This window comes from Vidua macroura, chromosome 2 (assembly GCF_024509145.1).
Source record: "Vidua macroura isolate BioBank_ID:100142 chromosome 2, ASM2450914v1, whole genome shotgun sequence".
NCBI classification, from domain to species: domain Eukaryota; kingdom Metazoa; phylum Chordata; class Aves; order Passeriformes; family Viduidae; genus Vidua; species Vidua macroura.
In genome coordinates this window covers 31,070,087-31,299,493 of record NC_071572.1, presented here as the reverse complement: position 1 = coordinate 31,299,493, position 229,407 = coordinate 31,070,087, and the positions used below count along the sequence as shown (strand labels likewise).

The following is a 229,407-nucleotide window of genomic DNA, read 5'->3' as shown; positions in this document are numbered from 1 at the left end:
TTCACATTGACCTTTGTCTATCGTTTAGCATAAAGCTAATGAACCCTGCCACATTTTTTAACAGAGAGACAGAAAGTTCCTCTGCATACCATGCAAACTTGGTGAGAACAAGCTGGAAAGCAAGTAGACATTGTCACTAGCACCTTTCAAATTAAATATAGATCTTGACAGAAGACAGAAAAAAAATCAGAGTTTATTTGCAGCCGATGACATTATTAATCATCATCAATCAAAGTACAACCTTTTTAAACAGCAGATTTGGACAGCTCCCCACCAAGGACTCTGGAAGAACGATGTTTACTATTGATATTCATTTAGTATTAGGGAATTGAAATAGCACTAAAGCCCAAGGGACCAGAAGGGCCTTTTGTCGCACCAGTGTTGGAGGATGTGGAGAATCACCATGTTATTTGTAGGCAGAGCAGTCTGAATTACCCAGGGCAAAATACAAGAAAACACAGCAGGGTAGGAATGGATATGCTAGAGAGGTTTTCCATTTACCTGATTTTTTTTTTTAAGATTATGTTTTCCTAATCTATATGTAACAAAACCTCGGAAAGAGAAGGGAGTTGTATTTCAGTAGAGTACTTAGAGAGCTGCTCTGGGATCATTTCCAGGTTTAAGATTATTTCACATTTTCTTCAAAGGTGTGTACATATGCATAAACTCACTGCCAATTTTATTTGTGGACAAGCCAACAACTGACACCGATGAACAAAAGAACTGGGCCATCACACAGAAGTTCTGCAACAGATGATAAAGCATACTGTTCAAAACTTCTATTATTCTTCAATAGCCACGTCTCAGGTTATACATCCAGGAAAAGAACACAAAGCTATACCCTGGCAAAACAAGCCATACACTGGGAAAACACCAGAGTCAAAAACTACTGACTCTGAAAAAGGCATCAAGGTCATAAGGGACAGGGGATTGAACACGAGATCTCAACTTAACATGGTGTGTTAAGTGACAAAATGCGACACTCACCTTGGAAGCACAATCAATAGTGTAAAAAGAAAGCAGGGATTTTACCTGTACAGAGATCAATGAAAAAATCAGTAATAGAAGTTTATCTCCTTCCTAGAAGAAGATTGCAAATCCCCCCCTGTAATGGGACTAAGGAACGCAGGTATAACACAAGATTTTAGGAAGTCAACCCATGCATTTCATTGCAACTTTTTTTTTTTTTAAACATTCAAATGCATTCCAGCAGGACAACATAAGATACTACTCACCTCTTTACAGAGCCATCCCCTCTTCTTCTCCAAGAAGTGAAAACTGAAGTCAAATTGTAATCACAATACACACATGCTCTTTCTACAGAGGGATTACTGGCTATTGAAATATTCTATCAAGAGAAAATATAATCAGATTTTATGTCATTTTCAAGAGCTGATGCCTTTCTCTGGCATAAAAAGCTTCACAGAAGGTCAGACTAGATGAAAGGTGTCAAACTATGACCTTAACTGCTAATATAAAGCAGGAAGGGATCGGAATGTCCAGTCTCAGCTGATAAAGGGCTTTATGGAGTTTTTGCCCATAAATTGACCAATACAAATTTTTACACGTCCGATTATCAATCCTCTCAACGTACTATTTAGTCTTATCTTCCTCAGCATGCCAATAATCCAGCAACCTGTAACAGATTTCTTCCCAGTAAGAATCCCAGAAATCATCCTGCTATGACCGTGAGGTACAGCTGCTACAGAACCAAAACCTGGAGAAAATAGCTAATAAACATCAGACCTTTGTGACCTCAGAAAGACTTCAGAATTTTCCCTACCAAAAAAGCCTCCAAAGTTCCTGTCAGAAATTGACTAGGGAAAGTTCATATTCCTCTTCCTTTGAGTAGTAATGAAAGACAACACAATACAATTTTACAGTACCACTGTTTATGATTAGAACTTACGAATTACAAGCCAATTTCTGCTTTGCTATTTTTCCGTAGCTCCTTTTAAAGCAATAGTAGCAATAGTACAGATTTTTAAAATCTTGTTCTAGGTCACAGAGATTTACTTGTATGATTTCCTCTGTTACTAAAAAATCTTTAGGGAAATTATTCCGTTCCATTTCACTGCAGCCCATTAGTACCTACAGGCCAGCCAAAAAAGAATATTGCATATGAAAGCCTCCATCAGGACACACCAACCTCAGCTTGACATAAAAATATATTTCCAGTGTTCAGCTACTAAAATACATTATTACTTGAAATATATCACCTTCTACTGACCTAATTAAGCAACTGTTAAAATGCTAACCTTGTTGCTTCTTCCACTTTCAGTGTTTAAGAACATTATGAATGAACCTACTGTAAATCCTGAAAACAAAGCACAGTCCACTTCAAGAAGCTGCTCTCTATGTTTACAGAATTTTCTTCCTACAGATTGTCAACCAAGCCACTGTGAAGTGTGCCACTTACAGAAATAACTGGTTAATGATTTTCTGAAGATATCTGCAATAAAATCATGCCAGAGACAGAAAATTCAGCAGGCAGATTTGGAAAAAGAAAAATGAGAAAGGATCTTAAGGTTTCTAGTTATTATTCTGTCAACTAAAACTTATGACTGGAATTAAGCTGTTGTGCTCTTCAGCTTTAGACAAGACACATATTTACAATAAATATGCGTATTCTAAATGACCATATATCAAGGCAGCATAAAATTCATCATGCTAACAAAGCTGCCAGAGTTCTGTATTTGTAAATTTTCTAACTACAGGCTTGAACAACAGATACTGCTTACCACCTACATTCTGTGGCTGCATTTTTAGATGATGACTTCATTTAATGTCGCTTTTATGAGTAGAAGGTGTCAATGTAGTTTGTTCCAGGCTTTCACTGAAAACATATAATTTTAAATGTTTTCTTTGAAAAAAAGCATCTCATCCAACCTGCTACTCTCCAGAAACTTTAAGAAGTGAAGAGAGTCTGGACAACCAATTCCTTATGCCACCCAGTGAATAATGAAGCTCTTTATAATACAAATGCACCCAGTCCAGCTGCAGAAAATATTTCAAAAGTGAGGGTTTTTTAAAGATACTTTGTGTTTTATCTCCTCCTGAGAGGCACATCTTAAATACTAAATGTGTGATACTTTTTAAACACCAACCCCTTTCCCTCACTTTTCAACGTATGTACACATGGGCTTTTGTTAAACAGACTCATATGCTTATCACTCTGTACTAACTTGAAAGAACAGTTAACAGCCTAAAGAATTTTCAGAGTAAATGACCACAGCCTACTTTTTATCATCATAAACATGTGAGCAGTTCTGCAGTATGTGTTTACAGCTCTGTAAATATAATTGTGTTTTCAGGACTGAACCACAGAGAGAACATTTTAATTGCTGGAACAGGATGTTGTAACACAGGTTCTAACACTCACAGAGCCACAGCCTGCAACGTCAGTCTGCATAGCATTTAGCACCCTCTCACTCTCCAACATGGAAGACAAATGAGAGGAACAAGAGCAGCAGTGAGGTCTTTGCAAACTCTATTCTTTACTTATTCAATACAAATTATTAGCACTGCTTATATTTGAGATTCTGAAATTAGTAATAGCCTTTTGGCACCATGCCAACCATTGGTCCTCAACAACACAATTTCATAGATCTCATCTTGTAAAATCTACCAAAGAATAGAAACATGCATTTTTTTTTAGTAGAAGTCAGTAAAGTAGCACAAGGTATGAGACAAAAACATAAATATATTTAAATAAAAACATTTTGTGCATTAGGGAAAAAGCTGTAATCAAATCCATAGGACTTAGGACATTAATGAAATGAAGTATTTTTCCCAAAGGAGCATTAATATCTCTCAAGTAGGACAGTGCTCAAAGTCCCAAGACAATTATATAATTACTTATCTTTAGACAGAGTATTATGTTGCACAATATTGGAATTTAACAAGTCTCTTGAGCAAATCAGTATCAAAATATTGATATTACAGTATTTTCATACTGTCCTAGGAACCATTAGGAAGTTCTGACACTAACATTCTATTGGATCAAATAATACATGTGTTCTGTTAATTATTAAATCCATAAATATCCAAAGGATTTAATTTTAACACTTGATCTCCACTGGATCAAGCTGATTACTAGAAATAACTATGTGACTGTCTATGATGTAGCAATGTTTCTGCTCCCTTCCAAAAGGAGCTGCTGCAGCACCATTAGGAGAGGCTTAGTGATTATGGCTGAGAAAGGAATAAAGATCACTTGAACAATCAACCTACAAACCCATGCATACCATGGACATACCATGGAAGAGTCCTTGACTAGCAAACTCACATACTATTGCCACTCCTCTCTAACTGACATTAAAATACCTGCCATCTGGCTTTATATTTATTTTTAGTACCTTTTTTATGTTTTTCCCCATGGAAAAGGCTTGTGAGTAATAGGCATAAATGATCATTTTAGTGTATGTAAAAAGATAATATGGTAAGTAGGCTGTGGAAAACAGAGGATGCTTACAGCACTTGAACAAATGAACTAGCTTCCACATGATCAACAGAACACAAAAATGTGAAGTCAGAGTTGATTTAGGTGGCAAAAATAAAATCCTACACATACACGGAATATAAACATTCTCTGACTCATTACAGAACAGTTGCTTAAGACAGAGAGAATTAAATAGTCAACATGTGCTTACTCACTGAAGTCATCAGTTTTAGAAACACACAGTAAGTGTTGCATGCATCTGTTCAGACTGAAGGTGTATCAGACACACGGCTATAAACTTCAGCCAAGAAAAGAAGTTACTATGGCTCTCTCCCTTCTCACTATTTCCTCATCTGCTTCTAATCAGCTTGTCTGAAGTTATTTGACTTTCCACATGTAAGAGTTACAACACCATTTACTTCTTAAAGGCTTGACACTTAAAGAGGTGGAGACACTGAAGGAAGAAAAAGGAAATGTTCCTCTGGAAAAGCAGGTCTTATACAGAACCAGTTAACATTTACCACAGTCATGGTTCAAGCACTACTTAATGCTTCTTACTCCCATAAATCCCACTTCCTTAACAGTGTGGAATTCAAAAACAGCACTGCTCTCATCTATTACAGATTTATTGAGTAGCAAATCTACTGGGGAAGAAGCAGCTTGCACACACATTTTAAAACCTTGGTCAATTCCTCATCTCTGAAAATAGCTCTATTCTGAGAAACCCTCTGAGGTAGTCATCTATTAAGGAAACTCTTCCTCAACACATCAAGTGAACTCCCAGTTCCATACCTTGTATTATTTCTAATAGTAAAAGATTATCAGAATTTACAGTAAAGTCACAAAAGACAAGTTCACTTCAAAACAGAATTTTAACTTCTGCAGCTTATTCTGGATTTCACATTTTTATTGCAAGTACATGACAGGTACCCATTTTGGCCAGAATTTGCAGCATTATGCTTGCCTTCTTTTTAACATTTAAATGCACATCCAGGTCAATCTGTTGGAATACTCAGGAGTAGCTACCTTCCATGAAAACACTGCATGAAAGGATGCAGCAGGTACCATCTTCTTATTTTAGTCTCTGTTTTGTGTAGAGTGCTGATGAACCCCGAAGTTCCATGGTGAGGTCTCTTGATGAGGACTTCAGTATCCCTTCCTTCCTCTGAATCTTGCCCTGGTATCCAACTGAAAATTGAAGACAATATATTAAGAGCAGGTATTTTCCAAAAGAGATATTGTAGAATTTTTGTGCTACCTTGGCACTTTGTAACATCAGAACAAAGGCCAGAATAAAGCAGAAGAAAACTAGTGATGTAGCCAACAAGGCACAGGGGATTCCAATGAAAGAGGCATTATATGATCTTAAACCTCATACAAAACTAAAATTATGTGGTAAGTGTCCTATGCATTCTGAAATAAACAACATAAATGACAGAACAGCATAGTAGGATGGCAAGGAATCCATGAAAAACAAGGTAGAGTAAATCTGCTTAGATCAGTTTTGTAAATGTAACTGATAAAGTGAAGAAGGAAAATTCAGATCTGGTTGAAGTAGGAGTCACTAAAAATGTCTGTGAGGAGAGGGATAACTTAAATACCCAAAGTTTCTGGAAAAAATAGAAATAAATCAGTAAACACAGAAACATTATTCAGCTTGTAAAATCTGCATGTTTATTGTTGGCAATTACAGAAAAAGCATTTAATGAAAGGCTAAAGATGATGGTAAAGCTAAAATTAATTCCAAAGTGCAGAACTTACAGAAGCTACACTGCAAGTTCTTTCCCAGTGCAGCAGAAAAACATATTTTGTATGTTTGGAAGAATTCTCCTGAACTTAGATAGCCATCTTGAAGATGGCAGTGACAGATTGCAACTCAGCCATATTCTGATATTAGACTGAGGAGGTTTCTTTTACCACCATTAACTAACCCTCTTCCAGAATTCAGAACTGCAGCGAAATTTGTAAAGAGCTAGATTCACGATGACACAGCTTGTCCAATAACCAAGCAGCTTTCACTTTCAACCTCGGCCCTACTTCAACATCTAAAGTGTACTAAAGTTATTCCTCTGATTAGACTTTCTCTTTCCTTGAAAAGAAAACAGCACTGAGGCAAAACCCCTGATGATTTTTGCATACTGCAAGTTATATCTGTATTTAGTCTCTAACTTGGTTTTGGACACTCTTTAAGTTTCACTATTATATTTGTTATAATAGTTTCAGTATTATAACAAATAACAAGTTTGACGGAGCATGATTATGGAGATTTACAGAATTAATAGGACACTCATCAGCCTTAAAATTTGGAAGAGTTAAATAAAATCATTTAAGAGCCAGGCCTCTCCCTGCATGACTGGAGGCATTTAGCTAGAAACTTAGTTTCATCAGGCTCCCTTAACAATCCACAGACAGAAAAGTACAAGACACATCTGGAGATGCATATGTTGCTACTGCAGCTTTATATAGGTATTTCAAACTTCCAATATACAATATCTTCCCATACACAGAAATAATAATTTGTCACTTTATGGATTAATACGGTTCATATAAAAGAGGTACAAAAAGTTGCTACAACAAATACAAAATGGAAGAAAAATTTAAAGTACCATTTCAGCTGTACACTCTTCATCAGAAAAAAATTGAAATGAACCCTGCACTTCTCATGTTTGCAAAGTTTTAATACCATCTTTACCACATCTTAAATATGTTTTAAATGTTATGGAAACACAAGCAAAAATTCCTATCAAAATATGGAAAACTTGATCTAATTACATTTTTAAATATACTTGTCATTTTCATGTGGGATAGTTCATTATATAAAAAGCCAAACTGTTATTTATCATGAGTTTTAGTACTCCAAGAAAATTAATGACTCAACATGAATTTAATGCAAGATCTTGCTTCAACAGTAAAAGTCTCACTTCATTTAAATGTTCTCTATATAAATGTTTTTGAAAGACCTAACAGGCAAAAGATAGCTTGCCAATATCTTTTACTTGATATATTTTACCTGATCTACTAATATTTTTTAACCCAAAACTTTACTAAAAACAGTAGTGAAAATACCTATATCACTTACATGTGACATTCTAAGCCTAATCCAATTTAAACATGCATTTTTTCCTATTTTTCCTACTCTATAGCTTCTTCTTCATGAGAACTGAATACAATACCCATAGTTTAATCAGGATTCAAAGGCAAGAACTGTTCTGCTTAATGACACCCACCTTAGTGAAATAACGTGTTTTTCTTAAAAAGAGGGGGAAAGGACAGGAAACATCCAGGCCAGTAGCAGAAAACACCCCACACTTACCATTGATCTTTTGCATGCAAAGAATGTCACTTGCAAACTCCTACAGTGTCCTTCCCTCAAGCATTGCTTAGGGCTTTTGTTTTCCTAATACATGAAAAAAAGAAAGATTAAAAATTTGATTTCTACAGCTCATTAAAGAGACATCAAAACACTTGACAATCATAGAACAGAATCACCAAATATTCTGACTTGGAAAGCACCCAAAAGGGTCATCCAGTCCAACTCTTAAGGGAAGGCCAATACAGGGATCGGACCCACGACCCTGGCACCACGCTCTGGCCAACTGAGTAATATGGGTGGGAAGGGGCCTTTGAGGATTATTTAATTCCAACTTCAGAGAAGTTCACTAAGGGATTTCGCTTCGGTACGGTGACCTGCGCTCTCCTCTGAAATTGTAATTCCCTAAACTGCTGCAAACAAGAGGTAAGAGGCCCTAGAAGGGCGACCTGCGGGTCTCTGGCCCGGAAGGGTAGCGGCGCTCACCTGCAGGACGCAGGGGCTCTCCAGCAGGCACTGCCGCAGGTCCTCCCTCACGCCGCTGCAGGCGCGCCCGTCCTCCTCCTTATCCTCGTAGTACTTGGGCATGGCGGCGAGCCCGGCGCTACGCCCTGCTGCCGCCCGCCCCGCGGCCACCGCCGACCGCCGCCGCCATCCCGGGCGCTGCGGCCGCTTCCGGCGGGGGCAGGAAGGGACGGGGCGGCTCCGGGAAGGATTCCGAGCGCCTGCGCCACGGACGGTGCCGGAAGGCTGCGGGCGGCGGCCGCGGTGGCGGTGCCGGACGGGGCGGGGGTCGCGCCGCGGGCCGGGGCAGCAGGTGAGACCCTCAGCGCGGGGCGGGGCTCGGGGAGCGCGGCGCTGCCCGGCCCGGAGCGGAGCGCAGGCCCCGCTGAGGGGGGGCGGGTGTTTGTCAGCAGCAGCGGCGGCCGGGCCGCTCCTAAGTCATGGAATCGTACACTGGTAAGGGCTGGAAGAGACCGTAATGATCATATGGTTCCAACCCCCTCGCCGTGGGCAGGGATACCTCCCACTAGACTAGGTTGTTCTAAGCCTCATCCAGCCTGGCCTTGATGGGGTTAAAAGCCCCTTGTGGGGCTCCCACAACCTCCCTGGGCAGCCTGTGCCGGTGCCTCAACTCCTCCACAGTAAAGAATTTCTTCCTTGTATCTAACCTAAATTTCCCCTGTTTCAGTTTGTGCCCGTTACTCCTTGTCCTACCACTGCATTTCCTGGTGAAGTGTCCCAGCTTCCCTGTTTTCCCCCTTCACATATTGGGAGGTGCTAGGAGGTCTCCACACAACCTTCTCTTCTTCAGACTGAACTGCCCCAACTTTCCTGGCCTGTCTTCATAAGGGAGGTTCTCCAGCTCTCTTACCAACTCCATGGCCTCCTCTGGACTTGCTCCAACCAATGTTGTTGTTTATGCTTGTGCTCAGTTTTAGTCACTTCAGCATTGCAGCCGTGGTCTGCATCACATTATTTTATTTGTACCCCATATTGTGTGCAGAATCAAATACATCTTTTGAAATTCTTTCTTTAGCAAGATGCTGCCAACCACGTTGGTTAATTCTGGGAGCCAGGGCAATGGTGTGCTGAGCCGCAGAGATGCTGCGAGGCACACGGCCGGAGCAAAACGCTACAAGTACCTCCGGAGGCTCTTCCACTTCCGACAGATGGACTTCGAGTTTGCACTTTGGCAGATGCTTTACCTGTTCACTTCACCACAGAGGGTTTACAGGAACTTCCACTACAGAAAACAGACAAAGGACCAATGGGCGAGAGATGATCCTGCCTTCCTTGTGCTGCTCAGTATCTGGCTTTGTGGTGAGTGCGGGAGAACAGACAGCATAAAGAAGAGGAAGGGAAAGTTTAGGGATTAGCTAAACTTTATTTTCCTTCTAATAACACACAAGAGGACCAATCTGTATGGATGATCTTTTAATCAAAGTAGAACAGAAGAAAAAGGCTTAGCCTTTTTGAAGTTAAGGTGGGAAATAGAAATCAGAGTAGGCTTAAGTAGTACTCTGTAGTCTTGACTTGATCTCTCCATTGCAACTCATTTTCTGTTGCATTTTGAACTGCATAGTTCACTGTAACTTTACAGACAGTAAGAAAACCCTATGCCACAAGGCAGTGTTTTTGTTTTAAAATACTGAATATTTGATTTACCTGAATATTATGGATAAAACACTGTTTTTACCATAAAGGCCCTAATGGCTAATATAAATGACTGAACTGCAAATTCAGTATTGTCTCAGTTGCCTTCTATTAAATGTGTATTCCTGTTCATAATAGAAAAACTCTTTACTGAGATAGAATTGCACATGTTGTTTGAGTTAACAAGGAGCTTTTACAAAACAAAGAATGTCCTATTGTAGCATTGTCTGATTTTTTTTAAGAATAGTTTGTGTGGAGCATTACAATTAGACCCAAGTACAGATGAGTGTTCATATTATGAATAAACTGCATTATATATATATATTTTTTTTTTTTTGCGGAAAAAAACCCTGAGCTGTTGGACTGAAAATCTTGGGGGAAAAATAAAAAGGAAACTGGAGATTTCATAACAGGATACACTTAAAAAATCCATCTGTTTAAGATCTCATGCTTTCGTTTCCACAGCTGACTTTAATGATCTTTCTCTGCTTTCAGTGTCTACTGTAGGATTTGGATTTGTGTTGGACATGGGTTTTTTTGAAACAATAAAACTGCTACTTTGGGTTGTATTCATAGACTGCGTAGGCGTGGGGCTCCTGATTGCAACTCTGATGTGGTAAGTAGTGACTTCTGAAGCTGAGTATTGCTGTTCAGACACAGTCCTCTGCTGTTTGTGAGACACTTGTTCTTTGGAGTAAACTTACACTCAAGTATTGACTATAGGTTTTATGCTGCTGTACTAATTGTTTCAAAATTATACCTTAAAAAAGAATATATCTCTTTCTTTACTATTTCCTACAAGGTTAAATGGTCAGAAGGTCTGTATTATGATGAACATTTCAGCTTTTTTTCTTTCTTCTTGAGCTGGTGTTCAGCAGTAATGCCAAATTAAAAAAAAAGTGATTAATAAAAGAAAAATCAAAATAATGAATGAAGAAGTCAAGTAGTGTAAGCCTGAGGATGATTCTGTTTAAGCAGGGCCATATACACTTGGCCTGTGCTTCTTGCTGAAGATTGTAGCTAGTGCCACTACAGCCACATCTCTTCTGTCTTGTGCTTGGCACCTTTTTGCTTTGTTAGTAGGTGCTGCCAGTTTTATGTTCTACTTTACTGCAGAAGTAGGTCATTTTACAGTCCAGGCCTCATCAGCACCATAGATGTGTCCTGCAGCAGTGAGGGAACCATGAAATGACAGGAACCCAGTGTTTCTGTGCTGTAGCAAGGAGAGGGCACCAAAAAAAGAATTTTGATTTTACAAAGAACTTAAAAAAGCAAGGGCATTTAAGAGCTTTTAGGGATGGAGCTGACACCTTAAAGTGATGTTGATTGGAAAGGGATAAATCCTGACTGTTATCAGGAACTCCGGCTTGCAAAATTGAGAGTGAGGTATGTAAAAGAAACGTAGCTGATAGATGAAAGGTCCACCTGACCTGTGCTCCTGTCTGGGACAGCAACCCATAAATTGCTTGGGGAAGAGCTTATACTAATGCTCCCTGCCCCCATCCTCCAGCAATTTGTGCTTCAGGATGCAGTCTCCTAAGCCAGTAAGACTTCAGCATCTGCTGGTTTTGCTCTTTCAGTCAGCTTCCTGCAGGCCTCAGTACCAGCCACCTGACTCGAGTTTGGTTCAAGTCCCTTCTTCCAGTGCAAGCTCACCTTTTTTCCCAAAAGCTCCCTCCATTCCTAATCAGTCTAAACTCCTTCTTGCCTCACCTCTCCTCACCTTGCATCCAGGCTCTGCCTCTTTGCAACCCCACCCTTGGCACAAAGAGTAGGTCAGAAGAAGTTCCATGAAAAATCTGGTCTCTTATTTCTGAGCATGTATCAACTTCTTGTTTCTCCTATATATGGGATAAATATTTTGATGTCAGTAGAACTTAAATGGAAGGAAAGAGCCTTGAGGCTCATTCAATAGCCTAATACTGGGCAGTGCACATTGCATTTGCACATCTTTTCAGTAATAATAGACACATGTTATGAGCACTTTCCTGCCCTCCTCCTGTCCTTGCAGTGCATCAGTTCTGTAGAGATCAAATAAACCATCTCTGTGTGAGGTGTGCTGATCCCATAAGAGCAGTTCACTGAAGTCATCTCCCTGTGTGTACAGAGAGAAGTGGCAGCTTGTGACTGATAAATTGTAGCACTGATCTCTTCTTTATAAAGAGGTTTTGTTTCTGTATTACCTGCAGGGTATTTCAGCTGCCTGTAGTATGCAAGGGATGTGATGATAGTTTTACCAAAACCATTTTAACAATAGTCTGGTCTGCATGATTCTTGCACATTTTTATTCCCACATAGCAGAAACTTTGTGGTGGAGAGTTGGGATCACATATGACTTACTACATCAAACCTATGTTTTGTCAGTCAGCTTTATAGATTCATATTAACAACAGGCTCAAATATCTTTTCATTTAGGTTCATTTCAAATAAGTACTTAGTGAAGCAGCAGAACAGAGATTATGATGTGGAGTGGGGATATGCCTTTGATGTGCATCTGAATGCTTTCTACCCTCTTCTAGTCATCCTGCATTTTATCCAGCTGTTCTTCATCAACTGTAAGTAGAATACTTTGAGCTCTCTGCTTCAAAATGGTGCACTATCAGAACAGCTGAGAACAGTTATCTCTTGCAGATGTCATCATATCTGATTCTGTCATTGGGTATTTTGTTGGGAATACATTATGGCTGATTGCAATTGGCTATTACATCTATGTGACATTCCTAGGATACAGTGGTGAGTAACATCAACTTCTTTTGTATTTGTTTGACTAAAAAGTAAAGCATGTTTTCAGGCTATTAATTTCAGGCTATTTGATCTTAGCATATTATTTGTAAAGCAGAGGCTTAGCTGCATTTTGAAATAACTCTTTCTTTGTGGTAAATGAAGTATGATAGAAATGTACCAACCCATGTTTTCAGTTGGATGGACGTCTTAACCAAAGAATATTCTCCACCTCACCAAATTCCTTCTTGTATTAGACCTGTAGCACCACAACTTAGCTTTTCTTGTTCCTCAGTAAATCCACTTGAAGATGTTTGCATTAGATAAAAATTCTGTAATGAGTTTAAGACCACAGTTTTAGGTAAAACAGTTCCCCAAGGCATTTTGAAATAACTCAGGGCTAGTAGGGCAGAGATGTCTGAGGAGGACAGTGGAGTAGAACTGTTTTCTATTGCTACCTTGCCCCAAGGCTACTCTACATGAAGCACCTTTTTTAAAGAGCATAACTTCATACTTGCTTCAATATTGCTTCTGTTTCAGCATTGCCCTTTTTGAAGAACACAGCTATTCTTTTGTATCCATTTGCACTTCTCATCATGCTCTATTTGATCTCATTAGCATGTGGATGGAACTTCACCAAGATGCTTTGTTCCTTTTATAAATACAGAGTGAAATAAAACCAGGACTTCATGTATCTAATGTTTATTTTGTTTCTACCTTAGCCATTTTGACAGTAAAGAAAAAATTAAGAACATTTTGTATGTAAATGGTTGTAAATTTCTCTTTATTGTAGATAATTGTGTAAAAAAGTTTGAAGTGTCCTTTTTTATTAAAATATTTACAACAGTAAACATGTTAGCAATTTTGTTCAAATACTTTCGCAGTACATTCCTAAAAACAAGTTACTTGTACATTTCTGTAGCTTAAATTTAACTGTAACAAGTCTATGTAGCATAACTCTTACTGCAGATACTATGCACATACTGGCATAAGCTCTACATTATGAGGGGTTTAAGTGACACCAAAAATCATTTTTATTGAAGAGTAATATTGGAATACCTTGCCTTGGAACTGTGTGAAAGTACAGATCAATAGTGTTGCGATGGTAAAGCAACAACTCTCTCTAGGTACAGATCTGTCCTCTCCTTGTATGAGAGATTGTGAGAACAGATTTACTTTAGTGACTACTTCAAATAGACATGGACAACTCTGGCACATAGAAGAAACAGTGATGAAAGGCACAATTAACATGACCCATATCAGGTTTCCAAAGATAGCAGCAAGTTTTAAACCCAATCTCTAGCAGTCCAGTGGGTATGACTACATCCACCATTCTGAGTGGCAGGTCAATCCATGAACACGAAGGAAAGTACAAGTTGGTTTGGCTACAGGGATGGGCTCATGGCAATGCCTGCAGCTGTGAAGTCCACAAGGCAGAAGTAGAAACTGACCATCACAAACAATACCTTATGGAAAGTGAAGATGACAGCTTTCCAATGCAGTGTTCAGCATGAAACATGAGCACTGGGATTCAGGTTCCAAAACAACACAAGAGTAAACTGGTTACAGTAAGACAATTTCAATACTAGAATTTGATCTCTAAGGAAAATGGTAGTTTATCTTAAAATACCAAATATGCTGGCAGTGCATCTTACAGTACTGTGTGTTTCAGCCACTGTTAAGGCTTGAAGAGATTCATGTTTCCCTCTCAGCAGATGCTGAGCAATGTTCTCCTTTAAACAAGGAAAGCAGTGAACTGCTGATCCATGGAAGGTGAAGGATTCCAGTCAGGATCTGCTCCCTTCCTGGCTAACAGCACAAGCTCCCGTCCTGCAGGCAGCTGCAGCCTAACTGTACACCTTTTCCCTAGGAATCCTAGCATCACTGATCATCCACTTCAGTTCAACAGTAAAAATACTTTATATTTAGTGCCCTGTGGTGCAATACCATTGAAGGACTCGGGGACTGTGTACCTTCCCTTTAGAGACATGAACGTTTTTTCTTGAAACAAGGCTTCATCTCTCTCAAAATTAAGCTGCTTCGACTTCCAGCAGTTCACTGTTTACAGCAGAACTTAGCAAAACCCTTTAGAGACCACTAAGGTCAGAAAGGTGACACTCAAGGACTAATTCAACAGGTCTCCATGGGCTATGTGTCTTACATCAGCAATCAATGCTAGCCTGAAAACACCAGTTGTTTAATAGCTTTTCAGCCTTATGCTGGTGATTGTAAAGATGATTTAAAAACACAAGGACTTTTTTTCCCCCCTTTCTAGCTAGAGTTACTTGTTCTAGCTTTTTCAGAATACATCCTTCCTAGTAAGAACAAAGATAGAACCTTGGGGAGAGGGAGCAAGGCTTGAGAGGATTTCATTTTTTTAAGGGAGCAAGGCTTGAGAGGATTTCATTTTTCTTTTCCCCTATGAGACTAAAATAATACTTTCCAAGTTGGAGGTGAACTACAAACTACTATGATACTTCATCTGGAGCAAATACTTCCAACAAAATACAGAGGTTACTGAAACTATAATATCTGGGAAAAAAAAAAAAAAAAAGGAAACTGGTACACAGTTCCCAAATTTTTCCAAAGACTAATCACATTTCAGCTCATTCAAGGAACTGTGTTTCACGTAGGCAAAGTATAAATTGCTTTGCTCTAAACTGACTCAAGGTATTTAAAAACTGCTTCATTCAAAACAGCTAGACAAGCAGTGACACAACAGAAGACTCCAGTCTTTTCTTGGTCCATGAATTACATCTGAATTTTTCTAAGCCATCTTTAAGTACAAAAAAAAAAAAAAAAAAGAATATATCCATAGGAATTTTTTCCATCAATGAAAACACACGGTTGAGATGCCTGCAAAAGCTCAAAGCCTTATACAGTGCTTTAGAAACACTCTATCACATCCTGTTCACATTATTTACAAAGTGTTCAGTAGGATGACCCACTGAATGAGCACAGCAAGATTATACTGGCAGTCTTGTGTTTTCTTGGTCCCAAGCAATCCTGATCAGCTCAAAAAAGCAAATGTTCACATCAGCCAGTCTGTTTGGCATCCAGTATAAGAAGTTCATTTGCTCAGGTAATGAAGGTTTCTGGCTATGCCTTTGGGTTTCACAAAAGTTTGCTTTTCAGAAGCTTTAACAGCATCAGAAGGAGCTAACAGGAATATAGGATAGTGCAGGTTTTTTTCAAACACTTTCCATTATTGGATAACTCTAGGATTCAGTGGCCTCAAGGGGATTTTTAAGGTGACAACAAAAGTAACTTGAAATTGAATACATGTAGGGAAAAACTCCCTCAAAACAGGTAATAGCTTTAAGATGCTGTTTAAGATCTCTTATGGTAATATTGTCCCTTACAATGGAGACATGCAGGAGACACCGGCCCGTTGCTGCAGACCCAGTCACAAACAGTACCCAAGCTAAAGGCTGATGAGCCTAACAGCCCAGATGGTCTTACTTCACTATACTTCCAGGAAGGAGACTTGCACCACTTCAGCCTGACTTGGGGATTGGAATTTAAAGGTACAAAGCTGAAAATAGCTGTCTGCAGAAATAATCTACCTGATTACACCAGCTCTGAATTAACTTGGATCTATGAAATATAATTTGTATTCATGTGGCACACTTATCTAGAGAGCCTATAAGCTCAGGAACATTGAAAGTATTAAAGCAGCCCAGAGTATTTTCAACTCCTGCTACTACAATGCAATAAAAATTCATCAATCTTTAGAAAACAACCCACATTTTACCACACACTGGTTTAATTTGCTGTCTTGGATAAATTTCTTCTCAACATTTTTGAAAACTAAGTATACTACTAACCAGTCTTGCAATCAGTGTGGTACAGGTTCTGTGTGTTTAAATATATTAGCAGTGATTCATCTTAACTACTGTGAAATGTCAAGAACAGTGATGCTTTTAGAATAAGCACACAGGTTTCTTATATAAATGGTACCAGTAAACTTCTGGACTCACAGAAAAATGGAAAAGGTCACTGTCAGCAAAACTAATTATATTAAGAAACTGCAATATCTAATGTATTTCTGCAGTCTGGATTGTAATAAATAACCCTAGTTTAAATAACTTACATCATTCATTCACAGACAGAGCTGAGAAGAAAACACAAATACTTTCTCAGACCTTTGCTAGCTGATGTGTGATAAAAAGCTGTTGCATGTCGGTAATTTGATGGCAGGGCATTATACAGGAAACAAACGGGGCTGTAGCACCACAATAGGCTAGAGTCACACAGGATTCAGAGCCTAGTCACCCACATTCCCAAATCCAAGAATAAAATCCATTTATGTGATCAGTGCTTAAGTTATGCCCACAGCATCTATGGGCAACACAAGCTTTCCAAGTAACATTTTATTTACACCACCTGATGCTATCAGGAAAAGTAAACAAGGTCCTATTGGTATCTAATTTTTCTTGAACTTACACCAGTCAGTCTAAACAGATCAGGTTTTGCTCTGCGTACAGATCTTGTCTTCCCTGTGTCCCCAGACAAAGCTAAACCAAAACTACAACTGTCTGTAGAAGTACTTACGTTCTTCAACTTGAATATTGCTGAATTGTCAAAGCTATGGCACAATTCTCCAACAAGGCAGAAGAGAAGACAGGTTGACACTATAATCCAGTGGTGCTTGCAGTGCTAGTGAGGCAGCTTTAGGCTCCTGCTCCTTACAAGCCTATCATGAAAGGGAGCCCAAATCTATCAGCTGAACTTTAACAGGGAAGTACAAATTCAAGACCTTTGCTCTAGATCAGGGAACCTGCAACAGGTTTTGTGCATCTGTGCCCTGATCACAAAGACAATAAAGGTATTTTCCAACGTAAGCGATTCTATGATTCTGTGTTGGGGGTAGCAGAGTGTGGTTTTTTCCACAGGGAAAGCTGGCCAGAGTTTGAGATGTCAGTTCCAGGAGGCTGGTTCACAGCACAACTGACAATACCCAAGCCAGCATGCATGCCTCCCTCCAATGTCAATCAGGCATTTCATTCCTATTAAAAGGGAGGAATTCCTGCCTCTCTTTTTCCTGGCCATTTCTGACTAACTGAAATCTTCCCATGCCTGAGTCCTTACACATAAGCACCTAAGCAGAAGGACTCTTAAGAAAAGCAGCAGCATTAGTACTGCAACAGTTCCACTCTGATTGTAATCCAGACCACGTTCTGTTCCTGACCGAATTTCTGATTCATGTGAGATCACTGTTGTTTCCCTTGAAACAAAAAGGCAGGCTACTAACTTGAGGCCAAATTCAGTTCCTACTATAAAGTTAGTGCGAGTTTCCATACTGATGCATAAAGGCGTCAAACTAAGACCTTGTTCTTAAACAAAGGAAGAAAATAAACTGTAACTACTCACTAATGTATCCAAAATAAACACTGAAACAACAGAACTTTTTAAAAGGAGACCTCTGTAAATCAAATGTATCTACTGTTCCTTCTTTTGATAAAAGGTAACCTCTTGTCACTCCAAAGCAAAGCTGGAGAATGATTTTCTTCAGTACAGAAAATGAATTTGTTCAGCCTAGGAAATGTTTACAAATATTTTTAGAAAGAACTGGTTTGGAGTAAAAAAAAATTCTTCTAAAATGCAATGGATTAAATCTAAAATTACTGCAGATTTAGTACATAATATGAAACAAGACATTTCAACATGCTTTTTATGTGGCTACAAACTGTACATAGTGGAATTTCATAGCCCCAAAGAATAATGCTCTTCAGAACTCTGTTTATGCCTCTGAACATCATTCAGATTCTGTGTATAAAACTACATAATTTAGAAACTTAATCTTGTTTTTTTTAAACATGGCAGTATATTTGAAATATGATATTAATTTATGTTTGCATCTCCAAAGAAAAATGTAGAAAGATAACTTAAACTAGAGAATTCATAAAAAAACTATATCAATTTAAAATTTTACTGCATAAAAATATGTACTTTTCAAATTATTTTAATAAATTAAATATCCCTACCATTTTTAATATATATCCCTGACAGTCTATAAAAGAGGGTTCTTGTTATAGAAAATAAATGGACTTCCGAAAGTACCCCCTTCATAAAACTTATTTAACAATAATTATATTTTTTTTTTTTCTTCAAGGAATGTAACAATATGTACAACTCTGTATTACTATACTATCAAAATAGTACAGGTTAAGGGTAGCAGGGTTCTGCAACCATAAGATGGTAAAGTCACATTACAGTGGAGGACAACTTGGGCCTCAGATGAACGTTATCAGTGTGGAGCATCAGTTTCTGGATGGATCAGATAAGAAGGGGTAAATACAATCTTCTCATCTACAGTAGATATCACAAGAGGTAGAGTTCAAGTGAAAAAGAATGACATTTGGAATAAGGTGCATGCTCAGTATTTTCAATTTGTGACTTGCTAAGGATGTCAGATTTTATAGGAAGAATTTTCAAGAATGCTTTCTTTTTCCTCTAAAGCAGATTTCCATGATCAGTTTGTCATCTTTTTAATATGAATCTGAAATAGAGAATCAGAAGAAATAAGTCACGGTTTAGTGTATTACATTTCTCAGTAATAAGAGGTAACTATTTTTAGTGTTAGCTGAAAGTCTGAGCTTCAAATGAGAATGAAGAAATCTCCCATTCACCGGTTATGTTTTTCAATATTCTACCACCTCTTACCTCATTCAGAATTGCCCAAACGGCTGAATTTTGTATCACTGAAAGCCGGAATGATGAAATAGGATTTAGGCTGGGGTCAACTGTTCCTTCAGCTACACCATTTTCAAACTTCCCTGCAAAAGTACATAATTAAGTCCTGTTCAACAAACTGAAGTACAAAATCCAGAAAATGTATCTGCAGTATCACAATTCATGGTATCATTGTGACAGAATCACAGTGAAACCAGAATCATTCCCAAAATAAAAGGCAGTGATTTTGGCATCAGATCCAGTTTTGCAGCAGCAAACAATATGGGGCAAATCCTCAGCACACACCAATCTGAACAGGATTACACATAAGAATAAAAGCTTTGAAACTGTCTAAAGGCACTAACACCTCAAACTCTGTGAAGATTTTGGCACAGGTACTCATTTAATATCACAGAACTAATATGATGCCTTTGGCTTATGTGTTTTCAAATAGGATTAAGGACAAGATAGCTCATTCATGCATAACATATTCCTATTTAAAGCATCTTCAATTATATTTGGATGAGTAAGAATTCAATTTAAAAGCCCAGTTAGACTTTACAGTTAAGCCATAGAGACAACAACTGTAATTTATTATGACAAAAAAAACGTGCTTCCATTATAACAGGATTTCCCAAACTGTGTCCAGCAACTAATTAAAATCCATGTGTAAAATATCTCTTCCTTGACAACATGTATCCAAGCATCTTTCCCAACAGCCACTTGGCTGTTGAAATGCCAATCTCATCCTGTGATGAGACAGTTGGTTGTCTGTAGGGTGGGTTCAAATCCAGGCCAAGCACACAACTCACACCAAAGCACTTGTGCAGTCGGACAGAGGAGGTGATCTTACAAAACCTGGAAATGCCTCTATCATAATCCAGGTGATCAATCTTGGCAGAAAAGCTGGATGTAGCTGCACTACAACTAAGAGTCATAAGAGATCTCTAGTACATCAGTCTCTGAAAAGAATTAGTGGACACAATATTAAGTAAAGCCTATGGGGCCATGTACCCAAAAGTGAATGATAAAAACTCAGATTTAGGTTTGTTTTGGTTTTAATAAAGATGTCTTTAAGGGTTGCAATAGTAAGAATACACATTTTTTTTTACTGTTACATACCTATCCTGAAGTAACCATCCTCTAAGCGTTTGTCTTTGGTTTCTTTGCTTAATACCATTTCTTCACTCTATAACAACAAAGCACAAAAGAGAATTTATTGTGAAATATAGTTATTTATAGCCTCATACAAGCCAACACACACACACAAAAAAAAAAAAAAAAAAAAAAAAAGAGCAGCAGTGTTCCAGAACTGAACAATACTTGGCTTCAAAGGAGAAAAATCAAGTACTCTAAGTGCCTCATGAAGCTTGCATGGCAATTGCCACGTGAACAGAATACTTAGCACATACTGGCATGCACAGTAGGAGACAAGCAAAGGCAGGACCTGCCTTCTTTTTCTATGGCTTAACAAGAGCTTTCTCTCTTGGACAAATTAAAACTTACAGCTTACTTTTTGATCTAAGACTTTGGGTGAGATGGAAAGCCATCAGACCAGCAAGAGAAGCACCACAATTATCACTGCCTCACTCTATGGATGGGGATCAGTAAGTTTTATTTAATAAGCACAAAAAAACCTGTAGAACAGATCTTGAAAAAAAGCTTTAAAATTACAACCATGATCCAATACTGAAAGACCCACTCTGAGAATTTCCCAGGAATTAATTAAAAATGCTTGGCAAAATGGACATTAAATTGAAAAGCTTTTTTTTTTTTCCATTTCTATTTTGAACTAAGGCTGCTGAAAAAGTGGTGAGAATGTTTTTGGTTATTTATTTGGGGGGCAGGTATTTTGCTTTTCTTTGTTGTTGTTTGGGTGTTAGGGGCAGGTTTTTGTTATAGGTTGTCTTGAGGGATTTTTTAGTATGCTGCTTGAATTCCAGACAAATCCAGTCTGGGGGTACTCTAGTTTCTAAGGGTTTTTTGTTTTTCTGAATTCTACTTAAGGAAGTTCAGGGTTAAAATATTTGAATGAGTTTCTAGCTCTGCTGAAGTCCAGAGTAGAGAAACAGGGCCCTGAGGAGCTGCTGTCCTCAGCTGACATTATTTTACTGACAATATTTTCTTCTGACACCAGTGGCTTAGGAACAGGCCAGATGCAGAATTTCCTGTTTACCTTTTCTACAAATTGCATCAATAGCAATAGAACCTCTGTATCATTACTTCCTTAAAGGATGCTCCAGTGAGGGACATTCCACAGCCAAGTAAAGCCAGAAAACAGATGCCTGATGCATATTTTTGCCTGTTATCTTGTGCATTCTTGTATCTTTGGCTTAGATGAAGTGAGGGCTGCTGCTTTTTTTTGTGGTTGAATGTATTTCCACAGGTGTTGAGAAACAAACCCCTCAGATCTTATGATACAATATCCCACATGTCACATTTTGTAATTACAACCAAACTAACAATTTTCTTTTTAAGGATGGGAATAGTACAAATTTTCTATTTTTGCCTGCTCCAAGGAAGGCAGACTGGGAAAATTGAAATAGAAATTCCTCCATGATTACTTACTTTAAAAAAATAGATGAAAAGAAAGTTAAAAAAATATTCAACATATGGCAATTTCGGCCTAGATTTCAAGATTCCTGCACCAGGTATATGAGGGAAGGTAGAGATATTTTGCCATTTTAATACTAAATAAAATAAATTTGTCTGAAATAATATCTTAATCCTCTCAGTCTTTGTGATATAAATAGTTAGCTGTAATATCTAGTCGAAGAAAAAGAACTCATACCATCTGACTTCAAACAAGAATATCCTTTAGATAGTGTAGTACTCTCCTGTGGTAACACTGGCTCATTTATAGGGAAAAAAACATCAGAAATTGGGAGAAAGGTACACATTCTTTTTAAGAATCTATGTATTTTGGTATCTAGTGGATTTGGATGTGTGTCAATCCCCGAACTAAGACTTTTTTACTAAGTCAAATAGCAGATTGACTTAGGTTTCCCATTTCCCAAAATACACAGGAGAGGGAAGACTGTATTTTTTTGTTTTAAATAGTAGCAATGCACTGGAAGAAAATGACCTTGTTCACCTCAAAATTACCAACAGCACTTGTAGCAGACTGCACCCTAAATGAACATCTGAATAGTTACAACAGTCTTCTATGAACATATCCAGTTAAAAGAAGGAAAAGTATGAGAACATCAGAACATCAAGTTCATACAGTTAAAACAAGCATTTACGTCTCCTCACTGTTAAAAAAGTCATAAAGAGACTTTGTTTTTATGTAATGGAGAAGACACAAATCAAAACATTCGTACCTGAAAAGGCAAAACCTCTACAGTTGTGTTTAGAAGTATGTCTCCTGGATGCTCTGGATTGCCACTGTGAAACAAGTACCTATAAATGAAAAGGAAAACAAAAGACAGTCTACATACATCAGTCAGAATCAGCTGTGTTACTGTCTTACATGTTAATTGTCACATACAGCTGTTATGAGGATAAACGCCATTTTTCTACTGAGCCTACATCAGCTGGGGATAAGATGCTTTCACATATTACTGTGACTGGAAGGGGTCAAGGTTTTCAGTTGCTAAAGAGTAGTTGGGCATTTTACACAGGAAGGGAGTTTGCATCATGTTGCCAGACTGCATTACACAAAACTGTGGTCATTACTGCCTGGCACACACTGGTATCACCTCCAGAAGCAGGAGCCTTGCCTTCCTTCAGCCTCTCCCCAGCACATATCACCCTCTCCCTGTGCCCACAGCATGACCTCTGCAGATCCATTCTGAAACAGTTCTGGGAACTTAGCCAAGTCAATATTTTGCCAGGTGAGCGTTCCCCAAGTCCATCTCTCCACCACGGTTCATTGCAAAATCTCATTGACTATTGTGCCAGGAATTCCCAACCCACATCCACAACCTTCATGTTACCTGAATTCAAACTTCTATTCCAAAGACAGATTTATTTAAGAAAAAAAATCCAAACCATAAAAGCCTGATTTTGACATGTATACACACATAAAAAGGACTTTTTAAAACCTGTACAAAGCCATTACTCTCACTCAATTGTGCAATTAACTTTTTTAATTGGACAGAGTAAATGTTTGAAACATTATCTAAGCCATCCCTATCAGTATCAATCAGTGAAGTGTTCAAATTCTATCTGCCTACTCTGAACAGCTTTTGCAGTACTGCACATGTGTAGATTATGTTACAAAAGAGCCAGTTTAATTCCTCTTTCTTTATACATAACAGGAACTTCGTGTAATTCTGAATATGTATTATGTAAACCAGTAATAATATTTTTTTACCACTAGGTGGAATCAATGCTTGAAAATTGTTCACTACTTGCCGTTTTTTTCTAGTGGACCGGAGTTAATTCAGATTACTGTCATAAACTAATTAGGTCCTACACCTACTCAGATACCACTTCTAGGAAGACTATTTTACTTTTATTAGGTTTAAATGAATATGTAAAAATCTATCAACACATTTCAAATCTTTCTTCAATTGGAACTTAGATGGCACTTACTGTTAATTTCTCTTCGACATTAAATATGTCACCAGCCAGAGACAAAATTCGTTCAGAAATTATCACTTGATTAAAATTAAAAACATTATCTCAATTTGCAGTTGATTAAGATGCAGTTAGAAATGTAAATTCCAGTTTGTCTTTATCCAATATATCTGAAACCAGCTCGAATACCTGCTATTAATCCATACTTCATAGCTCAAGGAAAGTAGAAGAAAATAGTGCTCTGACCCCAAATCAGAAATGTCTGTGACCCCAAAATGATAGAAGCATTTTAAGAAAACGCACACACATGTAGAACATTTCTTTTATCAAGGCTCAGAAAAGGAGTAAAACCTCATATTTTGATACAAGGAAGCCACACTGATTTCTATTGCATTGCTTTCAGCAGAACTGCACACGTGTACTGGAAAACAGAACTGGACTAAATAAGCCTCACTACTGTGTCTCAGGAAAAATAATTTCCACACTGTACTTTAATGTAAAGGTTAGTCGCTTCCAAAGTACACAAGCTACCTAAAACCTCCACAGTTCTTCCAAAACAAATTTTGTGACTTTTTCTAGACATTATTGACATCCAAAAAACCCCAACAAGTAATAATAATTTTTTCTAGGAAGATGCCTTCATTGGACATCTCAATAGTTAGCAAAACAAAACTCTCAGGAAAGCTGACCAGAAAACTAAAAGTGCATTCTGCTGTCTTTTGACCTAATAGATCTAACTAGTCATTCCTTAGTCAGTCAGATATCCTAAGCAGTACTGGCCATTTTTTCTCTTGAAAACACTGAAAATTCTAAGGAGACTTAATTTAAAATGGAACTTGCCATCTAAGGTATTCCCATCAAATGTCCACCCAAACCACAGACATGCTGCTTTTCCTTAGCACTTTGTTCTGAGAAGACACACCTAGAAGTCCACAAAGAAACTCCCTGAGATCTGGGATCACTGTGCTCTCAATGAACAGTGATTGGCTTTGGAGGTTTGGATGGGTTTTTTGGGGGAAGCAGTAGCAGTGAGGGCTTTGTTTGTTTGTGAGGGGTTGTCATTTATTTATTTGGGTTTGTTTGCTTGTTTTTAAAAACAACCCTGCAAGCACAGAGCCGCAGCCAACCATTTCTCCTACTGTGCCATCAGCTCTGAGACTGAGCTGCAGCTTCCTCCCCTCAGCAGTTGTCACTCCATTAGAGCAATGCACTCCCCAGTTGGCACAGTGCCAGAACAATTTACAGCAGTAATTAATCAAACCTGATTTCCATGTAATCAAACCTGCTATTTTAGTATATTTTCTATAACTATCTGTTAATCCATATGCACACACAAATGTAACACATGCTCATGTCACATTTTAAATTATGTTTAGAAAGGAAGGGATATTTTTATATCTGAGCCTTGCTTCAACACTTGACAGATAACACCTACTTAGACATTAAAAGTTACACAGATTGAAAACAGAAGCCTAAATACACATACACAGTCAATCCAGATCTATAATATTTATTTTAGAACTAAAATTTACCAATTAGAAAATCTTATTTGAAATAACATTTAATTTATGAACAAACAGATGTTCTAAAGCTCCTAAAATAAGTGTCATTAGCTATTCTTTTGTAAAACTTGCTTTTCTGCCAGGGGAGATTTTCCAGTGGAGATTCTTTGGAAATGGGTTGAAAGAGTAAAACTAATTTCAAAACAAAGGTCAGTGAAACCTCTCTTTCAAAAACCCTTGAAATGGCTTTTAAGGAATCTATCTTTACCTCCCCAAACCTTTTGGGTTTGCATTCTTTATATGCCAAGGCCTTTTTTACAAACTTGCTGTTATGCTAGATACTTAACTGCATGAGAGAGTATTAAGGGTTTCTCCTTCTCAGGTGGAGAGAAGACTCTTATGTCCCCTAACTAATGAACTGATTTATTCATCTGATATTTCTTAAGTAAAACAGACATTTCTAAAAACCACAGAGACATTTGCAGGACATTTAGGGTCCTCATTAAATCACTAATGTAGAGTAATCCAGCTGATAGCCATAAGGTTACAAGGTTGTTTCCTTTTATTTAATTCCTACACCAGTAGTACGAAGTCTGGCCCAGTCCTTTTTTCTTTCAAGAGAAGCACTGGTTTATAACTGGACTGAATGACCTTAAATGTCTTTTCCAACCTAAATAATTCTATGACTCTATGGTTTTCAGACTATGATAGATATTTCTCAATACAGAGAAGGACCTGGGAATAGCTTTGCTCTCAATTGCTAAGTTATTTTGACACCTATCCTGGAATTCACACATGACAGTCCATGTAAACAGTAAAAACATGTGCTTTTTTTTCCCCCTAATTACTTAACATTTTTCTTAGGGTAGAATCACTAAGATTTCCTTGTCTACCTGATGCTTAAACCTAACACCTTCTGAAGCATTCCTTCAAATAAAAATTCTGAAAGCAATGAATCTGTAAATATAGCAATCCCAATCAAACACAAATTCACCTAAAGTTAAAAAACCCAAACCCTACTATTGCCTTATGGAATATTACTTCACTACTTTCTTAATTACAAAATACAAACATGAACACAATTGAACATTTTTTATCAAAGTAATCAGAGAAAAGTATCTCTAACTTACAATTGCTAAGTATAATACTAATGTATCTGAATCCAAGAGAACCTTTTCTGCTGGCAGTGTCTTTTTAAATAGTCACAGGTCAAAGATAATAACCAGCTACTCTAGATATTCAAACACAAACTCCCTCTCTACCAGTAAAAATTAAATCTGTGAACTCATTTACATAAATTCTGCTCATGACCTCCATGTGGTATGAGAGTAAGAGGAGGCTAAGTATTAGTATTTAATGTAGCATTAAAAAATACACAGAATTTCAAAAGCACTGAAGGTTTAACAAACAAACAAAACAAAACAAAACAAAACAAAAAACACCAACACCAATCACCAAACTAAATGGAGCAAAGTCAAAGCTACAAAGAAAACTTCTGTTTTCATACTCAGTGACTTCAGTATTTACCCAGTTTGAGGGGTTGAGTTGCTGCCATGGAGCTAGATACACATCTAAAATCAAGACAAATAGAGGGGAAAACCCCCCCAGCCAATAAATGAAATAAATATTCATACACATCCTAACACACAAAGGCAGGAGAAGGTAGAAGTGTGATTATCATTTGTACACTGACAAAAGATAGTTAACTGCATTGGCAAACTGATGGTATCAGGGTACTTTAAAAGCCCACACTCAGGTTCAGAACCCTTCCAATAGTGAGCACCCAGAAAGATTCTCACCTTTTGTAACATCCCCCATAAGATGGATTAATCAATATTACTAATCTGAACTGCTGACTTTAATATTCTTTTAATAGCTAAATTTTTTCATCACCTGTGCTTTCAAAAAAAACCCCAACCATGCACACCTCTACCCACCCCCTATCTTGCTTATAAAGGGATGAATCTCTCGTCTTTCTCTCACATCCAAGCATACTTATGCCCAAAAAACTATTATTCTCTCTACTATCCAATTTGATTTCTTTTAGGTGTTAATAAATCTTCAATATTTTATTTAAATAAAGTGCCAATTATTTTTTTATCTATAGAAATGTTCTAATTACATGTTCTAATTGAAATAGAATGGAATACACAATTTTATAAGTAAATTATGGCAATTTTATAATAGGAAACAGTATACAAAAATACTTGAAACAGCACAATTCACATCCACTGTCAATATATCTGGGTTTTGTTTTGAAGGAAATGAGTTATTTGACCTGATACTAAACCTGATTCTAAGAATATAAGGATGCAGGCCTTTGTATTCTGTAAACATCAGGAATCGAATCCTTTCCTTCACATATTCTCCTTATGTCTCTTTTTAGCAATCTGATGTACTTTATATCCCATTTTCAGAAAAGGAAAATAGGTAAGCATGCAAAGAGGAAATGTTTCCTTCCACATTTGAACAAATTATCCATAGCAACATGCAGCCTTAGAGTTTTTAATTCTGCACAACATGAATTTCTGCAAAAGCAATATTCAGTCAGCATTTTTTTGGCTCTCTATAGATGCCATCATCCACTGCAAGAGTCATTATTCACCAGTTCTATCCAGCATTTTTGATCACTGGATGCAAATGTGGTAAAAGAAAACTAATCTACCTCCTTTGTGTCACTTTCTCAGAATCCTAATTAGGAAGTGTTATTCTACTCTCACTGGAAACCAGTATTAACCATGCAATATTTCCTCATGCAAAACACAAAAGAAGATTAATAATTTCTTTTCCTTCTCTCAAGCTCAATTTATTATCCTATTCTTCATGCCTCTTCCTAAGTTATTTGAAAAAATTGCTTATATTTCCAAAAAAAAAGTGTAATTCCTCCACTCTATATATATATATATATATATGCATCTGCCAAATACTCACAATAGGTAAGTAATGCAGTGGAAGCCTTTGTTTTATTTTTATATAATTATAATATCAAATTCAGAAAAAACTCCCCACAAACAAACAAAGGAGAAATCCCCTAGCCTCCCCAAGCAACACAAAACAAAAAATACCCCCACCCTATTACCTTCTATGCAACATGCCCAGTAAGATTTCACTTCCTCTGACAAAAATGAGCCCATCTTAGTGTCTTTGTATAAATTGGGCTGCATGGTTGAGAGCTGCAAGGGTTGAATTGCCCATTTTCACAGAAGTGTCGACCCAGTGCACCAAAAGGACTGAACTTTCTCATGTTTGTCAATGGACCACAAAGTAGCTTGACTGAAGAGGTGATGGAAGGATTCTGGGGAGTGGTCTGAGTCTGTTTTATCCATCACATGCCTAAGAGATTAATTTTCCCACACCACTTCAAAACTCAATCTGAGTCAATGAAACCTGTACTATTTCCCAACCCTCTTCACTTATGCAGTATGTGTAGAAGGTATTTAGCTGTGTAAGAAAATTTCATTCTCTGGTCTACTCTTCTACTGTTTCCCAGAAAGGACTATGACATCCACTTTCTAAAGCAAAACTGTCTCTCTGGAGTGGTATCAGATCAACTATAATACAGAAGTCTGGCATTAAATTAATCTTACTTTTTTTCATTTTGGAGGTGATTTGGGGTTTTTCTATTTAATAGATAGGGTTTTTTTGTTTGTTTGCATTTTTTGCTGGGAGTGATTGATTGTTCTTTTACATGGTTATTTCTGCTGAATTTTTAATTCAGTGAGATATAGAAAGGCTTTGTTGGGGTTTTGAGTTTAGTGTTGTGTGTGTGTGTATGTGGGTGTATGCACATAAACATTTTTTACCCCTCCAGCACGGCTGGGGAAGCACAGATAACTCCCTTCAGTTTTCTTATGCACAGCCATTTGCCACCATTTGAGATTGCACTTGGATATGTGATCTCACCAAAGTCTGGAAGGATGCAATTATGACATCTCAGAGACTCAAGTCCTTCTGGAAATCACATGAGGTATTTTAGAGTATCTCAAGTGCCATTAGACATCTAACATTTTGGCAATAGCATTAAGCCTCCAAGATTTCTGACTAAGAACTATAAATCCAGGAACACTGCCAAGTACACAAATCTTGGATATTAGTACCACTAAGGAAAAAGCAGCATGTCCTTGGCTCTAGGCAGCTCTTTTTTTCTGTCTCTGATCATACTTTGAGGTTTTTTTTCCCTTTTCATATGAAGTCCTGGCCTCATTGTTATGGGCAGAATTCCATGCCCAGAACAAACAGCATCAGTGCCTGGGAGCCTGCCTGCCAAATCCCTGCTGTCAGTGCATCCATTTGAGGATGTTCTACTCATTAGTACAGAAGCTTATGCAAACAGAAAAACCAAAGTTCTCAAATTCTCTTTTATGTACACTAAAAGTATTATCCCACCTGAAATGTGCTGACAAACACCAAAACATTTAAAATAATACACTCAGAGATTTTCAAATATTTCCTATCAGCTGACATGACCATTACAACCTTAATAAAATGGTGTTGCACCTTAACAGCATACATCTTTAGAATCAGAATTAAAGATTACTTCTAAATTATACACTCTCTGTTTATGCACTTACATGGTTCTTGAGCTAAAACTGCCCATAAAAGGTTTAATGTATTGGGCTGAAGTGGATATCACTGAACAGTGATTATGAACAAAGAACAGCTTATACATCAGGCAAGTCACTGCTGTACTCATCTAAAACCAAAACAATTTTGCAGGTGCCTAGGTTTTGAGTGGTTGTTACTGCAAAAGCAAATAATGAGGAAGTTCCATTTCCAGTTTTAGAAAGCTGTTCGAAAGGTTTTTTTTCTGATGTAATGCATTTGATCTTGTATCTCTCTAGCCACAGGAGGATGTGCATCCCTGTAGGATGGATAATTAATTACATTTTGGATACATACAAGACTGACTGCTATGATACTTTTTTGGTAAATATTTTGTACTTTAAAAAAATTAATTTTATTTTTCACTGTTAGAGAACATGTTTTAAAATCTGCCTTTATTTTCCTTTACAAAATATCACGTACCCATCTGTCACTTTCTATGCAGGTATTTTTCAGCACTGTCACAATCATTTCAAAGCAGACAAAATAATGTATATGTTTAATTACCAGGAGTCCAGAAAGATACTATTCACACTCAATACATTGATTTTCTAGCTTAAATAGTCAAATATATATTTTCTTGCATGACTGTCAATTCTGTGTTGTGAGAAAATGCCACAGGAAATATAAGTGAGGTCAACATCATGTGTTCCCTGTGATTCCAATGCCCAGAATACAGAAAATTAGATGAACAGTCACAAATACTGCACATCCAGTATCTATGCCAATAGCAGAGCACAAGCTGGTAAATGTAATCTACAAGGTGGTTTGTCAAGGTATAAAGATTCCACTTTAAAACTGAAATTCCAGTCAGCAAGTTGTACCTTATAAAATCACTTCATTAATAGTCAATGTCACATCAGGATGACCACTCAGTAACTTGCTAAAAGGAGAGGCCAACCAGCTATGAGGCAACTACAGAGTTCAAAGCAGTGACAGGGGAAAAGGAAGGAAAAAACCCCAATACTACAAGCAAAACCATATAAAAAAAAGTAAACAGCTTCCCCTAAAAAAAGTAAAAAGCTAATCCTTTTGAAAATATTCCAAGTAACACTACAAAGCAGTATTGCAGAAGAGTCTGGAGCACAAGTCCTATGGTTGGAGCCAGGTGAGGGTCAGTCTCTTCTACCATGTCTCAGTGGAAAGGACAAGAGGAAATGGCCTTAAGTTGCACCAGGAGAGGTTCAGATTAGATACTAGAAATATTTCTTCACTGAAAGAGCAGCCAAGCATTGGAATAATGTCCAAAGAGGTGATGGAGTCATCATCTCAAGAAGTTTCCAAGAGGCAACTGTATGTGGCACTTAGGGATAGGGATGCTGGGTTGATGGTTGGACTAGATGACCTTGAAGGTCTCTTCTAACCTTGATGAAGCAGTTACATACAGGAAACAATGAGCCTCGTATTTTAAAAATATAAAGCAAATTTATATGTGTATACTAGTGAGGTTGGGGTGAGTTTTGGTTTTCAGTGTGTTTTGTTTCCCACAGTATAAAATACATATTTATCTTTTCCTGCAGCTTTTTTTCTTTTAAAATAAAAGTCAGCATTTAAAATGCATTTATACTGAAGCAAACCTGAAGCCCTTTCTAAAAATATCCATTCTAAATTCCTATTGTAGAACGGCCATAAGTTATGCACTTTCAAGGGTTTTCTCAAAGTAATTAGTGCATATGTTCTTTGAAAACAACATCTGAGTTGTGTCAATCACACCTATAGGGAGTACTCTGAAACTTAGTCAAAAAAGAAATGGTTGTGATGATGATGGACACCAGCATCACCTAAGTGCTGCAATGGAATGTCATTCTCAGGTGTGTTTTAACTGGTTCATAAAGAAACTCTTAAATATAACTATCAGTTTTAATAATTAAATCTGTGCTTGGAACAGCAATGTACATATGAAAACAGCAAAGTGGATTTCAATAATTATGTAAAAACATGAGGGAGCAGAAATTCAATATTATTTATCTTTACAATGCAGGCTGTTTTGAGCATTTAGAGAACAGTCCATCCCTTTATTAAAAAAAAAAAAAAAACAAACCCAAACAACCAAAACCAAACATATCTTCAACACTGTTATGCAATTTATTTTTAAGAGGAACCTCCTTCAATCTACTTTCCTTCTCAAGGATTTTCTACTGAAAGAAATGTATCTATTTTCTTATTGCAAAGGATGAGACCCTAGATTACTATTAAGGGACCTTAGTGTTTTGGCTGGAGAACTTTTGCTTGGAAAGAACCTGGAAAGCTTCAGTACAAGAGCTGTGACAAAAGTAAGCATTAGAATGTTTCAATTTACATGTCCCTGTTCTCCAGGTATGGTTTAGAACAAGCATCATCTATTTGACTGCTCAATATTCAGCAGGAATCTGCCAGCCAGGTCTTGCATAAACTAAGCACAAATGCTACTTTCTGCTCAGTGAAGTGAGCTCAGTTCTCACTTTAAGTTAAGAGATCCTTGACAGTGTTATCCCTGACAATATTCTCAGATCTCAAAAATTAAATATTTAAAGACTTAATGAAAGGTAATTAGTCAACTGCAGAAAACTCAAATTCAGTTCAGCAAAATATTTGGTGCGGAAAAATAAACTACAGGAACAAGTCAGTGCTCTGTCACAGTGCAATAGATGTGCTATTTATTCAGTCAGAGATGTGGTCAGTATTTCCATTAAAAATTTCTTCATCACAAATTTATTATGGTAGTTACTAAGCAGTTACCTCAAACTGACATGGCAGACATAATTTGCTTGAAATTCAAAGAGCTCTTTTAATACTTAAAAGAGAAAAAAAAAAAAACACAAACAAACCCAAAACCAAAAAGCCTGCTGCATCTTTTCACAGACACAAGATTGCTATCAAATGTGTGTTTTCTACTCTTAATTCCACCATCAGATGTATTTCCCCGCCAGGTAAGTCTTTCTAATGCTTGGTCCATTTTTCCTTTTTCTGTGTTTCAATCTGCCAGTCACAGTTTTATTTTTGACTGCTTCAGTAAGCATCCTTGAAATATCAGGAAACTCCCCTGCTCTACTAGACCTGCACTTGCCAAATTCTGCAGCTGCTGCTCAAGTTACACAGACAAACAGAAACAAGTCCTCAGTAATTTGAAGTTACAACATCTGCAAATTTAATTAATCACTGACTTCAGAAAGGTAAAATACTGTGTTTTTGAGGATGCTGTGGCCATAGAAGCTAAAATGGGTTACAATGTTAGCTGAATAGGTAGCATCATTCATATTTGGGGACTTCCTATGAGGAAGCAACAAAATGCAAACTGTTTCCTGTCTTCTAAAACTAAAATGCATTCCTTCAATAAATAAAAATAACAAAAAAAAGGAGAAACCAAAAACAACAACCCCCAAATCAAATATCCAAACAAAAAACCAAACCAACACAAAAATCCCCAAACAAATCCTACAAACCAATAAACCTCCACAAAAAACACACAACCCACAAAAGCCACCAGAATGACGACAAAGAAAAGCAAACAAAAAAAAAAAACCCTAAAAAACACCACCCCCCCCCAAAAAAACCCCAAAACAATCCCCCATAAACAAAAGAAACCTCAAACCAAACAAGACCCTGAAAAACCCCACTTCTTCCCCTCAAAAAAACAAAACATAAACCTCTAGAGCTAAGACTATTCTTAACACAGCAGGTGGACATAACTACCTTAGGCTTGGCTACAATTTTCCAGGGCACAACAATGAACATTATTTTCCCACCTTTTACACAGATAATTAGTACTTTCTCATTCCCCCAGTTCCCTGCAGCATTAAGACATTAAAAAAATTATTTTTTCAAGTATTGGCATAGAAAAAATATTTTGCCTTTAATCCAAGGAGGTATGGCAGTTATGCTCCTCCACACATGCACTTTGGAAAGCTAACCAGGGAAGTCTTTCAAAGCATAGCAATCAACTGAGAGAGTAATCTGACATCTCAAACAACAACCTTGACTTTCATAGGTCAGACTAGTTTGGAACAACATAGTCACAAGGGAACTACTGATCTTCACTGTTGTTCTAAGTCAAGGTGAAGACTTAGCCTTTGATTATGTACCAAAGTACAGAAGTTGACTAATTGGATTTAGTTCAGGACAGCAAAAATGTCTCCTTCACCAGAAAAACATCCAGTCAACCTGATTCAAAGAAACTTTGTTCTACCAGGCTATAAGTATTGGTCTAAAAAAAAAAAAAAAAAAAAAAGAAACACATAAGGTGTGTGAAGTAAAGAGAAAAGGAATCTACTAACATAGCAACAGTTAACTGGACATTAAATAAACCATGTATTTTATAAATCTTGAATTACTATGTTGGCGAGACAGTAGCCAGCAAAGCAGCAAATGAGTCTCAAGAAAACTAAAGGATGACTAATCTCTACAGTGCTAATTACCCTTGATTACCCTTAATTAATCTGACCAGCAGTTGAAAAGAAGTCACCCTTAGTCCTCCATCAAATCTCAGATATCTGTATTTTGAAAGCACACAACCCCTTTCTTTTTTGTTGCATTTTAATATTTTTTAAACAGGTCAACCTGGAATCTTAGCACAGTGACTTGTTTCAAGCCCTAAAGCTACATCTTAAAAATATTGCCCTTCAGAGTCCCCAGCTTTCAGGTCTGGGGACTTCCTTATACGCTCCAGCAAGATTTCTGATCTGGACAGCCAAGGGACCAAGGCCACAGGGCACAACACACTGTACCACATGCCATGCTGCACAATTGCTCTGTAATTAGAAACAGACTAACCAAATACAGATAGGACCAAATTGGCTTCTTTTAAATTCTCTGCATCAGAGAAGCACTGGCTTTGCATTGCATTTTTTAAAAAGGCTCCAGATTAAAAGAAAATTTAAAAGCAAGACAAAATTTACCGTAGTAAGAGAATTAGAGGGAAGACAGTGATGATCACTGTTTCAGCTGAACTCCAAATGTCCTACACCATTTCACTCTAGGTTATGATGATAGCCCCAAATTCTACCTTAAAACATTCTTAGCACAAGCAACTTCATATATGAGACCAGCAGCAAATAATTACTAACCTTTCTACATTGACTGGCTTGTCAAATTTAAAGAGAATATAATCTCCAGCAACTGGTGTGACAGCCCAGAAAAAATCTTCCCCTACGTAGGTTTTTTCTAGCGTATGCCCCTGGTAGACTTTTAAAGATGTCGAAACCTCTGCAGGTGGATTCACGTGGATTTTATGCAGTAATGGTTTCAGGAAGTCTTTATCCTAATTGAAAGACAGACAAACATCATGCTGGTCAGACAACCTCATTTATTATGCTCCTTTCCCAAGTGGTTACACTTAAAACAAACATTAGCATAAAATGGAAAATGAATGCATTACTTATTTGGGGTGCATCAGATCTTGTACTGCTCAGTAATATGGACATGTCATTAAAGTAAAAAAAATTAGAAAAAATATTCCGTAGCAAAAATCCACATAAATAAGCTGGACTAGCACTTCTACTTTATAGTAACCAGTCTGTATCAGATTTAATTCCAGCTGGAGCAATATGCATCATGCTTGAAAATGCAAGACAACAAGAAAAGGCCTATTTTCTCCACAGTGTTTTTCATTTAATCAGCCTGCTCTGTAAAGGAAGGTAAATATTGTCTACTAACTGTGAGTTTCTGGATCTTCCCTGCTAGAGAAGAGTGGAGGCCAACATGCTGGAAAAGAGAAGGCCTGAAGCGTATCCGTAGGTTAGATTTCTGTCGATCACAATGTTTCTGAAATGGTGGGGGGAAAAGGTAAGGGTGGGATAAAAAACAAAAACAAAATAACACATTAGTAAAAACCAACACAAGGTAAGAACCTAGCCCTATTTATCCAGTTTTTCTTGTTTTCATTCCAGAAATCTACCAAGACAACTGTGGAAATGTAATACTGTTCAAGGTCCTTTCACAGAACCTGTTTATTTAGCAAGGGTGTCTCTTGAGAAATGAAGGACCAAAATATGAAGTTTATTCCCCATTTGGAACTTTCTCCAAGACTGCTATTCAAGCAGTGACACCCTGCAGAGCTTCTCCCGTGATTAAATGTATAAGTTTAATTTAAGCCTGTTACACATAGAATCTTACTAGACTTTTGCTTTTTATCCTTACTGCATCAATCTCCAAAATCTGAAGCAATAACAGCAATGATGCCCCTGAGAACTGTCCCTCTAAAGTTCTTTTTGAGATAAAAATCTTGGCAGGAAGAAAGACTCTTCCAGAGCATGCAGTAACCATAATGTACACTATGCTGGCTCTCAGCTCACAAAAATCAACTCATTCATCATCATAAAAGCATTTTAGAAGCTTTATAATAAAAACAAACTTACAGCATCTTTCTCAGGGTTACACACTTTCACCCAGAGGATATGGTCCAGGAGCCAATCAATAGGTTTCTCCTTATAAAACATAAATATGAACTCTACAATAAGAGTGATATCTGGAGACTGGAACATTTTACCTGTGGGTGACATTAAGAATAACTGGAGTTACTTTAGATTAGAGATAACACTGTCTTTTGAAATCAATGAGATAGCAGATGATAATACTTGGGCCAAGACAAGAAATATTAGCACCGAACAACTTGAAATTTCAATGTTATTAGAAATTCCATACCTTTCAACTAAATAAAATAGCTATTCAAACAAGAACTTGTCATATATCTTGGTGCTATCAAAATATTCGGTGCATATTCAATGCACCACAACACAGTCTCCTTAAGAATAGAAATTGTCAGTTTGAAATGTTAAGAGAAAGAAGAGTTATGGATTGGCATCTATTATTCCCCATGTCACGTGTAAGTTCAAGCACCTGAGATGAGGAGTATTGCAAGTGTTATCTGACCAGTCACAACATTTCAGCTTCTGCAAGTACAGAAAGCAGAGATGCAACACCTGCCACTAACTTCAGAACCTTCTGGGCAGGAAATCAAAGGGAAAGAAGGAAGCTACCAGAACATATCCAGAGACAATGCAACTCAAAAAGAGCCATCCCACAGTGACCAGAGTATTTTTCTGTAGTGCATAGGCCATCAGCAGGACTTCCGGGTGACACTGTGCAAAAGTGCAAAGGAGGCCTTTGCAAAAGAAGGAAACTTACTGTTGATGAAGAAAGTCTATATAATATCAGTGTGAGCAGTCACCTACATGGTTGTGGAATACACTTCTCTGGCAGTAGAGGTGTCTGAAAAGAAAGGTGGCCAATACACGGGGCTATTGTGTCAATCTGAAGGCAGCACTTGAAAATGGTGCCTTGTATGAAAACACTGCTACCAGGAGCAACACAACTGGGAGTGGGGCAGTCCAAGGCTGAAGATAGACTGACAAGTGCTTGTACCAGGGACTGCACTAAAGCATTGGAATAGGCTGCTGAGGGGAATGCTTAAGGCACCATCCCTGGAGGTATTTAAAAGACATGTAGATGTGGCACTTGGGGACATGGTTTAGTGGTAGACTTGGCAGTGCTCAGTTAGTGGCTTGACTCAATGATCTTTGAGGTCTTTTCCAACCAAAATGATTCTATGACCACATGCCAGCTGAAATCCTAAAGGCAGTTCCAGATTTCAAGGCAGATTGAGAAAACATCACCAGGTTTGCAGATGAAGTCTGAAGTCTGCTAGATTACAACAGAGAAGGCAAGGAAGAAAGCCATCATGTAACAATGAATCTCTCAGGAAGACATCGGCTGAAGTGATTCAGTTCACAGAATCACAGAATAATGAGGCTGGAAGAGACCTCTAAGATCATCAAGTCCAACCTATGCCCTAACACCTCAACTAGACTATAGCACCAAGTGCCATGTCCAGTCTTTTTTTAAACACATCCAGAGATGGTGATTCTACCACCTCCCTGGGAAGACAATTCCAGTTATTATTCTTTCGGTGAAATTTTTTTTCCTGATATCCAACCTGTACCTTCCCTGACGTAGCTTGAGACTGTGTCCTCTTGTTCTGTCCTCTTCTGGTGGAAGAGACCGACCCCCACCTATCTACAACCTCCCTTCAGGAAGTTGTTAAGAGCAATAAGATCACCTCTAAGCCTCCTTTTCTCCAGGCTAAACAACCCCAGTTCCTTCAAACATTGCTCATAGGGCTTGTGTTCCAAGCCCCTCACCAGCCTTGTTGCCCTCCTCTGGACGCACTCAAGCATCTCAATGTACTCGAGATGCGGTCTCACCAGTGCCGAGTTCAGGGGAAGAATGACTTCCCTGTTCCTGCTGGTCACACAATTCCTAATGCAGGCCAGGATGCCATTGGCCTTCTTGGCCACCAAGGCACATTGCTGGCTCATATTCAACCGGCTGTTGACCAGCACCCCCAGGTCCCTTTCTGCCTGAACACTGCAGCCACATTGTCCCCAGTTCTGCAGATATTGCTGAGATGTGGGCAGTGCTGGACTAAACAGGGATGGGCTACTGGGGCATGTGTGCACCAATGGATCAGAGTCCAGCAGAAGCTCTTTTCCAATGCAAGCCTTCTGTCTATCCACATTTTCGAGTCCAACATACTAACACACAGCACTCAGGCACAGGAAATGTTTTGAGGATTTTTTTCCACTTGTGAAGAGGCCTCCATAGGTTTTCTAAATAACAAGTTTCACAAGTGGTAGAGGTTCTAATATTTTCTCCTACTCTTAGGAAAACCAGCTGGAGTAGACGTTGAGAGAAGATCACTGGAAGAGCCTTGCCCTTTTCAGAAAGCAGGTCTGATGCAATCTCTTTTCTTTATGACTTTCGATTGGAAATTGGATTCTTATCAAACAAAACCATTGCAAGAATACTCAGTGGAAACTCTGAGAGGACTTTGGAGGTGTCTGAGTTAGACTACATCATCATGCCATGCAAGAAATATGGAAGAAGCACCTAAGGTACCAATTATTTCACCTGTTAGAATGATGCTATACTCATTATATAGACAATTTACACACTGGGGTGGAAAAGTAAATGTGATAAAACATTAACTGATTTGACATTGCTATACCAATGTTGTCCCTTACAGAAACTTTTCATCCAGCCCTTTACAAAGCAAAATATTGTCATCACTTTTAAGTTGCTGCTGCAATGAGGTCCTCAAATAGGTATCTCCACATGAAAATACTCCGTAAATAAAATTTGAAACTCCCACTACACAAGGGACAAGTCCTACTAAGCTAGGGACAATTGCAAGGCTTTATTCTTAAAAGACATAAGAAAGATGTTGTTATTTTTATTAGTACATTGTTAGTATTTGCACACTATATTGTCACATTGTTTAACATTATTTGTGGAAGTAAATATTTAAAAATGGGTAGGAAACAATCATATGATTAGTTAAATGTTGTGTAAAATAGTCATGCAGAATAACAGCTTTCAGCTTGTCATACTTCCAACTAAACAGACCCCAATTTTCCTGGTGATTCATCTCTGCCTACTGCTTTCAATGTCATAGGGCAGGAGAGGAGAAAAATAAGGTAAGCACTAACAAAACACCAGCTAAAAAATGGGAGTAATCAGATGTTTCTGGGATTTTTATGGGACTGAAACCATTATTTCTAGGTGATAGCTACTGAGCAGTCTTTCAGTCACATCTGTTTCCATAGGAAGTGCACCTTTCCATGGGGTGTCAGAGAGATGCACAATACAATGAGAGTCAGAAGACAGAAATATCCCCACAATATTGCCCTAATCTCAATGCCTCTTCCAGGATATATACACAGCCATGATGCTCTAGAATCTCTTTATTCTTCTACCCAAGGACAGAGCAGAAGAATCACACTGACATTTTTTCCTCTGACTAGCTCATCTTCTGAAGAACATAAGGATTATCGTTTTGTCCTCACTCACAGACCATGTCACTGAGAACTTGACATGAAAGTACAGGATCCTACAAGACTGAAGGTAAGAGTAGGAATTTACTCTTGTCCCTAATTTAAGTTATTCTAATTTTACACAAAATAGAAGCAGGATATCAGTGTACCAATGTACCTCCATATGGCAAACTTGTCTAGGCTCAGAGGCAGTTTCCTCTAGGCTGGCACTCTACCGTCCACCATGAGTCAACCACCCCAGACCTGGGCAATAATCTAATTGCCATGGTGATGCCACAGGGCACAGCAGGGAAAAACAAACAAGCTAGCAAAACCCAACCAACCAGCAAGCCACTCTGACACATGCAACTGCAGCTAGTCAGAATAAGTGAGGTAAGCCAGCTGTACCTGCACTGGCATCTGTAGACCCAAGCGGCCTCTCTGATTACACTCACAGCACCATGGAAGTGTTCAATGGTGGAGATAAAGTCTTCTCATGTTAATTCCTAATGAACATTGGAGCAAAGGTGAACAGGAAACACCCTGATCTCAAGATAAGCCCTTGTCTTCCTTCAGTAACCAAGGACAGACATCCCCATACCACTTTCTGAAATGCTGTCACCACCTTCCACACACAGCTTGGCACAGTTTGGCCCCAGCCCCTCATCCCTCTGTATAACATTGCCTCACTCATCTGTCATTTCTGTCTCACGACACCACCTGCACAGCACTTCTGCCATGGGTCCATGTCCCCTTTTTTTCCATCAGAACAGTCTTTCTACAGCAGCTCAAAACCAGAGCTCTGCAGTGAAGTCTCTGGTTAAACAGGTCTTCAAAGCTCTGGATCCCTAACTGGCTAAAGGAAATGGAAACTAGCCTAGTACAACTCCTACTGCACAGATCCAACACCCAGCCCCTCTGAATACACATCAACCAAGCCCTTGCCTAGTCTCTCCTAACCAAGAGCAGCAGCAGCAGCAGCCTGGCTTCCCTAGGGCACAGCAACAGCCCAAGAACAAGCGGCAACATTTGCTGAGGTCCTTCTGTCCTGCAGCTCCCATGCAGCAGCATATGAGGAAAGTGCTGTGAGCCACAGAACCACTGAGACACCACCCAAATCCAACCTAGGGATTGCCCACTGGCCATGCCCAATACACAGTCAAAAATCATCAAGCCAAAGATGCTTGGCTAAGCAAAACACTGCAGTGAACACACACTGCCTCAGACTGCAAACTCTGTGAAAGAATTGAAACAATGGCTCATCTTGCACCCTGTTCATGCACTTGGTACAGTACATGGGAACAGACATAAATCCAGGACACTGCTGACAGAATTTCAGAGCTTTTGGATTCTGGGTGCATACAACCTACCATTGTGAAGAAACTTCAAACCCTGAAAGAATTAAGAGACAAAGGTAAAATTTTGCTCCATAAAGCCCTAGGGATAAAAAATGTAGACTTTCTCCAAATTATTAATCTATATTGATAAAAATGATGATCATAACTGAAAAAAATATCCCATGGAATCAGTAAATTTCTGATTTACTGTGCTCTGACAAGACTTCTATTCATTTTTCAGTCCTTTTAAAGGCCATCCTTAGTGAATTATTCTGGCTGTCTCAGTATTTTGCTGGCAAATACAAGGCACACACAAAATTAAACACTTTGTTTTCTAGTTCTCTGAACTGCCAATACCTAAATAATTTTAATTCTTCCACATGAGCATCACTAATATTGAGTCTACACCAAGAATAATTTTACACCTGCAAGCACATATTCTAGCTATAGCTGATGTTTTCAATGCTTTCCCTGGTAATGATATGCAAATTACTGGCATTAAAACCAGAATCTCTTTGAAGTTATTTAAAGCTCAAATGTTTGACTTGCTCTACTCTTTCCCAAACTCCAACGATGTGCACAGCTTGAGCAAAACTGCAATCAGAACAACTTAAAATAATCAGAACAGGTCTTAAACTATCAGGGCACAATAAGATTCAGAGGAACTGTATAAGACAACCAAAAGGCCATTTCAGACCACTCCATTAAATGTTTGTGACAGCTGGCATTATAGCTACAAGGATTGCAGTTCCTCTGGAAAACACTTCAGCTTGCAGGCAGTTGGAAGACAAATCATTACTCCTCATAAAAAGCTAGTAGGACTTTCCTACATTATGTCACAGGTCTCACAGTGCAAACACGAAACCAGAAGAGTAAAAGATGCATTTCCTTCCACAGAGCTTCTTAAGGAAACAGCATACATCTCACCCATTATTTATTAGATACTTGACAGCACTTAAGACTATGCTTTCAGGATTAAAAAAAAACCAAAGGAAGCAACGTCTGTTCTGTGGCAGAGGTGACAGAATTCTATAATCCTGCTGTCAGCCTAAATAGCTACATTTGCCACTTCCTCATGTAGCACTTGCATAAATTAGATTTTCAGTTCAGAAATACACTATGACAAAAAATCCCACATTTTTACCTCGCAAACTTGCAAGCTAAACAAGGTTTCCAACAGCTAACAGTAAATCAGCCACACCTCTCTTTTTGAGAAATTATTTCTAAATCAGTAGCATCTAGACAACAGCTGCCCAGAGAAGCTGTGGATGGTTCATCCCTGGAAGTGTTCAAAGACAGGCTGGATGGAGCTCTGAGCAACCTGGTCTAGGGATAGGTGTCCCTGCCCTTGGCAGGGGGTTTGGAACTAAATGATCTTTAAGGTACTTTCCAAACCAGGCCATTCTATGATTCTGTGAATTCAGTGCTCTACATTCTTTCTTGGACATCTACACATAAAACTGATCCCCAGTTACAAACTACTGTTGCTTTTCCCAAAGGTATCTGCATTACCAAACTGCCACAGTATCAGTCTGCATCAAGATCCATAAAGGGGTAGCAGAGATGAGAAAAATCTACATTACTTGCATAAAATTTCCAAGCAATATATGGTTATAGCACACCAATGTGTACCAGAGCCAAAAAATTTAGTTGCTCTTATGAATATTAATTTTTCTCTCAAAACTTAAAAACAGGATAAGTAGCTATATTGGAAGAAGAAAAAAAAATCTAATTTAATTTTCTAGGTAGAAAAGCAACATTAAGATCTGTAGCCATACCTAAATGCATCTGAAATTCTATGCTATCATCTAGTTAAAAGGAGGCAAACAAATATGATACAAGGAACAAAGAACAGGGATGCAAGTAGCAGGAGCTAACAACTAAATTTAACAACAGCTACTTTCAGACCCCACACTGCCCAGAAGTATACAGACAGTATAGAAAAACAAAATATTTTTAAACAGTTGTGCTTTTGATTAAGCCAAGTCTCAGTACAAAGAACTATCTACCTACCCCACCAGGCTTAAACACTGTGCCCTCTACAACAGCACAGAGAACAGAAAGGGGAGGGGGGGGTGAAATACACAAATACTAAGCAAGTTAAGTGACCTAAAATACAACTACATGGGGTAGACAGCACACATCCTAAAGCATAAACTTGTCTTATGCACATTTGGTTTTATGCACATTTTGTGTCATTCTTACAAAGTGGCAATTTGTAAGTGATCACAACTCTACTACTAAATCAGGCAAATGTAGAATAGATGTAAATTCTATAGCCCAGGAGCTTCATACAGAATTTACACTTCAAGTGCAATTAGACTGGAGCTAAAACTCAAACTGTGGGCTGAGTCTGGGTTAGTGTTTAACTGTTCAACAGTAGAAATAAAGTCTTATCAAATGCTATATTCAACCAGTCCCTGCTAACATAAAACAGAATGTTGCAAGGAGTTCTCCAACCAAGGAGAGGTTTATTTAGGGCAAGATGTCAGTAATTTAAATTCTTATTTAATTCTTAAAATTCTTAATTTTCCATGCTAAGCAGCATAATTTCCCATTTCTCCCACCTCTAAGGCCACAGAACCAATTTTATAATTATTTCAGCAACAGTGTATCTCTGATGGTAGCCCAAAGCAGTTATGTGATGGCCAGGTGTATATGGAGACTTCACACTGCCCATTTCCTTTCCTCCCCCGCACTGTATCTGTAGGTTAAACTGGCAGGCAAGTCTACAAAGTACCATTCTGTACCCTAACATAGCATGTAGGCAGGATAATGTTTTCCTTTCTCCTCCAGGAACCTCTGAGACCCCCGAAGTCAGGGAACTATTGCATACCTGATGCTGAGCTGGAAACAAGACAGCACAAATTCAAGTAGTTCTCAGTTCTCAGTACAACCATTATGGGTCACTGAGCTAAAAATGAGGCCACTCGCTGGCAAGTAGATCCAAAGGAAAGAGAACAAGAATTTCCAAGAGAATGACAGAACTCAGGGCTGCACTTTTATCTGTTACACGTAGGATTGTCTTTCTGTTCTGAACTCAGTCTACAGCCTTCATATTGGAATAGTTTGTGTTGACCACAGGAATCTCCAAAGTCTACCCCAGCTTTTGATTTTTCCTTGCATATCTCCAGTTTACTGTTTTTAAAAAGATCATGACACATCAGTGCAGTAAGGAAATAACATTTTGATTTGTAAAATCCCTTCCAAACTTCTCCGTCATTGCTTTTCTGCTAAGTCTAGTATCTCTCCATGAAAAGATGCCAATGTAAGAGCAAAGAACCATTAATTTCCAGAGCACCCTGACAGTCGACCCACAACCCAAGATCCGGCATTAACTCCTCTCACTGTTGCTCATTGCAAATGACAGACTCTGACTGTCATTTGCATCTAGGAAGGAAGAGATTATCATAACTTCTCCTTCATGAAGTAGAAAGATGGAGATAGAACAGGTTTTGCATCAAACTGATGCCTGCTAATTCTTGGAAATTTTGGCACAAACACCAATGAAGATATTTTAGGTGGAGCTAATTTTCATGGTTTATCTTTATTTCAGTCACTTATGTTTTAACTACATTTTGGTTTTAACAGCAGCTAAATTAAAAATAAGTCATGCCTTGCAGTTTGATTGTTAGCATTTCTATAAATTAACTTGGTTATAAAAATGCCCTCTTTTCCAACAGTTTGAGTTTGCCTCCATCATACAAAAAGCAAATGAAACAAATGAGGGGCAAAAGCAACAGCCATGAGCTAAAACAGAGTTCCTAAAAAAGGCAATGAATTTCTACTTCTTGGTCTATTTCCAGTACAAAGAAGATAGCTTTGAAGTCAGATCACTATTAATTCAAGTCTGAGTATGAATGTGTTCTTTCAAACTGCAAAAGTGAACATTTTCTTACCAATGAAACCCAGCTGAGAAAATTCTAGAATCATCCAATCTTCAGAAGCGAGCTGAAGCGCAAAATTTTTTATTGTGCTGAAATAATTCTGCTTGACAACAATGTCATCTTCAAGCTAGAGGAAGGTAGAAGTGATATCAACATTAAAAAAAAAAAAGCACTAGCAAAGCAATAGAAAAAAGTACAGCTAGGAAATACTGACTTATAATATATTGCTAACACATAGCCATGTATTTCTAATGCTAGCACTGATATAAAACATAGATGCCATAGCCTGGAATAACTATTGTAGGGATCATCTGTCTATTTGTGGAGAACTAATACAGAATCCTTGTGGAAAAGTAATACAGAAACTAGTAAGAATCCACAAACATATCTCAACTTCTTACTTTAGAACACTGCTTTTCCAGCTTCTTTCTTCAAAGGAAAAATATCTATGAAATAATGTTAGTCTAAGTGGCATCATCAGAACAAGTTTAATATCTGTATTATTTGTACGCAAATGTGACTGTAGACTCACAAATGTAAGAGCACTGAAAGAGTTCCTTCTCTGAGACAAGAGGCTAAGAGACACAGTATCTGCAGAGGTAGGATTCATTTCACCTGTCCAACAGAAGCACAGGTGCATAGTCCATAACCACCTAGTCCAGGCTGCAGAACTGCCAACATGGGGTGCTACAGTCCCTTTAATTCACAGTAAGTGCAGGCCATTGCTGCATTAGGGATCCTGATTCTCCTGTCCTTCTCACAGTGCAGTCATGCCCTCCCCCTTGTGCTGGCACTAATATTTGTGCAACTTTCCAGTATCAAACCAGACTGTCACATGCTATTGGCTCTGCAGCTTCCCAGAGAGTTGAGACTCCAACAGCTCTCAGAGAGGAGTCAGCATAGCTTTGTGAAAACTAGATGAGATGTGTGGGACTTTACACCCCAAGGACACAGGCACAAAATCTAAATAAAGATCATTAGTGCAGTTACTAAATCTGCAGTACCTGTAGGTAAGACTTTTACTTCAAAGCAGAAACACATGATTGTAACAATTCTGAGCTAAAGTGAAGGAGAACTACTTAACCCTGTTGTTAGAAACTTCTTAAAAAAAAAAAAAAAGAAAAATTCCATGTCTATACACAACAATCATATTAAAATGACACTGCACTTTCAAAAGAAAATAAAAATAGATTTTAGCTTCATTCCCACTAAAAAAACTATGCTGGCTTTTTTTTTTTTTTTTTTTTTTTTTTTTTTTTTTGCCTAGGCAACTCAACAATAATTCATTTTGGGGACTAGGAAAGAACAGTAGTTAAGCTGCTTGGATTCCTTCACTTTTTTTCCTAGGCCTCTTAAGAGAAGTGACATAGGATAAATTACTTTCTACTTCAGAGACAGTTGAGATAGTATCCTCCTCAAATTACTCCCCCATATACCATAACCACCATACTTAATGCCCTCTTTAAATGATGGGATCAAGTTCTCTGTTCTGTGTAGGTCTTTCTGATGTGTCCAACAACATAATTTCCAGAGACTAATTTGAAAACTTGTCTCAAAATAAAGAAGAAAATTTACCTGAATATAATAAACTCCTTTTTTCTGGGCATACATCATAAGAAAACAATAATCCAAGTTTTGTTTTGTTCTCCATCTGAAAATAAATTGAAAGCTTAAGGTTTATGAAAAACATGTTATTTCAATACAAGCTGGCAACATAAAGTAAATTTCATCACGAAGAATGACACATATTAGTGAAATGTTAGGACAGCTGCTTTTGGCACTGTTCCCTCAGGAAATCCACTATCTGAAAAAAAAGGAACAAAGCTTTCACCTTATGCTTTAATACAGACATCAAACTGGTTTAATTTGAACCTGAATCTGTGACAACTACCTGACATTTCACTAAAAACACATGTGCAGTTAAAATGGTAATTCAACAAGAACTACTGGGTTTTACCCTGTATTTCATGAAGAAAAACAGCAAATGAAAGAGTCCACATACAGGAATAAAAGTATATCAGAAGTCTCAGTTCTCCTCCCAAAATTTAACACTAAATGGACTCAACCAAGCATAGGCTCTGATCATGCACAGAACAGAATGTAGCTAGGAATGAGATGGATTCACAGAGCACTTTTAGCATCCCCACATTTGCAAGAATTACAGTAAGAAAACATTTCAAGAATTCACATCCCACTTGCCGTTTTATAAACAACCAAAGTGTGAGTGTGGGAGGAGATGGGAAAAGATCTGGGGGAATAAACCTACCTCACTCTCTCTTTTGAGTCTCCAAATGTTTCTTTCAAGTTTGTCAAGTCAGGATAGTATGTTGCAGGAGGGGCTATTACTTCCACCAAGCCAGAATTGATCTCTGTAGAAAACCTGTCAATAGAAACATCCTGAAGTCACATGAGAGATTCTGAGTCCTGTAGTTTCTGCTCGCTGTCTGTTGGAACAGTTTTGGTGTCTGGTTACGAGGACTTGCTCAAAGGAGCCATATAAAAGAACAGTAGTATAGAAAAAAGTATTGTTTTCCTTAGCATGTCCTTCAGAGCACTATCACCTTCTGCCAATCAGAATCAAACTACATTCTAAACATTTTTTTGTGTTTTCTCAGAAACTAGTGATTTTTTTTCCCTACAGTTCTCTTTGAACGTACAGAATACAAGGCCCAAACACAGATGTCACAAATTTCCGTTCATGTTTAAACAATCCCATCTGTTTATGGTGCATCAAATAAATTAATCCCACTTACTGTTTTACAGTTTAACTGATTGAATCACTGCCTCCTAATTTGTCTTACTTTTTTGTTCAAAAGTCCAAAGTTCCATGAAACAAAAAGGCATGATCTCTTATTTCCAGAATATTTTTAATTGCTTATTACAACTTGATTTGGTTTATCATCAATAAACTAAGAAATCCCCAATTAAAACTACAACTTACTCTCTTTCCAGGCTTGCAACAACACTGTTAACATAATCAAGATCAGTCTGGGAAAAAAAAAAACAAACAAAAAAAAAAGAATAGATTATTTGATAGTTCTAGAGTTACATGTCAAAAGAACGAAGTAAAATAAACATTTCAGGTGGCTGTCCTTGAAAACCACTTTCATTATGTAAGATATTGGAGCAACAAAAGAACACATCACACATGTAGCTATGTCTTACCTCTAGTATGAGAATTTTTTTGCAAATAGGGGAATAATTATCTTATACTTGCATTTAACAGAAAATTGTTAAAACTCATGCTCTTGATGATGAAATGATTGCTGAGTGTTTGTGTAGGAAGAACTTCCTATTATTATTATGCAATAATAGTAATAGTAATAATAATAATAATAATATTAAAAGAAAATATTACCAAAGAAATCTTTCTGGAAAACAGTGCATTGAACACACACACACACACTTCTTTCAAAAGTACATCTCCTAAGCTTTGCATTTAAAGCAAATGCCCTAAGTACAGACAGCAGTGAGCCTGCTGCCTTTCTGACTAGGGTTGCTTTTTTGCATCAGAGACTAAATTTAAGGGACAACCAATCCTATAAATCACTCAGTTCTCATAGATGCAACAATACTAAAAATTACTCGTTGGTGAAAATACAAATCGTGACATTCTGGAAAAGTCTAGATCTTCTAAATTGCCAGAACTGGGCAATTATTCAACCTGGCTGTACACATGCATTCCAAGAAAAGAGAATTTGTCAACACATAAATGTGACTGAAAACTCTGGTTTTTGTTACACTTACTAATCTAATGATTTGACATATTGTTTACATTTTTGAAAAGAATAGTCTATAAATCAACCCAGATTCTAGCTCGTGAGGATTCTGGAGAAAGAGTTGTCTTTGAAATGCCAGAAACAAAGGAACAGTTCAAATTTTTTCTGATTAATTTATAACACAGGATATTATTAAAGGATTATACACAGAGAATAAATCCCTTCCAAGCCTTTCTCTAACTGTTAATCTTGTTTGATAAAGGTGCTCACCCTTTGATCTTAAAAAAATCACCATTTCTATTTTTTAAAGATTTATTTTTATGAAATCAAACATAATGCCAGTGACGCACACTTTTCAAAAAGGATACCAACAGCAGTGGATTTCTTCCAAAAGCAGATTTTAAATTCCACAAGAACATGTGAGTAGAAAGTATTTCTCGTAATTTTGTCATAGGTATTTTCTTTTAAGTGCTATGCCTAATGCTGGGCAGAAGTTTTAGTAAGCTGGTACGGTGCTCACAATTTAAAACTCATCTCACACTGTGTTCCACACAAGGAGACTCACAAGTCCATATGGACCTTTATATATGTGTGTTTAAATACTTTTATGGATTGTTTATACACATTTAATTAATAGAATTAAGTTAGACATAACTTTTTCTGTGTAACAGCTGCAACTGTAGTCACAGTAACCTAGTGACTACCTAAAAATAATTTTAGTATATCCATCTTTAACTGAAGCATTTCTTTTTCTCTTTTTTCAAAACATTTTAAACATTAAAAATACAGAAATTGAAGTTCAATCATCATGTGAAAAGACAAAAATTTGCATTTCAGTTAGCATGCCAAATTTCAATTACTCTGACCAGTATTAAGAACTCCAACACATGTAATACAGTTCATACTGAAATTGCATAGAAAAATATAGGATTTTTATATATCTACATACACTCAGTAGAAACACAGCTAGTTTCTATTCAGTTTTCCAGAGATTAAAATAAATGCCAAACTTCATGCCAGCTGGAATCATATATTTGATCACAATGTGCCTTAGTGCACATCTCCTGAGTGGGAACATAGTTTTGACCTATTTTCCAGACTACCATGAAGCCTTGCTACTGCTCGTAAAACCTTACACTCTTGTATAGAAAACATCACAATCAGAAAAAAAAAAGGTCCGGAATAAGAGAGTTTTCTCCCTGCTTCCTACTATTTATTTGCATGTTTCACATGAAAGGCTGGCAGTTCCCCCAGTCAGAGCTGCAATCAAAATAGGATCACATCAAAAAGATGCAGCTTGAAGTTCTCCAACCTCATATTGTAATCTTGGCTGTCACAAAAAGTCAAGAAGGTCTGGTCTAGCTGCTATGAACATGAGATACAGAAAATACCACTGCTGGCTTAGTAGGCAACCTTTCCTTCTCAATCAGCAATCACTGTATCACTGTAGTGCAAAAGCAGATGACACTTTTAGAAAGAAAAAGAACATATAGATTAGAAGAGATTATGTCATTTTTGACATGATCAAGTGCATTAAAACACTGTGTTCTGCCGTAATTTTTAAATAAGCAGTTGTATTTATATCTACCAGCACCATACACGATTCAGAACCAGGATTTCAACACAAAACCCTTCCCCTCAGGTTGACTGTCCTCTTTCCACATCAGAACTTCACGAGACAATCAAGTCCTCTCATTGCCCAGTCTAACAATAAGTAGGATCTTTGCCAACACCCTTTGGCATGAACATGTCCCAGGAAGGTGGCACTTTGAAGTTAATTCATACAACATCATGAAATAAGTATGAGAATACACAACAAATTTGATCAAGCTGTGACTATACTTAAGGGAAGAGTTAAGTAGACAGAAGACTTTACAGGGGAGCAATAGAAGGAAATCTGGAACAGCTAAATTAAATCTAAGGATCTTTCCAGCAGTATCAGTAAATTCAATCAGCAACTTAAAAGCAACAGAAAAAAAAATCCATTATTAATCAAAATCTATTCCCCATTTTCAAGGAATCAAGTGTTTACTGCCTTGACAAAATAAGATACAAGGTCCTCTTTATCAACCTGAAGGATACAAGACTGCTCATCTCCAATAATCTTAAACAGAACAAGACAAATACAGACTTCTAAAAAGAAGTCACCAAGAAAGAAAATGTGTAACTATTCTTTCAGCTTCCAGAGAAAATCATCTGTTTGACACTAGGTCGACTTTGGAGCAGACCTGAAGAACTTAAAATCTGTTTCATGGAATCAGTGCTGCTTGTAACTATTGAAATGAAATGCTGCTGATGATCGCATCATCAGTTATAATACATAATACAGTTATGAATGCTTTTGCCTATCAAATCCAAAGGCATTAATAAAACTATAATTTTTTCTTACTAAAACTCCTAAGGCTGAAGATTAAAAGAAATCCCTAGGAATTCTAGACCCATAAAAAAGAAGCACAAATGAATATTTTAAGAATAAATACCTTTGAAGCAATTAAGTGCAAAATTGTGTTAGGCCCCAACTAAAGAGTTTAATTTCCAGCCATAAGGATGCATCTTATCAATGAATCACATGAAGCCTTACAAACAACCTTGTCCTGATGAGTGGATCTCTGAGAACTTCCTAATGAAAGGTGTAAGTAGGTATCAGCTGTTCAAATCTTTTGGCCTGTTCTTTCTTCCTAGTCATATGAAATTACTGATCGTCAAGACAATGCAAAACATTTGAAGTAAGACATCTTCCTTTACTCATACCAGACCAAGGATTGATTCCCATCAGCACCTTGCTTCCATCAAAGGCAGCCATGAAATGATACATAGAAAGAATAAGAACAAGAACAAGACAAGCACATACAACACCCCCTCCTGCTATCAATCCATGCTCCAGGTACTTTCAGTTCAGGTTACTTCCTGAGACAGATGTGATTTTGTGTATTTAATATTCCTCAGTAGACTCATCTTCTGGTACCTCATTAGCATCCCCTCGAGCCTATCTAAACTTCCAACAAGAAAAGAAGAATCTAGTTTATGATATCTGTGGAGTTCCACAAACCCGTGAACATGGCTGTATCTAAGGTTTAACTCTTTACATCAACAATTTTGATGACAAATGCACGTAGGTTTGATGAATCTCTCTTTAAAAAAGCTTCAGTGGCTGTTGTAGAACACTCTGAAGTTGCAGATTGTCAGTGAAATAAATTTTAAAATTTTCTCCGCTTTTGCAAAATGTTGTACTCCAATTCTCTAAAGCCCTTTTCTGAAGTGCTGGCGAGGCTGCACATCAAGTTTGTGATTATTTTAACATTTTTCTGAACAGACATCATTATTCTCAACAAATGCAAAAAGTGCCAGAGCAGCAGTGAACTTTCTGGACTTCTTTATTGATTTTTATTAGTGGGTATGTGCACAGCAAAGCAGTAGAATACATTAGCTAGCAGACAAAATGAGAGGTTAGAAAGTTCTGATGCACAGCTAGCCAAATGTCCTACAAAACTAAGATTTCTTCTTGTAAGAATGAGCCCTTTCATACTGTTAAATCCTGACTTGATACCCTCAAGAATGACAGAAGATAGACTGTTCCTAAAAATGTAAGAAAAACCATGGCATTTAAGACCAAAGGTTTATTTACCATCCTAAGTAGCAGATGCATAGAAAAACAAAATGCAATCATAGAATCTCTCAAGCTAAAAAGGACCCAAAAGGATCATCAAGACCAACACCCAGTTCCTCAAACAACTACCTAAAACTAAACTATATGACTAAAGGCATCATCCAAATGCTTCTTGAACTCTGACAACCATGGCGGCATGACCACCTCCACCGGCAGCCTATTCCCAGGACTGACCACTCAGTGACAAATCTTTTCCTAGAGTCCAGTCTGAACTTCCTCTGATGCAGCTTCACACCATTTCCACGTGTCCTGTCACTGGTCACCAGAGAAAGGACATCAGCATCTCCCTCTCCACTGACCACCTCGGGGAAGCTGCAGACTGTGATGAAGTCACCTCTCAGTCTTCTCTTCAAAGTTTAACAAACCAAGAGACCTCAGCTGCTCCTCCAAAGTCTTGCCCTTGAGGACTTTCACCATCTTGGAAATTTATCTAGACTAGATTATCTAGATTATCCAGATCTCAATTCTTAAATGAAATCTATTAGAAGCAAGACTTACATTATTCAAGAACACCTTTCAAAGAATGAAACAAGCATGCTAATCTGCATAGTATGGTCATTTCATTGCTTACTAATTACAATTTTGTTTGATCTTTCATCATCCCATAGAACAGGGGTGGGATAATTTTACCACATATTTCATATAACAACAAGCAATATAAAATTACAGCCTTCAGAAAAGGCAAACTACATGTTTATTTGCCTTGAAATAGTAAAAGTACATATAAGTATCATTACCTATATACAAGGCATAACATTTTCATAGGAAAAATCAGCCACTAATGTGGCATTTGGACTGTTTTGGGATATATATGCAGTGAAGACAAAGCCCTAAGGAATAAACGTGCAGCAGTGGCTTCCAGTGGTTGCAGTAGTGTATGTATATAAACAAAGCCTGTGGAAAAAGGTAGTATCATTTTTATAGTTCAACAAATGCAGCTGAAAAATAATTATATTCAGGAATACTGTGTCTTCTTTCGAATCTGAAGCAGTGAGTTCAAGTTAAATACAGGGAACGTGAGACCAACTAGCAAGGCAAGAAACAGGAATGAGAATACTGTCATAACATAACCAGCTGATGTTACATAAGCAAAATGCAGCCTCTGTCCTACATGAGCTAATGACTTCATCTCTCCCTTAAATTCCCCCCTCTACCACATAGGCAAGACATTTCTTTCTCTCTTCAGTCATTTCTGTGATTAACCCAATGCAGTTCAGGACAGGGTTTCATAATGCAAAAGCCTTTGGCAGCAATAGCAGGAATACAAGTGTACTCTTGTACCACTCCACTCTTGTTTCTCCCTACCCTTGTACCCTGCCTGTCAGATCCTCAATCATGAGAGCAAATATCCATATGGATTGTGCTGTGAACCACAAGAGCATGTCAAAGAACAAGTTGAGGTTTTAAGAAAGCCAGCCACAGCAAAAAGCATCACATTACAATGCAAGACCAGACATTCAGATGCAAGTTATGCTAGTGTCATACAGCCACTACTAGTTTTGTGGAGTCTGAAAGAAAGCAGCACATACTGCCTTGCAGCATGGGAAACATTTTGTTGTCCTTGGGGAAGACATTGTTGAAACATTCTAGACAGCTTGTCTTCCAGAAGATCGGCAGTTGCTGTGCACAGTCTAAAGAACCCTCCTACAATTTGTGCTCTTTATTTGGAGGACAGAAGGAATTTTTAGGTCAAGGCAGACCACTGTAGCAAAACTTGATAGTGTTGTCCAAAAATTCAGTGCCAATTCAGTCCACCATACAAGTATGAAGTCACTTGCTACAATGCTTCTGAAATAAGATTATTACTGCTACTTCCCACCTCACAAATACGCTGGATGTCACCAGAGATCAGACAACTCTGGCTATCAATAGCAATGTTCCCTTACCAGAAGGATCAGGTATTGTGGCCCAGGTGCACCTCAGCAAGTATCTCAGAGAAGTATTTCAGTCATACAAATCTAGGGCTTGAGGAAAGAGCAAAATCCTGGATTTTACCTTTGTGCTGAGATAGCAAATTTGTCTCAGGTACATTCAAGTTTTCAAATCCTGTCAAGGATGTTTTCTTAGATCTAAGAAAGATTTTTATCACTGGTTTAATTCCATATAGAAAATTTGCTGGTCACTGACATGAAAAGTGAAGCATAAAATCCTGTGTTGGTCCCCAGTATCAGCAGTCCATACTTCTGTGTACCAAAGCTTAGGTGACTAAGAAGCAGGGACTGCAAAAACAGCATAAATATCTCAAATTCTCACTGACAGGTCAAGTTACCTTTTCAGATACAAGAGCTGGCAGTGTATCAAGAAGGCGTGTTCATCGTGATCAACTTTGAGTGAGATGTCCAAAACAGATTCCCATCTGTGTAGGCCTTTAATATTATTTGGTGTAGATAATGTATCTTGACATAACAGCTTTGATTTTTTAAAAATATATGTACATTACACACATACACATATTTATGTATACACAAAGATCTATCAGACTTTCTCCAACTCAAGATGCACAGTCAGATCTTTCAGGGACTGGGAATACACTCTCCAGGGCAGTTCCAAGAAGGGGCAGCTCACAACTAGCAGAAAGCATGAACATCTCTGTAGCTGGGATGATGCTACTACATCCAGGTTGAAAGCAAGACAGACAAAATACTCCTTTGTTTTTTATCAAGAGAGCTACTGATCAGAGAGATCTATAATTCAGGCCCAGAGCAAGAAGAGGTGAAAATACAAGCTTGTTTATTTTGTGGAGAAGGTTTACATATTGCACTGCAGTGTCAATACCTACAAAACAGGTTCAGCAAGATTTGACACAGTACATGCATCCAGTCCTTAATTTGTTAAGGCTTTGTTCATATCTGTGCACAGGATGGTACCTTGCTGGGTGCTTGTGTCACTTTGACCTAATCAGGACAGAAACTTTTCTAAAGAAATAATAAATAATAAAAAAATTCTCCACAGAAGGAGAACAGAGAAAACACTACTAAAGATCAACATCTCTTAATTTAGCAGCCACTCTTTACATAAAGGGAAAACAGTGACAGTAAAAGATAATCAAGATATGCAATTTTTTCCAGCTTAAGTGAACTGTATATACATGAAACAACCGAGTAAGATTTAAATAAGGAATGTGTAAGAATGTAAAACTTGTGGCCTAATGCTCCAAGAACAAATGGCTGGTCAATTACTACCTAATCAGATGTAATCAGCAGCACACAGAAATAGCAAAATGCTTTTGCATACCTGTAGTGGCTTCCAAGTCTTCCTGAAATGATTTGTCCTTCTGATATTTTTGGTCAAATCAAGGGCCTATAGTCTTTCCAGCATGCACTGATTACTGTTTCTACAAAAGACTGTGCTAAGTGCAGTCTCTGATTAATGAAGTGGACTGACAATAATTTCTGATATATTTAGAACAAGTCTAAGATGCATTTCCTTCATTGTAAATGAGATCTCCCCACAGAAAAAAAAAAAACCAAAATTTTGTTTAGATACCAGGAAAGTATTATAATTTCTCTCATATTCAGTTGTGTGTGTATATATATGTCTATTGTTCCACTATGATAATTTAAAGTACTTCAAAAGCATGTTTCCCATATTAATTGCAAATCCTAATAAATAAAAATACTAGAGAACCACTTTAACTCAGAGTTCATGGTTTCTTAAACGTAGAGTCCATGGCTTATTCTGAAAATAAGTTCTCGTACAAAGCAGGTTAATGAGATTTAAATCATTTGTTTTCAACTCATATGAGCTAGGAACTAGCTATATAGTGAGGGGGAATAAAAAGATTTTAAAGTATTAAGGAATAATGAATCATACCTATTTATTAGTCATCCTAATGAATACCTGCAAGTTATTCTGCCATAAAGTTATTTTAACAAATTGGAGAACACAGACATATGTCAGTAACTAGGACAATTGAACAGTTTACTGTCGAGCAATTCTAGTAATTATTTAAATTGGTGATTAGTTGTCACAGCAGCTGAGATATTTCAGAGTTTCTTGAACTTCCAGTATGGAAATTTACTGTGTACAATTATATTACTGAGAAGTATCCATACAGTAAATGAATATGCAGATCTCTTTATTTAGCAACCATAATTCATCTGTATTTACTAGCTCCCCTGTTTACACTGTTGATGCTGTTTGCAGAAGGCCATCATTAGCCTTCTAATTTGTTTTCTAGTAAAAAATGAAATTACAAGAAATGAGTGAGATTGAACTACTGAAAAAATAGCAGTATTAGAAGAGTCTTGTAGCATGCTTAGCACAAAGCAATTACAGTCCACGACTATGGCTCCCAGCAATGCTTCCTAAACACTGTAAATTTGATTTCTCAAATAAAGATAGCAAGAAAAATACTAAAATCTAATACTAATTTTTTTTCCTATAATTTTCTTTTAAAACCATTTTTGTAGTCTTGTGCTGCCTTTTTTGTTGTTGCTACAAGCTATAGACAAGGCACAGATAGTAATTTTAAGCTTATTAGCAAAATTACATAACCTCACCCTATGACCATTTCTTGCTGTACTTAAACTGCACATATGTTTGAGCAGAGGCAATACCTTTTTTTAGAAACTTTTGACAACATTTTTAACAAAAACATAGTGGGTCAAAGTTCTAGAGTATTTTTAAATAACCCTTTATTATTGCACGTTTTAATGACAACAATAGTCTATTGCATTTCAGGCTAGGATAACCCACAGAAAAGGCTATTTTAAAAGACACACCCCTTCTTTTTGTTCAAGGAGAAACAGAAATCTACCAGAGGAGAAGGCCTTCCTTCAAACAGCCAGAGAAAATGCTTAATAAACCTACAGTTTTCATCTTGCAGAAGGAAACTGAAATATACAGAATAACTCAGAAAAAGCACAGCATAATTCAGGATGAAGTATTTAATGCACCGTATTAATTATGTAGAGAGTTCCCTGTAGCAATTGCAAAGCAAACTCTAAGATATTGAGCTTAAGAAAATAAAAACATGGTTCAAGAATAAAGACAGAAAACCAATAAATTGGATGGAGTAAGGATAAAGAAATGCAAATCTAGCAAGTGCTTACAAGAGAACAAAAATGTAAACTTTGGTTCTTCAAATGTTCCCATACATTTCTGACTCACAGTGCCCAAAACAGATGCCTGAACAAGCGCACAGAACTGCTCTCAAACTGCAATAAAGAGGTAAGACACAGGGGGTAACTGCTGTGTAACAACACAACTCTCCATGCGCACAGGAGCAGTAGCTCCCATGTTGAAATGTTCAGTTCACTGGTAGTCACTTCTGTAGAAACACTCCCAAGGTGAGAGTATTCCACAGCACCTCAAAAGAAGGAAGTTTCCAGCTATGGAAAACTCAGGTACAGCAATATGGCTTGTCTAAGGCAACAAAAGATGGTGCAGTTGGGGACACTTCACTCCTATTCCAAAGTTTGCAGAAGACAGAGAATCCAATGAAAACAGACAGATCTCATAGCTCAGACCTCCTTAAGCAAAACAAAAGAAACTTCAGTTTTAAGCCTCGAAAAGAAGCCACACTCGTAGGCAATAGAATTTCTCCAACTAATACAGTGAAGAAAAACACAGCATTCCAGTAATTCAGAAAGAATTCTGTTCCCCTGATATTCCCAACCAAGAGATGTTTTAAAAGCATCTTTTTTTTTTCCAGAAAAACAGTACCTATCCAGACAGATAGTTTTTGGCTGGCTGTCAAGAAAAAGAAAACAGAGCAATTCACATTAGAAAACACTAAGAAACAATTCTCAGATAAAAACAAAATGTTTACAAACTTTCCAATGAAAGTTTTAAAATATATTGATAATAGAAGTATTTAAATGCCTGATTTTCCTCTGATTCATCCCTGAATGGACACCAGCTCACTAAATTAAAATAATTTTCAGTTATAACTGGGGATTTGAATTTTCATCTGTGGGACTTATAAAAGACTGTTTCAGCAGAGCACTACAGTTAGATGGATGAAGGTCAAACATAAATTTCCCACTGTCCAAGTCAGACTTCTGAGAAAGGCATAGAGAACAAAATAGGTACATGCAATTCCCAGCATCCAACAGAATTATTTCTGAAAGTACTCTATCATTTTCCTAAATTTGATTTCCACTAAATCAGAGCCAAAGTGAACAAACAGTCCAACTGAACACTGAATTAATCCATTAAAAAGGTCTGGGCTTCAAACATTCACATTGTCCAGAAAATTAATTCAATAACAATCTGTGCCTCACATCTCCAACTGCAGCACTCATTTGACAGAGGACTAAGCAGGAGCACAAAGAAAACAGGAAGAATCCTCTCCTATGACAGAGTTCTTTAGCCATTATTCTTATGTTGAAGGAATAGCACATCTTTGCCACTAAATATAAACATAAGATTTGCAAAATAACCACTCCACTGAATCCATGTCCACCGTTCCCCTGATAAATAGAAAAAGTTGGGCTCTTCAGGATTGTATCTCAGAAACCCAAGACTGACACTTTCCTTTTCCTGGAAGGAGAGTCATCTGTCTGCATCTTGGAAAAAAAGTAGATCCTCATCAGTTCCGGAAAGGAATGTTACTTGTGATTAAAGGCAGGTTAGAAATTGTATTTAAAAATTAAAGTATTTTACCTCTCCTATAAAGACAACCATAACACAATCCAGCTTTTCTTCAGGGGACAGCTTATCAATAAGGGAGTGGAGAGTTTCTGTAAGGTAAGACTTGACTTTTCTTTTCACTGTAGGTATTCCCATTACAATGGAAACTGAAATCAAACAAACCAGAAAGGTACTTTCAGTGACTGCATACACAAGATAGAAAATAAAAATCTTGCAATAAGGCATTGCTTAATAAATGCAAAGGTTTAAAAGGTGGAGATTGCAGTAATTAAAAATAGTTTAAAATTAGGCCACCCAGCATCAGGAGCATGACTAACAGCTAACACCAATTCTCAGAACAAAAATAGAAGACAAAAAAGCCCCAATCCTAGACATGTCAGACTATTTTGTAGGTGTGATGGGCTGATCCTGACTGGACACCAGATACCCACCAAAGCTGCTCCATCGCTCACCTCCTCAGCTGGTCAGGAAGGAGAATATATAACATAGCTTAGTGGGTAGAAATAAGGGCAGGGAGAGACCCCTCGTTACTGCCACACTCAAAGCAGACTTGAGGAAGTTAATTTATTACTGATCAAATGAACATAGGGTAATGAGAAATAAACCCAAATCTTAAAACACCTTTCTCTTACCCTTCCCTTCTTCCTGGGCTCAACTTCACACCTAATTTCTCTACCTCCTCCCTACCAGGAGCACAGGGGTATGGGGAATGAAGGTTGGAATTCAGTTCATCACACATGATCTCCACCACTTCTTTCTCCTCAGTAGAAGGACTCCTCAGACTCTTCCCCTGATCCAGCATGGGGTCCTTACTATGGCAGATGGTCCGTCATGAACATCTCCAATGTAAGTTCGTTCCCCAGGCTGCAGTTCTTCATAAACCGCTCCAGCATGGGTCCCTTCCACGGGCTGCAGTCCTTCAGGAACAGGCTACTTCACTGTGGGTCCTCCACAGGGTTACAAGTCCTGCCAGTAAACCTGCTCCAGCATGGGCTCCTCTCTCCATGGGTCCACAGGTCCTGCCAAGGAGCCTGCTCCTGTGTGGGCTTTCCATGGGGTCACAGCCTCCTTTGGGCACCCACCTTCTGTGACATGGGGTCCTCCAGAGGCTGCAGGTGGATATCTGCTCCATGGGCTGCAGGGACACAGCTGCCTCTCTACACTCTTCACCACAAGCTGCAGGGGACTCTGCCCTGACACCTGCAGCACCTCCTCCCCCTCCTTCTGCACTGACCTTGCATGTTCTCACTCCTCTCTCCAGCTGCAATTGCCCTTGAGCAGTTTTTTCCCCCCCTCTTCAATCTGTTATTCCAGTGGTGCAGGTCTGGCTATTGGTTCCACTGGAGACAGAGAAAGCTGCTGGCTCCTCTTAAGAGAAGTACCCCTGTAGCCTCCCTGCTACCAAAACATTGTCACACAAACCCCAGTACAATGGGAAATAATCAACAACCAAGGTATTATGCAGACAAGGTGCACCAAGAGTGATTAAATTCCCTAACTGAAGTTTAAAAATAAAACTGGTATAACCCTTCTTCAAAACTCAAGTATTTAACTTCTCAGAAGTAACCTTTTAAAATAATACTGCTGAAAGCCTCTAATACTTTCCTTGCCCCAGGTTTTGGTTCTTCTAAATAAGTCCAGGACAACAGAACTGCATGGAAGTTCCTCAACAAAATTCCTTCTCTCTGACAAAAGCACCACAAATGCAAAGCAATACATCCCCAACAATACATTGAAATAAAACATAACATATAACATTGAAATAAAAGGTATTTATAGTCAGAAAAATAAACCTGTGGCCTGAGCCCACACATTTTCCATACAGGCATGCCTTCTGTTAAAAGAAGAAGTAATCAAACTGAAGTAATGAAAAAACACAAGTCACAAGTAACTATAACACTGAATTTTTTTCCCCTCCAATGACTGTCCAGATTTTATTGATGCAATTGTATCTGGTTATCTTAGTTCTCCCAACTTTTAATTTAGACATGGAAATATACTGTTCAGAACAAGAGAAACATCAATGCTAAAATAATTATAACCATGCATGGTTGCCCTGCAAATCTGAAAAGCCAAAGGGATATACCCATTAGCGGTTCAGAATCTGAAATGCTTGAGCTTTGTTTCCTTTTAGTTACAAAAAATTCATCCAAACTAAATGCTTCTTATTGTGTACCTTAACATGGCATGCAGTGTGACTGAGATTATGCAGAAAAGAGCAAAGCTGAAACCAAGCTCCTTTCATCTCAGATTCAGTGTGAATTCAAAGGATATCAATATCACACAAGTTAAATGAGATGTCCAAGAAATGCAGTAAATTCTTTTCCTAAAACTAGAAGGTCCTCCAGATATAAAACATGAAATAACCATCATATCAGCATACCTCCTGTCCTTCCAAGGCCAACCTGCACAGAAGGTTGAAGGCTTCCTTCATTTTTCAACAAATGAGGCAAATGGTAATAGATATTTGGCACTTGAAGAGATTTTCTACTTGTTAGCTCTTTTAATAATTTCAGCGTCTCATCTGCAAACATATGGGAAATCAGAAATGCAGAAAACAAATTATATGAAGTTTTAAGCAATAGTAAACAGTATAAAATTCCAAGCTTGGTCCTAACTGAAAGCCAGAATAAATTGTGCACTTTTCTGAGTCATTGTATCTTGTCTACAAAGGAAGTCTTTTCTTCTTTCAATTTTTTTTTATAAATGATGGCCAAGACTATTTTGCACCTATAACCTTATTACAGATACAGTTAATATTTACATGATCACATAAGATTTACTGTGAATTTACAGAAATAAAGAATGCTCCATTTATGTGCGGAGTTGGTGGTTTTGCAGGGTTTTTTTCCCAATTAATCAAATGGGAGGCTTATTTCCCTAGATAATTTTTCACTTTTGCTTACAGAGGCCATCACCATCCAGCAAACACTACTGCAAATAACTTTTCAGAACTATGAATATATACTGGAATGTACTGTACATAGAGATACAAAATAAAATAGCATTAATGTACAGTTGATATTTTGAGTATTCCTGGGGGAAAAAAAAAAAAAAAAAAAAAAAAGCAAATTTAATTTAGTCCATTAGAATAAAATTATCCTATTAGATTCTATTAGAATCAGTCTTGCTCTTTCTAGTGCAACTGCCTTTCAGTATGTCCAGGTGGCTGTCAAAGTTGCAAGTAACAGTTTTTAAAATTACCCTGCTGGGTGTGTTGATTTTCTTGCATCAAGTGTGAACACAACTCATTTCAAATGAAAAATATGATAACATATGGATCTTTGAAAACGTATGGGCTTTATAATATCGAGTTAAGTAAAAAAACTGTAGTCAAGGTTTCTTGAGATAAAATTGAGAAGCAAGAAAAAGAAAGCCATAAGTGTAATTCCTCTCAGATTCTTAGCACAGCTTCTACAAAGATAGGTGGATTTTGTTGTGGATTTTGGTTCTGTATGTTTGGGGATTTTTAAAGTATTTATTTTTAGGTGAAACTAAATTCCTAACCATCTCAAACGTCAAAAAAGCTTTGTAAATAGATGCCATAAGTAGGTACATCTATTTTGATAGACTCCAATATAGGCACATTTTACTTTTCCTGCTAACATTTCTTTAACTTCATCTGCAAAACCTGGACTAAATTCTGTCCAAGTATGACAGCTCTTGTCTGAATGAATAAGGATCTACACAAAACAATCTGGAATTCTTTCATCTTCAAAGAGAGCAAAGAGTATTATGTATACTTAAGTGTATTAAGCTTAATAAAAACCTATCTAATACTATGTTCTAAGCACAAAAGCTCAGTAATTCAGCTGGATTCCCATTATGACTCTACATGGAAAAACGTGTATGTCCATCCCAGCTGGGATCCAGACATGGTAGAATGTTAAATGAATTAGTACTTTCAGCTGCATCAAAAGAGAGTAACTCTTTATAAGCATATTGCCTAAAAGCAAGCTAAGTCAATTTTAGAAACAAATGTGATAATAACTTAATCCTAAATCCAGAATCAAAATCATTTAACCTCCTCCATGCTCTACTTTAAAAGCAAAACCACACACATGAAATAGGAAGACAAGATTTGTAGACCATGCTAAATGTAACCTTTATCTGTGCAATTCCTGGAGATCCAGGGAACTACTGAGATCAGGCCATTAGCGTCAGACAGCAATTCATGAGTGGCATCAGCACTGGACCCTATAATTATAACCATTTCCCAAAAAAAAAAAAATCTATTGAAAATAGTAAATTCAAGTAGACAACAAATTCCAGTATCTTGTTCCAGGCTTTTGAATTGCAAAACTCTTAAGAGTTTCAACTCCTTATAGACCAACTCCTTAAGACTAATACAGTGAAATTTCTGCAACCTACCAAGTCAGACCTCTTGACAGAAAATTTGTACTTATTTGTGATTCATTTTCCATCCACAAAAATCAGAGCAACAAAACAGTAACAGTGTGATTTTAAAAATTAACATCAGTAGTCTGGTGAACCATCCATCTCCAAAATGGGAGACATCTTACAAATCATAAGCAATACTTTAGTCTATATGATTTAATAGTTTCCCGTTGACTTTTAAGCTTATTTTAACTCCTTCAAGTTCATCCATTTCTGCTGTTTGCTCACTTTTCCCCTCTGACTCTGTTTAAAAAGTGATGTAAATTTTAATATATTCAACGTAATAGATAAGTAACCAGAAGTTCCAAACTTTGGGAGCTAGGTGTGGAGTACGTAATTCTTATGACTTTAGGGACTGAATAAGGGTGTGTGAATCATTAAGAACAACAACTAGAAAAAACAAACCAAAACACCCACGTCATATACAACTTATTACACATTCTTTATTCCCACTGCTGAACAGTTTCATTCAGCTCTCTTGGGAGCAATTTCTTATTCTATAGTAATAACAAGAAATACTGGCATTGCAGAGTTATAAAAAAAAATATCTCAGAGCATGTACCTGAAAAATTATTCATGGCATTCTTACTGCCATTGGTTTCTGCCACGGCCCTCCTGAACTGCTCCAGGATGGCGTTGAGCTCGGAGGAGCGCTGCAGCGTGCGGTGCTCGGCGATGCGCAGGCGTTCCTTCAGAGCGTGAAACTCCCGCTGATAGGCAATCAGCTTTTCTGGGGAGAAAAACCACAATCCAGGTTATTTGCAGAAACAAACACCTACTGACAGATCCGACCAGCGTCTAACGCTGCTCAGCTTTGCAGCGCCTGGAATGCTCCCAGGAAGGCAGAGCCTGGCACGGCCCCACCTGAGGAGCTGGGTGCCTCAGCACCCAATGCAAGAGATGGATGGTGGACACCGCTGCCTATTATCTGTTTCCAACAAGCATCTCCTGTGGAAAAGCCAGTTGGATTAACATTCAGGCAGTGCAGTCAGACACACACCACACTCACCACAGCTGGCTCAGCGAGAGAGACAAGAAGGCTCTTTTTGCAGGAGTTAATTCCGGCAAGATTTATTGCGTGGAAGCTGAAGGGAACCCAGGCGAAAAATGAGGGCTACCACGTGCTCTGGACAGCTTAAGAATGGGAAGGGATGGGGGATGGAGCTAAAGGCAAGGCAAGGGGGATTGGTCTCCAGGGGAGAGGGGGCAGCCACCAGGGGTACCCAACCAGTGAGGAAACAGGGAAAGGAGAAACCAGGGTAGTTGCAAAATATGAGCAGAGGTCCATGAGGGAGTCTGGTCTGTGCCACAGGAGGAATGAACTCTATGGTAAGTCTTTCCAAGGCAATGCCCTTGGGAATTTGCTGAGGGAAGGGAGTTCATGGGATGGATGCTACAACAGGCAATCCACTTTTCTAGGGAGAAAAACCACGATCTGGGTTATTTGTGGAAACAAACACCTACTGACAGATCCGACCAGCGTCTAACGCTGCTCAGCTTTGCAGCACCTGGAATGCTCCCAGGAAGGCAGAGCCTGGCACGGCCCCACCTGAGGAGCTGGGTGCCTCAGCACCCACCCAACACAGTGAGGGGAGAGCTGCACACACGGGGATGGGGGCAGGCATTGAGGGGGGATGCCCCTCACCACAGCCACAGACCAGGGACACCCTGAGTACCCAGCACTCAGCACAAGGCAGTTCTGAACCACTTCTTGGAACAGATGCCCACAAACCATTTCTTTTAAGAAGCCACACAGCAGTGGCCCCTTACAAAAGCACAGGTTACGTCTTGCGAAAGACCCTTCTGAATACTTTGTAAGGATGAGTGGAACTTGACAGTATTTCAGTCATATCAATTTTAAACCCAAGTTTTAACTTTATGGTCAGTGCCTGAGAACTGAAGAACAAAATTTTTATCAAAATTCTACTGATGTTGATACATATACATACTCTTAAAAGGGGACCAAAAGGGAGATGGAAACACCAAAACCAATTTGCTGATATATTTATTCCCTTTTCCCTTGACACCCAGTAAAGTAAGTGGGCCTAGATTTTGTATCGTTCCTTCTTCCTATTGGTAATTTCCTCAAATCTTCTGCTCACCATCATCACTATCACCCTCCTTCAACCAATATACAGATACTGACTGGAGTATTTTAAGTGAATTTGCAACTCATAATCAATATTCCAGCCACTCAGCTGACATCCACTGACATACCTCTATTGTTATTTACCTACACATTCCTAGACTTTTCGCATTGCAATGGCAGGGAAGCAGAAGTTTAGCAAGCAATTTGAAACCCTTCCTGTTGCTATATTACATAACACACCAGGCAAAAAAGGAATTAGAGTCAACTTCCCTTGTTAATAAGACTGCTGTTCCTCCAAATTCTTTCAATTTACATTTATTTTCCTCTCTTTTTTGGTAGTTGGGATGTACTGCTCCAATTATGTTTAGAAAACTTAACTAACTAGAATGCCCTCTGTTCTGAAGATGGAAAAATAAAAACATAGTTCACTACCTCTTAAAAACATCTCCTTTGTCAGCTTTATTTTACTTCTTTCATTAAAACCAAACAGTTATTGCTTTTGTGCCAACAAACCCAGAACACAGATGCTGGCCCACAACACAGTGTTAGGCACACTATACACTGCTGACTGAATCCAGGCTGCTATTTAAAATAGGAATTGATGCTTTAGTCAGCAGCACTTAGAAGACTGGGAAAATTTTTTGGAGTTTCTGGGATAAAGGCCATTCTTGTTTGCCAATGATAACTAACAAAAGTAGTTCCGTTCTGATGCTTCCAGTGAACTGTACTGGTATTGCATTCATGGTACTTGAGACCTCAAAAGCATTAATTTCTTTGAGAAATACTAGACAAGTAGTCAACTTCCCACAGTTCCTTCAACCAGACATATCTAGGTTAAGGAGACTGCTCTAAAAGATACATAAACTCTGGGCACCTATCCTCCACAAATATAAGGCTTTTTTTTCCATTAGGCACAATATTATTTAGTCAAGTATAACTAAAAAATCCTAAGATTACAAATACAATAAGATTTTTAAGTCCACTACCCTCTGAGTATTTTTCTAGTTATTTATGCAAAATGAAATTTAAAAAAAATTTGCTTATGTGAACTTACATGACCTAAAGCATTTGCATCTCTAACACTAGTAAAGCTAGCACTTTCAATGTTTTAGGAGACTAATGTGTAATTTGGCATTTTTGTACTTGTTTTATAATATGGTAGGTTGTACTTTTAAACTAAGCAAATTAAATTTAAATGCCTGACACTCATATCTTTAGCATACTTTCAGCACTTCAAAGATCAACTGCTCAGATACTTATTACTTACAAACAAACAAAAAACCACAACAAATCTTATCTCATACTGAAAGGCACTTACAAAGGAGAAAATACTTCTTAGACTCTTACAGTACCACCATTAGCAGTGACCACAAGTCCCAGACTTTAGAAAAGCATCCCTTAAGCCATCAGCAGTTTAAAAATATTCTAATTTGACTTTTCAGAGTTCCTAAGTATGTGAGAATGAGCCTACAAGATTAAATTTAAGAATCTATTTTTATTTAAACTTTGAGTTCAAGTTTGGTCCTGAAGTGGTCAGGCAGTTGGACTAAATTGATTGTTGGTAGGTCCCTTCCAACTGAGATATCCTATTCTATGACAAGCTGACTTGTAAGCATTGTATATACAAAACAGTCAATAGTGCACCTGATATTTTCAAAATACATTTGACCATTTAGTGTTTTATTGTTCAGAGATTTCTCCAAAACCAAAATAAATTGAATTGATTTCTTGTCCAGAAGTATGAAAACACTTTTTTTTTTTTGATTGCTATTACAGTAAAAAGGGGAGTACTGACCCTAAAATCACAGAGAAAACAGGTCAGTGATCATCATCAGTAAAAAAGGATTCTATTTCTACAGGATTATGAATTCCATTTTTATTCTCATACTGAAATCTAGAGTTATTTAAGAAAACAGAAGACGGAATTCAGACAGTAAGTTATTGGCCTTACAGCACTGATGGAAGAACCCCAAACATATCTGTCTGTTCTCTGACAAACAAAACCTCCCTCTAACAGCAGCTGTAGCCAATATTGAAGACATCTGGTCTCCAATAATTTCAGCATACAAGCATATTTTTATTCAAGAATAAGGTACTATTTTACATTGAAATTAAAAGATATTCCACACTTTTCTCTGGAAGCCAGAAAGATCAAATAAAAGAAATATCTTGTTAAGAAATTATTTGAGAACTGAAAGCATTAATTCTTCACCATTTTTCTCTTAAATTCTAGTTGGTTCAGCAATACTCCAGAAGCTAAAGACTAAACATTTTAGCTGGCCAGATGCTGTGCAGTTCTCTCAACACTATGTCAACTGAATCAATACTTTATCTCTTTTCCTTTGTTGCAATACGTTCTCTTAAATATGCAGAACTTAGAATTTAGACAAGTTCACTTGAAAGTTGATGCAGAATTTTGAAAAATGAAAATTCAGATGAAACTTGGGTGGTTTGCCAGTTTTTAACCAGAGATGAAATCTCGGCTCTCAGCCTCCTCTGGGTTATTTACAGTTCTTCTACTAAATAATTGTTAAAAAAATTATTCCAAAAAGACACCATTAATCCAAAATTACAAACTCAGTCCACTCTCCTCTTAGCCACAGACAATATTGACTACATAAATTGCTCAAGAGTTGTCTAAATTTGAAGAAAAATTCGAAGTTATAAAACATGGAGTTTCTAACATCTTAGCATGCATATAATTTCTTAGTTTGGGCTTTTGTACTTCTTGAAAAATCTGTTCATGTTCTTCAACCGCTGATTTTTGTAACAGCAAAGAGTTTTCCCTTGAGATAAAAAGGGACATCCAAGTAAAGGAATAAGAAAATAGGTTGTAGTTTGAATTTAGAAAAGCATTTTGCAGAGTATTTCAGCTCAACTGAAATAGCATATATCTGAATTGCAGGTAAATTACCAACACTGTCAGAACACTTGCTGTATTCTAATTCCAAATGAAATATCTACTGAACAATAAAACAGAAAAAATACTGTGGAAACTTAATCAAAGCAATTTTAAGGCTATACAGTTTTACAGTCAATAAAAATCATAAACGGCTTAGTTTTTTCTTCATGTTACTCTTTTAGCGAAGTTAGATTTTTTAACGCCCCAAGCCTGTCAGTGTTTAAGAGGCATTTGGACAATGACCTTAACAACGTGCTTTACATTTGGTCAGCCCTGAAATGGTCAGGCAGCTGCACTAGATGCCCACTGTAGTTCCCTTCCAATTGAAACAGTCTATTCTATTCTAACATGAAAACTTTACGAAGAAACTATCTGAGTACACTTCTAAACTGAGGGGAGTGCACACTTGTAAAAGGAAACAGAATTGCCTGAAAACCCTTTCACAACCCAAGAATGTTTTGGCGATTCTCAGCATTGCCATTATTCCTCAAGGAAAGCTTTGACTGTCTGCTAAAAGAACTACAGTCTACAACATAAAAAGCAGTATGAAAGCTTTGCAAGCTGCTATTTATCTTATCAATCAAGCAGGTTCCCAAACACGTTAAATCACAGGCCATTTCACAACTGAAAATTGAACACGTTGAATTAAGATTGTTGAACTAAGGTGGCTGCATTCACATAGAAAAATAATTAAATAAATAAAAGACAAGCTATAATTTACTTAAGAGTTCTGTTTTAGTATGGCTGGTTGTACCAAAGACAGATGTGTCAGACAAGATCAGGAAAAGCTTTGTGACCTTCCCATATCACATGCAGGCAGTTGAGCTTTCCTTCAAACTCCAAAGCAGCTAAACACCCAAAGTGATGGATCTGCCACACAGACTAAAAGGTAATCAGCAATAGACTTGGCACTCAAAAAAGATAGCAAGCCAAGCACAGAGGGCTTAGCTTTGCCAATTAATTGTAGGCCTGATTTATATTTTTTGCCCTTGCCCAACTGAACCATAGAAACCTCACCCCCTTTTTTTCATTGAAGAACAATGGGACACACAGACAAAAGACTCTGGTTGGCCACAAAGTATTGTACACAAATACTCAATAAGTAAAACACCTAGAGAAGAAACAGATACCTGATCCAACAGGACTTTTCCTCTACCCAAGCAGGGAAACTTTAAATCATTATTCAAATCAACAGTGTAGCACTGGCAACAGTCCTACATTCGTAGCAGTTTATGGCCCACCCTAATGACAACCCTCTCAGCTTTTACAAGTTAAAGGTTCCGCAGCAAAAGCTTCATTTTTCTGAACACCTTGTTGAAGAGTTATTAAAATGCCATTAAATAAATGTTTGAATCTGTCAGAACACACTGTAGTAAGTGCTAATTCAGGTATTTCTGTGATTAGGTATTCTACAAATCATTTAGTCCCATTATCAAAACCCTGCAGTAGTTACCATCATGCCATGGGTCAGAGACACTAACAAGCTTCATGTATTAATTCATTACACTCCCATCAAGGATGCTGATCAATTTACAGGTTGATACAGAGTAGAGGTCTTAACTGGCAGCGAGCTTCCACACTAAGTTTCATACAGAGTCAGTGGTGAGACAAGAGGAGGTTGCTCTTCAGTGAATTAGGGATTTGTCAACATGCCAGCCAATTCAACCTGCCACGGCTCTTACAGGAACATTTCTTTGTTTGAGCTACATGAGGTATAAAAATTAAGTTCTGCACTTCCCGTAAAATCAGTTCAGATGTTTTATGTGATCCATGAAGTTGTAATATCAAGTAAATCAGTATCCAATAAGTCATGATGATGCCTGCATGGACCTGCACTTCTTTCCCACAGATGTAAGCAGCAAGAATTTTATAGATCATGCTTGGTTCATAATATCTATGTACCTTACAAACCATCACATTTTTAGTATTACTGATAAAATAGTCATCTTCATCTCTTAAAAGCAGATATCATTTTTAATTAAAATTCTGCTATGCTAATATGTGGCAGACTAAATTATTTCCACTGTCACCCAAAAAAACCTGAATTTCTCTAGTATATAAAATAAAATTCTTACCATGCTAGCACTTAAGTAATTCTAAACTTCATCTTAAAACTGACACTTCTTTTGACAAAGGCTACACTTTCTCTTTAGCACAGGTTTTGCAAAATATAACTGCAAATACAATTACCCAATACTGTGATATGAAATTCTGTTCCTACTGCACTGTACAGTCATCCAATATCCACATAAAGATGCACAGACAAAGTACACATAGTGGCATTTACTGAGATAGCATGCACATTGCTTCCATTGCCCTTTGGAAGTGACTCCAGAGCTGAGAAGATATTCACAAGGCACAGATGAGGCACTGCGTTCTCAAATGTCCGACCGAGGGGAGGCGAGCAGAGGAATTGTCAAACCAATCACACAGGCACAGACAAAAAGCTATGTCCACACAAGAGAGATATCAGAGATGTTCCAGAATCCTCCTGTGGCACTTAGACTTACAAAAACAGCAAAACACTGTGGCAAGCTGAGCTAATTATCAAGTGTCAAAACCTGCACATAGGCACAAATCATATTTATAAATCAGCAATGTCAAACAGTGAAGAGTAAAGGTGTTAACAATATTTGTCCCCAAAGTTTAAACCTCAAGCGTGCTCACAAATCAGATTCTGACTTGTCTCAAAACTGGCTAAAAGCTGATATATGGTGTCCTTGAAATGTTACAATGTATTACCATGGATGACTACTCAACAAAAGCTAATTAGCTTCCCTGCTCTTAAAGTGAAATTAAAACCTTTTATAAACAAGCTATGATGAGTTATAAAATCTAAAGCAGTAAAGCAATCAAGCATGCAAATACAAATAAAGCATTATACTGTAAAGGCTAACAAGACATGCTATAAATAAAAGCTCTTAAGAAAACTGCTCAAGGTCAAATTTTATCAGTCCTCTTTGAACACTTGATTCTGTAGGCCTTTTTAGTTACAGAGTTTGCAGCTATGCCTATTCATAAAGCTATCTTATTATTTTGAAGGGATTAGGGAATGTGCAAATTTTTCTAAGTATAATACTCTGTGAAATTAAAGGAAAATATGGTAGATGTTTTACAAAAAAATACATCCTACTAATCATGACAAAACATATTCTGCATCAGGAAACAAACAAACAAAATCAAGATGCAGGAAAACAAGTGGGCAAGTAATTTCTTTATCACTAATCTTGTTATTCAAATTGATGGGTCATTTCAGCAATTCACTAGTTTAATCTACCAAAACAATCCATCAGAAGTACTCTTTATTGCCCTTGTTTTCCACATAGAAATGTACTTATTAGGATTGCAAGTATTTTTAAAAGTGCTCATTCAAGTAGCTTTCATTGTGAAGAACAACTTGTTTTTGAGGGAAGGTTCTGCAGGTTTTCCTAACTTTGGTTAAAAAAAAACCCTCAGTAATTCTAATTACTTAATTTCTCATTGCATTTTTTCCACATTTTGCACTTCAAGGATCTCTGTAAACAAATAATGTTTTTTGTTCTCTCCAATTTTAGTGCACTAGCACAAGTCTGAAGTGCTTGCTTTGAAACTTTCAGGGCCTGATCCAATCTCAGTCTAAATACTTTTGTTTAAACATTCCTTTGCAGCAGGAGCTGAAGTTGTTTTCTCTAAAATTTTGAAAGCAATCTGAATACGATCCTTTGTCATATCAATGGGTAAAACTTTTCTATTTTGAACTGCAAATTCCAGAAGCAATTTTCTTGTAAATAGTTCTTTGATCTGAGAATCTGCTTTCCCTCCATTTTTTCCATCTTTAATATGAGTACACTAAAAATTATGTAGCTTACCAATCAAAATGGAAGCATGAAATGGTACATCATGTTTGTTTGATTTTTTTTCTAAAAAGCCAAAAATTCACCATTTTTCTAGAGGAAAAAAATATCCTAAGAAATTAAAAAGCCAAAGAAGCCGAACTAGAATTGTGAAAACTGATTAATTATTTACTTAAGGAGTATTTTCATAGCTGGATAGAACAGCCAGGAATAGTTTTAAATGTCTCCAGATGCAATTGCATACCTTTGCTTCTAGATATAATTTGTTCAATAGAGAAAGGTCACAATTTAGAAGATTTCCAAATCAATTATAAAATCCAGTATGACCACATTCAAATCTCCCCTGATGAGGGCTGACAGCGAGTCTGAATGTTCCTTTGGACACAAGGAATAAAAAGAATAATATATCAGAAAATCCAGACACCCACAAACAAGGAGGTCAAGTCAACAAAAGCATATGGGCCTCTGTCTGTGCACTTGCTTCAGACAATAAGGATAATTAAACACATGATTTGTTGGAGGAGAGTTATTGGCAGCACTTGAGCTGAAGGTCTTCTTTTAAGGCAAAGAACAGCAAGCTACAGTTATAGGGGAAAAGCAAACAAACAACAACAAACAAAAAAAAGACACCCCAACCAATCAACCAACAGCAACAAAAAAAACCCAACCAAAAACTCCCCAATGCCCCTCCCCCAAAACAAACAAACAAACAAAAAACCTCCAAAAAAGAAATTGCACAATCACATATTTGCAAATTATTTGTCCTGATCTGGCTGTCACGTTTACTAGGATTCACACTTTTATGACTAGTAAACAACACTGCCCAACACACTATGGATGAATATAAACCTCGGGGCTTTTTAGGTTCCAGCTACTTGGTTCTTATTTTATTCCCAGTGCTATGTAAAACCACCTCTACTGGCATTTCTTCTTTAATGGGACAGTGAAATAAAAACATTACTGAAATCATGTGCTAAATCTGTCCCACAATAAGCAATCAGTATTTAACACATCTCTATCCCTGAACAGAAACACTAAGGGATAAATAAAAGCTTCATAGATTCTATTCTGAAGAAGCAAAGCAGAATAACAAAAATTATTGCAACTTCTGCTGTAGACATTCATTGCACAAAGAGTCCAGTTTAAGAAATTGATAAAAGAAAAGCTCAGCTGAGTATACAAAACACCGAATTCATGTAACCTGGACAGTAATTCTTTACAGTGAAAAAAATTACCTTCAAGTAACTAAACCTTCAAGTCACTAAAACATCCCACTTTGACATTTCTGACATGTCTTTCACAAGATTTAAAGTGTACAACAGTGTAAAAGAAACCAGGAAACCTTCAACAACATCACAGTATTACCTGAAAAACACAAATTACAGTGACAGCTTTTACCAAGATCATCATGTCACAATTATTTTTTTCAAACTAACTGCCAAATAAAAAGCAAGACTGTAACTATATTGCTCAAGCAAGCATAAAGCTCCAGTTTAAGCAAACATTACAACCATAATGCTGAAACACACTTAAGATACAGGGCAGGTCAATAGCTAGCCTGCATTCTTGGCAACATTGAAGGAGTGAAGCATATTAAGTGAAGAAAAGCATTTCTATTGCTTTTTTAACATACTAAAAGAAAATCTGTTCTACATTTCTGCAGAACCATGTGTATTAAGCATACATGTTGTATTCATTTATTATGTTTGCTTCCATCATTTAATTTAGATGTATGTATATACACATATTTTATTGCTACCACTGAACAAGAGTATCTTCTAAAAACCACATAGCAGCTAATTACACTCCTTCCTAACAGGACATATCAAAGAAGCCATAACCATTGATCTGATCTGAGCAGCAAGTGGCTCTATAATCAGCTTCTCTGCATGGTATCATAACTTCAACATTAAAAATAACAACAAAACCTAACCTTGATGCAACACATTTCTTTCACATCTGCTAAAAGAGCACAAGAAACAACCCCTTCACCTGAAATACTTACAGATTTGCTAACCATGTAAATAAATGTAATTACCCTGTAGGTAATCTGACCTCTTAGAGTCAGTTTGACTACAAGTCATCTGTGACATCTCATGTTTCTCCTCAGATCTCAATCAGACAATAATACTTTCAGCTTCTACAAACAAGCACATATACCTATATTAAGATATTATGCTATCTAGTGGTCTCAAATTCCTGGGGAGTTTTTTTGTGGTGTTTTTTTAAGGAAAAATATTTCTCTGCATACCACCTTTTATAACCTACTGAACTTCTAATTCCACTTACTAACACAGTATTCCGTTATGTAACAGAATTCGTGGAAGTAGGGGTTTGATTCTCCTTGCTACTGACTTGGTAAGTTAAAACTGGAAAAGGGATTTGAAAGAGAAGACAAGTTTCCATAAAATTAGCAATTTGGTAATCATTCAAGCTTCCTCTAATCCTCTAACTCTCGCCTCTTGCCAACAGCAAAACATTTGACACTGTCCTGCACAACATCCCTGTCTCCAAACTGCAGAGATGTGGATTTGACAGATGAATCACTCAGTGGGTAAGGAAGTAGCTGGATGGTCACAGTCAGAGTTGCAGTCAATGTCTCAATGTCCAAGTGGAGACCAGTGATGCATGCTACCCTCAGGGGTCAGTATAGGGACTGGCACTTTTTAACATCTCTGCTGGTGACAAGGGCAGTGGGACTGACTGTACCTTCAGCAAGTTTGCCAACACCACCCAGCTGTATGGTGTCTGATGCCCTGGAGGGAGGAATGCCATTCAGAGGGACCTGGACAGCCTTGAGACATGGAACGAAGTGAACCTCATGAAGTACAAGGCCAAGTGCAAGGTCCTGCTTCTGGGTAAGTGCAATCCCAAGTTCAAACACAGGCTGGGTGGAAAATGGATTGAGAGCAGCTCTAAGGAGAAGGACTTGGGGGTATTGGCTGACAAGAAGCTCAACAGGACTCATCAATGAGCACTTGTAGTCCTCAAAGCCAACTGTTTCCTGGGTTGCACCAAAGCAGTGTGGCCAGTAGGGCGAGGGAGGTGAGCCTGCCCCTCTTCTCTGCTCTCATGAGACCCCACCTGCAGTGCTGCATCCAGCTCTGGGGTCCCCAGCACAGGAACGACACAGACGTGTTGGAGAGAGTCCAGACAAGGGTCATAAAGACAATCAGAGGAGCGCCTCTCCTATGAAGACAAGGCTGAGAAAGTTGGGCATTGTTCAGCCTGGAATGGAAACCTTACAGTACTTCCAGTACATAAAGGGAGCCAACAAGAGAGCTGGGGAGGAACCATTTATAATGGCTTGGAGTGACAGGAAAAACTGAAAAAAGGTAGATTTAGATTAGATGCAAGGTAGAAATGCTTTACTATGAGGGTATGAAACACTGGAACAAGTTTCCTAGAGAAGCTGTGTGGATGCCCCATCTCAGAAAATGTTTAACGCCAGGCTGGATGAGGTGTTATTAGCACCATGCTCTGATCAACTGAGCTAATCTCAGTTCCCTCATTAACACCAAAACAATGGTCTTGAAACAATAACAAAGATGTTTGCATAACAAAGATGAAGCACTACTGAGCTTCTAGCTAGACTTGACTAAGGCCATAAGAATGTGGGTGCCACAAGGTATAAGGTGAAATTTTAAATGTTTTTGGTGATAAGTCGAGTCTCCAAAACACTCAGTGCAGAAAATTAGTATTTTGGTTAAAATTTTCCAAATCACAGTGCTAATTACATATTTGAAATTATTTTTCTACTACAGTACTCTTCATCAGTATTACTGAACATTATTATGCTACAACACTGAGAAATATGGCACCATTTGTATTGCAAATGGGTTAACATTTCTGAATAGAATTATAATTTTCATATTGATCCTTTCTGCAACAAGGAAACAAGGAGTTTGTAGAAGAACTAGCACAGTGTAGTAATTACTCCCACAGAAGAAGAGATCCAAGAAGCACTGTCTTAATAAAGATTAACAGAAAATAAGTTTTTATTTTCCTTACAGAAAGGACTTTGTGTTTTGTTAAAGATTTGTACCCAAACAATTTTGCATTGCCAAAATTGGATGGAAAATTCAGTTTTTAATTTTGAAAGATGCAATCAATAAAGCCATAGAAGTTTTTATTAAGTGTCCTGTTCCTTTCATACCATTATTGCAGTATATAAATCAATTTGCTATAAAGCTTTTCTTTTTGAGAATGAAGGGTAGAGTCAACTGCATCAGCCACACACTCTGCAGTTCCACCTAAAAAACACAAATGGCAGCACTACCCTTTGGTATAAAAACCTAACCTAACAACAAACTCCTACATCTAATTTCCATTTGAAAAATGCATCTATAATGTCTCAATAAACAAAGCCAAGTAGTCTTTAATGCCTTTTTCTTCCATGGCAGATTTAACAATAACAACAACATGGACAAAAAGTTAGGATGTACCACAACACCAGGTATAGATAAAAGCAAAAAGCTGAAGCACAGATTCTTGCTAGGCTTGGAGAGCTATTCTCCACTAATTAATAAAATTACCAAGTACAAAAATATGACTGTGAACACTGTCACAAGCAGTTTGTCTTATATTCTGAAGGACTGAACAAGCAGTATCATGAAAAATCCAAAACTAAGGCATACAATTTACATGTAAATGCCTGCTTGAGTTTTGAATAAGCCATCTCTCTCACCTGGCACTCTGGTAAGTTTGTGTGCCTAGAGACTGCCAAGACTGTGAGGTGGGGAGGGTACCCCCAAACCCAAACACAGGTACTGCATCCACACAAGCTTCACAGATTTTATTTCCAGCAGTTTCCACCCCTCTTCACTTACAGGGGGTTCTGTCAGAGCAGCCCCTGCTCTTTCCCAAGACTCTGTTCCACACTCCAAGACCCTCTGCTCCTCTGCCCCAGCTGGCAAAACCAGCATTCAGGCCAAGCACACACCAACCCTACTGTTGTTCCCCATGTATGTCTTCCCATACATAACAGACCTTCTACCCCTAACCATGCCTTTAACCCCCAGCAGCAGCAGTGCTGCAGCAGCTCTGCACCCATGCAGTTAGGAACATGAGCAGTGGCAGCACAGAGTAATCCTCCAAACTCAGAGGAATACAACATTAATTTTTATTCTGCAGTAAATTTGAACCAAGCCAGACTAAAACAGTATTATGAAGGAGTGACAGAGGGAAAAAGAGGATACAGTAGCATGTTTTAAATGCAATTTTTGAAAAAAAAATCCTACATTCATTATCCAAGATATTATCTTATGACTGCAATTAAAACAACTTAAAGCCCTTAACTAAACATTCTGTGAATGTCCTAACATCAATTGTTGTCCTGCATAAGAATAAATTCTCAGCTTCGCCCAATTCAAATATTTGATCACTTTAATCCATACGTAGCTAAAATATCACAAAACCCAATTCAATTAATTGCTGGGTCCTCAAAACACAACAAGAGAAGACTTTCATTCAGTTACAGTTCGTTCCAAGTTAAACACTTTCCTCAAACTGAGTTAAACACAGTTAGGTCTAAAGCAACGTACTACAAATGAAGAGTAAAGCATTAGTCCCTTTTTCAGGGTCCTTGTGTAATATAAAATAGCATTCTATACAACTCAGTAAAGCAATGTGGAGGAGGAGAACAAGAGAAAATGAGCCCTGACCTGAGGGAGTCTACCTATGAGAAAGCAGTTATTCTACCAGCATGTGTGTACACACGTGAATTCCAGAAAGGTCTCCCCTATTTCTTCCAGAGCCTCTCTCATCAACAGAGAGTGCAAACAACCTTTGTGCTAAGCAAAAATGCTTAACCCTGATGCTTCCACACAAACAAACTCTACAACACATGCACCTCCCACATCCTCCAGAATGTGACTCACAGCACATACACTAACCAACTGTGCAGTAACTGAGTGGCTGACCCCTCTCAGACATCCCAAGCACATGGACTTGAGCACTACTGCGTAATTGCTCAGCAACTACTTATCACAAATATGTGTTGTAAAATGTAACACCACAAATATGCACTTATATAAAGCTTCCCAAAGGTGTCACTTACTGTGCACGCTCATTCTGTGGGTACACAACTGGAGTTTCTGGTCATGCAGTAACCTCATCAGCAACAGGATGCCTGTGCAGCACACCCACCCATCCAGGCTGCAGGCTCTGCATCTGAAGGGATTTCTGCCCAGGCAAAATTTCCATGAAGAAATTGAAGTCTTGTCCAGGAAGACCCACATGTATGTGTCTCAAACCTTGTCCAAGAATTACCACATTAATATGATCACATATTCTCGAACATTCAGGGCTCAAGATTTTTGAGGGTTAAGATGCTGAATATTCTCAGTATAGTTAACTTAGAGTCCAGTGTGGCAAGGAAACAAAGCACACAGCAAAGTAGAACACAGAAAAAGCAACCACTTCTGACAACCTGAAAGCTTCCAAACACTTTAACATGATTTGTCTCTACTACAGAACTGTCAGTAACTCAGTGAGTTTCTGTACATGTAAATCAAGATGCTCTTACTTTAAACCATTCCTTTCCCTCCTCTCAGAAACAAACATATACATACAAGGCAGGAACTACAGCAAGAAAACCCAGCTTCCTAAACTAAAAAGATATTAGCAATGATTGATCTACAGACAAATATTTAACATAGTAATACATTAGAAGAAAATTAATCTAGCAAAAATAACTGGTGAGAGGAGTGCTACAACCTCAAAATTACTAGCACTATTTTAAGAGCTGAAACTTTTAGAAATTCTTAATAGCCTGGGCACAAAACTCAAGTCATTGCGGAAGTCTGGTTATTGTTTCCACACACGCTAGCGGGTTGAGGTTGCTGACGTTCCTTGTTTCTTTGTGCCTTGACAACTGTGTTGAACAAACTGTTTCTGAGAACATATTCTTTCTAACTTGTCCTCCTTGCAAGCAACTCAGGATCAAAGCTTCATCATGCTCACACATTGCTGCAAATTAACAACAACCTTGTAAGTCAAAGGTAATCCCATCACATTTGTTTTATTCAAATCTCTAACAGTATCTCTGCAGTTTGTCTCCAAGGGCTGTGCAACCAACTATGAGGGCTGTTTATTGGCACAAGTACTACACTAGTAATTTGCAATGGAAAAAAAAGATTGAGTTCAGCCCATCTCTGAACTGTCTGAGGAAACTTACACACCCATGGCATTGATATGTAAGACCACAATATATCTGCAGGTGACTATAGCAAAATTTATGCTTGATAGGCACTGAAAACTTTTAAATTCTTTTTGAGCATTCTATAGTAAAATTACATAGTGTAACAAGCGAAAAAGAGGGGTTCTGTTGTTCTGTTGTTAGATGGATGGGTGGCACATCTGCGGGAAGCATCCACAGGAATAGGCAGAAATCTGCATGAAAGCTGAGGAGACAACCAGAAAAACAGCTGGAAGTACAGCTCTAAAATACTGCAGAGTAATTGCTTTTTAGGCAGAGACTAGCTGGAATAAAGCCTTGCACTGAGAGCAAGGAAACTGCTTTCTATTCACTTTCTGCCATGCTCAGGAAAACAAAATATAGTGCATTATAAACAAAACTAAATTATAGACTTACCAGTGTATCATCTTAAAAAAAAAAAACAAAACAACTTTCAGGATTCTAGTCCTAAAGATTGTATCAATAATGAAAAAAGCTTTTTTGTCATCCTGGCTGCAAATAAAGCCATAATTACACAGCAGGAAAAAGGTTACCAAGTAAGATCCTACTCCAAACTGTGAGAATGAGGGGACAAAATAAAGGAAAAAAAAAAGATCACACTTAAAAATAAAAGTCATTTTTTGATGTTTTTCTAACACAGTATGTTCACAGCTCTAGCTATAGAAGTGGCTGCTTATTGTTAAAAACAGTAAGAGACTAAAAATAAACAGATAAGGGAATCTGCTAAAATACAAGCAAATATTTAATGTATTTTAAGGGGTCAAATTATATTATAAGAAAGGGCAACTCTCACATATCTGATGCAAACATCAATTTTATTTAGCAATGAAACACACTGTTGTGTTGCTCTTGGCATAAAGAGAGACAAACCTGGCAAATGCCAAGAATAACTAATATAATTTAGGTTAGAAGGGACTTCTGGGGGTCATCTAGTTCTATCCCCCACTCAAAATTAATTTCACCACAATTGCTACTTCAAAGCTGGAGCATTCCTGACAGCTGTAGGTCTTCCCTAGCTAAGATTTTTTTTTGAAGTGTCATACTGACTTTAAAAATCAGTATAACTCACTCTCTAGCCCAAATCTCTATTGGTACCAATTATGGCATCATTTATTGTCATTGCTGGTTTAACTGTTCTTGAAACTGTCCACATGGAAATTCTTACCACCAACCCCTTCCCAATAATCTTCTCTAATATGTAACTATACTTGCCATTACAAAAACTGTCCACTATCAAACCTTCCTCTCCCATTCAGTTTCAGTCCCTCAGATCCTGTTATTCACTATGGCCACAAACAATAGATTTTTTTCCCCTTTCTTTTTTTGACAAGAAATTCTTGGCATGAACTTTTAAAGTATTTGAAACTTATCTTCCTGTCTCTCTCCTCACACCTCTCCTTTAAGGTAAGGAATGTCAAGACACTGACCCTTCCCTTATAGGGTAAACTTTCTGGATCTTTGATCACTTGTTGCTTCTTTGAACCCCATGTAATGAATCTATTTTCTTTCCAGTGCACCATCTCGAAGCAGACACAGTAGAGAGCAGAGCAAAAAGACTTCCTGTGTCTTGCTGGAGCAGTAGCCTTCATACGTATTTCCTTAAACCTCTTTTTTGCTCAGTTTCTATTGTTTTCTGCAATAATGTGATGAGTCATATGTAGCATGACTGTCATTCCTACCTATAATGCCAACATAAAACTTCTTCCCAATTTTTCTGGTACACATTTGATTTTCTTTTTCTTTACTGCACCCCATATTTTGACTGGGGCAGTTTCATTATCTTCAACCCACCATTCACCCTGCTTCCTGAGTCGGTCTCCAATTTGCTTAATCAATTTTAAATTTCAATATCTTTGTCTGCCTTTGTTGCTCCTCCCATCATGGTGTTGTTTGAAATCCAGGAAGAATTCTCTGCCTCTAATTGTCTAGATTCAGTAAGGAAAATATCAACTGCCATCAAAAAAGGACAGATCATTGCAAAGCCCCTTTTACTCACTTAAAAACGTTACAGTAAGGTATGAGCAGCTGTGTCAGATGCAACTGTCTCTCCTGGCTTGGCTAAATTATGCCCATGATAGTCTCAATAGTCTCTGGATGTCAGCAGCAACTAGCATTTTGGAGGAGTTGTTACCAAAAATTAGTAAAACTTCTTAACACTAACGTAGCATTAAGAAGCAGGCATTCTTTATTTGGCTGGATGCAAGAGGGGATAGCTCATGGAAGCACAGAAGACTCAGGCTGAAGAATTATGAGAAGCTACACTGAGCAGAAGCATGGGGTTTCCCCAGCTCTAACACTAGGCTGTAATCAAGAGCAGTACCTCAAGATGCTGGCTAAGCCAGATCCCATTAAATACTCTGGTAGCAACCAAGATTTATAATCCCATAAACATATGAGCTAACCTAGCTAGCAGGTTACAAAAAACACAAAGAGTAAGGCAGTGCTGCAAAACCCCTCTGGTAGCAACCCTTTTCACTGCAGTTCTCCAAAAATCACTGCTGCCAGAGGAGTTCTCCTGCAGCAGTCATAAGACAGAGACAAAGATGCTGCAGACCTAACCTGCTGTCCCACCTGAACAGCTATACAGCTCTTCTGTATTATTCACCTGGGACAGGGTGTTCACTACCTGCACAGGACTCCCAGTAACCAAACCTACATTCCTGATTAGCTTTAAAGAAATACATTTATTATATATGTGTGTGTATATATATATAATGCATATACATATATATGTATATACATTATATATTTTTAGTATCAGTAAGCTATAGGCAAATTTCTTGTTGAAAACAAGCTTGAAGTGTATTTTAGATAAAGAACAGAACAATATTAATGTGTTGGTGTTAAAAAGAAAAAGGAAATTCTTATTTCTACAGCTCCTGGAGGATATGCAACAGAATTTCCAAAAGAAATCAACATTTTCCTTCTATTTAACAGAAATGAAGGAGCTCCCTCTTCTTCAAACTGGCATAAATTGTTATAAGCACTTTCCACTTTAGCACCCCAGTCCATCCCTTCCCTTCCCCTGCATTCACTCCTTCTAGTTTGTAGTCCATTTAACTTTTTTGGTTGGTTGGTCTTAACTCACACATCAGTGGGAAATGAGTGTCTAACTCTGAAAATCAGAACACGCAGTCAAAAGGCTGTAGCAGCATTTACCTGCATAACAGCTTCTCTTAGGATCCATGTAGAAACTAAGGTGGGTTACAGCTGCAAAATACATGAACTTCTCAGATTTCTCACTTTTTCTCAACGAGAATATTGCATAACCACTGCCAAGGGGGAAATAGAAAGATAGATAGAAAGATGGAAGATAGATAGGAAGAAAGATAGGAAGAAAGATAGGAAGAAAGATAGATAGAAAGATAGATAGAAAGATAGATAGAAAGATAGATAGAAAGATAGATAGAAAGATAGATAGAAAGATAGATAGAAAGATAGATAGAAAGATAGATAGAAAGATAGATAGAAAGATAGATAGAAAGATAGATAGAAAGATAGATAGAAAGATAGATAGAAAGATAGATAGAAAGATAGAATAGATTCTGTTCTCCTTGCCTTGTTTCCTCTGTGGTTCCTCCTGTAGGACTCTTCTTCCTCAAGGGATAAATATTGCTGCTTCTTACTCCAAAATTAGCCACCACTGGCTGAGGTTTTTTGTTTAAGTTTCAGTTAGGTTTTGTTATCTTTGCTAAGTTTAGATGTTTTTGAACACTTATGACTATTGTGGTTGAGAACCAGCATTGCAATTCTAATTTTGTGAAAACAGACAGAGGAGAGAGATGACATTTTTATTATAAAGCCCAGGCCATTTTCTCTCCAAATGAGAGAAAACTTCATGCTTAAAAGAAAACATATTCAACCTTCATTACTTAAGCATGAATGACTGTTCAGTGAATCAGGAAGATAGATAAATATCTCAAAAGTTCTCCTGGAGGTCTTCACATGGGAATTTGTATTGGTGTACCAAAATAAGCCATCCCCATGTAGTGAGGAAGTCCTGCAGTTATGACAACACCCCTGGATGAATTGAAAGCCAGAAACCATTAAAGAAGAATGATGAAATACTCTAATGTATTTTTATATAATTCAGGGTACTGTGAAGACGATATAGTTTAGCCAATTCTGAAGGACTAAATTGCATCAGATTTTCACAATACATATTGCAATACCTGTTCTCAACACTTCAAGTAGCCAAACATCTCCTAGAAGTGAAGCAAGTTACTGCCAACAACTGTCTTTGACTGAGACTAAAAGTCACATACTTTAAATGAAAAAATACTTGAATTCCATCCTACCATGCCTGCACTAATTCAATAAAGTTCTTTACCTTCCTTCCCAATTTCCATAGGCATCAGGAAGTTTGTTGATCCAAGAAGGGGAGATTCTTTAGCATTATGGAGCACAGGGCTCTTCCTGGAACATTACGTACTCAGACCAATAGTCAAATTAAAGAACAAAGCATCAAAACTAGACATTTTACATAGCACACAACTGCTTTTGTGACTGTTCTAATAGGTATACAGTACTGTTCGGTACTGGTTAGATCTTCTCAAGAGCAGTGCCTTTAGGGTGAAAAACCCACCACGTTTCTAGAGCTCACAAATGAGGTGGTGAAGACCAGTGACCCTGAGCAAGTCAGTAGTACCAGAAAACACTGGTTCAGTCAGAAGAGATGGTATTAAGCATTAAGTTATTCCTTGCATAAGAGCTCAGTTTAAGGAGGAATTCAAGGACATCTTACACTGAACTAACTGTGAATGTGAAGTGACTGCAGATCCTTTAAAAGCATTTCTTCTGTGCACCACAGTAATCAGCATTTTTTAAGATTCCATTTCCAACTTCATTCATGCTAACCATAGCACATTTTAAACCCTAGAAAGTGGTCTTTCAACTGATTTGTAAAAATCGCCCAGGAGAGGTCTTTCCCAGGTGCATTCAAGACTTGTACTGCTTCCTTACAACACCAGTGCTTCTACAAGTTGCATGAAGTCCAGAAAGCAACAAAGACTTTGGACTAATTTTGAAGACTCTCTCCAGTGACCAAAGATATGTCAGTCAACCTTCTTCAAATACTGTTATTTTAAAAGCAAAATCATATAATTGGCCATTTCATGCAAATAGCAATATATGACTTGTGAAATGTTATTCACATAATCAAACCTCTGGGTAAGATTCAGCCACGCTCTTTCTAGCAATGGCACTTGAAACAGAGTATTTCCTTCAGCTCCTGACAACTTCTCAGCATATCTTAAAGTTTCCGAAGCATTGTTCTGTTGAGACAAACTTTCATGCTTTAAAAGTCTGTATCACTCAGAAGTGTCTAAATCCTATCCTGCATAGACTAAGTCTACATATATTTACTAGAGGAAGGTATGATCTACAAAAATATCATATCACCCCAGTCTAATTGGTATTCTACAAATGATGCTGCATTTTAAGTGACAATTATCCAAGATCTTAGTTTCTAAATTAAAATTAATCACTTGAAAACTGATTAGGGTAGTTAAAAAAAAAGCATTATGCTTCTGCTTTAAAAAGCAGAATTTGTTTCAGTTATCATAGAGCAATTTGGGGGGGATAGATTTTTTTTAAGAAAGTGCAAAACAGCACTTTCTTTCTAACTGTAGATTTAATTTGCAGTCCAAAGATTGACAAATATCTACAGGAATCTAAATGTAATGAAAACCAAAATATGATGATCAAAGAATGAGATACCACACAGCCTTTCAGTGAATGGGAACAGCAAGCCATGTTTGTTTCTAACTTAGCCACTCAAAAATTTGTAATGAAAGCATTATCAATGAATTTAAAAAAGCATCCCACAAGGCTATAAAATTACATTTACCTGGAAAAAATAACTTTAGCAAAATTTATCATAAAAATAACTTTAGCAAATATTTATCATCAGTTTCAGAAACCTTTCCATTGTGCATTGATTGAAAATGTGGTACTGAATTAACTCAAATGTTTTGATTTTGAATAATCTGTGAAAAAATTTAAAAACAATGTTCTATGTATAAACTTCCCTTGAACAATATTACTTAGACTTTAGTTTCATTACTGTGATTTATGATTAACTAACAACTCACTGATGTCCTGTTACACTGATTTTTATTTCACAAATTATCATCTTAATGCTGAACAGCAAGATCTTGAAGAAGATAAATGCAGAACTTTTATACCAGCATTAAGAAAGTATTGATTTTAAGCATTCAGATGGAAAACAAAAGTATAAAAAAAAGAGCAGTCTAACTAACAAAAGCTTAAATTGTTGCAAAGTGCCACATATTGTATACTCTCCAAATAGCAGGCTTTTGTTGATTTAGCAGAGACTTTTCTTTGTGTCATGCTTTGACAAAAGAGAACAAGACTTGTAAGTCATATCAGGTAAGAAAGAAAAAGACATTTGGAAGAATTTCATAGAAACACATCTTTGCTGAAGTGAGAACAAAATTCTTACAAGGTTCTTAAGCAAGAAATTAGTAAAAATATAACTACTGACTTGGTTAGTAGTCAAAATGAAGAAAATACTCCTTCCAGTGCTATTCAGACACCCTTTTCTTGTCTTAGCCATATCTATGCTTTTGTTGTCTAATTTTAAATTCTATATATTACCATAACCTTGAGAACCTGACATTTTTCCTGCTGCTTGCATTCAGAAGGGTAGCCTACCAACCAACTGCTACAGCAGAGATCACACCACAAAGCATCTGCTTCTTCCACAAGTGTCCAATGGGGAAAAAAAAATCAGCAAGCCACAGAACTCATCTGCTTCTTTTATACTTTAATAGTTGGCCATGCTAAAATAGACAGTATTCCTGGAAAACCTCAGCTTCCTCTAATTGGACTTGAGGCACAACTGAAAATAATATTTTCTGCAGAACAATCAGAACAAACAATCACTGAAGATGATTACTAGTTTTAAAATTACTTGATCTTTGAAGGACATAATCTACTATTTTTCAAGAGATCAGATGTTTATAAAATAAAAAAAACCCAATCCTTTCTTCTTCTAGAAAACATTGCTGAACGACTTTATTTGCTTTACTGAAGGACAAAACCAAATCACCTTTCTTTCATAAACAAGCCTAACCCTCGGAAAAACTGAATTTTTCAGGGTTCACAGAGAGTGCAGTAAGATCAAAGATATATGAACAGATAAAAGTCTACTATACAAAACAGTTACTTAAGTATCTTATAAATTTGCTTGCTATTTTAATAGATGCATTTCCTATTACCTACTGGATTTCATCACTTTATTTCACTTCTCATGTGGTACTTTAACAAAAAGTATTTTAATTTTTTTTCAAAGACAGTAAGAAAAGTCTTTCAACAGTGTTGATTGGCAGTTTGCCACTGCCATCAGTAAAACACCAGGGAAGACAGAAAGCAGCACCAAAAATAACATTCTCTAGTTGGGTCCATTGGCCATATGTTACCCAAGAAAAAAAATAAACTACCAACTAAAAACAAACATATGTTTCTCCAACAACCATAAAAGAGGAAACAAAAAAAATAATAAAATCGAACCACAACTCCGCAGCCTTGACCAACCCTTTCCTCCAAGAGCAGCATTTGTTTTTGTTAAGGTATCTTTTTTTTTTTCTTTTTTGCCTTTTTAAATGAGGACCACTCAAAATTAATTTTCCTGAACTTATTAAGCGTGTTTATTTCTCACCAAGGCAGTACCTTCTGTAGCAGAGCCAGTCAACAAGCAATTTACAGATTGCTAACATGCAGCAGCAGCACACAGAAATGCAGCCACGTGAAGGTGATTAGGTTTTGGAGCTTTTTCCTTACCTTTCCCATTTTGCCAAGCAGTATACCAGGACAGACTGAGGAAAGTAGTGATGAAAACTAACACGGTGGCCACAGTTCCATTTCGGAGCCTCATCTCATTTCAGCATCACACTTGCTTACGTTCTGCTGGTGGTGAGGACCTATCACTTGGGCTTGCTGCAATGAAGTCAGCTGAAGTACTCCAGCAGCAGCTGGACAACAGCGTCACGAAATGTAGCTCTCACATATCAGACGTATCATAAATCAATCCATTCCAAACTGCTGTATGCTTTCGTATAGTTCTCATCAATCCAACTTCTCTTTATTCTTCTAGTCCTGTTTAAAGGAAACAAAATTTTAACAGATTATGACAAAAATACTTGGAAGAGTCCCCCAAGAGCCGAAATACACTACACCTTCATTGCTGTGTCTTACGTGCACCTCCCTCTCACTGCCTCAGTCTTGGCTCAGAGAACAGAACTTGTTAGATTAATGGGTGCCTTTCCTAAGACTATTTGCATGTGGGGGAGCTGTATTTCACAGGAATTTGGTCACTGAAGGACAAACATACACCACCACCATTACAATTTGATTCTCAACTCGAGGGAAGGTCATGTGTCACCTGGCAGGTGTCAAACTGATACAAAAGCTGCTTCCAGGATGCAGTAATTCAAGGCCCCACTCCTAAGACCTCACTTCAACAAAACCCCTCTGAAATCAGTAAGGTCTCACATAACTGCAGGAGCAGAACCATCTCCAGCGAGCTGAGAGACCAGAGTTTGAACACTCTGTACAAACCTATGTCTCTCATCTTTGCTTAGTGCAAGAGGATTTGATCCATCCACAACCATTTTTTTCCTATCTCAGCTGTAGCTAAAGCACAGACTACAGTCCTACATGCAGAGACTGCTCAATCCATACCAACTGGTATCAACCCAGAAGCCCCCCAAAACCCATGGTATGACCATATCGCTTCTCTATACCACACTAGCATAAAGATAAAACCTAAGTTACCTACAGTTCAGTTTTATTCCTCAGGAAGGTTCCATATCCTGGTATTAGAAAATCATCAACTGGCCAAACATAGCCAGTTGTGTTAATCACACTGTCCTAAGCTAGACAAAGAGAGTATGGGGCAATAAATAAACCAACTTTAAAAGAGAGGGGAGAGGTTTTCAAAGCATTAAATCATCTCTACAGCAGTCAAACATTAGCAGTCAACATTCTTTCAAGGCACTGCCAAGTTTTTTCCCCCACTATAAACTATATCTGATACAAGTATGTTACTCAGCAATAAATAACTTGCTCTGCATTTTCTTTGGAAGCAGGCTCTGTCACCTTCTTGCCTTGCTGTATTAAGAATCACAGGGGAAAAAACCACTATTATTACGGTACCAAGAGATTCCAGTCAAATTTGACCTATTCTTCCCAAGCTTATATCACAGCACACATTACCTTTACCAAAGGGTCCGCAAAACATGGCATAACCAACCAGCATGGTTAACAAAAGAATGGAAACGATCAATAAAGTTGCAGAACTACACACTCTTGTGTTCAAATCTCAGTCACATCATCTAGGTTAATGGAAGTGTTTACCTTTGGACCACAGTTACCTCACCTATAATGCCAGTAACGTGCTCTATTTGAGGAACTTCATGCACAGATAGGTTTGTTGCTTTAAACATTAACTCAAAAAGCCCACAGTACCTACGAGGAAGGGAACAAAAGCAAGTACATGGGAAGCAGACACAGTGGATGGTAAAATTCTACAAGAAACAAAATAATGAACTGGAATAGAAAGAACTGCAAAACATCTTATGATATGAGAAACCCAAGCTCAACACAATGAGAGATAAAGACAACTGAGACATCTACAGAGAGCTAACACAGAGAGCACAGAATGCCAGGAAATATCATCAGTACCAGCACTCTGAATGGGAGATGGACATAATAAAAGCCTGAAGTACCAGCAATGATAATTGTTTTGATGAACTTTAATAGCAAGGAGAGGCAAAGATCCCAAGTCCCAAAGTTTTATAAGGACTGTCTGTATGAATTTAGGAAGTTCACATGATTCCCAAACTACCAGAATGAGCAACTAGGGTACTGAGAGGAACAGCTTAACTCAGATGAGATGTCTCTGAAGCAAGGATGTTGTTATCCTATTTAAATATCCTGAAACTGTTACCTAGCTTCCCCATTATTTTAGCATCAGTCAGATCTCTCTGGAGCAGCTCAGGTGTGCACAAAGGAGCAGGCTGCAAGCTAGAGGGATTATCCCAGGGAGGGCAGCTGGTCCAACGTACAAACAAGAGAGGGCAACCAGGCGAGTAGAAATATGTCCAATAATGCAAGGAAAGTGAACGGTCTGCCCTTCTAGAAAAAACGGGCATAATTTTTACATTTGCTGCAACAAAATCAAGATGTTGCGATCAGGGCCTCTCATCGTGCTATCTAAATCCTCAAAAACAGAGTCAGAAAAAATTCAGAAAACAAAAAAGTAAAAGGAACAGTAGCAACTTTATTCAACCAGCAGTCAGTATGAGCAACATTGTGTCCAATCAATAATTATCATGAGTTTGAGTTTGCTGGTTCTGCTTTCATCCTTCTCTTCGGGTGCTGTAACCACTCCTCTTAGCACAGGCACCAGCAGCTCAGCTACAGCTCAGCAGTACTTAGATGATTATTTAAGCATTTCACTATAACAAACTGCATAACAAACATCAAGGCCATGCATAAACCAGACACATTGCAGCTTTTAAAAATGTATATAGCTAAACCAGCAGAAACACATGTGTAGTTGCACATAAATTATTTAAGCCCCAGGTGGTCACTTTAGGTTTGTTCAATAATTTACAGCACAATCTAAACAAATTTAGCTGAGGGATAATCCAGTTTGGGATGACAGTATGATAGGGTATAACCAGATGAAGGCTATGAAATTTGCCAGTGCCATTATGACCTGAACCTTTCCCACTGCAGACCAAAGGGAATGACCCAGCTGGATGCTGAAGGCCAAGGGTGCTAAAGGTGCCAGTACCTCTCGGATGCTGAGCAGAATCCTACTGAATCACGTCTTAAATAAACCAAGAAGTTTCTGCTTGTATCCAGACAGTCCCAAAATACATAAATATGCAAAGCATATTCCCAACCGCAAACCATAAAAACTGATACACTCCAGTGTGCCTGCAAAGGCTCTTCACATAGCTGCTGAATGGGCTGGATGGTGCGGAATCACAGCACGAAGCGTGCCAGACTTCCGAGAGGATGAGCCAGACCCCATCCTGCCGGGAAGGTGCGAAATAACCTACCGCGGCAGCACTGCTGCACTGAAAAGGTTGCTCTTGAAGGCACGGAAGAACGGCCCGTGAGGAAACCGCAGCTAAAAGGCGAAGGCGGCGGGGACCTGCTAAACAGGGGCTTTTCCGCCGTATTTCCACTGACACGCTCCCCCACAGCCCGCGGTGCGCAGCCGGCCGCCGCCACCCGCCGCACTGGCATCCCGCAGCCCTCAAACCCGGGGAAGAGGGATCGGCTGCCTCCGTGGAAACCGTCCGAGTTAGTCGGGACCTTCCCCGGTGTCCCTCCGCCCCGCTCGCAGCTATCTTGTCGGGGAAGAGAAAAACCGGGGGGGTGACGGGCACCGGGAACCGCCAGCTCTGCCGGGCGGCAGAGGGCGAGAGCTGACGGGGACGGAGGGAGGGAGGGAGGCGGGGAGGGAGAGCGCCGGTCCGGGGAGCTGCGCGGCGCCCGGGGCATCGCGGCGAGGCTGCGGGGGAAGGAACAGTCACAGGAAACTGCAAACTCTGCCGAACGCCCCTGCGAGGGCGAGAAGGAGGAAGGGTGGGAAGCGGGGTACCTATCCCCCCAGGCACCCCAGCAAGAGAGGGAGAGGGCGCAGCGCCGCTCTGCCCCGGAGCCCCGCGGCACCCCCAAGCAGCGGGCGAAGGGAGAGGGCGGCAGCAAGTCCTGCGGAGGAGCGGCCGGCGCTCCCCGCACCGCCACGCAGGTGCACGGGAGCGCAGAGGAGAGCGGGCGGGCAGATGGCGGAGCAGGACGGCCCCCAGCCTCCCTTCGGCGACACCGCAGAGACCCGCGGGGAGGGCAAGCGCCTCCGCCGTGCTGCCGCTCCAGAGGGTGAGGAGAGCCGCCCGTCCCCGGACCCCCCCCCCCCCCGAAGCCGAGCCGGCGCTCTGCAGGGGCGCGGGGCGCGCAGGGGTAGCGGGACGCGCTGACCGCCGCTGCCGTCCTCACCTGTGCGCGGCGCTCCGGCACGGCGGACCCGCGGGGCGCGGGGGCTGTGCGGGCTCCACCGGGGCTCTCACTCCCCTTCCCCGCCCGCCCCCCGCGTCAGCGGCGCGCCCAGCCCCGGCGACCGCCCCCCGCCCCGAGCGCCATGGAGCGCGCGAAGCCCCGCCCCGCCCACCCGCCGGTACCGCGGGCAGCCAATGGGCGCCGCCGCGGACGGTGCCACTCATTGGCTGGCCTGCCTGTCACTCTCTTCGGCCGCGGCTATAAATGGCGCTGTCTCGCAAAGCCTGCGGCGGGAGCCGGGAGCGGGGGTGGTGTTTTGGAGTGCCGCTTTCGGCAGCGTGTTCCCTTTTTTGGAGGCGCTCTTGGGGATTTGTGGCTTCGGGAGAGCCCCAGGAAAGGCTTAGCTGCGCCAGCGCTTGGATGCTCATTGCCCCCTGGCGAGGTGCACTCTGAACTTGGGTCAGGGCTGAGCCCCTAGCCTGCTGCGTGGGTGTTTCTGTGTCTGCCTGTCCATGCCGCACAAACCACACGTATGGGTGCCCCGTGTGACCTGCTGGCTCACCACTTATAAAAAGGCACAGTCGTGAATTTCACCGTTGAGTTCATACCCTGCTAATAAACACCTCCCGGAGCTTGCACTGGGAGCTGTTGAAATTAAAGAGCGGCTTGTTGCTTCACGGCAGTAAAAGGAGCCCTCTGTGCTTTGTCCCGCCCTGGGCAGGGTGTTCTCGAGCAGTGGCGCGTGGGCCGCCCCCGAGGTGGTTACACCGGTACAGCCGCGTGGGTGTGAAAATCAACTCCCTTTTCTCCAGAGGTTCCTGCACTGTGCGATCACTGAGAGAAAATCGGTGGCAGCTTTGCTCTATGGGTTACTATTTAGGGTAATGATGCTGCTGTTCTGTAAGTAATCCCCTATGTTCAGTGGTTTGTTTCATGTGTTCCAGGAATTTCATGTGTCTTTTAGGGTCTGAAAACTTCAAATCAGATGGCATGCTTAGCTTAGGGTAGAGTCCCATCTACCTCGTAAGAGCTCTGCTCTGGACATGTAGTGCTAACTGGCTGGCAATGTTCAATCCTTTTCATGGACTTGATTTCTTCCCCTTCTGTGCTTACCTTCCACCTACTTCAAAGTCCATAGTATACCTTTTTAATCTCCATAGAGTTACAGAATCATAGAATGGATTGTATTGGGAGGGACCATAAAGATGATCTAGGTCCAAAGCCCCTTGCCATAGGTAGGGATACTTTTCACTAGACCAGGTTGTTCAAAGTCCCATCTAACATGGTCTTGAACACTGCCAGGGTTGAGGCATCAATAACTTCTCTGGGAAACCCGTGGAGTTTTATTCTCCATTAAGGCTCTTACGCTGGAGGTAGTGGGATAGTTCCCCACTAGAACTTTAGAAACTGTAGAAAAATCTTGCAAGTTATTCTGTCTGCAGAGTGACATTTAACAAGTTCCCATATGCTTTCATGTTTTCTTAACAGTGCTTCAACACATTACAGTATTTTTACACATTCGGGTACCTGCACAGTAGCCCTCAGTTATTTTTCTGTCTTTCTCAAGGATTTCAAAGAGGGTCTGGTGTCTGGTGGCAATTCAGGCAGATCTCAATAAAGAAGCTCAGGAGAAGTTTGCAAGGTCTTGACACCCAGGCTGTTCTGTGATTTTACTCATTGAGTGGTGAGAATTTATTATGTAAATGTGTGCTTCAATCCTCCCTTTTACGAAGAAGTGGAATGAAGTGGATTTTTTTTATTGAAAAACAAAAATTTATCACAATAACTTTCAAACAAAAATTAGAGCATGCACATTCTCATGCACACCGACACATTTATGGCAGAATTTTTCTGTAGAGATCCTAACGAGCTAAAAACATTTAAAGGCACTATTGTTTGCATCTAATAGATAAGTGCTGCTTAGGGATATGAATTTTTGCATTTCTGTGCTGGGGAAAAAAAACTTGCAGAGACATTTTCAGATAAAAGTCCTTTTGTCAGGAGAGCTTAGTCCGCTGAAGAAAAGACTCTTACAAGATGAGTATAATGACAGTTATTTCACAAGGACTGTCTGAGCCTTCCTACTTTTTGTCCTTTCACTGATTGAACGTTTACATTAGGAAGGTTTACTGACTGGAGCTTGACAGTATCCAATTAACTATTAACTTCCCCAAACAATAGAGTGTGTAATGTAGTTGTTCCTCTGGCAGTCTTCCTCTTGAGTTAGCTATGCTTCTTTCCTGAGAAAGAAGGCAAAGGTCAAAATTGGGCGGGAAAAAATCCACATTGCCCTCATCTGACCTACTACAGCAATAATCAAATGCCTCTTGGCATATTCCACAGCTTGATGCATGGACAAAGTGCACAGTGGAGGAAATGCTGGAGCTGCCAGTGGAAAGGAGTTGGGACAGGCACACTGAAACATCCCTTACTTATGGTGAAGATGGCAGCCCCCTTTTAGGCCTGAACAATATTTAATGCCAGCAAATTTCTAAATTCATTCTTCCTGCTGAGTTCTTTCATCCTGCAGCCACTGCTGTTGAACTGGAGTATCTGTCTGAAATGGGAGATGATTAAGCAATCTGAAACTCCCAAAATTGTGTTTAAATGCAAGTGTAAGGTACACACACTGTAACAGACTTAACTGGGGAGACCTGAGGGGAGAAAATAAAATTTTAAAAATACAGGAAGTTTAAGTCTTCCAGCTTTGGTTGCTGAAAAAAAAAAAAAAAAAAAAAAAAAACTACCAAGGAACTTGCTATTCTATACCAGCAGGAAACAACACAAGCAAAAAATGAATAATCATATTTCAACAGAGGGAAGCTTTCATGCTGGGAGATTTTTGTTAAGGTATTACCTAAATATCAAAGTAAAGACAAATTGGTAAAAGATGCTCCAGGCCTGCCATAATTTCATATATGCTGCAGTGGCTGCACACCTGGGCAGCCATCTTCTATATAGCTGTGGGATTGTTGCTGTTCATGGGATCTGGAGCTTGTTTTATTCAAGCATTTTCCTGACTCCTTCAGAAGCACAACTGTTGTTCTTGCATTTTACTGTGTTCATGTTCTGGCTTTCTCAGGTCCTGAGAAAGATGCAAAAAAGGTAGTGGTGTTTTGCAGTGGCAGCAAAAATCTGAATGGTTGTTTGGCTGAAAAATGGCCATCTGAAAATTGTCTGCATTTCCCAACCAAAAATTGAGTTCTCTCTTAGAGACAGGATTTATTCCCAGCCTGCCACTTAGCCCTGTTTTTTTAACAGAGCAAATTCCTCTCGGTGCTTCTACCTCAATTTAACATCAGTTTTTCTTTTTTCAACTGTAAACCTTTCATGACCATATCTTTTTTGCTTTATGTTAGCTGAGCACCTTGCTCAGATAAGCTGTATTTTTGCTGGGCCTTTTTTATACTCCCAGTGTGTATCACAGAAGGCACAAATACACCCAGTGTGTATCACAGAAGGACTGGCCATGGTTGCCCACTGCCTCTGCAACTGTTCTGTGCCCCAGGCTAGCTCCTGCTTAAAGCCACGTGCCATCTCTACAGTACATGGATGGGGGAAGGAAAAGCCAACTGCCATTCAACCATGTTCTTAAACCCAGAGTGCTGAGGAGCTGGGCTTCAAGTCATGGCACAGCACAGGGAGGATCTGAGGCCCTCACCTAGCACCATGGCAGGGCAGCAGGAGGCCAGGCTCATGTGAAGGCAAGGGAAGAAGAAGAGGAGCTTTCCCATCCCCTTCCTATGACTAGGTTAAACGGCATGAGAATAGAGAAGGTTTTCCCATCTCACAGACAGATTTCATGCTCCTGCAAATTCAGATCTCATTCCAGTTTTGTAGATGTAAGCTGAAACAAATGAATGCCTCAGTTGCTGAGCTAGTCTGCAAAATACAGGTTTTGGTTTGTAGTATTGTAAACTTATTTTGTACACAAAGCTGCTGGATGTAGAGTTCATGGCTCGTGTAGCACCTGTTGTAGCGCTAATACTCAAAAAGGGACATAGGAAATAATATGGAAATACGATTATATATACAAATGTTTAGTAGCCATAAAATGCCACATTTAGGTAATCTTTACTCTGTCTTTTCCATTATAACATTATGAAATAATCTTCTGTGTTGTGATGCTGCATCTCCACACAGAGCTGTTTTGCTCAGAAATCAGGTGTGATCCTTTCCAGTAGGTAGATTGTTGTTCCACTTTGACAAGATAAAAACTGAGGAATGAGAGAGAGCAAAGAATCTGTTTGAGAAGTCTTTCAGGAAGGTAGGAACAGAGGTTGGTCTCCAAACTTACAGAATCATTGAATCATTTAGGTTGAGAAAGACCATTAAGATCATTGAGTCTGTGTTTCTTTACCTTCACCCCCACATCACTGTTATTCCCCTCTCTGTGGAGATTCTGTCTGAGCCGCAAATGCCTCTGCCATACTCAAAGGTGATGAACATTTACATTTATTCATCTACTTCTTTACAATGCTTTTGTACTGTTACATAAACATGAGCCTGGAAACTGAAGTTAATAGTGTGCCAATATTGTTGATGGTAGCTGAGGACCAGTGTCTGGGTAAAGAGCAGTCAGATACACTTAAATTGAAGAGATAGTCCAAGTGAAAGGAAATCACATTAAGAATTAATAATTTTGATTGTCAACTGATTTTCCAGTTGCCTGCTTCATGGTATTGCTCTTGTACAATTAGAAGGAAAATGTTCAGGGGAATTTTGATTGACTTCACACACTGGACCATCTTCATTGTAAGCAAAACACACTGTGAAGGTGGCTCCTGTAACTTACCTCAGGGTAACTTGGTGGATGATCCACTGACAGCCAGGAAGCTGCAGTTAAAGGGAAGTCTGAATTAGGTCCTCAGCAAGTGTGGTTTTCTGAAGGTCTTCTTCTTGAAAAGGTCTGTTTCACTCTTTCCTAGAGTATAGGTCCAGACAGCATGGCAAAAGAATCCAAGGCAACTTGCACAGGCAAAAAATAAGAAGGGTCTGCCAAAATCTAGCATATTGTCTCACTGATAGCTTTGAAAGACAGAGTCTATGTCCCTTAATTATTATGTACTCTTAATTATTTTGTACAGAATTGTTACAAACTCTAATGATTTTCTAGCTCCACTCACTGCAAATGCCCAAATACCTACGTGAATAATGCACAGTTAAGGCTCTAGCATATTTTCTAAAGATGTGAAGATTTGTAAAGACTGATCTAAAATTTGCAAAAACAATGCCAATCTAAATAACTGACTGCCAAAGGGCACAAACTATAAAACTTTGAACTCCAGACTTCTGGCACAGGCTCCCCTGCCAAAGAGTAGGCTGGTTGCACATTAGCCTTTGCATCACTTTGTCTGATCTCTCTTCTTGTGTAACCCAGCCTGCCTCCTCTTCACCAGTCCTTCTTCCCAGAGGAAGGTGGGGTTAATCAGGGCATGGTTTAATCAATTTGTTAGAACCAGATGTTAAATAGTCAATACCAGGCACCAGGATATTGGCTAAAATCTTACTCTGGGGCAAGTAGCTCTCTCCTACTCTTGCCCTGTCACTCAGGAGATGTCTGGAGAGTGAATGTCTTTTCCTTCCACTGCTGGCTGAATGGCAGATCTGGACATCTCTTGCAGACCAAACTGGAATAAAGCATTTGTTGCCACATCCCTTCACTTTATATTCTGTTTCTGATGGGGGTTGATAGCCTGAGAAAAGCCTCATTAAGACAAGAGCTCTACAGATGGAGGAGGAAGGGAAAGCTTCCTGTGCTTCCTCATGCTGACATGACCTCTTTCTTTATAGAGAGAGAGAGCACTAGAATGAACATTTTCTGCCACTAGAGACAGCAAGGGGCAGGGAATGAAGATTCCTTCTCACAGCAAAAGATAGATGGGAGGTGGGTAGCAACAAGTTAATAATGGAATGTTTTCAAGGATGGAGCAGGCTGCATGTCCATGAGTGGCTCTAGCTGTGTGCATTCATGCCTAGTGACCTAATTCCCAGTCCAAACTGTGTACGTGGAACCTGATGCTGGAGATGATGGCTGGGTGAAGACTTTCACTAACAGCAGTGGCCTACCAGCACCTGAGTCAGCATCATCTCAAAGGGCAAAGCAGCAGAACCCTTCCTCTTGTGCCTTCCTCACCACACCGGTTGCTCTGATCCCGTGCCACTCTCCTGTCTTCCTCAGCTTCTGTGCTTTCATAATGCTGTGCCAACATTGTGAAGAGCAGGCAGAAGTGGTTGATCCCTTAAACATGTATGAATGGAAGAAGAAGAGACAGATTCATGAGCACCTTGACAAAGCATGACCCTGAAGCTTGCACTCTTCTAATGCTTGTCCAGCACCATCCCATTAGATATGGGTAAAATGTTCAAATCCAGTCGATCCCTAATGATTGGTAAGGGGTTATTGGTCTCGTCATTAATCTACCTGCTCTAAATTTCCCCCTGAACAGTGTATTTACTGGGCAAGTCATTCCACACCACAGCAGGGCCATGGACCAGCAGGCTCAAATCCAGCCTGGAGAGGCTGAGGTCTGTTGCTTGAACCTGAGGTTTATGCCCAAGTGATTCTGTCAGCAGGTGATTTGGGGGGGGGCAGGCTGAAGGAGTAGGAGAATTTATACTTTTAGAGCTCCTTGTTCAACCTGTAGTACATATCATTAACATTAACTTCTTCCAAGACACATCAAGTGTCAAGATAATCACTGTAAGCCGGTGAACTGCAGCACTGAAAATAATTATCAAAGTCACTCTCCATTTAAACTAGAAGAGCTGTTGCTCTGCTGTAATGAAAAGATCTCATGCTTTGCCCTATCACAGCAGGGATCCAGGCTGTATTAAGTCATTCTTACTGGCCTTAAAGGCTTTAGTGATATTTCTTTCATTTGAGCGTTATCTTTCTGCCAATTTAGAATCCCATCTCCTCCCCATAAAGCAAACCTGTAGTTATCCAAGCAGTAGTGGAGGATGGTAGGTGGCAAGGAAAACATAGATAGCACAGGAGCATTCTTTGTGGCATTTAGAAATAATGAGTGCAATTTCCTAGGTCTTAGGACTTTTTAGACCATAATTTCAGGAAGAGAAGAAGTGAACCTCAGTCAGACAGGAGCCTTAACCATATAGCTGTAATATCACGTAAGTAGCAACAAGCTAGGCACTGCTGCAGCTCCAACAGGCACCAAAAATTATAGTAATAACGTAAGAGCTTTGGGACTATCAGGCAGCTTCCTCCCCCAGGAAGGACAGTGAGGGCATACATTTTTAAATGAAGCAGTGTATTCCCTTTCTTCACTGATTTAAAAGAAGCTTTAAATTCCCATCTCCACTTGCAAAGTAGCTGTTCAGCCTCCTCTCAATTGCATGCAGATTACTCTCCTGGCATACAAAGGGAAACCAGCAGTTTAAGAGCAATGTGTTGATATAGTATTTTATTCCCAAAAATACTTTTCATAATGACAGCTCCTAGTGTGATCCTATGTGCTGCGCAGCCACGTGGGCAAATGCTAATTCCACCCACCCAATGTGCAGGTAATGAGAGTGAATGGGACAGGGGTCAAGAGCAGACTCCAATCAAAGCTGTTGAGTACCATTGGCAGATGGAGCACATTGAGCAGTTAATGAACCCTTTTTTAGGCTGGTACCATGTTGGTGATGATGAGTTTGATAACTGCAACAGCTGTATCACTGGCATAATGCATGTCATGCATAATAGTGTTGTTATCCCTATGCTGAGAGAAACAGAGCTGTAATAAATGACAAGACTGACACATGCAGTCCTTTGTTTTTTTCAGGTGATTACAAGCAACGGAGGCCACATGTGTAGCAACATGTTCCAAGGATGACTCCTGTTGATGGATAATTAAACTTTAAAACCACAAAGAACTAGGTGTTTTCCCTGACTGCCAGAGCTGAAGTGGGGGAAAAGCAAGGACAAAACAGAGAGCTTCACACAGGTGAAGTGGACTTGTCTGGAAAGCAGTGGCTTTCCTCCCTGTCTCTCCCATGCTGCAGGCAGTGTCTCCTTTTCCCTCTGCATTTAGGTGAGGTTGTCAAATGCAAGAGTGTGAGCCTGGGGCTGGCCTTGCTTGCCAGGGAGCCCAGCTGAGATGGTATGTGGTCCTTGAAGAAAACACATCTGACTTTCTTTCACAGAGCGTGGCTGCAGCCTGGCTCTCAGTCTTACCATTGCGCCCATCCTGTTTCATTAGAACCTGTTTATATTTTTAATACTGTATCTGCTGCTAATTACAGCCCAACAATACTAACTCAGTGTGCAAACAAGACCATCATCCAAATATTGTTTTGCATAACCAGAATGCTGGGGTTGCAAACATTTGCATAATGTTTAATTATTTAGGCAGAACATAAAATTTGTCTTCCTCTCAAAAGCATTTTTGTGAAATGTCTCAATAATTAAACACCACTATGTTTATTAACAGCAGGGAAGATTCATTAAATGTATTAGTCAGAAAAAAGCAAGTAGCTGCATCTACAGTAATCAAAATATGCCATTCCAAAGTAGGTCCCCAAGCAAGGAAACCACCAGCGTGAACTCCTATGTGCAACCAAGCAGAAGACAATTAAAAGTGTAACAGTTCAGGAGCTGTAACTTGGAGGGGTCAGGGAGCCAGAATTCAATGGATTAATTCACTCTTTAATCAATACATAACATTTTGAGAAGACTGGATCAATTAATTATATGGAGCCAGCTGAAGTGAGCCTTTTGTCCATAAAAGGTAAAATTTGGAGTCAGCTGGAGGCCTACACGTGATGCTGCAGCCTGGGAAAGGCATCTGCAGGCTCCTGCTCCAACACACTGCCCATTGGAAGGCACCTGGGCCCATACACCTGGTGACAGGCCCACATTTGTCCCACCCCAGTGGCACCTGGGATAGGGGGTGTTTCTTCACAGGGTTCCTCTAGGCAGTTGCCTAACAGACTGGAAAAAAGCAAAACAGGATCTAGTAAAGTAGCCAGAGGCACATAATAAAAACATCTGCCTTGATGGCATAAGAAAGGGGTTCCTTCTGCAGCATTTCTGCACCATTGCTTGATGATAGGGAAGAGTGACGAGTTTGGATCTGAGTCATTTTGATGTGTAAGTACACACACTCCCCTAAAATGAATGGTCAGAGTAGAGACTGAAGCTGACAAATGTGTTCGGATATCCCAGCACAAGGCAAGATCCAGAGATTCTTTCAATCAAGTAAAATTTGCAGGCTGCAGAAGAAGAGACAGACCCTGGCTGTCACCTACTGGACTCCAATTTGATTGAAATAGTTTCTTTTGCTCAAGTGTAGAAGTTCCAAATTGTATTATGTTGTTTGAAAGGAAGGCAGAATTCAGGACCAGAGATTGTTTCCCAGTTAAAGGAAAAATTGCCCACTAAATTAAGAGGAAGTATGTCTTATGTCCTGGAAACAAGCATTCATCTCTAATGTAAAATATTTTAATAATTTGAAATTATGAGTTTGCATATAAGAGAGGCATAAAATTAAAAGGTTATTTTATTTTACTTGGGTAAGATTGAGGTTTTTATCCTCTCTTTTAAATTTAACTTTATCCTTCAGTTGTATTTCTATAACATTATGCAAGAAATCAAGCTTGTGTCCTTTTGTCCTCTCTGAAACTCATCTGCTATTTGCTAACAAGAACTCTACATTACTCAAGCCAATTTCTGCAAAATGCATATAGTTAAGAGGCTCCCTTTTTGTCCATCAATTACATTAAAGCAGCCAAGGAAACCACCTCTCCTGCTCGAATACTGTTGGTGTAACTTGAAGGGCTCAGTCTGAGCATTACTGTTTTGTGACACGGTGCCAGGGGTCCTGTCACTCAGGACGTGGTGAGGGGATGGCTGACTTTGGTAGGTGAATTTGGGTGTTTGTGCAAAAGGATAAAGAAATCCGGGAAACCAGCACAAGTCTATCTGCTGGAATAACCACCCTCTGCTTTCGCCACATGAAAACCTGGGCCCACATAAACAGGCTCTGACAGCAAATGCTGCATTCTTCCTCAGCCAAACTTTCCTTCCCATCCTGCTTTAGGGCAGTAGGTCACAAATCAAAAATCTGCATCTCCAATCTCTTTTCCACAACCCTAAGGTAAGATAAAATATATTCTCACTTTAATCGGGAAAGCTGGGGCATGAAAAGGCAATACAAAGGCTCTCTGGTGAGCAGCTGACAGCACCATGCACCACTGAAAGTGCCCTGCCCTCTGTTGCTGGACCAAGCTCAGTAGCTGGATCTGATGCTGCAGAAACACAAGACACCCTTGGGTAGTAGGCAGCTCACTCTGGGCTGCTTCAGCATGCATGGAAAACAAACAGAAAATCATAGAGGAGGAAGCAGCAAGGAAACCAGGCAGTCAGAATTCCTAGCTGAGGTGGAAAGGTTCCCTCTGCTATCTCTAGCTCAAACTTCTTTACTTAGTATTGCTTTTTTTCCTTCCAAGATTGTAGCAGCACTGTAGCCAGGCTGTGCCCAACACACTGTCGTGCTGCCCAAAAGCACAGGCAGCATATCAGGTGTTGGAGCACATCCTTTGAGCACTGGAGCTGCATTTACTGAAGAAGCTTTGCAGTGCCACAAGGTTGGGGGCCAGGGAGTGACTGGTGCCATGACTTGCCTTCTTGGGACTCTCACTGTTGTGGTTCAACATAAAGGCATAAGCCAACCTACAGGCTTCATTAAGCAAAAAGCAATCCCTTTTTGTGTACTTGAGGTGAGTGCTGCAGGAAGAGGCAAAGGAGTTAAGAGAAGGCAAGTCTTGTTTCAAGGAGTGGCTAGATGGGGAAGATGATGTCTGTTTTGCCTGGACAGGCTCAGGACCTTATTCTGCTGCAGGCAGCCTGCCCATCAAAATTATCTCCGGTGCTGAGTGCAGAGAGGATGAGCCAACAGCTTATTAAACAGGAGTCTCTGTTATTTCTGCTGAGAAAGGTGGCTTTTATTTTCCTGAAGGGTTATTAACTGAATTCTTCTCTTGTCATACTCTGGTTGTTTTCCTCTACTTTTTCCAGACAGTTCTCCTTGGTTCTTCAATGGAGGCAATGACTTGGAGGGATTTACTGGTAGTCTTGTTAAATTTGGGGCAGGAAGAATAAAAATAATATGGAAATAGGATTTCTTTGGGAGACACAATCACCGGAGCCAGACTTTGGGACAGACTTGGCTCTGCAGTTCAGCAACTGCTCATTTCTGATAAAGTGTTGAAACCTTCACAGCACCTTGGACTGCCACCTGCACAAACAGTCCCATGACTGGAGTGGGACCCCAGAGATGTGTAAATGTTGGCCTCACCTCAGCGTGTTTTGGTACCAGCTGCTGGCTGGGGAGGGCAGCACAGATCATGGTGGGCAATAGGAGGGTCTTGCCGGGTTCCTCTGCCTCCTCACCATCTCTGATGGGACCATGGTTTTCTGCTGCTTGGTCCAAGAGCAGCATGGATGGCCTGTTTGCCTTGTCCCAGAGCTGCCAGCATGGGTGACAAGTGCCAGTGTAAAAGCCATGTGCTGGTAATTGTTGCAGGACCCATTGGTGCAAAGTGTAATTTTTTAGTAGACAGTGAACAGAGAATTCTTTCTTTTTCTTCTTTTTAATTAGAAGTTTCTCAGGAAGAACTGACTCTCAAAGGGAGGGTAATAATTTACATGTCAATTCTAAACTTGAGAAATCAAGCCATATTTGGGAAAAAGTAGAGACTTCTGGCTACAATGAGTTAAGATACCACAGGACTTTGCTCAGCAACCTTGAATCTGCTTCAGTGGAATTATGAACCTGCAAAATATATCATTTCATATTATTTGCATAGGTAAATGAGCAAAGCAAAAAGAAATCAACAGTGAAAGTATTCAGTGTGATGGTGAGTGAGATGGAAGGAAGGAAAATTGTCTTCAATCACTTTGCTTCAGTAATATTTATATGCTCTTAGCTGCATTCCTAACAATTCTTAAGAGAGAGATTTGGGATCCTGGAGAGGGAGATAGTTCAGCATTTCCCAGAATGATCTCCATTTACGTTGCCTTAAGTGAGCTAGAGTGATTTTCTTCTGGGAATATAGCCAGTGTATATAGAGAGTTAGAATCTGCAAGAATACTGCAAAACAAGATCTGAATGGTCTGTGAGTACATGTCCCATCAGTCCCCAGCTTCAAAGAGAAACATGCTGCAGAGAATTATCTGTGAGTAATAATCCATAAAAAAATCTATATGTGGTTCTTATTTTGTGAAGTCAGACAATAAAAGATCCCATGCTACAAAAACTCAGTGTGTTCTGTCACTTGTTGAGCAACTTGGCAAACATTGGGAGTATGTGAGCCTGAGTGAGACCTGTGCCCAACTGGAGCTGAAATGCCTTCTGCAAGAGTTAATCCCAAGCAGCCCCATTGTGCAGGATCACACAGGGTTACCTTCCCCCCAGGGTTTTTACAGACACACAGCACTGCCCAGTGTTCACATTGTTTTTGGTTTTTTTTGTTTGTTTTGTTTTTGTTTGGTTTTTTTTTGACTCTGTAACAGTACAAAAGTTATCTTCTAACCACAAACACAAAATCCTATAATTAAACCTTTGTTACCCACAGCAAAGGGCTCATCATGTACACAAAGCTAACATTTTGGCAAGTTTATTGTGTTCCTTGAGACTAAGACAGAATTAATAGCATTGCAAAATTACAGCAAGCTGCTTGCTACACTGCTGCTGGATTTTTTCACTGGAAACAAGATTTTATATTCCTCTTCATCTTGAAAAAAAAATGCAACCGTTTTTATTGTCAAAGGCAGCACAGTGCAAAACACCATATCAAAGTAAAGACTGACAGGATATTTTGACCTTTAAAAATCGCACTTCACTGTCCATTTAAAATCATTTAGGTGCTTTTTTTTTTTTTTTTTTTTTTTTTTTTTTTTTGCACAAAATTACTAAACATTGGGAGGTAGCTGATTAGGGTAATCCAACTAGTAAACTGCATAAATCATCAAATTTAGGGCTTTTGTGCTGAAAGACACAAGACAGATAGATGATAGAAAGATAGATGATTTCGTTTTCATTATGTGAGGCCTTTCACTCCTGGGAAGGCACCTTGCTCATTAAGCAGAAAGCCAAAGATGTCTCATGCAGCACTTCTAGAAGAGGAAACTTCTGTTTTTCAAGTCCATTTTGTTGTTGTTCTTTGACTGTAATTCCAACTCTGTTAGTTTATGTGCATGAGTCATGAACAAAAGGTGAATTTTTACATTTAATTTCCCTGTTAGATGTTGTATTCCAACAATATATATTGCAGCTGCCTGAGAAAAATGGATCAGCCTGAGTTAGTCATATTGTCTCTCAGCTGGAAAAGTATCATGATGTCCTCAGGAAAGCTGATCAGATCTGAAAGGCTTTTCTGGTGGCATCGAGTGTGTAACATAACTCACTGTTCATACAGAGGAGAGAACTATATTTTTATTTGCATCTTTCTATTTCCACAAATGAGCAATTTCACCAAAGAAAAATACATGAGTCCTAAAACTATTTTCTGCCTACCTGCTGCAGGACACCTATAGCAAGTCCTACTTGCATGACCCTTTGTCTTAGAAATCTGGAGTCAGAACAACACTATGAGAAAGTAAAAATTCCCCTGGCTGTCATATCAGAGGTTCAGTAGCCAAGTGGCTTCTCTTGCACAAAGGCCAAGGCCATTGCAGTGGTGGGAGGATATGAAGACTACTGATTGCAAAGCTTCTTGCAGTTTTAATTGTTTTAAACAGGGAGGGAATTGTAAGAAGACAGAATGTACCTTTAACTACATTTTCTGAAAACCTTTTCATGGGGCAGCAATAATTAGAGGATCCAAATTTGGTCTTTTTTTTATATATTATATTCCTTAAAAAGAGAAACTGAGGGTTTTTTCCAAGATTGTTACAAAAGGTAATAGCATATCTTAACATTACACTTTTTGCTAATTAGTTATTTATTTCAGAAAGAGCGTTTTGAAAAGAGAGGGAGTGAAGATGGTTTTAATGTATCTCAAAAATGTGTCAATTTCTAGTGTAGGTCCTACAATATTAATACCAAAAATGAAAAAAATATTACTTGAGATTAAGGACTGTGCATGTTTGCTCATGGGGGAGAAGTGTGAAAGTTTTTTTGCACAATCAACCTCCGGGCAATTGAGCCCAAGGCTGCATGTCCTGTAATTAAGTTACAATTTCTGGTGTGGATCTGTTGGACAGAGAGCTGTCTTGCCACTTGTGATTTCAGCAGGTATCTCACACTGTCTTGTGCCATCTGTAGGATGGAGGAAACCCTGGGACAGCTGGCAGAACCGTGTTTGAGTCAGGGCTACTGACAGCTCTGTGATGGGCTGCAGCAGGTCTGGGCCCATTCAGGACCCCAGCAGCCATGCAGGCTGAGCCTGACAGCAGTGCAGGCTCCCTGGCTCTGTCCTCAGGCTCTGACAAACACCAAACTAGCTTTTCCTTCTCCTGTTTTTAACAATGAAAGACAACCTGACTGAAAACCTTTAACAGCGTCTTGGATATTCATGTGCTCAACTCTCTATTTCTTTATTCATTACTAAATGCAGTTGTCATTACTGAGAGGGGCTCAGATTTTCCTTCCTGCCTCTGTAGAGAAGACAAGATTTCAAAATTGCAAATACAGGTGCTAGAAAATCCTGTGTTTCCTAAAGTCTCTCCACATTTTTCCAAAGAGAATGTGATGTAAAAACAAAACCACTAACATAAACATAAATAAACCTAGGGGTTGCAGTGCTAAGATAGTACTTCACCCATGCACACACGAAATTAAATGCTTGTCTTAGCAGTGAGGCATCACAGGGTTTGTCCTTTGCTTCTTTAACTCATAGGGAAGTCTTAAAATATGTTCAGAGTAGTTTCAGTCAATCAGCAGTAAATTATTTATCTTGTCAATCTTGTTAAAGTGAAGGTGAAGAGCCTAGGAGACTTCACGTGTGGGAGTCACAAACTGTGGGGGAGACTCAGGCCAATGAGCACAAGGATGTTATATAAAGGTAGTCAAGTACAGACATGCTATCTGGTTTTTAATGAGGAATTATTACTGGTTTTTAATGAGGAATTAAGATTATGTGGGGGATGATATGTGAAGCTGGCACGGTGATGAAATTCAGAGTTTTCCCCAGCCTTTCAGTTTGAACTTTAGCTCCAGGATTTTCAGTTCTTAATTTTTTATTAAATTCATATTGACCATTGTTACAAATACCATTCTCCTGACTGGGCATGAAGTTTCACAGGAAGGAAAGCTAGTTGCAGACAGATGAATCCAGGTAGGAAAGCAACTGTGAATGCATTGATGAGCTTCCAACTGCAGTTCCATTTCCTTACTCCTTGAAAACACTGTGGAACCCAGGTTGCTCACAGAAAGAACTGAGAATTGTTTTCATGATCACACATAAATGTGCATATTTGTGCCTCCTGAAATGCAACCTAACCCCAGAAACTGTACCACTGGCTTAGCTAGGCAAACCTGAAGTTCAAGCAACACATTTTAATGGAGTATTCACTAGCAGCCTAACAGATTTGGTAGAAAGTGTGTCATGTGATTCCAGTGAAACACATCAAGAGAATCAGGATGTAAGTGCACAATTTATAACTGTAAACAGAGAAAACCATAACAAATAGAATTTTCCAGCAACAACAGAAGTTCAGCAAGTTTAGCAAAGATCCTGTTTGGATACAATCAGTAAAAGCAGAAAATGCAGGAAATACATAAGGCAAAAGTTTTGTTTTCCAAAGTGTAAGTATGTCCTTAGCATAACTTAAGTAATCCATTGCCATTGCAATTCTGATTGCTACAAAATTGAAGGTAAACTTTTTGACTGCACCTATTGCACACTTTCTCCACAGCTGTAAAATAAAACCCTTCTGTATCAAGAGATTCTTCACGGTGATTAGCTGGTCTGTAGGAGTTCAGTTAAGTAGTTCACTTAATTATGAAAGATGCTCTGTGTTTGCATCATTCTATTTTATAATCTGCGGCATATCACTCCAAGCTTGAGACTTCTTTTTGGCCAGTTCCATCCACAATGGCTGACTGGGAGCAGCATTACTGGCTTTCTTTAAGTGACTTATTTCCTCCTTATCCACCAGTGCAGGTGATGGAGCTACTGGGAATAAAGCACATGGACATTTTACACTTACCGGCTGAGCAACTAAACACGCTCTTTTATTAAATACTTCCCATGCCTTGCCCTGTGGTAGAAAATCTTTACATTTCACATGGAAGTTTCTTATGCAATAAGTTATTGAGAAAATTACCATTCTGTGCTCTAAATAATACAATGTTTTTCTCATCACTAATATATTTTATTCCCTAAATTTACCAAAACTCAACATGATGACCTGGATTCCTTGTTGTGCCCTATGTTAACACCCAGGCCAAAGAAGAGAGAGTCTTTTCATTAGCTAAAGTATTCACATGTGAATTCCTCCTTTACTCAGCCCTCAACTCACAGGAATTTTATTACTTCAAAACTTCTGCCCTTCTTTCAAATTTTAATTTACCAAAGAGATTTATAACAAACTCATTGTGGGAGGACTGGTGGTCAGACAGTTTGTGATCGCACCATTCCTCAGCTTGCTGAGGAAGCCACATTTAAATTGAGTGCTATTGTAAATATTTTTATTTACATTTTACACTGGGATAGTGCATTTGGGCCTCTGTCCTGTGAAAGGGCCTGGAGTTCTTGATTCACATTTCTTTCAACATAGGTTTTTGTCTACCCCTTTTTACTCTTTTGTTTGTAATAAAAGTGGTCAAAAGAATATAAATAAATAAAACCTCAAATAAAATAATAAATAAATAAAACACCAAATAAAACCCCAGACATGTGTGCTGAGAAAACTCTTTGCCCTGGCTGATGTGGGGCTGAGGAAGAGATTATGATCTAGCCCCTACTCCTTTTGTAGCACACTCAGGCAGCATTTCTTCTGACAAGGTTGAGATGTAACAGCCTATATTTTAAGAATTTAGTTTCTTACCAGGGACACAATGTGACAATGAATTGGTTCTCAACAGGGGCTTCTCTTCAGACTTTATGTCTTTCCTCTGCTCTTCAGAAGTGGTTTTAGGTGCCAAGTGTGAAGGTTTACTCCATTGTTGTTTTACTGGCCCCTAGGCACAGAGGGGGATAACATCCAAGTAATTCAGGGACAATAAGTTCAGTTTGGAAGAACACAAGCAAAGTAGTGGATGGGGAGCCTGCCACAGTTCAGCAGACATTGGTCCCCATCCTTTCCCTTGAGCTGACACCTGTTCAGAAAGTTACAGTGTTTTCATGTAACATCCACGATACTCAATTTTACTAATTAAAACTATCCCTCACAATGGTATGAGTAGATAATTATAGTCTTCAATGCAAAATGTATTCCAAGTCCTTTGCACATCTCTACAAGCATACACAGGATTTGGAAACAGCCTCATTCTCTCATGTTCTCCCTCCATCTCCCAAATTTTGTGGGCTAGGGCACCGTATTTTTGGACAGTTGATGGTAAATGGATTTTTCATAAAAAAGAAGTCAAACATATCCTCCAACAGATTTTCTTGCCAGTATCAAAAACTACCCTGAAGTGATTGTGCCTGGTGCCATGTGGGAGAAAGTGGGAGTAGTACAGTGGCACCAAGCCTCACATGCTGCAGTCAGAAGCATCTTGGCATGTTTCTCTGCTAGCTGCTATAGGGAAATAAAATGCATGGCATGAATATCAGGGATCATTGCCAGCTAAAATCTGGAGTTTCCTGTTCTGACATAGGAACTGTATTTTGGGATCATGTTGGGCATTACTGCAGTTCAGAAGTTGGCCTAGACATCTTATTATTTCTTGTTAATCTAACCACTGCTATTTTTCATCATCTAGAAACCATCTCTTATTCCAGGATATAATACACCTGTCTGTGGTGCTAGAAGTGCCACCTGAAGCAAGAAAGGAGGTCATTTGCACCGGGAATGCTATACTGGTATAGGACACATAGGCTCCTGCATCAGAGCAGAGTTATTATTTGTACAGGACACAAAACAGGCAGCAGGTGAGTGCTCTGGATCCATGCCAAGGACTTCCACAGGCACAGCTGTGTCATCTGGGAAGATCATTAGCTACAGGAATCACCCTGTTTTGCACGGGATCTCTGAAGAGGCAGTGTCAGCCCATATTCCATGGCACCACTTGGGCTCCATCCATATACAAGGAGCCAGAATTTATATATTGGCACTCTCTGCAAATGCAAACGTTATTTTTATCCTATTTCACTTCTCAGGGCTCTAAAAATTGTTACCTAGGAGCTTGTGGGACCAAGCTGTTCATTCAGTGTTAACTCAGTCAGGAGGTATAAGAGGTTCAATGAAAGGCTGTGCTTAGAAGGATAGTTAAAAGAGAACATATTTCCTCTGCATTGAGGAGGATCAAAGACTACAATTTAGCACTTCCTTTTGGATATTTCAGCATGCAATACACATGTTAGATCTGGTAGGTATGCCAAGAAATTTTACACATTTCAGAGTTCCAGGATTTCTTGGACACAAAATTAGTTCTCTGAACAATCAGGGAACTTTGAATCTGTAACACATTTATGAGAGCAGTGTCTTTTTTAGTTACAGTTACACTTATTAAGTATCTGTAATGACTATGGCATGACTGCTAACATAGCAGTAGATCCAAAGAATACTATAGGAGGTGATACAAAAGCATCACAAATTTGTACTGCGAGTACCTCTGTTTGTTCATTTCCTTTATTCTGTTTCTCTGTATTTGACTTATTATCTGGAGCCACAATCTTTTCGCTGTCGAGTTCCTTCTCCTGATGCATGGCCCTCTGCTTTTGCCTTGCAATGGAAATCCAGGCTGGCTCTGTAGGAGTGTCAGGCTCTCTTCCAGAGTCGCTGGCAGCCATGGGAGAAGGCACACTTTTCTCTGTTGACAGATTATTTATGTACATGGTTAGAGGAAAAAGAATTGTAATCAGCTTCAGCTCATACTTTCTCAATAGACTGATTGGTCCCAGGATATGAAACCAGCCTGGATAAATAGGAATTCTGTTTAGTTTGGTCTCCAGAGAGCAATTTTCCCATGCTCACAGGTTTAAGTTATCATTCTCCTGGTGAGAAATGCTTTGCATCTTTCTTCAGCTGTCCAGTGACACTGGAGAGCAGTGTCACTGCTCTCACATGAGGGAGATGCAGAAACATGAATCAAACTTCTCTAATCTACCCATTTTCCAAGGTCCGCCCCTTCTGCTCCCTCTTCCATGGTATCGTAGAGACAAGCAGCAGACAATTCAAAGGTGGATACAGAGGGACTGCGGTGTTGCAAAGGCAAACTTTTCCCCACTGTGGCTGCCCTCAGCTCCCACTCTTCTGATGTTCATGCAGCAGCAGCCCGTGCCTTAGTCTGGTTCCTGCCTTCCTTCCACCCCTTTAGGAGCAGCCCCCTTCCCCCCCCCCTCCCCCAGCTCTGTGGAGTCTGCAGGTGCAGATTCACTCATGGGTGAGTGCACAGCAGTCTGTGGTGACTGAGCACACAGAAGTACTGCTAAAACCACAGAGCGACTTTCTGGTCTTTTGATATGAGGTTTACGTTGACTTATCCCTGCTGATGCTGACCATGGTCTTCACTGGGGCCAGTAACTTCCATTGTGCTCTACCAGAAATGAGACTTGAGTGACAAAAAAAGAAGAAAGACAATTTCTGGAGAAGAAAGTCAACCTCACAACTGCTGACCTCACAACTGACCTCACAACTGCTACCCAAGGACGTGCAGAATCCAGGGTTACGGGAAAGAGAAATACCCTGTATTCAAATATTCTGAGAAGGGAAATCCTGTCTATTCACTGAACAGAACTCAGTCAAGAGAAGAGCCTCAGAAGCTCCATCCCCCTGGTTCTCCATTTTTTGACTCACGGTGAACACAAAATTGAGTTTCCCAACAAATGGTAGAGCTTCTGTGTAGTTTAAATGAGGAACAAGAACAGGACTAACAACCTCAGACACAAGAAGGTTGATTTCACCTTTCCCAGCCAGTTCTGGTCACTGGTGTATCAAAATTTACAGAAGACTCTTGCAGAGCAGAACTTAAGGTTCTCATCCTCAAATCACGTGTGGTCCCACTCTTTGGAAAAGTTTATTACTTAGCATCCTGTTCAGGAACCCGGGAGGAGGCAGACCCTGCCAGAAAGGATTACTGCCCTCAGGTCCCTTGGGGGCTGCTCTGTTGACAGCAGAGCCAGCCACAGGACCCTGTGCAGCTGTCAGACACATTTCTGGAGCACTACAGTCTAGTTTGGCAGAATGTGGCCCTGATCAGGAAAGCAGGCAAATGCCTCTGAATGCATTTGAGATGCCTCATGAAGGCATGGAAGATAAAAGGGATGATGCACTCCCAAGAGCTGGAGTCTGCCAACACAGGCATATTATGAAAGCCCACAAACTTGCTTTGCTCAGGGATTTTCTCAAGTCATTTTTATACCTCACCAGAGAGAGAGTAGTTATTTGAACAAGAAAACATTGTAAAGCCTATGTCAGCTAAAAAATGAAAAAGAGAAAAAACCCCATGCTTTAACACCAAAGAAGATGTTTTCCCAGCTGATGCCTTCATTTCCCTTCACGTTCATCTTATACAGTCTTGCAGAAAAACCTCTGGAAGAAACAACTCAGAAGTCCAGCTGTGCAAATTCAGCACAGATAAAACAGGGTCCCTGAACACTGAAGAGGCTTCCCTCCCTCTTGCACAGCATGTTACTCCAATTCTCTGCATCCCACCTAACCTCCATCTTTGCACAACAACAGCTGTTCCTCCCATAATCCTTTTCCAATCACTGTCTTTTTTTTTTTTCCCCAATCAGCCTTCCACTGGCTCTCATTGCTTCATTTTTATCTCATTTTACAGGATGATAAAGAATAAGGGTGGGAGAGATCTCAATATGTCATGTAGTCTATCCTTCAACTGCAAGGCAAGATCAGCTGAATGATCAGTTTCATAGAAAGTTTTTCCTCACAAATATGTATCTAACTCTCCAGAAACAGGACAGGTCTCAAAGTCTCCCTAGGCAACCTATACTATGGCACAGCTCTTTTTTTTTTTTTTCTTTTTTTTTTTCTTTTTTTTTTTTCCTATTGGGTAAGTAAAAATCTTCCTTGCTCTAATTTAAATCCATAACTACTTCTCCTACACACTATGGACACGAGCAGATTACTCATAGTCTCCTTGCAACAGCCTGTTATGCATTTGAAGATTTAGACCACATTTTCCCTACTTTTTTAACTTTTCTGATTAATCATATTCTCTAGATCATTCTTTCTTTTTTAGGAATTGTCCTAGTTTGCTCAAATTTCCTTCAAATGTGATGGTCAGAGCTGGCACTTGAGATGAAACAGTGTTAGCATCATGACATGGAAGGACTACACCACTTCACCTGGAATGGTTTTCTGTACACGTTAGTCAGTGTCTTTAACTTCCACAGCTCTCCAAGACAGTCAAGTCAAAGTCTGCTAGACAATCTTCTCTCTGTCTTAGGACAAACCTCATTGGGATCTTCATAAGTAAAGTCACATAGTTGAAATTATGTGATATCTGCTAATGCATCTGCCATCACATTTCCTCTTTTGCTTGCAGCCATGCCCTTAAGCCCATCTGCAGCCATCTGCACCTTTTCAGGTGGTGGGCAATTTGGGCAGGACTTACTAGTGCATTGCCCAGTAAAACCAGGTGCTGTGCTTCATCAGCTCCCAAAGCGCTCCCGTGGCATGCGGATGAGCTGCCAGGACTGAAGGTGATGTCCCATGTTCCTCAGAGCTGAGGAACAGCTCTCTAGCTGTACAGCTGCAGACATGCTACTACATGCATCCTCTTCCACCACTTCTTTACCTTCCTTCACAGTCTGTAATGTCTTGGAGCTCAAAAACTCCAATGTCTTTATCCTGAAGGTCTTTTTCAATCCACCCACAGTTTTTGATGATACTGGGAACCTGGCTTCTGCCTTGATACTGCTAGTGATATACATCTTAGCTGCTGTGATTCCAAATCCCCCTTTGTGTTTTGTTCCATTTTCCCTGTCACACCATGGGAGCTTTATGTAAACATCAAGGTTCTTCCTTCTCTGCTTCAACCACACAATCCACACTGACAAAATGAATGCTGTGCCCTGGCTCTTTTACTGCACTACATGTAAATGGTCTTATTGGTACATGTGCTTCCATTTCTCTGTCATCCTCATGAATTTAGAATTCATCCTGCTGTAATTTCACTGTGCATTGCCTGAGACAACAGGGTTCCCAGTCCTGCAGTGATATGTCTGGAGGCTGGTATTATAACAATGTTTTTCATAAGGCAGACGCTCTAACGAAGGCATCAAGCACCCTTACTCTCCAGGCAGTTCTCCCTGGTGAGATGCCAGACATCCTAGTCATGCCAATTAGAAGGCAGCCAAATTAGATCCAGGTATCATTCCATAAGGGATGGTATCCAAATGTCCCTTTGATAGCAGGGAACAAAAGCTCTTCGTCATAATCTTGAAGATTTTATATGTATCTTTACAGGCCAACTTAGGACAGCAGAGTAGTATCACCTACAAAGGATCAAGAGCTGATCTGCTGCTGGGAGAGCCTTTCTTGTATCTTTAAGCAATTACATTCTGCCCTTGTTCCTTTGAGAGTCTTTGCTGCAGAAAGCCAGACAGGCAGCAAGGCAGAGGAAGTGCCTTATCTTCAGAAAAAAAACACATCAGATGCAACACACACAGGATTTCCTACCTCATCCGTCGGCCAGAATTACTGTAAGAGGTAAAAGAGGCATATTCACTATTTATTCTCTTTCCCATTGCCCAGAGGTCCTTTACATCCTCCCACCTCCAATTAGATAAGGTTTCTTGGCAGTATATATGCACCATTGTTCCAGCCAGAAGGATGAAAGGTGGTGAAGTAATTCAGGAGATAATATGGTGAAGAGAGCTGGCAGTTTAAGGTGACCCGAGACTGTCCTATGAAGCTCTTGGTACCCTAAGGGATACAAAGAAGCAAAAAGCTTTCTCAGGAAGTGACTATTCTCAAGGGAAGTGCTGCTCACACATCTTTCTGGGATCATGACTGTCTGATTACCTTGAACAAGCTCTGTCTTATCTAGTCATGGGATAGTCCATGTGCTTTTATGGTTCACCACGTGGCAAAGTACAGCATTTAAGGAACTGGGTAGCCAGAGTAGAACCAAAAGTACTCAAAAGGACAATTTTAATTCCTGCTTCTGCTGTGTGTCACATGAACAATAATTGACACAGAAACTCCCAGCTGGTAAATGACGCTCTTGGGGAGATAACAAAGTACAAAATGCAAGCAGTGGTATCCTCCATCCAAAGCTAAGTCAGTTTTGGCAGATCACAGCCTCCACAAATGCCCTGTGTTTCATTTCTCCTTTGTTGAAGCAGGGCTGAGCCTCTTCTTTCCATGTTGCACTTGAGAGATTTTCAGAACAAAACCAAAATCTAAATAATATTCTTCATTTCATATTACAACATGTTATTTTAAACAATGTGCTATTCAACTCATTCCTTAATAACTTCATAAGCTAATAAAGAATATTGCTGGCAGCAATTTGTCTCTCATTCATTCACAGCTTTAACCTCGTGATTGCATCTTTCCCTGGTTTCCTTGGAGCCGGCTTGGCCTCAGGCTTTTTTGAAAGAGAGGAGCCCCTTCTTCCCCTTGGGATAAGCCACCAACAATGGAAAGATACCAGGTCAGAACTTGTCAAGCCAGTCTGTGCATAATGTCACCGTGTATTAAAGCCAGCAGTTAATGTAAGCTCCTGAGATCTTCCGCTGCCACTTGAAACCACACCCAGAGGCTGCTGAAGCCTTCCCTTCATCTCCTCCCCACAGCCAACAAACACACACGGGACAGTCACAAGGTCAGCCATTCTTGCTGCATTCTTCACCACTTCCAGACCAACCACTGAGGATAGCTCTGAAGCCAAGTGAACCATAGCCACCTTCACAATTCCCTCTGGCAAATCAGAGTCCCCTGAGCTCTCCTCCACTGAGTCTGAAAGCATCAGGGCTGGCTGCCTCAGTGGTCCTCTAGAGGGGGAAAACTCCCCTGCTGCAACCCCATTTAATGCAGGTATCTGTTTCTCTTAGTATCTTACTAAAACAACTTCCTTTTTTCCCTCAGACTAAAGCTCTGATCTTATAGATGAAATTTCTTCTGCCTAAATATTGTGGAAATAAATGTGTACACTTCTCACTGATATTTGGATATTATCCTGTAATGTGTGTCAGACTGGTTGTATGAACAACAAGATGAAGATAATAGATTAATCTTAATGTACAAAAGGAACTATGATTGACTTGTTATTGTGCATATGTTTATACACACACAGAGTAAGTGAAAAAAAAATACATACCTACTTCTGTCCATTGACAGACATAGCAACTTCATGTATTCAAATGTACCTCTCTGTGTGTGCTGCTTATATGGATAAACACAGCAAAGACATATTTAACCATTACCCTGAGATTTAGGAATTAACTTTGTCTATTTTAGAGATGGCCTCAGATTTAATTCTGAGACCTGTTTTGTTTACATCTAAAAGCCTCTGTGCACACAAATTGTAGCAGAAGTTCTTTATGACATGTAAGTCTTATACTTGGAAAAGAACATCTTATGCCTGCAAGGACTGCAAAGAGTGGTTATTCTTGTATGTATGCAGGTGAAAGGTCAGAGCCAGGATTGAGAGTCTTTTGAAAGTCAAACCACTAACAGCAAGCAAAGCTAGCTTGTGGATTCCCTATGTGTTTTAAAAGCAAACATGCTCAAAACTAATCCAAACAACTTTACACAGGGAGATAACACCCTCTGTATGTAAGTGTCATTGTTTTATAACACTGCTTATGCATGCATATTTAATTCCAAACTGTTGTATCTTTGCTCATTTATAAAACTCCAGTTATTTTAAGAAGGGCTTTACAAATGCATATAGCATTTAGAATATCCTGGCCTACATATTTCCCTTTGTTTATTAAAGTACTACATGCATTCATATATACACACCCAATTCCTTAATTTCAGACAAAGCTATTCTAAAGATTTGGTTAAGTATTTCTGACACTTCTTTCTTCCCTAAGCTGCTCTGAGAGGTATTTGACTTTTGATTGGATCTATACCACCAATGCCAGAAGAGTCTTTTTTACACAAGAAACTGCTGTTTGCATCAAAGTCTATTTCACTGCTGGAAAACAGCCATGTTGCAAAATAGCCTGCCACAACTGAGACAGCAACTTCTTTTTGGGACGAAAAAACCCAGACAGCTTGTTTTTCAGCTGTAGCCTGGACAGCATTAAAGCAATGTCTTTTTGATGTAGAGAAAAACACTTCTCTTGTCATTCCAGAGCCTGTATTTGCCAGACAATACACACCAATTTCATTCACCATAACATCCATCGTTCTTCTCTGAGCACTTTTGCTCTTTTCAGAGGATGTCTGCCCACTACAGCTCCTCAGTCACTGATTTTTGTTTATCCTAATATGCGGATTCAGACAAGTATTGCTTATGGTTTCACACCTGCTAACATATGGTAATTGTTTCTGCCCTTTACAGGATTTATAGCAAAGTGTATTTACTCCAAACAACGCAGCTTAACCTTTTAAATCTTGCAAGGACTTGTGCCTTTAGTTTCAGAAACTTAAAAATTACTCCTCCTGGGGTGACTAATTTCACACAGACATTAAAGGGGTCCCTTGCAGCCTGAAAGAGATAAAGCAATCCCTCATTAGTTCCCCAGAAAGCTCTGGGGTGCAGGAGTGCTGCTTTCACCCGGCGTGGTAAGCCAGCATGCCATCAGCTCTCCCGTTCCTTTGGTACCAAGAGTGCTGAAAAGCTAAAATGTGAACTGAATGAACCACATTGCTCCTGCTGTCCTCAATGACACAGCAAACTGACTGTTTTGAAATGAGTGTGCATGAGAAGGGAACTGAATCCCCTTGTATCACCATTTCACAGCTTGTCTTCTTGTTCAGCACACAGATTTCCTCACTTGCAGTGGGAAGAATCTCCCTGACAGCATAAATAAACAGCATCTCCTGATGGTGATCACAGCTCTTTGAAAAGGCTGATCAAGTCAAGGGCTAGGAGGGGGCTGGTAAGGTAAAAAAAAAGAAGTGAGTGTACAAGCAGATCCGGAAGCCAGAGATGCCTGATAAGACACATGTGATCCATGAGGGGCTGTGTTGATTGTGTTTGACAGATTTCTCCTGTTTGCAGTTGAAAGGACATGGTCCTGACTCACTGAGCTGAGGGAAACTTTTCAAAGAGCTTAAAATTATGTTTGGGCAGGGCTATTGCCCTGCCAAGTCCTCATTGCATCCCATGACTCTCCTATGCCTCACAGAGGGCCATAATTTTTGGGGTCACTGTGCAACTTTTCCCAATAAAGCTGTTGTGGTTCCAGGGCACTCAGAGGAGGTGGGCACACCTCATTCACCCATGACTTCAGGTGGCCAGGTCAGGCTGATGTGGCAATTAGGCACAAGGAGGTGCTTGGTCAGGTCTCTAAAGAAGGCAGTAGATAAGGAAGAAAACTAATTGCTATCACAGACCAATCTGAACCATCATTTTAAACAACCTCAGACCATACAGATTTGGTGTAATACTCTCAGGGAGAGTGAAACAGAGCAGGACTTCTTAACTCTGTTTCACACTCCAGGTGCATGCGTCTCTATCAGGGAGACCAAAGCACAACTTCTCACAGATCCTATTTTGCAGTCCTGCATCTCAGGGTAGAGTCTCCTTCATTCTAGGGCTGAGGAGGCACAGGAGAAGCCTTAAGGAGAAATGTTGCTCCCTGGCTTCATTTCTCCCCCTTCCTCCTTCTCCAGCACTCATTGTCTTTCACTGCAGGAAGACATTCCAGTCCATCTGCAGGCACTCTGGGACTCAGCAAGAGGGGTGTGATAAAGGGCTGTGTGAGGGAACACTGGAACTCCCACTGCTCTCCTCCATACCCTGCCAGAACAACCCTGCTATGCTAGGTCTTCTCCTCTCTTGTCCCAGAATGACCCTCCCCAAAATCTCAGTCCATCAGAGATGTGGGCTACAACAAATAATCATAATAATAACATAATAATAATAAACATAGAGGGGAAAATGCCTTTAAAGGGAGTGTTGGGATTACATATATATATCTCCTGCCTTGCTTGCAGGGTGTGGGGAGGCTCTGGCTGGATGGCTGTGGGGACCTCATTCAGCTGTGGATCTTAATGAATGCTCCTTTATGAGGGCTGGGAGAGCAGAAAGCTGTGAATGTGGCCAAAGTCCTGCAAAAATGTCTGTGATGCTGTGGCAGAAGACAACTGGAATCAGATGTCACTCAGTAAGTTGCCTCTGGCACCAGGAAGAGACTTTTGTCACCCTAGAGGACAAGTGGTGCCCTGTGCCCTGAGATGATCTTCTGTTTTGGTGTTCCCCTACTCCAAAGCTCAGAGACAGACCCCAATCAGAGAAGAGCAACCAGGAAGCTCTGCAATGGCACAGAGATAGCCTATTATTTACTTGGCCAGCATCTTCTCACATTCATAACATCAAACCCATGCCCATACAGGTCCAGGACAGGGAAGACTTTTCTTCCACATATCAGAAGACTTAAGATTTATTTTTTCCCCTCTCAGCTGTTCTCTGAAGTGATGAGCAGAGGTCTCCTGCCAGAACTGCTTGAGTGTGCTTCACCTAACTTGTTTATTGTCATTGAAAAGACCCCAGACAGTGGTGCCACTTCCAGTCTTTTCTGTTCTTTGCCTGTAGTCCACAGTGTATAATTAGTCTCTAGAGGTCTGATTTTTTTTTAATCTCTAACCCAATTATATAATACAGACAACAGGGTAAAATAGAACAATCTGCAGTAGACACGATCTTATGGTCTCTCCTGGCTTTGAATTCCAGGAAGCTGCAGGGTTGTTAATTTTTGTTTTAAACAAGGAATGAGTAATGATAAAGACAGATAAATGAATAAGAAAACCTCACAGGAGGCAATAAATAAGTGGAGTGTTTACCATGGCAAGCAGCGACGGGGCCTCATTGCATTTCTGCCTCAATGCTATGGTGAAAAAGAAGGTCTAGAGGTCTGAGTCACTTGTCCCACACAGGGCACTACACTTAATATGTGCTCTTGGATTTTGAATTGCCATGCAGCAGCCCTAAATGGGGACACTTAGTGGCTTGCTATTTCTGTTTTCCAATACGTGCTAGTATACTTTATTTTTTGAGTGTAACTTTGAACATCCTTTAAAAAATACTCTGAAATTCAAAAATCAGAGGTAAAAATATCTTATTCTGTCTGCTGTTTCTTCCCTGCTGTCTTTTTGATAATCTTTTCAGCAAGGGAAAATAAGGGAGCAACCTCACTGAAGGCAGAGTCATCAGCTCATGCTCACCAGGCTGACACAACAGTGCTGCCTCATGCTCTCTCACAGGTAAGGTCACTCTTTGCAAGTGAAGGTAAATTCATAAAGTTTTGCGACTCTTACCAGGCACTTTACAAGCAGTTGACTGTTTCTCCGAGTCTCTGTCTTCATTTCTGGATTCAGGAGAGTGAATAGCTTTGTCCTGCTTCTCCTTGCTCGCAGTAGTGTTTGGAATGGTTATGCTTTGCAACACTGGCTTTTTAGGCAATGGAGGTTTGTAACTAAGCTGTTCAGACGACTTTGCTTTGGGTTTGATCTTCTCATTTAAAGAATCACCAGTATTTGTATTGGCTGTTTTTCTGATCTCTGCCTTATCACCTCTTAAAAAGAAAGGCAATCCCTCATTTTCTAAATTAAATTCTGCACTGTATCTTTTAATCCCTTTTGATTCCAGTGATGAGTTGTCTTCATATTTCAAGGACAGTGAGGTGGATCTAAGTTTCACTTGAAAAGGAGTTTTGTCTTTACAACTTGGCTGCTTCTGAGATACCACTGAAGAATTGCTCGGCATTGTTACTGGATCAACAGCTGGGGAAACATAACTGGCCAAACTTTCTGTAGGTTGGCCTGTGTTCTCGGAGTAGGACTCTGGCAGCAAAGTCTCCTTTTTGCTGCTACTTTTTTCCTCGTCCAGATCTGATCCCTTCTGGAAGTCGTCTTGCCACTTCTCATTTCTTGAGGAGACCTTTGCTTTGGACAGGAAGAATCCAGTATTTAATGGGCTTTCCAACTCTGATCTTTCTGGGAAATACAGGCTTCTGGTGCTTGGTCTCTCCCATGCAGAGGAAACAGAAAACTTTTTGAAGGCATTGAGTTCATTGACTGCTTTTTCAGCTTTCTTCCCCAACTGTTCCTCCTTGTGGACCAGTGACTGACTGTTCTCCTTATTAGAAGCATTTGCCTCCTGTGCAGTCTTTATTTTCTCTGGAGAGCAGAAAGTAGATGATCCCATCTGCATTGAGGAAGCAGGATGTGAAACATAGAATGAGTCTGTGGGCTGGGAAGGACCCATGAAAAACTCCTTGCTGGACTCTGACAACAGAGTAAAGCCTTTGTCTTCCCCTTTATTACAGGGCATTTCCACAGGTACCTGATCATCCTTCTGATTATTTTCTTCTGACCTTCCCAGGCAAACAATACATTTCTTACTAATTGAAATATTTTCTTCAGAAGGTAATTTATTTAATGGAAACACAGTAGGAAGCTCCTCATTTTCTTGATTTACCATATTGATTGACCTATCCCCAGACAACAGAACCAGCATTTCTGAGGAATCTTCTTGCTTTTGTACTTCTCTGTTTGAACTGGAATAGGAAGAAGTTGCAGACTCTTTGCCTTCTGAGGGCAGTGAGGACTCAGACTCCTCACATGTAATTTCCAGTGTTGGTTGGCAGTCCTCTGGCTTATTCTCTGGTAGCAGGGTTTCCTGTCCAACAGCAGACTCGGAAGCAGGCTGAGTCATCACTGGTCTCAAAGCAGAGGGGAGGTCCTCAGGCATTCTGGGCTTTGGCCAGGAAGCCACATCCTGCGTTGCAGCTGTGCTGCATGGCAGTTCTTGATTGTTGGGTTTGAATACAGCATCATCCTCTTCTTCTTCCTCTGGGGTACAGCTCAAATCAGTCAGAGATTCAGACTGAGTCCTCTGTAAAAAAGAAATCCAAAAAACCCCATCACCATGTACAGCTTCACATTTTTTCTTATTCACCATTACATGTACAGCTGAGATCTTAGAGAGGAAGGCAATACTTGCCTCCAGTGCTGAGCTTGCAGTTTCCTTAACCTAGAGACTGGATGCTTTTTTAATTAAGCAGATCCTGGAATAATGTATTTAACCAATAAAAAAGCAATGTGTGACATTTCCTTCTGCACAACTAGTGCTTTCATGCCCTTGTAGATGGGAAATCCATCAGAACAATGGTCATTGGACTGTCCTTGGCAATTGATTCTCCAGAGCATACTGCCTATGTTGTGCTGCTCTTGGGCAAAAGGCAACACTTGAAAGAGAAAAATCTGTCTCTTTGTATTTTGCTACTCCATACTAGCATTAAAAATAAAACATCCCATTCTTCCTTAAGTATGACTCTGAAGAGGAAAGGGTACATAGAAGCAAGAGCAAAAGCCTAACAAATCCATCCTGTTATGGCACTCCATTCCAGCTGAGTAGCTGCCCCATGTGGCAGTCTTGTTTCTATTCCCACTGTCATACAGCATTACAGCCTTGCTTTCTTTGAGTAAAAGTTTTCTTTTTCTTTCAAGAGTTAAACTATTTGATAAAAGTTTATAAATTCATATAATTTAAAATAATATAAAAGTTTATATAATAATATAAAAGTTTATATAAGTCATATATAGTTTATAAAAGTTTATAAATTCACATGTAGTTATCTGTGAGGTCTTGTGATTAAACTTGATGTGAGGACTGGCTAAGTACACAGGATTATTTGAAAGCACAGTACTGAGCTGCTGAATATGCCTTTTCATATGGTGCCTGTATTAGCTCACTGTATCCCCATAGTTTGTTGGGTAAATATATACTTTGGATCTAGGCCCTAATTCTAAGAACACAAAACCTGCACTTTAAAGATATTTTAAGGTGCTTACAACTTCTTGTTTTGCAAATGCAATTGCAAAAAAAAACCCAGTTGCAATGCCACCTGCATTCACAATCCATATACACAAGAACATAAAAGCAGAAGATATCAGTTAGCCAGAAGCAAGGAGCACAGGCAGAGTTGGGCAAGAAAATATTAAAAATTGTTTTATCAAAACATGTGAACACTCTCTGTGGGAATCCAGAAGGGCTCAGTCAGCTGGCAGTTATAGGCAGTCTGGACAAAGCAATCGTATTTTAGTAACAATGTTAGAATGGAAAAGAAGGATTGATCGCTGAATTATTGCTTTATGTGTTTTTTTTAAATAACTGGCCTCATCATTGTGCTGCTCACAGCAGTGCTCTACCAAGCTGAAAGGTCACTCACAGATTTGGAGAAATACAGAACATCAGCTAGTAATATTTTGAGACAGAGGGAATAATATTTCTGGTAGTAAGCAAGCCAAATTCATTGTTTTAATGTATTTAAAACATTGGAAAAAAAACCCACAAACAATAAAGTATAAATTCTGTAGTAAAAGTTGAAAGCTTTAGTGCTAAAAGAGAGAAAGGAAAGAAAGAAAGAAGAAAAACTAAGCTATGCCCTTCACAAAATATGACAAGGGATCAGATAAATTGTGTTTTGGATGGTTTAGAAAAAAGATTTTTTTTAAATATTATACACTTTTTAATAGCCTTTTAAAAATAGTATGCACTTTCAATTATCATATCTGAGTTTGAAGTAAAAAGTCCAGTAAGAACTTTCTGGGTTTGTGTCAAAAGTGATACTTTTTATTTTCACATGTACCTGAGAAAATTTTCTTATTCTACTGGATCTCTGGTTCCGGGGTTTTATTAAAAGCTTATGTTTAGCAGCAGAATTATCCAAGAAAGCAGAAAGCTCAGGTGGAATGTCAAAATTGGCTGTAGGGGAGATGGTACTGTCAGATGTCCGGGGAGACCCAGTTTTGGTACTTCCATGCCTAGTGAACAGCTGACCATCTGTAGAGCGAGGTCTAGAAGAACCCAATGTAACCTGAAAAAAAAAATTCCCAAATAGAGAATCAAACAAAGAAACAAAGACACAAATATAGCATTTCTACAAAGAAGTAGGCATATTTTTTTATAATTTTAAGTTTTTCTCTTTTTCGTTTTGACATTTCTTTAAAATACATTGCATTTCCTAATGTTGCGTGTGATGTACTGGTATTAGCAATTCTGAATTTTTAGCTACTTGACTATTATGATATATTGTCCAGTGGGAAGGAGAAAATCCCATCTAACTGGAAGATCTAAAGCACACAAATACATGGCCAGCATTGTTTTAGAAGACAGCTTTATGAAGAGTACTCAGTTACAGAACATAAAGGGCCATTTTCCTTTCTCGGTCTGTCCTCCAGCATCTTTCTCTAGGCTCCTATCCACAGTTGTTTTGTGCTGAGCATCTTTAGCTTCTTGTATGTCAACAGGTCCTTCCAACTCTACAATACCCTCCCCCAAAGACAAAAAAAAATAAGAATCAGTGGCATTGACACTTAAGTCAGCTTGTGTTTTTACCTCATGTATTTATATCTGCATTTACTGGAAATATAAAGTTTCGTTAGTAGACTATTCTGGGGAAGGAAGTGATGGATAATTCCTACTAGAAGCAAATAACCCATCTAGAAACAGCTCTTGAATGCTGCAGGGGGTATCATACTTTAACAAAGCTGGAATTCAGCTTGCCTGTGAACTTCAACAAAAACTACCCTAGTTCCAGGGATGATGCAAAAAGAACATTGGAAAATTTATTTAAAATAAATAAACTCTAAAAAGGGTTCATCCTTCCTCTCAGATTCAGTTTTGTAAGTAGGCAAAATGGTATTTCCAAACTATCTGTCACAGCATTAACATGACCTCTGACAACTCCTGACAGCACTCCTTTTGTAAGCTGAAATTCTGGTTCATTTCTTTGGAGGCAATTTCCTCCTTTGTTGTGCTTTCTTCTTCTTTCTTTTTTTCTGGAAGTGGTATTTTACTAAGAAAGTTGGATGGGAGAAGGGCAGGGCAGGTTGGTGTTCATTTTATTTTGGAAGGGAAAAAAGCATCAGCAATTTCTGCAAGTAGAATTCTGCAATATGCACTGCAGGCCAAAGATACTCTGTAGTGTAGTGAGGGCCTTCTACAGCTTGCTCAATGGCCAGGGGAAAACTCCCATTGATTTTAGCAGAGGCTGGATCCACACCTTCTCATCATACTTTCTACTTAAGAAAAAGAAGGTAGCTCAGACATGCTGAATAATGGATGCTCTCATTAATTTTAACTCTACAATATCTGCAGTCTAGTAGTCAAACATGACTAATGTACAACACCTGATAGGTGGCTGCATTATACATTAGTACCTAACAGTGAATACATTGACATTTCAGCTCCATGATAAAAACACAGCACGTGTTCTCTTTCAAAGCATGTCATTATTTGCCCGCCTTTCTTCTGGCTCCTGCTTTTCCTCGAGAACTTTGCATGTCTTCTCCTTGGCAGTGCTCAGTGTTGGCCATTACACCAGAAAATCCAAAATCTGCTTTCTTACTTAAATTTCAGCAGCCTTAGTGAATGCCAGCTCTAAGCCAGCTGCAGAAGTTGTTTGTCCCACGAAGTTTGGCTTTGACAAAGCTCGCTGGAGAAGGAAAGAGTTGGCAGACCCCTTTCTCCAAATCTCATGTGCACATGGCTCAGTCATCCTTCAGCTGGTCATGCTGGGTGGCACAAGGTGGGGGGGCCAGGAGGAAATGCCATCCCCAAAGCCCAGACAAGAGAGTTATGATTCCTTCCTTCAATCCAGAAAAGCTGCCAAGACACAGCAAGGTGTCACTGCTGCCCAAAACCTCAGGACTGGGTCATGCAAAATTCCTCAGCCCTGTGAACTGGTCTCCTCTGACTTGTAGAAGCAGGGCTAACTTCTCTGAAATGCCAGGTAGTAGATCCTGTGGCTTGGGAGGAAAGCCTTTAGATGGAACTGCATTCTGGCTGCACTCTCAAACTGGCATGGGTTGAAGAGAACGCCGAGCTAAATGATAGGGCATGTGGAAAAAGCTAAACAGCTGTGTAGTCACCGCCACGACTCAGGAGTCAGCAAGTGAGTCAGAAATGTTAATGGAACAACAGGGAGACATAAATCCTCTTTTAGCAAACATGTGCGCACAATTACAGTGATCCCATAACAGCGTTCAAGAAATACTTCTTTCATGAGTTCTGTTGTTTTTATTTTAAGAATAATAATATTGCACTGCATATAAGCAGTATTTTCAAACAGCTTCATGTGGAATCTAAGAAGTAAGGCCAGAATTTTTTGCTGAGCCCTGCTGCTGCTGGTCCTGAAATACATTTTGCATAATTACCAAGAAATGGTCAGCTCAGCACTAGTTTCTCTATTTCATTTCTGCAATTTCCCTCCACCCTTCCTCCTATTCCTAGAAAATGCTCTTCCCTCTACCCCCTGTGTTGTTTCTACCATGACTCCAGCTGTGGACAGCTAAAAGGGACTCTTCAGAGCTTTCCAAAACAGCCCTTTAATCAGCCAGAACGGCTGGCTTCTGATTGAAGAAAGCCATCCATGTGCCTATCCTTGAGCTCTGAAAAACATCACTTCAGCAAAATTCAGAGCCAGAATGCAACTGAAGGCTGAACTCAGACTCCTAGGCAGCAATGTCAGCCACTATCATCAGGCAAACACCTTCTGTGTCAGTGTGAGGTAACTTTGTACTTAAAGTAGGGTCTGAGCAGATTTCAGAGAATCTAGAGCTGTTCCCATCTCTTCAATAAACTTTCTCCATTATCCTGCATGTAACTCAAGCAGCCTTTACTGCAATTTCCCATCTTTGAAAAAATGGACACTACTTCAGTGTCCAAATCTGGTTGGTTGTGCTTGGAGATTAAATCCTATCTATAAAGTTTGCTAAAGGATATGAGCTTTTCTAGAGACATTAATTATTATCAATGGGATAATAATGGGATGACTCTCCATCAGAATAATGTTGATAAATAATCATAGTTTTTTATGTTAGACAGACAGACATTAAAACAGCAAACAGACAGGCAGGCAATTACATGCACACAAAGTTGTTTTTTGCAGCAGACAGGCAACAAAATATTTTTTTTTAATACTTCTTTTAAAAACTACTATGGGCAATTACTTGTCCCTTAATATATTTGGCAGAAGTTACCTGTTCTTCTTCTTCACTGCCTGTTCCAGCTAAACTCAAAGAGCTAAGGTGCTTGTGAGAGTCAGAGAACTGTGGGATGGAATGAGGAAGAGATTCAGTAAAAGATGACAAACAAGGTGAATATAATCGCAGAAACCATCTACACAAAGTGCACAAAGGTACTGACAATGTAAGTTGTTTTTCTCTACAGTCTTAAGGATTAGCAAGGACACTGCAAACATAAAGTGTAAGACATGCAGATAAAGAATGAAATAATGTCTAACAAAACTATCATTTAAGAAAAATCAGATTATTTTATGTTTCTTTTTCCAATGGCAACCTAGAAGAACATTAGAGAGTTCTCTTATCAACACACTCAAGGGGAATACAGATTTTTCAGCCTTAGTATTTTATGCCTGGCAGCTCTTTGTAGTCTCTATAAAAAACCCAGCATTCCCATGCATGCACACAATCACATACTCTTCTTCCTAGTCGTGCATTTTCTGGTGTGATATTTATGTTTTAATAGGAACACAGATTCTAAGTAGCTGTTTACAGAGAGAGAGTGTTTTCCCAATTTGACTAAGGTATTTCTGAATTGCTCAGAGGTAAAATAGGGATATGTAAAACCAAATACTTTATTCTGTCATCCACATATAGGTAAAACAAGTTATTAAACACTCATTTTTGTCAACACTGGAACTACTTACTCTTGTTCTCATGCCTGAGCTTAGGCTTTCATGAAGCAAAGACATTTCTGGAGGGCTCCTGGGTAATCCATCATCTTCAGAACTGGTCCCAGCATCCTCTGTTCGCTTTGCATGAAGTCCAAATGGAGGTGGAGGTCCCAGTTTCATGGTAGGCTGGAGTTTCATCTTCAGCGTGGCATAAAATACATTAGCTTATGATAGTGATGGAGGTTTCCCCAGAACATTTTGTTAGCTAAGGTCAATGAGTTACCATTATTTTAACTTCACAACTGAATGATCCAGGGCACAGGACATCTGACTTTACACATTTTCTTAGGGAACCAAATAAACTACCCATTTTTCAGCTATCATTTATGTAAAACCAAAATGGGATACTGCTGTCTAATTAACAAATGCAACATTTGATGTATACAGCAGACAGACATTACTTACTAATCAAACATTCAACCACAAATACTATCAAAAAAAAAAAAAAAATCAAGCCTGGAAAGACATTCCATCTCTTGCATTTGAAAAAAAAAATTATATTGTCTAAATTACCTGTAAAGCTCTAATCCGATCAGAAATGTTTTCTTGAGAAAACACTCTTACTGGCCTTCCAGGCTCTTGCCCAGTCTCAAGGATGAAAATGCTATCATGTGACAAAGCTCTGCTTCCCATAATGCCTTTATGTGTCCTAGAATAATATAATAAATGAGTGAAAACATGCAAATTTTTTGCCATTCCTCTTAACTCAAGGGGTCTACTGAATGTGGAATGGGAGACAGGGATGCACAGCCCTGTCACAAACAAGATTCCAGACTTCCCCATGAATACAGCCATTCAGGATAACCTAAGTAATACCTTTAAAAACAAAAAAAAAGAAATTGTAAATGCTGTTATCTGTCAGGTTAACAAACTGAATCAAGGTTAAAGACAGTTTAACCCCAGAAGATGAGTTAGGTCTTATGGAAAAAGCTACTGACTCTTGGGTGGAAGCCAGCAGCTGGGTGGTGTCACAGTACCACAGGCAAGCCCAGGTGCAAAATGGAGTTCACATAAATGAGTCTGTACTGAGACTTCTTGTTAATGTAAGACCATGTCTTGCAAATGAGTGACCATTGCCATAGGAAGAATAAGTACCTTTTACTATCTAAATGTGGTACAGCATTTAATATATTTCTGCCATAGAGATTAGCAAAAAACATTTCAGGCAATGTAGTCCTCACATGGAATCCTTTGCATAAATCCTTAAAAGGTGCTGTGCTCTATATCAAGGTCCCTCAAATTCTCTCTTATGAGCCTGTGGGACACATTTTTTCATTGACAATCTTTGTGGCCTAGCTGGGGAAGTAGGAGATGCTTTGTGGCCAGTTTCTCTCATATTCTCTTTCCTACTTCTGACATAAATGTTATGTAACTTCTTTTGCAAATGGTGCATGTGGGGTATGAGCAACTTGCTTCCTTATGGGAATAGTAGAGGAGGCCCACAGACTGACAGCTACCTGCTAGGTTTCTTGTGCTCATTTTCCTCAGCTTAGCTTGTACCCTTACTGAGAAGGAACAAGAAATGTGTGCACACAGTATTTTTAAGAGTTTTTCAAATTTTTTAAATCAAGGAGCTATGAAATGGTAAATGAGTGTAGAACAGACAATTGTTTGGGTTTATGTAACTATCAAGTGAATTGAGCAGAAAAGAAAAAAGAACTGTATTTCTGGATCCTAGATGCTGTCATAGGGACATTGAAGAAACAAACAATCATGGAAGACAGTAACATTTTCCCCATAGTGGCTGCTATAAATATATTTGATAAAACAATAGCAGGAAAGAGTTGATCTACATTCTTGCTGCAGAAGGAAGGAAAGCCTGCTACTTTTGCTTAATGCATTAGAGACATTAGAAGAACAATTCATCTGAGTACAAATGTGATCTCTGCAATGCATCCAAGGTCAGACAGATCTATAGCAATTTGCAGAGTAGGTGCCAGTCAGGACTGCAGTGGTGCCCCACGCACCAGCACTCAACAAGGGTGGCAGCCACACAGGCAGTGTTGCTGCATGGGCACATTTATCCCAGCATTCCATCCTCATTTTCTCTTTCTAGCAGATGCATCCCTCCCAGACACATAATGGACGTACCCTGCATGTCTCCTCAGATTAAGAGTGTTCAAATTAATTTTCCTTCCTTTCAAATAATTTCCTGGTCTTTGTCTGTCTAAATAAATATTAAAAAAACAATAATGTAACAATGTTTCAGGTTACAGCACAGGAATATAGCCAGAACAGCCAGAGATGGTACCCACTCAGACATGACCTTGTTAAGCCACACACGGGGGAAAGAAAATCTCACCATGTCTTACAAGATGTAATAAATTGTCAAACAACAGCACTTCACACCACCTGGTGCTGCCAGCCCAGAACTCCAAGGGCTTCAAGCTCGACTAATTAACATTACTATTGCCAATGCCATGAAAGCAAAAAGAAAAAAACAAAACCAAACCATCAAAGAAGAAAAAAAAATATTTTTAGTAATTTCTTTTGGTTGTTTGGCGCTGCCTGGTGGCCACATCGAATAATGTCGTTTTAAATGGCCAGGATGGTTTCCTTTCCCATTCCTGGCCACAGCAGCACCCCTCACTTGAGGACCAGGAGGCTTGTTCTGAGAGGCACAGCATCCACCAATGCAAAGACTTGCTTTTTAGTTATCGAAGGGGTTCTTCAGTCCACCTCTCTGTCCAGAGACATATCTCAATGTTTGGACTGGGATTCTCATGGTTACTTTTCATAGTGGGTAACATGAAGACAAAGTCTTCAGAGGCAAAGAGGTACACAGGATGGGACTCCTCTGGTCTAACTTCAGACATCAAATTGTAGCATTTACATTGGAGGTGGTTATCCCAGGCTCCTGTTTACATTCAGTGGGGAGATATAGGCACCTCCAGAGCCTATTTCATGCATAAAGGTGATACAGTCTTTGTTAGTAATGCTGACTTCTCTCTGACTATAAAAGGCAGCTGGTAAGTAACTGTCCCTGTCCATGGTGGAGAGGTTGGAACTGTATGATGTCTAAAGATCCTTCCAACTCAAACCATTCTATGAGTCTGTGTTTCTAGAACTCAAATGCAGACATTTTTCCTTTGGTCAGATGAATCCCATGTATACAGAGATAAAAAAAGGCTTCAGAGCTTCTGGTTCCTGCTGATTTCAGTTACAATCATCCCATTACTCCTTTCTTGCTTTCAAACCCTGGCATAAATGGTTAGTCATCTGACTTTCTCTAACAATCCTTAGTAGTTACATTTTAGGGGCATAAGACAATCCTGGTAGGATATAAACCAATTATCTAATTCATTTTTGAAGATAGGAATTACATTCTTTTGCAATTATAACCCAAGGCTTATTTATGACTAAATGAAAGCTTATTTCATAAATATTTCTTGCTACACCCCACCCAATTCCCTTCTGACTGGCATTGCATCAACCATTTTAATTTGTACTTTCCTGGGAAAAGCAACTATTTGAAAATACAGCATTATGAACAAGGGGAGGAGACAATTTTGGGGTGTCTTTAATCTACAGACATTGTAGCAATTTTGTATTTGTTTGCCAGAGTCCAAAGACTTACTCAAGTTCATCTTCAGAATCATAACTAGTGCGCATGTCATGAGAGGCCCCGACATCATTTGTTGACTGGCACAACTTCAGACTGCTGCTCACAGAAGATGTCTCTTTCCTTTTCTTTTTACCAAAAAACTTTTTGAAAGATTTGAACTTCGATTTTTTCTTTCCTAAGTGAAGAAACATAAAGAAGATACAACCAGCAGCATGTGCAAATTTTTGAAAAATAACATTTCTTTATAATTTTTTGCATAAGTGGATTTTTTCCTGGAAAATGTAACACAGACCACTGTTGCATTAATGTCTTTCAAGACTGTACGGATAGCATGAAATTACTGTTATCTTGGAGAATGGATTACAATGTTTATGAGACACAAAAAATAACCAATGGTGTAGGATCATTCCTAATAGAGTTTCTACTTGCCTCTTGAGGTAATTAAACTGTGAAGGAAAAATTTTGTCTTAACTGCTTGGGATATGAAAAAGAAATTATTACTTGGAAACCCACTGCCTCTGTTCAGCAAGCTAATAAGTGATGATAAGAGCAATGCTACCAAAACCAATTTAAATGTAGAAAAGGCATACATAGGTGAATGCACAGTATTGGGAGGCTAATGCTTTTAAAATGTTTGGTTTATAATGCATCGAGTATATTTTTAATGCTGATTACAAGATTCAATGGATCACAAAGTATTCATCTAGAAATAATCTTGAAAAGCAATTCTAGTCTGCGCAGTGAGGAAAGACCCAAATTAGGATCAGTTGCAGCTCTGTGAAGGAAACCATTTCAAATTAAATCAGTGTTTTCCACAAGAATTCCAACAACTTGTGCCTGGCCTGTTTAAGTTGACATGACAGTACCACAAGGCATCCCTATCAGCATTTCATTCACTCTTGGATGTTGTTGGATAAAAAAGTTAGCCTGGTCACAAGATGCTATAAAAATCTTATTTCAAGCCTCTGAAAATGCTGAAAACATGTAACAGCTCTTGGGAAAAAAGTGAAGAGAAAAGCAGAATGCATTCTCTAAACAAACTGATTGACTTCTATGATAGAGCTAAAGCATAGAAGCTCAAGAAGTCACAGCACTTTTCATTCACCAGGGAAGGGAGAAATTATACCTGAATTGTCCTCTCCATCTCCTTCAGCCTCTCTCATCTTAGGGTCCATTGTCCTTGAGGAACTCATGTGGCAATCACTAAAGGAGGTACAAAAAGTGTTAGCTGTATCAACAAAATAATAGTACTTCACTATATATGTATACACATACATACAGCAAGTTGCTAAAATATAAAGATATAGAATAGAATATTACGTGTATGCTTATATAAGTCTCCATAGATGTTTAAACATGTATGTGTATATTATGTATAAATATGCATAAAATGTACATAATATATAAAAATATCCCATATGGTACTTATTAGGCTATAGAGAGGTATAATAGATTACACAGACTAATTCCACTTTCAGAAGACAATAGTACATGGCAGTTTAGTCAACCAACCTCTTCTATCTGAAGACTGACTTTGATGAATTCTTGAATGCTTCTAAAAATATGTATCAGGGGAGGTGGGCTTTTTGATTCTCTCTTTCTCAGCCCATTGAGGACCAGAGACAAAGTGACAAAATTGCAGCATTTGAGCAAGTGTACAAGTAACAACAGTAGAGAATCCCATGTATTTTCCCCTTACTTATATTGAATTTGAAGTATTCTACAGATTGTGGTTTTTCTTCTTTCTAAAGAAACTTGGGGAAAGGTAGTGATTCTTTCCATTCCTTTCTTTTTGGATAGATAACAGAGTTAGGGAGAATTAGTAACAGAGAAATACAAGTAAAAATAAACCAATTGATTTTCTTATTTTCTTGTCTCTTCTTTACTTTTCAGAAGCAAAATATTACTTTGCTTATTAAGATTCCTAAACCAAAAAATAATTGCAAAACTGTACATGTCCAAAGCCTGAAGACATTAGATCTGCAATTTAAATTATATTTTTTGTGCAGTAGTCTGTTGTGCTCTCTTTTCTTCATCTGGAGAGCCATAATTTCATGGTCAAGTGAGAATAAAGTCGTGGAGGCCATTGACTGGATAGTGAGTTAAATGCTGTAGAGTCACTCTTTGGGCTGTAATGGTGGCAGATGCTCATGCCACAACCTGGAGTAGTGATCCACTGAAGTACTGGGAGACTTAAGAAATAAGGCTTGTAAATCCAACAAGCTGGTGAAATGGAAATGAAACCTTTATTACTCAAATCTAAAATACAGCACATCACCTGAGCTATCTGCAGCCACTTGGGCTGGACCACAGTGCACGGCTGCAGGACCATAGCAAAGGCACCTCTACTGCCTGGCAGCTCCAGGGCTGCTGCACCAGTCAGACCCACAGCTTGGGTGTGAAACACCCCCTGCCACCACTCACCAGGTACCAAATCAGAATTAACACAAACATGAGGTGAGCAACTTTTGGTCAAGGGCATCTGCCTGAAGTATGAAGAATTAATAAGGAACTTACCCTAGGAAAAAAAAAATGGATGAGGGGGGTGAGGCACTGGAACAGGTTGCCCAGAGAAGCTGTGGATACCCCACCACTGGAAGTGTTCAAGATCAGGCTGGATGGGGCTTTGAGCAACCTAGTCTAGTGGAAGGTGTCCCTGCCTATGGCACGGAGGTTGGAACTAGGTGTTCTTTAAGGTCCATTTCAACACAAACAATTCTATGATTCTAGGATACCTTTATTTTTAAAGTAAATGTCCACTGGAAGGTGACAGATAAATATGTATAGTGGGCTGTGGCATACCTAGTCAATTGTTAAAGAGGGTGTCTTAGATTCCTGCTGTCACGTTGCAGTAGCAATGGCAGGAATGTAAATCAATACCTTTAAAGCTTCAGCTGTTATATGCATGCCCTGTAGCATCTATAAGCTACACACATCCAGAAGTGGGATTCTACAGTCTCTGTATAAATTGTGGATGACATAACTCACATCCCCATCTGTGGTTCATTGGCATCAGCCTGCTGCATTTAGCTGCACTCAGGTGAGGGTATATTATTTTTTATCCAAATGTTTGCATACCATACTTCACTAGTTCTCAATAGCAAAGCCACTGGGGGATAAACCCCCACACAGTGACAATATTTGTTGGAAACATGCCGGCAAGTATAAACATGTTCCCTCTGGCAAAATTCAATCAGATAGTATATTATATTCCTGACAAACCAGAATTATGTTCCTGTCCCAAACCTTGGCAGCCAAATTTCTAGAGAATAAAACCAATTAAAAAAAAAGTTAGCTCCACCATAATGCATGCAAAGATTAGCGTGATTTATTTATTTTCTGACATCTGAGGTCACAGAGTTTTTCCACTGGATGCTCCAAGCATTGAGGGACACTAATATGTGTCCAGGGGTGCAGTATAGATCTCTTCACTTAGAGTAAACAGAAGGATGCTGAACCTTGAATGGGCTCTCTTCTTGCCAGTCATGCATTTTGAAACAAGATCCTCACTCCCTTTCTTTCCTCATGCAGCAATTCATCAGGCCCACCATGTTTTTGCTGTTTCCTAACATTATTTAAGAATGTGTGTCTTACCCAGAGGAAGCCAGCCCCCCACTACTGTGTCTCTTGCAAGAGTACAGGGATGGAGCCCTGGCTTATGAGAAGGAGGGAGGTGCTTGGCCACTGCATGTGTTTGTGGTCCTCATATTCCATCACCCCTGGAATCCTGGGGATTTGGTTATCAAATTCCTATGTTAAGGGAAGATGCAGGTCAGTGTACATCACTATTTTATATTATTTGTTCTGGATATGACCCATCCCGGGCCAATGCTGGCCTGTTACTGAAGGAGTTGTTTCATCCACAAGAGCAAGATAAAACAAATGAAAAAACATGTGGAGTTGACCTACCAGCAAGGGGAAGTTGGGTTGTCTGGCCTCAGATTGATCCTGGTTGGGATTGTTATAATCAGGGGGAGATAACTCCCAAAGTGTGATTAGATCTTGTGAGGAGACAAGTAAATAGAACTAAAGTACAGGAATGGAGACAGAGACCAGAGTAACATACAATGACTACTAGAAAATATTGTAATGGGTACTGTTGAGCTACAGGGGAATGACTCTCTAGAATCTTAATATTTTACTATTATTTATTATATTAAAATATAGTTGCAAGTGTATTTGTGGACCCAGCTGTCTCTGACATCTGCAACTATTTTAATGATCACTTGTCAGAGTGACAAAGAGAAAATCAGAAAGATATTATATTACCTAGGGGTTCTAAATTTGTCCAGTACGTAAACGATTTGTTACTTTTCAGCAAAACACAGAAAGATTGCTTGAAAGATACTATTTTTCCATGTACTGCTTTATCCAGGGATTTCTTTGTTTAAGGGCCTTCTTGAGAGATGACCAATTCAGGCTGTAATGCTATTAATAAAAAGTACTTTTAAAATATATTTTTTAAAAATACTTTTAAAAATGACAGTGGAATCTGTCATTCAGCTTATTGATTGAGCAGAAACATAATAGAACCCAGTTATTGTGGCTGGCATGCACTATTTCCATAACACCAGGTCCCACCACTGCTGCCAGAGTCATCCCTAGACAGCTCAGTGTCACCTGGGGAAAAACCTGGCTGCTTTGCTGTAGGAGAGCTGCCCAAGAGACCCGGGCTGTGTGCAGGGAGGAAGGGTTGTCCAGGTAAGGTAACTTTGGAGTGAAGCAGAAAGCAACCCAAGGTGTGGGTCAGAGGCACCTGGGTGCAGGAGACACTGGGCACAAATACCAGAGGTCTCAGCCTCCTGTGCAGGAGCTCAGAGACTCCTTTACCCTCAGCAAGGAAATGGTTATTTTAAATTATGGTAAATAAATGCTGTAAGTTTGGTTTAGGTAAGCAATACTGGGTTTGCAGTGGGGTGACCATAAGGTTTTTAATAAAAACTGCCTCTCAACTCATCATGCCATTATAAGGACTTGGTTTTCAGTTCAAAAGACAAGTTTCCAGCCTGAACCCAGGGTTTGGTGTGACTGTCCCAGGCCAGTGGTGGCTGCCACAGAGGAGGAGGCGACAGTAGCCCTTGCAGCAGTCACTGTGTTGTGCAAACATACACCATAGCAAGGGCAGCGAGGTGCAGCCACCCGCCCCATTCCAAGGATGCAGGAAGAGTTTTGTGCCTTCTATTACCAAAGGGAGATTTGTTTGCATCAAAGGATGAATGGACACATGCTACCTTAAACCAAGAAGGGCACGGGGTGGGGGGGAATCACCAGGCAGCAGAGAGGACTGGAAGAACTTGCAAAATGCTTCTGGGCAGTGTGCTGGTGTTCAGGTTTTCAGAAAAATGCTCAAAAGTCAACAGATGCATTTTTAGCAAGCCCTGGTTTTAAGCAAACACTGAAGCTGACACTTAGCCACTTGCTTCAGCACTTTGCCAAGTGATGGTTTGCATTGGAGCAATATCCCAAGACAGTGTGAAGAAATACTTGTCCTTGCTGAGCTTCCAGAAGCTGCCAGAGATCCCTCTGTGATGCTCTGCAAGCCAAGCACTGCCTACCTTAGTGTCTCACCAAACCTAGCTGTAGACAATCACATTCATTTCTACCTTAAAATTTACTGTTGTTTTTATTAACATGGGGGAAGCTGGGTTTCCTTTGAAATGCTTCCTTTGGTGAAAACCAGTGTTTTCACCACCAGGAGATAATTCTATGTTTTTTCGCAAAGGTATAAATTCAGAGAACCATACTATCTATATCTTCCCTTTTTCCTTCAGTATAATGTACTTTAACGGTATCTTTAGGCAGATTTTCAATCTTTCAAGCCTTTTCCTCATCATCTGCAACAAGCCCTCCAGTATTAATACATTCATCATAGGAAAGATTTGATTAAAACATGATACTTAAGAGGAGAAACAAAAAAATCCAGAGTTTACCTTTGATATGACTGTAACTGCTTGTAATTTCCCTGATGTAAACACAGATTGCAGTTCTCACTCTGGAGCCAAGTTTTTTCACTCTCAAAACTTTGTTTAAAGTCTATAATGGTCTACAAGCTTAAGAGCTGTGCAACGAAATACTGACAAAATCCAGCAGCTTTGTATTTGGCACCCACTGGGAGGGGTGGCATTCATTGTGCACTTATGCTTGGATCTAGATGCTTGGCTGCTGAGCTTTATTGTTTCCAGTTTCCCCAAGGATTTACTGAAGTCCATCACTTAATTAAATCATCCTGTGATCTGAAAACTCAGCAGGATTTTCATCCTAAAGAAGCAACCTGCATTGGTTCTCCCTTGTTAGCAAGGGCAAGATTTATCACACTACTGGCAGTCACACCTCTTCCTCCTTTTTTTCCCACGTTGTATGTGACGTTCTTTTCACAGTGGAATACTAGAGGTACTTGGTTTATCAATTTATTATGAGCTTTTATAAGCCAAATATAATGTCTAATGACAAATTGATAAATATTACCTGTTTATAACAGTATTTTTGCTATATTGGACTTTTCCCAGCAGAGACTTTTTTCATTTTCCTTCTTCCTTCCTAGGTCCTTTTTTGATAAACTGTGATACAAGAAATACATCTGAGACTATGCCACTGCAGAGAATAGAGATGGAATATAGCAGCAACACAAGTTTTTATTTCCCTTTTTATCCCTTCCAAATGCCAGTACACTCAAAAGTGTATATCCAAAAAACAAAAGCAATTTACACCTTTCATTTCTCTTTTGTATAATAATATCGCTTTTCTAGTAGAAACACGAGGAGTTAAAAAATCTGAATTTAGGCAAATTATTTCACATGAGATGAAGAGCTCCTCTTTTCTCAGAACATCACAATATACACTAACATTCCTACTGGTATTACACAGCCTTGAAGATCTGTGGGGGGGGGGGGTGGGGGGAAGAAGAAAATAAAGCAGGGATTCTGGGGATATAAAGAAAACCCAAATACTCAGAGATACTCCTCTAGCTGAGAGAGTAACCAACCCAAAACCATCCTAAGTGCCAGGAGCAAAGACTGAGGCAGCCTTTTCTCATCCTCCCCCCTCTCTGAGGACTCAGACCTGAAATGAAGGCATCATCCAGAGGCCACACAGCCTCTCCTCCTATCACCTGGACTGCAGAAATGGGACAGGTCACAGTTTCCAGAGGGAGCAAGCCCAGAGTGCCTGCCATGGTCCTTTGCCATCCCAGGCACATCAGCAGTGCTTTCACAAGCCTGGAGGCACTCCAGCTCTCTGGTATGTGCATCAGCAAGAGCACCACCTGGACACTGCCCCAGGGTGCCCTGCCTTGGCATAGCGCAGGTTCAAAAGTGTGTTGTGATCACCTGCCTCCCAAGCAAAGCTTTGTCTCTGCAGCCAGGGGAGACATTGTGCTGAAAACATTGTGCAGGGTGTGGCAGAAAGAAGTGTAGGGCAGCAGGCAGGTATTCACACAGCTCAAGAAACCCTGCTGTTCAATACACCTCTCTGCTCAGACCTCCTCCAGCTAACAGAGATCACTGTCCCCTCCTTTCAAACTCTCAAACAACTTTCAGGGCTCCCAAGTGATAATGCTTGAGCCTAGCCCAAACTAAATCTCTCACAGTATGTCCAATCATAAAATCATTTCCAAAGGGCAGCCATCACCTTGTGCTTTTCTTTCTAAGATAAATAACCTGCAAGAGGAGGTCTAAAAAGCATAGTGAAGTTGCTCCCCCTGAGCTAGCACAGCACATATGAGCCCAGGTATTAGGAGTGTCCACATGAGTGAGGTGCAGGTCTCTGGGAATCTCATTAGTCTGTATAAACACATCCAAAAAGCTCATAAAAAGGACAGGAGTATTTCATAACAACTGCAACACCATTTCCAAAGCCATACATTTTCCCGCTTCAGACCTCTCATTAGGTCAAAGGAGTTTAACTTTTCATTTTTTATTTGGCCTCCAATTTTTAAATCAAGGGAATAGATGCACCTGAGTGCATGCTTATATACACGCAGCCATCCTAGAAGCTTTATCCAGAGTGTCAGCACTGGGACTGAATGGTCATTCTGCCTTTCTACCATATGTCAGCATCTCCACAGTATCTGTTCATATTCTAGCTGCGTCCTCATCATTTGTAAATTATTAAAAATGATTTAGCCCAGAGAATACATTTTCTGAGAAAAGAAGACATTTTCTGAGACATTTTCTCACTGGTTGCCAAGCCTAAATAAAATATCAAAAATAAACTTCATGTCAAACCAGGAAGAAAAACACCCTTTCACTTTTTGTATGCAACTTTGCCTTTTGTTTGCAAAATTGGGCAGACAATCATCTCCCTCCACTTTGTTCAAATGGTGTGTTTCAGTAAACAAAAAGTATTGCTTTGCAAAGTCTATGACTTCATGTGTTCTTTGCTGTTAGCACTTGACACTGACTGATGTCCATGAGAACATCAACAAAACATGGTACTTTCACAAATGACTGGCTGTCTAAATGATAGTTTGCTATCCATTTTCATCTGTCTCACACTGAAGCTGGTACACTTTACCCATCTTTTCTTATCTGCATTGTTGGCTAATAAAAGGTTTTGTTTCCTTGCTTATGGTTAACATTTATCTCCAGCTAATGCAATGTTTGTAGCATGCTCTTATGTTAAAAGATAATTTGCATATTGCAGAACCATGTTGATGTGGTGAGAGTCTATGAACCACTCCTTGTGCTCAGAGCAAGCCTGGCTCAAGTGTCTTTGCTGCCAGCATCCTCTCCATGGCTGCACAAGTCCTAGGCCAGCATCCAGGCAGAACACATCCTGAACATAAAGTCAATCTCCTCTTTTAAAACTCTGCCAGTTCATGATCCTCTAATCCTCTTCCCACTCACTGTCATATGAATAGAGCTAGCTGTGAGTGATTTGCTCTTTCTCTCAGAAATAACTAATAAAAGTCAGTTGCACCAGCACATATCTCTTCCAATGCTGTTGTTTGCACCAGAGTTTGCTATTCTTCCACCTCCAACATGGGTGGAGGTGGAAGAATACCAAGCTGTGCCACAAGGATCAGCAATGTGTAACTATTGACACACTGCTGCCCCTTTGCATCAGCCCTTGCCTTTGCAGTACTCGCATCTATCACTCAAATTCCTGTTGCATACAATGTAAACATAAGGTGGTGCTGGATGTCTCTGTGATCACTGAGAAGAGATATCAAGGGATGACATGTAAAAAAATATCTTCTAAAAGGAAGACTGGACAGGGGAGATAGGATAGAGTTTGCTGCATGGGCTTCAAGCCTGAGCCTTTGTGCAAACAGGGCAAGGCCTGCCATGAATAGCAGGTGAGGCTTTAGGAGCTACAACAGAGAACTCTTCTTGAATCCTTGAAGGATTTTCTGGACATTCAGTTGTTTTCAGTCTTCCACTGCTGTTGGGCAGTGTGCATTTTCCTTTGCCTAACCAGCCCAAATTACCCTCTGATGCATCTGCCCCTGCTATTCCAAACGCTGTGCAGATTCTCATCAGCCCTTCTGCCATGCCCCTGCCAAGAGCACATTCCTTTCTCTATTACAAGTACAGTGTATTTCCAAGAGATGGGAGGGAGAGGTAAAAACCTTCTTTTTCTACCTCTTTTTTCCTCCTCAAGAAATAATAGTCCTTCCTTCCCACAGCATTACTGAGAGAGATGAGAAACACTCCATAAGATAAACTTTCCTCCCAAGCAGCTTGTGAGGAGTGAGATTTTTATTTTTTAAAACAGTGCGTTGCTACATAACACACAAACAAAAAAGGTCAGAAGGCAATACTAGGACTGCCCAGTCTGGTGTCCTGGATAGTGCAGGGAATTAGCTGTTCCAGAAGGGTGAAGAGAACTTTCTTCCCTGATAGAGCCTGGTAACCTGAGGGTATACACCTTCACAAAGGTCATACTTGTTCACAGGAAAAGCCTTAGCTTGACTTGCGTGCTTTCTTTAAACAAAAACCCCAACAAACCAAAACTAAAGCAAACAAACAATCATATAAAAGAATTACAGGACTGGGGGTGGAGGAAGGAGTCTGCATGGGCAAAAGAATAAAGCAAATTCATGTGAAATGTCTTATTCCTATGCACTAATCCTTTCTTGCTTTCGGTCTTTAACTTTTTGTGATTTAATAGAGGGTCCAGGAGATTTATTCCACCAACATGGAAAGCATGATTATAAAGAGAACTGTTAAAGCAAAAAAGCCACATTGGCTCTCCTTCTTCCTCAGCATTTAGGGATAATAAAGACATAGCTGTTTTGTACAAAGACACAAGATCTCCCCTAGCTAGCTGCCTACCAGAGATCCTCTGCTATATTTATGAGCACAAACAGCTCAGTACACTACCAGACTTCTAGGTTTGTACCAGCCATTTTTACTGATAGAAGCACAATCTGTATTTTTAACTTAAATAATATCAAGTGTTCACATAGAGTATTTTGCTAATAATGTTCTGAAGAAGGTCATACTTTTTTAGAATAGCAGGCTAACATCACTCAGAGTCAAGAGTCTGTCAAGTGAAGTATTAAATATTCACTGGGCCTCTCCTTGAAAAGCAAAAGAGAAAATAAAGTAAAAGGCCTTTCTTTAGTTAGAACAAAATTACATTTGATTCTACATACTGCAATTGCAATTACTGTTGAATTCAGCACTGGGACATTCCAGAAGCTATTTCACAAAAATAATTATACCAGGTCTTTTGGTATTCAGAATGAGTAGAAGTATCAACGGTGTTAAAAGGTCTCAGTGCCTTTAAATTCATAAAATATAACAGGGCTTTCATTGATACTTCCTTTTTTTTTTTTTTGGAACCATGAATACAATAAATTGTCTATTCACCTGCATACACACACACAATTCCTTTGTGGTGAAGAAAAAGTAAGTCTCCCCTGTAAGCACAGCAAACCCTGAGCAATGGCTCACTGACACCTGCTGCCCCATCTATTAGCCTAATGTAAGGGTGTTGTAGAGTGCAGAGGTTAATGGGAGTTTAAGATGCAGAAAGTGTTTAGCAGTACCTGGAATGAGATCCTTGTTCAGCCTTATCTGCTGTTCTGAAGGAGACTCAATGGGCCAAGTTAACCAGACACGGAGATCAACAGTTAACATTTAGAGCTGAATTTGGCCCAAATTTCACAGGTGCATAATGTGTGGTATAGTCAACAATGTAATTTCAACAGTTTTATGAAGTTTCTTTAAAAGTTCATGACAAATCTTTAAAAATGTCGGGTTCAACTGAACACAGAATATAGTTATACCCTAGGCCTACTTCCAAATATTTTGCCATTAGTGTGATGAAAATTAGGCAAACTTTAGTAAGAAGGAAAGTGAAAGAAATACAGAGACTAAGCTGGGCTTTACTAGCTTCCTTGGGAATTCCTGTGCTGGAAGGATGAAGTAATTATTGAAATAATCTATGAACCATTTGCAGAATAGTCTTAATGTTGGATATTTAAAATAGAGAGGGAAAAAAAAAAGAAAGTTGGAAATGCAAAGAGAACAAAATAGATATTTCTGGGAGAAGACTGAGTCCTTCCAGGCAGAGATACACCAGCCTACCAGCTGAGACTAGCCAGAACATAAGCAGGCTGATTTCCAGGACCTGCTCATGAAAGGTGCCATCAGGGGCTCTCAGTCCTCAACTCTACCTTGTTCCAGCCCAGACCACTCTGCTGAAGCGGCTGCAGCCGTGTGCTAACCTGGAGTCCCCTCGGATGCAGGGATAACAAGAAGCCATGTCTCCAGCACAAGGACCAGGTCACACTCCCGGGTCATCCTGGCACGAAGGAGCGGCAAGAATGGAGTGAGATCCAGCTGAAGGCACGGGACGGCAGTGGGACATGGTGGGGAAGGGGAGCATCATGCCCTGCATTCCCTCTGTAGATTGCAGACTCTGAGGCCAGTTTCCTTCCCAATATCCACGCAGTCCATCCAAGAGGTACAGCCACTGTCAGCACAGTCACAATCCTCTGAAATTTCCCCAGGCAACAGCATTCACATATTTCAGCAATAACTGCTACCTTGTAAACACATTCCACATTCCTGTTGCATTAAACCCCACAGGTCAAATGCAAAGCTGAACAGCCTCTTGTTTAACTGCTGTACGAGGCTTGCTCTAAGATAGTACATGTAGCATGTTTTTATTTGGAAAGGACCTTATTTAGCCTCTTTTGACCCTTCCTAATTTAGGCCCTCTCAGCCTTCAAAGGGTAATTATTTTCTTGTGCCCTGATGGGAGACAGATAAGCCACGGATTCCTTTATCTTTCCTTCATACCAGTAACGATCAGATCACTTCTAGAAAAAAGAGCATGAGGTTTTTAACACAAAGTCACTGTAATATATGACTTCCTCAGAGGTTTCAGGTAGGAGTTCAGTTAAATTGGACTTCATAATCCAAATAATTTCCTATACAAAAAGACTGGAAGGTTGCTTTCTCTCCATGCCACAATACAAGACTCATGGCTGAGTCTTTTCCTCTTCATTTGGAACATTTCTCCACAGTCTATAAGAAAAACAGTCAGGACTTCACCAATGTAAGAGCCATAATTATTTGTCATTTACTCCCTTCATGACATGAACTTGCAAATTTTCATTCTTACTATCTATTCAGGACGTAATTGTTCTTTATATTTGAAAGAGAGGAAATATTTTTCTGTAGCTCTTATCTCATTTACTTGCAGGTCTATGCTCCAAACCACACTGTGCTCCAAAGAAAAGATATGAGCAAATGGAAATAGCTGCCACTAGCTCAGAGTTCTGTTTTCTCGTTCACTCCTTTCCTGCAGCATTAATCTCAGCAAATATAACCTCTGGTGAGCCATTCTGTATGTATCACCTCCAGCTGTTGCTTCAGACTTGCAGACTTTTGAAAGTCAAAACCCTGAATGCAGCCTAATAGTTTTTACTGCCACCTTGTCAGAAATCCAGAGGCAAGTCTCTAGTGTGCCACCTGCACAAGCCCACTCATTCCCTTGGACTGGGAAGTAGAAAGCATATCACAGAGTCACAGAATTGTTAGGGTTGGAAGGGACCCCTGGAGATCATCTGGCCAAAGCTCCCTGCCAAGGTAGGGTCACCTGGAGCAGGTGACATAGGAACATGTCCAGTTGGGTTTTTTAATGTCTCCAGAGAGAGAAATTCCACAACCTCCCTGGGCAACCCGTTCCACTGCACTGTCATCCTCAAACATAAAGTTCTTAATGTTGAGGTAAAACTTCTTGTGTTTTTGTTTATAGCCTTTGCTCTCATCCTGTCACTGGGCACGACTGGAAAGAGTCTGGCACCATCCTCCTGACACCTGCCTTTATGATATTTATATCCATTAATAAGATCCCCTCTCAGTCTTCTCTTCTCTAGAATAAATAGGCCCAGCTCCTGCAGCCTCTCCTCACAAGAGAGGTTACATGCTTCTCCCGATGTTCTTCAAGCTCTAAGTCCCAGAGCAGGGACCAGAGTAAGTCTGTCATGCAGAAGCAATGCTCAGCTCCAGGCCTGTCCCTTGGTCCAGCTCAGCTAGAGCCAATGGCATAGACTGAGGTGCCCTCTCTGGCCTAGGGCCCAGCTCCCCCCAGCACCTTGTGGGGTAGTGGAACGCCGGAGGCAAAGGGAACTTGATCATGTTCCCCAAGACCCCACTGGAAGGGGTTCCATGGACCATGGATGGGGAATAAACTGTGAGAAATGTCTCCCTTTCCCCACATCACCACTTGCCCCCAGCCTCTTCTCCTTTCTGCCACTGGGACAGAAGTTCTTCCCATCCTCCTCTGACAAGATAAGCACCTTCCTTGTTAAACTCCTCACTGCTTAAGATTTCTGTCAGAAATCTCTTGCATGCGCATTTGCCTCTGGCAGCATCTCCCTCTCAGCAATGGAGAGGAAGACATTTCAGGAGTCTAAATCACTTCATCTGAAAGAGACACACCTCTGCAGAGGAGATCTCTTCCTTTCTGCCCCTTCTAAACCTAATTTTCAGGTTCCTGTATAGCCTTTGGGGCTTACTTGGCAAGGGGGATAGGATGATGGGGACAGGAATGGAAAGCCATTTGGAGACATTCCATTTATCCCCAGGCTCCCTTCTTTGAATATACCACAAATGTTTTACTTCAGTTCTGAAAAGCCCAATGAGACGCAGGTTATTAATTCATGACTATGACAAGATTATTATGGTTAATTTAACATGTGCAGGCACTTAAGTAACTACTGTTAGGAAATATTTGTCATTAGTTCAAAAATTTCCTGCCTGTAATTTGGCAAATATAAATGCAAGTGTGCAGCAGAAATCCAGCATGACATAAAGAGCACTCATTTGCCATCACCTTTACATGTGACTGTACAATGCTTGATCTTTGCCTTATTTAAATAAGCACAACAAAATGTACTGCAGCATTCATAAATTAAATTCCATTGACATTCATATGCTAGAAAGAGCCCAGATGTAGGAAGAGAAACGGAGAAGCAGACAATATCCCCATGGGCAGCAAAAGGGACACCACTGGGACAGAGAGTGGCAGAGCAGTATTCCTAATCAAAGCTCAAAAAGCAAAGCTGTGCAAAAAAACCCTACTTGTGTGGGTTTTTCTCCCATCTCCTGTGTGTCTGCAATAATTCCTACCAAGGCAAGTGGTGCAGAGTGAAATCACCAAAGTGGTTTCAGTCAGGAACAACTTGTCTCTCAGGCACAGCACAGACCTCCAGGGTCACCCCATCACTCCTAGGCAGGGAACTCCCTGCCTCAAACTTCTGTGTTTCACTTGCTTTCCCAGGGAGGTAGGTGAAAATTCTGTGTGTATGGAGCTATTACAGGAACAAATCAGAAACTCAAGTCCAAAATAACCAGTCTCACAGTATCTTAGAAGGGTCCCAGCACTTCCTTGCCTTTGCTTGTCCCACAGGCAGGTCCAAAGCTCTGTGGTTTTGAAAGACCTGTTACTATCAGATGCATCCCACCTATCAGGCCCTCCTCACTGCAGGAGCTCCATGCATTGCCTGGACTTCTTCAGTTCCCTCATGTGGTTAAAACTCCTTAGGGAAATCCTGAGGAACGTTTTGGTACACTTTTATCTTCGAGCTCCATATAGGTGTTTCAGAATAAAACTTGGGAACATACAATCAGAGGGAATTTCCTGAGCATTCAGTGCAAGCAAACACTCAATATAATCCCTCCACAGGCTGATTAAAGTCTTATTTTGAAAACTATTCAAATTCAAATGCTATTCCATAACTTGGTAACTCTGATGGTTAGAAAATCTCAGACTAAATGACTGGTGTATACCTGTTTGGTTTTGTGCTAATGTAATACTTTCCTTGAAGGAGCCTTTTTCTTTTGCCACAAGTATTTAGAGAAGATGTCTATCTCCCCTTTCAGCCTTCATCTGCAAAGCCAAATAAGTCATGGCATCTTAATTTCCTCACAGATAGAAGCTCTCTATTATCTTGACATTTTACTAACCCTTCTCTGCACCTGCCCTATTCCAAGCCCACCTCTTCTGGCAGCCAGATGCCCAGAACCAGACACTGGGTCCCAGGCAGCCTCTATAGCTAAATGACACAAAGATAACTCTTGGATTTAAGCTTCCCAGCTCCTAGTTAGGCTTGCATATGTTGACAGACAAACAGAGAGAAAGCATTCACCTGCCTCCTCTTGATTACTCTACTGTAGAGTCCAATTACATGTTTGAGCTATTTACTATGAAGGAACACTGTTCATGCAAGGCCAGTGTTGCAATAACCTTTCCAGACTTGGCTCTTTCCTAGGTCCAACCACCCAGATGCTGCTGCTGACTGCCAATACCAGACTACAGGACCCATTCCAGCTTCTTTTCAAACCCCGAAGTGCCAGCATATGCTCCCTTGGCTGAATTTGCAAGGGCCCAGCCATCTGTGTATCTACAGAGTGTCTCTGGTGTAGGTATAATGGGAAAATATTTAGCCTTTTACATGCAGTTGGCAAATATACTAGCTCAAGCCTGAAGAAATTCTGATCCTCATTGCTTAAAGGCCTCCTTTTTTTAAACATTTTAAAAATATTTGTGAGTCACAGCAATGGGTAGGCAATGAGATATCTAGCAGAGCTCCTAGCTCTGCTAGAAGAGCATTACTAAGAGGACACTACCAGGCTTTGTGAACAGAGAAAAGATCAGGAGGTGCTGGGTGACTAAATCTCTCAGGTCCCACACTATGTTCTGAGGGTGCTATTTTACTGAAAGAGCTAGATCAAAGCTACTGAAGATGTTTCTGCTGTTAACTGCCTCCTGAAAGTTGTTGACCTAGAGACCAGAACAATTAAATGAAATGTGAAGCACCTCCTCAAACAGATATTTTTCCTACTCTGTCCTACATCACCTAATCAGACAGTAGTATGAAGTTACACACTTGGGAGAGCTTTTTGTAATAAAGGACATCATGAACTGCATGAAGATACTGACCTGGTATATATTTTTTCACTCTTCTCATGTGGACACACACCCTGCGAGTCCTAGGAAAAAATGTATGAGCTCTCCCATAAGTATGATAGAGACAAAAAGTCTGGGATACCAAATTGGACATGCACACTTAAAAAGCAGCTGCTGTATCAGGTATGCAATGTGAGACTCTGGGAATTGTTTTTCTGAATACTAAATGTGGAAAATATCAGTTGAAGCTGCACTTAGTCTCTCTGAAGAAATCAGCTTCTGAATGCCTTAGAGTCAGCACTCAAATTAAACCGCTCCATATTAGAAATAATTAAAATATATTGCTTAAAAACAATCTGGTCTTTTATGTCCCTATTTAGAATCCACCACTACAACCTTCTGTGCAAAAACCATATAAAGATGCTTACAGTGTACCTGTCCCAGAGATGTGCAGCCAGATCTTTGGCTGATGTCACTTGGCATGCCTTTGCTCAAGTTAATTGGAGCTGTATCAATTCATATTTCTGAAGAGATGGAATGTGCTGCTTATAGACTTCTGAAAAAGGCAAGTTAAACAGCTTGTATGCACCTGGAAACATTAATTTCCATGTTTTTCAAAATATGAAAACTGTATTTTCTGTGAAGAGTGGTCCTTCAGAAAACTATCATGCCAGCCCTGTACCAGTACTAGATATGAACATACTCTGGTTTGATTCCCACTATTTGTGAGTAGAGAAGAGAAGCTACAACACAAGAAAGAAAAAATTTTTGTAAGTATTTTTCTTAGAATGGCACATCGCGCTAATTTTTACATTTGACAAAGGGCTTCTACTTGTAATCTATCACAGGGAAACAAAATCCCATTGTGTTACTAACCAGAGGCAATGATTGCTGGCCTCTGCAAACAATACACAACCAGAGGGACTTGCTGCTTTCTATTTTGCAAACATGCTACCAACTGTGAGTTGCAGTGAGAGCATGGCAACCAATAACTCTTGATCACTTAAAGATTTTTCATTAGCCAGTTCTACAATAAATTAACTAGAGAAGTTTAAAGGTTGTTTTCAACAATTTATATATAAACACACACCACAAAGAACAAGGGAAGACAGTTCATCTTCCTACTTAACTTTTTTACTTACCATCCAATGAAACTTTAATAAGTACAAAGGCAGGTCAATAGTCCCAGAATGAATGTTGTGCACCTGTGTAACCAAGAAACACATTTCACCTGTAGGAAAACAATCCTTAAAGTATCTCAGACATAAACTTTCTTCAGCTGCTTACCTGCGTAGGTTTCTGTTTGTCAGATTCAAAACACCACAAAAGGCTACTGGTGTTTCAGAAGGGATCTGTCACCTTGCCAGACATTTAAGTGGTAGCAAAACAGCAGAGGCACTTTCAAGTTTATGCAGAGAATCCTGAAAGTCTCAATTTGGTTCGACTTGGACAGTGCATCCTACATCTCATCAGATACCCAGCATGGGTCCCAAAGCATGAGTTATGAGCACTGTCGTGATCCTTTCCCAAGTGATCCCTGTATCTAACGCAGAAGGAGTCGGTCAGAGGAAAAAGCACCAGTATCCCCCAGTTGCTAGGTAACAAGCAGGGAGATCCTGACCTGAATTCTTAGTGGAGGCTGATGTTACTCAGGAAGCTTAGCTGGGTCCTTCCTGGAAAAGTTACTCCTGGCTTTGTAAAGGCCACTGCATAGCACCCAGGACAAAGGGACACCTGCTGAGCTATTTTTACGATAAAAAGGCACCTGTTTTGAATATAGGAAGCGCACATACAAAGATAGAGGGTGACATTTTCTGCTCTTCATGCCAATGAAACCAGAAAGTTTTTAACCTTAAAATAAGATCTATTTCAAATCTGGTCATAAATAAAGCAGAAGAAACCACCCACCCTGTGCACAGCCTCAACATTAATAAATGCAATGAGAGAATATTAAGCATATGAAAACAAAAAAAAAAGTTATCCTATACACCATACTATGAAGTATAATCTAAAGCCAAACTCAACATAGAAAACTGAAAGGAAGCAAATCAGGGAAATTTATGATGACACAATAACACTGCTTTTTCTGGCCATGTAAATATTTTAAGTTATTGTCATGCCATTGTATTAATTACTCTATTTAGCTTGCAAATTCCTCAGGATGTATTTTTTAACAGATGAAAAGTAAATGCTGAGCCAGACCTGAAGAGCTTAAGTGCCTCTGAGTCCCTTGGATGGGGTATACCCGGCCCTATCATCCTGTATAGCAAAAGGAAATAATGCCTCCTCATATGCAGAATAACGCGAATGTCAAAGACCCAGTTATCTGGAAAATATGCCTATTTGCTTTCTACTGGCTCCAAGGAACATCTTGGCAAAAATGGCATGAAAGCAGTGCTGGGCACACCACGTGTGGCAAGGCTCCCACAGGCTGGAGGGGCCCATGAGGCTGGGAGGGCTGAGGGGTATCGGTGCAGAAACAAGCCCTTTCATTCCAGTCAGCTGCTTTCCCATCACATCTGAGCACATTGTCACACGTGAGCAGCTCCCTCATTGCTCAAGTGGATTCTGCCAGTCCCAGACAGGAATATCTGTAAGGTCTCCAGCTCAGCCAGGGCAGTAGTTTCCATATCTCTGCATGAGTTCGCAGTGGGTGTACCTACCACCCAGCCACCACACAGGCAACTGCTGTCCTAAAGAAGGGTCTCGGGGACAGGAGAACTGGCCTGTCATGCCTAGAGAAGTCCAGCTATGACTTTAAAAGGAATCACTCCACAATAGCCTTCTAGCTGGTAGGAACAAAGCAATGCTTTAATGGAAGGGAAAGGCACACAAGTGTCTTTGCAGCCCTGCTCAGCTGTTCAATGGCACACCTAATGCTTACTCCTAATGTATGCAGTGTATCCCCAAAAAGGCTCTCCTTTCACTGTAGCCAGATTCAGTGAATTCAGTGGCCTGACAAATCTGTGTTCAGCAAAGCATGAGGTCAGGAAGTAGTCTTTTAGCTATGCTTCAGATCTCTCCCTCCCCATAAATGTCTCTTTATCCAGGGAATCAGTCTATCCCTGCAGCAATTATAACTGCCCAAAACCAGATGAGTATTACGGTGCTTCAAATCCCTTTCTGAACAGGAGCCAAAGCTCCTAGTGATAGGAAAATTATAGTTCTTCCATTCATTTCCCTTTCTCATTTTATGGCAGAAAAAGAGCTCAGAGTTAAGTCCTAACCCATAAGCACTTAAATTTCCAGACAAAATAGTTATGGATGTCACAGTCTGAATTCAGCATGGTTAAATTAATCCAGGTTTTAAATAGACTCAAAATATAAAAATCGCTATAGATAACCAAGAGGCATTTGGAGGAAACATACTGAAAATTTAAGATATCAAATATATACTCACCTGCTGCTAAAGAAAAACTGAGCATGTAACAACACAGCACAAATCAGAAAACACAGCTCTGTGCAGTGCAACTGTTTTTTAAGCAGCGCAGATACTCTGAAACAATTTTCTGATGAGAGGCCATCTTACAGATACCATCACCAGGAGGCAAAACAGTGCAGAAAATCTACTCATAGAAATATTTCTGTTTTGGATAGCTCTAGACTATTTTTTAACATAGATTCAGCTTTTGCAAACCAAGTGAAGTGGATGGCACTCCAGCGCATCTTTTCCTACAGATCCTTCCAAATGGTCTTAATGTTCAGCCATGCAACAAGCTGCATTAAATAGCAGCTTGAGAGAAAACAGAGGAAGCTTGGCAAGATGAAAGGTGTAGCAAATATAAGCTTTTACTAGTGAGGCCCTTAATAGAGGCAAAGAGAAATTAAAAGACACAAGTATAGTAGATTTGAGAAGAAATGGAGAACTGCTGAGCCTAAAAGAGAGAGGAAGAAGGAAATAATTTCAGGATTCATGTAAAAGCTAGAAAAAAGATGTAGATGAAAACAATGCTGTTGGAAATGCTGATTCCATGGAAAGCACAAACTGGACACCTCTCTTTTAACATTTCCTCCTGTCATGTCTTGAACAGCAAGAACACTTAAGTAGCAAAACAGATTTAAGTGGAGTACAGAAAATTCACTCCATAGTGTTAAAAATAACCTGTCACATCTTCCTATTGTCTAAACTGGCATAACTCCACCAGCTTCATTTTATGCCAGCTTAAGACTTGGTCAAATGCTATAAGAGGAAGGTAGCAGTTCTCTTACATGTTTCACTTTGCCTGCAGGCAGACTTCTGCATATGGTGTGTCTATTTTAGAAGAATATCCTTAATGAAGGATTTCATCTCCCTGATGAATACAGAAAGATGCCAAAGCGCCAAACTTGTCAAACACACCTTGCAACAAAACACAGTGTTAAAATTTGCTTTACTTGGCTATATACTTGCAAAGCCATGTAAAACAGACAGCTCCAAATTGCCTGACTTCAATCACTGAAAGTCAAACACTGCTATTCAAATCCCTCTGTAAAGGTGTAGTATTACAGTAATTGAGATGGTCCCTAATCTGCTCACATCTCCGCTCACATCAGTGACACAGTGCCAAGAAGTGTCCGGGTTGTTCAGCCGCAGAAGGAGCTGCGTGAAGCACTGATTCACGCTGATGAATTGTAACCAAGCAACACTGCCAGCATCTCTCCAGCCCATTGTTCAACTGAGCTGGGGGAGAATAGCAGCAGAACAGCCCTGAAAAAACCTGCCAAACTCCAACTTCAATTAAAGGATACCATCCCTCTAACACTCAGCATAGTAAATTTTTTAGCCAAAATTTAACAGAAATAAACTGGTACTTCTCTCTCAGGAAAGATAATGACGTGCCTGAAGGCAGCAAGTTAATTTCTGTGTGTCCAGGACCTCTAGTAAACCATCTTCACAAAAGCAAGAGTTGAAATTTACTTGACACAAGAAAATGCAGGGCAATGAATTATTCATCTGAGCAGAGGGACAGAAATACTGCCTTTTTGTTAGTCTGGCTATTAGACACTGAGGGAAACTAAAGAAAACTTTTTCAGATACAGTAACTAATCAGTAACAACACAGATGAAATGGAAAGAAAATAGATATTTGAAAATTTTGTTCAGTGAGAGTTGGCAACTTTTTCCCATGTAAATGTATGAAAACAACAGTTAATGCTGCTCATCATCACTCATGTGAACCTTATTATCAACAGAGGCATTAAAAACTTAGATTTATGAGAGGTTACAATACTGAAATATTTTCCTTTTATTGCAGTTAAGTGGTGGGATTATTTGTTCTGTTTAATGCCACGGGCCTGGATCTCAAGAACAAAATTCACTGCAAAATTATCCACTGTTCATGGAAATAAGATGACATAAAATGACACAGTCTGCTAACAAAACTATTGGTTACTAGATGTTTTTGCAATGTTCAACAGTATCCTCATTTTACCAGAAAACGAAAAAATCATGTATAACTTAAGAATACGATACAGAATTGACTTGTTTTTATAACATAAAAGGCAGGCTAGCAGCTGTAGGCATTTCTCAGAGCATAAAAACCAAAAGCACTGACCTGTAAAACAGAAATAGTAATAACATCTGCTAGACTTCTGGGCTCTGAAATCACATTCCCTGAGAGCAAGTTTCCAAAAGAAAGGCTGGGCACTTATGTAAGATACCAATTCCCCTTTCAATGGACAATGTTTCCCTTTTGGAATTTTATGTAAAAGCCTAATGCAAAGCCACACACATCTTTCTTCTCCAGGAATTAATGTAGTCAGGCAAAGTAACAAAATGCCACGGCACAGGCATAAAAATAGATTTTTATCAATGTCTTTCAGAATTTCTGATATCATAGAATGGTTTGGGTTGGAAGGGACTCTAAAGATCATCTAGTTCCAACCCCCCTGCCATGGGCAGGGGCACCTTCCACTAGATCAGGCTGCTCAAAGCCCCATCCAACCTGGCCTTGAACACTTCCAGGGATGGGGCATCCACAAGTAATGTTAGATCACCCTCTTTGCTTACTTCCATGCTTGTCTTTCTAGACCCTTTCTACAAACAATGTTCTTAGGTGTGGTCTTTTCAATCCCAGCATGGGGGAATCAAGCAGTTCTGTATTCACTATTCAGTGTGGAGTATCAATCACCAGGATCTCACACAGGTAGGAATGCTGTTGCTTAGGCTCTACCTGCTTAATAGTTTAGAGTCCTTGTAAGTCCTCAACAGTGCCACAGGCTTTGGCACCACACAGGACTCCTTGTAGGCTCAAAGCCTGCTCTCCCATGGTATGAGTTCCCACCAACTTCCTCTCAATGTGAGCAGATATTTAAAGCAGAATTTGGTCTCATCATCTTCTTTCTCCTCATATGTTTGCCAGATGGCTTTATTTAATGTCTGTTCTCTGAATTGGCTCTTAGATAGATTTTTTTTTCCCTTTACATTTGCCATCTGCTGGTCCAAACAGCTGAATGATACACTTCCTTTTCAATCTTATAGCATAAATTCATTCTTGCTGTCAACTTGGCATCCAAAATAGTACGGCAGGCAGACTGGCAGGTCTGGGTAATGCCTTGCTCCACCAACAGGAATTTAGTCCTTGTTCCTTTGAGAGCCATCAGCATAGGAGCAAAGTTTTTAAGTTAAGATGGGACAAAGTACAAAGCCAGAGCGAAAGACAGGTACCAAGAAGAACTGTGAACCGTGTTCAGTGATGAAAAGTGGTCTGTGTTGCAGCTATTTCTTGGAAGCAGGATTTGCAGCCCCAGCAGCTGGCAGGGCATGTTCTTGTACAAAGAGAAGACATCAAGCTATGCAGCAGCTAAGTGCAGAGAATTGCATATGGACTTCCAAAAGAAACAAATGCTGTGTGGGAAAAAAAACTTGACTTGAAACCTTCAAATAATTTTCCGGAGTCTTCAGCAACTGTCTTGCTCTTTTCAGTGAAAATGTATGAGGACTCTTGTGAAATAACTGATGTGGATATGGGACTGTGCCTTCACCCTGCAGGGTGCCCAGCCTGGGCTGCACTACAGGGGCAGTGCCAGAACAAGGGCTTGCAAAACTGTAATAGCAGCTGGCTGGGAAGGGCGTCAGGAGGAGGACAGAAGCAGCACAAGAGGAGGAGGAAGGGAAAGGTGCCAAAAAGTCTTGTTGTGACCCCACCTAAATGCCTAAGAGCAAGGTATTACGGAGTTGCCTGAATGCACATGTTTTACCCGTCTTGTTATGTTAAACTCAGAATTTTTTAGAGACTATTTTGTCTCAAGTGTTTGCACAGTTCCAAGCACAATAGCTTCTTGTGCTGGCTGAGTCTTTTGAATACTGTAAGAATACAATTAAATAATAAGAGCAGTAAAAAGCTTGATGCTATTCATACATGAGAATATCTCACATGGCTCTGGAAAAATCACAGCCACAGCAACACTCTCAACAAACACATTTGCTAATCCTCTCATTACTATTGTGGCTTTCTTTTATGGGTAAAGACAGAAAAAATGTCATGAAAAAATATTGACTGTATTTCATATCTGAATACCACAAAAGACCAACAGTTTATCCAAACAGTGTAAGTGAACAAAAGCTTGAGAACTCCTACCTTAATGCTTCTCTCTATATTTAAATTTGCAAATACACTTGTCTTTTTCTGTTTTCTCTGTGGTTTTGGTGGCTCAGCTGACATCCAGTGGCCTGTCTACTCTCCACTTTCTCCACGCATTACATGGTAAAGTAAGTGGAAACAGTGTGAGGTTTGCAGTGTCTTGATCTCTTAATGTTTAGATAAATGCTGATACTACAGAGCTGGTCCTAGTTTTGCAGAGCTTCCTACCTCAGTTATGAAGGTAATAAACCTAACCTGGTGGTTCAGTGCCCTTGGTCTCAGCAGCTCTGATCCAATGTCCGTTGAAGCCTAAAGAAAGACTCCTTAATTAGCCAGTTAGTGTCAAATAAAGCACAGTTAGGCTCGAGTGCCACTGAAGAATAAGATGTATACATTCTTTTGCAATGCAAATTCCTTTGCTGCTGAGCTGTATGGAATTGACCCACCTGCTCCAGGTCTCCATGTAACCTGATACTGATACACCACCCAATGTTCAAGGGAGGGGTGCTGAGAAACAGATTTCTTGAAATTCCCAAGCTGTCTTATATGCTTAATGTTGGTGATTCGCAATCAGATTTCTGGTTGTCACCATCATGAATGGAAGGATAAAAATTCAGTGACAAGTTATGAAATGTTACATCTGCTCTAAAAGGTATAACGACCAGCCAAAACCAATGCGTCAAAGAAATGTGTAAAACAGCTCCAGATTTATCCAGATCCAGTGCAAGCCACGTCTATATTTGAAAGCTGCACTGGTACAGATGTTAGTAGGTGTATGAATAAAGGGTGGGAAGACTCTACCACCAGTTTACATATCCATGGTAACTAAGAGAGGATCTCCTGAGAAAAAGAGCTGTGAGGTGGGGAACAAAGAATTCTTTTCCCCTTTGAGGGCTAAATAGCTCACACCATCTAGTGAGATTATTTAGGATGGGGACATGTGCACCTCCGTATTATAAGAGCAACAAGGAAAAGAGAACAACATGGCATCTTCAGTCCTCAGAGGGCTTGTCTAGCCTACACTGTAGTCCATGTCTCTGCATGTTCACAGCTCTTGTTCCACCTAGGCTGAAGTTGATGCAAACACACCCGTGGCCATTCAAACAACCCATTATAATATACATAATACAGTACAGTACCCAAGACATACACTGGCTGGTTGGGACGTGAAGGCTACAGAAAGAAACAATGGCCTTCTATGCAGCTCTCAGGATACAGTATTTAGACACCAATCACAAAACCATTTAGGCTGGAAAACATCTTAGAGGCCACCGAGTCCAACCTTTAATCTAGCATTGCCAAGTACCAGTGTAGCTCATTTCCCTTTGTGTGTATGAGTATGCTCTGAATACATTTATGATGACACAACTGCATCAGCTCTAGGCTGGGTTTTACAATTTTTACTGTTTCATGACTAGTCATAAAAGTTCTATTACTATTGAAGGACAACATCCAGAGGAAACATAAACAATTTCAGAAGAATTAAAAAGCCAAAAGACTCCATGCAACACAGAGTGATACCAGTGTCCTCACACATGTACCATGATTCAAATGATTCAAAGGGCAACCACTTGAGTTCCCAACTGCTCTGTGTTCCCCAAACAACACTCACAGACAGAACTGCCATCTATCTTCATTTCCTTACGGCCATCATTGGAGCAGGAGGGCAGTTCTATCACCAGCACTAAGCTGAGCCCATCTGGACTGGATTCTGGGTGCCTGCATGCAGAGCTGCCAGGCAGAAGTCAGATTGAACAGAAGAAATAGGCACCATCTTCCATGCTGCTGTACATAACCTCTGAAGCAGAAGGATGAAAAAATTCTACAAATATAGTTTCTTTTAATAATCTCCTTTTCTTATTCTCCTGCCTCTGCCACAATTTTTAGTTTTAGATATGTGAGTCTCTGCATATGGTCCTATTCTCCAGCTTATTTTGGGTCCAGGTTTTTCTAGGGTTCTACTAGAGGCAAGAAAGACTGATACCAAAAAGAAAAGGGAAATGGAAAGAAAATTGAGGAAAACAAAGCCTTTACATACCCAGAAAGTCACCTGAACATCCAAACAGAAGCAGAAAAGTTCCTTCTTCTTTTAAAATATATCTCCTGTTTCCATGCTATACTAACTACTTGGTATGTTTTTAAATAATCTGTTTTAAAATAAGTTGGGTGTGATCTAGTTACTAAATGTTGCATGATTTGATTTAATAATTACACAGCAGAGCAAACTACTTTCCTAATCTAGAATAAGATGTAAAATTCTACAATGCCTTTAAGAAAATGGAACTTAAATACCTTTTTTTTTTTTTTTTCCAATGACAGGTAAGCCCAGGAAAAAGTAATTTTCTATTTCAGTTGGTTTTCAAAGTCTTAGAATTGACAGTTGCATGTAAACAATTTACATCTTCACTTTTACACCTACAATCAATCAGCATTGATTTATGCAGCACACAGTGTCTTTATTTCTTGATTAACTTCCCTTCAGATTTTCACTGTAAGCCAGTGATATTTTATTAGAGGTAATAGTGATACTTGTATTAATTTCCTTCATTATATTCAGTCGCTCATAACTTTGGCAGGTGGTGTAACTTTTAGGTCCTTTGAGTGAAGGGACAAAAGGATGAATAACTTGTGATGGTGTAACTGGAGTCCACCCCACACACAAGAGGCAGATTACAGTTCCACAATGAACTTTGGTTCTGACACACTCAGCCTTGTGCTTTGACTCAGCAAAGTAAATAATGCTCCTTACAAGCAGTCTGCACAAAATTGCCAGGGCATTCTGGTTTAACAAATAGCATGTTATCAGGCATTACACATCCAATATAATTAATTAAAATATTTAAAAACCGAAGTGGTCTCACCCAGTATTTGGCAATTTCCTGCTCCTAAGCAAAGCGGCTGAGTAATAAGAAACATCACAAAGACTAGCTAAAAGTTGAAGATCATTTTGATAATGAACCTTCTCATGTAAGTAGACCATTTGCATGTTCCTATCACAGTAACACTCTTACCTTCACTAGCAAATGGCTTTTGCTTCCTTACCCTAACCTTTTAAAGCAGATATTGTCTCCAGATCACTACAAACTGTACAGACTGTTGTGGAGTAAAAAGTTTTAATAACATCACAGCAGACTCTTGGGCTGAGTTAATTCAGCTTCAGTCTAATTCTAACAGTCAAATAAACAGAGTTAGGATGATGCTCAGTGCTATTGTAAATTCCAACCACATTCCATACTGCAGAGTGGACGGAGGAAACAAAATGGTGTAATCACTTATAAATACTATGAAGAAAACTAGATTGGTCACTTTTATTTTGCCCTATGCTTCAGAAATAGAGGCTATTAAAATAACAACTAGTCAGATACAAAAAGTTAGGAGGAAATGAGACTTCATATTATGGAAATACAGCCGACAAATGCAGTGCTGTGTAGGAGCAGATGTGCTTGAAAAAACAATTAAATACTTTTCAGCAGAATTTGCAAGTTTGTTTTGTGGAGGTGGAACCAAGAAGCCCTTGCTGGAGATTCCCACACCATCTTCCAGATCCAAAGTACCTAGGAGTTCAACAGGAAGTTGAGATGTACCTATCTGCACACATGGTCCTCTTATCTTGTGATTGAGCTACAGCTTGTGACTTCCATTCAGAATAAGACAGCAAAGCAGCTGAGCTGGTTATTAAACCAGACTGTTGAAGTAATGTAAGTAAAAACTACAGAATCTGATTTAAAAGTCTAATTGTCAGTATTTTGCTTTGACTAAGAAACTCAATAAATCAGGCCCATTGCAAGAGTTGCAGAGAATGTTTCAAGAAAACTGACCAAAAATTGTTTGTGGACACGTGACAATTTACAATTTTTGCTCTCTGCTCACAGAATCATTTCATATCAGATTCACAAGATTAGCTATTGCTAAAAACATCCTCTCACTGTGAGAAAGGTGATGGAAACACCTTTTTACTCTAGAGCAGACAGCAGTTCCTTAAAGAACTCCATCAGAGTCCAAATAAAAACACTCATACACTTATGCTAACAGTGTTGAGTTAGACAAGCATTGGTAACCAGTTTAAAAAGTATAATTTTGTCAAAACAGCAGGCCAGCTACTATTATCCTTCTGTATAGTGCAGACTCAATGCAAATGTCAGAGGAGCCAGTCTGTTTACTCAGTTCAAGTATTTCTGAAATGGACTAACCTGCAGTGTCATAAAACTTTGCCCATTCAAGGGTTGAAGCCCACCTGGGGACCCTGGGTTATCAGATATGCAGTGGTAAATTATTACAAACCCATGATTTCAACTTGCTTCTAGGAAAGATATTCTTTTCCTCCTATCATCTTCCACTGTTAAATTTCAAGTTAATAACCCATTGTTGCGACTTGTTTAAGCATTACTGAAGCAATTCAAAACAAGAGTAAAATGCAACAGAGTTTCCTTATCCAAGGACATAATGAAAGCAGCAGAACCATCATCTACAGATGCATGGCAAGTCCAAAGGAGCAACTGATGTTCTAGGGCAGAGAGCTGTCCCTTAAGATTGATCACAAATGCAGGCATTTGTATGGCAGAGATGTTTCTGTGCAAAAGAAGAAAGCAAGGAAGGAGAAACTCTGCAGGAAAAGGCTGCAGAAAGTCTGAGGGAAAGCAAGAATTGCTATTGAAAAAGAATTCCTAAAAAGGGCTAATGATAGGGCGCCACTTCACTGGTGACAGAACAAAACAGGGACTGATGCTCAGAGAAGCCTCCCTCCTCTTCAATGAATTCTACTTCATCCATGGAATCAAGGTTTGTTTGGGGTTTTGTTTTTAATTACCAGGATTAGATCTGGCTTCATCATCAGATTAACATTAGCTAAAAGCCTGGTTTTGACCTAAGTTTTGACAGCCTCAGATCTCAAGTGAATTCAGGGACACAACCCAATTCTGACCTTGCAGCAGATCCTTGCTCTGTCTTGCTCACATATGGCTTTTCATACACACTACACTGTGATCTCAAATGCCCATGCAAAAGTGGAAGCAGCAGCAGATTGACTTTCAGTTGGCTTTTGTTGATTTCTTTCACAGCTGTAGGAAGAATTAACACTGGCACACCTGTCAAAAGAAGCAAGAGAGCCTGTTCTACAGCCAAGAGGCCACAGAGACAGGACAATAGCTCTGCAGCCCACCAAACCATGGGACCCTGCGCTCACAGGCTCCCTTCTCCTGTGCTGAACTCTATCCATCTGTCCCAGCAGCCATAATGCTCCTCACTGTATTGTGCACCCCAGCTTACCAAACACGTTCCCTTCGCACCATCACGGCACCCAACACAACACTCCTCCAGACACATTTGCAGGTACCTCAGAAATTTTGTCCAGCACATAGAAGGAGCCGATTTCCTGAAGTCCTTTCAGCTTCTCTGCTGACTGCACTATGTGCCACAGTTTCTCAAAACTAATCTGCTGTTTCAGAGAAACACGAGACTTATGAAGCGAACATGTCAATTCATTCACGATATACGCTACTCTACAAATATGTAACACAGATTGGAACTGACATTCAAGATGACCCACACCCTATATAAGCCTCACAAAAAGTGCCTAGTTATTCACTTTTCCAGCTTGGCAAACTAAGCCTCCATACTCAGTGTCAAGCTAAAACATTTGTTAAAATAATTCTTGGCTTCCTTCCACTCCAAACAAATTCATCAGACAGATATTTCAAGTCATATTTTATTCAAGCAAGCAGAAGTAGGAAGGTACAAAAGTAGAAATGTAGGAGTCTTCATTAATTAGAATATGACTTTTTTTTTTTGGTACACCTTTCTCTTCCACATAAGGATAATGGAAGTTTCGGCTATTTTTGAGGTCACTGTCTCCAATTAAGAGAAATGCATGAGCTTTAAACAAATCAGACAACCGTGGAACAATTTTAATCCCTGAATGAATAAATCCCTTGGGGGACGTGGCTGCAGAGAAATCAATGGGCAATTCTATTAAGCCTTAACAGCAAATAAGGCACAATCTGGCTTCTACAATGAACCTCAAAGCCACAGATCCTGTCATAAGAATTTATCAGATTTGTGTGATCAGTCATCAGTGTACAGTCTGATTATACCCAGAGTATCTTCTGCTTACAGCAGCTGTTGGAACAGTGTTGTACTAGGCCATCTTTGAGTTAGGGGCTATAATCTTACGGCAGAAGAAAAGACGGAAATAAGTGTTAGCTGGGTGAATACTCATTTGTTCCACTGAACTCCTACTCTTGTCAGCACCCTGCTGTCCACTGACCTTACCTCCAGCCTCGAAGTGTAAAGAGAAGCTGTGACTGTGAGAAAATTGGCATTTGCTCCCACAGCAACACATAAATGACCTCCTTTGCCCTACAGACTGGAAGTGCCCTCTTTAGCTGTGGGATCAAACACAAATCATTCATACCATGCTATAAAAAGTCCACAGACTAGCACAGAAAATAGAACTGTGCTTTAAAAAAATCATCAAAACAGAAGATGCAATTTCCCCTCCCCTTCAATATACCTAAAAGCTCACCTACTGACCCCTGCCAGGGTAAGGACAAAATCACTTTGCTTGATGTGGCCATATCTAGCCTGGCCATATCTAGGAGCCTCTGCCTCAGGCTGCATCTGCTGTTGTAAGTGAAACACTCTCAGGACTGTTCTGTGGCACCGGAGACAATGCTCGAAACCAGACTGCTAAATTCTCGTGATCTTCAAAAGAGGTTGACTACATCCACTGTACTTGCTGCAAACCATCGCCAGCCTATCCAACCATGATTGCGTCCAGGGCTGTTCCAACAACTCAAGATCAATGACAGCCTGGCCCAGGAACATTTCCTGCACTAGTAGTTTAGACGTATCTTCCCTGTCCACCTACCTGAATTGTTCAGATCTGTAGCATCTCCAAGGTACATGGCAACTGCCTTCTTTGCTCACAGAATTTCCTTTCCTTGAAATCAAGGTATGTGAACAAGGAAAGAGGGTGAAAATGACACACATACAGCTACTACCCAGACATGTCTGTATACTACAGACATGGCACACCCAGTGCTCACAAGTTCAGAAGTACTCCCTACAAGCACCCACTCTTTAGATAAATAGTTATTGAGGGCCAAGTTTTGACAGCTATTAAATACCTAAAGATAGAGATGGGAGCTATCACTTGCAGTGAATAGGAGTCATTATCCAATAAGATCCACAGCAGGATTTTGAGGTTAGGTGTCTCCTTCCTATTGCAGTTGACTGGGATTTATCCCTGAAGATATTAAAAGCCTCTGTGTTGAGTGTGATGCCTTTGTTATCTCTTTACATGAAAGTACAATGTCTCCAATCCATTACATTGGCTTATGAAAGAAAGAAATACAGTAGTAATAGTACAGGCAAGTGTTTTCCTCCCTCTGCTGGGTAAAAAAAAATAACATCTGCATATTTCAGCTTTGCAATCTTGCTTCATGTCTATCTCTGAGCAAACAAATTGAAGTCCTGTGGAAGCTGCTCAGGTAAATTTCAACACTACCTGGTAGTGTGAGACACAAGATAGGCAGAAATAGATAAATAGTTTAATTCAAACTGGTTAGTCATTTGGTCAAAGAGGTTTTGTAGACATAATCAAAAAAAAAGGAACCTTAAGTCATTAGAAAGAGCAAATAATTTTCACAGTGACACTTGACTTTTTCCCCCCAGCATCCTTTCACTGATGCAAGTGACCCAGAACTCGGTAATGTGCACAATCGGTTTAAAACATTGACGTACATCTAGCACCTCACTTTAAAAAAATAAACCAATAAATCAAGAAGCACAGCACTCTTCATCAGTCAGTTCAGTAGCAATTAGACAAACTGAGTTTACAGTCTGCACCATTCTTCATCTCACAATAACATTTGAAAAAGAGCTACGCTACAAGATAAAATAAAAAAAAAAATCTATACTTGTGCTCCCATGATTTTGTATCAAATAACTTTTGAGAGAAGTACATATTTAATTGAATATTTGAGAGCAGTAATCTCTACAGTATCTTATAAAGCAGGCTGCTGAGGAACAAGAAACCCATGGACCAGATACAGCCTATGACTTCACTTTGATAATTTTGGACTGAGTGATTCGAGGGGAATGCATTAGGACAAGGAAAAAAAGTGAATCTGTGCCCTGTCAAATGGGTCTGACAGTTCTCCCTGGGCTGCAGTGAAAAAAATTCTCATTTCTCCTATAAACCAATACTAGGAGAAAATTATAGTGCACATTGACACAAGAAACTGTGTCAACTCCTCATTAACAGTTCTTATAAACCTTAATGGCAAATAAGAGGGACAAAAGTAAAAAATGTTGTCCTCCTTATTTTAAAAACAGATTTCTTTTTCAGAGTTAACTTAGAAGTATTCATGTTTGGAAGCTACATCCAAAATACCTGAAATGGGCTCCATTTTCATAAACTGTTGAGTACTCCTCTCCATTAAAAAATCAACCTTTAGTTCATCCACCTTCAATGTCTCAAAGACATTAGCCACCTAGGACAGGACACTCCACTGAAATACACTAACTTGTCATTCTTCAAATACTCCTTTTTAAAATCCTGACACAACAGTCCTAATGAGAATAGCATTTTCTCTTTCTTGCTTGGATTATGTGCCAGTGTGGCAAAATTCAGCTACCACTAATAGCTTGAATGCACCAAGCAAGATTTGGAGAAGGATCTCTGCAAGTCTGCATGTTCATTCATGTTTGCAAAAACTGACATCACACAGATGAAGAGACTGATTGGCATATTTTAACTATTTGCTTAAATGATGATCAACTCTAGGTTTCTCATCTCCTCTTTTTGTTTCACACTGTCTTATATATTTTTGATGACATGCTGTTGAAGAAACTAAGGGCTGATTTCTCTTTGACTAATGACATTAAATAAACTCTATTTTATTATGATGCTGCCACCTATAGTCTTTCTGAACACCACACCACCTCTGCACAGTTTTGATTTGCATTTAAATTTCTAAAAATTGCATTGTTTATCTTTTGCTAAAACTTTCAACATCACCCCACCCAGCAATGAAAACATCAAATAAAATGTTTGAGGGGACACGCATTTGTCAGCTTTTCTCTGTGATTTCCAGCCCCACCAAGTAATCTCCCCAGTTTTGGATACTCTGATGTTCTCTGATGAAGAGACTGCTTTCAGAAGGTCTGAGAAGAACAGGTGACTCTGAGGTGAATATCTATTAAACCAGCATGAATGGTTCCTTTCAAACACCAGAGAGCATGCCTGAACACACTACACAACCAGCCTACAGTGCAGAAGACCAGATGGAAACCAGATCTGAAGTTTCTGTGAGGCCTAAAGGAGAACTCTCACCAGATACTCCCATATATACTTCATTCATGCTCTACTTCTGTACTCTGATTAGGATCACTAAACAGAGACATTAATTCTCTTCCTCTCCCAATGTTTTCCTGTACTATAGTCTTCCGAAGCTAACTTATCATTAAATAAAAATCAGACCTCAAATAGACCAGACATACATGCCTTCCACTGAAGAGCAACACACAAAGTGATGTGGATTTGGAATCTCCCCATCCTGTAGTCCTACCAGTTGAGACCTAAGCCGTAGGGATGTTTTGCACATTGCTCCTACCTATGGAACTGTTGACTCTATGGTGATGCATCAAACACCACTACACCAACTCAAAAGGCCTGTAGATGCAGAAATTAGCAATTTGTTCTTCTTCTAGGAGTGGCATTAGAAGGACAGATAGATGTATCTTATGTCTGTCCCTCCTTAACCTCCAATTTGTCTGAGTACCTATGGAAACTCTTGCATGTTTCCATGGTCAGCTGATGCAGTGCAACTCCTGCATCTGCCCAACCCCCCAATACCTTGAAAAAACCTTAGTGGTACTGATTCCAGTATTAAGGAGAGAATGCCATAACCATAAGATTAAAAGAGCTACTAATTTTGATGGCATACAGTGCCCTGAGTCCTTTAAGTTCCATAATATATTGTATTTATAGCTTCTTTGTTCAGTTCTAGAATATTTTCCATTTTAGGAAGGAAAGAAATCTACTCAAGAATCAAACAAACCCCACAATTCTAAAATACAGGCAGCTGATTGCATGGTATTAGACAATGAGTTAGAAGATGAGGCAGTTCCTTTGTTATAGTCTGTCTCTTTAAATAGCAGAATTGCCAAAGCTGGTGTAATAAAAGAAGAATGACATGGAGAATGAGAACTGTGTAATCTTCCCATCTCAGTCACCACTTTAAGATACAAAGGAGTAAAAATGCTACCTGTCTCCATTGCCCAGAAATTTTATGTGCTGCAGATAAAAAACAAACAAACCAAAACACACTGAGTTTTTAGCTTTTCAGGGATACAATATTAAACAATTTCATTAAAAATAATTTGACTTTTTAAAAAATAAACTCCTTTTCTGAAAAAAAAAAAAGGGGGAAAAAACAGAGCTATTGTGTATTTTTATCCATTGAACAAACAAACTGTTTATGGGGACAGTATCTTAGTGCAAGCTGAAGCACTTTTTATAACTGTGTACTCTCAAACGTGTCTCACCTGTAAACGCAGATATCATCCCTAAAATCATTTAGGTTTCCATAAAAGAAAAAGTTGTGCTGTCAAGTACTCTCAAGACATTTTCCTTGAAGGATTCTTTTCAAAGCTATTTCTGTCTTAACTTAGCAACAAACTTCAGCAGAGAACCAGCTGGCAGAGGACACCACTGAATGTACATGCCAGCTTATACACGTGTAGGTTTTCCACACTCCTGGAGCTGACTGATAAAGTCTGCTCTGAAGCAGCTGGGAGCATGGAGAACCACAGGCCTGAGAATTCTGGGAAACAAAATGCACTGGAAGAAATACCAAAGAAATCAGTGTCCTGTTTTATCTCATTCTCTTTGAACATCAACAGGCTGGCTAAAAAAACATTTGCCCTAAGTAAATACTCTAGTAATTACACTTCACTAGACTCATTCAAGGTCATGAAGAGTCAATGGTGATCAACTGCTAAAAAGTCCCACTTCATCTCTTATACCTGTTTTGATGCATATTTCTCTGAGTCATTGATTTAATATTCCTCTTGATTATTCCAAAATTTGTCAGAATTTAAGGCATCACCAATGGCTAGAGTGAAATTTACTCCCAAGGTGCATTTCAAAAATGCTGCACAAAAGCAGATACATCATCTGCTGTTTAAAGAGTTCCAAGACAATTTTCTGTTACACTCCTACAACTACTGGATAAGCCACTATTGCCAAGAGGAATTCTGTTGACTCCCTTTGAGGCTATATAGAGTATACGCATCAGGGGTAATAGGATTTGCAAGAGGTATGAAAACAGTACAATGGTACCCCTGAAATTAGGACAATGATTATTTAAGTCTGAGCTTCACTAGAAGCATCACTGCTGATAGTTTTCACAGAAACATCTACTTATACATTTACACTCTGCTCCCATACTGCTGTCTGTCTTTTCCCAGGGGGCAATAGACCCAGTTGCTTGGCTTTGAGCTGCCAAGACTTTTAGTTTCATCCTGTTATAACTCATCAAACAGATGCAGGCATTTTACACTCAGAATCCTACAACCCACTATGTGCAGTCTTTATAGACACCAAAAAACAGAATACTCCAGAATTCCTGTACTGATTGCATTGTTTATTTTTATGCTCAATTTCAAAACTTTCCATTTTAAATGTATTTCAGAGCAGTCAGACTCTTATATTGCACTGTTTTACCCACATCTACCTCCAAAAAGTTAATCAAATACTGTATCAGGAAGATCTTTCCATTAATGACTTTGAGATGACACAGATTTAATGAGCCTATCTTAGCTTAACCCTCTTCATGTGTAGTGTGGAAGGAGAGAGACTGCAGTACCACACTGAGAAGGCACTGGGGAGGGATTTGTGCAAGTATTGACCAGTTCAAAAACAAACTGAGACGAGCTTATCAAATCCAAATAAATCTGAGGGAGTTCTGCTGTCTTGAGGATGAGCAGCAATGTACAGAAATGCTTTGGTACAGATAAAGCAATCATCCTTAAGTGACAACATCCATGAATGGATGTTTCACTGCAATAAAATGGGTAGGTAAATGGTCTCCATTCCTGACCTTTTTGCACAGACTCTATTTAATAATACAGAAACATAAATCTTGCAGCAAGAGAAGACTGTATATTTAATACCTTGGATAAATTACATTTTATGACTGAACTTCCATCTCTCTTGTGATTATTAACTCTCTTCCAGTATATGCATAGCTGGAAAATAAAGCAGCTTCTTCTAAGAGCATCTTACAATTCTGGCATGTACAGCCTTCATTCTATTGCCTTCCAACAAAGATTCCCATGTTCAAGTGGACATCCTTGAGTATTTTGGACTTCAACAAACTAGCCATATTCATCAGCACCTACAATTGCAGAAAGGCACTTCTAGGCTTCTGTAACAAAAAGATAAATGAACTGTGCATTGCTGGGTATATGCTACATTTAGTGGGCCAAATCCTGAGCTTGCTGTTATGAAGCAAGATGGCAGAGAACAAGAGAACTGATGGATTCCAGATGTGCAGGGCACTGGACAAGAGATCTGTGACATACTAACAACAGACTTCAGAGCCACCTTCACTTCCTGCACAGTGAGTGCTCTGCAGGTCCCTATCTACAATGTGTGTTGGTTATACTCTTCAATCAAAGACTGGCTGTGCTCGAAACACACATCTGAAATCAAGAGTGGAACAGATGGGCTGTGAGGCAATGACCATTTATTAAATCTTCACACAAAACAGGGAGAACTTGTCTATGTACTGTTAGACATTAATGATTTCACTTTTGTGCTGGTGAATCTGAAATGCAGCTTTGCTACTGCAATAAATATTTGCCTGGGACATTTCCATAATTCAATCCTATTTTCAGCTCTTTGGTGACAGTTCAGTGCCAGTCCTTGTTATTTAGGAGGTTTTATCCTCCTTTTTGCTGCTCTTTTGTCACGATAGTAAATACTGAGGCTACCAGCCAAGTACTGTACAGCTGTTAATGTCCTGCATGACAGAGAGGACAGCAGAGGCTGTCAGCATCACCACAGGCTGAGTGGGAGCAGAACCCTTTCCTCTGTAGAGCTCAATGGCAGGCAGCACACACTCGTATTCCCATCCACTGCCTTAGAAGCAACACTGCCAGGTTAGTTGGGTTTTTTCCAAGAGAATAATTAGACCCTATACACCCAGAAACACATGCTAAATAAAACATTTTTTAATTAAAAACACAACAGAATTTAAGTTCACAAGGTCTCTGTGAAAGCAAAGAAACATGACCTTCTACTTTCTCTAAACTCTGACATCTGTACATAGATAAACTAATTACCCATCACTATAAACAACCACAGACAGTTCCTACCTCGTCACTGGATAAGCCTAAATGCACCTGCTCCCTTTCCTTTAATGATAAGCCAACTCTTACCCTGAAAACGCCTTCTTTCAATGATTAAAGAGCTACAAGGCAAGTGCCAGTAATAAAGTTACATTTTTTTCGTTCTGTAATCTAATCTTTGCCCTGTGGAAACTGCTGATGAGAGCTCAGTTCCACTTAAAATTTACATAAAAACAATCCCTATCATGTTGCATGGGAAAAGACTGTTGCCCCAGTGTTTATTGGCATGGTGATACAAAGACTGAGACATTACTCTGATGCAACAAATTATGTACAGCCTTGTATCAGCATCAAACAGGCTTTGATGTATGGTTGCTATTTTTGGAAGCTAATGATCTGTGAGTGATAAAGCAAATGAACTTCTTAATGATGACAAATACAGGAGACTGTACAGCACTGAACAGAGAACACAAAGTCCAACCAAAGAAAGATTTATGGGAGATAGTTATGGTACCTAAGATTTATAATGGCAAAATAAGAGAACAGGAAAAGTTTCTGGAAGATCTTGTGTGTCTATCTGGAATAACAATTTACAAAGGATGGAATGTATACTCCACTGCATGCTTCTAGCTGATACTAACATTGCTTTTGGTATTTATATGCATATAAAGCATAAGACATGCAGTACTTTATCCAATTCAAATACAATTATAGTAGCTATAGAAAAAAAAAAAGGGGTCTTTAACTAGTGTGAAAATGTGCAAACAGTTAGTGTTTATATTGTTGGGGTGTTCCTATAAACTTCTCTTTATATATGGGGTGATTTTCAGCTAATTGTGTGGCAAAACTGGCAAGCTGATGTTTTCACAACCAAAATTTCATTGTGCTCTTAAAAGGTTTTGAATTGAAGAGATTCCTATACAGTAGCAATTAAAATTCAATACACTAAATATACTATGGATAGTAAAATTTGTCAACAGAAGATAGCATAATAATGAAAACAATGCATTTGTGGTATTTCAGGTCTCATGTCTGAAAAGATATTAAAGAGGGGGGAAAAGTCACACAATTTATGGCTAATTTCAGGGTAGAGGATCAGTCAGCATTTGAGAGATATTTGAGGAATGGGAGAGAAAAAGCCACAGCCTTTGAGGTCAAAAATACACTGTCTGCTGAGCTCGGCCTTCTCGCAGGGAGCCGGGCTGGTGGGAGCACAAGCCTGTTCACCTCAATCCAATTCACACCTTCCAGAAACCTGGACCCGCCGGTCGCGAAGGAGCCGTTTGTGCACATGGAAACCTGCGTCCCACTAGGTACGCGTGGCCTCTAAATTAAACGCCTCTCTTTCTTCAGGTTAAGCGTCTCCCGTCGCTGTGCTCGCAGACAAACAGCTTCCTGAGGAGAAGTGGGGAAGGAAGCGAAGCCCTGCCCGCCACCCAGCCTCCCCCGACGGCAGCGCCCGCGGCTTGGCCCGAGGGAGCCGCGGCCCGGCAGGTCCCGCTCTGCCCTCACTCACCTGCAGCCCGTGTGGGGCGGCGCGGCCTCGGCGGCGCGGGGCGGCGGCACAGCGGTGCTGGCGGCGAGGAGCGGTGGAGCCGGGCGGCGCGGACCCATCCGAGCCGCGGACCTGCCGCCACCTGCCCGCGGGCCTGCCCGCTCCTCCCCGGGCCCGCCGCCACCTGCGGCCCAGGACCCGCCCGCGGCCGCGGGGCCAAAGGCGAGGCGAGCCCGCGGCGCTGCCCCGGGGCCGGGCGGGGTGCGGCGCTCAGGTGTTTTCCACCTCGGCAAGACATTGACCGCGGCCGGGTCACAGAGCCACGCGGGGGTGAGGAGGGAGGAGGAGCGGACCAGGCACTGGGATAGGGCGATTTCAACACTACAACTTTCCACCTCGGCTTTTCTTTCCCCCTTCGCCTACCCTAAGTGGCTTAAGGTAGCGACGAGCCATCTCCAGGTTATATTCTCGAGCGAGTGTTGGAGGTGGCGGGGCAATTGCAGCACGTAGCTACAGTCAGGATCCTTGCGGTGGTATCTGGTGAAAGGCTTTGGCTGAAGCTGCTTGCATCTGTGAACAATAGTGCCCTCGGATCTTCAAATGGGGTGTTTCAAGCTTAGCTTCTATGCAAGAGGTGAGAAAGGAAGGCTGGACGAACCGACTGGAAGAATTGACCAAAAAAACATCAGGTAGTTGGTTCCTCACTTCGGCATCTTATCTATTTTAATAAACTTCTCTCAAACTTGTGAGTTCTGGTTTCAACGTGAGCACTTTTTTTTTTTTTTTTTTTTTTTTTTTTTTCCCTAAAGAGTCTCTCCCGTGTAAAGTCAGTGAGTCTGAGGACAGCACTTCTGGATAGAAAATACAGGTGTAACCAGATAAATGAATGAACACCACACTACACTGACTTGCAGTCCAAGGTAAAAGCATTAGAGTGAAAAATGCTGTGGAGGTTGTTTGTTTCTTAGGGCACTGATAAGGAAGGCAGAAATGAAAATGGAAAGCTGGTGCACACTGACTTCAGTCTTAAAATGAAAAATCATTTCAACACTACTTCCAGAGCAGTCACTGTGGTCAAAAAAGAAATTCAATTATAGGTTTTATTTCTGCCAAGTAGCATTGTTTTAAAAATATTCATGCTATACTGGCAAAAGTGATTTTATAAAATATTTCTATGTGCAGGAAAGACGTACCCTGATGTAAAGCAAATCTGAGAAGTACATTGTTCACTTGCTCGGTTGCACTGCAACTCTGACAACAAAGACATTTTCTGCTTTGTGTACTCTATATAATTGCTTGGGTGTAGGCTGCATTGAAGATAAAAAATGTTTGTTCTTCTCCCACCTCAGGAAATAAAAGCACCAAAAATACAACATAGATGAGAAGCATAAGATAGGAAACTTCAAACTAAGCTTAGACTTTTGCATCTGCTGAAATAAATTATTAAACTGCTTCATGGATTTTAATAAAAATCAAATGTGGGACAGCCTAGAGAAAAATCAAATTACAGTATATTAGAGAGTCAGGTAAAAAAAAAAAATCCATTGGAAGGGAACATCATTTCAGGCCATACCTTTATATATAATGTTTTAATTACAAACAAATACTGTTTTTTCAAAGTTTATTAATAAAAAATCTGATCCTTGTCATGAAATAAGGTTGTGTTTTGATATATTCAATCCAAGTGGAGTCACATGAAAATTTTATCCATCTTAGCAATTCTTTTTTTTCTGTTTGGAAAGTGTCCAAAATGTAAAACTAACTGAAATACCTTTCCACATGTTCAGATAACAGTGCATGTTAATACCACAAAGCTATGTATGATTCATTCATCTTCATTTCACTTACTCCCTCTGCTGGGAATTAGCATGAAAGTTCAGCAGATCAGAGAAAAGATCATTAAGAGTGCAACATACATTAAAAAGCCTCTTTTGCTTCTTTTAATAAAAGATCACACTTCTTTACAGACCCTCCATTCTGTATCAGTAAATCAATTTGCATCTTTTGTTGCAGGGCTATTCACCCCAAAATGATGAGGAAGGAGAAGCTAATGCAAATTAACTAGTTAAATATGGAATATATATACCAAGATCTTATGCATTCTACTATATCATTGTAACTGCCAATATCAAAGATTAAATAAATACAGAAAAGCAACTGAGTAACAAAACTGCTAAATTATTCCTGATGCTGATAGACATGTTGCTAATACCTCACTGCTTACACTGACACCGACAGGATTAATTGGTCCAAGAAGAAAGGGGGTAGAAGGGATAGAACAAAAAATTCAATTGTAGTACTACCAAACACTACCCCATACCATGAACATTTTTTCTTCTCAAAGACTAAAACCACTTGCTTTAACATTGACAGCAGAATCTTAACTCCAATTATATGTTACTAAAGTTCAAGCTTTATTAGTGACTGAAAAGAAGAAAAAGAAAAGATAGAATGATGGCCGTGGTCAACAAGGGGTCAACAACAGATGTCATATTGTAATGGAGATACTACTCTGTATCCATGCATCCTGCTTCTTCTAGTATGCAGAAAAGATAATAAGGAGGAGGATACCAGAGATACTGAATTCTTTCTTCTACAAACCCTGTAAACCAGTTATGCTCAAGTGAAATATCTTCTACTGAGTAGTGGGGACAGTTTCCATTGCCACAGGTAAGCAAACTTAGTGAGAAGCAACTCTATTAGCAGTGGCTAAAAATTATAATGAATATTTTTACAAATACTGTAGGTTTCTTTCTTATGCAAACCACATGATTTTAGGTCATAACAGCATAGCTGAATTTAAAATACTCTTATTTTTTATAAAACCACAAATTGTTTTTTCAGGTTTGCCTATGTAAAAATATTGTGGTAAGAGGCAATTTAAATATATGTATAAAAATCAAGTATAACATTGTTCATAGTTGCAAATAAGTGATACAAATGATAAATAGATTTTTTTGGGGGTGTAGGTCTCTTTCCAATCAAAATATTGTAACTAAACAACGACAAGAAAATCACAAGTAACCCACATCATGAGGAAATAGATACTATCACAAAGTGTGTAACACATTTCAGGCTGGGCATATACAACAGTAATTCCTGGTTATTGAAAAAATTAAGATGTATTACAGATTAGAGTGTTTGCAACCAAAAGTAAAGAACTGTAAAAACTCTGAGCTCATTGGCCTTTAATATTCAGTCATGGTCTGAAGGTTTCTAGAATATACTGTAGGGGCAGTACATACAATTCCCAACCAACAAACACTGTTCCAGTCCTCTTGCGCTATTACTAGAGACATTGCCAACAAGCAAATTTAAACATATTGTTTGAAAACTTCAGCAAATTAATTTTTTTTTTCATTTTTTTCTTTCTTTCAGTTTCTGACTTAAATCAGACATAGGGGTATTGCCACTACAGTGATCCTGCTCTCTGAATATACTCACTTGAATGTTTTTTTTTCTTAACCCTCAAAAATTATGCAGCAATTAATTGCTGTCAGAAGTCTGAATGTCATCACCGTTGACAAAAGTTCCTTTGGCTCCATCCATGATATTGTAATCCCCTTGCAATTTTCCTGCAAAAAAAAAATCAAAGTTTTCATTTCCAAAACATTTTTAAGGAAAGGCTAATCCTAATAAAAAGGTTATTACTTTACCAGAGTACTCAAGAAAAAGCAGGTTTATTACATATTGATATTTATACCTCATATTCCTTTATTCCTCTCTGCATAGAGAAGAGTTTTTAAGTCCAAATTGCTTAAGAATCTTCTGATTTTACTTTTTAGGTGAGCACCTAGCCCCTCTTTACTGACTTTTTTTATTATGTTACATGGAAAAGCATCATTATTGCAACTAAAGAATTACTTTTTAGGACATGGGCCTCTGCACAGCATATCCACTCCTGAAAAGAACTCCTTTTATCTGCACTAAGTTTATCTAATATCTGCTTCTCATCTTCTAGGTGATAGAGTATTAGTTTTATAGACCAAGATCACATATCTCAAACTGTTTTGTGATCATCTTCTAGGAAAAAAAAATCAATATAACAGTATGATTGCAAAACAACAAATCTCTTTCTCATCTTCCAGGATAATGAAATTATCATCTTCTCTCATCTGGGAAAAGTGTACAATATGCCTTTTAATAACTGCATAATGTGGCAATGGTTAATATCATTATGTCTGCTCCTACAGTCTTTATTTATTACTTGCAAGCGGTCTCATTAACACTGGTGATTGTTGATATGACTTATGTGGCTGTCTGCCAAATAAGGAATGAAGAACCAGGACCTCCAAATTAAAATCATTGAAAAATATTGTTACTCTTGTGGAAAATAATCCTAAAATTTATGTTGCACATATATATCTATAATTTTTTAAAAACATTATTCATGAAACTATTTTAGAGGTTTTTTAAAGCCACCTGTTCCTAAAAGGCAACACAGTTGCTTTATTTCAGTATTAGGAGCATTCATATTGGTTAAGCTGTCTTTAATTATTACTCAGACATGTATGTTAATTTTGAGCAGTCAACTTATCACAAAAAAAAATCATATAAAGGAATATATGTGCAAGTTTATCCTTAACCCATTATTGTGACCAACATGCCTTTGTTTGCAAAAATAAACCAGAGACCTAACCAATTCTTTTATGAAGACAGCAAAAAAGATGAATCTAGGTGTGGATTCTGAAAGCACTTTGAGGAAACTTCCTAGACTCTTTAACAGTCAATTCAGATCATTTGACAGATTCGATTTTGTTGCATAAAAATGTCATAGCACATTTGATGTGTAAGGCAAGCTTTGGACTCCTATCACTTAAGAAAATCAGACAGAAAAGGTCTTTCCCACGAGGTCTGCAACACCAACTGCAGGGCACATCCTTTTCACTTTACTGGAGCAAGGACTCTGGTACAATAAATACACAGAAAAAGATGGAATAATAAGAAAAAGTTACTGTCCAATTTACTTCTGATATCACATCCTCCATAGAATGAAAAGGTGACTGTCTGCCTCACCTCCCATCACAGACTGTCTGCTGAAATAGCCGCTGGAGAGAAGGAAGGGCATTAATTGTGATTCTATCTCATTATACTTCATATGTACTGCAGAGTCACAAATTAGCTGTGGAAGAAGCCTCTCCAGTTTCTAGCAGTTGTTTCTACAATACCTTTTTCAATCCCTGGTGACTTCTCTTAAATTGGCTGAAAAATGAGATTTTGTCTCCAGGAGGACCCTCCTGGAATAGTAGTACACTATTTAACAGGAACTTACACCTAGATCATATTCCATCAATTCCCCAAATATCTATTTTTAAAGTCTTAATTCTGTTATTCTGATAATTATTACACCCAAATATTTGCATTAATAGTCTTGCTTTTACTCTCAGGCAATATTCTACATTTGTTTTTATTTTTTTCTGGTCTCAGTGAATTTTCTAAATCTTTCTAGAGTTAGCTGAGAGAGAAATCATCATTCATAGATATTTCATATATTTCTACTATTCCATCTCATTCTTAATTGACACTCTAAGTTCTTGACATAAAATCTATCAAGAACTTTAGTACTGTGGACATTAAAGCAAATATGCAGAACAAATGTAAATCACTTATACAAAGCAGGTTCAGATCTCTGCTCTATTTTAGAACAGCCTTTTCTAACAGGCTATTTCATTCATCCCTGTATCACTACACTACACAAACGTGATAAATTCTTTCAATTTAAGCTTTTAAAATGTAGCACAGACTGCTAATGTTTCAGTAATTATTGTGGTTTTTTGGTTTTGTTTTTTTTTTTTTTTTTTAACGAAACCAATCCCAAACCATTTAGCATAAACAAGTATGTAATAAGTAGTACTCAAGGGAATTGAGCAACCTGGTCTAGTGAAAGGTTAGAACTAGATGGTCTTCAATGTCCCTTCCAATCCAAACCATTTTAGAATTCCAGGATCCTGTAAGTCTGAAACAACTTTAGTTCTTCCCATGTAGCAAAAAATAAAAGTATAACAAAGACTTGGATGAGGAAAAAAAGTTGTTAATTATATTCGTTATTACATATAAATTAGATATCTTGAATTCTCAAAAATGGAAAATAACCAAACAGTAAAATAGAGTTCATTGCCATGCAAAAGCTACATAGATTTAATTAAGAAAAACTTAGCTTAAAACAGTCTGAAAATTTTAAACAAACCTGGCTCACTTACTTCATTTTTAGTCTTTAAACTCATTGTACCCTAGGCATGTGCAAAAGTCACATAAGGCCAACCAGGATTAAAAATCCCAAATCAAACCAAAACAACAGAACACCAAGCAAAAATCCCCCACAAAACCAGGGAGGGGAAAAAAGGAACATCAAGCAAGATAGGAATTGAATTCCTAATCTAGCTTGTAGAAGATTAGTCTTCATTTGCTATTAAGCCAGAAGTTTACTTCTTAGAACAGAATTTTATCACCCTGAAAAGGGAGTAATGCATATAGAAAAAACACCATAATTGTTAGTATCAGTGTGGTGACTATTGGATTGTTTCCTGTTCTCTTTGTAAGTATCATAAATACAAGAACGTGTTATGGTAATTAAAAGTTAATGAAATTGTTCCAAATGACACAATGTTTCTTTCAACAAATTTAAGAGCTACACTGTACTCAGATGAAGGAGGAGTAGATACAGTTCTATCAGAGGAATGAAGACTCCCTGTACTTGCTATCAAGGATTGGCAGTAGCTAAAAAATAACTGTCGTGCACAGCTGTGTTTTTTTCCTAAGGGCACCAGAACCAACTCACTGACCCGAGGAAGCTTGTCTCATATTATTGGGAGCCATTTTTAATACTTAGAGAAGCCTTTGATAGCAAAGATTAGTCAAGTGCCAAAGGAAATAATCTCAGTGAACAAATTAAACTTACAAGTACATAATCATCTCAAAAGCAAGTAATGAACTGAGACTTCTTCCCCCCTCCACTGGCAATATTTTTTTAATGCATGCTATCAGCATCTAAATTTTATTTTAGAAGGAAATGTAGTTTTTATCATATACTTCTCCAAAAGACAGATTAGTGAGTCTCTTTGTATTATTCCCTTACTGAGATTTATTTCTATGTATCCATTGTCTCAATTTTCCCTGAAAGACAGAAGATATCCATGGTAACTGCAGGTTTAAAACTAAAGACTGTAAACATCTGCAGGGAGGAAGAGTCTAATTTTAAGGTTATTCAAAAGTAAGAACAGTGCTGCTTGTGGTATTCCTGTGCTGTTTGAGTTGGCAAGGCCAGTGGACTAGAGTCTACTGAAGTGCCCTGAAACTGATGGATATTTAAGAGATGCTGGAATCCCCAATGGGAAAGTTGCAAAATGGAAGTCCAGTCATTTTGAGTGCAAGAGATGGGGCCTGGATATTAGATCAATCCATAATTCCTCAATCTGGCAGTATGGGAAGGAAGTATGTGGGATTGGATAATCCACTGGAAAGTTTTGAAGGTACATACTTCTCTGGGATCCTGGTTTCAGTCTGTCAGTTTTTTACATTAAGGAAAATCTAGTCTCTGTTGGATAGGGAAGCTACTAGGTAGGGTGGCTACAAAAACCCCTGCATTTCAGTGTGGCTCAGCCATTACCACAGACCTACCCATGGAGTGGACCACTGAAACAGGTCACTAAAGCCTGCTGGGGAATGATCACATTCAGCACTGGCTCAGGGAGCTGGATCTAAGGACAACAAAAGGACTTGCTCTAGCAACAGCAGCCCAGCAAGCCCAGCAGTCCCTGTGCTTGGTCATCACAGCCAGGGGAGGACAATAATTAAAACCTGTTGTTTCCACAGGAGTCCAAACTGCTTCTGCAGTCAGAGAGATGGGAGGGATGGGGAGGTGCTTTTCCTAGCTGGTAAAGAAAAAGCCAGACTGATGGATGAAGCCTCCTGGTATCACTGTTTTGGTGCCTGTTCAAGGTCTGACAATGTTGGCACTTCCACCTCCTAACTTCAGGCATTACTTCATTCTGCACCAAGGCAGTAAATAAGTACAACTAGTCCAGCCACTGTTATAAAAAGGATAGCATATACCCACTTCTTCAAACTAACAACAAAACCAAACTAGTCACTACTCACAGCTGTTGCTTCCATAATGTACTAACATGATACTGACTTTAATGATAGTACTATCCTATATGGACAATTTTCTGTTTTTCACTTGCCAGTGGCAGAAAAATACTTTGGCTCTGAGAAGCTGCTTAATTTCTTCCCATGAAGAAGATGATCTTCCCAGAGATGTCCTCTTCAGACCCTTCATCCTTACTTATGAGAGAATGGAATATCAACAATTTACTAGTTAAATGAGACACCTCATTCTCAGACTTGTGCCACAATCACATCACTCTGCTTCTTTTAGCTTGCTGTTTTATATATCCAAAATAATACCCAAAACTGTAATATTTTATCCTCAATACATCCATGAAATAAAGAAGTATAGTTTTTTTCAAATATAAGAAAACTATGTAAGACGCCAAGACTACATATATAAATTAATGCACGAAGCAGGACAGGGACCATTCTCTAGTGCTGTGGCCAAATCATGTGAAATAGTTCCTACATGTTGTTAAACTCTCTTCTTGCAAAATTAAAATATATATATATTTGTCATGCTGCAATTTGGGAACCACCCATAGCATTTCAAGTAGCACCTGGAAAACCTGGGGGTTGGTACAGGCAAAAATCATTCCAGTGGGTGCAGAGAACTAGTAGGCTCTAAAGCACTTGTATAAACAACTAGTCGCCTGGATTTTCACTATAGATCAATTCAGGCATCAGTACAAATGTGTGAGTGAAGAGAGATGAGTATCTTCAGGAAAGTGACCCACCTCATCCTAGACCAGGCCATTCCAGAGGGTAGTTAATCTTACTGTCTCATTCTGTTGGCTATACAGGCAACCTACACAAATAATTTAGACAGCATATGTAGCAGCTGAATAGATTAAATTTAGTGACATAAATAGTCTCTGAACACATAGGAGATGTACAGCAGTATAAACCCAAACTTTGTTGTTTATCTGACTAATTAGCCTAAGTCTCAGTACTATACTGCTTTTCACCCCAATTAGCTGCAGGAAGCACAGTACAAAAACATATACTTGCCTATCAAAGTGCTCAGTCCCCAGCTGTGTTTTGGTGATATCCAGTTCTGACTCTGAGTTGCTCTGTTTCTGAGGTGAGTAAATTCTTGACTCTGCACAGCACTGTGAAGTCCATACACATTAATTAGATAGTAACTGTAATTCTCTAAGTATGTAGCCACATGCAATTATTCAAAATTAAATGGACAGCCATACCATGCAAATGAGATTAAGAACATTTTTTGGAGCAAAATACAACACTGTGAAGAAGAGACTGTTAGGGTTTAACTGAGAAATCCAAAGAGGTTTTTGGTGTCTTCTGCTATTAATGTAGTCAAGGCACACTGGCCATTTGAAAATGCAGCTAGATACAAAACCACATCTGTTTAAATACACTTGTAAATAATGAGAAAAACTGCAATACTCTCCTGGTCATTTATTCACAGATTGTTTTCTACTAAAGCAAGCTGTTCCTTGTGAAAGTGAATTTCAGAGACTTTCTCTTGGTTTGCTCTCTGAGACTGAAATTCATTCTCACAATTGGACACAAGCGAAGATTCCAGGTTTTTCATAGATGCTTTTTCATTTCCCAGTTGTTTTCTCAGCAGCTCTGTTTCAGAATGGGTACCCACTCATACTTGCTCTGCAGATAAACAAAGATTTTAAAGTTTCAGGTGTATGTCTATCAAGCTTACTATTGGGGTAATCTTTAAAAAAAAGATAAAAATAAAAAAAAAGGATCAATGGGATCAATGACAGAATTCGTTTTCACTGCAAATGAGTGGTTAGTTTTATATTTTCCCAGTCAAAATCCTTGGTAAGATTTATAAAATCATCCAATGCATATATCTTAATATAAATATACTTGATACAAATGAGAAAATGCTATGAAATATATGCATCAATGGATTCTGTAGACAGAATCATTAATGAAGAGGAAGGAAGTTTCACATTTTGTTGAGGCAAGAAGCTATTGATTAACTGTTTGCGCACAGGAAATAACATGTGGTACTACAAACTGGTACCAGCATCACCAGCAGAGTGAGATTACACTTACTTTACTTACAGGAGCTTTGCCGCAGAGCTTCAAGAATAAACTGGGGGGAAAGGGAAAATGAATAAAATCCAATCAAAGAGGTTTATATATCTTTGAGGAACCTAAAAAAGAATACCCAAAAAACCTAGTATATTTCACTGCAGAGGGAACGATGGACATACCTGAGACATAGCTACACACACACATTAAAAAAATAATTCCAGAGACTGAGAATCAGGAAAATCAGTATTGGGTCAGCTACAACCACAAAGAAAACTGCCTGGTTTAATCTTAGCATAAGTAAACTGGATGCTATTTTCCCTTCATCTTTTCATGTATGCATTATAGTTCGACTAACTGAGTCTGTTTGGGGTGCTGCAATACTTTTATCTGTATTTTACTCAAGCCTAGTTTACATTAAGCACAACAATGCTCAACCAAAGGTCATGGGAAATCTATGAACTGAGACATCTTAACAAACTCTCCACCTCTCCAGCACATTTCTCAGAAATTTCAGAAGATAACCATTTGTGTGTTCAAAGGAGGAAGATACTGGAAGAACTCAGATCATAGGCCAACAGAAGGGGGAAAAAAAGAAAAAAGCAAGAAAAAAAGCATTTGTAATTTATCAAAACAAAAGGGTTTTTTCATTCTGAAAGATCCAATTTTCTATGAACTGTTACTCAAAAATCTAGTCCCTTTGCAGAAAAACAGTTTTGATATTATACATTTGTATTTCAGAAAAAAAAGAATACTGAAAACTGTAGACATAAGAAGATATAGGAAAATAAACTGTATTAGAAACATTAAAAGAACAATATTATTCAGGATCATGTTTAGTGTCGCCTTCTGATGAGAAGGCGGGCGACCTGGTTTCAAGATACAGCACGGCGACCCGGCCTCCCCTGGGTCACTCGGTCCACAGACATGCACAGACACCAATGTGGTGGATGGTCAAATGGCGTTTATTATCTCATCTCGTGGGGTTAAATAGTCAAGGGGGCTTTCCTACGTCAAAAGGGGATGGTGGGTCTGGCTAGGGTTAGTAAGGAGTGGAAAACTACAGAGTTAGGAGGGGCTGCATGCTTCAGGGGTGATTGATTACCTATAGCAGGAAGAAGGGGGGAAGGGTCTAGCTTTCCGTCACATCCCGAGATTTTCCGTTCGCCTGTCCCTATCTACCACAGTTTAGTTTCCACTTCTGAATATAAATATGCTGCAATCTAATAAGGCAGATTCTGCACTGGAATACTGTGTAAAGTAAGAGCCTTATCTGAAGGTTATACATGGCTAATGAAAGACTACTGGTTGAAAGATACAGAAAAATTAGTGAAAATTTCCCGACTTCTGACTTTTTTCCAATTCTCAAATCCGCATTTCTGCAGTTTTCTTTCCCAAAACTGTTGCTGTTCTCCACGGTGCCAGCAATCCCCTTCGCAGAAGGATCCAGGGAGGCTTAGCCATATTAGATCTCATAAAAGTTTCAGATAAATGTCATGTGCTGGAACTCTTCCATATCAAAGGAATCATAGAGGATTTCACAAGGATACAAAAGACATCACACACATTTGGCTGGAATGCATAACCAACTGGCAAACAGCAGCTTTACCCACTGTGCTTCCAAAATGCATAAAGGTTTACAGACACTGCTGGAAGCCTATAAAGAACAAGACATTATCTCAGCTGGAGCAGAGATGGATAGGTCAGTAATAGAATCATACTGAAAATACCTGAATAATCTGAGTGTGTATGAACAACTTTTCAAAGTTTATCCAAACTGAATTTTAAAAAATGAATGTATCACACATTAATTTTGTAGTTTTTGTAAAAATCAAGGTCAAAAAAACTGATTTCTAAGGGGAATTAAGAAAATATTAAAGATATTGATACTTACTAAAATAGTTAATAATTTTAAAGTTCCCACCAAATTTCATTGCTAATAACCCACTCCAGCTATTCTGCTTACCTAGTGACTAGATGTAGAATCCAAGATATCTTTCTTGAAAACAACAGTAATTTTAAGCCCTGACTTTTGAGTGTTCATAGCAAAGCCCTGCAAAGCAGTGAAGCAGTGTCCTTTTTAAAAAGTGTTCAACTCATATCCTTTAAGGAATAAGCCCCTGAGAAATGCCAAATTAAACATTAAAAAAATTGAAAAAGTGATCATTCATGATTCTAAAGTATATTTGGATCCCTTAAGTGTAACATTAACATAAACTTATTTTTCCAATATATTTCACATACCCTTTCTACCTTCTCTGCTGTGGAAATTAAATGCTAATTTAATCATTCTTTGATTGCATCTAGTTTAATGCAAAGTTCTGGTGTAGATGTGACATTTTCAAGTACAGAGACTCTCTCCAAATGTATATTTCGAGGCCCTCTGCCCATTTTCCCATTTTCACTAGAGAGTTGCTTAAGGCAGAAATAGGAGTCTTGTATGCTGCTTCTGTTGCTAAATGATACAGTAATGCAATATAAAACTCTACTAAAAAAAAAAAATTAAAACAGCTTCCAAAATCCTACAAAATATCTCTATGTAATTGTGGCAAATTTTAAGAGGCTGCAGTAATTTATTCTACAGTAAACCTTAAAGTTATTTATTTAAATAACTTAAAAATTAGAAGAGTTCTTGCTTCTGACAGCAAAATTACCTTCTGGCATTTTAAACTCTATTCCTAGAATTCTACTCCTTTTGCAAGAGTTAATAAGGTTGAAAATTCTGCCATGGACCGCATTTTATTTTCAGATGAGATCCTCTTATTTTCGCAATAAAATTTGGTTTTGTATGTAGATGATCTGTGAATGCTGAGATTCTGTCAGTCATATTTATACTGCTGTAAATTCAGGCATTATACCTGTAAATTCAGGCATGACTAATGAGGCACATTAAAGTGGAGTCCACAAGGCAGCAGAAGCAGGTCTGACTAAAAGCATTAAGAATTTTGTACATTTCAAATTAACATACCTATGTTTTTCCTTTTTGAAAAATGCCTGTACTTTGCCCAGTGATATTCCCGGTCAGCCACTTTCAACTCCTTAAGTTTCAGTGGGTGGCAGAATGAGTGTGGGAGGTTAACAGAACAAAGTGAGAGGTAAGGCACTGTGATTTGCTTGAAGGATTTACTAGAAATGACATCCAAAGAGATTATTTGATGGGAGCATATCACATTAATTCCAGCTCTGTCTCACAAAAAAAAAAAAAAAAAAAAAAAAAAAAAAAAGGCACAAGGAACACAGAGAACTGCTGAGCACACTAAGATTTTTGAATACAAACTTCTGTGTTTTAGATATGTGCCTTGCATCTAACTGTATGAACTGGAATATGACATTTGAATTCTGACATTTGGGAAGACCCAGTATGATGACATAGTGTTCATGAAGAGGCCTATTCATTCCTATACTTAAGAGCAAGCATGTGGGAAGGAATTAGAAGGATGAAATGTCTCCTAGTTTCAGGCTTGTTGGACAAACTAGAACCATGTACCAGTTTTATAATATCTTCAAGGAATGCCAAAATCTGCCACACCACCCTCCTGTGCTGTTTTGTAATTGCTGTGTTCTCATCCACTTTCTGAACAGCAACAGTTTCGTTCCTCTAGAGTATCTAATGTTCTTGAGTAGCCCTCAGCAGCTTATGTGATGTCAACATCACATCTGCAACAAAACTTAGAGATCCCCCAAACCATGTTTATATGTTCACAACCTATTTCAAAAGCCACACTATGAATTTTTCTTTACGTTCTTCTGATTTTAAAGTGGGAAGAGGATCTTTGGGACATCTAAAGCACTGGAAAGTAGACTAAGAAGCTCAAAGCAAGAAAAGCAGGGACAGGAATATGACAGGTGACAATGTACTTGATATGATTCAGGTATGCTATGGAGTTGCGTATGACTTAATGCCTTCAGTGACTCCAAACCATAAAAGCATTTAATTTTTTTGTTTTCCTTGAAATTTTTTAAAATATTTTTTTCCCAAGTGTGACTAGTGGAATTCTAATCATATTATCATATAAAGTAAAATGCATACAGTTCATGGTGGAAAATGTCCCTGAAATAGAAGTGGCATTAAACATAATTTTAAAATATTACCAGACCATTTCAAGAGTGAACTATGGAAAGAATGATTTCAACTCCATCTGTGTTTCAAGGACTCTATTTTCTCTTTCCAACTGTGGCTCTCAGACTGCACTGAGCAGTGCTAGTCTAACAGGAAAAGCCTGTTTCTGCTTCATGGCATTTTGCTTCCCAACTTCCTCCTTGTTCACAGGCTTTGTGATAATTCTTCAAGAGCTCACAGTTCTCTCTACTAACACATAAAGCTTATTTATTTAATAATTTACAGTAAGCTCCAAAAAATAGGGATATTTATAGATCTACAGATATGGTATTGGATATACTCTTTCCAGTGAAAATTCTGCCATTTAGTGAAAACATTGAGAGACTTCTCAAGAACCAGAGTTTTGTCCAAGATGAGTACATTTTAATGATCAATAGACATCTGTTAAGAATGGCTAGGTTATCATTATACATACAAAGTATAGCAATATAGTGCAGTAATATTTCTTTTTACTTCAATCCCATACAGGAATAACAAAAAAAAAAAAAAAAAAAGAGTTCCAGGTCTCTGTATTATTCCCTGTCTGATTTTTAAAGTTTAATCAACACACACACATGTGTGTATATACGTATATATATACACACATATATATACATATAAAACCACAATGAAATATTGTACATTAATTTTGTACTGCAAAAACAGCCATGAAAATATGTCCAAACTACTAAAACGAAATTAAGGGAATGCAAATGAGTTTTGGTTAGGAAGCAAATTCTTCTATGGAGATATCTAAAAATTTAATTTTTAGTTAAAAACCAACAGTTTTAATTTGTATACTCACTTTAGACTTCAGCACATGCTTCAGCCTGAAAATATCTCAGTTTGAATCCTGGGCTTCCAACTTCTTATCATCAAACTCAGTTTGGTACTTTGCTAGTTTTTTTATATAGTACCTATGAAGAAAGGTTTTTTCCATAAGGTTTAAGTATACTGCTTGTACCTTAAAAAAATAATTAGTGTGCATCTAAGGTCTACAGCTTTATTAACTAGTTTTTAAAGGCTATGTGAAATGTAAATTAGGTGTATTTTTATAAACCAAATTTTTCATTTGTGAAAAATATTTTTTTTACTTATAAATAATGCTAAGTCTTCTTAGAAAGAAGAAAAATATCTGTAAAGGAATGTAGCAGTTAAAAAGAAAAAAACAGATGGTTTATTTAGCATCTAGATTGTCATAAAAAAACAGTTTGTCCCATTTAACAAGCAGAGCTCAATCAGTTCCCTCTCCATTACATTACAGTTTTTTAAAGCCTATATTTTTAAAAGTAGAAGACAGATAAAAAATTAAGTAATTTAATTATTACAGAATTGCTTACATGCTAATTAATCAAATGCTTATCTTCCAGTCAGGAGAAATAAAGCCACAAGTATTAGGAGAACAGACACAGAACTTCTGAGAATTATTGCTTGAGAAAATGAACAGAAGAAGGAAGAAGAACTGCAGAAAGGCTGTCTTCAACTGCACAGTTCAGAAATTTCTTCTGTGCAAAAATTACTAGGAGAACTCAGCTGCAAAAACTGGGGGAAGGTGTGGTAGTGTGGGGAAAGCTCTATGGAGAAACCCTTATTCCTGTTGCAAAAAGGTGAGTTACTGAGAAAGGTGTTCTGGAAATTTTCCAATAAACCCAAGCAAAGAAATGATAATACTTTAAATACTTGGAGTATTACCTCAATTAATGGAAGGGCCTGGAGGAACCAATACATATTCTAGAGGCAATCCTACAAAAAGTACTTCATCCTATGAGACTGAGATTTTTTGTTTTCAACTGCTTCTATAAGCATCCAGGTATTGCAAAGAAAACTGTGAAGCTTTCAAAAGTAGCTGGGAGAAACAGGAAGCTGCATTTTGTACCAGCTGACATCATCCTTATAAAGCTGAAGAAGTGATTCCCTGCTGAACCTTTGGCAGTCAAAGCCACTACCAACCTCACCTTTTCTAGGAGCGCACTTAAGAGAAAAAATTAGTATGTTTGGGAGAAAAGTTATTCAGAATGGAAGTGGTCTCACCAAAGAATTAAACACCTGATCTAAAGCTATTAGCTATACTACCTCTATAATGGAGAAAGGTAAAACTAATCACTTTAAAAACTTGGGTGGAATGAATCTCCTGGAGGACTTTTCTTCACTTAAAAGGGACCCCTAATGACTTAAAAGTTCTATATACCTGACATCAGGTACAGTTAATTTGCTCCTTTAAAACTGAGTAGCACTTCTAGAGGAAGAGAAAGTCAAGTGAGCAGTAGAGTAAGTGCACAGATCAAGTACCAGAAAACCTAAATGAAGGCAAGAAGCTGAAGAAAAAGAAGAAAACCCACATCACCCACAGAAGTGATGAACTCCTACAGGTATTAAGCTAAATTTCTAGCTTCCTGGAAAACAGATCAGTGCAGGAGTATTGTGTGTGCATGAGATGACACTTGAAATATTTTAACTACTTTCACCAGGAACTGCACAGAGATAAAAAACACAGTAGATAATGTAAGGCTGTATTATAACACACTATTTCAAGGATCTTCTATCCAAAAGCAGCTCTTGAAGAAACATAAATACGTGTTGTCACTGAAACTTACACTCTCCAGACCTCTGTCACATAATTTTAAAATGCAAAAACCTTTCAATAATGAAAGAAAACAAGACTTTCGCATTCAGAACCTTAAAACTTTCAGAAGTATATTTATTTATTTGCATTCAATGCCGTTTCTTTCAACCCATTAAAAAAAAGATGACTGCAGAATATGAAAATTTTATTATAAAAATCGGATCTGTCACTCACCAGTTTTTTAATCTAAATGCATAATTTTCTCTCGACTAAGTTGCATTTCATGTTTTTTCTTCACAAGAATTCTTCACTGAATCTCTGAAAGATTCAGTTCAGTCTTTTCATTCAATAAACTGGAAAAGCAGAAGCATTAAACAGGAGAATTCAGACACTGATATACTTTTTCTGTCTTTTAGAAATGTCACTAAAATTGCAAAAGATAGGAAAAATTGAGATTTTTCTGTCTATTTTAGACTGGCATATTTTATTAATGTTAACTTTAATCTCAGTGTATTAAATTCTGAATAATTGTATAAAGGATTACAGAAAAGTAAGAATTCTTTGCAACAGGTAATTATAAGAAAGTCACAAAAATAATTAAAATAAAAATCATCACCTGGGACATCCATTGGAATGCCTGACCTGCTTCAAGTAATAACCAAGTTATCTGTTCAAATGTAGTAATATTAATGATTCTCATACTCTTCAAGAAACTGAAAAGAATCATCAGTTTGGTTTGGGGTGTAAAGAAAAAGATATTTTAGTAGCAGCACCTAGTTTTCAACAATTCAACAGTGTTCATAAATCTGACAATTTATTATAAAGCAGCACTCACTGACATGTTTTATTCCCTAAAGGCTTTGATCGAGTCTAGTTCCACTGTGCTTCTGAACATAACTGGGAACTCCAGTTGAGCAGCAGACCATAAGCCCTACACAGAAATTCAGTTTTACTTCCTCTTATGAAAAGGCTCCAAGAGTAAGAAATAGATCTTTAAAACTAACAACATGACATTCGCTAGTCTACACTTTTGCCTGTTTTTATTTTTCAAAAAAAATTAAAAATTAAAATAAAATTATTTATACGCTATTTACCAAAACCCATCAATCCCTGTAGTTTCTAACAGAAAGCTCCTAACTCTAAATTAAGTGAATTTTACTTTTTCACTGAAGATGGTTTCCACCACATCATCATATCAATAAGACAAGAACATTTACATATAAATAAGCAATGAAGAAAACAATTTCATCCAAAATGAAGGATGGCTCATAAGCAGCTTTCATAAATTCCTTTCTCTTAGAGTAATATAACAGTTACAAAAACCAGTGAACATAGGTGTGGCAGCAGCTCTCTGGCTACAGAGAGAGGCACACAACTTTCCCAGGCCTTTCTGGGAAAGGCTGTGAGAAGATCAGAGAAAAGAATGAGAAACAATTCTTATCTTCACTTGCTGCACCTGTTGTTGTGAACATGTGGAATGTGTTATGGAGATTTGTTTACCAAAGGGTGGTTTCTTAATTAGCCAATGGTGATGGTATTTAGATTGGAGGACCAGTTAGGTCCAGGTGGATTGTAACTGTCTATAAAAGCAATGGGTTTCTTATTAAGAATAGACTAATAAAGAGATTGATCAGCCTTCTGAGAATAATGGAGTCAATGCTAATCATTACCTGGCTGGGGGCCTGCTGTAGCAACACATAGGCTGATATTACCAGTCAAATTAATACAATTACATACTTTTACTTACTTAAGCGAAGCATATTCAGCTTCCTGTCAACTCACTCAGTTTCAGAATCCAGTACTTTTCTTGTCAATCTTTTCATCTCAGTTTCCAAAGAATCAATGGTGCCTTTCATCAGTGCCACTTTAGACATCTGTTCTCACTTTTCACTATCTAACTATAAATATAATCAAACATTAACAACTGAGAGGGGGAAAAAAAGAGCTGATTTATAGAATTTATTTCAATTTTTACTCTGTTTTTAGAAGAAATCTTCTGCTGAAGAAAAAATGTCCAAGCATCTCGTTTACTCAAGGCCTGACTCAGTTTACTGAAGATAGTTGGCAAAGACCTGAATGGTGACTTTCACTTCTTTTGAAGGTAAATCAATTTCCCATCTTTTAGATCTCTGGGAATATTTTCATTTATTCATATGAATTTTTGGTTGGTAATTATGCCCAAGGGCAAAAATGTTTGCAATTGATCAATGTTAAAAGTTTTCAGCGCAAAATAACATAGAAGCGAACGTTATTATGAGTGTATGAAGGAAGAAATCATGGTTTGGGATACAACGTGACCAATAATGGCTTTAGGCCTCCATTAAGTTACATGCCTAAGCCAATAACCAGGTAGAGAAATCACTGTAAAATGCTTGCATAAAGCACTATGTAACCAAGTTACCACCATGAGGCCTTCAGGTCTGTAGCTAAAACAAATAACAGATCCAAAGCCTCTTGCACAGACTCCAGCAAAGCTGGTTTGATATCTTCAGTCTAAAGAAACCTCTATCTTTTTATTAAAATACTTACACTTAACATTCAAAGGACTGTCTTTTTAAAATTATTTGAAGCACATCTTTTAAAGTACAAAAATTCTCACCCAATCCCTCTCTTCCTTTACCAGATTTTTCAGTACTAATTTCTATGTTACTATAATCAAAGGTCAGGCCTCTAAAGATCAAGTCAGTAAGCTTCTGGTATACAGTAGCTTCTTCAATCCTAGTGCCATAAATTTCATGTTGATGTATCACCCTCAAAGGGTACCAAAAGAACTGAAGAAATAAGATGATGTACCTAAAACAGGGCTCCCGATACTCACTATATGTCAAATGTAGGCATGTGATTAAAGTTAATTTACTACTCAGAGCTATTTCAGCCTACAGTGTATTCTTCATATCAGATGCACTCAATTTAATATTATAAACTGTGGTATTATATTTATAAGCTTGGCAGGATTTTAGAAGGCTGAGGCAGAAAAAGAAGATAAGCCAGAATTTATAACTATAAGATCTAGAAGAAAGCTATACAGCAGAAATCAATGTTTATTTATTTAAAAATCAACTTCTACCAAGACTGTAAGTAAATTTACAATTTATGTTCATTATATTAAGTTTTCCATTTTCCATTTTTGTGCCATTGATTAGCAAACAATTGCACACACAAGTAACTTAAACCATATGAAATACGATTTGCTGGAACAGTGCAATTACATTTAGCTTTGAAGCATCAGGTCTTAGTAATACAGTCATAAGATAAATCACATTTTAATAGATTCCAGGTCTCTAGTCCAAACCCCTGCTCAAAGCAGGGCCAGCTCTGAGGTCAGGCTGCTCAGGGCTTTGTCCAATCCAGTCTTGAAAATCTCCAAGGCTGGGGACTGCTCGATTGCCCTCATGAGAAGCAAGTATTTCCTTGTATTCAGCCTGAACTCTTCTAGTTTCAATGGGTGCCCATTGTTGCTCATCTTTCCACCAAGCACTGCAGTAAAAAGCCTGTTAATGACTTCTTGATGTCAAACCTACTGGCAGGTAGGATTTATGTCCCTCTTAAGCCACTTCTACTCCAGGTGAAACAAGCCTATCCTCACCTGGATATAAGATCACTGTGGGTTACACTGTTGAAGCTTGGTACAGTCTTAAAATCACAGAATCACAGAATGCTTTTAGTTGGAAGAGGCTTTTAAGACCATCTTGTTCCACAGCCCCTGCAATGGGGGTGCATCACATCAGGTTGCTTTCATCACATCAGGTTACTGAGTGCTCCATCCAGACTGGTCTTGAACATTTCCAGGGATGGGGCATCCACAGCTTCTCTGGGCAACCTGTTCCAGGGCCTCACCACCCTCACAGACACAAATCTCTAACTTGTATCTAATCTAAACCTGTTGTCTTCCAGTTTTAAACCATTCCCCCTCGCCCTGTCACTACATAATCTTGTGAAAACTCCCTCCCCAGCTCTCTTGCTGGTCCCCTTTAGGTACAGGAAGGTGCCAAAACATGTCCCCGAAGTCCTCCCTTCTCCAGGCTGAACAACCCCAACTCTCTCAGCCTGTCTTTGTATGAGAGGTGCTCCAGCCCACTCTGATCATTTTCATGGCCTCCAACAGGTCCATGTAACTATTACGTTGGAGACCCCAGTGCTGGACACAGTTCTCCAGGTGATGCCTTACCAGAGCAGAGGGGAAAGAGTCTTGGTAAATAACATCCACTGCTCTCAGCCTGTTGTTTCCTGACAGCAGTCTGGCTGGTGCTGCAGGATTAACCAGGAACATCACCTGTACTATATTTACAATTCCATAAAAAATTATTTTCCCTTACATTGTGAATAGTAGTTTAAAACTCTTCAATTCTCTGTTCCAAATGAGCCTATTCATTAAACACACTTTCTTGGGAAATCTGTATCAAATAACAGCAACAACAAAATCACATATAAAACAAGTCTCAACTGACCACAGACTTGTAAAGTAATTAATTCTCAGGACCAGAAGAGAAATCCTTAGCAACTTTAATTACACTGCTAGGTAGTTTTCATGTTTAAATAACGTGTGGGGTGGGGCTGAGGTGGGATGGGACAGAATCAAACCTGTAACTGCTCCCTGAGGCTATCACGTTCTGTAGGCATCCTTTGGAAATCTGACAGTGCTGTATCCCTTTCTATCTCCATGTGTCTTAATACAGCTTGAGCTGTCACAGGAGTGTCCTGGGGCATTTTATAACTTCCGGACAAATCTGGGAAATCTCCTCCTGTGCCTGTTTTTAAAAACAGTAGAATAACAGAAACATGGAATAGATAATTGATATATTACTAGGTCCTGTGGCTGGTAATGTAGAGCATCCCAAAAACTGTGTAATAGTGAAGATGAAGTAATCATTTGTGCACATATTCTTTGATTCAGGAAAGCATTTTTAACTCAAGACAGCATTTACAAACTTGTATTGAATAACAGATTCAAATCACAGAATTTCCATAACTTTTTAAAAAATATTTTTTAAACAAATACTTTGAATTCTTTCTTTTTTTTCTTTCATATGAAGCCAAAAAGATACCTTTTTCTTGCACATTACCTCGTTGTTTCAATTAATCACACAAATATAAATAAAATTACCTGCTCATAAAGATTGAGAATTTTGTCTCTCTCAGCTGTTAAAACTTTGAAGTTACCCTGAATTTCTGCCATGACATTATTTTCCATGTTAACTCAAGTTCTTCACATTCTCTCAATATTTTCAAGACTTCTGGATCAGAAACCACTCCCTTAAAGAATATGGTGATATAATGTTAAAGCAGAGAAACAAAATTTGAAACACTTTCTTATTATATCTGGTTTGAAAACTTCTATTATTGGCCCATTCCCATTTTATGCATTCTTCTCTTCACAATCAACTAGTTTTTCTTCCTGGTACTTATAGCTTTAATAGTTTAACATGCAATATATTCTAAAAAATATATTCATCTTCTTCCAAAGTGACTTCCCAACCTCACTTGGATGGACGATTTTTTTTTTTTTTTAATGCTGCAACAAGTAGAAATTTAGGACTTGAGAATGTGTTTCTTACTACCTTTAACAAATTCTTAGTCTCACATTTATGGCAGTCTCTGTCCTTTTCCAGTGACTAAATAAAGGCATCAAGCCTTGAAGGTGATTCCCTTCCTTTATTTCATATTCTCTTAGTAACATAACCTGCATTAGCATAAGTAGAGAATGCATGCACTGAAATAAAACTTTTGTAATTATTGATACTTCAATGTAAAATGGATAAATATCCATCTTCAAAATGAAGATGAAGCAGATATCTAATTAAAATAAATATCCATATACTAGTTTAAGGTAACTTCTGAATGTCTGCATTATCTCATTTTTGTTATATTGCAAATATTCCTGTATGTCCTTCTAATGTATCTAACAAGAAAGAAAGGGACATAAAAGCTAAATTTTAATTAACTTGAAAAATATCTGTTTAAAACCAAGGGCAGATTTGTACTGGAATATCTAATGAATTTTAAAATATGATAGAAAATAGGCCACCATGTTTGTTTAAGGTCCATGAAAGGCGAATTTTTGCAATGGAAATAAAAAAATGTGCAAGAAAGTATTGTTGAAATCCAGAAAGTCATTTAAGAGCCTAAAACAGATTCTGAAGATAAACCGCAATTCTTAAATTCAAAATTGCACATCAAATCCCGTTCGTTTAATAGTAAACTAAAGTAATTTTGAGTCACTACAAAGAGTAATTTCTAGAAATTGATTCCTACAATCGATTTTGGCATTCATACTAAAATTAATCATGTCCTAGGAGTACCTCTGATGATAAAGACAGCCTATATATCTATTGCAGTCATCATCACTATTGACATATCATGTAGATTAGGTGAATCCCATCCAAATATACTATTCTCACTGAAAGAGGCACTCTCAAGTTCTGCAGCTATATGCATTTCTCTAGTCCTAGGGAAGGGAACAGATCAGAGCAATCAAGCAACTGGCACCTTCAGTATCTCACTGAGCATTGAGGACTCAAACTTACACACAGAATTTACACACACTTGTGAGTATTTGCTCACTCACAATACTACTTTTACCAACTAGTGAAAGAGCACTTTTTGGAAAACATGATAATATTGATATATCCTAAAATATATACTTATACTACACTTGCCATATAGTGGTAAGAATTTACTGTTGTGACACATTTCACCACTGATTTGAAAAGAAATATGGAAGACCCAAGGAAATACAGGCCAGTAAACTCTTGCCTTGGTGTCTGTCAACATCATGGAGCAGATCCCCCTGGAAACTATCCTATGGCACATGGAAAGTAAGGAGGTAATTAGTGGCAGTCAACACGATTTCACCACGGCAAATCATGCCAGACAATTTTGGTGGCCTTCTATAAGGGGGTTACAGCAGTGGGATAAAGTAAGTGATGAGGAAAAAGCAACTGCAATCATCTACCTGGGCTTCTGCAAGGCATTTGACATTGTCCTGCACAACGTCCTTGTCTCTAATCAGGAGATGGACCATTCTGTGGATAAAGAATTAGATGGATGGTTGCACTCAAACTGGCCAATGACCCAATGTCCAGGTGTGCTGAGCCGTGGGGGCTTGTAGCCACTCGGCACGAAGCTCGGATAGCTGGTACATCTGAGGGTCCACCAGAAGAACGGGAGGGACACTTGGGCTGCTGAAATCCTGCTCGTTTATTGAAGGGTCGCAGAAGGGGCAGACAGGGAGACCACGAAGCAGAAGGGAGGCAGATTCCGAGAGCCCCGAAGGGCGGGGTGAGGATTCTTTTAACTGCGTAAGGGTAGGAGGGTTTAGCATACGAGGGTACAATCGGGAAAAGGCTAAAGGGAGGGGAGATATAACATTAACCAGTGGGGAAAAGGGAAAGGAGTGTTCTTGGTGGAAGAACCAAAGGGAAAACATGGAACAGAGAAGATTCTAGGCTAAGGGGCAGACTTGAACAATAACTGACAGGACAGGGAGAGGGTACAATTCTCTTACAAAAGGGGGTGGAGAACTCATACAATTGCTGTTTCCCATGGCAACCCTAGACTGCCTTCCCCAACCCTTCCTCCTACACAGGTGGAGACCAGTGGTGCTCCTCAGGGGTTGATATTGGGCTGGTGCTGTTGAATGTCTGTCAGTGGACACAAGCTGGGAGGAGAATGGATGGAGAACAGCCCTGGGGAGAAGGACTTAGGGGTGCTGGTGGACAAGAAGTTCAACATGAGCTGGCAATGTGGCCTTGCAGACCAGGCCAACCACATCCTGGGCTGCAGTTAAGAGGCATACCCAGCAGGGTGAAAGAGGTGATCCTCCCTCTCTACTCTGCCCTCATGAGACCCCACCTGGAGTGCTGCATCCAGCTCTTGAGCTGTTCAAGAAGACACTGATCTGTTCAAGAAAGACACTGTTCTGTTGGAGTAAGTCCAGAGAAGGGGCACTTAGCTGATCAGAAGGCTGGAGCACCTGTCCTATGAAGACAGGCTGAGAGAGCTGGGGTTTTCCAGCCTGGAGTAGAGAAGGCTCCAGGGAGACTCCAGTACCTAAACGGAGCTTACAAGAAGGTTGGAGACGGACTTTTCACATGGGAATGTAGTGATAGGACAAGGGGAAATGACCTTAAGCTGAAGGAGGGAAGGTTTAAATTAGATTATAGGGAGGAGATGTATATTTTCAAGAAGAATTCACTTCTTTGGAGGGTGATGAGGCACTGGAAGAGATTGGCAAAAAAGGCAGTGGAGTCCCCACATCTGGAGGTGCTCAACATTAGGCTGGATGGAGCTCTGAACAACCTGGTCTTGTGGAAGGTGTCCCTGTCCATGAAAAGGGAGTTGGAACTAGGTGGTCTTTAAGGTCCCTTCCAACACAAACTGTTCTTTGACTCTGATTTCCTTGAGGCAGGAGTTCTGTAGGACAGAAGCCAAGCAGCTGTAATGGACATACTGACTTCTGGCTCATAACCAGCACAACAGCTTACCTAAATAGCTTTCTAGCAAGCATGCCATCTCTGCACTTTTATTTTCTTTACTCTTGCTTTCCCAGATGATTATAATATCTGTTGTCACCTACAGGTGTATATGACTGAAATTCTATAGGCAAAACAAAATGAGAGGTTAGAAATATTCCTAAAAATAATTTTTAAAAAGACAGTTTGTAAAATCTTGTACAAAATTATCAGTAAACCCCTTTTCCTATTAATGCTGATATAAATATTTATGACCACTGCTTTCATAGAAATTTTAATTATTTCTCTACTTAGTTTCATCTTGGGAGGTTTTGTAATAACTCTTGTCTATAAAAATTCAACTTTCTGTATCAGGTTTATGATGTAGAGCACAGTTTCTCAATAAACATTACTAAAGTCAAGGAAAGGTGCTCATATTTATTTCTGATTTTAAATATATATGAATACTGAGTGACCAGTTGCTGCTACATCTTTTCGAAGAGCTTTTCTTTTGGGGAAGGGACTTAAGGCAAGCATCTCCTCAAGTGACACAACACTCTCTCCATACCTTGACAGATAAAAATATTACTTCCTCAAATAATAGTTAAATTCTTCATAGATATTTGGGGATGAAAATAGATGGATGGATCATAAATAGGCACACTCAGACACATGCAATACCACCATCCATTGTTGTTTTGAGTGAAATTCTTTTAAAGAATTCCTTTAAAGCACCTTTAACCCAAACCTCCCTGGCCCACACATAGAGCATAGGCCTTGCCTATGATTAATGCAAAAGCCTCAGCAAAAGGCAGGGAAAGGCAGCATGAGCAATGCTTACAGGTCACAAGATTTCAGAGACAAAGCCAAGCAGCCAAGTCTTGTCAGTCCAGCCCCAGGAGAGAGATGGGTATTCTGAAACTGCCACAGCTGATCAGGCAGGACTGACAGTGAACTCAGGGAGCTCAGCTGAACACCTCTACTCTAATTAGGTTCATCTCTTCCAGAAACTAATATCCAAGGAGACACTTTCACAGATGAAAACTCCAGCAACTGCCGCACAATTTCTCAGGCCTGACAAGAACAAAGAAAGTGTTAGATAAGACTGACTTAATCTTGTGAAAATAGCTTCCTTTAATTAAACCTTATCTTCTATCCAAAATCCATCTAATTTATGTATCTATTTGTAAGCCTATGTGCCAGTTGTACCATCCAGAATAAATATTATTCTTTGCACTATACTTGTTCCTTGACAGTGCCAAACATTAGCTTCACACATATGATAAACTCCAGTCTGAACTCACTCCTGATTTTTAATGCCAGGACTAACATATTACTGGTTTACAAACATCATGAAGTTAAAATATCAGAGTATTACAAAACTAATTAAGCTTTTTTTCATTCCACCAACAAAGTAATTTCAGAGAAATTGCTAGGAGTTCTTATTTACAGTACCTCTGGCTGCACATATCTTCTTCTTGGAATAGCACAGACAGGGACAAGCAGACTGGTGCCTTTGAAGAAAGTGATGCAAAAAGGGTAAGGAGGCCATGTGAACCCTGTGACTCCTATTGCCTGCTCATGGCAAGGATACAAACAGCCTTTGTAAGAGGCTGCTTTAGGTAGTCCCAGAGTCAAGCAGAGAAACCAGACAAAATGTCCTCTCTTCCCTGCTAGCCACTAGCACAGGTTTTATATTCTGGAGACAGTGCAGGGTGAGTAACGGGGTTTTTTGGCAAGCAGCCACTATTAAGCACTCATGGATACAGCTTGCCTTTTCAGACATTAGGAGTGAATAATACCTCTGAAACACAATCCCCACCTAAAGCCAGAAAATAAATTGGAAGATTTTAATTTCCAGAAACAGAGCTAGAGAAACAAGTCTTTTTCTTTTCCCTTTCCCCATCCTGGATTTCTTGTAAATCTTACTTTCAGATTTTGGCATGGTGGAAGTGGAGACTCTGTATTATCATGTTTATCTCCAAAAAAGATGTGAAAAGGGCATCTCATGTTTTCACAACTTTAACAAAATTATTCTTAATGAAAATTCATTTTAGGAGTGAAATTATACATTTTTAATTGGTTTTGTTCTGGTATGTCTAAGGTATCCTCTAAGGGACATATGGTGAATTATTTTTTATCTCTTAATGCTGGTTAATGTTTTGCAGAGCAGTTGCATTGTTTTTGAATATCAAACAATGCTCTGTTGATCAAAAAAGAAATTAAATTCATATACAGGATTGTTTTCAAAAGTGAAAATAATATTTGGTATATTTTACAGATATATGATTTATACAATAGTAGTTGGGACATAAAAAAATTTTAATGTCCAGTCCAGAAGAGATAAATAAGTCATGGTGTTCATTTACAAATTCTTACTTTTTGCTTTTTGTCAGAATATTTCTAATTATCTTGCTGGATTTGTCTTCAACAATAGGAAGGCATTTATTGTTGCACATGTATTTCATCCTTCAGCTTATCAGAAATAGACCCATGACACTTTTATCTGTCCATCTAGTATTTTGCACACTTTAAATTTTTTAGCAAATTATGGTTCTAACTATGAAAACAGTTTTTGACTAGAAAAACACAGACTGCAACATCTCACAGTAGGTTTTTAGGGACACCCCGTGGCAAAATGACACACTGCAAACATTCAAGAATCAAGTGCCAAAATGGAGACAAGTGGTCCCACATTTTTGGGGGATTTTAGTAGAATCAGTTGCCTCACAAGACTCACTTCCATACTTCTGACCAGTGTTAGAATGCACAGGTTTGTGTTTGCATTTTGTCAACTGCCTTCAACATTGATTTCCAGCACATTTTTATGGACAAAGTCCATATGCTTTTTACCTTGTGCATTACAGAATAGTTCACTCCAATGAAAAAGTATTACCAGTGTAATATTCAGCAAAAGTATTATTCAGCAATAATAAGTATTATTCAGCAAAAAGCTCTGTCAATTTCAAATTGCTTAAAAAATTCCTTTTTTTTTTTTAATGTGACAGTACAACATTAAAGGTGCTGGCACACACATCACATCAAGCTCCTTTTAGAGTCTGTTTCTCTCACTAATAACCACCAGCACACATGTTGTGATGGCTTCTTACTTTTACTTGCCCTACTACACCCACACAGCTCTTTTAAGGCAGAATGGAAGACAAAGGCATGTAATGTACCTTTTAGAAATACACATCAATGAACAAGAGAAATACAGAACATATTTGCCCATAGGGATACTACTGTGGATAAAAAACTTCAGCTAGCACTGAACATCGTCCCACGGTGTAAGCTTAAGCACAGACAATAGCTTTCGATGAAGAATTATAGCTAAGGTCTGGTAGACTTTAAGAATGGCTTAAATGCAAATCTGAAGACAATGTGCTGCCAGCAATACATCTAATTTTTGATCACTTTCCAGATTGTTAATGAATTACGCTATCAGCATTTAGCTTCTATATCTTCATGAGCACCACAAAGAGTGTATTTCACAAGTCTCAGCATTTGCATTAACTCAGTCTCCTTGTGAACTCATAAAAGCTTCTAGCATCCAGAATATCCTGCAGAGAGGAATGGCACATCTGGGTCTTGCAAGAAAAATCATCCATTTTATGCATTGTGCACCGGCCTCTTGTTGCCCTGTAAATATGGTGGGAAATGCCCAAAAGTATCTGAAGCGAAGGTGTGAAGAGGATGAAGTCAGGCTCTTCTTGGAGGTGCCAAACAATAGGATGAGAAGCAACAGCCAGGAATTGATGTACAGGAAATTCTACCTGAACATGAGGAAGACCTTTACTGTGCAGGTGACCGAGCACTGGAACAGGTTGCCCAGAGAGGGTGTGGGGTTTCCCTGACTGGGGATATTCAAGAACTGCCTGGACACAATCCTGTGCTATGTGCTCTGGGATGACCCTGAAGTTGGACCAGATGTCCCACTGTGGTCCCTTCCAACCCGACCAGCTCTGTGATTCTGTGACCTGGTCATTCTCGCTCTCCCCAGCTCTATCCCCCGCCCAGTGCCGCGGCTGCGCTGGGACAGGCGGGATTCCGGCGCCCAGCGAGCGCCAGGCCGCGCTCGAAGCCCGCGGCCCTCAGCCCTGCCCGGCGCCGCCCTCAGCCCTGCCCGGCGCCGCCCTCAGCCCTGCCCGCCGCCCGGCAGGCGCAGCACTCTCCCCCAGCACCTCTCACCCGGGAAGCGGAAGGCGCTCCCGAGGCCGCCGGTTCCAAGGAGCCCGCAGGAGCAGGGACGGGCGCTGGAACCGCTCCGTTCCCCACCGTGAGTAGCGCAGGGCGCTCGGCGGGGCTGTGCGGGCGGAGACGCGGCGTCGGGGGCTGAGGGACGCCGCGCCAGGAAACCCTAACAAAGCTGGACTACGCAAAGTGAAACCGAATTAGGAAAGCTGCGTTGAGTCAGGGGAAAATACACATTCCGTTTCTACCTTTGATCTTTCAGGCACCAGGGACTGCGAGGAGCTGCTGTGACACCCCCGGATGTCCTGTGAGGCTCCCGCCACGGTCTGAGCGGCATCACCGGAGGAACACCATGCCTGGGAACTCGCCTGCTGCTGTGGGAAGAGCATGACTGTCTCAAGCCCGCCACTGGCATTTCGGTTCTGTCACAGGAGCCGGCTGCGCTCCTGCCGCATTCAGCATTAGCAGAGCAGGCATTCCTTCCATCCGCTGTGCAGTTATTAAAAACATGGTGCTCCAGTCATTAAAAAACTGCCTTTGGCTGTCCTGCGTCCTCAGGACTCCAAAAGCTTGCTTCTGGAGCACAGCTAGTGGAGCCCTCATTGTCCAGTCTGTTTCTAATGATGTTTACCAAAATCTAGCTGTGGAAGATTGGATCCATGACCACATGGATTTAGAGAAGCAACAAGTCCTTTTCCTTTGGAGAAATTCCCCTGCTGTGGTAATAGGGAGACATCAGAATCCCTGGCAGGAATGCAACCTCAGGCTATTGAGGCAAAAAAATATAAAACTAGCCAGGAGAAGAAGTGGAGGAGGGACAGTTTACCACGACTTAGGTAATATCAATTTGACTTTCTTCACAACCAGAAAAAAATATGAACGAATGGAAAACCTGAAGCTCGTTGTGAAAGCACTGAAAGCCTTGCGACCCCAGTTAGATGTACATGTCACTGACAGATACGACATCTTGCTAGACAGGCAATACAAAATCTCAGGCACTGCTGCAAAGCTGGGAAGGACAAGTGCTTATCACCACTGTACCTTACTCTGTAATGCAGATAAGTTTGTTTTATCATCTGTGCTAAAAAGTCCTTTTAAAGGGCTAAAGAGCAATGCCACTCCTAGCGTGCCTGCCTTGGTGAAAAATCTCTTTGAAGAGGATCCTAGTTTAACTTCTGAGATGCTCCTGGATGCCATTGCTAAAGAATATGCTGTGCAACACCAGATAGATCACCATATCACCTTAATAAATCCAACTGATGAGACTCTGCTTCCTGGAATTAGTAACAAAACTAAAGAGCTACAAACCTGGGAATGGGTGTATGGAAAGACACCAAAGTTCAGCGTTAGCACATGTCTTAACATGACCTATAAAGATTCTGTTCTTGATGTTAAAGTAAATATGGATGTAAAGCATGGAAGAATTGAAGCCTGTAACATTGATCTGCCAGAGCAGTGGCTGCCACCAGGACTGTACAGTGAACTGGTCAAGAGTCTCACTGGCAGTAAGTTTTGCCCAAACGAAACCACTACGCTTGTGACAACATTGCTAAGAGTGTGTCCACAAGATGATGAGTTGCACAGCAGGTGGAGTCTACTATGTGAGAATATGATAAGGTTAATGTGACTTGCATTTTGAAAGTGTGAGTTAAACTTCTGCTGCTTTTTTATTTAATGTATCAAAAACAAAATTAAAACAAACACTACTAAGAGAAAAATTCAGCTTGTAGAAAACAAATCATTCAATCTTGTGCTTTTATTTAATATTAAAATTAAATTTCACCCTACCTGCACCTGATGTTCCCAAACCGTAGTATTGAAACCACTGCTGACAAGACATCATTGCTGCTTGAACCAGGGAAAATGGTGGGGACATCCCAAATTGGCCTTGTAGCAGAGAAGGTACAAATGGCTGACACAGATGGAAAGGAGTAGGTGTAAAACTGGCATTGTGCTGCTGCACTGGATGCCCTAGCCTGCATCCTGCTCCTTGTGGACAGTAGCCCAAACTGAGCTGTGTGGAGAGGGATGTCCCTGGTTTCTGATTCAGAGTCCTTTCTTGCAGAGTGCTGGTGCCCCTGTGCCTCTGCTGTACAAGCACCGTAGTGAGCTCAGCTCACCACTGGGTAGTGAATCACTGAAGGTCCACTCTGGGTTAGGACTTTTGTCCATGCATGTGCCAGAGCAGGGGAAGATTAGGAAGTTCAGTGTGAGGGTTTATGTGATGAGGGCAGAAGAGGCTAAATGGGACAGAGGCCACATGTGTCTTCTTCTTGTGCCTGTCTTGTGCCTGGCACAAAGCTGGCAGTCCCTGCTGCCATGGGTGCTAGTATCAAAGCTAAACACTTGGAAATGCAAATACAGATCGAGGAGAAGTCCCTATGTTCCCACGTAGCAGATTTTCCTGTAGAAGGCAACAATGAACTGAAAGTGATAGTTTTATTGTTAAATAATAGCTATATATATAGTAAAATTAAAGAAAAGCTCAAGATGTATTTCATTGTAGTTGAGGAAAAAGTGTAATGCAATTTTGATTAGGTCAGAACAGTACCTGAAGGCTGTGGCCAGGTGAGGTTTGGGCTCTTCTCCCAGGTAACCAGTGACAGGGCAAGAGGACACAGCCTGAAGCTGCACCAGGGGAAGTTTAGGCTGGGCATTAGGAAATAATTGTCCACAGAAAGAGTGACTGGGCATTGGAATGGCTGCCCAGGGAGGTGGTGGAGCCACCATCCCTAGAGGTGTTTAAGACGACTGGATGTGGCACTCAGTGCCATGCTCTAGTTGACAGGGTGATGCTAGGTCATAGATTGGACTTGATGATCTCAAAGGTCTTCTCCAGCCTAGTTCTCTATGTTTGAAATTGCTGGACTAGGTTAAAAGACACAAAGCTTCACATTTGGGAAATTACTATATTTACAGTGAGCCTTCTCCAGAACGTGGCTGGATCTATGAGGCACTACACAGCTTCCTTGAATTTTCTGATGTTGTGAAGAAATCAAACAGATGACTGAAGCTACAAATAATAAAAAATAACCTTTATTCCCATTAAAAATAGGCATATATTGTACACAACTGCATAAAATTCACAAGTGACTAGAAACTTCCTATCACAGCAGTAAACCAGCGAGCTCCTATGGAATGTTTAGGGGAATGACTAATAGCACACAGCTCTGTGGCACATATACTATTCATTTTGCTGATGCAACACTGCCAAGCTGAAACATTATTATGAGAAAGGATAAAGAAGGCAGACCACTGGCTAATTGTGACCCAGAAAACAAGGCAAAGACCAGCTCCATTTCTTATTGATTGCTGTGGAATAGATTTGTTGTTAGAAGCAAGAGGAAAAGAATAGCAGCATTACATGACAGAGGATGAAATAATAAAGTACATTAAGGGGAAACAATCTATCAGAATATAGAGGCCTATTGTATTACAAGGCAGAAAGTGTAAGGCACGTGTCAGTCCTGAGGCTGAAAAGTTTTTGATGGGACCTGAAAAAGAGGCCACTGCCTGTTTTTTATGTCAGATTGTATGACTTAGGCAGATTCTTGCTAACAAAGAACTCTTGATTAAGGAGAGAGGAAAAAAAAAAAAAAAAGCAGCACTTCTGATAATACCTTCTGGTTTCCAAAGGCTGAAGGTATGACAAGGGAGAACTGTCTTTATTCTAAATAGCATATTGCTTAGAATCACGGAATATTTTAAGTTAAGGGACTTTTTATATTTTGAGGAACCCACAAGGATCAAGTCCAGCTCTTAACTGAATGGCCCTTACAGGGATAAAACACATGACCTTGGCATTATTCACACCATGCTCTGACCAACTGAGATACTAAGGGTACCCAATTTCTGAAAAAACTTCAATTTATTCTTTTTAGGGGACTACCTTAGTAGTAGCAGATTAGCTTACTGCAGTTGAGAGTGGCATGAAAAGCCAGTCATTGGACTTTAAAGTCAGAGAGTAAGACTGGGAGAGGGTCACACATCCTTTCCACACTTAATGCAAAGGATGGGTATGAGGTATATGGTCATGTATCGTGGAATAAACGAACACACAGGAGTGCCAGGGAAGAGATTACAGCTGTTTGCAGCCTTCCCAGTCCAAAATCCATTACACAGAGACACATAAGACGACCCTAAAATGACTGTGTACTGAACACTATCATGTTCATAGGCAAAGAGCTTGGAAAATGGAATGCGAAATTTGGGATTACCAGTAAAGTCTGGGAAATAAAGTATTACAGGATTGACAAAACCCCAGCAAAACAGTAGTCATGACTAGAATACAGGAATTAAAGGAAATAAATAAGACTGCTTATAAAAGAGGACATGTGGCAGCCCAGCTTCCAATGATTGTGAGGTGGTCAGTTAAAGATATAAAATCCAAAACAGGCTCAAGACAAAATCAACAGTAAAACCAGAAATGGCAGTAAAGAGGCTTTTAAAAGCCACTACTGAGGGTCTGTTATCAAATCAAGATAAAATTTAGACATGGATTGTATTAAGATTACAAGTAGAAGTACAAAGAAGTACAAAGAAGGAATCATGCAGTTTTGTTTTCTCAGACTGGAAAGTCTCAAATATTCTAAAACATATAGATTATAAAAGTACTGGACCAAGTACTTAGAAGAGTTGCTTCTGTGGGCAACCAGCTGGACTCAAGCAACATCTTTCAGTCTTACATTTTTATATTATGAAAACACTTATTAAAAGCAGTAATTTCTGATCACATTTTCTTTGTGTGTTTAGTATGAAAGACATCCACTGTTGTTTCATGACAAGGTCTCAAGTCAAAGTCACAGTATCCAATGCTGAAACGACCCTGCAGAGATGAACAGAATTGACACGGTGAGCATATACCGTAGAAGAGCTCATTTTAAGTTAATTAAAGAAGTCAAAGCATCCTTACCTGTGGTTTCTTAAAATAATCAAGACCCCTTCCAATCTTAATCATCCATCCATTGTTGAATCTGTTTTAAAAATGCACAGTGAAAAGGTTACATCCACATGATGCCCAAGCTCCTTGTTTCAATCACAATTATTTCCTAGTGTCACCAATACCTGTGTGAACCACAGAAGGCACCATTCTGTAGAGAGACAACTAATATTATATTCACAATTAGAAAATATAGAACTACAGAGGGCTGATTTCATCCAGTGAGGGACACTCCCTTTTACTTTGTTAGCCACAGCTGTAATTATCTCAAAAGTTAGGGTTAAATAGTTTGATTTCAAATAACTGCCACTTGGTCATTTTTTTATATCACCCACCTGATTTCTCGATCATGTATGGAAGACGAAAATTCAATACTCAGTGTTACTCCATAATTCCTCAATGACTGTTTTATTTCTTCCAAGACAGTCATCTGTTGACTCCTCCCACTACCCTATCGAAAGTAAAAGTAACATAATGGGGTTTTGTTTTCTTTTTTTAACTATAATATATTCTACTTCTGGTCACCACTTCTTAAACCCACACACAAGACCTTTTCAATATCAAAGTAAACCAAAAGAAAGAAAGAAACTTGGATGAAGGCAGATTTACAGTTTCAAAGACAGGATAAAAAGCAGACAGACTACAGGTATATTTGCTGAGGAGGAGGAGCTCACTCTCAGCCCTCTGAAACTAGATATGTACTATTTGAGCCAAAATAAGTGCAGTAATAGTTTAAATAAGTGCAGTGGTAGTTTGAGAGATTTCAACTCAAGAAAGCCTCTAAAATGACAAATACAGCTGTTGGAAGAGCAAAAAAACCCTCGTCTCAACAGATGCTTTGGCTTTTATGACATTTTCCACAACAAAGCTTTCACAGAAATTTCAATGTAAGATTCTGCTTACTCAGAATTTGTTAACCAGAAAACTCAGAACTTACAAAATTATTTATGTTCAACTATCTAGAAACAAGTCAGTATTTTTATATTTTGTTTTGCATGTGGCATCACCTGAGTACAGGGAAACAGAACTCAAAATCTAGACACTTACCTCATCATAGGAAGTGAGGAGGTGGATTGTTTTCACCTTGCAGGGCCCCTTAACTAGCATCTCGCAGAAACGTAGAAAGTTATACAACTGAAAAAGTTTTATTTAATTTAGTAGCTTGGAATTTCTCTAGTGGCTACATCTGTATCAGTTACACCAAATATCAACTTGCCTGATGGACCTGCCGAATGTATGGATCCTCCACCCAAACTTCAGAAACAATCTCAGTGAGGTACTCATGGAAAAGCTTTTCATAGCCAAAACCTGTAGCATTTTCTTCTATCCTGATTTGCTTATGGTATTTGCCATCTGAAAGGAAAGTCAATCACTGTTTAAGTAAAGGTCAGGACATAATTTTTAGGTTAAACCACCTCGCCCATCAAAAATTCATGTAACAACAGACATTTAAAAGCAATCGGGTATGTCGGGTACATCCCAGCTCATGGAATCATGGAATGGGTCAGGCAGGAAGGGACCACAGTGGGACATCTGGTCCAACTCCTGCTCAAGCAGGGTCATCCCAGAGCACGTGGACAGGATTGTGTCCAGACAGTTCTTGAGTATCTCCAGAGAGAGAGATTCCACAACCTTCTTGGAAAATCTGTTCCAGTGCTCAGTCTCCTGCACAGTGAAGAAGTTCTTCCTCAAGTTCAGGTAGAACTTCCTGTGCATCAGTTTCTGCCCCTTGCCTCGTGTTCTGGTGATTGGTACCACCGGGAAGGGCCTGACTCCCCCCTCTTGGTACCCCCCATTTAGGTATTTATACCTTGTTTCTCTTTCTCAATGTGCTTTTTAATGTCCTCAGCTCTGGTCATGTACTCGGATATCTTCTGCCGGTAGCGGTGCTTTTTCGCCTCATCTGTCGTGGCTGTGAATCACAAAAAGTCACGGGCCAGTTGAACACAGGGGCCGCCCTCCCGAGCCCTGCCCGGCCCGGCTCTCCCGGGAGCCCTGTCAGCTCCCTCCCTCCCTCCCTCCCCGTGGGACGCCGGGGTCCAGCACTGCTCGTGTGCCCCCAGGGCCAGCCCGAGCCCCGAGGGCGGCGCCCAGCCCGGTACCTTTCACCACCTGCAGCAGGAGGTCGATGCCCTCCTGGTAACACACCAGCGACTCCTGGAACCGGGACTCCACGTCCAGCTGCACCGCCCGCTTCACCGTCTCCGCCCCGGCCCGCTCCAGCGCGGCAGTGCCATCGCTCCTCGCCCGCGACATGGACGGGACGCGGACCGGGATGGCGACGGGAGCGGGACGGGCAGCGGCGGCTGGGCGGGGAACGGAGGGAAGGTGCCGCACCCTTGTCCTTCCGCCCGCTCGGAACTGAAGTGCCGCGGCACCGGTGTCCGGCCGGGACGAAGGGTGCACACGGAGATGGCGGCCGCGGCGGGCCTGGGGCTTGCCGGCACCGGGAGGGTAGAGATTGGGGTGTGGGGGAATCCAGGGGGGATCCGTGGAGAGATCTGGGCTGGGGCTGAGGCTTGCAGCCTCCGGGAAAGTGGGGATCCAAGCGGGGTCTCGTAGGGGTTGATCCAGCTGGGGATCTTGCTCGGGGCTCCGCGACCGATGGGAAGGTGGGAATCCAGGTGTGGCTGGGACTCAGAGCTGTGTCATCTGTTCGCAAGTGTTCATAGCTGTAAGGAACGTGCAGACCAGTTATGCCGTCCTCTCTTTGCAGGTGCTGGGGAAGAGGACGGAGGGGATCGTGTCCCCGGTGTGGGTTCGTTGTCTCTTTACCAGGTCGAATATTCCGGACTCGGTATGTACTTGACTTGAACTTTACATTTTTACATTTATAGTTTTAGTTTATTTTTGCAAGATACCATCTAGTGTCAGGTGACTCTTTTCCCTAAAAGCATTCTTAAAGCCTGTGGAAAAACTTGCCATCCAGAGGCTGAGCACGGGCTCCCTGATAAAATGCACGTGAGTTAGGTGTTGTGCTGGTACAGGGTGTTGTCCATGTATTTCTGTGCGGTTGTGTGGCTAAACTTAAGACTTACTATGCTTATCAGCAAACTGTTATAGAAATATGTTTGACTTCATGTTATAACAGCTAAATTTGAGGTCACTTTGTTGGTGCATTGACTGCCTGAAAAGAAAAAGATGTAAGAATTTTTACCAGGGTTGAAGTATGTTTTGGACAGCACTGATGACCAGATATTTAGGGAAAAAACCTCTGCTTTGTGAACTTTTTATTCTAGGTATTTCAGCCACGGCCTGGAGATCATGAAAAGTATGGGGGTAACCCTGAGGAGCCCCACAAAATCCACGTTATTACTAGAATAAAAAGTGTGATTGGTCGCCCATATTGGGAAAAGAAGATAATACGTGATCTGGGACTGGATAAAGTATGATTGTTGTTTTTTATACTTGTGTATGTCAGAAATGTAGCACTAAGGTGGTGGGTTTTATAAGGACCTCCATTTGGCAGTCACAAACCAGAATTACATTTACAGCAGCCATAAAGCAATCTGAGAAGGTGATGACGTGTTTAAGAGCTGAGGGGAATGTTTGTGGCAAATGTGCTTTTAGTGGGAATTCAGAATACCTGTGTATGGTATTGTGCTGCATTGCCTGAGGAGAACTTTACCCTCAGAATTCTTCTAAAATAATAGAAATAGCTTTGTAAATACTTTGAATTCAGGTCTCTGCAGATCATATTATTCACAAATTGTAGGAAGGCAAATAAAACTTATTTATCAGTGAAAAGGCTTCCAAGTTCAGGACTCTAAAAATTTGCGTCAAAAATGTGTTTATCCGAGTTTTTCAGGCCAACTGCACATTATGCAAAGGTTTGCCTAGTCAGTGTTATATTACAGAGAAAAAAATGTGTGCTTCATCAATTTAAGATATAACTGAAGAAAGCAGTTTTGCCCATAAGCTCTTGTATGTACATTTTCGTACTTCTAACAGTTGGAAGAAAAATGCATTTATAGTGAAGTAGGAATAAAACTGAAATTGTTTTTTACTGGAATTAAGTTCTGATTGCGTATTTTTATGTATGTTCTTGATGTGTGGCACTTCTGTAAATCTTACATTTGCAAATGTGGTTTATTTTTGTACTGGTAGTGTGCAAAGTTCTGTGAGCAAAGATTTGGGATTTGGCAACACATTTGTAAAACTTGTTTTATCCCTTATGTAGGCACATCAGCCAAGACTGCACAAAAATATCCCTTCTGTGAATTCCAGACTGAAAGTTGTTAAGCATCTGATAAGGTTTGCTAACTATTTGTTTATTTATTTGTTTATTTTGAATATTTAATATAAGTCCCTTCTAGTCACAGGACTTCACTGAGAAAACTCTTTTGCCTGTAGAATACAGCCACTGAAGCTACCCCACGGGCTGCCAACAGAAGAGGAAGTGTCCAGCACCTTTCTGACAACCAGGGGAGAGCTTATCATTAAAAAGCGCCTGAAACCTGTGGAGCAGAAAGAAATTAAGTCATAAGGTGTGCTGGTTGGATTTAGATTTTATAAAATAAATACTTTAAATCCCCAGTTAAGAGTTTGTGTATGAAAAGTAAAAATTCTTACTCTGGTATGAATGGCAAAGGTGATGCTGATGCTTAAAGAAGGATTGCAGGTGTACAGATATGAAATTCAATGTTGTTAATTGTTACCTGAAATATTAAATGAATTATGGGCTCTCTGTCTTTGTGTTTTAATTTTGTGGTTAGATTGCTGCAGTTTTTAGCTAACTGTAAGTTCTCTTACAATTTAACTTTATTGGTAAAGTCAAATAAGCAGAGAAGTGAGTAGAATAGTTCTAGCTAATGATGGTGAGGACATTTCACAGGTAGCAGTAAAGATTTACAGCAATACTGCAGGACTTTCACTGCACAGAGGAGGGAATTGGAATTGGAATTGAAAAGCCCTCTGTTTAGTTGTCACATGAGAATTGACTGGCTGTCCATGGAGAGTGATTTACCATGGTTATCCAGATCTCACACTTGTTCCCTAGCAAAGAGTCTGTCATCTGGCTTCTTCTGTACCTTACAAAGCATATGAACTCTCCATTTGGGAGTAACAGAAGTTATTCACCTCTTGGTTGGTTGTCTAATTTGTCTTTTAGGAAACCTACTGTCTTCATATGTATCCCCTGATCCTAAGTGTTCAGTGAGAATAGCCTAAGAGCTGCAGTCTATGTAAAAGTTAATGCTTTTCCTTTTCTAGAATGGCGGATGTTAGAAATTTAGAGACCCTGAAGCAAACCTCTGATGTGAGTTAGAATTATGGTCTGCAAGCTTATAAAATACTACCATGTGTGTAGTTTTATTTACAGTTTTAAGAACTGTGGCCAAAGTTAGCAAGCTGCTGCTATATCAAATGATAAAGTAGTTTGCATTCCAGTCGGGATAAATTCTGTAATTCAACACGCTGTGAGCCTCTCCCACATTAGACACGCTGAAGAGGAGTTAATCTTAATGACTGCATGTTGTGAGAATATCAGAGGGATGCAGTCACTGAGAATTAGTGTTTATCCTTTCTGGCTGCTTGCAGAGAAGAGTAAACACCTGTAGGAGTTCAAAGGAATAGATATATCAGTACGGGGACATAAGAGCTGGAGGCACCATGCAGAGAGAAAAGGATAGGCTGTGGCAGTGGCACTGAGGAGTGTAATGGCCCCTATGGCCAGGCTGAAGGCAGAAATGAGAATTTGAGCCGAAATAAAATGGCATGGAAAAAGTGACGAATTCATCACTTTTTAGATAAATTAATCAGTTTTCAGATAAATTAATATTGTTTTTCTCACCTCCCTCCTTTCTTCCAGCATCTGCACAGCATCTTGTGCTGCAGTGTGTTATAACTGCAGTCTCTGTGAGGTGCTGACCGTATTCCCACAGGGAGGTACAAGCTGGAATTTGAGCCCTTTTGAAGGACATGTGTAGTACATCCAAGGCATAGGGCATTCTTTAAAGAGATGGTGCAAGTACTAGGACACAAAAAATTAGGCAAATGGATCTCGCTGCTAGTGGATAGCAAATAATAAGTCTTGTGGCTGGATCGGTGTCCCAGAGCACCAGGGCCAGGCTGGCTCAGCCTTGCCAGGCACGTTCGGGATTCACGTCCGTGGAACTGCAGCCTGGGGATCTTCCAGCAGAGGGCTCTGCCAGCTCCATCCCACGCACTCTGCGTGCTCTGCGTATGTATATGCGTATGGATCTCTGGCGCTGCAGCCTACAAAAGTGCTGCGGGGTATCCCGGAGGGACTGTGTTAATGAAAGGCTTGGTACCGTTCACACCTAAAGAAGTGTCTGATAAACTATCGAAGCTAAAGCAGAGCTAATAGCAGGCTCCCACATAGAGAGAAGGGAAAATACATAGTACTTGTTATTTCTGAATAAGATGCAGCTGCAAGAGATCTTTACAGAGATGTTTAATTGACAAGCTGACAGTTCCAATGGAAAAAAAAAAAAAAGTGTACATTTGGGTGTTTCTGAAATGGTATTTCCCCCAAGGGCCCCCACTCTCCCACAGTTAGTCTGCTATCCCAAACCTTCTAAGAGCATACATTCTCTCAAGATTTGCTCTCAAGCCCTAAAACCTGAAAAAAACCTGAACAGCAGTGTGCACAAATACAGTGTGTGTCCACACCCTTTCAGTAATGGAGCTTTGTAATGCTCCATGTAGATCTTTGTGAAGCACACCTAAGAGACATTGCCTTTTTGTGTAGGGAACAAACAGACTGACTTAAGATGATTGCAAAATTCAGATTGGAAAGTATCTTTTTGGTCTCTAGTCCAGCCTCCTGCTCAACACAGGGCCAGTACTGAGGCCAGATGAGGTTGCTCAGTGCTTTGTCCAGTTGGGTCTTGAAAGCCTCTGACAGGGACAGCTCAGCCTCTCTCGCCAGCTGGTGCTGCTGTTTTGTACAGCTGTTAGACATATATCGACAGATTAAACATAAGGTGGGTAAAATCTTATTAAGTAGTGTTACAACTTCCTTGCAGCATTAATCTGCTGCTTGAGAAACTGCAGGCACAGATGAAAACTCTGAATATTCTCATGAAGTAAGATGAAAGTTAAAGGCAAAAGGTAAGTTTCATTTTGGACTATTAGCTGTGTTACCTTTTAAGTTATTTTCTTAGCCTTCGCTGGAAAATACCCCATTGCAAGTTTGTTCTTGTTCCTGGCTGTTGTCCTGCCCCATTCTTACTGTTTCTGGAGGAGAAATTCTGAATGTTTTTAATTAGAAGCAAAGTATGCAATCAGGGCCTCAAATCTAATCATTACTTAGAGATTTCAATATCCATTTTTCTTATAAAACCTGGCTCTCGCATCCACATCATTGGCATAGTTGTGTGTTTTGCCAATATCCGTTTTGTCATAGGTCTGGACGGTGTTAACTCCTGCATTATAGGCTGAGATCCCACCTGGAAAGAGGGTGAAAGAAACACGTAAACAGAGGTGCTACTTCATCAGTAAAAAATACTTTAGAGATGCCGGGCTAGGCAACCAGGAAAGGCTACTCTTTGTAGGTGGGTATAGAACCACAAAACAAATAGAATGGAGAGAGGAGGGGGAGAGCCCACCCTTACTCCTTGCAACTGAAAAATGTCATGGTATTTGCCAGGTTTCAAAAAAATCCTGCTAGAAGGCTAATCTTACTCCTCTATTCCTTTTAGTGCATAGTGCATAGTAAAGAATATTATTCCACATGAACATAGGGACTGGGATGTGTTTAGCTTTCTGCAGTGCTTTCAGCATTATCATGCTTGACTTTATACATGTGAAGAGTTTCAAAGCTGACAAAACTCAGCCTCTGAGGTGCCATTCCTTTGTCCAAGATGGAGATTTTTTTTCTGGATTCATCATCCTGTATAAAATGTCTGTGTCTTGTGCTAAGTGATCTTCAGTCTCCCATGGCTCGCCAATCTTATGGTACTGTTTGCCAGCCTGAAAGTGAGACAGCAACATCAGCACACCAGATACCCCACTATTTATCCAGAGCTCTTTGTTGCTTACAGGCTGCTTGTGTTCATTTTGGTCCTTAATCTCAGGATTTACCTCTTTTGTGACTCTATGGAGAGGACACAAGCACTTCTCACGATGCAGGCAAAGCCAGCAGGTGTGTGAAGGGCAGACATTTGGGCACTGAAGAGGACTGCTGGCCCTACTTCCTTGTCTGTCAGAGCCTTAAAAAAAAGAGCACAGCTCCTGTTGTAAAGGTGACAGTATGCAGAAAGCAGGATTACTGCTGCTTCACAGTGTTTCCAGGTGCAAGGTGATTGCTCCTCTCCTCCCCAGCTGAATCAAGGGTGGGAAAATCCATTCTCTATAGGTATCCTTAATCCATGAGGTAGTAAAGCTCAAGTCTGAGGGGGCTGGAGCTGTTACAAAAGCAGATCCCCTGCATGCAGCAAATATTTAGGGATTTTACAGATAAGGCTAGCTACAATTTGGCAAACAAGTTAGGCACAAATGTAGGCATGAATAATGAAGCAAGATCCCTCAAGACCCAGGTCCCTGTGGTGCATAAAGTGTAATTAACTTGATGGTAGTAACTGCAGCTACAGCATACTCAGTTTAAAAAAGTGCTTTTTGAAACAAGACTTATTATCTAAATGTGAAATAGGAAAAATTAATCTCTTCAGTCCCAAGGGAATGCTGGGAAGCAATCATCAGTTTTGCAGTGTAAAAGCAGTCTGCTCATGCACTGATACTCACCCAGGTCCTTTCCTGGTGCTGGGAGCTGACAGCCTGGCCAGCATTGGCTTTAGCCTCGTCAGAGTGGGCTTTAGCCTGGCCAAAGACTTGGTTGCAAAGGTTTAGGGGGTTGCCTTTCAACAGAGGCTCTGCTACTCTTCTGCCTCTGCTTCAAAGGAAGGATGAGATCTGTGTTGTTAAGAAGGTTGACCATACCCACATTAAGCCAAATGCATTCCCATGGTCGCCCAGGCTATCCTTCAGTGTTGTCCCAGCCCTTGAAAGGTAATACCAGCAATCAATCACAGCTGGAGCAAGACCCTCACCATTGCCAGCTTTTGCCATCTTGGCCTGGTATTTCTCCATGTTCTTCTGCTGTCTTCTCTGAGGCAAGAACTCCTACAACATGACATGCATGACTTTGCCTTTCATTTTAAAATCCAAACCCAGTTTTTCTAAAGGTCATTATGGCTGAGCTGACATTTTGAATCCTTCTGAATCTGTTTAGAGCAAAACAAAGATAGAATTGACTACTTTTACTGAAGGGTACCTTAGAAATCAATATATGGATGATATAAAAGACTTTTTTCTTCAGATTCAGAGGGCAGTTCTCTAGCATGCAGATTGAGAGAGAGGTGAGTCTTGTTTTAAATCTAAGCCTTTGTGTGGATTCATCACAGATTTAGTCCCTTTTAATTTAGGACTATAGTGGAGAAATGTTCAGAAGTTCAGGTTTTCAGGGAAACTCTCTGTGGAGAGAGAAAAGTAGGTTCAGAGGTTGGATGCACCCAGCAAACTTTAATTCTTTCAGTGGTGGTCTTAAATGTCATCTTAAAGGCAATTCTATTCCCAGCATAAACTTATGTGCCCAAGTTAATTGTGAAAAAAATCTGCTTTCTTGGCAGTGACTGACAGTCAGAGACCAGGATCCATAATAGGCATGAGCTTGTGCATGGGTGTAAGGGGGAAATGAACAACTGAATTAGTGCCTACCTACACGGCTCAGACCGTCTGGTTTCACAGTTGCCCCCAAAGCTCCAGTTGTATCAACATTCAGTATATTCCCATAATGCTCTGAACAGCCTAAGAACTGAAACCAGCACAGAGCAGTATTTACAACCAGATGTCAGGCCAATGCAATGTGTGACTCATACTGTTAAAATGCTTTCAGATCCCTGTCTGAAACCCAAGACATCCTTTTGATACTAGTGCAGGTGTTTGTGCTAGCAGATGCAGTCATGGTGTGTATGGCCTGCTCTGGAGGGGATTACCTCTTGGTCATGCTAGCTTATGTAGCTTGTGAACTGGTGCTTTGTGCCAAATTCATCTCCCCCAATTACCTAAAACTTAGCTGTCTTAAGGTAAGCTTGTGATTTGGGCTGCCTGCATGGCCAGTGGAGGAAGGCATCTCAAAAAGGCAGGTTTTCTATTCCAATTTTTTTTAAAAAGTAAAAAAATATGAGAGTCAATTGAAATCCTACACTCTTTACTGGCTCCAGCTTGCTTTTCCATAGCTGCAAGAAAATCAAACAGAAACATCCTTCAATTATACCCATTACAATTTATCTGACTTGCAATTTGTTTGACTTGCAATTTTTCTGCATTTATCTGTTGTCTTAACACACCATTGCAGGAGGGAAAACACATGAACATCAACTGAGAGGAACAATTCACCTAGTGGAATACAGACTTTGGTATAGTGAATCATTTACAAGAATAGTAGACAAAGATCACAGACCTGACATGTTTGCTACAGGATGTCTCCCCACATTCTCAATGCACCTCCTGGAGACGAATGGGCTTTGTATCTGCTGGCAGTGTTCTGGAACAGCTGGCTCTGTGCACGTCCCACCCCCGCTGGTCTTACAAGAAACAGAAACACCTAACAACTTGTGCATCCTCCCAAACACAACAGGGATTCTGTTCTACAGCAAAAACACAATTAGAATTTTAAAAAATTAAATAGCTTTTTATTTAATTTTAAGTCCCATTGCTAGGAGCCTTGGAGGAACTGGAGGAACCTTGTCTGAAAACGGCTGCTCCCATTCAGTTCTTGGAAGCAATAACATGCTGACAATGGGAAAATGCGCTTCTGGATTTAATGACGTTTTTGCAGGCAAAGATCCAGGAACAATAACATGACCAGAGCTGCAACTGCTGAGAATTCGGATATGCAGAGACTACGCCAGGCCCCTGTTGTTATCCCCTCTTGCGCAGAAACAGCAAAGGTCAACAACCCCAAATTAGCAGGCGGTGGGGATTTCAAAGCTACTGTAGCTGTTCAGCAGTAAGGAAAACAGCCACTGGATGGCAGAACTCCCGCGGCAGACTCTATCCTGACCCGCTTCTCCCCCGCCGTAGATTTTGAGGGTGTGAAATGCCGTTTTGCTCTTTCAGCGGCTCTTTTACATTTTTTAGCGGGGGAATTCGTCCCGTGTCATTGCACTGAGAGATTCATGCATGGGCCTCTTCATGTTCACAATTATGACCGAGTGTAAAGAAGGTCGAAACAGGAAAGCACATCTGACAGGAAGGAGAATAAAATAGATGTGGCTCAAAACAAGTGACATTTAAAAAAATTAAAATACCACCAAAGGTGATTCACAAACCAGTAATTTCCAAGTGGTCTGTGCTACTATTCCCTTATTTCTGGGGCACAAACATAAAGGATGTGCTAGTGTGATTCTGCTACATCACAGTAATTGAGGCACTCCCGCCATGAACACCTTTATTCCCTATACAAACTTCCCCTTTATTCTCTATACAAACTTCCTTTGCCACACCTGGACAGCTTCACCTGAATTCCCTGGGACTTTATTTATACTCAGCTATCTCTTCAGCCTCCATATAGAGTAGACAGCTCTATAGACCTGACAGCTCAACTATTGAAATATTTTGTGCATGTGGTAGAGCACATATAAGAAGCACATGTGAGCACATATAAGAAGGGCCACAATGATCCATTCAATATCAGTATCCATGATCGATTAGCAAGCAACTCTTTATTGATCACAAGAGCCACAGGAGAGGGACAATTTGGTTTACCCAGAAGCCAGGCTGCAGGGCACTGGACCAGATCTAGTACCAGCTACTCTTCACTCTTCTCTCATGTCTCTGGCAGGAAAGAAGAATTGCCCCTGGCAATTAAATGGTTCAGGGCAAACATCTGTGGGATAATCTGGTCCTGCATTTATGGCTCAGGCATGCAGCTGTGCCTTTTTAGAGTTTGTCTTCATTTCTAGAGGAAAGGTACAAAAATATACTGCCAGGATTTTTATTATTATGACAGGAATCTATAAACCTGGTTTCTGTAACTATGCACACATCCATCTTTAAAAACTGTGTTAGTTTCTTGATCTGAATCAGCTAAGGGGTGGCTAAATAATTAGGGAATTAATAAAATAAAACCTGATTTAAAGGACAAAAATTAGTCAAATTTCTCCTTGCCTGCTTTGCAAGAAACCTTTCCAATTCTTGGAAATTGAGTGTTTGTGGAAGACTGAGGGCTGCAGCAGTAGAGTCTCAGGTCAGCCACATCCTCACTGTGTGAGTTTTTTCATGTTCTTGAACATTTCTTCTAGTTGCAAATTAGCTTAATAAGAGGTGGGTAAGAAATGAGTGATCCTAGTTATGCTTTCAGGGGAGATGCTAGGCTGACACACACTGCCCAAGGCAATCAAGCCCATTTAAACTGTGGGAGGTTACCCAGCCTGTGTTAGGAAGGCACGGTGCTCTGGATGCTGGGAGAAGGTCTGTGTCCCGAGCCTGCAGGATGGCCTCATGGGGAAATGCAGGGATTTGTAGGTGGGTGAGACATGTGAGGAACTGGCAAAACATGGATGAGAGGTGCAGCATAGAAAGGGCAGGCTGCGCCTGAGCTGTAGCATAGACAACCGGTGTCACTGGAAATTGAAGAGCTTTTAGAGGAACTTTTCCACTAGAAGGAGGGTAAAGCTGAAAAATACAGAGGAGTATCTAGTTTGAACTCATGATCTGCAAGGTGGACAAGGCTGACCTTCAGTTTACCTCTGAAAAATCCACGAGGGAAATAAACAGCAGGATCAGAATACATGAGAAAAACAAAACAGACAGAATACAGTGGCAAGGATTTGGCACATGCAGTATTAAGCAAAAAGCAAAGACAAACTTGCAAGTGTTTTTGTACAGTTGCTAGAGACTTCAAAATCAAGCCAAAACCCAGATGCCTGGATCAAATGACAGTCTTGACACAGGAGTCTCAGAGAGTTGGTGGAGGCTAGAAAACCAATGAGATACAGCACTGCCAGCCTCACAGGAACCACTGAGTAGGATGTGGAGGTGTGATGCTGTATGTAGAGTGATGCTGTATGTGAAGGATAAAAATGTTACAGCATAAAAATATTACAGAAAAAGAGAAGCACCCTAAAAACCTGTGGGAGAAATCCCAGTTGCTACTGATAAAAATGCTGTAGTAGGACTGTATTATCCTTTTTGATTTCTGTGAGAGTGGTCAGTGAGGCCAGAGGAGCAGTAAATGTGGTATGGTGGCATGAATGGGAGCCTGCATACTGGCTGGATCAGTGCCTCATCAGGACGGGGTGCAGAAGCAGAATTTTTGGTTGCAATAAATCTCTGCTTCTAGGACGAGTTGGTTGAGGAACCCAAGGAAACAAATGCTAGAGAGGCAGAAAGATTTTGTTTGAGGGATGTTGGTGGGAAACTGCTCTGAGGTTGCAATCCTACAACATGATCTCTTTTAACACTGAAAAGGGAAAAAGCAGGCCATGTGCATACAGTATGGGAGTATTCAATTTCAAGGAAGGCAATTAAATAAACTGAACCAAGCATTAGAAACAGTTACCCCCATCTGCAGCACCAGCTCCACAGGGGTCCCTGGGCCCACAGGCTGGTGCCTGTCCTGGGCAATATAAGAGGTGCTGTCCTGGAGAGAAGTTGCTGGCTAGGAAATCCCAGCCCGGTTTTGCAATGAGTAACAAAGCAGAACAAACACGTTATTCAGCACTGCATTATGCTGGTGTTCCCTTTGTTTTCTGCATATCTCAGGGAGATAGACATGGACATGTGGCTCAAACAGATCCAGCTGCAGCATTCAGAATCAGCCATCAGAACAATCTGTTCTCCCATGTAGTTTAGGGCTCTGACCCAACAGGGACTTGGTTTTGACGGTGTTTTCCTGCTGCTTCAGTTACTGCTGAAACAGATTGTTTAATTGGTCCCTCTGCCTGGTTTCTATGAAAGCAAGTCACTGCAGCTCCAGACTCCAGGCAGATCCCTGCCTGAGCCACGGAGGGATCAACCCATGCCACCTGCAGCTTAACAAGTTGATGAGAGAGAAAGACTCCACCTCACACTTGCTGTTTATTGTAGGAAGCGCATTTAAATAGATTTCCCAGTAGTAACATCAGTTGTAAAACCAAATCACAGTACTCCAACAAAGAAGATTTTTCTTCCCTGTCTGCAATTTGTTTTCCATTTGCTGACTGCTGATTCTGATTTAGCAGTGTTAACTTGGAAAGATCCTTAAACAACACCTATTGCATTTCCCCTCTCTACAAAATATGACTGCAAAGAGAGCAGGTTTAGATTAGATATTAGGAAGAAATTCTTGACTGCAAGTGTGGTGAGGCCCTGGAATAAGTTGTCCAAAGAAGTGGATGCCCATCCTCAGAAGTGTTCAAGGCCAGGTTGGATGGAGCCCTGAGCAACCTGGTCTAAAAGAAAGTATTCCTACCTATGGAAGGGGAGTTGGAACTTGGTGATTGTGAAAAACGCCAATCACTTGGTTTTTAAAATTTTTAAAGTTTAATAATAATAAAATTGTTATAAAAATAGTAATACAATTAGAGTAATAAAAATTTAGAGTTAGGATAATTACAAGACAATAAAAAGCAAAGAGTTACGGACGTCCAGATGCTCTCGGGCACTTAAGCCACGACAAGCATACCTTGTGAACAAAGGAATAACCTTAAAAGCAATAGCTTGTTGTATATACAAAACACTTCATGATTATGCATATATTTTATTTAAAACAAGAACTTTGTCTGGTACTTGTCAAAAAGTTTCTGTTAATCCCTAGGCGCCTTCGAGTCTAAGTCAGGCTTGAAGAACTTCGTTTTTGTTGATAAGGAAAACCATAAATTCCTCTTCCCTGGAAAATTTAGGGGTTTCTGTAATTGTTATCTCTGTGTGAAGAATTCCTTGATTATCTTCTCCTTTTCTAAAAAAATATCTCACACACATGGTTTCTATTTTAACTACTAATGCTTAATTTTGATTACAAAACTACATTTACTATATTATTAAAATGTTAAAACAGCATAACTTTCAGCATAATACATATAGTAAATATCTGCGTAGAGCCATATAATATGCATTTTTTCACAGTGATCTTTAAGGTCCTTTCAAACTCAAACCATTTTACAATTATATATGATGTACAGCTACTTTTACATGTTGGTCTTGAATGTTGTGTGAAACACCCAGGAAATGTTGCATTGCTTCATTATCCTGAAAGTTTTTTAAGTATCCAACAAATTTGCTGCTAAACTCACTGCTATTTGTCTTACCCTCAAGAGGAATGGAATCATGTAGGTCCTTGCCCTTCATTTCTTTTGCATATCAGAAAATCATAACTGTGTGCTTTCTCTTTTTTTCTTTTTTGGGGGGGGGGAAATAATCTAATTCCTTATTTTCACAGACTGTACTTTCCATCAGGGTTGTCATTGTCCTAATCGTATTTTTGTTGGTGCAACAGGCTCAAACAATGTTGCCAAGCCTCACTGACTGACAGCTGAATACCTGAGAGAAGAGTTACCCCAGGTGCTTCACACACAGGTGTGTGTAACAAAGACAACCCTTCAAATGAGATATTCCTTCTTTTTGATTTCTTCTGTCTCTGGCATCAACTTTGCTTCCCACTAGGATCTCCATCCCTTTCTGTGGGATGGTTGCCCACCCACTACACTGCTGCTTGACCTCATTGAATGTTTTGCACCTGTGTTTGATTGATTCCTGTGCTTTGGTTCCCAACAGGTTTTCACAGTTCCTTATCACCATGGAAGTGTTCATGTTCCCTTTCCATGTAGCCCACGGTTTGATAGCTCACATCCCCCATTCATTTTCTGACCGCAAATTTCAGAGAAGCTGCTGTAGGACAGACTTGTGTATCTCCACTTGAAAATTTCACCAGTTTGGCCAGCAGTTTAGAAGCTGCTGCTAACCAGTGCTTTTTCCACTTATTTTAAAGCCCTTATTTCACATACGAGGGCACTTCATGTTTCTGCTGAAAGCGTTATTGACCTCATGATATGCCACAACCATGGTTTCTCTCTTGGCCACTTACCCAGTTAGATAAAGATTTTAATTGATATGAGATGGTTTTTCCCTGCCAAGCCAGGCTGCCAGCACCTTCCTGACAGTTTCTTGCTGCTTTGTTGTCCTATAGGATCTCTTGAAGGAACCATTTAGTCCTTTACTCTAGCACCTTCCTCAATGTTTCAGGCAGGTGCCTTGGTCTTTGATTCCCTGGACCTTTCTTTCCTCTCTGATTTGGTTTTTCTCTTTCCTTGTCTGTGGTTCTGCTTTTTCCGATGTTACTTGGTATTAGATAATTTGCTTTGCAAGATGTCTGTTGTTTTTGTTTTTTTTTTCAATAGGCCATGGTCAAAAGAGTGAGTAAGAGTGCAACTGCAGCTGCTCTGTCTACATCAGGCAGTAAAGGAACTTCCAGTAACATGGACAGAGGTAACCAGAAAAAGATCAGAGAGGAACAACAATCTGAAGTCATTATTTGTCAGGAAACCTTTTGCTCAAATTTTAAGGCAGCATGCTACTGTTAAACTTTCCTTATTTATTTGGAAATACCCTTCCTTCCTACCAATTTATCAAGCTGCAACTCATTTTCTGCAGAGAATTTCTGTATTTGCTGCAAAGTGCTCATACTCTAAAACAAAATTTGGAACAAAATATGGAATTTCCATAACTTGGATTTTTAAATAGACTTTAAAATATTAATAATCCTTTGTGGTGTTGCTGCACAACTCGGCAGGCAGGTCTGCAGGCCCTTGGGTGTTGCTACCACAACATGAAGCAGCAGCTTCATAGCTCCAAATTGGACTCCTGAGGAGCTCAGAAATCTGCAGGGTTGGCAGCACCAATAGAGGTGACAAGGAGCTTGCTGGCAGTAACTGAGAAGGACATGAAGGCAACCAAAGAAAGCTCCACTCTTGTTCACCCTTGGAACTCAACTCCCAGCTTTGTACACATAGGCAGCAATGAGATTCCCTGCCCCATGTGAAGTTTATACTGATCTACTAAAAATTCATTCATAGGCTTTACATAAGAGGTTTATGTAACATAGGTTTACCTAACATAAAGGCTTCATCCTATGAATTTTACATAGGTAATGTTGAGTAGACAACCATGTGATACATTTCATAAGTTTGTATTGCAAAGCAATTATTTTATGAAATTATATTAATATAGTGCAGAATTCATTAAATACTAATATCAATATCTGTGGTTGCTCAACACTGAACTGTTTATGGTAGTCTTAAAAAAAAAATCAGTGACATTTGAGACAACCTAGGGTTACTTCTGGTCCCCAGAGGTGATAAAATTAGTTTGCTTGTAACGTATGTTAATTATGCAGAGTCCTTGCCATGATGGTAAGCAGATGAGTGACTGGCAAGACAAGGGGAACAGTGTTAAAATTGCTCTGCTGGCAAAAGCTGTCTCCAACCCAGCTCTAATGCTGCCTGTGTTGACCCTGCCTGGCAGCCCAGGCTTGTGCACAGCACTGCCCCTTGCTGCCAGGCAAGGACTGCTAGGAACATCACTTCTGCATCAGCAATGGTGGCAGCTGGAAGAAAAGTGCCCTGACACCTCCAAAATGGTTATTTGAAAGGCTAAATGTGAACATTCCTATTACCATGTTCACAAGCTTGAGTCAGCAGCCAAGCTCTGGCCCAGCTCTTCTGACCTATCCAGTCTGCAGCATCACATTTCTCTCTCTCTTCTCAAACTGAGTTTTAGACCCCTTCCAAGAGTACTGAATGGGGTTATTTACTCAAGCTGTAGATTGCTACCCACTGAGCCCCATGAAACTGAAAAAAATAAACATTGGGGTTTAACATTTATCTTTATTTCTATTTTATTCTCATTATTGTTCTCTAATTAATAAATTGGCACCGAGAGACCCATCCACTTTCAAACAGACCAGAGCTCATTTGCTTGTATTAGAAACTGGGATTCCTGGCAGAGAGACAGATGCTGAAATGCTTTTAAATTTGGAGGAAACTCAGCATAAATGTGCCAAAGCTAAAGCAGGAAAGGTTGTGGGGTTTTTTACCAAAATTATTGCTGTGATACAGCTCCCGGTGTGGGTATGTATGGGGCTGACTCCTGCTCCAAAGGGCTGCTCTCTGATGGAAAGGTATTTTGCCTGCTGTGGCACTTGCAGTATTTTCCATATAGATGCCCTGATGAGGTCCCCAGTTGCATCATGGCTGTGGACTCAGGAGACCAACAAAAGCATGTTTAGAATTGTCCCCCTCAAGGCTGGCTACAGGAACACTCAACTACTGCAGAGACCAAAGGCTCACTGAGAAGTCTCTTCATTGCTCCTCAGCCAGCGGCACCAAGAGAAGAAAAACAGGCTATTCACCCCCTGCATTGGCCATGGAGAGGAAAGAAGGTGGATGCAGATGGGAAGAGCACAGCTGATGCCCAGGGAGAGCTGTTTGTGTCCATGTCTGGGAGATGCACAAACAGCCCCAGGGTGCAGGTGTTCTTTGAACAGGAAGAGTCACCTTCCTCACTCAAAATTAAGTATTGCTGGTCTGTCCCCATCTGCCTCTCAAAGGCCTTGAGCTTGTGGGATCTCATCCCTGGGGGTCTCCTGAAAGGCAGAGCTCGCCCATCAGCGAGTGGGGGGCTGGGATTCGCTGGAGCGAGCAAGGTGACATTGGCAATGCCACCAGCATTGGTCTTGCCAGGAGACCTGAGGAACTGCTCTGGGTACTACAATCACTGCTGGGTCAGTCTGCAGAGGTGGGGCTCCGTGGAGGGGTGGGTTTAAGACCTAGAACCCATTTCTCTTGAAGTACTGGGCTCGCCTAATCACGCTGTTGACGTAGTTGTAGTCTGTGCTGCACGGGTCCTCCTCATAGACCTGGAGGTTGCCCATTTTTGCATGGTAGGTGCAGATTCCTCCTGGAAAGAGTTAAGAAGGCATTGTTATGGGCTTGTAAGTAAGAGATAGAGATTTAAGAGAAAACATTTGTAGCAAAAAATGCCATGTATCTCACCAAACAGTAACTGATTGACAAAGTGCTAATTGTGCATTACTGTTGAAGTGACTGGTTTTGTAAAATCTTTATTGCTTTAGTGAAGGAGCCCATGACTCTCTCCAAATGCAGGTGAAAATGGAAAACTGTTACCAGAAAAGGGTGTAATCAGAGCAAAGGAAAGGCAGTAGCAGAGCAAGGAAGGGAGAGTAAGAAACAGCATAGGGTGAACAAACCAGGACACCAATAGCATGGACTACAAGGAAACCTGGATTGCAATCTTCCTGAACACAACAGGTTGCCACAATAATTCTGTTGTGTTGTGATGCCTCAGATTCTGCATTCTCCAGTGATTTTTGTTTAGTTGCTTTCTGTCTTATGTATTCACCTAACAGCGATTTCTCATTGCCAGTCTACTGGTCTGGTACTGCTCCTGTTAAACTAGAAAACTCTGCTTCTGGTTGTTACTTTGGGGATTTCTTTTGTTTGTTTGGGTTTTTTTGTGGGGTTTTTTTGTAAGAGATGCTGTAAAATCTGCCAGACTGATGCTCTTTTTCCCTTTAAAGTGATACCAACAAGCACACAGCACTCCTGTCAATCAGTCTTCCCTCCCTAGTACAAAGCCCATTCCATACCTCTCAGCTGCCGGTCCCAGGTCCAGGTAGGATGTCTTGCCCGTACTTCATTAATGGAAAGAACCAGGATATTTGAGCACTGATTTATGTGTTCTTCACTATCCCACGCCACATAAGGTTGCAGTTGCACATAAGGTTGCTGCCTGCTGATCTAGGAAAGACAAGCAAGAAAATAGGTTTCCCTCTGAATGCCACTCCCTCTTCACTGCACTCCCAAGCTTCGACTCATTGAAGTGACCTTATTCAGGACAACACCTAAGCACAGCCTTTGATACAGAGGGATTGCAATAAAGTGCTCTTTCAAACACAGAAGAGTCATTTGCTAAGATAAACCTTGGAGAATGCACTGCATTTCTGTGCTGTTGCTCACGCTTATCACCCTGGAGTACCTGCATCAGGCCGTACTTCTGCCGTCCCTGGTCCCAGCCGTTGTCCAGGAGCAGGCCGACACGGCTCTCCTGGGACATGATGGCACCGATGAGCGCTGGGTCCAAGCAGAGGTTTCTGGCTACTCTCTTAATTGGGATCTCGTATCTCCTCAGGCGTGTGAGGTCTGCCTCAGCAGTCCTCCGTATCATGGCATATCCTGCGGCGTAGGAAAAGGCAGATTTACACATGCCCCTTTCCAAACCCCTTGCTTCCCCCTTGAGCAGGTGTGTCAAAGGAGTAACTCAAGTTTTCAAGAAGTCACATCTTCATCAAGTTGGGCAGTGGGATTTGAGGAACAAGAACAACTCTGTTGTCTCTGACCATGGCCAGGGAGCTGCTGTTCCACTACCCAAGGATGACCAGGGGAACAGGGAGGCTTCTTAGGAGGTGGAATGCATGGTCCACTTCTGCTGCACCTCTGGAGTCAGAAAAGCCAAGTTTCAAAATGGATTTGAAAAAATTGAGGGGGATGTTACTACAGATTGTCCACACTTCAGTAACAGCTATGTTCCATTTCTAGAGAGTGGGGGCTTTTTTAAGGCAAATTTGAAACAGTTTGGAAACAAGCAAGCAGATTCAGATCTATGCTTGAACGTCTGCAGTCAGGTGTCTGCCCTGGAAGAGCCTACATCTGAGGAACATGGCAAAATCCCTGGAGATATCAGCAGCATGAATGTGACATAGTCAGCTGTGTGGTCACACCAGGCAGTAACACCAGGCAAGAAAGAGATATGTGAAGCACTGGCCAGCTCAGCCAACATACCAGCACTCAGGACCTGGCTCTGTGTATCTTACCCTGGGAGCAGACAAGCCCCGGGACTTTGTGAGGAGGCTGATGCTGACAAAGAGGCTGTTTTGACTGAAAAGAGGTGGTACTATTTCCTTTTGCTTTGAGGCCAAAGATCCTGACTATGGGACATGAAGTTTGTCCTTCCACTTCCCATCAGGTCTGGAGGTTTCACCTGCTATTTTGGGAGAGGAAGTGTCACTTTCTCCCTTTTGGCTTATTGAATAGCTGCACCACATTTAATTTGGCAGTGGCAGGAGGTAAGGCATCTCTCTGTCAGGTACAAACAAGTTGACAAATCAAGCAATGAATGATACATACCACAATCAGAGGCTCTTACAGGTGTACAGGAGACTGGGGGGGCTTGAAGAGCACTTATATCGCCATAGCAACTGTAGCTCATGGATGGAGCTGAAATATTAAACGGAGCTGTTTGAGCACATAAGATCTCAGAGCAGTATTGTTCAAATCCTGCAAGTGCATACAAGTCAAGCACGAGAGAGTCCAGACCTGCAATGCACATCCTCTTGTGTTGGCCCTGCTTGTGCAGTTGCCACTGGTCTCCATCAGTAATGTTATCAAAGAAAGGTAGAGAACAGAAATTGGTTATTTTCTAATTGAATATTGAAGCAAATGGACCTAATGACTGTTTAGATGAATATGCACCTGCCCTGTTAGGTCTAAAGGCTGGTGTGGGAGAGAAGAACCAGAGCCTCTGCATTTATTCGAGGGCAGTTCCCATTCAATGCCCCCCAGTGTTTGGAACCACTCAATGATGGCTGGAGGTCACTGAGCACCCTGGCTGGGATTGTCTGCTGTGTCCCTTGATAACTTGGTGAGGAATTAATTCAGGAGAATGCTTGCCTCAGTCTGGGAAAATTACCCTGTTTCCCCAGTAACCAAGGAACAAATAGCCTCCATCAAATAGATTGCCACTTTTGTGAGACCATTTCTGAGAAGGCAGGGAGACTGGATAAGGTTAGCTGGGAAAACCAAGAGGAGACATGGCTGTGACTCCTTTGGTTTCAGTCCCATCCTCCAGATGATCTGGGTTAAAAGACACATGTGGGCAGCAAGCAGCCTCATACAGCAACTGAGGACCTTCAGCCACACAGGATCTTACAGAGCCATGCAGGAAGGGAGCCTCAGGCCTACTGCACACGTCCTCTCCAAGGTCCTTCTGCAAACAATTCCCACTGTGCTTTTGACAGCAACCCAAACCAGTCTTACCAACAAGGGCTGAAAGACCCAGCAAGAGCAGCATGGGGATCATGGCGATGGCTCTCCTCAGCTGTCCCAGGAGACCTGGAAACACAGCAGTCTGCAAAACATGAAGAAATTACTGCTGATTTTCAACAGCACTCTAGCAAAGTTGGCATGCCAAAAGCTTCCACCCTGAGGCACCAGACAGGGATGGCATTAGCTGAACAGGGGTTGGGCAACAGAGGAACTTTCTCCCCTTAGGGAGGTTGGGATCAGGGAGGTCCCTGTTGGCAGCCTGGATCAGCAGGGTCCTTTTTAGCCCCTGTCAGTTGTCATTGCTTGCTCACACTGCCCCTCCTGAAGGCCCATAGTGTGTCTATAGTGGTGAGCCCATAGTGATGAGCAGGTCCACTAGCTTTGCTTTAATTTTATAGGTGTTTGAAGTCTAATGTGCTATAAAGTGCACACAACCCCTGCCTCTCTGTTCAAAAAGGATTTTTCCTTGGCTTTTGGAAAAACTTGTTTTCAAAATTCAAGAACTATGACCCTTAATACTCTACTAAGAGCATGCAAGGCAACTCCAATATTTATTTGGTGAAATAATACTTCTCTGTGTGATACTGGCAGATAACCACTTTACTAATAAATGTGTTTGTTGTGCCTTGTCACCAGATGACACAAGCAAAAACGACGCACCACAGCCTTGGTCACGATGAAGAGACTAATTTATTTTTTCTGACTCCAATCTTTTATAGTTCTCAAAAGATGCCAGTGGATTGGAGGGTGAACGTGCCACCTCTCCAACGACACTGGACAAACTACCTGTACATCAAATTTCTCCACCTCTATGAAAGAATGCAAAACAATAGGTTGTTTACAGAAAGTTGTGTGAGAAAGTTCTCTACAAGAATGTAAACTCAGAAGGCTTTAGAAAACTCTTGATAACCAGGGCGACAGTGCCTATTAATAAAATACCAAAATATCACCAGATGATAGCTATCAAATGCAAAAAATTGACTGTATTTGCCTTGCTGATGAACACATTTAAACTGAGCAGCTTTTATGCCTTATAATTTTTTTCCAAGAAGAATTCAAGCACAAAATACCATGCGTTTTGTAGGCAATTAACACTAATCCTGTTAACACTTGAAAACACAATATCAGTTTTAATAGCATGTAACCATTTATCTAGCCTGCATTTCTATTGCAAACCAGATTATATGGATGCAGAAACACAAATAATCCACCAGTATAATTGGAAAAAGTCCCTTGTCCTGACTGAGCTTATTCAGGCCAGCAATGCCCACAGCCAGATCAGGGTACACTTGGTAGCTCTGTTTGAGCTCTAACTCTAAGGCTAAGTATTCATAAGCCCAGATCAATACCCAACACCTACTAATTCAATGGCAAATCCATCTGGGTCCCTATTGAAAGCTACAGGATGTAGCTGTTTCCACATGCAGGAATTTTTTTTCACTCCACTCCCATCACAAAAACCTCACAGGCCTTATATAGAAACACCATAGCAATCACAATATTGGCAAAATGCTAAATCAAAACAAATAAAGGCTTCTGGTTCTAAATAAATATTCTGTGAGTGAATTCAGACTCACCTGTATTCAGTTGTTCTTCCTCTGAGGCAGGTCACTTGATGACTTTTATATATATACATGGGAAAAGGTATCCACCCCATGGGCTTTGGAATGTTAATTTCTACCTAGTGTGATGACTGTTTTAAAATACACTAAGTAATGTATATTAAGAGCTTAGAACTCCAATGATTTCTTTCATCCAAAGATTTGCATAAAGGGTGGTTAGTCAGACTCGGGACAACTCTGTGAAAGGAAATAAACACTGGTTTTCCTCCATCAATAAGCACATTGATGCACAGTAAATGTCTTGAAGAAATTATTGAAGTGAATCAGTGGTAAAGGCCAGGCAAAAAACAGATCCCTGTGTAGTCCTCTCCTTGCTTTGTATCTGGACATATTTCTGGAAGGATTGTTTTTGTCTTGTTTCTTCAATGGTTTCAGATAGGCAAGCTTTTAATTAAGTATCATACTTAAGTATCATACTTTAATTAAGTACCATATGAATTTTAACAAGGACAATTAAGGAAAATCATCCCACTGCTTCATTGTTTACAACAAACCCAATTCAGGATGGGCACTTGACTACTTTGAGAGCAGAGGCAGGGTCTGAGTTTAAGATGTGGGGAGGGAGGAGGTTGCAGCAGAAATTAGGAGGAAGAAACTGGTCTCTCAGCAACTGAAGTTAGTGGGGACACACAGAGGGGCTCTGAAAGACTTTCACTTTGCAGCCAAGACACTTTTCACATATCTAAGACATCTGAGTCACTTGGAGAAGGAAAGACAGTCGGGGAGGCCAGTGCCCTTCAATCCTGTTCTGTTTGCCACATTTTTCTCTTCCCTAGACTCTGCCCAGCATGCATGTAGGTTAGGAAGGCCAAGATTTTCTTCTGGTAGCTTTTTATTCCTTATTTAATGCATCACAAATCCATCTATTCCCATTGTTTTTGGGACTGATGTGGCAGGTAGGAAATGCTGTTTTGGCCAGATACTAATGAGTATGTTCAAAACCAGGCATTGTTAGCGGAGGTTTAGTATAAGGGTTAAAGTGAGTCTTAAATAGAGAACAATGAGACAATAATTTTGTATTAGAAAGAGATGAATTCTCTTAAATAGATTATAACAATTTAGTATTAACATCTGGGTGTCCTTTATAAAAACAGCATCATGTTAGTGACAGAAAACTAATGTTCCTCTGTCACTGAGCCTGTGTTCATGCTGATGACTTGAGACCGTCTTTGAGAAGCAGCTTATAATCTTAGGTAAGATTTATTTCCTAAGATTTTGTCCATTTGCTGATGGTCCTTAAGATAAAGTTTTGAATTGAAATACTGTTTGTCTTTGCTACATATTTTTCTCTTTCATTTGTTACTATGTAATCACATTTTTCTACATTTCACAGTAGTCACATGAATTCTTAATGCCTATTCTGCATTGCATTGCTCCTTATATACTCATTGAGTAGTGGATGTTATGTTTTAAATGCAAGTTTTTATCTGTGCTGCTATAAGCTCTTAGGTCCCTGGGACATATTCCTTGTATTCATACAAATTCCACTGTAAGCCCAAATAAGAGGATACTTTTTCAGCAGTGTTATGGACTTTTTCTTGCTCAAAACCTCTTTATCTACACATTTTTTCCAACTGCCTTTTAGAGTAAAAGCCAAAAGCAAGCACCCTCTATGGAAACATGCTCATATACACTGAATGGAGCAGGGCTCTCAGCTAGTGC

General features: G+C 39.7%; 9 protein-coding genes and 3 long non-coding RNA genes across 20 annotated transcripts; 6 read left to right on the top strand and 6 right to left on the bottom strand.

Annotated features, from left to right (window-relative positions):
* Positions 1–5,308: 5,308 nt before the first annotated feature.
* Positions 5,309–8,559, bottom strand: LOC128802833 (cytochrome c oxidase assembly factor 5). The gene is made up of 3 exons (XM_053969417.1): positions 8,238–8,559; positions 7,755–7,838; positions 5,309–5,629 (listed from the first exon to the last, which is right to left on the bottom strand). Exons 1-3 carry the CDS (start codon positions 8,337–8,339, stop codon positions 5,588–5,590), a joined length of 228 nt encoding a protein of 75 aa, XP_053825392.1. The 5' UTR covers positions 8,340–8,559; the 3' UTR covers positions 5,309–5,587.
* On the top strand, positions 8,487–13,480 carry UNC50 (unc-50 inner nuclear membrane RNA binding protein). Of its 2 annotated transcripts, none has more exons than XM_053969405.1 (6): positions 8,487–8,568; positions 9,292–9,575; positions 10,404–10,524; positions 12,324–12,463; positions 12,540–12,641; positions 13,170–13,480. In XM_053969405.1, exons 2-6 carry the CDS (start codon positions 9,296–9,298, stop codon positions 13,304–13,306), a joined length of 780 nt encoding a protein of 259 aa, XP_053825380.1. In that variant the 5' UTR covers positions 8,487–8,568; positions 9,292–9,295; the 3' UTR covers positions 13,307–13,480. The 2 variants fall into 2 exon arrangements, with proteins under 2 accessions (XP_053825380.1, XP_053825373.1); XM_053969398.1 differs by lacking the exon at positions 8,487–8,568 and adding an exon at positions 8,602–8,711.
* Positions 13,481–18,583: 5,103 nt separating this feature from the next.
* On the bottom strand, positions 18,584–91,466 carry MGAT4A (alpha-1,3-mannosyl-glycoprotein 4-beta-N-acetylglucosaminyltransferase A). The gene is made up of 16 exons (XM_053971854.1): positions 91,381–91,466; positions 87,148–87,462; positions 63,885–64,052; positions 61,308–61,448; positions 58,937–59,070; positions 47,883–47,929; positions 47,208–47,321; positions 46,517–46,592; positions 44,954–45,068; positions 36,265–36,395; positions 35,564–35,671; positions 34,975–35,168; positions 22,628–22,706; positions 20,427–20,493; positions 19,296–19,408; positions 18,584–19,131 (listed from the first exon to the last, which is right to left on the bottom strand). Exons 2-16 carry the CDS (start codon positions 87,239–87,241, stop codon positions 19,105–19,107), a joined length of 1,608 nt encoding a protein of 535 aa, XP_053827829.1. The 5' UTR covers positions 87,242–87,462; positions 91,381–91,466; the 3' UTR covers positions 18,584–19,104.
* A 706-nt stretch (positions 91,467–92,172) lies between these two features.
* LOC128804028 (uncharacterized) lies at positions 92,173–147,814 on the top strand. The gene is made up of 3 exons (XR_008435905.1): positions 92,173–92,280; positions 146,637–146,786; positions 147,655–147,814. It is a non-coding gene; the product is annotated as an uncharacterized LOC128804028 (long non-coding RNA).
* On the bottom strand, positions 106,911–169,870 carry CRACDL (CRACD like). 3 transcript variants are annotated; one of them, XM_053971438.1, is made up of 12 exons: positions 169,708–169,786; positions 148,417–148,479; positions 132,033–132,109; positions 130,919–131,081; positions 127,855–127,990; positions 127,315–127,479; positions 126,626–126,694; positions 123,232–123,459; positions 119,897–121,475; positions 110,104–110,303; positions 108,377–108,509; positions 106,911–107,502 (listed from the first exon to the last, which is right to left on the bottom strand). In XM_053971438.1, exons 3-12 carry the CDS (start codon positions 132,097–132,099, stop codon positions 107,357–107,359), a joined length of 2,886 nt encoding a protein of 961 aa, XP_053827413.1. In that variant the 5' UTR covers positions 132,100–132,109; positions 148,417–148,479; positions 169,708–169,786; the 3' UTR covers positions 106,911–107,356. The 3 variants fall into 3 exon arrangements, with proteins under 3 accessions (XP_053827413.1, XP_053827411.1, XP_053827410.1); XM_053971436.1 differs by lacking the exon at positions 148,417–148,479 and having other exon boundaries at positions 106,911–107,499; positions 169,708–169,870; XM_053971435.1 differs by lacking the exon at positions 148,417–148,479 and having other exon boundaries at positions 169,708–169,869.
* LOC128804029 (uncharacterized) lies at positions 118,583–137,749 on the top strand. Its single transcript, XR_008435906.1, has 3 exons — positions 118,583–118,746; positions 119,748–119,842; positions 137,448–137,749. It is a non-coding gene; the product is annotated as an uncharacterized LOC128804029 (long non-coding RNA).
* Positions 169,870–173,187, top strand: LOC128804027 (uncharacterized). Its single transcript, XR_008435904.1, has 3 exons — positions 169,870–170,375; positions 170,496–170,606; positions 171,700–173,187. It is a non-coding gene; the product is annotated as an uncharacterized LOC128804027 (long non-coding RNA).
* A 4,718-nt stretch (positions 173,188–177,905) lies between these two features.
* On the bottom strand, positions 177,906–192,136 carry TSGA10 (testis specific 10; the record flags this gene model as incomplete). The annotated part of the gene is given in 18 exon segments (XM_053969768.1): positions 177,906–177,969; positions 178,807–178,861; positions 178,864–178,907; positions 179,229–179,415; positions 184,013–184,032; positions 184,034–184,142; positions 184,721–184,836; positions 185,796–185,843; positions 186,713–186,835; positions 188,230–188,263; positions 188,266–188,380; positions 190,799–190,876; positions 191,064–191,179; positions 191,182–191,230; positions 191,587–191,666; positions 191,669–191,735; positions 191,964–192,013; positions 192,016–192,136. Coding segments are annotated over 18 exon segments (1,476 nt in total), but the record flags the coding sequence as incomplete, so codon positions are not given.
* Positions 192,137–199,133: 6,997 nt separating this feature from the next.
* LIPT1 (lipoyltransferase 1) lies at positions 199,134–200,900 on the top strand. The gene is made up of 2 exons (XM_053970577.1): positions 199,134–199,208; positions 199,386–200,900. The coding sequence occupies exon 2, from the start codon at positions 199,632–199,634 to the stop codon at positions 200,748–200,750; it is 1,119 nt and encodes a 372-aa protein (XP_053826552.1). The 5' UTR covers positions 199,134–199,208; positions 199,386–199,631; the 3' UTR covers positions 200,751–200,900.
* A 1,237-nt stretch (positions 200,901–202,137) lies between these two features.
* On the bottom strand, positions 202,138–206,418 carry MITD1 (microtubule interacting and trafficking domain containing 1). 4 transcript variants are annotated; one of them, XM_053971380.1, is made up of 7 exons: positions 206,165–206,340; positions 205,873–205,974; positions 205,279–205,415; positions 205,110–205,196; positions 204,398–204,513; positions 204,036–204,096; positions 202,138–203,948 (listed from the first exon to the last, which is right to left on the bottom strand). In XM_053971380.1, exons 1-7 carry the CDS (start codon positions 206,316–206,318, stop codon positions 203,853–203,855), a joined length of 753 nt encoding a protein of 250 aa, XP_053827355.1. In that variant the 5' UTR covers positions 206,319–206,340; the 3' UTR covers positions 202,138–203,852. The 4 variants fall into 4 exon arrangements, with proteins under 4 accessions (XP_053827355.1, XP_053827354.1, XP_053827353.1 ...); XM_053971379.1 differs by having other exon boundaries at positions 206,211–206,293; XM_053971378.1 differs by having other exon boundaries at positions 206,175–206,254.
* Positions 206,419–206,446: 28 nt separating this feature from the next.
* On the top strand, positions 206,447–208,749 carry MRPL30 (mitochondrial ribosomal protein L30). Its single transcript, XM_053971381.1, has 5 exons — positions 206,447–206,516; positions 206,779–206,859; positions 207,302–207,448; positions 208,243–208,316; positions 208,416–208,749. Exons 1-5 carry the CDS (start codon positions 206,475–206,477, stop codon positions 208,546–208,548), a joined length of 477 nt encoding a protein of 158 aa, XP_053827356.1. The 5' UTR covers positions 206,447–206,474; the 3' UTR covers positions 208,549–208,749.
* Positions 208,750–221,785: 13,036 nt separating this feature from the next.
* On the bottom strand, positions 221,786–226,323 carry LOC128804133 (lysozyme g-like). Of its 3 annotated transcripts, XM_053971645.1 has the most exons (5): positions 226,115–226,323; positions 225,206–225,295; positions 224,058–224,254; positions 223,669–223,819; positions 221,786–222,959 (listed from the first exon to the last, which is right to left on the bottom strand). In XM_053971645.1, the coding sequence occupies exons 1-5, from the start codon at positions 226,155–226,157 to the stop codon at positions 222,829–222,831; spliced, it is 612 nt and encodes a 203-aa protein (XP_053827620.1). In that variant the 5' UTR covers positions 226,158–226,323; the 3' UTR covers positions 221,786–222,828. The 3 variants fall into 3 exon arrangements, with proteins under 3 accessions (XP_053827620.1, XP_053827622.1, XP_053827621.1); XM_053971647.1 differs by lacking the exon at positions 226,115–226,323 and having other exon boundaries at positions 225,206–225,482; XM_053971646.1 differs by lacking the exon at positions 226,115–226,323 and having other exon boundaries at positions 224,058–224,515; positions 225,206–225,244.
* Positions 226,324–229,407: the final 3,084 nt, after the last annotated feature.

Coding starts and splice junctions, on each gene's coding strand:
- LOC128802833 (XM_053969417.1), bottom strand. CDS start 8,339: ATGCCCAAGTACTACGAGGATAAGGAGGAGGACGGGCGCGCCTGCAGC. Junction 7,839..8,237: donor AGAGCCCCTGCGTCCTGCAG/GTGAGCGCCGCT, acceptor TTCATGTATTAG/GAAAACAAAAGCCCTAAGCA. Junction 5,630..7,754: donor TTGCATGCAAAAGATCAATG/GTAAGTGTGGGG, acceptor TTCAATTTTCAG/TTGGATACCAGGGCAAGATT.
- UNC50 (XM_053969405.1), top strand. CDS start 9,296: ATGCTGCCAACCACGTTGGTTAATTCTGGGAGCCAGGGCAATGGTGTG. Junction 10,525..12,323: donor CTGATTGCAACTCTGATGTG/GTAAGTAGTGAC, acceptor CTTTTCATTTAG/GTTCATTTCAAATAAGTACT. Junction 12,642..13,169: donor GACATTCCTAGGATACAGTG/GTGAGTAACATC, acceptor CTTCTGTTTCAG/CATTGCCCTTTTTGAAGAAC.
- MGAT4A (XM_053971854.1), bottom strand. CDS start 87,241: ATGAGGCTCCGAAATGGAACTGTGGCCACCGTGTTAGTTTTCATCACT. Junction 47,322..47,882: donor GTTGCAAGCCTGGAAAGAGA/GTAAGTTGTAGT, acceptor TTCTATTGACAG/GTTTTCTACAGAGATCAATT. Junction 45,069..46,516: donor AAGGAGTTTATTATATTCAG/GTAAATTTTCTT, acceptor ACCTTCCTCTAG/CTTGAAGATGACATTGTTGT.
- CRACDL (XM_053971435.1), bottom strand. CDS start 169,805: ATGGGTCCGCGCCGCCCGGCTCCACCGCTCCTCGCCGCCAGCACCGCT. Junction 123,460..126,625: donor GCAGTGAAGAAGAAGAACAG/GTAACTTCTGCC, acceptor TTTTTTTTTCAG/GTTACATTGGGTTCTTCTAG. Junction 108,510..110,103: donor AAGGAAATGAACAAACAGAG/GTACTCGCAGTA, acceptor CTCTGTGCCTAG/GGGCCAGTAAAACAACAATG.
- LIPT1 (XM_053970577.1), top strand. CDS start 199,632: ATGGTGCTCCAGTCATTAAAAAACTGCCTTTGGCTGTCCTGCGTCCTC.
- MITD1 (XM_053971380.1), bottom strand. CDS start 206,318: ATGTCGCGGGCGAGGAGCGATGGCACTGCCGCGCTGGAGCGGGCCGGG. Junction 205,416..205,872: donor CATTGAGAAAGAGAAACAAG/GTATAAATACCT, acceptor CTTTCCTTTCAG/ATGGCAAATACCATAAGCAA. Junction 203,949..204,035: donor ATTATTTTAAGAAACCACAG/GTAAGGATGCTT, acceptor TCATCTCTGCAG/GGTCGTTTCAGCATTGGATA.
- MRPL30 (XM_053971381.1), top strand. CDS start 206,475: ATGGCGGCCGCGGCGGGCCTGGGGCTTGCCGGCACCGGGAGG. Junction 207,449..208,242: donor GTGATCTGGGACTGGATAAA/GTATGATTGTTG, acceptor TCCCTTATGTAG/GCACATCAGCCAAGACTGCA. Junction 208,317..208,415: donor GTTGTTAAGCATCTGATAAG/GTTTGCTAACTA, acceptor TTTTGCCTGTAG/AATACAGCCACTGAAGCTAC.
- LOC128804133 (XM_053971647.1), bottom strand. CDS start 225,407: ATGTGCATTGCAGGTCTGGACTCTCTCGTGCTTGACTTGTATGCACTT. Junction 224,255..225,205: donor TGTAAGAGCCTCTGATTGTG/GTATGTATCATT, acceptor CCTACGCCGCAG/GATATGCCATGATACGGAGG. Junction 222,960..223,668: donor CTGGGACCGGCAGCTGAGAG/GTATGGAATGGG, acceptor AACTCTTTCCAG/GAGGAATCTGCACCTACCAT.